This window comes from Lycorma delicatula, chromosome 4 (genome assembly GCF_047948215.1).
Source record: "Lycorma delicatula isolate Av1 chromosome 4, ASM4794821v1, whole genome shotgun sequence".
In the NCBI taxonomy this organism is placed as follows: domain Eukaryota; kingdom Metazoa; phylum Arthropoda; class Insecta; order Hemiptera; family Fulgoridae; genus Lycorma; species Lycorma delicatula.
This window is the reverse complement of record NC_134458.1, coordinates 7,791,043-8,003,366: the sequence shown is the minus strand read 5'-3', so window position 1 is coordinate 8,003,366 and position 212,324 is coordinate 7,791,043. Positions and strand designations below refer to the sequence as shown.

The window sequence follows — 212,324 nt, the reverse complement described above, 5'->3', positions numbered from 1 at the left end:
TTGTGGATTAGTGGATACCTGGAGAAAACACAATATTTAGGTGTACCTGATGGGATGCAGAAAGATTCGGTCAGGGTCTTAACTGGCTAACCCCTGAAAATACCTTTGGATTCATGCTTAGAGGTAAAAAGGAATGGGAGCATGTTTCCAAACTTGTAACTGATATTTTAACTGCTGAAGATCAAGAATTGAGTGAAATGGCAGCTGTCTAACATCAGTTCAGAACAGAAGAGGTCTTCCTCGGATCTGATGAGCATGTCCAAGTCCTGCAATGCAGGTGAAACAAAGGACCTGACAGGGAAGGAGTGTAGGACAACCCCCTGCTGAGTTATTATGCGTCCCCTCTAACGGGGATGGGCGATGATGATGCACGGGAACTCTTGATTCTCCGACCTCAAAGGCACCTCCCGAGGCTTTTTTTTTTCGATTAGTCGGAGGAATAGCATTTACGTACTGAGTGTCGGGCTCACTAACAGGTTCTGCAAGATGTTATTAAGAGTGTGTGTATGATCCTGCGCCCTACTGACTAAACCTCTTATTTCACCAATCCCCCCTCCTGGGGCTAGACCCGCATTAAGCATTACACAGCCCCAGGAGGTGCCTTTGAGCGAGGAGGATCCAGAGTTCCCAAGCATCCTCACCGTTGCCCATCCACGCAACGCAGACGAACGACAGCTCAGCAGGAGACTGTCCTTCACCCACCCACTCTCCGGTCCTTGTCTTCACCTCATCACCAGTGGAGGTCTTCTCCAGCTTTAGGAATTAGTGATTTTCGAGTCTTGTCATTGCCATCCGTCCGTGTAACACGAACAGGTGAGAGTTCCACCAGGGTTAAACTCCTACCTTCTTGTCTCCCTTTCCTTCTCCTGCATCGTGTTCGTAATGAATCCCTTGATGACATTGTATTCACTTTTTCCGTGTAGCATCTGTTGTACAACTTTGTCAGGGTTAAGTGTACGAACCACTTCCTCACATTCATGCTTTGCTATATCCCATCTGTGGCATTCAAAGACAACATGCCCAGGGGTGTCTGTCTCTCTACAGTATGTGCATTCATCATCCTCGACTTTACTTCTCCTGTGGAGGTATTCTCGGAACCCTCCGTGGCCAGTTAGGAACTGGGTAAACCAGTAATTTAGCTCCTCGAATCCCCTCCCAACCCATGGTTCGATCTCCTTGATCAGGCGGTATATCCTTCATCCCTTACTTAACTCGTTTCCCCTATCCTGCCACTCTCTGAACATATCGTCTCGAGCTGTGTTCTTCTCAACGCCTTCCGCAACTCTTGAACGTATCCTTGCCAGCTGCTGGAAAGGTGATATCCCCGCGACTGTCAGTGCGGCTTCAGTTGACACAGATGTATATACTGATGCCAGCCTGAGTGCCATCCGCCTCTGTACGGCCTCCAGCCAGTGCCTGTTCCGCTCGACATCATGTGCTGGATCATCCTTCTAAGATACCCCGCAACTCCTCTCTTTCAGAGCGTTGTAAAAATCGACTACCAGCTCAGGGAGTTGAAGGAATTCTGTACGTCCAATAATATCACTGCTGGAATGTTTCTTGTTCGCCATGTTCCGACTGCGGCTTCCTCCACCATCCAAGTTACAGTTTTCACTGCATCTGTTGTCGACCTCCATGCTCGGAAGCCACATTGGTTAGGACTTAGACCTCCCAGGTTCTCGATGTTTACTTAGACCTCCTGGGGCTTCGTAAACTACAGGACCGGCCCAGTGAGGGAGGGGTGTTGGTGAGGTGGTTAGGTTTAGTCAATAGGGTGCAGGTATAAATATGCACCTTAATAACATCTTGTGGAACGTGTCACGAATCCGACACTGCCCCTTTTGGGGCGTATATAAATGGTATTCCCCCACCTCATCATAAAAAAGGTGGGCTGAGAAAAGGTGGGTGGTAGGTAAGATAATAATGATGAGGTAGGTAATGATAATAATGGTAGGTAGGCAGATAATGAACAGTGGGTAAATGGATGGTGGGTAGTTAGTGGATGGATTGCGGGTAGAGGGTGGAAGCTCTGAAAAAATTTAAGATGATATTTACTGTACACATTTTACATATTTAACATATTGAGCTACATGAGGAAACTATAAACACTTCAATTTACTTGTTTAATTGGTGTATACCAATGTAAACTTACAGATTTCTCAAGCAATTGAGTTTCTCGAGAGACTTTTTATCTTGTTAATCATACAGCAATATTTTGGGATCCAAACAACTATGTCTAAACTCAGTGTCTCACGCAACTCAACTAGAAATGCAACACATGCAATGTCTCATGCAACTCAACTAAATTGTCTCACTCGACTCATTGCTACGTAGGCATAAATTGTGGCAAAGATGCGAGCGCTCAGTTCTACGACAGCTCTATCTATGGTAGTTCCTTGTAGTTTATGACCCGCACAATGTTAGTGGCAGCATATGCCATTCCAATTTACCCTGCCCCTAAAGCATGAAATTCATCAATATTGGGCTCGATCTTCAATCAGATGCCAGTATTACCTCTTATCGGACTGTCATGAAACACTACAAAGACCATTTGTGGGAGCTTGCCGGGTTCAAGCTGGTCTCAGCATAACACAGGCCACTTGATTTTTCTGAGTATATCAGTTATTTTTTGTTCTGGTTAGATTCCATGGCGATTTTGTATTATACTAGCTTATACCCATTTTGAATTTTGAAAATTAGATTGGTTGTGAAGATATAACAACATTTTTGAATAACCATGATCTGTTTGATCAAGAGTGTACCTGATGCATGTAAAACTTGGCCTTCAACTTTCTAACAAATACTTAGTTTGAATTTTGAAAATTGGACAATTGTTTGCAGAGATATTATAAGAGGACCCCATTGCATCTAAAAAAACAGTGTCGCAGGGGCACCTTGTTTGTTACCAGTTGATGGTGAAGATTGGTCTAGTCTCACATGAGGTGCTTGCATCACTTCACCTCTCTAGCCTCACATGCAGTTCCTACAGGAAGCTCAATATTAATAAATGGAAATTTTTTAAATTTGTTTAATATTATTTATTATAGATTTAATTCTATTATTTTTGTAATGTTATTCATTTGATTGATTTGAATCATTAAGTTCAGTTTGATAGAGGCTCACATTTCACAGTTCATTAATTCAATTCATTAAAGTTTGTGCTTCAACCAGCAAATCTCCACTACTACATATATATTATATTATATATATATATATACATATATAAAAATAAAAACAATTTAGTTTAATATAATTGTAGAATTAAATACAACTGAAATGCGGGATTCTGTGAAAATTGATTCTTAGAATAATTATGGTAATTTTAATTTACCTATTTACTGTGTTTTGATGATATATATTTCATTTAATAATACTATATATACACTGCTAATAAAGTATACATGCAATATCATAATACGAGGCTAAGTCAATTATTATCAGCAATGTAGTTATAAATTTTATTGCAATTTAAATAGGAAACTTACATGTACATCATTTTTCAACATAGTCCCCTTGCATTTCAGCACACTTGGTCCATCGTTGCACAAGCTTCCCGATGCCCTCATAAAAGAATGTTTTCGGTTGAGCTGGAAGCCAGGAATGCACCGCTAATGCCTCTTTGAGTGGAGCAAACAAGTGGTAGTCAGAAGGGGCAAGATCAGGACTATATGAGGATGAGCCAGTACTTGAGTTGCTGGAGCTTGAGTTGCAGAAAGTTGAGTTGCTGGAGCATTTCAGCAGTGTGAGAAGCAGTGTGTGGACGGGCATTGTTCTGCAACAACACAACGCCTTTCAACAGCAGTCCTCGGCGTTTGCTTCGAATCGCAGGCTTCAGCTTGGTAGTAAGCATCTCACTGTAATGCGCACTGTTTATTGTCGTGCCCCTTTCCTTCTAATGTTCCAGTATTGGGCCTTGTGAGTCCCAAAAAACTGTAAGCATCAGTTCCCCTGCGGATTGTTGGGTCTTGAACTTTTTTTTGCAGGGTGAATTTGGATGTTTCCATTCCATACTCTGTCATTTACTCTCCGGCTCGTAATGATAGATCCATGTTTCATCACCAGTAATGATTCTGTCTAAGAAGATGTCCCGTTCGTTACCATAGTGATCCAAATGTTTTTGGCAGATGTCCAAGCGCGTTTGTTTATGCAACTGTGTGAGTTGTTTCGGTACGCATCTTGCACAGAGTTTATGAAACCCAAGTCTGTTGTGGGTGATTTCATAGGCAGAACCGTGACTAATTTGCAGATGATGTGCCACTTCATCAATAGTTACTTGTCTGTCTAAGAAAACCATGTCATGTGCATGCTCAATGTTTTCCTCATTTGTGGCGGTAAACAGTTGTTTGGCTCCTTCATCGTGTGTAACACTTGTGCAACCATTTTTGAATGTTTCAATCCATTCGTAGACACTCCGTTTTGGCCACACTCTGTTCCCATACTGTACTGAAAGTCTTCAATGAATTTCGGCCCCTGATACACCTTCAGACCACAAAAAACGGATCACTGAACGTTGCTCTTCTTTGGTGCAAACAGAAAGCAGAGCAGCCATGGTTAACGGCAAGGCAGCGATAATGGAACTAACCTAGCAGCATCAAACCTGCACAGACATAACAACAATTAAGCCACGCATGCGTCATCTACGCAACATGACAATACTACCAACATAAACAAAAATATAAGTAAATTGCAGATAATAATTGACTTACCCTCATATATTATAAACTGCATTGGTTGTGAAGATGAATGAGAATTGTTTTTTTCGGTTTATGAGAAGTTTTTTAATTAATAGATTTCCTTATAAAATTCATTTTTTATAGAAATTATGGAATTAAATGAGAATTGTTAGATAATCAGGGAGGTAATACATTACTATGATTGCTGATTGGTTGGAATTGTTTATATCATACCACTATGAAATGTGTGAACAAATTATTACATTACTTTAAGTAAGACAGCAAACAGAGTAGCCAGTTGATTGGGATAACATTTTGTGAAATCTTACATATAAATTTAAAATTAGATCTAAATGATAGAAAAACTATAATTCTTTATCAATTAATGAAAACCTTGATTGGAGCAGGTTGCTCTAATTAAAGTTTTTCCTTAATTCCTTTAGATCCTTCCGGGGAAATGCTGGAGCAGTTGCTTATTTTATTCATGTAATAGTAAACCTATCATTCCTGATGAGTTCTATAATATATATATATATATTCTAGGATCTGAATAAAATATCTACTTATGAAAATTGGCTTAAAAATAAATTATTACTGTATTTCATGTTGGATTTTTATTTAGGATTAGTGTTTGGAAATGCAGAACCAGAGAAATACTATTGGACTTGAGTGGAATAAATTTTATTTTGTTATTAAATTCCTTAAAATTTTACTTCAGAATTTACTTTTCTGCTGCTTTTATAACACAAAAAGCATTTGAGAAGTTGAGATTTGAAGAACTTAGTTATAGAGCAGTGGTGACTGCATACACAGCTGTTAGGAGAATAAAATATCAGGCAATAAAAATCTGATGAATAATGAATTTTATTGGATGAGGTTCCTACAAAAAGAAAAAATAACAAAATGAAGGTTAACTTTTGAGAAATATTATGTTCTCAATAATAAATTTCAAACATATATGACGTAAGTAATGGGACTATTTATTTAGTACAGTTTAATATAATCTTTTGAACCGCAAATATTTTCTTTCCCAAAACATATATTCATTATTGAGAGCCTAATTAAACAAAACCCATCAAGCCCGTATTGAGTATGAACAGTTTATTATTATTATTATTCATGTCAGTTTCACCAAATTCAATAAATATTTTATATGTGAAGAGCTGCTGGCAGTTTTTCTTGACAGTTTTGAACCATCTGGTTTGTTTTAGGTAAGCTGTCAAATGAAAACTGTGGTTGACAATAATTGTGATCCGCTAGCAAATTTGTGAGTTTTTGTAAAGTAGTTCTCTCAATTCTTGAGTTCCCATTTAGTGTTCATAAAGAAATTCAGAAATCACAAATGAAAAACAATCCTAGACAGATGTTCAAATAAATAATATGAAAAATATATAGATATAAAAAAAATATAATTTTTACTTATACATCAACTAGCATGGATGTTCATAATGGTAATATAATATTGTTTTTATACTCGCATATTCTTTGAATATGTTACGATTAGGGGGGGTTAAATCACAATTAGTTTCATTTGCCAAACATTTTATATAATCTCTTGAAGGAACCTTTCATAAATATTCTTGTAATCTTAACTTCACAACTAAAATCTCTAGTTCAGAATACAATAATTAAAATCAAAATTATTTTTCTAACATTCTAATGTTCTATTATGATTTCATTGGACCCTTGAGAAAAGTTTACCATAATTACAGATCTGACAAAACCGTGACGCTTTATACACGGAAATTTTATCTTAAAATACAAATTCGTGTTTTTTTATGGCTCCTGAAGAATTAATAAAGTTAGTGGATTTAGATAGTTATGAGCTTAGACTACTTATGTGCTTATCTAGTACATACGTAGCTAGTGATATCTAGCGGAAATAATCTATACTTAATTGTTTTCTGAACAGAGTTCGATTTGAGGTCTATTTAGCACTCTTTAAAATTGCTTTCTTCAATGTAGCCGCTTGAAGTTATTTTATGATTGAATGTTTGTGACTTTCAACAAAGATTTAAATTTTAAATATAATGAAAGGAGTTTTGTTAAAGCTTGAAAATTTTCATTAATGAAGGAAGCATTTAAATTATACTTGTAATTATTGGTATGCTTTTCGAATGCTGATATTTTAATTTTATTTCTTTATACCTAGTAATAATATAATTTCGTGTGTTTTATCTGAATAATTTGACAAAGATGAGGCGAAAGTAAACAACTTCTTTGCTTAAGATCTAATTCAAAATGGAAGATCATATTCATAGGAAGTTGTTCTCTGTAATTGACTGTGTTGTTAAAGTGACAAAGTTTTATGGAGTAATTCTTTATGAAATGAATTTTTTTTTATATTTGTGAGCTGATACAGTATTGTAGTGAATTTTTCTTACAATGGGAGGTAAAGGTTCTAAGGCTTTATTCATAACCTATGAAGATGCTGTTAAAAAGCGTGAGTATTAAAAAAACTTATCACTGTACTGTTGATAATATACAGTTTAAAACAAAATTATGTCATATTTTTTCGCGTATGAATAGTTATTCAGAATAATTGTAGCATTTTATTTCTGAAGATTTGAAGTTTGAAGCCAGTTTTCCTCTTTCCAAAAACTAGCTAATCATTTTGTAAATTTGTGATTTTTATCAGTAGTTATGTATTTTGTATATAATGTTTGGTCGTGTTTTACGAACGTATAATATTCCATCTTTTGTGACTTATTACTAATGTCAGGGGTGAAGTAATTATTATGTTTAATATTGCAGAAATAAGATATTTGTTTTCAGTTTTGCAACTTAACGTTAATAGGAACTCTTGTGTATCTTTATAGACTATTACTTTAGTTCAAGTTAGAATTCTAGAACCCATTTTATTTATTCTTTATTTAATTGTCATATGCCAACTGTATGTATTTATAATATATATCTCCTTTCAAAATTCATTTATTAAAATAATAACATATAGAATGGATCGGTGTTACTTAAGAATGTGAACCTTTAAATTTTACTTAGATTTTATGCAGTTTAGATTATTGTGGTAAAACAATTAGATGTTGATTTCTTTTGTATGTTACTCTAGTGAAAGTATAGGTTTTAAAATATTTAGTTCAGTTTTTATGGGTTGAAGTATATAAAATGATATAATCTTGTAAAATGTGAGTGAATGTTTATATCCAGTTTATAATTTATAGGCTTTGTTTAAAATTGATATTTTACAATTAGAGGTATTCATAATTAATGTTAAAAATAAAATTAATATTTAATAATATTTTTTATGGTAGTTGCTTGCTGCAGGTAATAAAATTGAAATTGGCCATCATATGATGTGTAGTTTGTTTTTGGTACAGTAGTCTAAGGTAGCCCAGAACCTGTTACATTTTTTAATTTTTATAGCCACATGAGGTATTTGTTGTACTTACTTGACTGATTGAAACAAATTAGAACTAAATCAAAGTGGGATTTTATTTAATAAACAGGGATTTCTTTACCTCACAGTTATCTTTTTTAATGGAGCAAACGTACTTATTTCTTTCAAGATATTCTTAATGTGAAAATTTTAAGAAATGTGCCACCATAGCAGTAAAAATGTCCACTTGTTAGCTATATGAATGATGTATATTAGTTGCTAAGACCAGATAATTATAGGTGACAAGGCATAAGATGCCATTCACCCCAGCAAATGGTTTAACCATTCTCAGGAATGATAGTCATCCCAGGCTGGGTTTACTATGTAGTTTATATTCAATCCTGCTTGTGAGTTATATTCTGGCTAAGTAATGAACATAATTCTTGTTAGCTATGTGATTGATGTATATTAGTTACCAAGACCAGATAATTATAGATGACAAGGCATAAGATGCCATTTACCCCAGCAAATGGTTTAACCATTCTCAGGAATGACAATCATCACAGCCTGGGCTTACTCTTTAGTTTATATTCAATCTTACTTGTCAGTTGTATTCTGGCTAAATAATAAACATAATTCTTTTCAGAGAAAGCAACTTTGATTAGTGCTTTGTATACCTTAGGGTCTTACATGTATCATGACAATAAGAAAGACTGAGAGTGATTAAGTAACAATTTAATCCATCCCTTTTTATGAGAAACAGAGCATTACGTACATTGCCTCCATTCAATGAGGCAGCAACATAATTGAAATCAACAATAATTTTAGTTTGAAATCAACAAGAATATTTATTACATTCTTCAAACATAATTTTTTTATATGGTACTTTTTATTTCCTTATGCTCTATTTATTGGTAAAAAATTGATTTTAAAGAAAAAAGTAAAAATAATTACAGAATTTAACTAATTAATACCAAAAGTAATCAAAATAATAGTAGTACCAATTAATGGAAAAGTGCCAAATAAAAATTAATATCAAAAGCAATTTTTAATGTAACGGTAACTTTGGAACTTGTATGTGTTACAAGGCCAATAAAAATAAACAAGTTATAAAGACAATTAACCATATTTATATTATTATCCGTAAACAAATAATGTATTAAATTTTGTGTTGGTGCATTTTTTCTGTAGAGGATTACGTTAATATTTAATTTAAATCTATCTAGTTTCACGTTATGTTTGGACTGTACTGGTCATATTCTATCCTTGCACATGAATTTGAAGCATGATCTTCTGTAAACTTGTAAAATTTTATCTCGTTATTCAAATTTGCCCTCAAAAAGCCAAGAAAAGTCTTCTTTTGACTACTTCCTAACTTTGTTGATAAAAATACGCTTTAATACTATTAAAAAAATAAATTTTGAAATAAACTTGACTTTACCCATTTAAATTAGTCTGCAAAGATTTTAACTTCTTAAAAATGTTGAACTAACTGTATTTTTCTTATATAGGAGCATTTTATTGACAAAATTTTAAAAATTCCTGGCACAGTTTCTGATTTATTAAAAAAACTGATGTTATACTTGCAATTTTATAAAAAAATTCAAAATTATATTAAAAAAAATTTCAAAAAATAGTTAATATGAAAGAGGAGAAAATTTTAAACAAAAAAGTTGTTTGTTTTGGTAAATAAAACAGTTTTTGAGTAACTTATGAAACAGTTTCATAGAAGTGGGAAACTAGAAAATTTATTTTTGTACTTTGTTATAGCATAACTTATTCTAAACTGGTTTAAAGAAATGTCATGAGGAAGATTTTAGCTTTCAGATCTGTTTTTTTTATTATTTCAGTCTTATATACTTTATATTTAGTGATATTTTGACCAAAAAACCCCTATTACACCATTTTTTTAAACACGCCACCAGGAATTATGTAAGTGTTTTCATTATTTTCCAATTCATTGGATTTTGATTTTGTAGTAAATCTTTGTTGTCAGTTTGGATGTTTTTAGAACAATTGTTCCCCAGTTACCAATTTTTTAAGTAATAGTTATATTAGTCAGGAATAATTATTTTTATTCTATGTGTGTTTTTTATTGACTGAATAATAAAATTTATATGATGCTTAAAAAATATTCATTATGATATTGATAGAGCAATATTAAAAAAAAAAGATTCTTTTAAAATAACAATATTGTCGCTTCTTGGAGAAAAAGTGTTGTATAATAAATGCATAAAAATATGCATAAATAGCCATGGAAGGATATGTTAAAATTAGTATGCGAAGCAGTTTTAATAATCTTTTTAAATATATCATTTGGTTACGAGTATATATTTATATATTTTAAAAAGTTTTATTGTTTATAAATAATAATATACATTTAACTGAATAAATTATTTATTACTTTTAGTCCATTTTTTACTAACTGTAATATAATATCAATTAATATTCAATTAATTGTTTACATTCAAAGCAGTGCAGTTCATTAGTTTACATAGAGATAACATTTGCTACACTACTACCTATTTCTAGTTAATTAAAGGCAAGTTATTGTCTATTGATTGCTATTTATATCTCATATTTTATTTCATATACTGCCTCATTACTATCATCAAAGTAATCTGTAAACATATTTTATGCAAGGTATAAATCAGCTACAATATTAGGTGTAATTGTTACTGAAAAATATTTAGAGTTAACTATATTTTATTAATTGATAAATATTTATTAAATTGCACTAAGTATGTTAAAATTATAACATTTAAAAATTCTTAAAATAAAAATGTTAATGGAATGTGTAGTAAAACTGCTTTTATGGACTGTTTCTCTGAAGATACGTTTTAGCAAGCCCATTCCTTTTCCTTTTTCATGTCAAAGCAAAGTTTTTATATAATATATATGCTGATGCAAAATATTAAACTAATTTTTTATTTTCAATTGTCATTTCATCTTTATCATAATAATGGTCATTTTTAAATATATTTTACTTGGGTGTACACTCAAGCTAACTTAAAAAAGGTTTTTACATCACTTTTTTGAAGACAGATCCATTTATGAAATAGAATTGAGTCGAAGGAAGTAACATGTCACTTGCTTCTGAGAGAGAAAATTACTGTAATAAATGCATAAAAATATACCCATAATTATTAACAGGAAAGTAACTGGCAAAACGAGATCATTTTCTATGTTTTACAATTATAGTGAAGGAAATTATTACACTTCAAATTTTTTGTAAAAGGTAATAAGTAAAGGTTTATATATATATATATTTTATTTTGTTGTAGTTTCTGACTCTGAGCTGAAACGTCTACGAGATGCTTTTAAAAGACATTCCACTAATGGTGTTATTACGGATAAAGTTTTCATCCGAGAAGTATTAGGTGATGGTGTACCAAATGCTGTCGCTGAGGTAATTATTTATTTTTTTTCAATAATAATATAGATTTAAATAAGTTATATTTCACAGTTTTTGTGCAGATTTTGCTGTTGGAAGTGTACATATAACATACTTTAAAAAAAAAAAGAAGAAAGCATCACATTGTACTCTCCTTTTGTTGAGTAGGTAACATCTGTTGTGTCTACAATATTATAAGCTGCAAAATAAAGCCATTACATATTTGTTAGGATTAACCCCTTACCGGTTTCCTTTTTGTACCAAAATAAATATTATCTTGTTCTTTTGTTTGGTTTAATATATGTATTTTATTAATAATGACCTAATATGTAATTTAAAAACAATTTTTTTTGCATGCAAAATGTATTTTATTACACGACGCATGCATTCACAGAATTTCAGTCACATGTATGTGTAAAATATTTATGCAATTAGTTTTATCATTTTACCAACACACAAAATATTACAACACAATTTTATCTTTTTATACTCACACATTTATAGAATTTCATGATATAATAAGAAATATAGTTCTCACAGTAAGACTACACAGAACACCATAAATAAACAAGTTGCTATTACAGCCGGGTCAGCTGATTACAATCAAATATACATGAAAATCCCACACTGTACTGTGTTAATAACTAGTGTTATCTATCATTGCAGACTATTATGTAAAATGACAGAATATTGTGACAGAGAACGAATTAAAACCGGACAAAAGGTTGACATCAGAATATTCCAACAAAGGCCCTAGTCGTGTACATCAATTATGTTGGAATATTCCATCAAAGCCTGGTAAGGGGTTAAGGAAATAAGAAACTTATAGACAATCTTTTAAAAATGTATAATTAATGTTTCCTTCGCTATTTGTTTATGAAATAGTAATTATAGTAGACAAAATAAAAAAAAAAATTGTTATAACACAAGATATGGAACAATCAGATTTGTGGAAGTCCAATATCAAAGTTTAAACAACCTTATGTAGGGCTAATGGAAACATTATTGTATTACATTGGTGGCTGAGGTGATTTTTAATAAAAAGGGTTAAAACTGTTTTTAATTGAAAAATGTTATCCCGTTAAAGGATTACATTAACTCTTTAATTATAACAAAGTTAAGTAGTTATAAGTTTAGGGTAAAATTTAAGTTAATTTATCTTTTGACTCATCCTGTACTTATTACTGAGCCATTTGTAATTGGTTCTTTAAAAAAAAATAAATTTAAATATCAATCTATGCTACTATTTCCAATCACCATAGTTATGAATATCTAAAATATGAATTATTTTAAAAGACCCTTTTAACCATTTAAAAATAGTTGTTAAGTTAAAATGAGCAGAAAGTAAAATACTACTGTACTGAAAGTTACATTATGATAAGACTCTTGTATTGGTTACAGAGAAAAAATTCTTTTAAATTACAAAGAGGCCGCTGTATTTATCATTAAGTGAATATATATAAAATGTATAAATATAGATACATTATTGAACAATGATTTTACAAAGGGTTATAAAATTGAAGAGCAAGTAGATAAAGATTTGTAGCCTCTCCATAATTTTATATAAAATACAATTTTCTGAAAATTGATATGTTTTTAGGTTAGGTTAATGATAGAGATGATAAAGAGGGTATTTTTTTGTTTTGTTTTTTTAATATTTTGTATTTATTTAAGTAAAAGTATCTAAGTAATATCTTATTTTCAGGCAGTTACATTTAAAATACAAATAAAATAGGATCATCAGATCAGTTCAAAACCAAAAATGTGTTGTTAAAAAATTATTAATTTTTTTATTTATTTATTTTTATGTAGTTATTAAGTGTTCATTGCTTCTATGATGCAAAGAAAGTTGAACTGTTTTTTTAATTGAGTCTTGTCCTCAAAAAAGGTCACATTTTTGCAGTGATAAGCTGATCAACTTTGTATTCCTGTCTTGTTTTACTGGAATCTAGGTTGTTGTACAGTAACAAAACAAACATATTTTCTTTTGTTAAAGAAGATTGATTTAGAATTTTTTTATTCTGATTGTTATACTGGAATGTTATGAATGCTTGTGGAAATTGTTTTATCATAAATTTCTCGCTTTTGTATCGGAGATCAACTAATCATTTTGTTTTATAAAATATAATGTGTAAGAGTTATTTATTTTTTTTTATTACTATTATCCATTAAAAGTGTGAACTTCTGAAAAAAATAACAATCAAATTTATTTAGTACAGCATTTTTATTTCAAAATATTTTTGCTTACTCTTATGGTCATCTTCAGTGACTGGTACTTCTGGTTTCATTATGGCCTTGGCTGATGTAGGTAGTTTTTTGAGTTAGGCACATGTGTTTTTAGAATGCAGTTGAAATGTATGTTAAATTTGAATTGGATCTTTACATTTAGTTTATCATCTGTTTTATATATTTCATAAAGTTTTAAGATATGGACCTTTCTAGTGTCTATGTTATTTTTTAAGTTTGTATCTTTTCTGTATATATCTACGAGCTGGGAGGCAAATGTTGGCTCTGTTACTGTGGAGGGCTTAAGTGTTTGTTCTGCTTATTTGAAGCTGCATCCCATTTGAGAACAGTTTGCAGTTGGCATTTCAGTGGGTACAGGTGTCTGAAAAAGAACTCTAGGGTTTTAACAATGGATATAGTTTTTGTTTTGCAGGACTCATATATGTAATCTTGAAGTGGAAAAAATTAGGTTTTAGTAAACAAATTCTTCTTCAGATAGCAGCTCCATTTGACTGGCGCATAGGCCAAGGTGTTATGAGCCTGGGCTTCAGTACCATGGGATTACCACAAAATAATAAAGTGTGTGCACCAGTTCACAGAAACAAAATCAGTGACTGTTGCACAAAGAAATTATACACTAATCTTATCATAAAAATTCTCCAATTTACAAAAACATATGTAAGAGGTATGAATAGTTTTGGGAAACCAGCAGCATTTTAAAAAGTCACTCGCTAGGTAGGCCTAAAACAGGTGCCTGATACTCAGAAAGAAGTTTACTGTCTTTTCAGCCAAGTCCAAATTGATTAGATTTTATTGTCAGTCATCAACTAAACATTTCTAAAAGAACTGTCCTTGATGTTCACTAGGAATTGAAACTTTGTTCTTATAAACTGTAGCTACTCCATGAAATTAAGTGTAACAACAATAAACTACAAAGAGTTCAATTTGTAACAATCATGTTAAACTTCATGTTTGGTGATGAAAATTACCTGCAGTTTATTTTATTTCCTGATGCAACATTTCATGTTTATTGAATTGCCGTAATTGTTGAGAATGGGGCTCAGAAAATCCATAGAAATTAGTGGAATTCATTCACAACTGTCTAAAAGTGAATGTCTGGTGTAGTACTATGCATAATTAAATTTTTGGGCCCTTTTTTATTCCATAAGCATACTATTACAAGCATAGTGTGCCTAAACATATTAGAGAGTGTTCCTGCAGATTGAAAATATGAAGGGCTTAATATTCTATAAGGATAGACCCCTTCCACATCATGCAAAAGTCATGCAGGTTACGCTCAATAACAGGCTCCCAGAAGGCTGGATAGACAGAGAAGCTCCCATTGCTTGACCACTTTGAAATACTAATTTGATGCCAATGGATTTCTTCCTTTGGCGCTATGTAAAGACATCATTTCCAAGAAAAAATTCAGTCCTTGATCACCTGTGCTAAATGACTGCAGCTGTGGAAGCTATTCCTGCAGACATGCTCACCACAGTCTGGAATTAGGTGGATTATTGGTGTCGAATACTATGCTGTGTTGTTTCAATATTATCAGTTAGGTTTAATTATTCTAAATATTTTATTTGCTGGTTCATTCAAATAAATATAAGTCTTTATTTCGTTTATAATATAAATTATTTTTATTATGGTCTTTGAACTTGTAATTCATATATATATATATATATATAACATTATTATATTAATTAATTATAAATTTGTAATAAACACATGTTGAATCTTTGAAGGATGGAAGAAGACTGACTTACAATAGAACATTAGAAAAATTCATAAGAGTAACAAAAAAAGTGAGAATTTATAAAAAGTAAAAGAAAGAGTGACAATTTATAAAGAGGAAGAAAAAAGTGAACATTTTTATTTTTACAAATAAAAAAAGAGGAAATGAAACCTGAGTCTTAACAGAACTGCTCACTAAAAATCATATGATTTTTGCAATTAAAATAAGTTACATACATGATACAATCTATAATGTTGCATTTCAACAGAATAACAAGCAAGTTTAATTGTGAATAAATGAACAATAATATAATTAAATTGTTAATATTTATGTTTAGTTGAAATGGTATTTACATTCATTTGTGATATAATTTTAATAGTACTCATATAAGTTTATAACAAATAAATTCAAAGCTATAATAGTATTTTGAATAATAATAATAGTCAGCATATTGCTTAAATAAATAATAATAGAGTTGAATATTTTAATCTATAATAGTTTGTAATTACATTCATATTAATCTTAAATAATTAATAAATAAAGAGCACCCACCAATGGGTGACTCAGTGAGTGAGGGCTAGCAATTCAAGCTGTTTTGAATGGTTGACATTTTTTAAATGGAAATTTTATATTTTTTATTTTTTTTGGAATAATTGTTACTAATAAATCATCATTCTGGAAGGAACCTCACTGCAATCTTTATGAAATTTAAAAAGTGCCTGTGACTGTGTCAAACACATAAATGAATGAAGTGCCAGATGGTTGAGTAAAAATTGGAATTTGCTTTCCTTTGTCAATAACTGGGTGACTGTAATAGATGACGTTTAGGTCGTATTGACTATGTGTGCTTAAACGTTTTGGATTTCTTGAGGTAGTGTTTATTTTTTATTATGACAATAGAAGTTGGTAAAAGGAGAATAGCTGTAGATCGTTGATTAAAGCTTGTAGGTAAACTCTTTTTGTAATGCTGTTTGTACATATTTAGTTTCTTAATTTTAATTAAAAATTTTTATCACTTATAGGCTATTGTTCATTGTTATTTTCAGTTTTTGTTTGTGGCTTGTGGGGGAGTACCAGATAAAGGAATTGCCTGGAAAGAACTTCTTTGTGGGCTTGTTCTCTTGACACGAGGAAAAGAGGAAGAAAAACTAAAATGTAAGTCATTTAATTTTCTTTGTATGATTTTATTCACAAATTTATTCATGGTAAATTTTTTGAATCTAGTGATTTTAAAATTATATGATGACTGCAAAAACAAAACATTTTGTACATATTATGTATGTATTTTACATACATTAGCGATGTTAATAATAATTTATTGTTTTTATCAAGGTTTGTAATTTTCTTGCTTTTATGTGTCACAATTTTGATGATGTTTTATACTGAAAGACAATTATAATATATGTGGTCTATAATTTAAATAGTTTTAGTTTGTTTTTAAAAGTCTTTCTTTAGTTACAATCTACAAGTGAGATAAGGGTTACAAATTAAAAAAAAAATCCTAGATGTAAAGAAACATAGGAAGAGTAAAAAAAGAAAACTAACACTCATTTATTCATGAATGGAAAGGTATGCATGGTTATGAATGATAATGGTATACATGGATATGAAAATATACTTTATTAGCCAGTTATGTATTGTTAATGTCATATTTTATGATGGAAGGAATTTATCAGTTAAGTGAAGTGCATTGTTAAATAAAAATTTCTTCAATGTCCTTTAAATGAGTATCACTTTTAGTCATTCATTATGTGAGGTTTTTATAATAATTTATCCTCCTCTATTTGCAGTTAAGTATATAAATGTGTAGCTATTTGTGAATCTAATGAGAAAACTCCTATTACAATTGTTTATTTTATATTTAGCTTATTTTTTATGAAGTATAGCATCAAACCTGCTGACTGATTGGTCCCTCAAAAAAACTCTACTCATATATCTTGTAGTTGTATCTTTAATTTAGGGATAATTTTAACTGTGTAGTTGTTTTTGTGATAATCTTGTTAATTTATTTAATCAATTTTTTTGTAGTTGTCTTCAGTCTGTATTCTAATGATGGAACGAACATTTACCAAAATGAATTTCGAAAGACAGTTGAAGCATTAGAAAACGGCTATGTACCAGAACAAGTTTCTACCTTATTTTATGAGGTAAGTTTTAAGTTGTTAATGATATAGATTTTAACTTTATTATTATGTTAAGAAACAAAAATTTCAATCAAAACTTCATAAAGCGGTCTTTTTTTATTTCTATTCTGGGGATGTGAAATTTTTGTGTTAATTGGTGACCGGAAATCCTTTGACCTATTTTTAAAAATTTGTGAATAATTTCTTTTTGTTCGTGGAATTATATATATTTATTTAACAATTAATTCTGTCTTTGAATAGCTTTTCTTATAAATTAATTTTTCCCAGTAAAGTTTTCCAAGGTGACATAACATGATTATTTGTTACTGAATTGTAATGCATATTTTAATTATTTCAAGTATATTTTTTCTTTTAAATAGTCAACTGGTTGGAAAAAATTATTCTAGTTATAACAAAAATTACTTGAAGTTTATTTAGAAAAAAATTGAAATTATAATTAATTGTTTGTTTTCTCTTGACAGAACTACTTTCAATTTGTTATATTTGTACATTTGCAAAATTTTATATTATTTTTTATTCGCTTGTTAATTGTCTTTCTAATAAAAATGTTTTGACTCTTTTAACGTATTGATAACACTTGTCTCTAATGTTTTGTCAATTTGTAAATAATATAAACAAAAATATTTCAAGTAATAAGTTACACCTACAATGACGTCTGTCTCACTATTCTTCTTTATTGTTTCTTTTAGGCGATAAACATTTTTTATGTATATTTTAAATATGTTGGTTTTGAAACCTTACTCCTTTTTTTGTGATGGAAAAAGGAAATTGATGTTTTTGTTTTCGTGTGATAATTTAATATTTGTTACTGCCTGAAGTTGTGTGCGATCCATGGGACAGTACCCGTAGTTTGTGTATGTACAGATATAATGTAAATAAATAAATAACATAACTTCAAGAAGTGATTCAGGACATTAAAATGAGCCAAAATTTCCAATTATTGAAGTACAAATAATTTTTAAAATTATTTAATTGTACTTTATTGTCAGTTTGCCTTTTAATGGTTTTTTATCAGAAATTCATACTTAAGAACAGATTGAAGCATTCTGATAAAATTTGGTGTACGTGTTCATCTGGTATTCTCTATGAAATCAGTAAATCTTAATGTTTTCAAAATTGAAAAATGGCAGTGGCCATTTCAATTTTAATATTATTAATCTTCTACGACTATTTTTTCCATATGATTATGTATCTGGCAAAATCTGAAGCACTTCATTTGTACAAAATGACGTCTAACTTATTCATATACAAATTCAAACCATTGACTTACAGCAAAAATCATTGCTGCATGTCTGTTCTGGTTCTGAAATTCGAAAAAACCAGACTAAGTTATGGGCCAGATTTCATTTCCTCCATTATGAAAAGCAAATATGACTTCTAAAATATTCTGACTTTTTCTGTTGTCGTACACAGACTTCTTGCTATGCAACCAGTTATGATGTGTTGGATCAGTGATTTAAAGTAGCGCATAACTGTATGAAGTACCCACTCCCACCTCTCCAATAACATTCCTACATTACTCGTCAATTAAATTTTATCTTTTCCTTAATTTTTACTTCTTCATTGGTCATTGACGTGCTTGGTCATCCGATACTTTCCATCATCTTCAGTAGCCATGGTAATTTACAATCTACGTATTCGTTTTTCATATTTGACATGCCAAAAGGATTTTATAAAATTTTGATCTCATTACAATGCTTAATTCCATCTTTTTTTTTTTAATGTGTACAAAATTCAATTTTTACAAAAAAAAAGAAGTATATAATATTGTCAGAATATCACTATATACAAAAATACAACTTACTCAGTTGTCAAATCTAAATGGTACTAAATTGTTGCGCTTGTAGATATTAACATTTTTATTAAATTGTATGATATATAAGAACAAATTCAGTATTCATGTGAACTCATACTTGCCGATATAAGGTTTCCTACTTTTTGATCTTTAGATTTTCTTCAGTGTTAATCTTTTGTTTTGTTGTAATTACATATATTCTTATTGCAATAAAATCTTTTAACTATTAATAAAAAAGTTCCTTTTGAATCTGATCATGCAAAAGTTTACATTTTCAGATCATGAGGATGAATAAAAAACCTTCTTCTTAAATAAGTTTTTTTTTTGTTTTGGCAGCATGATACGGTCACATTTGAGGAATTTAAAGATTGGCTAAAGGCCAGTGGAGACTGCATAGCATTAAACAAATGGATATTGAAAGAGCCATGCACAGTTTCATTGGGATGTGATTATGATTCTCCAACGTTTTACCAAACCTTAGCTGGGGTTACTCACTGTTAGTATATTTTATTAATAAATTGTATTATTATTTATGTGCTAATCTGTTGTGATATTTTAGTGGTTTTCTGTAAAATTACTTTTGCTATTTACTATTAAAAATAATTTATATGCTTTAGTAAATTGTTTTCTTTAGTAATCTTATCTCATTGTAATATCTCTAATCCATATAGATAATTGAAGGTCTGTTTTGAGGAAAGTTTAATTTGACAAATGACATACATTGTAGTTGAGTAGTGAGAGTTTTGACTTACCAAAAGGTTATCTTAAAGTAAACTTTTGTTATCAAATTTTTTATGTTTAATCTCATATACTATGTGAAATGGGTGGATAGAAATTTTAATTCCTGTTTATTTTTCCAAAGCTAAATATATAGTTTTGGGGAGTCAAACTGTATAAGTTATATTTATCCGTAATATTTTGTGTATAAAATATATTTTGATCTAAATATGTGGCAACCCTGTTTCTATATCCTCCTCTAAGATGTATCTCTGGATACTATGGTAGCATATTGTAAAATACCAAAGAGGCTGAGCAATTTTATTAATGATTGACACCCAGGAAAACTGACAAAATGCATTCTGCTTTTGCGTGACAGTGCTTCATCACATATTTGTAAGCTTCATGAAGGCCCTATCAGAGTAATTCAGAAGTATAAGAAAAAGAGTAATATATATCTGCTTTGCCAATTTTGTGATCTGTTTTGAAACTAAGAAAATATTTAATGAATTTGGTGATGTTAAACAAATAACTCTTGTCCTCTCTGCATCTTACATATCACAGTCGGCTAAATCTTCTTCCTGTCAAGAGAATGGTGTAATTTATAGGTGACATCAATAAACTTGATCTTATTGTAAAGGTGTAGTGCTGCTGGATCTGGACTGAACTGGAGTTGTGTTCAAAACCTGTAACATTATTCTGAATGAATTATTTGTCACCGCTTCTTGATCGGTCATGAAAGTTCCAGTCTGTGTTAGGTTGAAATTTGAAGTCAAATTCTCCTGCTAACACTACAGCTACATAAATAAATTTTATTGGTACCATACCTGCGATCTTTTTTGTGATCAAATTACTTATTTTCTGAAACTGAAGTCGTTAGTTCTGTACAGTTGCAAAATATAACTGAATTATAATTAGTGAAAAGAAGAAGAAAAATGTTAATAGTATGAGGGCGAGTAAAAAATTATCTTCACTGTCACCATAACACACCTTCAAGGTTGTTAATACTGACTAATACATACACATACTTAGAGTCGGTACCACTTGTGCAAAATTTGATCCTTAACATGTCATTTGCTTTCCAGCTATTACAGTGTAACATGTCCGCCAGTAGCAGTTTGCACCAAGGATGAACAACAAGAAGCGATCTGATTTCTCTGCTTAGAGGCTGTGAAAGGGGCTGAAATTCACTGTTGACTTTTATCACAATATGAGGATAGTGCTTTATCCTGAAAAGTGTTTTTTGTGGCTTGAGAAGTTTAAAAGTGTCCGAATGAGTGTGATGCACAAACAGGAAGCAGGACTTCCATCAACTTCCACCATGGATGGATGACAAAATTCAGCAAGGTCGAGAGGCGAGAGGGGCTTCTAGCGAAGAGGTGAGTTACCATTGATGAGGTAGCATCTTTTTTGAACATCAGTCACGTTCTGCTCGTCAAATCATCCATGATGAGTTCAGCTTCCATAAAGTCTGCATGACAGGCACCACAACAGGTTACTGCAGAACACAAGCTCAGATGTTTTGACATTTGCCAATGCTTACTCAATTGCTTCAACAAGGAGGGCGACACATTTTTAAGCAGGATAATCTTTGGTGATGAAACATAGATTCATCACTATGAGCTAGAATTGAAATGGCAGAGTATGGAATGGAAACACCTGGGATCTCTGACAAAGAAAAAATTCGAGATAGCCATTGGCAGAGAAGGTTATGCTAAACATTTTTGGGATGCAAAAGGGCCTGTACTAGAAGACTGTGGAAAATTGGATGATGATCAACAGTGCGAATTACAATGACATGTTGGAAAACAAGCTGAAGCCAGCAATTTGCAACAAATGCTGAGGTCTATTGTTGAAGAAATTGTTGTTGCATGAAAATGGCCACTTGCACACAGTCGTCTATACCGTTCAAACCATCTACAAGTTGAATTTTTGGGTACCGGAACATCCTCCCTGTAGCCCAGATCTTGCTCCATCTGTTTGGACCACTTAAGAATGCTTTGCAAGGTCGTTGATTTTTCATAGACTTAGACATGCAGGAAGTGGTGTAAAAGTGGCTTTAAACCAACTGAAAACCTTGAAAGGAATACGCAAGCTTGTGGACTGCTAGACCAAGTGCATTGACAAGGGAAATGACTATGTAAAAAAATGATGTACATGTTGAACTCCTACCATTGTGTAAATAAATTTTAGAATGAAAAGTGTAGATAATTTTTTTGATTTCTTGACTGAAACGGAGTTCTTTTCTTTTTCATATCTGTTTTTAATAATTTTTTATTTTTGTGATAATTAACCATAAAAGCTCTTAGAATCTATTACTGGCTTTCAGTAGTTACTGTTCTTGTTTATATTTACTGAAATTAAATTGTGAAAATTTTCCAGTTGTTTTTCATTCCTTAAAAATATTTATAAAACTGTTCTTTTTGTGTTTCATGGAACGCTTTGTATCTTTCTCATTCTTTAAGCATGCGATTAAATAATCCTGTATCATATTACCTCTGCATTTGTGTAAAAGAAATGAAAGTTCTAAATTTAAAGATTTTTCTCATAATATTTGTTCTAATTTTACTTAGAATTTAAAAAAAAAACTTTAAACAATATTTGGCTTATGTTGGTAATTTAAATGTAGCATTATGATCTCTTAATGTAGCAGGTATGTTTCTTTTTAATTACAGTAGAGGAAGTTGATATAGTACAACTAGAAAAAAGATATTTTACTTTGAAGGCTCATTCTGTTACTGGTAAATTAGATGAAGAAACTTTAAGGCCTTTGATCAGTCCTCCAGTACCATTGTCTGTTTGTGGTGGTGTATTTAATGCATTCGATGAGAATAGAGACAATCATATAGATTTTAAAGAGATGGCATGTGGTATTTCAGCTGCTACTAGAGGACCCTTAACTGAACGACAAAAATGTAAGTCTTTATAGATCTTTCTCTTTACATCTCTTTTTTCTTTTTTTTTTTTGAGAAGGAAAATGCATGTACTTTTTTGCAGGTAATCCATGATGATAAAATGTTATTGAACTGTATTTATTTTTTTTCAGTTGCTTTGACCAATAATATCAGCTACTAATTTTCATGTTTCTCCTTATTTTAAATTCTGTTATTTTCAAGACGGTACTCCCGTGGTATTCTAGATGTTGATAATGTAGAGATGCCTATTTTCTGATTTCAATCCAGTTGTCAGGGGGTTATTTTTTAATAATAAGGTGTCTGTATGTGTGATTTTAAAAAGGGCTTTACATTTCAGTTTGTGTACATTATTTCTTTCAGTGCTCTCATTTTTTAATTCAGTTATAATAGTCACATCCTTCTACAGCCCTGATTTGACGGTTTGTATAACAGAGTATATCACTCGGCTTACAACATGTTAAAAAAAAATAATTCTATAAATTTAGATGAAATTTATATAAAATGACAAAGATTTAAAAAACCCTTTTGTAGTTTTCATCTAAAAATATTGAAAAAGTATGTTATGTTTTTAAAAAGATATTGTAGTGAAAAAAAATCTTAACTGAAATTAAAAAACAAATTTAATAAAAAATGGTGTACTAGATGCATGAATAAATAAATCTTTTACTTTGATCATTACATAATAATACATTATATAGATTACTTCAGGAATGGGTATTCCACAAATAAAAAAAGGAACTGCCCTAAAATTTGGATGCATCAAGGGAAACCTTGGTAAAACCTTCGATCAGAACAGCATCATAGAAAATACCATTGCATATAAAAATATATATATTTAGTCCACAATAATTATTTAAAATATAAACACAAGTAAATAATGCCGGGTAAATGCTTGAAGATACTAACACAAAAAAATATTACAAAACAATTTAGAAGACTGATTAGAAGAATGATTAAAAACTATTTTAATACATATTTGTATATATGTTGAATGGGATGCAGAGAATTCAGGTTTTTTATATTTCTTAACTAATATTGTTTAGAAAATCATTGATAGTAATATTGTTTGTTTAAAAGAAAATCATTTAATTATATTTTAAATAAATTGTTTAGAAGATCTTTTAAATGTTGATAGTTTTATTAAAAATGGCAATGGAAGCATAAGGTCCTTTCTTGTGACCATGTTGTGTTGCCTTAAACAAAAATATCTCTGCTCTCTGGTTTGGTGGGTATTGTAATTTTTTAAAAATAAGTGTTCTTTTTATCAGAGATGTAGTATAAACTCAACTCTACCATTTCTTGTAATCTCCATTAATGATTTTTTTTTTAATGCTAGATGCAAGTTTAAAGAGAACATTTCATTGAATTATTTGATGTAATTAAAATATAACTTTGATTAATAACACTGACATATTAAGAATTCTTAAATCCTTATTTCTCTTCACGTAATTTTTGCTTAGGTAGCATAATAGTATTTGGTTAATTTATTTAATAGTACAATTATTTTTAGAAGATAAAAGACAAAAGGTATGTGCACAGGAATGTAAACTAATGTATTGTGTTTTGGTCGTAATTATAGTATTGGATACAATTTTTGTTTTCAGTAAGATTTTTATTACTTTTGTTGGGTTTTTTCAACATTAAATCATGACAATAAAAAACTTAATTATACTTTTAGAGCTTGAAATACTGATTTTTATTTTTATTTCAAATCATAATGATAAACATTTATTTATAGCTTTACTTTTTGTCTATATGAGGAAAAAATGTGTTTATCATGAGTAATAATCAAACCTAGTGCACTGCTACGTGAAGAAAATCATGTTTGAGAAAAGTATTTTATTACCTTAAAAGAAATATAAATTTTAAATTTGCCAGTAAATTAGATTGTACATTTAAAAAATAGAAATTTTTAGTATTTAAAAGGCAACACTTACCTACTTTTCCTGTCAATGAGTATGACTAGTGACTGATACAATCATGCAGCAACTGGTTTGAATGAATTATTACATTTTGTGTTATTGACATTTTTTGCTATATATTTAGAAATTATTTTATTATCTGAAACATTTTTTTATTTTTCCATTTTTTATAATTAACAAAAATTGTTTTTTTCTCAAATCATAATGCTACTATTGATTTTACTATAGTTAACATACACTGTTGAAATTAATTCACATTACAGCAATTCTGCCTTAGGTTTTTGAGCACAGAAACACTTTTGACTGAAAGGATTTAGAAATCTGAAGGGCATTTAACTCCTTTTTTTGTTAAAAAAAATAGTTATTTGAAAATCAATAAAAGTAAAGTACAGGGTGTTCAACTAAAAAGAGGCCCCATCACTTAGTTTAGTCTGCAAATAATAGTTTATTTGCAAACACTTACATAATAATTTATAGGTGTTGAAAATGATGTCCATCTATTTCTATGCACTTGTCAACACATTTGACCACGTTCATGGCTACTCTTTCTACCTACCCTGTCTATTTCCTGGATGGCATCGGTAATAATTGCTTTAGTCCTGCAGGTTATGTGGATTCCTCTTATAAACAATTTTGTTTAAGTAACCCCACAGAAGAAAGTGTGGACTATTCAGATCAGGGGATCCCGGCGGCCACAGTCCTTTAGAAATTATTCTTCCACTGATAAAATCCTGTACCATCTCCATAGTTTAGCGAGCTATATAGCAAGTGGCGCTGTCCTGTTGCAAGCAGCAGTCACGCTTATCCTCTTCCTGTAAGGCTATGAACTGCTGGATAATTTCTTGGTAGATGGCAGCATGCAGAGTTTTTTCAAAAAACTGTGTCCTATTGTTTGTCACCTTGAAACGCACACCATATGCCTATTTTTCAAAGGTGTATGTGAAATTCAAAGAAATTGTGTGAGTTTTCAGTACTGACTATTAACATACCTTTTTTCTTTTTCCTGTTTAACCTCCGGTAATTACCTTTTAGAGAATGAATGAGGATGGTATGAGTGTAAATGAGGTGTAGTCATGTACAGTCTCGGTTCGACCATTCCTGAGATGTGTGGTTAATTGAACCCAGCCACCAAAGAACACCAGTATCAACGATCTAGTATTCAAATCCGTCTAAAAATAACCGACTTTACTAGGACTTGAACGCTGAAACTCTTGACTTCCAAATCAGCTGATTTGGGAGACGTGTTCACCACTAGACCAATCCGGTGGGTTGACTATTAACATATCTACCAAGGTGAAACTACACTTCATCGGTGAAAAACATTTTATCTAAAATGCCATTGTTGTTGCCTTGAATAATTGAACTGTTGACAGTAGTGAAGCATAATCAGCAATAGTTAGTATCTGGAAAATCTGCATTCAATACTGATGACATTTCAGCATTCTTCTCATTGAAGTGTTCTTTTCCCGGTTTAGTCTCTGCAAAGATTTATGAGGAGATCTTGTAACTGTCATTTTAATGACCTGTATCATTAAAACTGACCTGTGTTGGGCACGTTTCTAGTCTGAAACCAAACCCGTTACAAAAACTTTTTAACTAATTTCTGAATAACACCTTCTACTGGTGCTTCGTTCTCAAATTTCTCCCTGAACTTTTGCCAACACACAACATGAGATTTCATCTCTAAAAAAGTATCCATGACAAATACTGGTTTTTCAACAGTTAACTGCATTTTAAGAAACAATAACACAATTGTGCAACCTTGTTCAAAAGCCAGTGCTCGACACACACTAGCAGTACTTAAATGTGCAGACAATAAACAATCTTCTCCACTTCAGCTCTAGTCATACTAACATCTTCCACGTTATTTACCTATCTCATACCAATATATACATTTTAACAAAAATATGCATTTAATATAAAGTACTGTGTGATGATGCCTTTTTTAAGTTGAACACTCTTATGAATTTAAGGTGTGGTTAATAATTCAAGTGTAGAGAAGTAAGTAGTTTGCTGTAATTAGTGGATTTAACTAATTATTTGAACAGTGAATGTCAGTATGTGGGAATATTGGATATAATGTTCTTACATAGGTTGCTGATTATTTTTTGGGCATTTGTAAAGCTGTTACCTATTAGCTGTTATTTAAGAGAAATTCAGACAATTAATTTTTGATTTGTTACTATTTTCAGCTTCAGCCACTTTAATACATATTGATGTTGTGGATAAATATTATTTTTAAGATAGTTATAATGATTTTGAGATTATTGCTGCAATTTGTGATCTTGCATGTTTAAGATGTAATCTTTTTTACCCACCCCTTGCGCCTGCTAAGTGTCAGGTTTTCCATCAATTTTTTGTTCATATGATTCCTAGCCAACTTCTTAACCTCCTGTTACATTTTCGTACTTTTGCCTGTTAGTAAGTTTCTCCCCATATTTTTCTCTATTTCAGTTGTGGTTTCCCCAAACCTCCACCATTTACAGTTTCTGCCTCATAATCTGGGTAGAGGGGTTCTTCATTCATACCCACCTTATCCACGTTTGGAATATATAAAACAAATTGTTAGGGATGTAGGATGTAGGGGGTATACTGAAATGAAACGACTAGCACTAGATAGGGAATCTTGGAGAGCTGCATCAAACCAGTCAAATGACTGAAGACAAAAAAAAAACCCACCTTATATCCATACTACTTTATCTCCTTTCTTCCAATTCAATTAATGGAGGCTGTCCAAGTTCCCTTCTCAAGGCTACAGTAGCGTATAAATTAATCTGAACACAGTTCTTATTTAATAAAAAGTAACTTTATTTAGGGAAAAAAATCATGCCTGTAAAATTTGTGAAAATCTAGTAATTAATATGTTGTCATTTATTCTAATTACTTCACATTCACAATTTGGCATCGATTCAACAGGTATACTACACACTTTTTGATTTCATCATCGTGAAACCATACTGATATTAATGGTTGAATGAGTAAATTTTTATGGTACAATTCATTTTTTAGAGTCGTTTTTTGACTATTGCCCAAAGACTGAGTTTAAGTCTGGTGAGTTACCTGGCTACAGGAGCACTTTATTACTGTTTCATTTTTCAAAAACTTTTTCACTTTTTTTGGCATTATGACATGGCACCAAATCTTGTTGAAACACTATGTTGCCTTGTCAGACTTTGTATTGAAGTTGTCACAATCCTTTCTTTCAGAATCTTGATATATCCATTACTTTTCAACATACCATCTACTAGAAGTAATGAACAAAGGCTTTCAGATGTGAAACAACCCCAAAAACTTTTCCTTGGGGATGTTTAACTGATTGTTGGATATGAGCCAGTGATGTATGTTCATCTGATACTTTTCTAATGTACGAAACCCTTTATCCCTGAACATAAAATGTGTTCTCTAACTACACTATGTTATTGATTCAGTGTTCAATATTATCAATGTAGATAACAAATTCCAGTTCTTAGAAATAAAATCCTAATTGTCCACTGTGCAACATACGCACAACTAAACACAGACATGCTAACACCAAACAAGTTCAACCTTATTGCCTACTGGCGATAATGCTGTACAACAAAAAAAACTGCTATAAAAAAAAAGGTTGTTTGTAATCCAAAAACTTCAAAACTATAAAACACGACCAATAATAAACTATTGTACTTGCCAAATGTCCAGTCCAATAGAAAAAAAGCTACAAAACCAATAGAAAAATACAATCAAAACCCCGGAGCGATAAAGACGCGTCCTCTCACAACAAGAACTCTACAGCTCTCAATATGCACTGTTGTATCATTCGCTTCGCAAATGAAGCGAGTCAATCATGGCCAGCGGCTGGTATGAGGAGAGAAGTGCCAGATCCCTCCCCAACTTAGGCACCAGCACCAGCCGCTGTTTCTTCCACCTGTCTGGAAAAAATCCTACAGTGAGGCAGGTATTGTATGTTTCCTGGTAGATATTCTGCTCAGCCTGAGCCACCACCTTTACCACAAGATTTGAAAGCCAATTCGATCCTGGCGCCTTATCCATTGGAATTCTCAATGTTGCCGCCATGAACTCCACATTGGTGAAGGGAGGTGGAGGTTCCATCTCTTCCCTGTCATCCACTGCTAACTCTTCTCCATGGGGGAGTAGCCCCTCTATGATACACTGCACTTCATCGGGGTCTAGGGTTACAGGTACCCTAGGTCTTAAGGTCCTCCAAATTAAGATCCTATATGGCCTCCTCTACGAATCATCTTCCATATCTGAAATGAGTTGCTTGCAGGCCTTTAATTTTGACTCACAAATGAGTCCAACAAGCTCCTTCCTGCACTCCCTATAGTGTGTCATGTATATAGCTCTCAGAGAGTGCAGGTAGTCATCCGAGTCATCCTCCTCCTAGCTTTATGGTATTCCGTATGTTTTCTGGCAATGTCCAGAGTCCACCAATAAGTTGGGGGTGGCTTGATCTGCTATATTTTTGTGGTAACCTCTTGTCGGCCTCTTCTAAACAACCTGCAAGGCGATGAGCCTTTTCCTCCACCGTGTTTACATCATGTATACCATGAAAGTCAAGGACCTCAGCGAAAGTACTCGGGTCAAAATCCTTAACACTCCAGCCCATGAATGCGGGTGAAACACCTCTGTCCTGGCCGTTATTTGAGATTGTCATCAGAACCGGTTGGTGATCACTGCCCATGTACTAGGAGACCCACCAGTCTGTAATCTTTACAGCCACCTCTGGCGTGGCAAACATTAAGTTCACAATGGACCCTGACGTGCCTGTTCTGTAGGTATCTCCTTCATTAAGGCAGACCATATCAAGTGCTGCGACTACATCCATAACTAGTCTACCATGTGCGTTCATTGTTGGCGAGCCCGGAGTCCGTAGGGTGAAGCAGAAGTCGGCGTCAGGGCAGGTGAGACACCATTCCCTGGCGTGCAGGCTGTGGATCTAGTATATATAGACCGAATGGTTTCTCGAAAGGCACTGAGAAAGCCACTGGGGATTGACCAACCTGACATGGATATTTTCTATCATCTACTGCCTCTCATGAGAGAGCCACTTGGCAGGCTGTTCTCAGGGTGCCTAAGCTGGGGGTTGTTTTCCGGCTTACTGGAAGGTGACTTTGGTGAAGGTGCTCTTAAAATCAGGGAAGGATCTTAGAGAGGTCAGTAGTTATCGACCCATCAGTCTCTTGCCAGTTATCGGTAAGTTACTGGAAAGGCTGATTGTGGAACAGCTCTGGGAAAACAATGATATGAACTGTTTTCTAAATGGAGGCCAGTATGGCTTCATGAAAGGGGTTGGCACCAAGGATTGTATCTTAAATGCTCTTGCTGAGGTGGAAAGCACCGACTGTAAATATGTTTTGGCAATCTTTATTGACATAGAGGCAGCATTTCCACCTTCCTTGTGTTGGAGTTCTGTCCTCTGAGTTGGAACATTGCAATGTTCCCATAGCCCTACAGGCTCTAGTTTGTGAATACTTGTCTAACCGCACGGCTCTGATTAAAGGTGTGCATCTAGTTGTGGAAAAATCCATCACCAGGGTAGCCCTCAGGGTTCCGTTCTCGGTCTTGCTGTGGAACCTGGTATTTGACGGATTTCTGGGATTGGCATTCCCAGAAGGGGTCACGGCCCAGGCTTTCGCCTATGATTGTCTCCTGTTAGTTCGTGGTAACTCACGAATGCAGCTGGAAGACCGAGCGCAAGCGGCTTTGTCAACCGCAGAGGGCTGGATGGACATTCAAAATTTAAGGTTTTCTGTGCCCAAGACTAAGTTTATGTTTCTCAAGGGTGCAGACAAATTATCATACAGTCCTAACCCCTGTATTAAGTATAAAGGCTGTGTAATCCGCTGAGTTTGAGTTCATAAGTGCCTAGGTGTTTTGTTTGATGAGAAGTTGCCGTTTAACAACCAATTTAAGCAAGTAGTGATGGACGCCGTCTCAGTGATTCACAAACTTAGGAGGATTGCTCGGAAAGACTATGGTTTGTCGGACTGTCAAATGTACATGGTGTACCGAGGTGTCTTTGAAAGCATGACTTCTTCCGTGGTGCCCATTTGGGTACATAGGTTGGATATGAATTGAGCACTTCTTCAAAATTTAAGGAGTGCCCAGTGCGGAGCCTTAATTGTATGCAGTGGTGTTTTTAAAAAAACCTCCTACAAGGCTACCACCGTATTGGGAAAGGCTCTTCCAATCAATTTAGTAGTAAAAGTTCGGGCAACCATGTGGAAATTGCAAAGAGATCATGAGGCCGAGGTATTTGGAATGCGGTTTCAAGACGGGCCAGTACCAGAGTGGAATGGTGATCACAATGCACTGGATCTAAATTTTGTTCAGTTGCCCATCTCCCGCCTGTGGAAAAGGCTGCAGAGCCTCTAGGCTCTAGGCTAGGCAGAGCCTAGCTGCCATGAATTCGTGGCAGCTAGAATGGCACACCACAACTAAGGGAAGATCCTTGTATAAATTTATACAGGATCTGGGGGAATGGTATGCCTCAAGCTTGTTTTTAAGGGCAACGGGTGCCCAAGTGCTCACTAACCATGTTAATTTCAACCAATATCTGTTTCGGTTCTGCCTGGCAGCTGATGAACTGTGCGTCTGTGAGGAGGTGCAGTCAAATGAATACCTGATGTTTGACTCCCCTGCTCTTGGGAAAGAGACTGGACCACCCTGGAACTTAGAGGTAAAGGGGAAAGAGGTAAAAGGGAGTCAATATGGTGAGAGCCGCATTGTCGGACTGTGTGGGAGTTCCTTGATGTGGTTGCTTTGTTCAACCGACATCAGTAGTTTACCTATGGGAAAAGACTCCTACTGCACTGCTGTGGGAAGCTAACCTAGAGATATATATGGCTGACCACCAGCCAATTAAGGCTCTAAGCGCTTTAATATCTGGCATTCAGCAACCTAGGGGTGGCAGCGAATTGCTGTCTAGACAAAAGGAATTTTGAATTTTAATTTATGGATGTCATATATATTTTTGATTCAAGTTAACTTGAATTATCCTCATTTCCGTGCTTTAATCTGAACGGTCCTCTCCCAGTCCTCAGCAGAAGTCTCCTTTCCAGCTCCTGTAGGGCATGCAGTAGATCCTGTACGGTGTCCTTCAATGCCACAGGATAGATACCTAGACCCTGCCCTGTATCCGCTTCACTGTGGCCCTCAACTCCGCAGTTAAAACATGCTCCAGTCCTGTCGTTTCCGCGCCAACTTCTTGCCATATGGTCTGCCTCAAAACACCTGAAGCATCTCAGGGGCTTCTCTGAAATATTGAAGCGATACAAGACCATGCTGATTCGCAAGCTGCCTTTCTGTGTGATCAACGCAGCCAATGTTGCAGGTAGCCTGCATGTGGCGATCTTAGTGTTACCGTAACCAGTTCTAATGGTATAGCGCACATTTTCAGACATATCCAGACCAGCAATCTCCTTGAGTTTTTTATCTGTGTCTTGTGTTCTTATGTCACATTCGAGATCTGAATGCGTGGTGCAGCAATTTTGGTTCTTGTGCGCACCCATACCACTTTATGGTTAGTTTTTATTCCTAACTGTCTGTTTGAATGTTCTGGCGTTATTTTTATCCTCTTTAACTTTTAATTTCCATTTTGTCACTTGATTTGCAAATGGAGAGTATTTTAGCCTTTTCAGGGACTGTAACACCCATCCTGATGGTTCTCAGAAGTTCAGCATACAAAGTTGTCTTCAATATGAGTGTCTCTGTTTGATGATTAGGCTGATCTTGCTGCTTGCTCCGTCAAGGAGAGGTGGATTTGCTGCCCAGTACAGTCACATAATAGTTCTGTCCAGTCATCCTTCCATCTGATTCTAATATTTTATGTACAAAGGTTGCGCACTTCTTGCCGTAAATCTCTGCCTGTATGGGCGCTGTGTTTCCGCCATTAATCCTTTCTACTTTACTGAATACACCAACTGATGCCTGCACTAGGTTGCAACCGTCGTCAGAATTCACATAGGTTATATGGAAAATATTCTTTATTGGAACCTACTCTCCCATCTCCTCGCCAACAAGTTTAGCCTCTATAGCAGCAGACAAAGCATTACTTGCCTGGATCCCCGAAGCATTCAATAACCACGCCACCTGCAGGTCCCTCACTGCTAGAGCTTCTAGTATTTTGCTCTTGGCAATCTCGCTGATATCTATTATTCCGATGGTATTCATGGCGCAGTCTTTCTCCGGGAGCCTTATGTATGTATTACAATATGCCTTCACCAGATATTTTTTCTTAATGTAGCTGATTTAGCCATGAGCTTGGTCGGAACTCCATTTTCCAGACCATCCAAGACAGGACACCCAGTGGTGACCACAGTCTGGGTGGCCATCTCAGTAGTCTGGTTTCTCTGCAGTGGGGTAGAAAAGATGTTGACCACTTGTGTAAATCCCTGACAGCATCCCAACCCCCGTACGGTAAGACACCCGCCTTGTGACAATTCTGGTCGCCACACCACTTTCCCCCATTCCTAGTTCTGATGAGCTTTAACGGATGTCTATATGATTACATCTCACAGTAATTAGCTAGACCTCGTAGGGATGCCACCGATGTAAATGCTTCAGTAGACATTTACATCAGTGAATTTTCACTCAGCCTTCACCTTCACTGTAGGCTTCTTTCGGATATCTTGACTGCCCTACTTCGTTGCCCTCTGAACTAGGTAATCGAGTTTTCAGAAGCACGAACCCTGTGCCTAGTTGTACATTTTAAGTAAGTTATTAGTGAGTAAATGTCTCATATATTCGAGGCAAATTCAGTAATGTAAACATACCACAAGAAAATGTTATTCATAACAACAGAATTTATACCTAGTTTTCTTAGTGAACTCAACTTGATAATTAAACCCTTAGTTTGATTACAACTATGGACTCCGGTCTGGTCTACCAGGGAGAGGAGGACAGACCTCCTACTACCGCTCTGGTCCATCTCAGGGTGCCGCGTGACATTTGTTTTATCACATAAACTACAATCGTCAAGATGGTACACCTCACAGCTGCATGGGAACCATGCCGTCAGCAGTGCAGTCACCATCCTGCCGATAGTGATACTTATTCATTAACTGTTGTCATCAAAACGGCGCTACACCTCTTGGCTGCGTGGATAACCAACCCTCGGTAGTGCAGTCTTCATCCCACAGACAGCAAGTATGCTATTAATCACCATAACAATTCCTAACTAACCGTGGCTTGATGCCAACACCCTTACCTCTGGCCAATCAACTGTCCAGGCAGTCCCTAGCCACCTGGGCTGCTATTCTACTTATACCCCTTCAGCTGTTGGTTGTTGATGGTTCTGTCGTCGAAGTAGCTAGAAAGAGTTATCTCATTTAGCATGCACCCACGCTTCTGAAGTTGAAACAAGGCAGAGGGCCACCACAAGTTATTGAAGGCTCTGGATATGTCCAAAAAGACACTGACTACATACTTGCACTCGCTGGACGAAGCCAGATACGTTACCTTGTTTTTTTTTGGGGCAAAAAACGCTTTCGTGTTATCATCGCCCGTAATAACAGTTTTCATAAAGTACTAAAATAAGGGTAATGTAAAACAAAAATAAACATGTATAAAATTCAACAAAAAGTAAAACTTTACCAACTCTGAGAAGGGGTGTAAAGGGCCACTTCTCGGATAACAGAAAGACTAACAAATAAAATAAAAACTGTAACTCAGCTAAAAAGTATAACTAACATAAAAAAAACTTTACCTAATATAAAAACAAACATGTTAAAAAATGAAATAAAAACTTAAAACTAATGTCATTAAGGACTTATAACTAATATCACAGCCACAATTTTAAAATAAGATAAAATTTATCTTGAAAACATAAAAACAAAAAACAATATAAAATTTACAAAAATCTAGAGTTTCAGAATACCCGAGAGGGGTGTTAAGGGCTTCTTCTCTGATAACAGAATAAAAAAAAAAAAAAAAAAATAAATAAAACAGAAACATAAAAATTAAAATTAAATCAGTCCATATTAAACACTTTATCAAAAACAAAAATTATACACCACAATATCAAATTTTAGATATAAGACCAGCATGATACAAAAACAGAAACATCCAGTGTAAAAATTTTGTTATCATTGCCGAAAAATTGACGGTTATTTCTGGGCAATTTATATTTACTACACAAAGCCACATAACGAATGCAATCCACAAGAATGTGGTGCACAGTCATGCGGCAGTTGCATCGTGTGCATAGTGGTGTGTGTCCGCTGACATTAGGTACTTGTGTGTGACTGGTATGGCCTAATCGCAATCGAAAGAGGACCACTTCCTCACGATGAATATTTCCATGAGGAGTCCCACAGCAACACAGAATCTTTAATGTGCCGGAGTTATTTTTATCAATGGTGGCCTTCCAATCATCTTGTCGCTTTGCTCGAAGAGACTGTTTTACATAATTAATAAAGTCCGAACTAGCAATACGAGTGGTGAAGGGAGGTTGGTTACAAGCCTCTTTAGCAGTGGAATCTGCACTTTCGTTACCTGGAATTCCTACATGGCTAGGAATCCAACAGAAAGTCACTTCTGTGTTGCGATGATTCAACTCAACGATTGCATTATAGATTTCAGTGACCAATGGATGTCTAGAGTAAAAATCTTGGAGTGCACTACACAAGTCGCTACAAATAAGGATATGACGGTATTTTGGGTTAACGATATTCAATGCCTTATTAATAGCGTACAATTCAGCAGTAAATATACCTGTAATATTAGGCAGACCGAACATGTAGATTCTGCTATTAAGAATAAATGCGCTTCCAATGGTATCATTCTGTTTTGAGCCATATGTATACTATTGCGTCTGGGTTTATTTTGGAGATATGGTGAAAAACGATAGGTGGTGTTGCTTGTTTCTTGTATGTGGTAAGATCAAAAATAAAATTTGTAAGATTGATTCTCCATGTAGGATATGAACAGTGATACATTGGAAAAATAGAAGGTATGTCAATGTTTAAAAGCTGTAGTAACCGCCCTATATGTACACCCATAGGCGCAGTATCACGTGGATGGTCTTCATATCTCTGTAAACTAGGATTTGCAAGAACTGCAGTAAAAGTCGGGTGATTCGGTTGCCCTTTAAGACGGCCAAAATAAAATGATAGAAGTTGGTCACCTCTATCCCAAAGAGATTGTTCGCCGCATTCCACAAGTATGCTAGTGACAGGACTTGATCTAAAAGCACCTTAGCAAGACTGAGAATAGCATGGTATACAGCATCTAACATCTTCAGCATTTTATTAGGTGTATTACATGCTGAAGAGTAGGAGATACAACCATAATCTAAGCGGGAACGAACTAAGGAATAGTAAAATTGCAACATACAAGACCTGTCTGCTCCCCAGTTGGTGTTGCTAAGAACTCGCAGCATATCTAGCAGTTTGGAACATTTCATTTTTAATTGTTTGATGTGATTGCCCCACGTAAGACGATTGTCAAAAAACTAATCTAAAAACTTAATACCATGAGAGATAGCAATTTCCTTTTCATTCAGAAATATTTGTGGTATAAAAGGGTTCCGCAATCTAGAAAAGACTAAACATTTTGTTTTTTCAGATGAAAAGGTGAAGCCGGTAACTTAGACCAAGCTTCAAGACGAGATATTGTGTTCTGCAGTAGTCTTTCTGTTGTGGCTGTTGAACGGGATGTGATATAGATGGCAAAATCATCAACAAACAACGAACATGAAACAGGTGGTTGCACACATGCAGTAATACTGTTGATGGCTACAGTGAACAAGGTGGTACTTAATGCACTTCCTTGAGGGACTCTATTCTCCAAAGTGACACCACCTGATAAGGAATCTCCAGTACGAACACGGAAAGATCATTCATTTAGGAAACCCTTGATAAGTGCAAGCATACAGCCCTTCACTCCCCATTCTTTAAGGGTGTTAAGAATACCACGTTGCCAGGCCGTGTTGTAAGCCTTCTTGATATCAAAGAAAACAGCGACGTGGTGCTGGCAAAATATAAAAGCGTTTTGGATGACTATTTCCTGTGACACTAAATGGTCCATGGAAGAACGTCCTTGGCGGAAACCGCAATGTTCTGGATATAGAAGACCATGGCTTTCTAGGTACCACGTGAGCTTGCGGTTTACCATTTTTTCCATCATTTTACATAAAACGCTTGTTAAAGAGATAGAGTGGCCAATCATTATTCCACCAAGGAACAGAAGGTCGTCTATGTTTACCCGATGTTTGTGGATTATATCTATTACTATTCTCAAGTAACGTGGATGTAAAAGAGAAAAGTTGATCAAAGATGTCTGCGCCGTCGTCATACTGCGATGGGAAGGATTTATGATAACCGTTCCGATCCGCCTTTTCAACAATCCATCTCCATGGCCTTTTTTCCACCTCGCGGTTAACACCAGTGGTTATAATAATTAGCTTGTGATCACTGCCATAAAAGTCATCAAACAGACCAATTAAAACAAGGGAGTGAACTCAATGAGCATACAGAGAGGTCAATGTTTGACAGTGTACTGGAAAATGAGGACATAAATGTGTATGACCAACCATTCAGTAGACAAAGGTTCAAATCTTGTCTCACTCAGTTTATCGTATTTCCTCGTGAGGAGCAGAAAGATGATCCCTAGGAAATATGGTGGGCATTGAAGTTTCTTACTATTAATGAAGGTGACAGGATTTGTGTGAGGAGATTTGATATTTCTTGAGCATTGAACTCAGAGTTTGGTGAGGGATACAAATTGCAGATATACAATTTAAATGGAACTGAGACTTTTACAGCAACAGCGGGAAGGAGGGTAGTCAGTTGTAGCCTTGTAGCCGACACCCCATTCCGCATGAAAATAGTGCTATCTACAAGACAGTCGTATCTCTCACAGACATAGCCTCTGAGTGTTATCGCATCTTGCTGTAGTAGATGCGTTTCTTGGAAGCACATTGTTAATGGTTCCATGTACTGGAACATTAAAATAACCCTCTGAACTAGCTAACCGAGTTCACGGAAGCAAGACCTCGCGCCTAGTTCTACTTTTATAGAGTCAATTTCTGTGACTGTCTCGAATTCGAGGCAAATTTAAACACAACATACCATCAAAAATGTTGCTCGCAACAACGAATCCCCTACAGCTTCAACTGCAAAATCCCCGTCGATCGCTTTGATGTTGCGTTTGATGTTCTTGTCGATAGTCTTTTTAAATTCCTTTGCCAGCTGCTCCAGCCGTCTGACCTCTTCCCTTAAATCGAGAGGGATATCCTCCTCCTCGGTGGAGGATTGTCTTGTCTTGATCCTCTTCGCACCTTTCCTAGTTTCCACTGGTGGTCCCTACTAATATGTCAAAAGGTTGTGCGCCAGTAACAGGCTGGCAGGCACGACCTTCATGTCCCATCTGGAAGTCAGGTTCAAGAATTACATCTGCCTTCTTCGGTTCTCCCTCCATAACAATGTAAAAAATCTGCTTTATCTACTATATAGAGTTTGTACTTCAATAACGATAATTATTGAACACCCATATATAAATACAGAGTAAGAATCAAACACTCTGTATCTTGCTAGTAAATAAAACTAATTATTTATTCCATAATGTTATCGCTTACCGATACAGATAACGACCACCCTGGTTCGTAAACAACTGAATACAAATGTGCCCACTAACATGTAACAGGCAGTCAGACAATTTTGTGCCCTATTGCCAGTAGCAATACAGTTGCTTAAGTAAAAAAAAAAATTAATAAAAAGTAAATCCATCTTCCAAAAATCAGTCTTCTTTAAAAACACTTTCAGATAAACTCCACCAACCAATGCGTAACATCCAAATCAAAAAATTACACCACAGAACCAATAAACACAAGAAAAAGCACAGATCGTACCAAACACACCTGTACCCACCAGATCCTCTAACTTGATTTCCCGTACAATCTCATCTGACAGTATGTCTTTCTCCAGGTCTCTAATACAAAGGGAAGTAGTCTTGGTTTTCGGATGAATGCTATTCTCCTTTATCACCGAGGATATTGCCTGCCTAAAGGCTCCTGAGGTTCCTTTTCTTCTTTCACTCTGATTTCCATTTGGTCTCCAGCCTTCTTGATGGACAAAATTTCAGTTGCCTCTGGTACCTTCACCTTAGACCTAACCGTCTTGAGCAGCCCCATATACAACAACCCCAACTTGACCATTATTGTCTCCATCTTATGTGCCTGGGATGCCAGCTCGCTGCCAATTCACGCAGGAGGAAGTCGACCTGTAGGTGCAATTTGATGGTACCTGCGTCCAGTCCTCTTCCCCTCACACTACGATAATTTCTGTATATACGTGGCTGTGTCCTGACCATAAACTTCTGTCTATAGTGGCCCTATATTACAACCACTGTTAAGCCTAATCTTTTCAAATTTCATCGACCATGGCCTGCACCAAGTCAGCGCCATCATCTTAATCCATGTAGGCCATGTGGAAGATATTGGTGATTGGCAGATCCTCACCATCACTGCTACCAATCAGCCTTGCCTCGACTGTGGCTGAAATCACAGTCCATGCTCTAATGCCAGGCTTGAAGGCTAAAATGTATCCTCCCAAATCTGAGGTCAGATTTGTTGGGGGGTGGGGGTGATGGATGGTAAATGTTGGGATGGTCGAGATTCAAAAAGAAGCGGAAGGATTTGGCTGGGGGATGAAGGATAGAAGAGTTATATGGGAGGGAAGATTCCCTTTATATTCAGTGAGTAGCGCTTAGAAAAAATTTCACTACTTATAGAAATCACAGAAAAGTTTATAAGTCCTTGTTTTGATCCAAGCCGCTGACGTCACTATTGTATCTAGACAGAACAATCGACTCATAAAAATTTTGCCAATATTTATAGGTTATGATGTACTTTCTTTTTCTGTTTAGCCTCCAGAACCACATAAGTTATTACTTAAGAGGATGAATGAGGATGATATGTATGAGTGTAAATGAAGTGTAGTCTTGTACAGTCTCAGGTCGACTATTTATGAGATGTGTGGTTAATTGAAACCCAACCACCAAAGAACACCGGTATCCACGATCTATTATTCAAATCTGTATAAAAGTAACTGCCTTTACTAGGATTTGAATCTTAGAACTCTCGACTTTGAAATCAGGTAATTTACGAAGACACGTTTACCACTAGACCAGCCCAGTGGGTTATGATGTACTATTATACGTATCTTCTGTATCGTAAAAACCAAACTTCACACAAAATTTCAATAAAATATGAATCCACGAACCAAAAATCTTAAAAATTTGCAAACACATTTACAATCAATCCACCAACAGTTCCAAAAAAATACACCAAAAAACCAACCAAAACCAGCTGTAATGCAGAGCAAAGAAACAATACGTGCACACTGCAAAGAATCTTCCACTCAATTTAATCTCCCTATCTACCAAGTCATCATTAATGATGTAAACTCCCATATACTTATAACCACTTACCTCTTCCAGTTTTCCTCCTTTCCAAATGATAATTCTAATACTCATGGCTCTGAAAATTTTGCTTTCATAATTTTATTCTTTGCTACATTAATCTATTTTCCTCTGTCTTCAAGGAAGCTTGCCCGCTCTGTAACAGACACCTGTAAATCTTCATGGGCACTCAAGATGATGCATCACTATATACCAATATTTATATCACCACTGATCTTACGTTCCAGTACCTAATATTTATCCTATTTGTTTTCTGTTGCACTATTCATTCACATTAATCATAAATATTATAAATAAAGGTAGACTCAGGCTATCTCCTTGTTTTATTCCTTGGTTCATTCTAAACCCATCACTCACTTTTCCATTTATTCTGACATATCCTTCGCAATCTCACAATTTCATGTATACTTGTAATAATTCTCACCAGGTTCTTGCTTACATCATGATTCTGTAGTGATTTCCAAATTTTCTTTATAGTTAGTTAATAGTCTTGTCAGTTGGGGTTCTTAATGCAAATATATGGTCTTTTGGTTTGCCTAACATTATGGTAAACTGCTTTTTCTTCTGACAGCTGCTTCTCCACCACTGTTCAGTGCCATGTTTTGTTTCCTCTTTACTTGATGGTAAACTGTCTGTCTCTTCTTCTTATTTCATAAATGCATATCAATTTTTTATTTCAGTTGACGAGCTCAACGGCTGATTTTTATTATAAATTAGTTTTTTCTTATTGTATTGTTAGTTTAATTTATACATTGAAACCTGTAAGAACTCTTCAATATATGTATTATGTTTCTATATATATATATATATATATATATATTTATATACATGTATAATTATTATTATATATTTATTATAATAATATTGAGATATATATATATATATGTATATTCTAATAATAAACACAAAATGAATTACATGTATACTATTTAAACATAATATAATCTGATATAAAAATTTAAAGGGTATATCCTCTGTAAATATATTATAATCAACATAAATATATGTTAAATTATTCACAAAATAAACATATTTTCAACAAGACTAGCAATCAATTTATTTAAAAGTATAAATGATCCAGTGCTGTAAGTTCAGAATAATGAAAGGTGCATTAAGGCATAGTTATTTGAACTTTTTTTTTGGTTCCCCAACCAGGAATAGTGTGAGGTTTATTTTTATTGTGGCATTCTTCAGTTCAAAGACAATCCAGGTTATATTTTATAAATCTTCAATGTTAATTTATGGTAAATGAAAAAAGGATTTTTTCAAGTTGCCAACTATTCAAATGGAAATCAGCCTATAACTTATTTCTTAATTAGCATTAAGTAATCTCATTTAATTATTTCTTCTTTAATTCATATTTTATATTTAACATTGTTAATTAAGATACTGATTTTATAATGAACAAAGAACAATTAATAAGACAGGGAGAATCAGTTAAATCCTCTGTAACAAGAATCTGTACATTCATTGAAAAATATAATGTCTTTCAAGTTCATAGTCATGTTTTATGAATTAAACTAAGAAACCTTCTTGAGTTACAAGGCAAATATAATGGCATTCAAACACAACTTGATATGGAAGATGATGAGGATATTTGTTTAGATCATAAACAAATAAAATGATTTATGCAGTTTTGAATGTAAGTTGCAACGTTTGATAGATAATAATCTCAAGCAAACTGCAATTGATCAAGAAGTCAATGTAGTTACAGCAAGTAAGCAAACACAACTTCAACTGATTAATTTACCATTTTTCAGAGGTAATGTTCTTGAGTGACAGCATTATTATAATTTATTTAGTAATTTAGTACATAATAGAAATGATTTAAGTAATTTACAAGAATTGCACATCTAAATTTTTCCTTGAAGGACAAAGCCTTAGCTATTATTAAAAATCTACCAATCATGAATGAAAATTGTGTAATTGCACTAGATCTATTAAAAAGGTGTTTTGATAATAAATATTTAATTACATCTTATAATGCAGATTGTAATAAATTCTATAAAATAAAGGGAGAATCTTTGGATAATTTATCCAAATTTATTATCGAGGTATCTTAATATCTGAATGTGCTTCAGGCAATGCGTATTCCAATCGGCACATATAAATTTATTGTTATTCAATTGTTAACATCAAAGTTAGATTACAATACCTCCAGATTATGGAAGGAGAAACTTTCAAATCAAAGGTTTCAAACTTTTAAAGATTTCATAGAATTCCTTGAATCTAGAACACAGATGCTTGAAAATATTAATGCGAGTAGGTCAGACCATCAAAACACCTTAAGAAATAACTCCAAGGGACAACGATGATGGAACTAAATCTTATACTAGACGTTTTAACGTAAATGCTAACAAGCAGTATAAGGAAAGTAATTTTAGCAGTTATTCAAAATTTAATTATAAACAATGTCTAATTTGTAATTCTAATCATTATTTACATTGTTGTAAGGAATTTTTTAATTTTTGTGTTGATGAATGGAAAGAATTTCTGGAACGTAACAATTGTTTTTTAATTGTTTAATTAAGGGTCATTCTGTTGATGAATTTTATTCTAGTAGTGTATGTGAGATTTGTTCTCAGAAACATAATACCCCTATTCATATAAATAATATTAATTCTAAATTAAAAGACAATAAGTCTGAAAAAAGTAATCATTCGTCATTTAAATTGCAGTCAAACAAAACCATAATTTTATCTACCGCAATATACGTTACCAGTGATGTACATGGCAATAATACATACATTTTGAGTATTATTAGACTCCGGCAATCAAGTGAATTACCTATAAATTCATATGAAGGTTAGGACTTTCAGGAATAAATAATACACTTTCTCATTCTGAATACAGTATTTTATTGCATTCTTTATATGTAAACTTTTCATTCCAGTTGGGATGTACTATTTTAACAGAAATAACAGATAGCCTACTGACATACACCTTGATGTTTCACATCTTCATTTACCTCATAATCTGTTTATTGCAGATCCTGAATTTAACATAACAAATGAAATTGACATCCTTATTGGAGCCCAGTTTTATTTGAATTTTATTTTACCTAGGAAATTTATTCAAAACCTTAAATATCCTGTTCTCCAAGAAACCAAACGGGGATATATTCTCAGTGGTTGCTTTCCTATTAACTCTTCTGTTTATTGCAGATCCTGAATTTAACATAACAAATGAAATTGACATCCTTATTGGAGCCCAGTTTTATCTGAATTTTATTTTACCTAGGAAATTTATTCAAAACCTTAAATATCCTGTTCTCCAAGAAACCAAACTCGGATATATTCTCAGTGGTTGCTTTCCTATTAACTCAAAGGGCAGTAATACCACTGCATCTTTTATTTCTCCTGCAACTGGGAGTCTTACGCTTTAAGACTTTGGGTGTTGGCATCCCCACGGTCCTAGCCTCTGCAGCTTTTCTTCCCACTACACCCAGATCTGCAGAACACTTTACACTATACACATACACTACACCAAGAACACTACATAAATTACATCATTTACCCTTACAGAACTACACAACAACATTCTACACTATTTGCTCTTTCACTTACACTTGGTGAACTGACACCTTACAAAACGCAATTGTAACCCAAGGTGGAAACTATCGTGCTGATGAGTGAGTGCTATGTAGTGAGTCTTGAACGATGTCCTCTGGGTACCTGGGCGAACCCAGTTGTATTTAGCTCTAGCTCCAGTATACATGCGCTCTGCTGAAGTGTTCCATTATATCGCTGGTACTCGTGGGATTGAAATTTCAAGTCCACAAATTAATTATCTGATGGTTGGTGGTCCATCTGAAAAAACCACCAATATTTGTCTAGTGAAAGGGCCTCGGTCAGCTTTATCTGACGAGGATAAAAGTCCTGCAGAAGAGAATTGTAAAGTATCAGATATAAAATATAAAAATATTTGTTTTGTTGTTGTTCTGAATAATTAGGAAGGTGGTTCCCTTTATAAGATCTCACCTTTGTGATCAGTAAGGTAGTAACTGGTTTAAGCAGTTCCCCCAAGAACTTAAGTAAACTGAGAGACGGGACAATTTTAATCGAGACAATTATGAGCAAAGTTGATCGCTCTTACGTCTTAATGAGTATGGGTGGTGTAAGTGTGGTATGTCATAAAACCTTGAATACTAGCCGAGGAGTAACCTTTGGCCAGGATCTTCTTGAGATGATGTTAACTAAATTGCCAAAGAGCTTCGTCCCCTACTAAACCTACTCCCTCTCTTATTTTAACCTTCAACCTTCCCACATTACTGGAGAAAATTAAAGTAGGGTAGCTATTGGCTAGAGTACTATGAGCATTCATCCCTAACCTTTGGTGGTGTTTTCAATGTCAAAGGTATGGTCATACCACAACTTCTTGCCCGAACACTGCAATATGCGCTAGATGTATAAAAGGTAACACCGACTGTTAGGAGGAAGAGAAATGGGAACGCATTCAGCTCGATCTCGAGATTGCCCAAGTTTTAAAGAAGAGAAAGCAATCCTAAAAATCTGTAGTGAGCAAAAGCTTTCTTTCCCAGCTGTTCGAAGAGAATATAAAAAACTTATAAAAAGCTTGGGTCTTGAAACCAGGTTGAACTAGACGTCTTTTGCTGTCGTGACATCAAGTAAAGCTCTTGATAATGCAGACAACATTCCTGCAGTGAACTGAAGAAGCTTGTTCAGGTGTTATCTGATCAGGTTGCTTCACTTACTGCAACTATTTCTGAGTTAATGAAAACGAATAAGAAGTCAGCTAGTGAAACTAACACAAGTGGGATCCCCCTGAAAGTTCCTGTCCCTAAAGTTTTATCTTTGCAGACGGGGATAAATACAGTTGATGGTAAGCCACCAAATAAGCTCCCTGTTAAAGGAGCTCGCACAACCACCTCCTGTGGGATGTTGTCTGCAACCTCCCATTTTCAAAATCTTCCCTTTCAACAACAGGTGTATTGGAGGATATGGTAGAGGAACTGCCCAGTCCCAGGGTTTGGATTTCTTAAAACAAAAAATTTTAAAAAGAAAAACCGGATCACCTACAACTAATATTTTCTTATATTTATCTGTATTTCTGTATCCAACTAAGTTTATTTATGAGCATTATTCAGTGGAATGTTAGAGGTCTTCGGTCCCACATTGAAGATATTAGTGTTGATGCGCGCACACAAACCATTAATAATGTGCTTCCAAGAAACACATCTATTATAACAAGATGCAGTAACACTCAGAGGCTTTACCTCTGAGGGATACAACTGTACTGTAGATAGTAGAGAGAGTGGTGGTGTTGCTATTTTCATACAGAATGAGGTGTAGGCTACAACTAGCTACCCTCATTCCTGCTGTTCCTGTAACAATCTCGGTCTGCTTTAAATTGTATATCTGTAATTTGTATCTCACCGAACCCTGAGTTCAATGCACTTGAAATGTCAAATCTCACGCAAATCCCATTTTCATCATTAATAATAGGAGACTTCAATGCCCACCAATTTCCTGGGCCTCATCTTTCTGCTCCTCTTGGAGAAATATGGTAAACAGACTGAGACAAGACTTGGACCTTTGTCTTGTGAGTGATGGGTCATATACATTCATGTCATCATCATCTGGTACACTGTCAAACATTGACCTCTCCTTATGCTCACCGAATTTACTCCTTCGTCTTAATTGGTGTGCTTGTGACGACCTTCATGGCAGTGACCAAAGGCCAATTATTACAGTCATTGTTGTTGACTGCAAGGTGAATAAAAGACCATGGAGATGGATTGTTGAAAAGGCAAATTGGAACAGTTACCATAAAGTCTTCCTATCACAGTATGACGATGGTACAGATGCCATTGACAAATTTACTTCTTTTATGCCTTTTGATACTTGAGAATTTTAATAGGTATATCCCACAGACATTGGGAAACCCAGGACATATTTCTGTTCCTTGGTGGAATGCTGATTGCCAAAACGCTATTAGCAATCAATGACAGGCACTGCGCAAATTTAACCACAGGCCTACAAATTAACATTTAGATTTATACTGTAAGGCTAGAGCAGTATGTCATTGAATATTCGTGGATGCTAGGAAGAAGTCATGGAGGAAATTCGTGGACACCATTTCACGCACTGCTCCCATGTCTGCTGTGTTAGGATACTGGTTGCTAAACTGTTTGAGGCAGAGACATGTGGTCGTATGCTTTAGAGCGACTGAATGGGGTGGTGTTGGGAGAAATGCCAAGCAAACCAATGTCTGGTGTGTGGAAAAAGATTCGTGCAATCTGTGGATCACTAAAACAACCCATTCTTGGATTCATTCATGAAGAAGTCCTTACATCATCTTCTGCAGTGGCAAATACCTTGGAAGATTGTTTTCATTCGGTGTCTGCACCTCATCATACAGTAATGAATTTCAGAGGTACAAATTACAGATGGAAGTACTATCGTTAAACATTGGTGATTCGGTTGGTGAATTAAATGCTCCATTTTCATTCAACAAGTTGTCACACGCACTTAAAAAACTCACGTGACACTTCCCCTGGACCTGACAACATTTGTTTCTGTATGCTTTCACACCTTCCTAATTTGGCGTTAGAACACCTATTTTGTATTTATAATAGTTTATTCTCCTCACAAGTTTTCCCTTCGGTCTGGTCAGAAGTTGTTGTTGTACCAGTACTTAAACCTGGTAAAGACAAAGCAAGCCTCCAAGCTACCGCCCTATCTCCTTGACAAGCAACTTATGCAAAGTAATGCAGAAAATGGTGAACCACAGGCTCACATAATACTTAGAGAAACATATCCTTTTATCTTCAGAACAGTGTGGTTTCTGACAAGGATGATTATCCATTGACCATTTAGTGTCATTGAAAACAGCCATTCAAACACTTTCCCACTACGCCAGCGCATTGTCGCTATCTTCTTTGATATCAGAAAGGCATTTGATACGGTCTGGCGACATGGTATTCTACGTAGGTAAATCAATTATTATCTGCAATTTAGTTATATTTTTGTTTAAGTTGGTAATACTGTTATGTGGCATAGATGATGCATGCGTGGTTTAATTGTTGTTATGTCTGTGCAGGTTTGATGCTGCTAGGTTAGTTCCATTATCGCTGCCCTGCCATTAATCATGGCTGCTCCGCTTTCTGTTTGCACCAAAGAAGAGCAACGTTCAGTGATCTGTTTTTTGTGGTCAGAAGGTGTATCAGGGGCCGAAATTCATTGAAGACTTTCGGTACAGTACGGGAACAGTGTGTTGCCGCAATGGAGTGTCTACGAATGGATTGAAAAATTAAAAAAGGTCGACAAGTGTTACGCACAATGAAGGTGCTGGATGACCGTTTACCGCCACAAATGAGGAAAACATTGAGCGTGCACGTGACATGGTTTTCTTAGACAGACAAGTAACTATTGATGAAGTGGCACATCGTCTGCAAATTAGTCACGGTTCTGCCTATGAAATCATCCACAACAGACTTGAGTTTCATAAAGTCTGTACAAGATTGGTCCCAAAACAACTCACACAGTTGCATAAACAAATGCGCTTGGACATCTGCCAAAAACATTTGGATCGCTATGGTAATGAATGGGACATCTTTTTAAACAGAATCATCACTGGTGACAAAACATGGATCCATCATTACGCGCTGGAGAGTAAATGGCAGAGTATGGAATGGAAAGATCAAAATTTGCCCTGTAAAAAAAAGTTCAAGACTCAACCATCCCCAGGAAAACTGATTCTTACGGTTTTTTGGGACTCACAAGGCCCAGTACTGGAACATTATGAGGAAAGGGGCACGACAATAAACAGTGCGCGTTACAACGAGATGCTTACTGCCAAGCTGAAGTCTGCAATTCGAAGCAAACGCCGAGGACTGCTGTCGAAAGGTGTTGTGTTGTTGCACGACAATGCCTGTCTACATACTGCTGCCCGGACTGTTAAAATGCTCCAGAAACTCAACTTTGAAGTATTGGGTCATCCTCCATATAGTCCTGATCTTGTCCCTTCTGACTACCACTTGTTTGGTCCACTCAAAAAGGCATTAAGGGGCCGTCGATTTACCTTGAATGAAACTGTGAAAGAAGCGGTGCATTCCTGGCTCGCAGCTCGACCGAAAACCTTTTTTTCTGAGGGCATCAAGAATCTTGTGCAATAATGGACCAAGTGCGTTGAAATGCAAGGGGTCTATGTTGAAAAATGATGTACATGTAGGTTTCCTATTTGTATTGCAATAAAATTTATAACTACATTGCAGATAATAATTGAGTTACCCTCATATACACCCTCAATGAATGGGGAATTAAGTGCAACATGCTTGCTTTTATAAGAGGTTTCTTAAATTATCAAACTTTCCGTGTTTGTGTTGGAGATTCTGTATCACGTAGCATCTTAGAGAATGGAATATCTCAAGGAAGTGTTTTAAGTGCCACCTTATTTTCTATAGCCATCAACAGTATTATTAAATGTGTGATGTGTGCAGCCACCTGTTTCATGTTTGTTATTTGTTGATGATTTTGCTATATATATATATATATATATAGTCCCATTATAACATATATAATGTAGTCCCATATTATGTCACATTCAACAGCCATAGCAGAGACTACTACAGAACACTATAACTTGCTTTGAAACTTGGTCCAGGGTTACTGGCTTCATCTTTTCACCTGAGAAAGCAAAATGTGTATTCTTTTCTCAGCAGCTTCCATTCCACAAGTTTTTCTCAACAGAGAGCTTATTGGTATCTCTCCTGACATCAAGTTTTTAGGTTTATTTTTTGATAGCTGCCTTACAATCACATCAAAGAATTAAAATCAAAATGTTCCAAACTTTTAGATATGCTGTGAGTCCTTACCAACACAAATTGGGGAGCCAATCAGTCTTGAATGATATGTTTATATTATTCTTGAGTTCATTCCTGTTTAGATTATTGTTGTATCACCAACTCTTCATTGCGTCACACCTGCTTAAAATGTTGGATGCTGTATATCAGCATGTTTCGATGCTTTCCTTCGGTTTGCCATAGGTACATTTAGATCAAGCCCTGTTGCAAGCTTGTTGACTGCGGTGAGCAATCACTTTGGGGTAGACAGGACCAGGTTTTAGCATCTTATTTTGTTCGTCTCAAAGAACAGCCAAATCACCTGACTTTTGACTCAGTCATTGTGAATCATAATTTAGGACAGTATTAGGACCATCCACGTTGTACTGCATCTGTAGGTGTTTGTAACAGACATTTACTGACCTTATAATGTTGACATACCTATTTTTCCAATGTATTTGTGCTCATATCCTCCGTGGGGAATCAACCTTATAAATTTCATGTTTGACCTTATGATATACAATAAAAACTCACCACCTACTGTCTTCAAGGAAATGTTTCACTATATTCTCTCCAAGATAAACCCAGATGCAGTAGTATATACTGATTGATCGAAACAGAATGATGCCATTGGTTGCACATTTATTGTCAATGATAGAACTTGAATGTTTGGTCTACCTGGCATTATGAGTGTGTTTACTGCTTAATTTCACGCTATAAATAAGGCTGTGAATATCATTAAGCCTAAGTACTGAAATATCCTTATTTGTAGTGACTTGTGTAGTGCTCTCCAAGCCTTAGAAAATTTTTATTCCAGATATCCTATTGTTATCAAAATTTACAACACAATCGCTGAGTTGAACCATCGCAATGCACAAGTGAGTTTCTGTTGGATTCCTTGCCATGTGGGAATTCCAGGTAATGAACAGCCAGATTTTACTGCTAAAGATGCATGTAATCAATCTCCCTTCACCACTTGTATTACTTACTACTTGTGTCTTTATTAATTGTAAAACAGTCTCGTCGAGCAAAGTGGGAAGGTGACTGAATGGCTACTGTTGATAACAAACTCTTGACACATTAAAGATTCTGTGTTGTCATGGGACTCCTCATGCAGAAAAATTCATCATGAGATATGGTCCTCTGTCGATTGTGATTAGGACATACCAGAGTCACACACTAGTACCACTATGCGTATGATGCTATTGCCACTTGACTGTCCGCCACATACTTGTGGATTGCATATGTTATGCGGTCTTGTGTCGTAAATTTAAATTACAGAGAAACATTCAACAGATTCTGGGCAATAATAAGAAATCTTAGACCGGTTGTTGCTAGTTTTGCAAAGTATTAATATTTTACACAAAATTTAAAATTGTGGTATATTTTTTTGTTCTACTGTTGAAGAATTATTTACATGTGTTTGTTTTTTTTCATTTAATTGTTATGATTTTTATTTGTTTATGTATTTTTTTCTATATTTGATAAGGGACCTTTACATCCCTATTGGACTTGATGTTTTACTTAAATTAAAACTTTTTTTTGTATTAAGTTTAATCTTATCTTGTTAAGTTTTCCACTGTGATATTAATTATATACTTTTTAGTGATATTAGTTTTAAGCTTTTAGTAATTTATGTGTTATTAGTTGTAAGTATTAGTTTTTTTAATATCATAATTTTTAACCTAGTTTTAGTTTTTATATTAGTTATAGGTTTTTTTAGTCTTTCTATTGTCCGAGAAGGTGCTCTTTACAGCCCTCTTGGACTTTAGTAATTTCTATCTTATTTCTAGTTAAATTTTATTTTACTTTATTTTATTTTTTCATTCATTTTTAACTCAAAATTTATGGCTGTGAGTTTAGTTTTAAATATATTTTAAGAGAAATTTTAGTTGTAAGTTTGTGTTTAATTTTTTAGTTTTTAAGTTAGACCTATTTTTTATATTATAAAATTTTATTCCGGGCGATGATAAGTCAATGCATTTTTCACCCACAAAAAAAAACTTTTGTTTCTCATAAAGATTTTACATATCTTTCAACTGTACTTGAGAACTTTTGGAAGATTGAGGAAATCAATACTGACATTCCATTTAATGAAAGTTCTACATGTGAAAAACATTTTCAACTTAATTTTACTTAAAACAGTCAATGCAGATTCGTAGTGTCATTACCACGTAAACCAGGTAATATAAGGCTAGGCAATTCTTTTGTAAATGCAATGAATAGATTTTTATAGTTGGAAAAAAGGCTAAACAATAATTCCAATTTTAAACGTGGGTATTTCATTTTCGCACAAGAATATTTAGATTTGGGTCACATTTCATTACTTAACTCCATTGATTTGTTAATAGACAAATCAAATGTGTGTTTCTTACCCCACCATCTGGTGTTTAAATCAACTAGTTTAAGACCTAAACTTCAAGTGGTTTTCAATGGTTCAGCTAAAACTAATGGTTTATCTCTCAACGATATTCTACTAATCAGACCTATAGTCCAACAAGATTTATTTTCTATAATGTTAAGATTTTGAATCCATAATTATGTCATTACCTCTGACATATCAAAAATGTATTGACTGGTTCTATTCAATTTGTAATAGGAAAAACAATCTTCAACTTTGAGGAATTTTATACAGTGTTGACACAAATTGAGGTGTCTTAACTCTCGTCCTATTTTTGCTATTTCCACAGACCACAGAGATCCAATACCACATTCACCAGGACACTTTCTTATTGGATGTCCTCTTACGTTTTTGCCTGAACCCAGTTATCAAAAGGTTTAAATTACGTGCTTAGGCTGTTGGCAACTACTCCAAAAATTTATACAATCCATTTGGAGATAATGGTCAAAGGACTATCTACATTATCTACAACATCGCAATAAATGGCATTTCCCTTCACATAACCTTTCTGTTGGAGATTTAGTTCTGATCACCAACAAAAATGCTTCACCCATGCATTAGAAGCAAGGAGTTGTAACCAAGGTATATTCGGGTTCTGACAATCTACTCAGGGTTGTTGATGTACACACTGCTAATGGTTCACTAAAAAGACCTGTACATAAATTATGTTTTTTACCGATTTATAAAGATTAACATAAATCATATTATTTAAATAAACAATTAGATAACTTAAATTATATCTTTTAAAGATATTTTTGATTAATTTAATATTTATACACTATATTATTATTATTTCATTTAAAATTGTAATCTCATGATATGATTCTTAATCTGTTGAGTAATGTATTGTTAAAAGTTAAAATGCACATTAATGTAATTATTACATCATGTTCATATTGCTCTACATTCTTAAACCATTTACAGACTGCTATTATACTACATACATACAAACACGCACAACATACATACGCATAACACAAACATGTACATACATACAACATATACATTGTTTGTCATGTTGCGTATTAAATATCCCAAGCAGTGTAGATTACCCGATGTTCACTAAATCTTCATTGGAATGAGATGCTCGCCAATGAATACACCTATACATCATAAGGACTCACAAACAAAGAAGTTTAAAGAAATCCTAAATCTGTATGATTCTAGGTACAATAAGTAGCAGTGTAGATTACCTGATTTATTAGTAAAGCCTATTCTTAAGTTATACATGCACTTACATGTTACAAGTAAAATATGGTTGATAAAGCAACTTAATATATATTTGAGCTCTATGATTATTATTTATTATTACTCATTATTATTATTTTAAGTACAAACCAGTGTGAATATAATGTGAAACTATATAGATTCAATAATTCGATTATAAGCGATATGTACACTTGTTTAATATTCATGTTATATATATAATTATATTGTTATAAGTTTATTGAGATTACAAAATAAAGATTGTTTATATTATTTTCATGTTATTAGTTGCAACCTTTGTTTGTTATTTATGTTAACATACAGCATCATAGATTATATTTATTATCTATTCATCTTTCGTTATATAATACACATTTACAATTGTATTGTTATAAAACCTATTGAGATTGCAAAGATTATTTATATTATTTCATGTAATATTTCATTACAATATTATAAAGGAAAAAATCCTTGGATTTTTTGATGGGCAGTTATATTTGGTGCCATGTTTTGTTTCCTCTTTACTTGATGGTAAACTTGATGGTCTGTCTCTTCTTCTTACTTCATAAAAGCATATAAATTTCTTATTTCAGTTGACAAGTTCAACAGCTGATTTTTATTATATATTACTTTTTTATTATTTTATTGTTAGTCTAATTTATACATGGAAACATGTAACTTTATTCTTAATAAATATAAGTATATTATTCTAATAATAAACACATAATGAATTACATGTACACTATTTAAACATAGTATAATCTGATATAAAAATATAAAGGATATCCTGTGTAAATATATTATAATCAGCGTAAATATGTGTTAAATTATTCACAAAATAAACATATTTTCAAGAAGACTAACAATCAATTTATTTAAAAATATAAATAATCCGGCACTGTAAGTTCAGAATAATAAAAGGTCCATTAAGTCATAGTTATTCGAACAACCACTACCTGTAACCTTTTCCCATTGATACCAGTATACACATTCAGGACTACTGCTGATAGACAATTGGCTCCATAATTACAACTTGCTATACTTCCTTTTTTGTGCATTGATTTAATTTTGGTTTTTCCCAGTCCTCTGCCATTATTTCCTGGTACCAAACTTCTTAAAAATATACCAGATCCATCTAAACCCTCTTGCTCACTACTCTATTTAATTAATTCAGGTACAATACTGCTCCACCCAAGCGATTTACCGATTTGTATTCTGTCAATTAGTTCTCTCACCTTCCATGTATTCCTTGTCACTGCTTCTAGTCGCATCTTCATGTTCCAATTCATTTCAGTCTCTGCAAACTACGATCCAAAACACTCTTTCCAAACCTTTTAATGCATCATCTAAATCTGTAATCAATCTGCCATCTTTGTATTTAATACTTTGTGTCAGATTTGATAGTTAAGGCACTTTCTTCTATTTCATTACTCAACTGCTTCCAAGTCTCAGGCTTGTTTGACCTTCTGTTTAGCTGTGTTATGAGTCTTAGTTAAAATTTTTGGTGAATTGGAATTCCATAGGCATAAGGGAATTGGAATTACATAGTAATCTCACCTTTTTTCCACCTTCATTCCTGTGCTCTCTTTCCATTATTTTGTTCTTTAAAACTAGATGTTACTACTTTCATATCACATACTTCCTCAGATACCTGCACTGCTGCTTCCTACCTCACTGTTTAGTATATTCCCATTTAATCAATTCGATTTTTCACTTACTTTATTTTGGTATTCTCTCTATTCTGATTTGGGTTACTCTTCTATCTTCACTATAATAAATCTCTATTTTCTTTCTTAGGTTCACTGAACTGCACTTTCATAATCAACAATCTATGCTCAGTGCTAAGTTCAGCAATCCAGTATGTCTGCACACCATATACTGTATACTGTGTATGCATATATATATATATATATATATATATATATAAGTAATCTATTGGGCTACTGACACCATACTCTGTGGATACAAAAATCACTTAAATGGATTACTTTTTCAGGGAAGAAACTATTATGCTGATAGACAAAAGAATTTGTTTTAATGTTTCTCTAAGAGTGATACAATTTCTTGAATTGCTTTTTTGTGTACATTACAGATTTGTAAATATAATTTTTCTGTCACCCTTAGTTTTAAATAAATTACGCTTCAAAAAAAAATGAAGGGAAAATATAGTTAAAATCTGTAAAATTTATAATTTTGCATGGACATTCCTGTGTTAGAATGATTTCACTGATGCTTTTCTTTTATAAATAGCCTCAAGCACATCCCGAATTAATGTTCAGCAGTAATCGGCTAGCATGTTAGTATTCTGTTTCCCTTTATAGCGGCTTTCCATCACCGAAATGTCTTGGTGGAAATGTTCACAGTGTTCGTCATTTATGTATGCAAGGTTGTCACATAAAAAATCCAGATGTGAGTGGAGGAAATGTATTTTCAAACACATGTTACATCCCATAGCTCTGTATGAAGTAAGGAGTTGATTAACAATATCATAGTAATTGTGAGATTTCTGTTTGCCAAGAAACCTTTGCAAAGGTCTTTAAATGAAGCCCAAGCTGCACTTTCTACATTATTTAACACTGAGTTAAATATGCCATTTTTGACCAACTCTCTTATTTGAGGATCAGCAAATATTCCTTTAATTTTTCCTTCACTTACATTCGGAAATTTCTGCCTGATGTACAGAAATCCAGGACTATCCTTCTTCATTGCTTTTAAAAATTTTTTCATTAGTCCTAGCTTTATATGTAGAGGGTAAAAATATTTTTTTGGGTTCAAATAATGGCTCATGAATAATATTTTTCCTATTTGGAGTTAAGTTGTCGTGTTTCTTCCACTCTTTGGTAACATAATGTTTATCCCTAGCTTGGCTGTCCCATTCGCAAAGAAAACACATATACTTAGTATAGCCTAACAAAATAACTATAACTTTCAAATCACCGTATATGTTCCACCTATGTTTTTTATAATTTATTTTTTCAAGAACATCTTTTATCACGATCATATGTCTTTCAGATTAATATCATAAGTGATTGGTATCGAAGGATATTTGTTACAGTTCTGTATTAGAACTACTTTTAAACTATACTTGGATGAATCTATGAAAAGGCACCAGTCCTCAGGTTTATGAACTTGTCCTAAGTGCAATATATGCTCATCAGTATTTGTGCAATAAACCAAATTATTTTCATCAATAAAGTACTGAGAAAGTTTTTTTTGTTGGCTTTGAAAGCCTGAAATTTTTGTATTTTTTTAAAGTAAATTCCAACCTTGCAGACTTTGATCCTAACAGTTCAGCTTGATTTTTTGATAAATTTAGATCCCTAACCAAGTCATTTAATTTACCTTGTGATATAAGATGTGGCATACTGGAAGATAATTCAAAATCAAAATCATTGTTGTCTTCTTCAGTACTTCCTGATTCTTCATTGCTGCTTTTGAAACATACATTCACAGGTGGCTCAGGATGTGGAATAATTTCACTAAGGTACAGGCCTGATTGCAGATTGTAATGAAGGATATTTTACAGAATGTTTAGATTTTTTAGCAATTCCAGAAACACTTGTTAAACAAAAGTAACAATCGGTTACATGATCCTTTGGTTCACACCAAACCATAGGTACACCAAATGGCAAAGGCTTCCATGTACCTTTCAGCCATCATCTTAAATATACAGAACAATTAGTGCATACTATATGAGGAGCCCATATCTAATCCTGATCACCAATTTTGCATTGAAAGTACAAACGCCTCTCTCTTTTAATTAAAGGTGTAATGTTTTTTCTATTTGATTTTACTGTAAACTCACCACATACATAACAAAAGGCATCAACATCATTTACACAATTTGACACTTCACTGTTAACAAACTTAAGACAGCAATAAGACTGAACAAAATTAATTCATTCCTAAATCCAGTGCTTAATACAAACAACACAGCTACATGTTTTGACCTGCACAGACATGATTAATCTTGTCCATGAAAGCTTACTCTTCAGTATTGATATGATTTAATTCTTTTCTAGTATTGTTTATTTATAGCTTACAAATTATGTTAACAAAGTTAAACAATAAAAAATGAGCTAACAAAATACAATATAGGAGCGTAAAATGCTAACTATATGTTGAAAAATGAAAAAAAATCCTTTAATTAAAATTTAAAAATTTTTCAAAAATGGTGGGTGATAGAAAGATTCTAAGTTCATATTTGTTTTCAAAATAAAAAAACAGATTAAAATCATGTATCACAATGTTTATCAGTGTTACCAATCAGTAGCTCATTATTGATGGAAAATTAATCGTCCTAATTCCATTATCACTCAATCTTGTACCCACAATATTTCCTTCCAGTCATTCACATCCTTTCGACATCTAGAAATTTCCACATTGTACCCTGTTCTAGCATTCCATTCTTCCTTAATACTTTAATAATTACATGGTCTGACATATTTTGGGCTTTTCCTCTGTTGTTACAAAGCTCCTTTTATGTCATTTCTTTATCATTTGTTGGTGCATAAGTCTGGATAATTCCAACTTTCTCATCCAATTAAGTAAACAAAACGATTGTGTTGGAGCTTACTGCATCCCACTCAACTATTCTACTGTTCTCCTCACAACTATGGTTTACACCATCATGTGAAAATCTGGTATATCTCATAATAAATATTTTTTCTTGTTAATTAATTTAATATAACTATTTTTTGGAATTCTATAAATTGTACTTCTTTTTTTAATATTATGCTGTGTTATAATAGTGTTTTACTGTTTTGTGTTGATATTATGTATTTTTTTTTTTTGGGTACAAAAGTGTTAAGAAAAACAAAGTATGTGTATTGTTGGGTATACATCTAATAATTTGATTTTATTTGTTTCAGTTTGTTTTAAAGTGTTTGATTCAGATCATGATGGTTTTTTATCACCATCTGAAATGAAGCACATGGTACAAGTGATGATCTTCATAAAAGATGGTTATTCTTCACAGAATGTTAATTCTACCATTGAAGCTCAAGTTGGTCAGTGAATTTAGTTATTGCAAAAATATGGAGGCTATTTGGAAAGTTACTTCTGATTCGTTATTAAAAAAACACTGATTGATAAAAAGATAATTTATTATATAGATCTTATAGCTACATTTCTACATAATTGTTATCCAAATTAAGGCACTTGTCATATCTGTAAACAAGTTTTTGAATACCCTCATTATAAAACTCAGCTGCCTGTGAATTAAGCCAGCTAGTAACACTGTTTTTCAACTCCTCATCATTTTCAAAATGCTATGTCGCTACCATTTCTGAATTTTCGGGAAAGGGTGATAATCGGTGGAAGCCAAATCAGGGCTGTATGAAGGATGGTTAAACAATTACTGTTTGAAACTGTCGATTTGGCATTGAGTGTATACTGCAGTAAGCAGACAAGCTGTGTCATGAAGAAAAATGATGCCTGAACTCAGCATGCCGCATCGTTTGATTTTTATGGTTTTTAATTTCTTCAATGTCTCGCAGTAAGTTTCAGGTTAATTATTATAGATCTTTCCATAAATTTAATCAAGATCACACCTTTAAGATTCTAAAAAACTGATGCCATCAACTTTTTTGAAGAAAATGTTTGACAGGCCTTTACAGGTTTTCAAGGAAAATTGGTGTTCCTTCACTGCATCGATACAGTTTTTATTTTCAGATTAACAAATTCAACCCAGGTCTCACTGCCTGTTACAGTGTGATCAAGGAATTCATTCTACTCATGATAATGATGATGGAAGGTTACTGCTGATCCCATGCTCTTTTTTGCCCATTCATCAGAAAGAAGCCTGTGCACCCAGTGAGCACAAAATTTGTAGAAGCCTTGATATGTGTGGAAAAAATTCAGATGTTTGTCTGATTTTCACCAAATTTTGTACACACATCCAGTATATGTCCACCAACAATTTCCGAATATCCAAATCACTTAAATCACCAAACATCCTGTCCAAAATACACTTCAGCGCAGAGCTAAAAATTTGTCAATCATACAGCTCGGAATCCTCAACTTGACTATACAGTACCATTTACATACTACATTGTCACTCATGATATTTCCTTCATATACTGCCCAAAGTTCATGATGAAGTCAGCAGCAGACAAGTTTTTTGTGTGAAGGAAGTAGATGATGGCATGCACTTCACAGTTGATGGGATTTTCTATCACAACAGCCATTTCGAATGAGAGTTTTACAGGGAAAAACAAGCAAGTGATATTTCCAATAACACTTCTAGAACCGCATTGAACTGAGCTATTAAAAAAAAACTTTTTTATCTTTGATTGCACAAAGATAATACCCCCACACTTTTGTGCAATACCAAGGACCAGAAGAAGTTAATTTCCGAATAGCCCTCATAAGTCATTCTTAACATATATATTTATTTTTTTGTGTGAAAATGAAGTAAAAGTGCACTAATACAGTAGAAGAAAAATTGAAAGTGAATTTAAATAAAAGAATAATAATAATTATGAATAATATTCGCACCATTTTGAATTTTCTTAGAAATAGTTAATTCTATTTTTCATTTAAATGCAAAATCTTTCACTTTGTATTGTATAATACTGTTGACAGGGGGGTGAGTTTGGGTTTTTTTTGTAAGTTATCAGTCAACTTGTTGAATATTATTTCCATTTCTTTCTGTTCTCTTGTATCTTTTAACCTTACCACTAAAGCACAAATCGATTACAGTATATATATATATATATACTACATCCTGTTGTCTGTTCATTCATTCCAATTTTTTATCTTGTAGTCTTTACCTTCTGCACATTGTTCTGTTACCAAATTTACTAACCCTGAATACATGACTTACCAGCCTAGGTTATCTTTTTACAAGATCTTTCTACAAATTTCTCCTTTCTTACTCATTATAAGATCTCTTCATTTCAAATTTTATTGACTTAATTTTAAAATTCCTCTAGTAATACTGCCCTTTAAAGACATTATTCTTTTTTCATTCTTTCTGTCATCCAAGTTTCATTATCATAAATTGCTACACTCCATATAAATATTTTCAAGAATTTCTTTCTAATTCTTTGGTCCATATTTAACATTAGCAAACCTCTTTTTTATATGAAAGCTAGCTCTCCTTGCTTGTGCTGGTTTGCTTTTGATTTCTGCATTATTTTATAAGGTAAAATGTATTAGATGATAAGATAGTCTCCTATCATAGCATTTAATTTTTCATTCTTATTGATCTCCTTTCTGTTACATTTTATTATTCTATTTTAGTATTCTTTTTTCAAAGTAAATCTCTAATAAATCCATGCCATTCAGATTTTCTCTTAATCCATTTTTGGTTTCTGCCAAAAGAACAATATCATCAGTGAATCTTAATATCTTTAATTTTTTATTCTCTTTAAAAAAAATAATTTTAGGGTAAATTTTGAATCAAATGAAGCATGTTGAATTATTTATACTTGGAAAGTATCAATAAAAATGTATATGTAAGCAGGGCTTAAATAAGATATCACAATACAGATCAGTAAATGCGGCCTAGTAGTTATTAACAGTTCTTGCTGAGTAAGGACTGGTCAAGACTCAGGATATTTTCATTCCTCATGGGCAGTATCTGTGCTGTTTCTGAAACTGAGCTGGTCTTCATGTAATATTCATTTTACTGCATGATTTATATGCCGATAAACAATCCTTATGATTATTATTGATTCATGAGATGTTAAAGTTAGTGTGCAGCAGTTCTCACATTATCTTATTGTACACCGAGATCCATTGCAACAAAATAAATTTGTAATTGAATATAATATGATAGTGTTGACACTATCATAATTTTTTATTTTTTCATATTTATGGCCAAGAAAGAATATAATGTTAAGGCTTCACATTTAACAACTTAAAAAATTATTCTGAAAGAAAATAATACTATCAGTGATTTAATTTAGAAGCAATAAGTGAGCTGTGTAAATCATAATGTTGGGTCCATCACAGTAACCTTTGTGTTAAGAGTTTTTTTGTTTGTTGTATGTGCTGTGAATTTTGTTTGTTGTTTAGTATGTGCTTTGTGTAAAAATGAAATTTTACTATATACTGAATTAAATTTAAATGAAATTAATTAGAAGTAATAAACTAATTTAATTAGATTTAAATTAAATGTTATTAAATTCTTTACTAGTTCAATATTTTTAATAACTTGTATTTGTTAGATAGTTGTGGATAAAATGAGTAATGAACAACTCATGAGAGTTTATTTATGAAATACATTGCTATGAGTTTGAAGTACTTTTAAAAAATATAATTTCCAAAAATAAAAGTACTCATTGAGTGTTCTTGTTTTTTTTATATATAATTTGATGGTTTACAGAGAAAAAAATGTACATATTTGTAAATTATTATGTATCTTGAATAAACTGATTTTAGCCCCCAGTTAATCATGAAATACCATTTTGTCTTGTTTCAGATGAAGCAGCAACTATAAAAGACTTAAATCATCATGCTGCTTCCGATAAAGGTCTTACTGTTGAGGAGTATCTGATGTGGACTGTAAATAATCCTTTACCAATGCATTTTTTAAATTTATTGTTTCAGGTTGGTTATGATATTTCATTACATCTGTAGTTCTTTTTAATAGTATTTTAAAGAGATTACTTTTTTAATAATTTATTGGCTTTTGTTTAGGTATTGAAGCTATACCTCTTGTTAAATATTTGTTACATATGTATTAAATACGGAAATTATTGATATGACAAAAAATAAAGAATCAGTTTATTTATTTTTTATTCTTAATATACAGAATCATTATTTTTGTATAACTTATTATATTTATTATATTAAGAATGTAGGTTGATGATTTCTGAAGATTTGATTAATGCACCAGCACTGAGTCAAAATTTATTTTAAAATTTAATAATTTTAGGTGATGTAAAAACATACAAAAATTAATCACCTCAATAAAAAATATACAAACAATTTAGAAATAGATATAGAAATTAATCAACTGTATAAATGTATCATCAATTTAATAATTTATATAAAAAGAATAGATAAACTGAAGGGTGTTGTAATATATTTATTACAAAATTTATTACAAAGAGTTGAGGTAAATATAAATATCATTTTGAATTATAGCCTCCAGTAATAAAGAAATTGTCCTAACGTAAATCATTCTCCAAATCCATATTGGTTCCAGATCAGCATCCATATGGGAGGAGACCATAGTGTTTAACTCCAAGCTATTTAAAGAAGCTCAGGTTGAAAGTCCATTCTAGTCACGGTATAATCAATAAGAGTATACAATCATAGTTGAGCTACCTCTCTGACTAAACTCTCCTGCATGTTTGTCATGCATGATGACCTGTTTCATTTTAAAGGAGAGTTCCTGAGTTTGAGGGAAACCTGGCATGATGGTGTGGAATCCACGATTAGACACATGCCAATACATTGTTTTGGCCCTTGCTTCAGCCAAACAGGAGGCTTGTAGCTAGCCAGTGTCAATCAATCAGCTAATTCATGGCTGAAAATTCTGATAGGTCGACAAATAGACTTTGAGAAGTTCTTTGTTTTACTTTAAGATGAATTGTTGTATAATAGTCTTTTATGATAGCCTTGACATCTGAATAATGTCCCAAAATGTGTGGCTGCTTGGTGGGTGGGGAGCCAAAGATAAAGTTCTTTTTATAATTTTATTGATAATTGTACCTTCAACTGTCTCATCTGACTGTACCAGAAAATTCTGAGGGCAAACACACTCATTCTGAAAGTTCTCCTTTGACGTCACCTGGAGTGAAGAAGAGTGAAAGTGTTGAGTTAAATGTGCCCTTAAATTTGACCTAAAAGAGCCCAACTCCTAGGTATTTCATTGGAAAGAGATAGAGTGATTTTTCTAAAGTTTATGTTAGCCAATCTATCATGTAATCTGCCGACACTCCTATCAAGAATGTCTAGAAGACTATATTGGACTCAATAGAAACATCCAATGATGAACAAGTGAAAAGATTGCTTGACACCAACAATTTAGTGATATTAATTTTGTTGTTAAGACACACAGCTCAATGAGCTACTATAAGGGTATAGTGGTGTGTTCCGATCTTGTCAATTGTACTGAGTAAAAAATCATTAAAGAACTAGCAAGCAAGGGAGTAATTGTATGTTGACAACTGACCAAGAGAAGGATTGGAAGGACAGATTTGTACCATTAGGGTAATATTATAAAAGGTCTATTATGTTCTTGTAAAAAGTAAAAATACTTTAAAAAAGGGTTGGCTGTTGAAAAATTATAGACCATTACAGATTGCCGATTATATATATATATATATATATATATATATATATATATATAAGTAATTTTTACAACCAGTACTGCCAGACATATGTGATTGGAGTTAAATAAATGGCATATAATTTTAGAAGTTGAAAGTAGCAAATGAAATACAGCGATTGGATTATTTTGTTTCAGTAAAATTAAGGCTATTTTACATGTAAAGGCAGGTAGCCATGTGAGATGGTATTTGGTAAAATGTAGTCTTGATTATGATGTAAGTCCAGATCATGGGGATCAGGGCTTGATTTTCCTGTCGCTGTCTCAACAAAATGTAGTTCTTCAGATGAAATGCACCTATATGTTTAAGCTGGTTATTTTATGATGTGACAGTATTTGTATTGTTATTATTTAGGAAAAATATGACTTAAGTAAATAAGTAAAAATTAGTTATATGTTCTTAAAAATGTTATATATTATTATTATAAATAATTGGTGTACTGCATATTTAAGTAGGCATTGTTCAACAAAATCTTTATTACGAGGATATCTCTAAAGTAAAGACTGCTGGGAAATTTCTCTCCTTAAGGTTGGCAAACGTGTGTTGTTCATGGCCACGCTAGTAATGTATATACTGCATTGTTTTCTGTAAGTTGTCGCGTTGTATCTTTGATTACATGTAAATTATTATGTTATAAAATTAATAGGAAAATCAGTGTTGCCGCTGACTGTGAAATACATGGAGTCATATGTTTTTTAAACCATCAAAATGTTTACCTGGCTTAAATTCATAGGCAGTTGGTTGCCGTATACAGTGATAATGTAATGAATAAAAAAAACGTCTGAAAATAGTTTGAAAGGTTTAGAAGTAACAGAATTAATGTGCATGATGAACGTTCGGGGAGACCCTTGATAATCACCAAGGACTTGTTGAAACATGATGATGAAATCAGAAAAGATCATTGCTCAACAATTTCCGACCTGGTCCTTTTTCCTGATATTTCAAGAGCTCTTACTAGTTGCATTGTTCATCCATATAGGCTTCAGAAAGGTTTGTGCACGTTGAGTGCCGTACGTCTTAACGGAACGTCACAAAAAGATCCGAATAGGATCTGATTTGAAATTTTTGATGCACTACACAGAAAAAGGTGATGAGTTCCTTAATTCAATTGTTACCAGCAATGAAACATGAATTTCGTATTACACACCAGATTGAAAACGGCAGTCAGGTGAATGGCATCATCCTCGATCACCAACCAGACCAACAAAGGTCAAGCCACAGCCATTTGGATGCAAACTGATGGCCACAGTCTTTTGGATTGATTTGAAATACTGCTGATTGATTTCATACCATGTGGAACGACTATAAATGCCGATGCTTACTGCGAAGCCATACATAAGTTACGGCACATCATTCAAAATTGGCAATGTGGGTGGCTGACCAACGGTGTTGTCCTGCTGCATGATAATGCAGGTCTGACCCATTTACTGAGAACATTTGGATAGGAAATTTACGATCACCCACCATATAGTCCAAACATAGCTCCTTCTAATTATCATTTGTTTGGGAAATTGAAAGATTTTTTGAGTGGTAAGCAATTCGCAGTTGGTTGACGATGGACTTAAAATGCTATTAATCAGTGGCTAAATGGACTGGTGACAAAAGAATATGACAAGGGTATAGTGGTTTACCAGAGGCTAAACAGAAAAAAAAAAGGGTATAGTGGAGCTGGTGTATGCTACAATAAATGTCTTAATTCATTTGGCGATTATATAGGGAAGTAGTATAAGGTATATAGTTTAAGAGAAAAATAAAAAAAATACAAGGCTCAAATGATAAATTTTGCACATATTTGTGTAGCATGGAAATGAAAAGAGATGGAAAAAATGAATAAAAGTACAATACCTTAGCTACAAAATGCAGTATTTATTTTTCAATATAATCCTCATTTACACTGATACACTTTTCCCAATGTGTCAAGTTTTTGCATTCCGTCACTGAAAAATTCTGGCAGTCTTTCTCGGATCCAAGTGGGCACAGCTTTCTGCACCTCATTGTTGGTGGTGTAATGATTACCTTTCAGATCCCTCTTGAGGTGAGAGAAGAATTGGAAGTCTCACAGAGCCAAATCCGACGAGTATTATGGATGTGGAATAGATTCAAACTTCAGCTTGCAGAGAGCCATCAGAGAGTTTGCACGGTACCCATCATGCACAGATTTTATGGTAACCCAATTACTTGATAATATGACCTACTTGTTTCTACCTCCTTTCGATGTTTCTTGTCAGTTACAGAATCTGGTCATCCTCTGCTGGGTGCATTCTTAATTGTTGCTTTACCAGCTTCACATTTGCAGAATTTCAACGCCCACCTATTCACAGTATTCTTGTCAACAGTTTCACTACTGCAAACTGTTTTTAAACGATAAAAAAATTATTCGTAAGATTCACATTTTCTGCTGTTAGTATTTTGATCACTGCACCATTTTAACCATGTTGACATATTGGCCATACTCAACTCCATTTTAACTGCTACTGAAGACAAACCGGTAAATGGATTTCAACGCATTATCACAGCTTTGTAGAATGGGATTTTAGCTATCATATGCTGCCACGCCCAATTTGATAGTACCTTTTGTCTCCATGTAGCACACTAGTGTGCAAAATTTATCAGCTGAGCCTCGTATTTATAAAGTTTTCAGAATAAATATTTTACAATGATATGGTCTTTACTTTAGAGATAACTTCTTGTTCATTCATTATTTATCTATAACTTATGTAAAACTACATTCTGCAGCTTCTCATGTAGCATCATTGAGTTCATTCATCTACATTCAGTTCAGTCATCTTAAAGAAGAACCACATCAATAGAGAAAATATTTAGTTACCTTCTATTTAATGTAACTCTCTTTATCCCTGAACAGTACATTGCAAACTCCCAGTTATAGTGTATTGGAAAGCCCACTTATTGCTGGAAATGTTTCATAACTTAGTGATTTTTTCATAAATATTTATAAATAGATTTATTTATTAAATGTTTTGTTTTTAAGAATATTTATTGCAAATCCTTTTCAAACAAGTGTATCATTATTGAATTGAAGCCACTTTTAATTAATATAATTACAAACAATTTGTATTTTTTGAATGATAATTTTTTTATTAAACAGATTATTAGTAGCCCTGAGAGTTATAAATTAAATTTATGTTATTAATTTCTAAATAATATTACTTTTTCTAATGAATGTAATGTTGAAAATATTAGCAGTTTGACTGGATGGTTTTTTTTACAAGTTTTTGTGGTTTGAATGTTTTAGATTTTTTCTTTTTCTTTTAGAGATTGATATAAATATTATAAGTGCCGAATGTGTGGAGTTATTACTGACTGAAAAAAAAATATTTTCTGGAGAAACAGTATTGTTTATATGTGATGAAACATATTTAACTTGCAGTTGAAAATTTCTCTTTTGATTGTCTTGGCTTGGGATCCAATTAGCTGGTTAATTCCAATCAATTTTGCAATTTGCTATCTTAAGACTGATTAAATGTTTCTTAAACTTTCTTTTTTTAATTAGGAATTGAAGTAGGAAAGTTGATTTATTCATAGACATAGAGATAATTAGCGATTCATTTTTTCTTGCACATTTACTGCAACACTTGGAAAGAGAAATGGGGGGATGAAAGGGGGAAATATGGAAAAGAGTTATATTATTTATTGCCTAAATAAATCTTTTCTAGCGTATATTACTTTTGAAGGTAAATTAAAAATTACTATCTACATAGTTAATTGTTTATTTGTATGTAGTAAAAATAATAGTTTGGAAAAATTAAAATTAAATCTGATATGATATCAAATTAATTTTTATAGTTGTATTTTCCTACTTTAAAAAGGAAGATTACCTTGCCTTTTTCATAAGATATCTTACTATATTTTATTAACTTACTAGAATTTTGGGGTTTTTCAGTAGGAATATTTATTGATTTGTGCATTAAGAAACTATTCTATTTTTTAAACATTACTATTATTATTATTTAATAATCATGATTCATTTTAGACATCTTTATTAATGTATAATTTGTACGTTTTTATCATTGGTCACATGCATAAATCATTTGAGTTTTAAATTTTCATTATATATTTTTTTTAGGTGTGTCATATAGTGTTAGGGTTGAGACCTGTATCAAAAGTGGAAGAAGGAGAAATTATACGTGGTTGGCTGGAACGTGAAGACAAAAGAGGTTTTAGTGTTGGTCAGTTTTGGTATCTTATATCTATGGACTGGTGGCAAAATTGGTTAGGCTATACATCTACGGTAAGTGAAGAATGAGTTTAAAAAATTATATTTTTTAAATACTTTTTTGCTTAACTTTAACTGCAGAATAAATATGCTGTACTGCTAGGAAAAACTGGCTAGGAACCATGAAGGTACATAGTATCTTTCATTCATTCTTTTGTCAAAACATCCCTTGTAAAAATTAATCCCTTGTAATTAATTAACTGTTTCTAGCAGTACTGTTACTACAGTACTAGCAGTACATTAATTTTTTTATTTTGCTGCAAACTAACCTTCAGTTTATTTTAGAAGGGATTGATGTAGAAAATATTAAAATATATTACACTATTTATTTATTTCTTAAATTGTACACAGTTTTAAAAATGCATTATTACACATTAATTTATACATTACGTTTTTTTGATTAATCTATTTTATAAATAATTAGATTTTTTTTATTAAAAAAAATAATAAGCATTACAAACTAAATGTTATATATTAAAAAACTGGTAAAATTAATAGAAAATCTTAACTAATATAACTACTATTACTGTTGAATCTTACTCCATATAAAGCCATTAAAATATTGATAGTTTTTACATAGGAAAAAAATTTGACATATTTTATATATAAAAATTTATGAATAAGAAGAAATAAATTTTAAAAACTTTCAAAATTTCTTTTCCTAAATTGCTAATTAAATTTCTAATTCTATGATGAACTTTTTAAAAACATGGCAAGACAATAGTGAGGCTGTTTTGGTAACTTACATTTGCAGTAAGTTACCACTTTTTTAAAAATGATACTTTTATGTTTGCGATGTCAATATGTTGGAACTTTCCTCTTTCTTTTTTAGTTAATGTATGCAATATAGACCTTAATGTACCCTCTTATACATTGTTGTATTCCTTCTTGTGGATCATTTTCTACATCTTTATCACACAATATAAACATAATATTATTACGTAATATTTTATTATGCAATAATTATACTATACAATACATCTAAATGTAGGTAAACAATTTTCTTGAAGAATCACTATTTTGTTTACCCCTAACTTAAAATACCATTTCAATGTAAAAAAAAAAGTAACGATTCAAATTTGCAAAATACTTAGCTTGAAATTGGTAAAACACAAGCATCCACAATAGTAAAGTAAGCTACCCCTAACTTAAAATACCATTTCAATGTAAAAAAAAAGTAACTGTTCAAATTTGCAAAATACTATACATAACTTCTGTATATGTGGTACAAACAGAAGTATTTTGAGTAAATAAGACTGTTACCAGCATGATAGACTAATGACGCTAAATAATTTTTTTTATAAATGAGAAAGGAGATATTCATAGTACCTCTGTACTGTAGTCTCCAAGAATGTACTTCTATATCAAATTTTCCAGTAGGCCATAGCAGTACATTCAAGGGCTAAATTTTTTTTTTTTTTTGTTATTTGAGGTAAAAATTCATATTTTATTACAAAAATAAACCTTATTTTATTAATAATTAAAGAAGTAAACAAAATAATGAATAGTAATGAAAAATGCATATATTCAGTGGGTCATTGTGCAATGGTATACCGTACCATATTGGTAGTTAAATTTTATTAATTTTCTTGATTATTTTGTTGCAATATTATATATCTGAGAAAAATGTGGATGTATTATTTATTTCAATATTAATTTATATAATGAATTAATTCATGCAGTGTAAATAATTACAGTTGTATTCAGTTTTAAGGCTTTTTTAAATTTTATAAATTTTCCTTTACATTGTACGTTACTATGAACCACCAACAAAGTGATTTGTGTAAGTAATAAAATGAACAACCCTACACAGTATAAAAAAGAGTGGAATTTATTTTGCTTGCATTGCCAAGTTTACTTTCACTTTTTCAGCATAAGGTCAGAACCTAATGTTATTAAAAATATATTGCTTATGAAATACATTTTTTACATAAAGTAGAACATTAATCTTATTTAAAATAATGTAAACTGAATTTTCTTAAATTCTCCCAAAATTATGACTATTATGTATTATATCACTAACTACTTTTATCTCTAAATACTTTTTGCTCCACTGTTAGAGTCTGAGCTTAGAAAATATGCGTATGTCATAAGCCCAAGGTACTTACAATTTAATGAAATGTTCTTGAAAACTATCTTGTGAAGTCATTACTGGTCTTGAAAACTGAATTAATATTGGTAATAGATACAGTTATAATTTTGCTGAACAATTATGTCAAGAAATAATATTTTTCATTTTTGTAATGCAACAGTTTTATTTCATTTCTTTACAGTCAGAGAATGCAGTCTCAGGTAATGATTTTAGACTTACTGGAAGTGATTGCAGTCCCAGTGGAAGTTTAAAACGCGCAGCTCAGCGACTAAGTAAACGCAGCCTACAGAATACTTTGGTTGAAAATTCTGTTGCACTTGAGAATTCAAATGTGAGCTATTATTTGGTTTTAATCATTTGAATTCTTGATCTGTTTTACTTTTTATTTTATAAGTTCAGGTTTTATTTATTTTAGAAATCATTTGACTGACACAGTAATTTTCATGTTTTGGCAATTTAAATGTACAATATAGTAAATAAAAATATACAATACTATAGAATTCTTTATTAAATTATTGTAGAAAATATATATGAAAATTTTTTTAGACACTTAATCTATTATTACCAGGTGTGTAAATATGAAACTGGAATTTTTGTATAGAAAATACACATTTATTGTATGAAAATGATAAAAAATATTTTATTAACATATTACCCATCACTAGCTATACATTTTTCCCATCTCTCTGACAATTTATGAATGCCACGCCAAAAAAACTGTTGCTCGTTTGAGACAAACCAGTCATCGAGTCATTTTTGTACATTTTCATAAGAAGTGAAGCGCTGCTCAGCAAGTGCGTGTCCCATCGATGCAAATAAATAGTAGTTGGACAAAGCCAAGTCTGGTGAGTAAGCCATGTCATGTGCAAAAGTATTTCCCAACTGAATGCCTCAATTGTTTCCTTGACTGGTTTTGCTCTGTGTGATGGTCCATTATCATGAAGCAAAATCACTTTATGTTGCCTTTTATGATATTCTGGTCGTTTTTCACGCAATGCTCGATTCAAATCGATCATTTGTTATCAGTAGCGTTCAGTATTAATGGTTTTGCCATGTTTTAGCAGCTCGTAATAGATCACACTCTTGTGATCCTACCAAACACATAGCACTGTCTTCATTCCGTAGCAATTTGGCCTTGAAAGCGATGTTGATGGTTTGCCTGGAATTACCCATGATCTTTTTCGCTTAGGATTCTCGAAATATATCCACTTTTCATCACCTGTCACAATTCGATGGAGAAATGACCTTCTTTTGTACCTGGCGAGCAGCATTTCACAAGTGGTTTTTCAGTTTTCTTGTTGTCTTTCATTCGGTTCATGTGGAACCCATTTTCCCATCTTCTGGATCTTTTCCATCGCTTTTAAATGTGTGGAAACAGCTTCTCGTGTTACATTTAATTGATCCATGAGATGTTGCGTTTGAGCGTCATCCTCATCCAACAATGCTTGCAATTCACTGTCTTCAAACTTTTTCGGTGGTCTCCACATTCTTTGTTTCTCATTTCAAAATAGTCACTTTTGAATTTTTTAAACCACTGAAAGCACTGTGATTTACCAAAAGAATGCTCACCTTAAGCTTCAATAAGTATTTGATGGGATTTTGTAGCAGTTTTCTTTAAATGTTAACAGAAAATCAGTGCTGTCCTCAAATTGTAGTTTGTAGAACAAAACTCGACATGTTCAATGCTAATTAAAACTATGCTGTTGTATGAAACTTGAATTGTGAGTTGAAAATCTTTGTCAGCTGTCAAAGAAAGAAAATGGCACCAGTGATGCGGTTTGATGGTAACTGCATTGACAGCTAGGTCCATCAAATTCCGGTTTCATATTTACACACCTGGTGTTAGTAAACTAATAATAAATATAACGATTATGTTAAATAATTTAAAAATATTTTCTAATTATTTTTTTTTGTTCTAGAAAATCCATTTTGTATGAATTTATAATCAGTTTCTTACTGTAATAGTTAAGCACAATGTGGCAGCTGAATTGTATTCCAAAGAAGTAAAAAAAAAAAAACGTTGCTTGCTTACTTCTTAAACCGATTACATCATTCTTTATTACTGTCTTTTAGTAAATATTGTATGCACAGAAAGGTTTTATCAGCTGTAATTTTTAATAGTTTGAAATTACTGATTCAGGGACATTAAATCTTTTATCAGGTTTTTTTTTCACATTTTTAAGGGAAGTGTATATAATGAAAGTATTTGTATAGCAAGTGAGAAGAATAAAATCATTCAAAAGGAGAAAGAGATTGGAAATCATTGCAGAAAGAATAGTGTTTTTCAAGTCAAATTTTATTTTCACTGAAGGAATGAAAAATAAATTTATTTATATAAATAAATCATTCTTTTACTGTTAAGTATGACTTATATCATAGTATACCAGCCATCAGTAATCACTTTGCAATAATCTTGAATAGATTCCTGCATAATGTTAATACTAAAATACTTAATAATAAATTAATTTCACTGGTCCTAGAGTATTCTGTATGGATATAAATGTTAAAATCACAATTGCCAAATTGACTTTCTTGGGAGGATTTAACTAAACAATAAAGAAAGGCTGTTATGAAAAGCAACATGGTTTTCATCAATAATTTTGCTTGAATGTAAATAATATTTTAACATTTTCTACCAAATTTTCAAAAATAAACTTAACTTTTTCTGAATTGATCTTTAAACAATCGTTTTGTAAAAAAAAGTTCAATCTGTCAAGAGCCATAGTTTCTGAATGTATTGAACGCTGACTTATTTTTTTTGACAAATCCAGTAATTATGTAATTAGCAAAACTTTTGGCGATTAAAGAAATAAATTCTTAAACATAATTTATTTTCAGACAAAAACTTGTAAAACTGGTGACTTGTCTTGTCTTTATTTTGTTACAAATCAGTTAAGAACATAGCTGAAATGAATCAGAATCTGTTATTGTAGTAATCTACACTATATCAAGTCAATCTATGCCCAGATTTTTAGGAAAAGCATTTTATTCTGTGGATGAATATTTATATTCAACAAATTATATTCTGAAGATAATTTTTTTTTTATTTACTAAGTTAGGTTTACATAAATTTTATAACAGTAATCTGTTGTATTGTTTTCTGGTTATACTACTGTAATTTATATAAATTGCTTTTTTGTTTAAATTTTCTAATTGTTTTTAAATATTGTATAAAAAAAAAGAATTTATTCTGTACGTAGCATGACTACTGTAACTTTTAATAGTAATTTTTTCTAACAGGTTTTTAAATTTTTATTTAGGTTGTGGTTACCGGTATTACACCTTTAGAGTCAACCTTCAGTACTAATGGACAGAGGACTCATCTTTCTGCTCCATTATCACCAAGGTAGTAGTTTTACATAAGTACCTGTTTGATTACAGTAGTTGCTTTTTAAATATAGTCCTATGACACTTATGATGTAATATTTTTTAATGAATTTATAGTGGCGTATCTATATACTGACAGTTTATTATATATGAAGGTTTTCCAGAGAGTAAGTCCTGTTTAACCATATGTCTCGTGCATCAGAAGGTACCATTTTTCACGTGCACAGTGCTTTCCTTTCTCCATTAGCAAGCAGCAGACACCAGTACACTAAAATGTGTTTATATTTATGTCTATCTGTCTGTAGTAGATCAGATCTGTAATATTTTTTTGAATTATTCTTGTTGCAAAATTCATTGACAAATTGTGAAATATATAGTGAAGATGTGGTGAGAGATGGCATAGGTACAAGATGGATTTGGATGTTTGTTAAAGAATAGGAGAACATGAATGATAGAACTCTAAGAAGACAATCAACTTGATCAATCTGGACCGGGTATATTGGGTCAGTGGAAAAGTTTATATGCATTGATGATTCAAAATCTTTGCGCTCTCCTTAGATTTCCTGATTTTTCATGATCTGTGCTGCATGAAACTGTCAAGCATCGTCTGAGCTATTGGAAAGGGTGTATTCATCAGTGTCAAGTGCCCACATTGCTCACAGAGGAGAATAAGAAGAAATGTGTCACAAATGCTTTGATGTTCCTGATACATTATTGAGAGAAAGTGATGAAATATCTAATAATGATTTAAATGTATGACAGTGTTATAAAAAAGCTTGTGTTGCACTTTGGCAAGCCCTTCAATAATAATGGAGATATGTTGAAAATTAATTTAAAGTTAGTAGAGTTTGATAAAAGTATAAATTTTTAAATATGATTTGTTGGCCTTTTTTATTTTTACTAGCCTATGAGATCCATGTATGATTAATTTTATAATTTTTTTTACAATAAATGATGTTGATTTGAAGGTGAAAATTACTGTTATTTAAAACTTTAGTTTTGTTCTAGCAATATGTTTATTGATTGTTATTGGTTATGATGTCGCAACTTTTGCTAAATTAACTTTTTAGTTGCGTACGATCATATGTTTATTACTGTAAAGTAGTTGCATTTTTTATTTTGAATATTATTTATTGTTGTTAATATATTACAGTTAATATTTTATTGTACTGATAAAATTATATTTCATGTAAAAGTAAATTTTAATGAGCAATAAAAATTTACTGTCTGTTCTTTTTTCTTCAGTTACAAACATAATTTAAAATAAGAGTAGTGTAGTATTGTTTACAGAGCTTAGCAGATGATGATGATGATGATAATAATGCAAAATTTATGCCAGTAATTGAGTTTTTGATCCATAGTGTAAGAGATTTGTAGGTTGCTGGTGCATATGTGGAGTGGTATTTCTTAGAAGAACTAGGTAAGATTTATGTATTGATAACTACTTGTTTAGGTATTGTGTACACTTCAATTCTCAACTGAAGAGTGGCTATCTGATGAACATTAGAATTCATTAGAAATGCAATTTATTATGTAATGCGTATATTTTCTAGTTAATCCATTGATTAATATTAGTTGTTAATCTAACATGAAAATATATTAGTCACATATACCATGGTTTCTGACTGAAGGTGTGTTGCCTAGACACCGTGGAATAGCATTATTTATCAGCAGTCAGTCATGACATCAAAAGAGTGCAAACCAGCCTTCACTGTGATGGTTATATTTATGTAAATCCATTTTCTCTCCCTCAGAGTATTTTATTATACTTTTGTTTGTTACAGTGCTAGCCCTAATCAATCTCCACGTGCTCCTCGTAGAAATGTACATCCTGGACTGATTGATAACATGTGTTTAATTACGCCTTCTTCTTATAAGGTAAATGTGTATAATGTTACGTACGTATATACACAAGCACGTGATCACACACATACACACACACACACATACACAAACACTATTTACTAGATGAATGAAATCAACCAGTTCTTTATGATGAGTAGATTGAAATTATGATATATCTTCGTAGGTGACAACATTAACTGGAGAAGGTGGTAAACTTAAGAAAAATGTTATGCTTGTTCGTGGTAGGGATTTTGAATTGGTGCCAGATTCATTGTGGAAAGCTCTATGGCAGTGGTATGGAGGATCCCCAGCACTTCCCCGTCAGGTATGTTATTTTTCAGCTTCATTTTTTATTTATTCTTTTATATAATGTTAGATGAATGATACATATTTATAAGAAAGTGTATTTTATTACATTAATAAAATATTATATATATAACATTACTTGTATAATAATTAACATGTAAAATTATTTTTTTTACATGTATCATTGTAACAATATCTTTGTTATTTTTACATTTATTTGATGTTTTTCATTAAAAAGAAATTGTGTTGTCCTTAATGGATAAACCTTTTTGATTAACTTTCATACATTTCTATATACCGATTAAGAAATGTATGCTTCAAAATGCATTTTAGCTATTGAAAGTATTTAGAATATTTGTAGGCTTCATATGTAAGTAAAATATTATATAATTTATAAACTATTATTAAATGATTTATTTAGTAGATGAATTTACACTTGTACAGTCAGAAAAACTAGTCCACTGAGCTTTGAGTGTGGCATACTTGTTTTAACTCTACGAGACTCTAAATATGGAGGTTACAATATGTGTGCTTGACTTTCTCTTGTACATTCATTGCAAAATACTCATCTTGCCTTGAACATTGTAACAAATATGTTACAAAGGTATGATCTGTATTTTGGGTTACGTGACTATCAATGATCTGATAAATGATATGATAATAAATAGAAACCTGTGATTTTTCCTTTTGTATCTACCACTTTCTATTGAAGAGTTCAAAGATAAATTGTAGATTAATGAATTGTGAATATTAATAATTCTTCGTTCACTGTGGCATGTTCAAGGCCAGTGAAGTGCACTTACACGATTTTCATGGTTGAACATGGTTGGAGGATATGGAGCTGTAACTGTATTTTTTATGGTATCTGATATCATCAGAAAACACTCCACTATGTGTATAATGTGACTGCGCTTGACTGTGCACCACATCCTTGTGGATTGCATGTGTTATACAGCCTTGTGTCATAAATTTAAATTGCTGAGAAACATTCACCATATCCTAGGCAATGATAAAAATGTTTTAGACCACGTATTGTTATTCCTACTGTGTATATATTTCATAAAATTAATATTATTTGCCATGCGACACCATAAATCAATTTATGACCCACTTTTTGTTATTCATGTTGTATTTATTTTTATTCTAGTGCTAATATCTTTATTATTTTAGTTTTAATATTATTTATTATTATTGTGATGAGACAGCTCTTTGAGATGCTCCCGGAAATTTATCTATTTAGTGTGGTTTTTTCAGTCCTTAGTGTTTTTTTTTGTGCTTAGTGCTTGTGAATGTGTTGTTTGTTAGCAGTTGTAACTAATATTTGGTGTTTTAAAATGTGTTTTTTTTGTGATTTATGCATTTTAATTGCAATGTCCATGTCTCACGAGGCTTCATCTTTTGTCTTCTTTTTTTCTTTATTTAATGTCTCTTATTACCGCCTCTGGTACCTTCTTCCCATCTTACTATCAATAATAGTTATTTCACTATTTTTTATTCATTCTTTCACAGTTTTTTTTTTTGCTGTCAAATTTTTTTCACCATGTGCTAGTTATAGGTTAAGCGACAACAGCATTCCCTCAGAAGTGCGTCCCTTATTTCCGTTTCCTTCCTTCATGTGGCCTCATGTCTAACCTACAAATGTTCCTCGTGTTTATAGGTTAGACTTCCTTTCATGAAGAATTCCTTTTGCTAGACAGGCTTCTAACTCCTGCTCACCATCTCCTCCTACTCCTACTTTATTCGTTTAGTTCTTTATTTATTTATTTACATGTATTCCAAATTAAACTCCTGTTATTTTACCATCATTGCTGTTGTTGTTTTATAGTTATTATTATTTTAATATTATGATTATAATTAAAATTATTGTTATTACAAATATACGTTCAGCGATGCTTGCATAACCGCTTACTTTTCCTGTTTCTAATTTTTGTTTGATTAATTATATAATTCAGAATTTAATGTATGAACATTATTAGTAATATTTAAATATGTTATTTTATTTCCTCTTATAAAGGTGATTTATCATAAATTAGTTCACTGATTGATTTTCAAATTTTCTTATTAGGAGTACAATCTACTATCCAAATCACAATTATAATTTTTTAATTTTTTTTTTATTAAGTTAATTGGTAATTTTATAAAACTCTTGTTGTAAGGCAGGTATTTTAAGATGTCTGTCGTTTAGTTTCAATTTTGTTCACCTTGGTTACTGTTAAGGTGCATGTCATGCCAAGCAGTTCAGACTCTTGTTCCCTCTGCAAACATCCACTTTATGGCAAGCAGAAGAATCTTTGATGTGTCAATTGCTCTTTCCGATACCATGTGACATGTCTGAAGATTTCTAACGATGAATCTCAAAATTATCAAACACACAATTTTAAATGCAACAATTGCTTGAACAATAGTTCTCCTATTGATGACAAAGTACCAAATCAGGAAAATTCTTTACAATCAGTAACAGATTTATCTGGCATTAATGAAGGGAGACCACAGGAATATTATGACTGTATCACAGGTTGATACTGTCTTCTCTTCAGAATGGACTTGCTCAAATTTTAAAAGTTTTGAAGACAGAAATTTACTCTGTTTATGAACTACTTAGATCCGAAAATCAAGAACTTAAAACTATAATTAGTACATTTTATGTGAATGTTATCCTGTCATCCGTGACGCACATATCAGAGTCTGCTAGCGCATCTACTCAGAGATTCAGAACGTGCAAGGGACATAAAAAATCATTGACATAATAAGATGACATCTAGTGATAGTCCTTCTGTAAGTGTATGCACGAGCTGAATTTTGGACGATGATTCTTCGGGTTCTGGATGGAGTCAAGGTTCCACTACCTGTCACCAATATTAGTAATGATGTATCCTTCAAAAATCAAAAACAAAACAAAACTGACAATTACGAAACAGTTAATCATCCCTGGATCACTGTCAAAAGATGGGAGAATTTTTTCTGCAAGTAGCGCTGGTCATTCCAAGTCTGTTGTTTCTACAGGTGAAATCTCTAAAAAAAGTAAAAAAAAACTAATCAAATCTAGTAGTTTGAAAACCAAAATTAATTTGGATTCCTCACATTCACGGAAGAAAAAAGCCCTATTTGTGACTAGATTCAATACTTCTGTAACCATTGGCGAAGTGGAGGAACTTTGCAGCGATCTGAACCTCGACTACATTAAATGCAGCAAATTGCGAACTCAGTATTCCTACAACTCTTTCCACATTGAGGTGTACAGCCAGGGCTTTAACAAAATAAATAATACTAGTATTTGGCCAGAAGGTATTTTAATTTTCCCCTTTTTTGGGCTCTTGAAAACTAACACAACTACGAATTCACCAGGGAAGGATGGTAATATTAATACTAATGGCTAAGGTGTCAGTACTGTATCAAAATATTCATGGCCTGCATACTAAGTCTGCCGAGATTTACGCAACTTTTACTGATTCTGATTATGACTTCATTGCACTGACTGAAACTTGGCTGTCAGAAGTCCATAGTAATATAAACTTCTTCCTGGAGTCATATAAAGTGTTTTATTCAGACAGAAACTATGAATCTTCCGTTGTTGACTGTGGCGGAGGTACTTTAATCGCTGTTAAAGACAACATTAAATGTGTTCGACACAAGGATCTGTAGATGACTGCCAAGTCAGTCTGGATCGAGGTACCAAGAACTGCTTCCAAAAACCTAATACTCTGTGTTCATTATTTTTCACAATCTGTGCAGCCATCTGTTTTGGAACACTATTTTAATGATTTAGTTTTACAAATAGATTCTGTGAAATACGATATAATAATAACTGGTGACTTCAATACCCCTGGAGTGGTCTGGGATGATTGCATTTTTCTTTTTGGTTAAAATTATTATTCTAAAAGTCGATCTAACCACATCTTCAATCTTGTAGATGTTTTGTACCTAGGATTTTGTAACCATAACTTCACAAGGAACTAACCTAGATCTTGTATTGACAAATGTAACTGTATCAACACTTTCTTCAGATAGTGTTGTGCATCCGGATAAACTGCATCCTCCGTTCTCAATAATCATACATGATTTTTCATTCATTCATGATCATGTTATGAATCATCTGACGTATAATTTTAGAAAGGGAGACTTTAAATCTCTCTTCATAGACGTGACCAGTGCCAATTGGGCCAGTGTTATTTTGTGCCCTAACCTTGATGAAGCTGTGACGAATTTCCATCTGGTTATCAGTAAGTCTATCGACAAGAATGTTCTATTACTTGTCGTCGAACTTCTAAGTTTCCGTTCTGGTTTTCAGTCGAACTTATAGCACTGTTTAAGAAGAAAAAAGTAGCACATCGATGATTTAGATTAACAAGACTTACTTCTGACTACCACACATTCTGTGAGCAGAATGAAGAGAAATCTTGGTCTGTTGAAATGGATTGTGAGACCTTTTGTTGATCCTTGCATTTGCGTCTTACTCTTCGAGTCACTTGTTCGAAGCCAGCTTGAATATTCCATCTCAACCTGGAATTTGTGAAGAAACTATACATCGAATCCATTCAGAACAACTTCTATCTTGGTTTTCTCGCAAATTTAAACTTCAGCATCTTGGCAAACAACAGCTTAAGTCACTTCATAATTTACCTTCTCTTGTATGTTGAAGAGAAAACTTGATTTACTGTTTTTTCATAAAGCATTACATGGGTGTAATCCCCCAGTGGTTCCCCTCCACTGCTGCAAGCAGCGAACCCAACCAAGAAGCACAACCGCAGCCAGCTCGGATAGCTCGGGACCGCCAATCCCATATTCCTAAAGGAATTCCTAAGCAAGACCACTTCCTCATTGGCTGATATAAGTGCAGGTAACGAAGTATGATGTCGTTGCCCGCCTCAGACGTATGCATAGATGTTGTTGCACAGACGTGGGGTTGGATTTATCCGAGGCATTATTATTATTATTATCATCATTATTGTCATCGTCGTCATTTTATTTTTAGTTCTTTAATTCATTTTTGTTGTTTGAAAAGGGTCCTTTTACACTCCTCTTGAACTTTGGTAATTTTTATTTATGTTTATTTAAATTTTGTGGCATAATGAACTCCATTCTTGTGGAAGATGCAAACACCCTACTAATGATGAGTGACAAAGCCCATTTCCATCTGGATGGCTATGTTAATGTACAAAACTGTTGGTACTGGGCATTGAAGAACCCATGTGAACTACACCAAAAACCTCTCCACAACTCAAAAGTAACAGTGAGGTGTGATGCTTCTGAGATAAGGATTGTTGGTCCTTACTTTTTTGAAGAAGGGGAAACTGCTGTTACAATGACATTAACATGTTAAACAACTTCCTGGGCCCAGAACTGGAAAGGCATCAGGTGAACATGAGAGAAATGTGGTGCCGCAGCTCACATGGTGAGAACATCGATTGAAGTGGTTCGACAGATGTTTCCTGGACATGTCATTTCACGATTCGGTGATGTTTCTTGGCCCCCACGCTCTCTCAAATCTTATCGATTTGTGATTTTTTTTTTGTGTGGCTACCCGAATTCAGCCTCCTCTATGAATCATGAGACCTTGCCGTTGGTGAGGGGGCTTGAGTGCTCAGGGACACAGAGTAGCTGGACCGAAGGTGCAACCATATCGGAGAGGTATCTGTTGAGAGCCAGACTAAGGAATGATTCCTGAAAGAGGGCAGCGGCTCTTTCAGTAGTTGTTAGGGGCGTGAGTCACAATGACTTAAACGGCCGTATCAACATCACTCAGTCCTCTGAGTACTGCGCAGCTGAAAGCAATGGAAAACTACAGCTGCTTTTTTTCCAAGAAAATGTGGCTCTCTGCATTTTCACATAGCAACAATGGAGGCGCCTTCCTTGGTAAAATATTCCGGAGGTAAAATAGTCCCCCGTTCGGATCTCCGGGTGGGGACTACTAAGGAAGGGGTCACCAGAAAATTAAAAAATAACATTCTACGAGTCGGAGCGTGGAATGTTAGAAGCTTAAAAAAGGTTGGTAGGCTAGAAAATTTAAAAAGGGAAATGGATAGGGTGAATGTGGATATAGTAGGAATTAGTGAGGTTCGGTGGGAAGAGGAAGGCGACTTTTGGTCAGGTGATTTTAGAGTAATTAACTCAGCGTCAAATAATGGGCAGGCAGGAGTAGGTTTCGTGATGAACAAGAAGATAGGGAGGAGAGTGGAGTATTTCAAAACGCATAGCGATAGAATCATTGTAATAAGGATAAAATCAAAACCTAAACCGACAACGATTGTTAACGTTTATATGCCTACAAGCGCCCATGATGATGATGAGGTAGAGTGTGTATACGAAGAGATTGATGAAGCAATTAAACACGTAAAGGGAGATGAAAATTTAATAATAGTTGGAGATTGGAATGCAAGCATTGGAAAAGGCAAGGAAGGAAATATAGTGGGTGAATACGGGCTGGGCAAAAGGAATGAAAGAGGGGACCGACTTATAGAGTTTTGCACGAAGTATAATTTAGTAATTGCCAACACCCAATTTAAAAATCATAATAGAAGAATATACACTTGGAAAAAGCCAGGCGATACTGGAAGGTATCAGATAGATTATATCATGGTTAAGCAAAGATTTAGAAATCAACTCGTTGACTGCAAAACTTACCCTGGAGCAGACATTGATAGCGACCATAATTTGGTGATAATGAAATGTAGATTGGGGTTTAAAAACCTGAAGAAAAGTTGTCAGATGAATCGGTGGAATTTAGAGAAGCTTGAGGAAGAGGAGGTAAAGAAGATTTTTGAGGAGGACATCGCAAGAGGTCTGAGTAAAAAAGATATGGTAGAAAATGTAGAAGAAGAATGGGAGAATGTTAAAAAGGAAATTCTTAAATCAGCAGAAGCAAACTTAGGCGGAATAAAGAGAACTGGTAGAAAACCTTGGGTTTCAGACGATATATTGCAGCTGATGGATGAACGTAGAAAATATAAGAATGCTAATGATGAAGAAAGTAAAAGGAACTATCGGCAATTAAGAAATGCTATAAATAGGAAATGCAAACTGGCGAAAGAAGAGTGGATTAAAGAAAAGTGTTCAGAAGTGGAAAGAGAAATGAACATTGGTAAAATTGACGGAGCATACAGGAAAGTTAAGGAAAATTTTGGGGTACATAAATTAAAATCTAATAATGTGTTAAACAAAGATGGTACACCAATATATAATACGAAAGGTAAAGTCGATAGATGGGTGGAATATATTGAAGAGTTATACGGAGGAAATGAATTAGAAAATGGTGTTATAGAGGAAGAAGAGGAAGTTGAGGAGGATGAAATGGGAGAAACAATACTGAGATCTGAATTTAAGAGAGCATTAAAAGATTTAAATGGCAGAAAGGCTCCTGGAATAGACGGAATACCTGTAGAATTACTGCGCAGTGCAGGTGAGGAAGCGATTGATAGATTATACAAACTGGTGTGTAATATTTATGAAAAAGGGGAATTTCCGTCAGACTTCAAAAAAAGTGTTATAGTTATGATACCAAAGAAAGCAGGGGCAGATAAATGTGAAGAATACAGAACAATTAGTTTAACTAGTCATGCATCAAAAATCTTAACTAGAATTTTATACAGAAGAATTGAGAGGAGAGTGGAAGAAGTGTTAGGAGAAGACCAATTTGGTTTCAGGAAAAGTATAGGGACAAGGGAAGCAATTTTAGGCCTCAGATTAATAGTAGAAGGAAGATTAAAGAAAAACAAACCAACATACTTGGCGTTTATAGACCTAGAAAAGACTTTCGATAACGTAGATTGGAATAAAATGTTTAGCATTTTAAAAAAATTAGGGTTCAAATACAGAGATAGAAGAACAATTGCTAACATGTACAGGAACCAAACAGCAACAATAACAATTGAAGAACATAAGAAAGAAGCCCTAATAAGAAAGGGAGTCCGACAAGGATGTTCCCTATCTCCGTTACTTTTTAATCTTTACATAGAACTAGCAGTTAATGATGTTAAAGAACAATTTAGATTCGGAGTAACAGTACAAGGTGAAAAGATAAAGATGCTACGATTTGCTGATGATATAGTAATTCTAGCCGAGAGTAAAAAGGATTTAGAAGAAACAATGAACGGCATAGATGAAGTCCTACGCAAGAACTATCGCATGAAAATAAACAAGAACAAAACAAAAGTAATGAAATGTAGTAGAAATAACAAAGATGGACCACTGAATGTGAAAATAGGAGGAGAAAAGATTATGGAGGTAGAAGAATTTTGTTATTTGGGAAGTAAAATTACTAAAGATGGACGAAGCAGGAGCGATATAAAATGCCGAATAGCACAAGCTAAACGAGCCTTCAGTAAGAAATATAATTTGTTTACATCAAAAATTAATTTAAATCTCAGGAAAAGATTTTTGAAAGTGTATGTTTGGAGTGTCGCTTTATATGGAAGTGAAACTTGGACAATCGGAGTATCTGAGAAGAAAAGATTAGAAGCTTTTGAAATGTGGTGCTATAGGAGAATGTTAAAAATCAGATGGGTGGATAAAGTGACAAATGAAGAGGTATTGCGGCAAATAGATGAAGAAAGAAGCATTTGGAAGAATATAGTTAAAAGAAGAGACAGACTTATAGGCCACATACTAAGGCATCCTGGAATAGTCGCTTTAATATTGGAAGGACAGGTAGAAGGGAAAAATTGTGTAGGCAGGCCACGTTTGGAGTATGTAAAACAAATTGTTGGGGATGTAGGATGTAGAGGGTATACTGAAATGAAACGACTAGCACTAGATAGGGAATCTTGGAGAGCTGCATCAAACCAGTCAAATGACTGAAGACAAAAAAAAAAAAACCCGAATTCAAGAGTGTATGTGAACAAGCCACATTCAGTTGAAGACCTGAAAATTTCCATTCGTCAAGAAATTGATGAGTGTTGAATGAAATTTGGAGAAAGCTGTGCAGAGCTTTGAGGAGAGGTTCTGAATTTGCATCCGACAAGAAGGACGTCATCTTATTGACATTATTTCTCAAACCTAATTAAGGTTTGTTGATTTTAAAAATGCAATAAAAATATTATTATTTAATGTAAAACTTTTTTTCTGTAATGAAAACAACCTTTCTTAATAAAACTTTAAACAAGAATTTATTTCAGAAGTTATTCAGTAATGAAAACCATGCATTTCCTCTGCTCCACCCTACTAGTTGTAAGTCTTTTTTTTTTGTTTTTAATATATTAGTTTTAGTCTATTTTTAGTTTTATATTGTTATGATATGTTTGTTCCAGGCAATAAAAATGCGAAAGCATTTATTGCCATCCCCTAAAAAAAAATTGTTTTCTTGATTCAAATTTATTTGAGTTGTTTTTTTAAGTTCTTCACAATTTTATCATCCAAATATTTTTTTTTTTAGGTAATAAAACCAAGAAATAATGATGAATTGGAATTAGAATTGTATCCTGTTACTCTTCGTTTACTACGGCATGTTCAAACCCAGCGAAGTGCACCTACACCATCTTCATGGTCGAGCATGGTTGGAGGATATGGAGCTGCAGCTGCACTTAGCAAGTATCCTCTAAGTAAGCTGCACTGTAAAGTGCAATAAATTGAAAGTTAGGATTCAGTATGATGCCTGAAGTTGTGTGACAGTGTTGTTATTAAAAAAAAAAAAGAGCTGACTCCATTTCTTTTGAGAGTTTCTGACGAAGTATGTGTGTTCGTTGGTTAAAGTAAATTATTCCGATCATTTTTTTTAACCATTTTTTAAATATCTTATTTATTTATTTATATTTTGTTATTAAAATTAATAGGAAACTCTAAACAAATTCTATTGAAACTATATAAATGGTATATGATTATAATAATATAAAAGAAAAAAGTATAAAGTACAGTATATTTTTTGTTGAGTATGAAAAAGAATTTACTCTAATAAAATATTTATAACAATTATAATAAAGAAAATAGTATGTTTTTCGTAAGTGTCAGTATTTTTTAAAAACTTTTCTGTTAAAAAAATAATGAATATAATGAATTTAATTTATTCATGGATGAATTTTTCTCAATAATGGGTCTTGTAACACTGTCTTTTTTACAAGTAACATATCTATGAATTAGTATTTTGATTAAAGATTTCTTATTTAGTAAACTTCATATTGCAGATTTTTATCTGCAATACTATGACATTTAAGTTTGGCATATCCCTGGAATTAAAAATTCAGCTTTTTATTTGAAATAGTTTGATTATATCATGTGTAGTTCAATTTACTTTTAAAATTATATAATTTATTATTACATATTATATAGTTTGACCTTTGTTGTAATTAATTCATCTTAAAATAATTTTGTTATTTTCTTCTAAAATTTGTTGTTATAGATTGCTTTTTAATGTAGTATAAATAACTGATCTCTTGGTGAAAGAAATTGCCTATTGAAAGTTAAAGTTAGTAGTTTGGAAGAGCTATACTATAATTTGTCTTTTGATACAATGTTTTAAAACTATTTGTTTCTTCTAATTTTCATCATCAGTCATTAATTTTACCAGTAGATTAGTAATTTACATATTAAAAAAAAATACAAATTGAAATTATTGGAAGATGATCCATTTGTGGTTACTAGCAAAGATAAGTGATTTAGTTATACCTTAACTTACTTTTACCTGCTCCCTTATCATTGGTGACCGATGTAATAATGGAAATAATAATTTTTTTTCTGACTATTTTGACTAGTCTGGTTATAAGACATTTGAAATTATTCTAGCCATTCTTAATTGATTGTTATTGTTTTTATACATTGCACTCTCTTGAGATGTATTAAACTTGCTTTCTGTACACAGTCATCATAAATCTGATAAAGAAGACATATTTTAATTTATTGTAAGTTCTAAAAATGTTGTAATCATAATTATTTCCTGTAAAAACAGGGTGGTTGTCTCAAAAGCACGATATAAGTAGTTAAGATAATGCAGTGCCTTTATAATTTTCTCATACCCCCAGATTGTTTACTCATATCATATTGTGATAATGAGAAATCACTTTTTCGCACACTGAATTTCATACCAAAATATTCATAAATTATTATAAATTAAAAAATAGCAATTCAATCTAAATATGCATTTTTATTACATTATTTGAAATATTATTTTTTTTAGTCTACTACTAGTAATAAAGCTGTTACACAAAAATATACAATGGACACTAGAAAACTGTTGTTGCTTATTTCTTGCATTGAAATGCAAATTGCAGAATTGTTTAAAGGATGATAATCTTCTCAGGAAAAAGGATGTGGATCCTTTTTGCGTGTTTCTTTTTATAGTTTCTCAGTTTCCACGTGGAAAACTTTCCATCATGGTATCCACGACGTTCAGCAGCGAGACATGCTGCTGCGCTAGCCATTTCTGATCGAAGTGTACGACGAATTCTTCATGCGGACCTGAAATTCCATCTATATAAGATGATGTTAGTGCAGCAACTTAATGCAAATGATTGGGCATCTCACAAAGCAGCATGCGAGGTCATCCTTGAAAATGTCCACCAGGATGCCATTATTCTTTTAAGTGACGAGGCACATTTTCATCTGTCACGATTTGTGAATAAACAAAATTACTGTTATTGGGCTTCGTATAATCTACGGCAAATTCTTGAAAAACCACTTCACAGTCAATATGTTACAGTGTGGTGTGCGGTTTCAAAGTTTGGCATAATTGGCCCATATTTTTTTGAGGACTTAAATTCCAGAGTAACAGCAACATGTCATCGATACATAAACATGTTGAATGAATTTCTGCGACCGAAACTGAATGACTTTCAAGGACGTGAAATTTGGTTTCAACAGGATGGTGCCATCACCCAAACGACAAGAAACCTTTCCTGGACGTTTGATTTCCCGATTTGGCGACATTCCTTGGCCAGCGCATTCACCTGATCTGGCTGTTTGTGATCTTTTTCTGTGGGGGTGTCTCAAACATAAAGTCTTCAGTAGTCGACCACAGTCAATTGCAGAACTCAAGGAGGCCATTCAACAAGAAATTGAAGCAGTTCCACAAGTGATGATTGAGCGAGCAATGTCAAATTTTAGAATGAGGTTAAGTGAGGATAAGGTTAAGTAAGGAGTAATGGAAAACATTTGGACAACATAATATTCAAATAAATAAAAAATTATGTAAGTAATTCACTATAAATTGCAAAAATTGATCTTTAATTTGATATATTAAATGTTTTAATGGTACGAAACACAGTTTAATTATTATTCTTCAAAAATCATCAGGTTTATGTGCCGGACCCTGTACATCATTTGTATTATGCAGTTTACAAATCAGTCATACATCATGAAAAATTTGTTTACAAATCTTTTTTGTAAGTATTTCTGTAGCAGAAATAAATGAACATGACTGTAAAAATTGACTTCTGGGCTAATACTGGTTTGGCTGGAGTGTGAACCTCGGCTGAAATCATGGTGATTGATCATTTAAGGAGTAGATGCTTGCAATTTAGAAAGGATATTTAATCTTATTTACAGGAACATGTAGACATCAGCCATTTCAAAATCAAGACTTTTTAAGAAAATATGTGACAAACTTTACTGCTTTTACATTTTGACACAAAAAGTCTAGTTTTATGGTTTGAGGGATGAATTAAAATAGAGCCTAATTCAGTATTTTCAATGGAATTGGGTAGGTAGGTTTTTCTGGTTTTCTAAGAAAAACAGAACTTTAAGATTTTTGAAAAATATTCTAAAATGTACTTAAGAAAAGGTTTCAAAAACCCAAAAATTAAGATTGGACAGGTTGCATGCTTTATAAAGATTTTAGTCTTTTTTAATGTAAGATTTGTAGTTTTGTCCTACTTGTTAAAACTTTGCACTAAATATGACAAATTATCAAGCACACAAATGCAGTTTATTTGTATGCATTTAAATATGTTCAAATTGTATCATATTTATTTCTACTATTTATGTGGAACAACTTGAGTAGATTTTTAAAAAAATTTTATATTCTTTTTGGTTCTTTTCTTTTTTTATAAACATTTCTGAAGTAATTTGTTAATGGCAAGCAGATAATTATATATTATTGTTATTTCAGTAGGAACAACTGGCTACACTTATGTTTCAAACCTTCCTTCTCCTCCGAAGCGATTTCTTGCTCATACTGCTACATTCAGTAGGATGGCAACTGTTAAACAAGTGTATGAGTTTCTTAGTGAGAGGCTTCATGTTCGACTTGATGATATGCGATTGGGGCGTATTAAGGAAGAGCCAAATGTAAATGTACGTTTTTTGAATACTTTTGTTTCTGTATGATTGAATTCAAAAATTTATTTATCCCACAGTCCCTTTTCTCCTGTAGATTTACACAGGAAAAAATTAAATTCTAATTAATAAAGTTAACAAAGTTTCATTTCTTTTATAAAGTTTAGCTAAAAGCAAAGTAAACCAAATAAATTACTCCACTCTCAAAACCAACGTAAGAAATAAAAAATTAATAGTTCCTTTACTTTTTTTTTTATAAAGAAAAACAATATATTCTTTTTTTATATACAAAATGATTAATATATTGAATAACATAAATGAAAAAAGTAAAATCAAAAATAAATATGGAGTAACTCAACAAATAAACAAATAATAAAATACAGGATGTTTAAAAGGCCCCATCATTTAGTTTAGTCTGTAAATAATAGTTTATTGGCAAACACTTGCATAATAATTTACAGGGGTTGAAAATGATGTCCACTTCTATATACTTGTCACACATTTGACCATGTTCCTGGCTACTCTTGTTAACTGTATTCTATCTATTTCCTGCATGGCTTTGGTAATGTTTGTCTTCAATTCCTACAGGTGTGTAGATTGTTCCTATAAACAATTTCTCTTAAGTAACCCCACAGATAGAAGTGTGGACTAGTCAGATAAGGGGATCTTGGTAAACACAATCCTTTAAAAATTATATTTATAAGTAATCTTAACATTGGTTTTGATATTTTTAATATGATCTGTTGCGACATCGACGGGACGCCGTTGGTCAACAGCATTGCAGTAAACTTTAGAGCAAGGGTGGACTGTATTTGTTCATAGGTGATGAATAAAGATAACACCTTGTTGATTACTGAAGGATTGTTTAATTATACGTCGTCTTTGCGGTTTAAAATAATTTTGTAATATAACACTTGTAACTTATAACTTAACTTTAAAAATAGCAAACATATGCTAAATGAAACTTAAAATAATGTTCATCCGAACAAAGATTGAGAGAGTCCATCCAGACACAACCGCCTTGGGCCAGATATGAGTGCAGACTGGCATAAGACACTACATACTGTGCTCAAGGGAGCAGCTAGTGATGTAGAGTGGCGTGGCCATAGTTTGCTTTGGACACCCTAGCCATCGCTAGGTTTCAGCACCGACAGCAAGAGGGGGTGAAAACGTAACATGATCAATTCATGTAAATTGCTGGCTTAAACTTAGGTATTCATAAACTCAACTTGTTTTTTTGTTTATACGAATATTACAAACTAACTTATTGCACGATACAATTATGACATCTATAATAAAATAGTTTTGCAGGTTTGATTTGTTTTCTTAAATTAAATGTCATAAATTTTATCTTTCTACTTAAAACTGCACAGTTCAAATTAAACCAAAATCTTAATTTAGCTAAGTCTTTTTCCATTAGTTTATCGGTTGAGCAGACTTCACAGCATAGTGAAACATCATCTGCAAGTGGCACTATGAAGCCTTCAAAATTGTCCTGACACAAATTTAAAACATCACTTCCAATACTGATCTCTGTAGAACCTCACAAACCGTAGGCATAAAAATCTTCACTTGTGTGAATTTCGCCTTTGTTTGTTGGTTTTCATTTGCTGCAACAAGAAAACTTTTGCAAATGTTTTTAAGTCAAATTCTTTTCAGCATATAAATTAGTATTGTAGACAATTGTTTCAATTATGTCATCGCCTGTAAAAATTTTAAAAAGTTTATAATATCATTGAAATTATTAATCTGTACCTGAATTCCTGAAGTACCAGTGAATGGAAACTCATTTGGGAAATTAGCACTTTCTTGGTGAGGTCCAATTCAAATTCATTTCATTTCAATTTGACATAGTTTCAATTTTATAATTTTCCAATTCAGCTTCAAGGCCATCAAGCACGTCACTATCAGGATCACTATCACTAGATTCATTTAATAAACTGAAATCATAATAGTATGACATTTGAACAATTTTTAAAAGAACAATAGTATCAGCAATAAACACGGATCTGAGTGTATCCGTGTTTATTGCTCAGTGTAATCTTGCTTGTGTATCTCTCAGTGGCACAATCATTCGACTAACTCATAACCTCACACCCACGTGACATGGGATGCATGTTTCATTGCCAGAAGCTTCAGGTCATAATATTTTGAAATTGAAACATGTGTGGTATTAGTATAAGGATTGGTCAGTAAATTGCACAATTGACTTTACTTGATGTTAAATAATTCAAAATGGGTCGATATAAGACAACAGAAGCACATTTGATGAATTTCTTGGCCGTTGACAAAATCCATTAAGGAGGTTAAGAAAGGATAAGTGACTGGATTTGAAACATTTCTCATTAATTTCTTAAAAAGCTGGGAGGAGTGAGATAGGTTTCATCGTCATCTGGTATTCTGCCTGGCAGCAGGTCCCTTATGCCACTATTGTCTTTATCCATTTCTGTCCCAAGCCTTCTCCTTCATCCTCTTGCAGTTTCCAAATTTCATCTCACATATTAACTTCATTCATCGTTCTTGTTTCCTTTCTCCTTTTGCTGACCCTTCAAATGCATTTGTCAAGATTCACTTCCTAACCGATACTATATGTCCTAACCGACGTTTTTTTATATACGTCCCACTTAAGTTCTTTTTCTTCTTAAGAGATAGGTTTATAGTTATTATCCCTATTCCCAGAAGAGGTATAGCCATACCAGATTTTAAGTGACTCCAGGAATTCCTCAGTTTTTATACTAAAATTTATTATATATACATTAATGGAGATATAATGTTCAAAAGTTTTGACAATTTTTATATTAATCATTAGTGGCTTTATTTATTTATTTTTAAAAATGTACCTGACAGCCAACCTCAGACTCTGTAGGTACAGTAAATATGGAAGCGATCCTAAAGAGGCTAGAAAAAATTAAAAGTGCTACCAAATTCCCATCAGGAGCTGCAGAAAAATGTGTTAATTTCATTAACAGTAATAACAGGATCACGTAATACAGTATCAATGCTCCTACAGAAACGATCCTATCTATGGAATTAATATTTTTAAATTATCCTGTTCATTATTTTCCATTGAGCAGCAGCAACAGCTCACAGAAAAGGTTAAAGTATAAAACTGAATAAGTAACTTAATTTTATGGCGTAAAAAGAAGTTCCTATAAAGTTATCATACTGGACCTACTGGAATGAATAAATAGAATCTAACACTTACCACCAAACCCATATACAAAAGATAAGTCAGTTTATGCATGTTTATTATGAAGACTAATTACTGACTGTATTACTAAAATATAAATAATATTCCATTATTAATTGAACTCATAAATCTAACCGGTGTAAATGTGTGAATGCTGTTGCATGATTAATAAATCTGTGTTAAAATATTCTTTTGAAATCATAATGCGGTTGATATAAATTAATTTAAATAGTTAGTATAACCTTGGTTCACTAATGAAAAATAATTTCCTGGTAGAGTCCCAAAAAAGGTATAGGTCCTAATCAGCTTAAACTGCTCATAGTTTTTCAATCGTATGCATTTATCATTTATTTCATTTTTCTTGTGACTGATTAATTATAAACTTTGATAAAAAAATTTTTAATTTTTAGACAAGTGTGATTCCGATTGAGGATGAAACTGCAACTTTAGAAGAACTAAATGTAGAAGATGAGGATCAAATTTTGGTAGAAGTGCGGAATAAAGATCTTACATGGCCAGAAGAAATCGGGCATTTAGCGTTACCACAAAATGACAAGTGTCGGACTGGTAAGTAATTTCTCTGTTCTGTGTAGGAAAGTGTGAACTTTATTGTTATTTTTCTGCACGTACATGAATTGTGAGATAATTGATAAAAAATAAGAAAATAAAAAAGATAGAACTGAAAAATAATGAAGAACAACTATGGACAAAGAGTAGCACAGTTACTCATAATTCACATATGAAAAGAGGTAGTCAAATGAAGTAAATATGGCATAAAAGTACATTTTTTGCTAAAAAAAAAAACTACATTTATTTTTTGGTAGTCACCATTTACAGCTACACATTCTCCTGATGGTGAACCAGTTTTTTCATTCCATCAATGAAGAATGCTGGCAGTCCTTTCTTGGTCCATGACCTCACTGCGGGCTTTAGTTAATCATCTGTGTTGAAATAAATACCCTTAATATCTCTTTAATTGTGGAAAGAATTGAAAATTGTAGGGTGCCGAATATGATGAGTTATGGAGGGTGTAGAATAGGTTCAAATTGTTTTACTTTAAGAGCCTCAGTGTATTATATGCTTAGTGTATTGGTGTTTTATATGCAATCTGTATAAATAGGCATTATCATGATGCAGAATTATCAGCTCTGTGGATTGTTGAAAATGACGCACACATCTCTTAATGCTTTTGTATGATGTATGATTTTGTATCGGTTCATCCACCTCCTTTTGGTGCTTCTCATCAGTCACATAAACTTGTTAACCGCTGCGAAATTCATCCTCAATATTCACTTTACCAGCTTCTGATGAGGAAAATTGTATTGCCCTCCTACTCACAGTACGTCAGTCAGTAGTTTCATCAACATAAACAACTTTTTAGATGACAGTGAATGTTACTAGCATTCACTTCTTCTGCTGTTAAACATTTTATCACTGCATGTTGTTTTAGATGCATTGACATAGCAGTTGTACTTGATTCCTTAACAGTGGTAACTTACAGAAAGTTAGAGCACTTGGGTCAACGAATTTTGGAATGCTAGTTGTAAGGGAATAAAAGTAAAGATGGCAGTACCTGTCTTTGCAACATATTGTTCTCCCCTTAATTCCAGTGTGCATCACACCTCAGCTGCCACTTGTATTGTGGTGATGTAACAGGAAAATAATTACAGGAAACATAGATGTCGTATATAAAAAATAAGAGAAGATTTTGAAAAATGAATTACCATGTAATTATACTGTCAGTTTTCTAGATGAAAAACTAATGTAAGGAAGAGAGAGCAGATATTTCCTGTAACAATTAGGTAGCTGTAATAATAGTAAGAAGTGAGGAAAAATGAGGTAAGATTGTATCTGATTCCTTTACCTCTTAATTTGTGTATGGAAGAAGTGGTAAAAAACTAAAAAAAATGTGGTAGAAGGATAACAGTCCAGAGACAAAAATAAAGTTGAAATTTGCTGATAACACTGTATATTCTTTGAAACTAGGAACGAGTTAAAAGAAGTAATATATAGCTTGGATTTAATGCCAAGAGAGAAGTTCAGTTTGCAACATAACAGACGAAGTGATGAAAGTAACAGAAATGAGAATATTCCATAGTGGAATATTAAGGTAAGAGAAAACAATATACCAGAAGTTTTGTTTAGATTTTAAAATTTCAAAGGGCAAATGAAGTGAAGAAATCAGAACTAGTCATGCACAATGCAAAAGAGGTTTTACACATTCAAGATATGTGCTGGTAATTGTAGATTTGGGAATTATAAAGAAATTCTAAAATGTATTTGTGGAATGTAGTATTTCACGGTAGTGAAGCATAAATGATATAAAAATTAGTGAAACAAAGAATAGAAACTTTTGAGTTGCAGCATTTTAGCAGAGATGGTTGCTAAATGAAGAAGCTTTTTAAACCAAATTGGAGATAGAGCAGAATGTTATAAAAAGAAGGTTTTTATTATAAAACACCCAGAGGTAGTTGTCAATTACCTCATACAGAATAGAAAGGAGTAGTGAACTGCAATAAACTGGTGAAATAACTTGAATACAAAAAAAGGATTTTTACCACTTTTGGCTCTTCTCTTATTTTTGGTAATTATTATTCTCCAGATGTAGTTAGTATCTATTACATCTGTTGTACACAACGACTTGAAGGAGTTATTGTGAAGAAGCTTTTAAAAAAATATAAAAAGTTGGTTTGTTGACAAATCATGTATTCTTTGAACTTATCAAGAGAGACGCTTATTTGAGTATAATTAAGTGGTTTATTTGAATAATTTTCTCTTCAGTTTAAGATAATGCAATAGTAATTTTTTCAACCATTATGCACATCAGTGATAAGTAATAAATTGAGTTACTTCTTCTTCAGTACTACTTCTGATTGTAGTATGATAGTGTGTTCGTGACATAATTATGGATTTCTTAGATGACTAGATACAAGCCAAATTACAGTTTGATAGTAGCTTTTGTTTAGTGTTATTGCTGAACATTTCTGAAGTGTGATCTATAGAAAAAAGTAAACAAAAAAGTAAATTAAAAAAATTAATAATCAAAACTGTTAATGGGGAACTTTACATTTAACTATACATTCGTAATATTAGTGAAGTATTTGAAGCGGGAAGAATTTTCATTACGTTATTAGGATATTAACACTTATTCACATTAGAACACTAAGGATTTTGCTTTTATTCGAGACATAATTTAATGTAATAAGTTTGTTGCATTGTGAATAATTTTTTTGCACCTAATAATTCTTTGTTTTGTTTATAGCTGGAACAACAGAAAAGGGTGTAACTGGTCTTAACAATCTTGGTAACACTTGCTTTATGAATGCAGCACTGCAGTGTGTTAGCAATACTCAAATCCTTACTCAGTATTTTTTAAATGATAAACATCTGTATGAATTAAACAGGTGAATATTTTTTTAATTTTTTCTATTGAAGCCTTTTTAAAATATAGTTATTTTAATTATAAGCTGGTTATTTTTAGACTTAACATATCTTTTTATAGATTTGCTGTCTAGTGACACCTTGTATAATGTACTCTTTCCTATAGAAGGGAGTACATTCATTTGTTTCTTCGTACTATCTGCCTATCTGGTGCATGTAAAACAGTTGAGACATAAGTAGTTCTAGTTGCTAATCAGTCCCTGTGGTGATCAGAGTCAAAATGTCAGTTGTAGGACTGAATATCATCTGCTTTTCAGTAAGTAAATCTTTTACTCTAATCATTACATAATAATGCGTTATGTAATTTATGTCAGGTATAGTACTCTACAGATAAAAGCGAAACAGCCTGGATGGATTAAGGGAAAAAACCACACTAAAACCCTGAACAGAGCAGCATCATCACAAAATGCATAATTTTTTAATTTTAAAATAAAAAAATAGTTTTGATTAAAATCTGTATTAACGATTTAAAATATAAGCACATCAAGTAATATAAATATATGAATATGTGAAGGTATTAAATATATAGAATGTCTTCAAAATAAATCACAATTTAGAAGGCATCAATAAAACTTATTTAAGTTTTTGTTGAACAGAGATGCAAAGAATTAAGGAGATTTTAAAAGTAAGTAGTATTACTGCAAAATTCATCATCAGAGTATTATTGTTTTTGTAAAAGAAAAGGCCTTTTAATTATATTTAAAATAAACTGTTGGGAAGACTTATAAAAATATTTGGTTTATTAAAAATGGCAATGGAAGCATAATAAGGCCCTTCTCATTAACTGAGGTATCGCGTTTAGTTATATGAAAACAATTTTGTGGTCTGATATGATGAAGGTGGATATGATTTTTTTTAAGAACAAGCGACTATTCTTTTTAGCAAAGGATATACATTCATAAATATAAATGCATGGATAAGTTAATGTTTTTTTTATTTACTAAATATCAGTTTATACAACTCTGTATGATATTATATTTCAAATGGAATATACATAGATATAACAAATATTTAATAATGATGGCAAGCTTAGCGTTTTATGAAGGCGCTTTTATAAATAAAATAGCTTGGTGAAGAGGCAATGAGAAACACCTTCTTTCCTTAATTTTTGCTTATTAAGCCTGGCCTGGGATACTTCTCTCTTGAAAATCACTGTTATTTTTGAGAGTGACTTTGCTTCATGTAGGCTTGCTTATAACCATTATGGCTATGGTACCTGATGTACATACTCAGATTTTTTTGTAAAAAGGCTTTAGTATAAGTTAAGAAAATTATATTTTGTTGTTACGAAAGTTTTTTAACTGCCATCATTATATATTAACTAACACCATTACTTGTGTATTTTACTGCATATACCATACAATTAATTTACTAGGAAAACAAAATATTTAACCAGGAAATCAATAATTTATACTGTCCAGTTTGTTACAAGCCTTTTTTAAGTGTACTGAAAAAAATTACTTTGCCAAAAATACATGTGGATTAACTTGAAACTATGCAAATATTTTCTTTTTCACATACTATGTTGTTTTTTTATAATATTCTTTGTAAGTAGCATATTGAGTTATGCTTTTAGGTAATAGTAGTTTGTAATATAAATGAACTAGTAATTGTTTTACCAAACATTTTTTAAAAAATAATAACATTTCAGAAATTGGTGAAAAAGTAATTTCTATCTGTATTCAAAATGAATGCTGAGTAGGAGATTTTTAATTTATTAATTTTAAATTTAATGATCAGAGATACACTGGATAATAGTACTGTACATTCTGTGAAGTTGAATGCGATGAAATTTTAATCTTTTCTTTTATAGTAACTTCAAACTAGTAACTGCTAGCTTGTATTTATTAAAAATTACCATTATTAGTTTTTTTGTTTAATGTTTTTAGTTATAAATATATTATTTTATTGAAAAAGCATTGTTTTTTTGTGTATTATTTTAATTTAATTTTCATTTCTTTTAATTCCATAGACAAAATTCTATGGGAATGAAAGGTCATATTGCAAAACGTTATGGTGATCTTATTCATGATATTTGGAGCGGTACTGTTAAAACAGTTGCTCCATTAAAGTTGAGGGTGAGTATAAGAAATCTTTATGTTGGTTAGTATGCAATAGATAATGACTTACTAATATAAATTAATATGTCAATATTTTCTTAAATATTCTTTTAGAAAAATTTTATTGTATCAGAAATGGGTTTGGGTCTGTATCTTTTTGTTGATGGAAATCTTTTACTGCACATTGTTGTGTTGAATTTTAGATAATTGATATCCCAAAGATATTTTTTAAATTAATGAATAGTTGCAGGTTCTTTTATTAAATAAATGGATTAAAAATATACAGAAAAATTCCTCTCAATTGTTTTAAGTAGACAGAAATAAAATTGTGGTAGAAACTCATTTATCCAAATTTGATGGGAAGAGTACATTTATAAACAAAAATGACATAATCTGATGTATTATTAGCTTTTTGGAAAAAGTATTATCTGTTCAGTAAGTTATGCAAATGTTAACTTGTTTAAATGTTTGTGGACAAATTTTCACATAAAATTATCAAATATACATTATCAAGTACACATTTGCATACAGGGTATGTAAATATGTATTATAATATCCATCAAATATAAATCTATATAACAAGCAAACTGTGTGGTTTTTTTTACGGTACTGATGCTTGTTTAGTTATCTTGCAGACAGTGAAATACTTTATATTTTATGTTTTAGAAAGTATTAGGTCTGGATTTATGGGATCCAAGCCCATATTTTCAAAGTGAATGGAATTTTTGGCATGGTCCTAACAGGATCAAACCTGTACCAATAGAGCCAAAAGTAGAGAAGAAGAGATCAAGGGTTAAGAAACAGTACAATCTATCTTTTGAGGAACAGCAGTATGAGTTGGACTACACTAATTTGAGATTAGCTTAAGGCATTGGGCATCCATCCAGTCCACAATCCCTTGGGAGATAAGGACTTTTAACCAGATGGAGAGCACATTACCGATCAACAATATTGAATTGTTCTGTATGGATTAACCTGAAAACAGATGCAGTGTTCCTAAAGTAACAGCATATCACATCCCTGGAATTGTATGGAATGTGGAACTATTCAGTCGAAATATTAACTGTCAAACCTCCATAACTTTAATGAAAGTAATTCTAAAGGTGAAGAATGTCTTGTTCCTAGTAAATTTCAGATGTTTATTTATATATTTTACAGCTAAAAAGAAATTTAAAGCTTAAATTTTTATGTTATCAGTGCTTACTGAGCTTACATTTTAAGTCATGTATTAATGAATTCTGTGTTTTCATTTTGGTTAAACTGATGAAAACTAATTTAAATTATAAAATAATCAAGTTTGATATTATACTAGAATTTGCAAATAATTTACATATTATGAATCATATCCAAATATAGGTGTCAAGAAAAAAAAAATTAAATTTATTTATTTTGTTATGAGTTAAGTCAACAACAGATTTTTTTTAAAAATAAGTTTCCACTTCACTGTTATGAAAGATTAGCTTATCAGCACGTAATTATTTTATTTCAGTGGACAATTGGAAAGTACGCACCAGTATTTACAGGAACCCAACAGCATGATTCTCAAGAACTGCTTGCATTTTTACTTGATGGTTTACATGAGGATTTAAATAGGGTTGTTGATAAACCTTATACTAAAGTAGAAGATAGTGATGGAAGACCTGATGTTATTGTTGCTCAAGAGGTGTGTGTTGGTTATTACATAAATGGTGATAATTTTTAATTATGTTAAGCTCTTCTTTTGCTTATCCATATTTTCTTTAAATATTTGTGGTAGAAAAAATGAAGATTTATTTAAATAGTACAACTTTTTATTTACAAAATTATCTTCCTCATCTAAAAAAATTATAGTATTAAAATTATAATGTTTTAAATTTTAAAACAGAATAGTATCTTGCTGCTTACTGTAATATATAATCTGTGGCTGAGCTGAAGTTCTATAACTGTATATGAGTGTATGGGATTTATTAATGACTTCTTACAATTTAATATTTATTCCATGATAATGTTTTTCACTTGAGTTACATCAAAAGCAGTTCTATGCAGGCATGGTTTTATTTGTGTAGTGTGCAGAATTTTCCCAGTGTTCTGTGCTATATGGGACTTAAGATATTTAGTCTTTGGTAATTTTAATTCATTGTTTCAACAGCAGTCATATATATATTTATATTTACTGTTTTTTATGGTTTTTTTTTCAATTTTGTGTCATTTATTACTTTATTTATATCAAGTTTATTACTTTTTGTTTGTCAAGCATTCTGCAGTTAGATTGTAATCTTATTTAACCTAAGAATATATATTTTTACTGGTAGATTTTCAGATTTGTGTATTACATCTTACACTTCACGTATTTAAAAAAAAAATTCACCTTGTCAAGTGTAGTACCCTTACCTCAAATAAAGGCCTACATTTATTCATGTTATTAATTCTATTGTACTTTTTCCATGTAATATTCCCATTTTTCAGAACATTTTCTGGTCTTAAAGAAGGAGTATCAAAAAATTTTATTGCTCAGCTAAAGGATGCTGGTAGTGTATTATACAATTTACTGTTAATTAGTCTGTTAATGTTACGTAAATTTAATGCAATGTATGGCAATAGTATGTTAACGCTACTGAGTACTTTGAAAGTTTTAGTTTCTCAGATTTATTTTATATTTCCAATTTTATTTTGTTGTTTTATATTTTATTTATATAAAACTTTTCTATAGCTTATTCTATAAAATTAAGAGGTTAAATTCTTGTGTTGTTGTAAGAAAATTGTTTTATTTATTGTTCTAATTGTCAGTAAATTAAGAGTAAAAAATATATAATTTATTTTAATATGAAATCTAATTAATTTATTATTTTGAGAGTTAATGGCTATTGTGATATGCTTTTATAATCTGATCACTATAGAAACGCTGAAAAACATTAGCTATGAAGTAGAATTAATTGTTACTGCAGCTACTATATTATTTTTATCTTTTATTATTAATTTGCATCATTAGATAATTATTTTTTTTACTTTTAAGTAAAAATATAAATATTTTTTTATATTTTTAAAATTAGTTATATTTATATTTAGTTAGTTTATATTTTTAAAATTTTAATGCGGCAACTTGTTATTTTTATTCTTATTCATTGTTATAAGTTACCATAGCGATCATGACTATACCAATATTCAATCAAATAATGGGTTCTGAGCAATATGGTTTATAAAAATCTGATTGTATCATTGGAACATCTGGTACCCTCTTGAAAAATTACATAATTGAAATCTTAAAGAGTGCACCTTAAATCATAAGGAATGTATTAGCAGATGTTAAACGGGTATGTTATAATTTGCCCCTTCAGAAAGTCTTTGAACCTTACTCAGTTATTCAGTTGTTAATGTTTTGTTGTCAGTTGTTATTGTTGTTAATGTTAATGTTATTCACTTGCTTATAACTGATGTAGAGTCAGTGCTATTTAGAAATAACAAACAAATTTAAAAAATCATTTTGTATAGAAAAATTCTTAGCTTGTAATAAACATCTCTTCTGTTAGATACCTTAAAGATGTTTTTAAGCGATTTTGATTTTATATTTGTTTCTGTGGCAGTTGTTTAATATATTAAATTCATGTAAGTTTAATGTTTTGTTTCAATCTAAGTAAAATTATCTATATGAATGTTAAATATCTGTGTTTAGTCATGGGAAGCTACAACTCTAAGGAACAGATCAATTATTACTGATTTATTTTATGGCCAGCTGAAATCATCAATAACCTGTAGTGTGTGCGGATATGAATCTGCAAAATTTGAAGCCTTCAATTCATTATCTTTGCCTTTGCCTTTGGAATCATTCGTGCATGTTCAAGTTATAGGTAATACTTTTTTTGTTGTTTGCTAGTTTGTAATTTAAAAGAATAAACAATTCATTTGTTTGCTTTTAATGAAGCTGTTGTCTTTGAATAATTGTGATTGATTTAACTATTGAGTATCGATTTATGTTTTCCTATGTATTGTACAAAGTTTTATCATTTGTATAATCTGGTAGAGAGCAAAAGCTTTATTAAGTTGAAATTTATGTGATTACATAAGATCATTAACATTCCATATTGTAAAGTTAAACTCTTTAATACTGCTCTTGAAATGACATATCTTTAGTCAGTGTCTACTAAATTATTTATGTGTAAAAATACCCTGTATAAACTGGAGGTATTATTTAATGGATATGTTATTTAACTCTGGAAGTTTTTCACTAAAAGAAAAAGACAATAGATGTTTTATGCCTTATAATTACAGAAACACGGTTTGGTTACGAAATAAAACTTCAGTAGTTTTTTCATTATTTACAAAAAAAAATTTATTTAAGGTAATATTGCTCAAAAATGATCATGTGTATCTGATTTGGGAGGACTTGTCACTTGGATGATGTGTGCATAGCGAAAGTGGGAGTGAACGTTATGTACTTATATATGTGTGAAAGTGTACAAAATGGAACAACTTATAATATTTTATAACTAAATACTATACTATAGTTCACAAAAACATTGGCTTACTTTTCATTCTATGCACAAATATTCCACAAAAAACAATGACGTTCTGTTAGTAATGCATAAATATTTTATATAAAGTTTATAGTACATTAAATCTGATTACTTTAATAATAATAATATCATATATATTTTAAGAATCATAAAGTATCTTTGAATGGCAAATCCTTAAATGTATATACGCACTAAAAAATTGGTTTAAACAGTTTTACTAAACTCATTTTTTGTCATAATTAGCTTTTAGCTGTTTAATGTTTCTACCCCACTCTTATCACTATCATTACCTATGTGATTGCAGTTAATCACAATCACTGTCGTTAGCACTTAATTTACTTCTATCTTCTGTATTTATTAATATTCTTTCTTACGCAAATATTCTTTTATATTTATTAATCTTTCTTTCTTTTCTTTGTTGTATTAAACAATTGGTATTTTTTTAATAATAAATCATTTTTTTTATATTTCCTTTACTTTTTAACATTTTACACTCTTAATCATTTTCTGTTGTAGAAGTTACTCTGTCGTGAACTAACTTAATTCATCTACATTAAAGGTTTTATTCTGTTTTGCAACAAAATCTTTTATATTCATCCATATGTACTCCATCAGATATAGGTAGGGATGTTAAGCAGTTGTAAAATATTATCCACATTTTACTAACAAAGTATCAATTTTCTACGTCATGAATCTATTTTCAGGTTGTTTTATTAAACTATATAATTCCGGTTTCAACATATTGGCATTAAACTTCATTGTTATTTATCCAATAATTTAATCTTTTCTGGAAAAACTTTTGTGCAGAATCTATTTTAATGTTATGATAGCCACATTGCCTGCTACAACTGACTTCTCGTTAAATTTAGTATCGCCCTTTTTATAACAAGAGTAAATAATTTAAATAATTAGAATTTGATAATCTCTGATGTTTTGTCCAAATTTAAACAAAAGCAACAAATTCATAAAGCCATTTTTACCACCTTCTTTTATAATGCTATATTTATCTTCTGACATAGGAGTGAGTAAACTGGAAATGTCGTGTGGAATGTCAGCCCATGTATAGTATGAGATTAATTAGGTTTAGCACAAATTTCATTGGTATTAATAATGTGGCCGGTCTTGTCATTTGTACGCCTCTGTTGACCAAAGATATGAACTCTTTTCACAAATTTCAATTGGTAACTTACAGTTGTTAAGAAATTTTTTCTATTGAAACCCTGATTTCTTAATTACACACCGCAAAGCCCATTTACCTACCCCCCTTTAAATCTATCATTCTTTCAAAATAGTGAGAATTGCTGGGATAGTTGTAAGCAGTCATTATGTGTGATGAAACTCACTAATTATTTTTCTTACAGTACAATGGATCAATTTTCTCTTTTCCTCTTGGCCGTTTTTTTTTTTTTTTTTTTTGTGAGGAATAGAAAAGATAGTACCACCATTGTGTTTTGTCTCTACCAGAAATTTCTGAACCCTTCTTCTTGATATTTTAATAGATTCTGCTATTCCTTTTTGAGTAAAATACCCTTTTTTACTGACTCCTTCTTGATAAAATTAAAAATGTTTAAAATAACCTTCCTAGTTTGGCTATGTAAAACTTAACTTCCTCTAATCTTGCTTTCTGTGACAGGTAATTATAAAAATTCAGTGTAACATACAAATACTAAATTTTATTAAAGATGAAAATTACAAAGAAGAACAGCAAATAAAATAAAACGAAAAAATAGACATTGAAACAGATATAATATAAGAAAAACAATATTTTTAGACAATACTATGTAACACAATCTTACCTGACATTACTTACACTAAATTGGTATATTAACCTATCCTCTACCGCCAAAGATTTACATCAGAGCTAAAACGTTTAGTGGGGGGGGGGGCACCATATTCCACCAAATAGCTTATAATGAAACTCATGACAAGCTGGCTTACAATAACAGATAAACAATGGTAAGAATGTAACAATAATGAGGTTAAAATATTACTAAAATAGGGTCATAATGTGTCTTCATTCAATTTTCAATGTACAGATTATCTGTTTTAAAATTGATAAGTATTTTACTCAACTATATTAATGGAAATGCTATCTTTTTGATCTGCATTATAGAAAACAGCAAAGAAACTTGTTTTTCTTTCTGTTTTCTAGAGAAGATTTGGGCTAAGTATGGATCAGTAACCTGAATCCTTTCTATGTTGAGTACAGCTTACCTTTCTTAGACTCATTCTTTTATCACTTCTTGATGTGTATCGGAACCACTCCCATCATCAGAACTTATTGTACTGGTACTTTTAAATTTCTGTTAATCTTTATGTAGTGTTTAGTCAATGCCCCCTCCCTATATTTGATGTTATGTCTTACCTTGTTTTGACAATGAAGTGGTTCCAAAACATGTCAACAAGTGATAAAAGAATGAAGCTAAGAAAGGTAAGCAGTACTCAAGATAGAAATTGTAGTGATCTTAGCAGAAAAGATAAAATAGTAATTATTATCTTAATAACAACAATTTTAATTTGAATCTTCTCCATTCTGTTATTCTGCCTTCATAAATAAGAGAACAATTCTTTAATGTTTTCTATTCCTAATTTTCCTTTCTTTTAACTTATCCAACTATCATTTATTGGTCTACTTCTTGAATTTTTCCTTGTATTTTATTATGGGGTATTGCTTTTGGTATTCTTTTTCTGATATTACCTGCAAATGATCAGTCCACCTTAATCAGATTCAAAAGACTTTTCTTTTGGAAAGTACAAATGCATAATTTTGTTGGAAATAATATTTACAGCTAAAAGGTTTTTACATTTTATTTATAATGGCCTTCAAAGTTTTTTTTACATATAAACTAGTTAGCACAAATCATCCCAGTTACATTATTATGCCTGGCATTTTTTATTTAATCTGATTATATAACTTATGTTTAAAATCTATTAAATCACTGAATGTTTTACAATTTTTGTCTGATAACTTTTCTTTACTAAACCTTTGCATTAATCTGGAAAATTTGTAATTTGGACAATTTCTCTCATCTTCTTTAGTACAAATTAAGAAATTATGTTGTATGTATAGTTAAAAAAAAGTTAATTTCACAAATTACTTCATAATTGTGAGGTTTAAAGGTTTGATAATGTAAGAAATTTAGGTGATTGATTCTTAAGTATTACTTATTATTTTAAAATTTCTTCTGTGAGAATGAAAAATGGTTAAATTAAATTTAAAAATAATGATTACTATCATTACTTTATTACTATCACTATTGTTTATATATGTACAATAATGGTAAACCTATTAAAAGTAGCTTTAACTGTAATCTTTATAAAATTTCATTTAATTATATATAGAATGATTAAAAATAAATAATACAGTTGGTTTTTATTTAATTTACAGTTCTTAATTTGAATGGTTCAGTTCCTGTACAATATGGATTACGTTTAAATGTTGATGTGACCTTTGCTGTATTGAAGACTAATTTATCTAACTTGATAGGAATTCCTGCATCATTACTAAAAGTAGTTGAAGTCTCCGATGGTGAAATTAAGGTAAGATGTGTTGTAATTCAGATTTGTTACTGAATTGTTTTCAATATAGATCATTACTTCTATTTATGTGTTAAAAGTGTGTGCAAAAACATATTATGTACATATAAATAAGTTTTAAATATGAAAAAAAGTGCAGTTGTGCCTCACCAATTGCAGTTTGCATATTGTACAAAACTGTAAACTATAAATCATTAGGCATAGCTCAAGTATATTTGTTTTCTAGACCAGAAAAATTCTCAATTTAAAAAAGTAATTATAAACATAGACTATATTTAAACATGAAAAAAAACTTTTAAGGTTACTGTATTCTATATTGTATAAATATATAAAATAATTTTTATGTAAATAATAAATGTATATGTTCCAATATATAAGTAAATGAATTGAACTGTAATCATTTATGCAAAAATAGATTTGTGATCAGCCAAACTGTAAAAATTGAGATATTGAATGTATATATGTACATATGTATTTCAAAATTACAAATTTATTTTGCAGCAAATATATTGGTGTTTCTTGAAGTATATTCTGGTCAGGAACCAGCAGTTGGTGGTGTGGATTACTTCAGTTTTCCTGTATTAATTTGAATGGAAATGCAAATTTTCTGAAAAGTAGAATTAGTACATTTGTGTTAAGAAATAAACTGAAATAAAGTATTGCAAGTCACGTTGTTAATGATATTTAACATATCTACTCTCAGTATTAGCAGAGTAAAACTCACAGTTATTTATATGTATATACTTCTATTAAATAAACCACCTAGAACAAATTATTGAGGCAAGACATATTTCACCTTAATTTTTCATGAAAGGTTTTATAAAAATGTCTCCCTCAAACATGTGATGGTTTATCAAATTGAAATTTTGAATTTCAAAAATTAAAAAAGAAATTAAGTCTAAATTCAAATAAACCATCAGACATTGTTTGAGGGAGACGTTATAAAAACTGCAACAAATAGCAGCATTCATATAAATTAATACACAGTTATCATTATTTTAGTATTTTTATTTTTTTATTATGCAGTAATGGAATTATTTCAATCATGACTGAGGATGCAGAATACCACAAAAGTACTTTCATGAAAGATTAAGGTAAGACATGTCTTATTTCAATATTCTGTAGTAGGTGGTTTATTTAAATACAACTTAACAGTACAGAAGAATAATATGAATCTTAAAATTGTCTTTATTATTATTTCCATTATAATTTTATTTGATTTTTTTTTAAATTATTGAAAATGCAAAGCCATTTTTTTTTTATAATAGTTAAAATGAAAGCCAAGACTGTAAGAACTGAGACACCTCTCAGTTGGTTATTCCAGTTTTATTACTATAATATATGTGACTGCACTAAGGTGTGAGTCATCTGTCTGTAACTTGGAGATTACTCATTCACACAGTCTTAACCCTGTAGATCACATAGATGTTATTACTAGTAAGGCTGCTCAAGCTCTCAGTCTTCTCATCAGTTCAAAATGGGTCTGAGTGTGGAAGCTGTGAGGATTGTTTATGCTGCTCTTGTCAGATCAGTTCTGGAGTTTGGGAGTGTTGTTTCATCACCTAATCAGTTTGGACACATCCAGAGGATACAGGACAGATTTTTGTGTGTTGTTGGGGTCAGGTATGGGATGGCTTTGATAATACCGGTCTGTGCCACTGAATGCTGTGGAGGAGGTCTTGGAGGTGAAACCATTGCTTAGGAGATGACATCTGCATGATGTTATATTTCTCCGAAAAGTTCTTGTCGGCAAAGTGGGCTGTACTGAATAACATAAGCTGCTTGATTTCAGAATTCCAAGCTGTACTTGTTCTTTACACCTGTTCAGCTGTTGTGTGTGTTCTCTACACCTGAGCTTCATAGTACTATTCCACGATTTTACAAGCTCGGCAAACTGGCCTCTCCACTCCATGACTTCTTTTATGATGATGTCTATCAACTAAAAAAAAAAATATTTAATTCCTTGTAATATGTTACTATGCCCTGTTCTCTTTGTGGATTTTTTCTGATTAATTGGCTACACTCATTCTTGTTTTGTTGTGCATTTGGTTTTCCTATTACTATTACTGTTGCATTGTATTGTTATATTGTTTTTTTTGTGAATTAGCAAATGTCATTGATAAATATATAAATAGCTATGTGTACTTATACCAATAATCTAATCCACATGCCTGGTCTGTCTTGGATATAGGGCGGTTACATCGGAAGAAAAATGTTTATATACCCTATATTAGTTTGGTAGAATTGCAAACATTTATTTTTGATTAACAATAAGGAAAGTTATTTACATCGATAATTTAAGTGACTTTTTATTTATGATTGTGTATTTGTCTGTATGTTAGTGTAGTATTTTTTATAGTTGAATATGATTTATCTGGGTAGTTTATTATTTTTTGTTTTTTTAAGGTAGTGCATTCTGATGACTCCAAAGTTAAAAGTCAAAACCAATCTTGTGAACCATTTTATGTTTATGAATTACCTGGAGATGAAGAGAGATTATCGATTAATTCCCAAAGATCTCAGAGGGAAGCGCAAACCTTTACTGCTATTCAAAGATCAATTCAACCTCATCCATCTATGGGTAAGACAATTTTTAACATATATATAGATAATACGAGGCCTATTCAGAAAGTATCCGACCAAATTTTTTTCTTGAAAAGACTTGGATGCAAGTGAGTAGTGTAGAAATGTTCCTTCTGTTCCAAACTTGATCAAAACTGCATCCTTGGGGCACCCTGATGTTACCATTTGTGGTGAGATCAGATAAGGGGATTAAACATTTTTTCAAAGTACTAGGACCCTTTGTTTTCAAGATAGTTATTATTTTTGATCTGATATTCAGATCCTGTTATCAATTTGGAATATTTTTCACAATCAGAATCACTATTGCAGCTGAAATTGTGAACGCAATTCATTGTAAAGCTTCTGCTTATATATTTCACTTCTTTAGTGTGTTTGGTTGTTGTTGTTTTAGTAGGAACTCTATGACCTAAGATATATTTCACTTGATTATAAAACTAATTGCTTGTGATAATTTTTATGAGATAGTTTGAATCTAATTTTATTTATTAGCAGGTGGTGCACGAGTAGGTATTGTGACTGAAGAATCTTCTGCATTCCCTAACATATCTAGTGATTTAGAGGTGAGTATTTGTTACTTTTAATTTTATTTAATTAATATTTTATGTCTTGTTTTTTCCTAGGAAAAAATGAGATAATACTGGTATTTTTTTGGTGTAATAATATGTTGAACTTGTTATATACGCCAACAAAGATCATCCAAAAACATAAAAATTTTCTACAAGTTCAATGCAAACTTATACAGATTATATTTAAAGCACTTTTCGAATACATTGATTTGTCTAGTTATCCAAATAATGTCTCAGGTAATGGCTTATCTGATTGAAAAGTTTATATAGAACTTACTGTTAAATTAATGTGTTTGTAGATGGTTTTGTCAGTAGTTTTATTGATTGCTACACACTAGACAATATGTTCAATAAAATTATTTGTATGTATATATTTATTTAATAATACTAATAGGAATGATTTTTACATGAACAGTAGGCGCGAAATGCTAGACTGATGTGTGTCACATTCCCGATCAGTTACAGTACCGTAATAAAATCATATAATAAAAAAGGAAGATATATTTGAATGGCTAGACAGGATTTATTTTAATGCTGCAAGAAGAGGACTGGAAGATATTGTTTTGTCTAAAAATAATGTTTGGTGATTGTTTAAACCCAGTGAAATTGTTTGGCAGAAAAAAATTGGACGCAGAAAAAAGCTGATTTACAGTGTTTTTAGGTTATAGATAAGTAGACAGAAGAGTAAAAATGAGTTGGAGAGTTCTGTGAGATACATTATATGTATATAATTGAATTGCTCTCTTTTAATTTTTTATTTTGCCGAAGATTATTTAAATTAACTAAAATAAATAATTTGTAAAATATGCAGTAAGAGTATATTTTATAATTATAACAAAATGCTGTAAGACCTGAGAAATTTCTAATTTTGCATAATTCTCTGTATTTACATATTTATTGGCTCTTGTACATGAATTTATCTGATTTTCCCAATTAAAATCTCACGTACTGTTATTGTGTTATAATCAGTAAATTTTTTAAACTTAATAATTAAAAATTGACATTTGTAAAGCCTTTTAGTGATAAAATGTACTTTTAGTGCAGGTAATTAAACTTCGTTGTAAGATAAGCAGGCAGAATATCACAATCATAAGTACATGTCATGCTGTGATATCATCATAGCACATGAATGCATCTGTGTTGTTACAATGTTCTTATCACTGGTAGGATGCAATAATGATTTATATTTTTGTAGAGTCCACTTATGGAAGGAATAATGAGCAGCGAATCAGAAATGAGTGATGCTTCAGAACGAGCTGGAATTCCTCCATCATTAGTTGTTGCCGGACAGACGGATAGTGGTAATTGTAGCGCCAGCAGTTCTAGTTTATCTGATAGCACTGACGCTATGCCACTTCACCAACCTAATTATATCATTGCCCTTCATCGAAAACTGGTAACATTTCATTTGTATTAATAGTTTTTGATTGATGATATATCAGGTTTTATTTTTTCAGTGACATGTTAATTAATTTTTATGGCTTTCATGTTACATCAACAAATTCAATAAATAAAAACATAATGAATGAAATTGAAAAACAGATTTAACATAAAAGTTTTTATTATCATCATAGGAATCTTAACTTTTCAACAAGCCAGTTAAAACTGACCGTATTGTGATTAACATTATCACAAATTAAAATTATTTTATTTATGGAAGTGCAGATGTAAATAAACAGACTGCTGAAAGTAGTAGCAGATAGTTGACTGCTGTGAAAATAATTGCAGTACTGTAATAATAGTTTTTTTTACATCATATCAAGTTGTGAAAATTACAGGTCAAAAGTTGCTAAATATACAATTAATATAAAATGTTAACGTTTTACATAGATCTGTAGTATATAAAAATAAATAGTTATGTATAGACTACAGTCATTTAATTGTAAGTATAAACACAAAATAAGATATTGAATTTGTTATGCATTCATATTGAGTGCACCTCAATTATTAAATTTACGTTACATCAAGCACCTGAGGTACTTGGTGTAGCTAATGGTTGTTCTTTAAGAGTAGTATGTTGAGTACATAGTCTTTGATAAAGGTGTTGCTTGTAGAGATTGATGGATTGGTAGATTACAGCAGCCTTTTTTTTTCGTGGGTTTGGCATAGTGAATAACATAATGGGTAGTGATTAAGGCATATTTATATTTTATTCTTCTGTAATAACTACTTATTATTAAGAGCATTATTCTCATACTACTGTAATACGACTCATTTACTTTTAATGAGAATTTATTGATAGGATGTTAAAAGTTGTTTCTTTTTAAATTATATTTATTTTTGTTTTTATTATATTAAATCATCTCGCTACGTTAAACAATGTTCATGTTAGTTGCTACGTATAAGTATTACTACCCTACATAACAACTTGCCTACTTGTGCAAGTTTTCATTCTTCATTGATAAATCTTTATCATTCTCTCAGATGCCATTCTATCTTCTGCATTTAATTATATGTTACCTTTACAAACTTGATCTAAGCATATCAGGGTTTAGGCAGAGCTTCTGGTTATAATTACCCAAATAGTTTTTAAAGGAAAATTAAATATTTGTGGGTTTCATGTTAATATATTTTCTGTTGATTAGTTCATGTTGATTCACAAAAGTGTAGATATTTTTCGTAACTAGATCTACTATGTTGTTTTCAAAACTTGAAATAGTGTAAAAAAACAATACCTTCCACCAAGAATATTTATACTCGTATGTAAAAATACATTTTGGGGGTATAAAAATTGAACCACAGTTACTGAAATCAAGAGATCAGGACATTCAACCAGCGATATCAAAAAACACATTCTCAAAGTTTAATTAAGAAATATTACTTGCAGAAAAAAATTAAAATAGAACTTATTCTGTCATCTCATTATAGAATTGGGTGCTACCTGAAGATGTTAACCATGTTGTGAAAATTTTTACAAGTGCCTGTACTAAAGAAAAGCCTTGTAAACATTTCCAGTCTCGCATTAACCGATAAATACAGTGAAATGAATGATTAAACACTAGGATTTCATATGGTTTTAAGCGCACACCGTACAGTTTTCATAACTACATAAAAAATAGTAATTACAAACAAGGAGCCCATCACAAATGCGGATCGTTTGGGCTGATGAAGAAGTCGTTCAGTAGCTTTGGGATCTTATAAACCGTATTATACAGAAATTGAATTAAAAAATTTATTGTTCTTAAATTTATTACACTTCAGCGTGGATGTCACTAGAAAATAAATATCATTTTTATGTGAAGCCTCTTCCTGTGTTATAACGTAACGGTTAAACAAACAGAAAAAATGTAGTAAACAAACAGAAAACAGAAAATGTAGTAATATTTTGATTTCTTTAAAATCAAATTAGTGTTACCAGTATAGCTTACTGGTGTTACTAGTATCAGCGTATTGATATAGATTAAAATTTTCTAGGAGTTAGAACTCACAAGGGCAGCAGGTGGTCAGCATACATTGGATTTTATGCCCTTTTGCAGGGTGGTGTGGTAGGTAGAAGAAGGATCCCTACTCTAAAACCAAAATGGTAGCTTCCAACTCAACCCCTGTTTCCAGATCAATTTGATTTAAAGATTTTCAAGTAGCTTATTTATATATTTACCTACAGTCACAACAGTGGCAGCAGCTGAGTGATAAGTATTTAAGCCTCGTGGTCAAGAGGTCTTGGGTTTCTAGTCTGCATATTCGGTTTTTTAGTTTTATTTTTTCTTACTTTTACACTAATGCATTTGCCTTTTTTAATTATATAGTATTTATAATGATAATAATATTTATCAGAATCTGGAAAAAACTTTATGAATTTTATGTTTGCCGATTATTATTTTGACTGATAATTATTATCCTAATTAACAGTTCCTGTTTTATAATACTTGAAAAAAATTAAAATAAATACATTTATTTTCATGTTCTGCTTGACTGTTACAATGAGAAAATATTTATATTTCATTAGTTTCTTTTTTTTTGTATATTATCATCCTGTGGATTGTAACAGGCATATTAAAAATTAAAATAAATAAAATTTGAAAAAATTAAAATAAATTATTCTAATAAAAAAAACCAGATATGTTTGTTTATTTGTTAATCCTTTATTCTCCATGTGATCTTTATTCCCGTATGTTTATAAAGGTAAAAACCTTTTCATTAACCTAAAAAGGTTAATGATTGTTATAGTAAAAATAGTAATTGGCAAACATGAAATTCATATAGTTCTTTCTAGATTCTTATAAATAATAATATAAAAAATCATTCTGTTAGTGTATGTGTAGAAAAAAGTAAGAGTTAAATAAAGGCATAGAGACCCAAACCTGAGACCTCTTGATTATGAGACTGGAATCCTTGTTGCCTGACTGTTGCTGCTGCTGTAACAGTTCAGACACAAATAAGGTATTTGAACTGCTTGAAAAACTTTAAATGGAGCTGAATTGAAGCTCCATTTGAAACCCCCTCACCTACCACCCTGCAAAGGAGCATCAGTAAATTCTGTTGTAGGCTGACCAACTGCCCTTGTGAGTATATTATCCTTTACATTTTAAAACATTCTGCTTTCTTTCTCGCTTAGCCTATTTAAACTTGTTATTGTCCCTGGCGATTTCATATCTTCTGTAGTAACTCTTTCAATGCTTTTCCTTACCAATGATTGATTATACTTTCTTATATTTCTTCTATTTCCTTTTATCTGTAATACAACCTTGTGAAATTTGGAATCCATTCGGGATTATTACTCAAACTGTTCTTCTTTTTTACTATTCAGTTGTTTTTATAAGCTGTAAATTCTGTTTAAATTTCAATTCTCATCACTTTTTGCCCTATCCTTGATAGATTAACAGATTTTGCCACAGTTGATAGATTAACAGTGATAAGACGCATATTTATAATATTGGTTGTGCATATCAATTACATTAAGGTTGTTGTAGGCATCAACTGCATCTCTATTTTCACTTGTTCTCCACATCTTTCAGATGTATTTATTTGATATAAGTTACAATAGTTAAAATAAATGCTCACATATTCTATAATTTTATTAATTAAATCTCTTTAACAGTGTATTATCAAGATAATTTTAGCCTATTAATAATTTTACAGCTGAGGCAAGATATGTATTTCTTATCTTCAACAAAAATTAAACCGCAGTTATTCGGATTACCGGTTATAGTTCCTTGTAGTGATAGTACTACTCATCAAGATCTCTACCAGTCTGTCTGGACTCAAGTCGCCCGACTCGTTACTCCACTTCCGCCTTCAGAATCTACACCACCTAATCATGCTATGGACTGGTAAATATAACTATTAGTTAAATTAGTAATTAAAAATGATACTGATAATAGTTAAAATTTAGCTGTTACCAAGAAAGTATAATAAAAAACCTTGTGTTTTATGGGTTTTCACATCATAGTCAGTAGTAAAAGATGTTACATAAATAAAAGATGTAGTGTCATAGTAAACATTTGTGCCAGATTTTTTTTTTTTCAGATTATTTAAAACGATGAAATATGTTTTATTTTTCTCATAATTTGTTTTGAATATTCTGATTAAAACAGTCTGAATTGTTCATTAAAACATAACTCAAAAACATTATATTATAATTTTAAATTTTACTACTGATGATGATGTGTTCAAAGCACTCAAGAATTTTCTGTTGTATTTTGGATAAGGTGTATTTGTTTTTATTAAAAATTTTATGGTAAATTTTAAATGATTGATGCCTTCAAAAATACAATTAAAATTTAGTATGTTGTAATATGTTTATTTAACATAAATACAAATTTTATTCTTGTAGTTTAGTTTAATATATGTAGGATGAGAATACAGTTTTGATTTTGTTATTAACTTGTATTACATTTGTTCTTTATCAGTTACAGAATATTTTTTATGTATTTTGGAAATGTTGACAGTTTGCTTTTCTGGAAGGTAATATCCATATAGAAAGTTGTGTTAACCTATCGGGTTGGTCTAGTGGTGAACGCTTCTTCCCAAATTGCTTTGGAAGTCAAGTATTCCAGCGTAGAAAGCCTAGTAAAGGCAGTTATTTTTATTTGGATTTGAATAGTAGATTGTGGATATCAGTGTTCTTTGGTGGTTGGAACGGAGCGCAAGAATAGCAGGAATTTTTTTTCTCCCTACTAATTACAGAACCTGGACAAATGTCCCTTGCTGCTGTGTCTTTCTATTTTATCTGGCGGGTTATCATCTGTTTTGTGGTGGTTATAGATTATATTTGTTTAATTTTATTTATGGATGGATTTCATATTTGCATTCCGGTTTCTTAGATCAATGAGAAACAATTGACTGGGGCTGATATGGGGATACTAAGCGTGTATCTGCTTTGTACTTCCGGCAATATCCTCCTTCAGTCCGTTCTTTGAAGTCCTTTTGGTGCTAGAGCCTTTCAGTCAAACAGGAATTTGCCTTCCATGGGGGCCCTAGTGTTTGGAGGAAGCTTTCAGACACACGTGTGCCTGAGAAGGGTTTGGGGGGATCGCATGGACACTGTCATTGTGCTGGTTCACCTGAAACTGACATAAAAAGAAGACATCTTCTGTATTGCAAGAAAGATATAACAGACCTCGTTCAGAACAATATGACAAACCTCTCATGTTTCAACCTACCTGATTATTAAATTTTTATAAAATTTAATTTTTTATATATATATATATATATATATATATATATATATATATATATATGCAGAAAAATCTCTTAATGTTCCTGATCGCACGTGAAAAAAATTTTAAAAAACCCTAATGTTGAAAAATATTAATTAGGATAATTTGGGCTTAGATTCAGATGTTTTCAATAAAATTTGAACGTTAACAATTTATTTCATTTATCATTTTGAATAATTAAGTGGTCTACTAGTAAACATTGGTCAGTCATATAAGATATATTTCCGTTAGTAATAGTGACTATTAAATTAGGTTGGGAACAACATAATACCAAGTCAGTGGATTTGGTATAAAAGGTTTAAAAGATATTTTATTTTATTTTGTTTACTTGACTGTAGACAAAGGGTCCAGCCAAGTAGCAGCGTCTTATCTATTTCCTGTTGAGGACACCTTCAGAGCATAATACAACAAAACCATGTGTTCAGTTATTAAACACTCGTTAGGACATTAGATGTTATCTATATCTATCTATTGTATATCTATATCTATTGTAGGATACTATAATGGGGTAGATTAAAGTAATATTGATTCATGTATTTATTTTACATTTAATTTGAACAAAATACAACACAACTAAATGTTTAATTATTTTTTAAGCACTAGTAAGGGTGTTATATTACATTTTATAATTCAGTAGTATTGCATGATACTGAAATGGAGTAAATAAAATTGATTTAATTTTGATCAAAAATAAACATTTTATGAACTGTAAAAAATACATTTATGAACTGTAGCAACTTTACACTCAATATGAGACTTTACACACACATCTCTTTTTAATGACCTCGTAATAAAGGCCCGCAATTATTTGTGGGAGTTCCCTGTTGGCTCACCCAATGTAGAGGCTCCTGACCTGGTCTATCAAACACAAACCCTTGTCCCGCCTTTTCATGGTGGTTCATCTAACACAGCATGAGGCCTTTTCCTCACACCTTGCTGTGTAGGGTCCTCTCGGCAGATGTCCCTGAGATGGCTGTGCTCGGTTACAGCTGCTCTCCCAAACAGTCCACGTGCCTGTGCTACACCCACTTCCGTCATGGTTTTTATGTCTGTGTCATAGTGAAATGTGGTGTTTCTGACAAACCACAGCACTCTGAAAATCATCTGCAGCGCCACGTTTTGGATGGCCTCCAGCTTTTTCTGAAACGTACAGCACAACAGAGCTCCCTATGCCGGGCAGGCGTATGTCACAATTGGCAAGACATAGAGTCTGTATATGAGTATCTTAGTTGCCTGCGAAGTGGGGCTGGCTCGATTATGCACTGGGTATAGGGACCCCCTGGCGGCCTTTGCCCTTTGGGTAACATATTTTACATGTTCCCCTAAGGTAAGCCGTTTATCCAGGCCTACTCCCAGATATTTAACTTTTGTATCAAAGGGTGTTTTTTCCTCTGAGATTTCCAGCTGTCTGGCCAGAGTGCATTGCTTATATGTGAATAGCATTGCCACTGACTTTTCCCTGTTGACCCTAATTCTCTACTTATCAAGCCATGGCTCCACTAAATCCAGCTGCTGTTGGAGTCTCGACCATGTAATCCATATTTCAGGATGTGTAGTAATATGCCATATCATCACTGTATAAAGCGGTGTTGATGCCTTCCGACAACAGCATATTGTTTGTATATATCCTTATCAACTACCAGGGTGATAACCACCAGAGTTATTGCCCTCCCAATCTCCCAACGCATACTGTGAACTGTCTTCCCAGTAGGTGAGACCTTATTAGCTTGACATGGCCACCAGGGACCATTGTGTGAGCAAGTTTATACAATAGGCCTTCATGCCAAACTTTATCAAAGGCTTTAGCCACATCCAAAAAACGGCCGCGGTCACTGCTTTCTGTTGAAGCCTTCGACAAGGCTATCCACCAGTCAAACTAGTTGGAAGGTCGTCGAGTGGCCTTCTCTGAACCCAAACTGCTCAGACTGAACCTCTGGCCCAAGAATCGCCAAGTCGTTAGAGGAAAATTTTTTCAAACAACTTTGACAATGGTGGTAGTAAGGAAATCAGCCTGTAATTCTGGGGGGAATATAGACTTCTCCCCAGTTTGGGCAGGCATACCACCTTCACCATTTTCCAGCATTCTGGAAAATATCCTACATACAAAATGGACATGAAAAGGGTGGTCATGGTTGCTATGAGAGTGGGAATGTTCTGGAATGCTCAGGCCTTTATCCCGTCCACCCCTGGCAACTTATCAGGGCTTGTGATTTTGATAGCCGCAATCACTTCTGCTTCAGTGACGCAGTCTATTTCCCGAGGGGGTGGTGGCATCCTCTACCTGAGCGAAGTAGTCTACAAGGAAAGACTTCACCTCGGTTGCATGGTCGTTGTTCGGGTTTGGAGTGAACTGTTCCTCCAGTGTGTCCGTGAAGATCTCCGTTCGGTCTGACTCGGTATAAGCCAAGAAACCTCCTCCCAGCACCGGGTGGTGAGACCTCTTTCGTTTGCGTAGCCGTTAATTCAACCTGAACACTGAAGAGATGTCGTCGAGATAAGACGAGATAATCTTTTTAAGATTCTTCGTGATGTTTTGTTAGCAACACGTTCACCCTGTTTGTTTGTCTGGAAAATGCCTGCTTGTCGTCGGGAGTGAGGGTGAAGCGATATCTCCTCCTCAGCTGGTGCTTTTCAAGAATTCCTTGGAGATATGAAGTGGGAGATCATTGCAGAGGGGCCATGCAGCCTTCTCCGTAGTGCTTTAAGACAGAACCTTGTTTATGGATGACGTGACGCGATCGACTGTGTCATCGATGCCCTCTGGTGTGGTAAGGAGTTCTGGATCTACCAACCTAAAATCCCGTAGGAGAGCCTCATGGAACTTTCTCCAGTTCACTAACCTTCGGGGAGTTGGTGGTGAGTCTCACTCGGCCCCTCCTAGGTCCAACTCCAGTAAGACCAGAGAATGGCCCAAGCTGAGGTCCTCGATCGTTTCTATTGTGAACGATATTTCTACTTCCCTCAGAATCACAATGTTGAGCTCGTCAGGTCTCCACCAACCATTTGCACTCACGAAGGTGGGCACTTCAGGGCTTGTGATTACTAGCCTGCGAGCCCTTACATCTTCACATAACCTGGCATTAGCATTTAGTAAATGGTTATTCCGAGACATGTGCTTAGAAATGAGATCGCCCATGAGTATGAAGTGACAATATCACGAAATACAAAGCGACTATCACGGCGCAGAGCCATGATAGTATGCACTGGTGTATTTAAAACAACCTCCTACGAGGCTACTACTGTATTGGGAAAGGCTCTCCCAATTGATTTAGTGGTGAAAGTTCGAGCAGTCATGTGGAAGTTGCGAAGAGGTCGGGAGGCCGAGGCATTTGGGATGCCACCGGAATAAAATTTTGTGCAGTTGCCCATCCCCCGTCTGTGGAAGAGGCTATGGAGCCTCGCGATGGAGACATGGCAGCTTGAATGGCACACCACGACTAAGGGACGATCCTTGTATAGTTTTATACAGGATCTGGGGGGATGGTATGCCTCGAGTTCGTTTTTAAGGGCGTCTGGGTGCCCAGGTGCTCACCAACCATGTAAACCTGAACCAATATCTGTTTCGGTTTCGCCTGGTGGCTGATAAGTTATGTGTCTGCGGGGAGGTCCAGTCAAACGTGGTTGCTATGTTCAACCGTCATCGTTAATTTTAAGGGTTGTGTAATGTAATAATGACTCCTAAGCTCTGTTGTAGGAATCCTTCCTTGAGATAATGGCTGGCCACCAGCCAAACTAGCTCCAAGCGCTGTTAAATGGTGGACAGGTACTAGCTGGCATACAGCAACCGAGGCATGGCAGCCTAAATTGCTGCCTTTTAGATATAAGAACTTCAATAGTTTTAATTGTAACAAGGGGTGTGCCTCCCCGATTTAGTTTTATTGTTGACAAGTGAGCGACTGGGACACTTAAGCGGGTGTTGTACGGCACTCTCCTTAATTTGCTCACGCAAGTTAGGTAGCTCATTAGGATCGAGGTCGCTATACCGTTTTTTAGAGGCACAGTAGCCGTTTCTCGGCACGGAACATTTGGTCTATGCTCTAGGGCGACCGAATGGGGTGGTGGTGGGAGAAATGCCAGCTAACCAATATGAGTATGAAGAGACCATCCAGCACAGCATCTAGGTCAGTGCCGGGTACAGCTGAGTTTGGCTTGTTATATGTCAAGACAGTCCGTATACCGTGCCTAGATGTATATGTATGCAGGTCTGTTCCGTGACATCAGTGTGGACCTCAACTCTCATATACATGATTCATCTGTGGACTAAAATACCGGTTCCACTGCTGGCGGGGCTTCAGCATGGCACTACCCTGTCAATTCTGAAGGGTCAGTGATTTGTTCGAATTGAGGTGCGTTTTTGCTAACGGTGTCACATCAATTTGTAGGTCATCAGCCAGATGGCATAGCTCCGCTGTCTTGCCTGCTACGGAATGCACATTCCACTGCAGCAGTTGCAAAGTTTGCCTAGCCATAATAGGTGAGTAAGGTCGTGATGCATTCAATCAAGGACTGGAGTAGGTCCCTAATAGATTTCCCCTGTAACAGGCAGGGCAGTATAGCCATTATTTTGGGTAGGACATCCTTTATTGACAACCTTGCCAGAAAGTTGTTCCTGGTGCTCTCCTTTGAGGACGCGGCTTCCAGCTTTTACCTGTCGGGGTGGCTGGGTGTTTTTGATGCCATCTTTGGTGGGTGCCAAGCCTCAGGATCTCTTGCGAGTTTTGCCACACTTTTAGTTTTCGTTATCACCTGCTGTGGTTTTTCCGAATTTTTGGTTTCTTTTGTCGCCTGCGGTGTAGTCTTAATTTTGGTTTTGGTTGGTTTTGCAACATTCTCGGTCACTGAAATCTGTTGGGGCTTTGTGGTATGGGAGGAGGTGGTGCCTCTTTTCCCAGCAGTAGGGGAGCCGTGGGCTGAACCTATTGTGGCTGGGGTTTTGGTACCCCCCGGGTGACCCACGCCCAGCTATGCCCATCAGTGATCACGGACTTTTGTGGGGTGCCCTTCTGTCAGGCCGACTTCTCCTTGTAATAAGGCCATCTCCTATAATTTGCTGGGTGAGGCCCCTTGCAATTCATGCACAATGGGCCCTTCTTGCAACTTAAGGCAAGACATCGTTTCGTGGTCCCCACCACACTTGATGCAGAGCATTGTCCTGCAGCAATAGTTTGATGAGTGGCTAAATTTTTGGCATCTGTGGCATTGAGGATGGCCCCCTCGTGAGATGAATACCGTCACAGTTATTTTACAGTAAAACATATCGTCCAGGTCACAGATGCTTCTGATGGCTGGCGTTCTTTTAAATGCCACAAGGCACATAGGGGTTTCCCTACTGTCCCTTGTGGTCAGCTTTTTCACTGATGCCACATCATAGCCTAGTGAGGAGAGCTCCTCTCCTACTTCTTCGCAGGTGGCCCCAAAGGGGATACCACAAAAAAAAAAAAAAAATTATATCTAAATTTTAACACCAGTATAAGTTTAAATTCACAAAAATAATAAATTAACTTATTTAAAAAAAATAAAAATTAAGTGGATAACGCCTTACATTAGCGTAAGTTGCTAATACAAGCGGGTGGTTAAACTTGGAAAAGTCTCTATCGGTGAATGACTAAGTACAGTTGAAGTAAAAATGATTTACTTAATACTAATCAGTACTTAATCTATGAAATAGTTTGAAAGTAATAGAATTACTTTGTCATAAGCCTAAAAATAAAATCTACGTATTTAACTGATTGTTAGACACTGTTAAAAAAAAAAGAACTTATTTAAAATAAATGTTAAAACTTATCTGGTTTGACCAGAAGGTCAAACAAAAGATATAACGCTATCGCCGGCTGGACTGGGCGTCCTAACAGTATGTTGGTGACGACACTCGAAATGTTATTCAGGTACACACAACACAGAACAATAGAAAACACGTCTTTTTACAACCAATGCTAGACAAAGACTTCTTTGTTGGTTGGGTTTCAATTAACCACACACCATAGGAATGGTCAAACTGAGACTGTACAAGACTACACTTCATTTATACTCATACACATCATCCTCTGAAGTAATAACTGAATGGTAATTGCCAGTGGCAGAACAGGAAAAAAAGAAAAAAAAGAAAGTTGTGTTAGAGTGGGAAATCAAATCAGTATTTTAAATAAAAGTTTTTAAGAGATAAAAGAGAAAATGAGTCTGATGATCACTGTTAATTTTAAGTTACAGCAGCATTGTTTTATTTTTTTACATGGTTAATGGCCATGAGATGTACCTGTGAAATCGTTTATCTTTTTTTTTATCCAGTACATTATCCCAAGAAACTTAGTATTGTACTGGTTACTATGCTAAGTTTTGCTATGGTGGACAAATAGTTTTCACCATGTGTCCATCCAGTGTATTTTATAAATGTTCCAGCAAGAATCTACTTTTTAATTTTTGTTTTTAAGTATTATTTAAGGGTCATCAACCTGTACTTGATAAGTGATCTGAGCCCATTTATCTACTTAGGTAAAATGTCAGGTTATGTACATCATTGGATTGAAGTCCTTAAACCTGAAAGCTATGCATCACTTGTAGATAAACAAGCTTGGTTTCTTTCATTACTGATCTCCACAGTACTAGTAAGAGAAATAGAAAATATAACAGATAGATTTAATTGGGTTTTCATTAGTATTTTTAGTTGAAAAAACTTTATACATAAAGGTTATTCGTATCTTCTTTTGTGAGATCTGCTAGTTGAATGCACTCGGATAACATTGCAACAATACATAGGTTAACCCTACAACTGACCAAGGATTAGATAATGTATTGAATAAAATAAATTGTTGAAATTGTAGAAAGAAAGCAAATTATAAAGAGAAAAAAATTAGGCTTTGTTGAAGAGAAGTAGCTTCTTTTAGGTAGATATATCTCATTATTTTTAGCCGCTCCATAAAAATTATTTGTATTAAAATTATTGAAATGTTATTCTTCATTTATTTCAGTGATGATAGTTTAGGATATGAATTTCCATTCGTATTAAAAGCAGTGAATAAAGAAGGTTCCGTTTGTGCCTGGTGTCCATGGACCAGTTTTTGTCGAGGCTGTCGTATACAGTGTAGTGATGCTGAGTTTTCGTTCGGATGCTCTTGCCTTGCAATAGATTGGGATCCTACAGCATTACATCTTCGTTACCAGACAGCTTTAGAAAAGGTTTGTTGTAATTATGATTATATTTCGAAACAGAAATTGTTTATTTCGATTTATTGATTTTTAAATCGATTATTTATCAAAATTGCTGTGATTCTCTGTATAGTTACAGTGTTTAATGTACCTTTATTTAATCCTTTTATCGCATATTTATTCTCCTTTCCTCTTCTAAGTAATGTAATTTAGAACTAAAAATAATTTTTTCTCTTTCAAGTATGATTATGAAATTCTTGAAGGAGAAATATACACTTATAAAAAATATTATAACTAATAATTCTTCTTTACAATTTTTCAATAAGTTTTTTGTGTTAAAATAGTTAAATTTAGTCTTTATTACTTAGCGTAAAAACTACATTTATTTTCTACTTTCTACATATCTGCCTTCAACTCGTTTGTCATAGGGTTTTCATTAGCTTCTTTATTCCCTTTTCAATAATTTCTACAGCTAGTGAGTGACTTAACCAAGCAGTAACATCATTCTTCAATTTGTTATTGTCAAACCTTTTTGATGCAAGCCGTTGTTTAAGGTGAAGAAAAAGAAAATAATTGCTAGGGGCTGTAGAGTGGATGATTAAAGATTTACCAACAAGATTTTTCAATTGCGTCAGTCTGATTTATCGTTGTGGCTGGGCATTTTCATACAAAAACAATACCTTGAGATAGCATTCCACTTTGTTTGTTTTTTTTTTTTTTTTGGTTCTTCCAAGATTTTTTAATGTTTCAGACTACATATCAGCATTCACAATTAGTTCTGTAATCACAACCAGAAAAACAGTAGCCATAAGCTTCTTTACTGAAACTGAACATTCTTGTATGAACTTCGATCTAAAGATGATTAATGCTGCCATCTCATTGGCTGTTGCTTTGTCTTGATGTTTGAATAAGAAATTCAGGTTTCATTAATTGTAAGCAATTTGTCACCTTCATTTTCATAATGCCACAAAAATTCATGCACTGCAGCAAGATCTTTTTTCTTGCGTCTGTCGGTTGACATCTTAGGCACTCATTTGGAACACAATTTTTTATAGCCCAATTTTTCAATCAAAACTTCATAAATCAGAGATCGTGAAACATCAGGTATCATCAAAGAAAATAATTATGATGTGGTAAAGCGCTGATTCTCATGAATTTTTTTATCAACTTTTTCAGTCAAATCATCTGTCAAACAACAGCTGGCTGCTACATTTTTCATCATGTGCGTTTGTTTGCCCTTCTTGAAATGAACAGCACCAGTCTTATTTTAGTATTAACTCTTAATATTTGGCTCATAAAGGTTACAAATTTGCTTATAAATATCAGCTGTAGAATTATTTTTTGCCATCAAAAATCATTACTCCTCATACTTCACACCCAGCTAGATCACAAATTGTAGCACTCATTATAAATGGATGAATATAAACAACAGTAACTAACCTGATGTTGCTAATGACTTACTGTTGATTGAAATATTTGAGCTACACAAGCGCCATCTATTTACATTGGATATGTAGGTGCCAAATTCAAAACCGAACTTTCTTTACATGTTTTGTATTATATTTTAAAATAATACAGTAATATCATGTACCTGCTGTGGTTGATTCACTCTAAGCCTATCACAGTCAGGAGAAAAATTTATTTATTTATTTATTAGTTTTTCAAATAAAATAGAGTAATATATAACAATATGAAATAAAAATAAAATACCACCTACTCCTGACAATTCATGCAAAACTTTTGTAAAGTTAAAAAATTACTGAATTATTTCTCTAAAAATTCTAAATAAACCTGAGTGCTAGTCATTTTTATGAATCTCCTTCTAGTCATTTATTTTAATGTCTTATAAATTCTAGCCAAATTTATCATATTTCAGCTTTTATTTTATTTATTTATTTTATTTATTAATAAGATAAAAATGGTAACCTAATGGGTGAACATAGAAAGTATAAGAATGCTAGTGATGAAGAAGGTAAAAGGAGCTATCGACAGTTAAGAAATAATATAAACAGGAAGTGCAAATTAGTGAAAGAAGAGTGGATTAAAGAAAAGTGCTCAGTAGTGGAAAGAGAAATGATCATCGCTAAAATAGACAAGGGCATACAGGAAAGTTAGGAAAATTTTGTGGTATACAAGTTAAAATCTAATAATGTATTAAATGAAGATGGTACACTGATGTATAATACGAAAGAAAATGTTGAGAGGTGGGTGGAATATATTGAAGAGTTATATGGAGGAAATGAATTAGAAACTAGTATTACACAGGAAGAAGAGAAAGTTGAAGAGGATGAAAAGGGAGACACAATACTGAGATCTGAATTTAATAGAGCATTAAAGGATTTGAATGGGAGAAAGGCTCCTGGGATAGCAGGATACCTGTAGAATTACTGTGCAGTGCAGGTGAGGATGCAATAGATAGATTACACAAACTGGTGTGCAATATTTACAAAAAAGGGAAAGTTCTATCAGCCTTGAAAATGAGTGTTATTGTCATAATACCAAAAAAGCAGGAGCAGATAAATGTGAAGAATACAGAACAATTAGCTTAACTACTCATGCATCAAAAATTTTAACTAGAATTCTATACAGAAGAATTGAGAGGAGAGTGGAAGATGTGCTAGAAGTAGACCAATTTAGTTTGAGGAAAATGATAGTGACAAGGGAAGCAATTTTAGCACTCAGATTAGTAGTAGAACAAAGATTAAAGAAAATAAACCAATATACGTGGCATTTATAGGCTTAGAAAAGTCATTTGATAATGTGGACTGGAATAAAATGTTCAGCATTTAAAAAAATTTAGGGTTCAACTATAGAAATAGAAGAATTGCTAACATTTACAGGAACCAAACTGCAACAGTAATAATCGAAGAGCATAAGAAAGAATCAGCAATAAGAAAGGGAGTCAGACAATGATGTTTCCTATCCCCGTTACTTTTTAATCTTTACATAGAACTAGCAGTTAATATTGTGAATGAACAGTTTATTTCTGAGGTAATAGTGCAATATGAAAAGATAAATATGCTACGATTTGCTGATGATATAGAAATTCTATCCAAGAGTAAAAAAGATTTAGAAGAAACAATGAATGACATGGATGAAGTCGTATGCATGAACTATCACATGAAAATTTGCAAGAACAAAATGAAAGTAATGAAATGTAGTCGAAATAAAGTAGATTGACTGCTGAATATAAAAATAGGGTGTGAAAAGACTATGGAGGTAGAAGAATTTTGTTATTTGGAAAGTAGAATTACTAAAGACGGACTAAGCAGAAGCGATATAAAATGCCAAATAGCACAGGTGAAACAAGCTTTCAGTCAGAAATATAATTTGCTTATATGAAAAATTAATTTAAACAGAAAAGCATTTTTTAAAGTATATGTTTGGAGTGTTGCTTTATATGGAAGTGAAGCTTGGACAATTGGAGTATCTGAGAAGAAAAGATTAGAAGCTTTTGAAATGTGGTGCTATAGGAGAATGTTAAAAATCAGATGGATGGATAAAGTGACAAATGAAGAGGTATTGCGGCAAATAGATGAAGAAAGAAGCATTTGGAAAAATATAGTTAAAAGAAGAGACAGACTTATAGGCCACATACTAAGGCATCCTGGAATAGTCGCTTTAATACTGGAAGGACAGGTAGAAGGGAAAAATTGTGTAGGCAGGCCACATTTGGAATATGTAAAACAAATTGTTAGGGATGTAGGATGTAGAGGGTATACTGAAATGAAACGACTAGCACTAGATAGGGAATCTTGGAGAGCTGCATCAAACCAGTCAAATGACTGAAGACAAAAAAAAGATATATTTGAACAATAAGAATTAACGGTAAGCTCAATAGTCAATTTTTTAAAGTTACATTTGATTCTATTAATTTACTATTTTATTTGCACAATGTTTATGTTATTACTGTTTAATACACTTAAATACACTTTAAGGAACTCATTTTAAATAACTTTTTTCACTTAATCGGTTGCTTACTCAGTTCTATGTACTATCATAATTACTTTAATTATCTGTCTTCTATTTTTTTAAGTACTTGTATTAATTTTTTAAATAATTTAATTAAATATATGTAATATCTCATGTACTTTACTGGAATTTAAGACCTCTAGTAGCATGTACACAGTCTTATTAAACTAGAAAAAACTACTGACACCATTTTATAATTATAACTGTAAAACTTATACTGTCAATATCATATTTTTAAGTAATACCTTCTTTCTAATTATATTCCATGTCATTTTACATATCTGTACTTATTTGGCAGCTCGTAAAGACAGTAGTTTACAATGTTCAATAAACCTTTAATTAATAGCATATCAGTATACAGATGTAATTACTTGTTTTGAATACAGAACATAACCGGTTCTAATCTGTGCTTATATTATATTCTAAACCACCATATCATATCTGACACTGCATTTTTATTATCCATACTAAAGAAAATTAACCGAGATTAAAAAAAATCATAAAATTTGTGTAAGTTAATTTCTTTTTTTACACTTTTTATGTAAGTATGTAAGTTACCTTTTAAGATATTCAAGCAGATGCTACAAATGATATATCAAATTAAAGAGGACACTTCAAGGTTTAAATCGATATAAATAATTCATTTTTATATTTTTTTGTCTTCAGTCATTTGATTGGTTTGATGCAGCTCTCCAAGATTCCCTATCTAGTGCCAGTCGTTTCATTTCGACAGACCCCCATATCCTACATCCCTAACAATTTGTTTTACATATTCCAAACGTTGCTTGCCAGCACAATTTTTTCCATCTACCTGTCCCTCCAATATTAAAGCGACTATTTCAGGATGCCTTAAGAATGTGGCTTATAAGTCTGTCTCTTCTTTTAGCTACATTTTTCCAAATGCTTCTTTCTTCATCGATTTGCCACAACACCTATTCATTTGTCACTTTACCCACCCATCTGATTTTTATTTTTAACATTCTCCTATAGCACCGCATTTCAAAAGCTTCTAATCTTTTCTTTTCAGTACTACAATTGTCCAAGTTTCACCTCCATATAGAGGTAAGTTCCAAACATATACTTTCAAAAATGTTTTCCTGTTTAAATTAATTTTTCATGTAAGCAAATTATATTTCTGGCTGAAAGCTCATTTCACCTGTGCTATTTGGCATTTTATATCGCTCCTGCTTCGTCCATCTTTAGTAATTCTACTTCCCAAATAACAAAATTCTTCTACCTCCATAGTCTTTTCTCATCCTATTTTTATATTCAGCAGTCAATCTACTTTATTTCGACTACATTTCATTACTTTCATTTTGTTCTTGCAAATTTTCACATTTGTATTCTTCACATTTATCTGCCTCTGCTTTCTTTGGTATCATGACTATAACACTTTTTTTGAAGTCTGACGGAACTTCCCCTTTTTCATAAATATTATGAAAGTCTATTTTACCAATGTTCATTTCTCTTTCCACTTCTGAACACTTTTCTTTAATCCACTCTTCTTTCGCTAGTTTGCACTTCCTGTTTATAGCATTTCTTAATTGTCGATAGTTCCTTTTACTTTCTTCATCACTAGCATTCTTATATTTTTTTACGTTCATCCATCAGCTGCAATATATCGTCTGAAACCCAAGGTTTTCTACCAGTTCTCTTTGTTCCGCCTAAGTTCGCTTCTGCGGATTTAAGAATTTCGTTTTTAACATTCTCCCATTCTTCTTCTACATTTTTTACCTTATCTTTTTTACCCAGACCTCTTGCGATGTCCTCCTCAAAAATCTTCTTTACCTCCTCTTCCTCAAGCTTCTCTAAATTCCACCGATTCATCTGACACCTTTTCTTCAGGTTTTTAAACCCCAATCTACATTTCATTATCACCAAATTATGGTCGCTATCAATGTCTGCTCCAGGGTAAGTTTTGCAGTCAACAAGTTGATTTCTAAATCTTTGCTTAACCATGATATAATCTATCTGATACCTTGCAGTATCGCCTGGCTTTTTCCAAGTGTATATTCTTCTATTATGATTTTTAAATTGGGTGTTGGCAATTACTAAATTATACTTTGTGCAAAACTCTATAAGTCTGTCCCCTCTTTCATTCCTTTTGCCCAGCCCGTATTCACCCACTATATTTCCTTCCTTGCCTTTTCCAATGCTTGCATTCCAATCTCCAACTATTATTAAATTTTCATCTCCTTTTACGTGTTTAATTGCTTCATCAATCTCTTCGTATACACACTCTACCTCATCATCATCATGGGTGCTTGTAGGCATATAGACATTAACAATCGTTGTCAGTTTAGGTCTTGATTTTATCCTTATTACAATGATTCTATCGCTATGCGTTTAGAAATACTCTACTCTCTTCCCTATCTTCTTGTTCATTATGAAACCTACTCCTGCCTGCCCATTATTTGAAGCTGAGTTAATTATTCTAAAATCACCTGACCAAAAGTCGCCTTCCTCTTCCCACCGAACCTCACTAATTCCTACTACATCCACATTTATCCTATCCATTTCCCTTTTTAAATTTTCTAGCCTACCAACCTTTTTTAAACTTCTAACATTCCACGCTCCGACTCGTAGAATGTTATTTTTTAATTTTCTGGTGACCCCTTCCTTAGTAGTCCCCACCCGGAGATCCGAACGAGGGACTAGTTTACCTCCGGAATATTTTACCAAGGAAGGCGCCTCCATCATTGCTATATGAAAATGCAGAGAGCCACATTTTCTTGGAAAAAAAGCAGCTGTAGTTTTCCATTGCTTTAAGCTGCGCAGTACTCAGAGGACCGAGTGATGTTGATATGGCCGTTTAAGTCATCCTGACTCACACCCCTAACAACTACTGAAAGAGCTGCTGCCCTCTTTCAGGAATCATTCCTTAGTCTGGCTCTCAACAGATACCTCTCCGATATGGTTGCACCTTCGGTCCAGCTACTCTGTATCACTGAGCACTCAAGCCCCCTCACCAACGGGCAAGGTCTCATGATTCATAGAGGAGGCAAATATATCATTATATTATAATTAACAGTGTTAAAATTACTTTTGTTGAATTTTTCTGTTAAAGCAACAGATTATAAAAACAAAACAAAAATATTGTATTAAAAATACAACAAAAAAAAATTATTTTTTTTTGTGCACACAATTTTGAACTACCAGTAAAAGGCTAGAAGTTAAAGACTCTTCAGTAGTCTAGACTTCTGTTGTATAAAATATCTTTCGTATTTTAAAAAGTTTATGTTTTGTTCTCTTAAATTTCCTTTCAGTTTCCTTAAAATTTGCATTATTTGTTACTGTAAATATAATTAATTTCAACACATATTTTCCATAGACCCTCTTTAATTTTGTAAATTTTTAATTTTGTAATATCTTTAATGAAACTAAGTTTTAGTACTTAGAAATCAGTTTTACGAGGAAGTTGATTGTATTGTAGCGCTTATCGTAGCCAACTGATATTAGTATTTATGCTGTAATATTAGGATATTGCTTTATTATTTTGTGAAGTATTAAATTGTATTCTTAAATGGATAAACACACTTTTTATTTTATCAGACAATAGAAAATCATCCATCTGTTATGACAACACTTGCGCAGCAAAACGAACCTATAAATCTGGATTATTGTATGGAGGCGTTCACGAAGGATGAAGTCTTAACTGATGATGAAAAATATAATTGTCCAAAGTGTAAAGAATTCCAGTTGGCCACTAAAAAATTGCAGATATTTAGATTACCTCCTATCATGGTAAGCTTTTCAACTTTTCATTTATATTTTAAAATTGTTTCTTTTTTATTGCTAGTTTCATAGCAATACAGATGTTTACCTTGATAAATATGCATTAATCCTCTTGTTATACATTTTTGTAAAAAGATGTGTAAAATGTGATATTGCGTCAGTTAATAAGTAGAGAAAATATTTTTACTTTGATTTATGCAGTTAAAACTGATGTTGTTAGCCATTAATTTACTTTTTTAATGCAGTTAAAGAAAATAAAATCTTGTTTTTACTTCAAAGTTAATTTTCTATCCGGTGAGATACTTACATAAGCATTTTGCCCCAAAAGAAACAAAATGTATAAACTGGAGGTAATGTTGTGCTGTGGTTAATTCTAGTTCATATGTGGCATTATTGGTTTGTATGATGACAAAAAAAAAAAAATTCCTTTACTGGTTTTTTTTTAAGTAGGATTTTCCATTTTATTTCTCCTGGAATATATATGATTGGTTTTACTTTGAAAACCCCTTTTCTTATTTAGTTACATTAGTTTTGTTTTAATGTATCTTTAACTGCTGTTAGTTCCTTTTTTTTCTTTTTTTTTTCTTGAAACAGGTCTGCAGAGGACCACACAAATATCATTTTAATTCCCCCTGTTCTGATTTTCCCTTTTTCTCCTCTAGAATTCTTTCACTGTGCTGTGTTTATTATTATGCTGTATTATTGTTATTTATTAGTTTTTTGTTTTTAGATAATACATTTGAAGAGATTTCAGTTTGTAAATAACAGATGGGTGAAATCTCAAAAAGTAGTAAATGTACCTCTTGAAGATTTTGATCCAACACCATACCTGGCGACTGCACCAAAAGAAACCGTACTTAGACATAGAAGAAATTTGTAAGTTTTTAAATTATAACATAGCGGTACAAATTTAAGATAAGTGTTAATGTTTGATAATACCGTGAAAATGAAACTTTTATTTTCTTTTAACTCAGTTTTTATTCAAATTATCATTTTATGTATGAACTATTGATAGTTGAAAGAAATTCCTTAACACAGGTTGACATCCAAAGTAATGTCATAATTTTTAATAAAAGAAATCTTAAGTGCTTTTTATAGAAGTTCCAGTTTAGAATTTTCATTTGAATATGTTTTAGATCTGAAAATATTTTCAGAACAATTTTTTTAGTTATGAAGCTGATTAGTGACAAGATTAAAGTAGCATTTTTGTATATTTTTACTTCTTGTGAGACTAATTAGTCACTCATTAAAAATTTTGATAACATATATTAGTGTTCCTGATTTGCTTTAAATGATTTTATCAACAAAATGAAACACCAAATTAATTACATATATTATTTATTACATTTATAAATTTCAAAACAAAAATTGTTCATAGTTGCAAATAATGAGACCCATTGGGTTGGTCTAGTGGTGAGCACGTCTTCGCAAATCAGCTGATTTTGAAGTTGAGAGTGCCAATGTTCAAATCCTAGTAAAGGCAGTTACTTCTATACGGATTTGAATACTAGATCATGGATACCGCTGTTCTTTGGTGGTTGGGTTTCAATTAATCACACATCTCAGAAATGGTCGACCTGAGACTGTACAAGACTATACTTCATTCATCCTCTGAAGTAATACCTGATGGTGATTCCCGTAGGCTAAACAGCAAAAAAAGTGACAAATAATGAAATGTGCATGATAATAATAAATTGTAAGGTCAAAGTTCAAGATACATGCTCAAAATAAAACTGTCCTTTCTTTATTTGATTTTAGCACAGTTTATTGTTTTAATAGTTTTGTGAACCACAAAAAAGCAAGTCATACAGTATGTTAAATTGCATTCCCTAAATTTTAAGGCAGGCTTTTTATAGTATTTGTGAATGAAAATTAAAACTTTTGATTCTATTTTTATTATTGTTGTTCAAGAAATATAATTATATTCATAAAAACACCGATGATTCAAGAGGAAAGGGAAACAATTTGAAATAAGAAAAAAAGTTCATGTATGTTTGAAAACGCCTTTCTTATCGAGTTACAGCTAGCAAACATTTTGCCTTGATTTCAGTTCCCCTAATGAATTGAGGTCATACTAAAATTTTTAGGGCATTATATAAGGGGTCCCAGAACTGTATCTCTGATAGTTTTCATGATGTCCAATGTAAAACAAAAAAACTTTGTGATTAAAACATGTTTTTTTAGGTTTGAAGTACAATAACTTTGTTAAATGACTAATAAATGTGTAAATTTCATTATAAAAACTTGTAGAAAATTTAATTCTGAGAAAACTAATGTAATAAAGTCTATAAAATAAATAAAAAATTAACTTTTACTATTAAAAACACAACAGAAGAACTTAACAGAAAATTGTTATGTTGTGTAAAAGCTGATATGGTACAATAAGTGACTGAATGTAGTTAGTTGGTGACTCTTACGAGAAGTAATGTTGATATATAGGTAATTTATGTACATTACAGAATCTGTAATCTGTATTTCTTTTTTTGCTAAAAAGCTGGTAAAAATCTAAAGTTTTGTTTTTTAATTATTACTACTACTATTATTTTTTTTAATTAGATGTAAGAAAAATATAATTTTAGAGTTTTTCAAAATATTACCATTGTAAGAAGTATTATTTTTAACATGATAAAAATCCATTAATATATATGCTTTTCATAAATTATATTTTGTTATACAGATAAACAAAAATTCAAATTTCAAATAAATATTACTATAATATTAAATATAAAAATAAGCAACATAATATACCAAGTTTAAGTTTCATCCTGAAGTAATTATTTTGTAATATTAAAATAGAAATAAATAGAGGTCTTATCAGTTTAGATAGGTATCTTTTGCTTAATTATTCATTCACTGTAATAGTTATTTCTGCAATTTTGAAATTTCATGTAATGTGTATATTAAAATATTTAATAACACACTATATTGTCATCAGTAAAGTTGTTTTTTTTTCATCTGTAGAGAAGTCAAGAAGAGAGATGAAACTGTGGATGAAAAATCAGGAATCTCAAATGGTGAGTTGTAATTTAAGTAAGAAAGAAAATATTACAGGGTGGAGTAGCCAAGATTAGACAATTTAAAACTTAAAAACGAACACTTTAATCGCAAACAAAATACTAACTATGTAACCATTATAATGAACAGACAAACATTTAGTTTTCAACTCATGTTTTAAAGATAGCATCATGCAAGTGACCACCATTAGCGGCAAGACACATCTCTGCATATTGTACATGACTTTCTTCACCTGATTCACTGGAATTGCATGAATTTCTGCTGCGATGAAATCTTTCAGTTCCTATATATAGTGTGAGGTGGTTGGCATAAACCTCTTTCAGATGGTCACAGGAAAAAATCGTATGTTGGTACATCAGGCCAGCAGGAAAGCCATGCAATATCTCCAAAATGAAATAAGTGTGATGCAATACCATCAACCTTGTGTGCCCAACCCACATACATGCACACGCACACAAACTTAACTCGTGCAGCAGCACTGATGCATGCACATGCTCCAACCTGAAAACCTCTTTCTCCTTTTCCCTAAAAAAGATAGATTATATCATCCTGATCACAACAGACTCATTGCGCTACTCCCATCTGTTACCAAGAAATGGCAGTTAAAATTTTGAAAGGACTGACCTTGAATTTGGCATGACCTTGAAAACAATTTTTGGTGACCTTGATTTTTTGTAACCTTTACTATTGACCTCGGGAGTGAAGTCATTTTTCTCGTGATCAGTATGTAGTGTGACATCATGGGGCCAAAGTTCAAGGTATACCAGAACTGACATTTCTGTCATTAATGACATAAATAGTTTGATGCTACTAGAATTGTTTTGTTGATGCAGTGAGTATTTTTTTCAATTGAAGATTAATTTTTATTTGTAATGCTATAATTTTGCCCTTTAAGTTTTCAAAAATATAACAGTTTCACTAATTTTACTTTTCATTCTTCAAAATTGAGACCACTTCAATATAGCTTTCCTGTAGCCAAATCAGTAAGGCAAAGAAGTATCATGATGTATTCTGTGCACCAGTAGCTTTTAACTTCAAAATTGTTTTAAAGGCTGATCATTTCTTACATATTTAAACAGGAAAATGCTAATTTCATATACTTTTATAGTTAGTAGAAAGCTTGTAGCTTTACAAAGTAGTAATTTTATTGCAAATACTAGTCTGTCTTCATCAGCGATATCCTTCAGTTGTTCATTGTCCATTGCTTTACTTTCCTGTTACCCTATTTTTATCTCTACCCAGTTAAATACCATAGAAGTTGATAAGCCACCTATCCCCTGGTGTATTTTTAAGAGAAAATCTACTTTATTGGGACTCTGTGAGGCAGCTCTATCTATGGTTCTAATCAGGAACTCTTTCTTATGGGTTCCCTATATAAATTCTGATCAGAGCCGCTATGGGTACTGTAGAAAATTGCAGACTAATGGTTGAAGTGCTTGTAGGTTAAACCAGCCTTTTATGCTGAAAAATTTAAGTAGCAGTTTATTAATGATCACAGTAAGTTGTCCTTTCATATTGTGTACTTTTTTATCATTATTGTAATTTTTTTTTGTATTTCAGACTATGTACTTAAAGATTTTCATCAACATCAGTTGGTCGAAGGAAAAGATCCATTTGACCTTAGATACAGACTATATGCTGTTCTGGTAAGTGTTGTGTAAATCTTTTAAAAATTCTATTAACTGTAATTAACTGTTCATCTGCCATGTGAATGTGTTGCTTACTGGCCACTATTCTTACATTGAAAATGCATGTGTATTGCCATGTAACTCTGTTTTTTAAATTTTGTGTGTGATTGGCTCACATTATTTATAGCATAAAATTATATTTTTCTTGATATTAAATGTTCTTTTAATAGCATTTTTTTTAACATAACACTATGTCAGATTTAGTGTATGAGTGGAACACTTTAGATTTAATATGTGTTGAGAGGGCTGTAGGCATAAACATAAACTTTTATTATGGATTATTTTTTTGTTTAAATCTAACAGAATTATAAAAATGAAATTTCACTATTAATACAAAAATTGTTTCAGTATAATATTATGTATCAAATTGAAAGGGATTATGTCAGTTCATTTATTTTTGTATCTTAATTTTTATCTACTAAAATAATAACACCAATGCAATAAATTAACCAAAATACTACCTATTTTGATATTCTCTCTGGCAAGCTGTGTTTTTCATTAATTTTCCCCCCCTATTACTCCAGTGATACTCATCAGAATCTTATTTCAACTTGATGTAATGATTTAGTGAAATGTTTTATTTGTATTCTATTACAAATTTGTATTCTATTTTTCCCTAATTCTAGGGGAAAATTTATATTATAAAGTAAATGACAGATATGTAATTTTTTATAAAAAGTTCTATTCCGAAATTTAGCTGAAAAGTCAACTGATCATTCTTGACTTTGTTCACACAACATAATCAGACATTTATAAATTATAATTAATAAATTGGTTTATCTGTACTAGGAACTACTAAATTTTGTTGTTATTAATTATTTTAATTTGTAGTTTTAATTTTTTTGTTTATTTTTAATTCATATTAAAAACTATGATTTTCACTTCAATTTGTATATGTTCCAGTCTCACCATGGATTTCTTGGAACAGGTCATTATATTGCCTATGCTTTGAATCCAAATGGGAAGTGGTATATTTATAATGATTCTTCTATTAAGGTAATTTTAATAATCTGTTAATTTAAGTTATTTACTTATGAAGTGGTTTGAAAAGATGTAAATAATATTTATAATTATATGTGCAGGTTGTATTAAACAAAAATGAATGTTAATTTTTATTTAGATTCTTAAAAGAAGTGTAAGAAGCAGCACCCAGAAAATTCTCTGTTTAAAAATATTGATATATACTGTAGTTAAATTAGTAAATTGTCTAAGGAAGTAAACAGCATTTTTGAAAAAAAAAAGTATATTATTGAATGAACAGTAAAAGTTTTGATTTAAACAGTATTCTAGAACATTTATATTTATATTCTCTTAATTTTTATGTTTCTGTATTAGCTCAGCTGTCATATGAGATGTTCATCTTTTGAAAAAGCTTTAAATTTTGTTGTCAGCATATATAATTTTGACACATTTAAATATTATAAATATTTATATGTTGAATATCTGTATTTCTTACCATTGGAGATTTAATTTTAAATAATCAATATCTAATATTATAAGACACTCAAAATGAATTTATTTTTTAAAAGTAACTTTATCTTATTGAAGTTAAAATCCCTTGGAAAATCAATAATATTAAAAAAACTTCTAATTGAGCAAGAATACGAGAAATGAATGGATAATATGAGTAAGTAAATTGGAAATTGTTTAGGAGATTCTACATTGGGTGTAAAATCAAGTCTCAGAAAGTAGGAAAAGAGGGGGGGGGTTTTAAGTTTTTAATAAGTCACTTGTTACTAAATCTTTGAAGTACAATTAAATATCTTAATAATTGATTGAGGTATAAAATGAGACCTATTTTCACATTATTAAAAAGAAATCTAAAATTAAAAAAATAACATCAACATCCCAAATTGAAAGCAAATATTAGCCTACAGTGTAATAACACTTCTAGACACTCATTCTACTGGTAATTACTATGTTGAGTCATATTTAATTACATCATCTAGTGTTCATTTTATGAATGAGAAATTTTTGATGTACTATGATATTCCTTTGTAGAAGCAAGAAAAGGTCACATGCAAAAAAGTATTTCTATATGTAGTATCAAATGTAGATCTAAGAAACAGAAAGAAATTCATGAAAATACAAGGGTAAATCAATTATAAACAAGATTTTTGTTCCTGAGCATCTACGGTTGGTAGGACTGGGTCTGTGCTTTTAGTATGCTTGGATGGGGTCATTAGAAGTGGGGAAAGCCAGCCATTCCACACTCCCAACCGATTCGTCAGTAACGCTCACGATGTCAGAGCAACAGATGCACTCCTCCACTGCACAATTCATAATTATAAAATTTCTTGCTTGGAAGGAGTTCAGGCGACAGACATTTTCCAGAGATTGACTGCACAGTTCAGGGACCAAACATTTTTAAGGACTCGTGTGTTTGCCTGACATAAGGCGTTCAAGGAAGGATAAGAACAAGTGGAAAATCAGGAACATGATCACCGTCCTCGAACCAGCATTACAGACGAAAACATTCACATGGTTTCAGACATTCTTGAAGACGATAGACAAGTGAGAGTATCCAAAATTGCAGAACAGATCGGAATAAGTTATGGGAGCTGTCAAGCAATCGTCACAAACGACCTACAGTTTCGTAAAGTGTGTGCCAGATGTGTCCCTCACCTTTTAACTGCAGATCAGAATTTGAGACGTTTGGAGGTCTGTCAGAGGCTTACAGCAAGGTTTGTGAAAAAAGGTGATGCATTTTTGAGTCGGATCATCACCTGTAACGAAACGTGGGTCCACTATTACACTCCTCAGTCAAAACAAGCCAGTATGGAGTGGCGGAGGAAAGGGGAGATTTGGCTTTCATGCCTCAGTGAAAGCCATGACTCAATTGTCAGCTGGCAAGGTTCTTTCAACCATTTTTTTCGACCAGCGAGGCATTTTACTCATTGATTTTTTATATAAGCAATGCACAATCATTGCTGCGTACTATTGCAAGCAGTTGAATGAGGTGAGAGCTGCATATCGCCACAAAAGACAAGACCAATCGATTCAAGAGACCATCCTCCTCCATGACAGTGCCAGGCCCCATACTGCAGTTGTAACGGTCTCAAAACTAGAAGAAACGCACTGGACCCAACTTGATCATCCTCCCTACAGCCCGCACCTTTCGCCCTGCGATTTTTATTTCTTTGGGCCACTTAAAGAAGCTCTACGAGGGCAACGATTTGAAGATGACAAGGGCATGGAGGGATTCGTGCGCAATTGGCTCCTGATGCAACCAGCTTTATTCTACGATGCTGTGATAAAAAACCTTCCTTCTTGCTGGGAAAATGTATTTCTAAAGCAGGAAACTATGTAGAAAAATAAATTATATTTGCCTTTTATTTTTCAATAAATAAATATTTTTAAAAATAAATCCCATTTATATTTGGTTTACCATCGTATTTATGTGGAATTTAGGACTTAATGATAGTGAAACGCAAACTGTAGAAATATCAGAAAGGAAAATAATAGAGATCTTTAGATCTCTTAGAGATCTCATAGTATTACAAGAGGATCTTTAAGATTAGGTGGTTGATAAAGCACAGAATGTGGTCTTAATACAAGTATATGAAACATATTGGCAGAATCTTGTAAAGTGATGAACTAGGTCAATAGTCTATATGTTAAGACATCTAAGTTCAGTTAATGTGGTTATAGAAGGTTGTTTAGAAGGTAAAAACTGCCCAGGAAAACAAAGATTACAGTTCACAATACAATAACTGAAGATATAGGATTTATTAATTATGTTAAAGTTAAAAGATTGGTCCAGAACATAAGAGACTGAAAAAAAAATCAAATAAATCAAATGAGTGATAACAAAAAAACAAAAACTGCTGAAAGTGTTTGATAGTCGCGTGAATGTTTGGTTCTGATATTACTGTCTTTTGATTTAACTTTCCTCTGTGATGACAGGCCCTGAAATGGAAAAGGTTTTATTTAGTTATTGTAAAACAAAATAAAATAGGTGAGAATTAACATAGAGTATAAAATTAGAAGTTATCCTGAAGAGGGCAAACAGTTAGACATTTGACTGCATTGACTGTCTTTGTAATATTTTTTTAATAAAGAGAACATTTTTTTAAATTTCTGAATTGATTATTAGTGGTGTAAAATTAAATTTTTTTTCACAGGCCAGAAAGTCAATGTTTGAAAACTGAAAAAAATCACTCACTGGAGATCATCAGATCAAGATAAAATAAAAAATTAAAAACAAATACATACATATGCACACAAAGTCATACACAATCAACAGCACATAAAACGTGCACAAATTTGACATATGAACACTATCATCCTCGTGGAGCGACTGAAGAATCATGCAGTGCAGCCACTGTTACTGCTTGCTGCTATCCTTTGATTTTATTGCCATATTGTGAATCGAATTGAACTGGAAGTTTGAAAAATCATTCATTTCATGAATTGGACTATTTTTATGTGCTTTTTAAATCTCATATCCCTTGAGTGTATCCATGTATCTTTCGTACTATGTACCTTTCCACATATATCTATGTACCACAGATTTTCATGTATCTTTCTTACATATATGCAGTGGTAGGAAATTGGTTTTAAAATCACAGTACATATGACTGCAATTTGTAACGTTGCACGTGTAATTAGATTTATTAGAAACATCATTGTGGTTAGGCAGATGTTCTTTGAAACGTTTTATAAAATGTCTTCTTGTCTGGCTTGTATAAAAATATTCGATACATCAATGAAGTCAGAGGATGGCAGCAGGCAGTAGCAGTGGCTGCACTGCATGAGTTCTTCAGTTGCTTTATTTGGGTGACTGTGTGCTTACAATTCATTTGTGCATGGTTTTATATGTTGTTAATTGTTATGACTTTGTGTGTATACGTATGTGTTGGTTTTTTGTTTTCCATTTTATCTTGATGTGATGACAGACCTCCAGTGAGTGATTTTCTGAGGATGGAACAGAGTTCCAAAACACATTAGAAGTAAGTAAATACCATGTAGAAAGTTCACATAGGCGGATATAATTTATTAAATTAATTACCAATTGTGACTTGGATATGTTAAGATGAAATTTATACTTGAAAAAATGTTGATGCAGTGGATGGTAGTCATAATCAAAATAAACATTCTGTTGAGTTATTTAAATATTCAGCAAAAGACTGCTTTCTTATTTAAACATTAAGAAAGATAAAGTCACAGTGAAGATAATAAACTTTAACAGTTCAGAAAGATTCAGAAGCAGTTATAGGTGGTTTGAAAGATTAAAAAATTAGTAATTTTATATTTTAAAGTTTACTGGTGAGTTTGTCTGGTATTGAGAGTGCTAAAATATTTCCAGACTAACTGAGAAAAGTAATTATTGACAAGCTATTCAAGCCTACAAATAGTAAATATTAATGAGACAAGTTTATTTTGAAAAAGACCACCTTCACATATTTATATCCTTTTAAAAAAAGAAGAAGACAAAGTATTCAAAGGCTGTCCAGTTTTGTTACTGATTAGTAACCCCAAAAGAGATTTGAAATTAGTAATCCACTTCTATTATATCATTCTGGAAAATCTTGGGCCCTAAAAGGCTACCATATAACTTCTCTTCCCATAATTCTGCGCTCAAATTGAAAACATAGATAAAAACCAGATTTTGCTGTCTACATTTTCTCCTTGTAAAAAAGACACTGAATATAATATTTCTGCTAAAATGTTTCTGATTATTGAAGACTCCCCCTGTCTTTCAACTGTTGTCACTGAATACACTATATTAGAATTATTTTTCTGCCACCTAACACAATTACGATGACTACAGACAATAATTCATGTCTTGTCTATAGCATGTTTTCTTCAGTTATCTATAAGACATGTTATCTTCAGCTATCCATGAAGTAATTTGTCGATTACTTGATAAAATTAGTGAATTTACAGGGGTTGAACTTGTGGAAAAATACTACAAAAAGTAGCTATTGAACTCATAAAAAACTTGAGAAAAGATGACTCAAAAATTGCATTCTATGCAAAGTAAAATCTTGCATGTGCATCTCTGAATCCACTGTGATTGTTCAGTATGCTTGTATTTCCTACAGAAGTAAACTTATAGGTTCAATCCAATTGCAGTATGAAATTGTATGCAGTGTTCTCTATAGTCAAGTAAATTGTTAATGTTCAGATTTTTGTTTTGAGGCTCTTGATTTGTTTTGTGTAGACTTTTTTTTATTTTGTGTAATATGTATTTAACAAATCTTTTTTTACATGCATGTGCTAAAATTATTGTTGAATGCATATATAATTATTGAAATATTGTCTAAAACATGTATAAAATTGTTGACAAAATATATGATAAATCCAGTTAAAAGTGACTCCAACAAAATAAGTATATCGCAGAAGAATTTGCCATTTCATAAAGTGATTCTCAATAATGTTCAGGCAATCACAGTAAGAAAATAGATATCAAATCTTATGTTGTCCATGAAATGTTTAATAATATGTTTCAACAAAGTTGAACAGATTATATGAATTTAGTAAATAAAAAGTTATATTTAAATTCTAAAATCAAAATTAGTTGTTTGAATTCAGAAGTCAAACTGTAATTTGCTCAGTCATATTGCAGCTCATTGTATTAATGATGTTTTTTTCTTTATTTTTTTTTTCTTTGCAGATAATTACAGATAATATTTACTATAATTTTTTATCAAAAAATATATTAATACTATATTCTTTTTGTGAAAACTGTATGTTTTTCTCTTACTGCTCTTTTTGTTAGCTTCATTAAGTACTTTCTCATGGATATTGTTTCTTCAAATTGATTTTTTTGTCTCTTAGAAAAATAATAATTGAAAATATAAATCATTTTTTATTAGAACACATTCTGAAAAAGAGACATTTCTGTAGAAGTTTTTAACAGAGATGATGAAAAAAGTGCAATTAGTAAGTAAATAATGGATGATTTTAATGAAATAATTATATTATGCTGCTGGGATGAATTTTTTAAACTTTTTATTAATATTAATACTGTATTTTCATATATTAATAGGAAACTGCTACTCCAGATACAAAGGCTGCATATTTGTTGTTCTATGAAAGAGAAGGTCTCTCTAAAAATAATTATATGCCCACTACTGTTGGCCCAATTCAAGCAGATATACGTGACATGGATGATGAGTTAGATGATACTGAACTGAAAAAGCTGTGTGTCTTGATGTAATTGTAGTCTTGTATTAAGCATGTGTATATATATTATACACTATGGATTATTTATAAATATATAGATGAAATTATTGTATTAATTTTGTATCATATAATACTATTTTGTATATAAAAGTCATTGTAATTGTTTACTTTCAGGAAAGATTAGGTATTTGAAAGTGTTAGTATTCGTGAATAGTTTGTACAAAGGTGCAATTTTTTTTCTTTGTTAAAAAACACTTGGTATTAGCCTGTTAAAATCGGTCACCATACTAGTCTGACAGTAATGTGTCAAGAATGTTAATATTTAAGAACCTGTTGTTTATATTTTTTTTAAATGTTACAGTTGTTATTGATGAATTAATAGGAGTAATAGTAAATTAAAAGTATAAAACTAAATTAGTCTTTTTAGTATTTACAAGAAGATATAACCTTTTTTATAAGAATTTGCAACTTGTTGGAAGATCATTTTTGAAAATAATCAGATAAGTATCTAATTATTTATTTTATGAGCTTCACTTATTAAAAGTTTAATGAATAAAGCCACCCTTCTCTAGATGATGCTGTTGGAGAAGGATATGAGCTAAAAGAAATGATCATATGATTGTAACTTTGTTTTAGAAATTTACCCGTTTAACAGTAAAATCATATTCTACTCCAGGTTGTATAATATTTATGCTTTTTGGGGATTTTTGTTTATTAAGGGTTTCTCTTGATTTTCTAAAATTTTGAAGATACTCATTGTTTTCTTAAATTGTATTCTGTATTGAAATCTTTTTTTGCTTCCATAATTATCTCGCTTCATCTTTATAGCTAGCTAATTTTTTGTTCTGTTTATGGTTACAACTTTATAATTCCTTTTTTTGAAAAACTTGCTTATATACTATAAAAGTGATCACAGGCAATCATATAATTTGCTTCTGTTGTAAAAATGCTTTCATCAATTTTTGAAGAATTCTCTTTATTTAATTATAAATAGTTAAAGTTGTTGCCATAGAAAATCTTTTATTATTTTGTTTAATACCTTATGTGATTTTCAAGGAAAATGCCTGATATAATGTTTAAAATCCTTTTTCCATTCTAATTTTGTTATAGTTTCTTTCCACAGTACATATCCCTTACTGAAATTGAGCTCTTCACTGTGCTTTTTTTTTTACACATAACCAAAGAAATATTGTAGACTTTTCTCAGAGTAAATACTACTGTGGGAAAATGTGATGAAACTGAAAAATGATAAGGTAAAAGCAGCTGCTATCCTTTAAAACTTTATATATTGTATGCTTTTTTCTTTACTTTTATGATAATATAGAAGTGTACTGTATGAATTATTAAGGATGAAAAATCTATTCTTACATTTTTTCATATAACTAGGTGATACATTGATTTAATAATATGTATCAAATGTCAGTTTATTAAGGAATTATATGCATTCATATCCATAAGAAAATCTACAACATATTTTCAGCCTAATCTGAAGTGACTCCACAAGTGGCACCTTCTTATTAAAAAGTAAATGAAATTGTAAAATTGTTACTTTGTTATCATTATAAATAAATGTACTTCACATACCAAATGAAATTGTTTTAAATCATTGAGATGATCTCGGCCAATTTTAAATAACGAAAATACCAAACTTATCTGCTTGAGGTTTTCATCATTGTCAATACTGGTTGGCACCTTCTTGCTGCAATGGAGTTTTTGAAATGACTGTGACAAGAAGTAGTGTAATGCGCTTGTGTAATAACTATTGTATTGTTAATTAATTATTTATTCAGATTTGAGTCGCATTTATTTATTTAGTGTATATCATGATCAGTGCATCGACTGGCTTACAGTTATTGAGTGTTAAATATGATCAAGCCTGTATTAAATACTTAATAATTACCTTGGTGACGAGTATGTAAAATAAGAGTTAAATAATACTTTTTTCTTGGGAAACAATATTTTGAACATCATTAAATATTTGACAGGTAAATTTAGATTATTTTTAAGTTAAAGAAATGTTATATTAAAGAAATCCATTTATTTGTATTTAAAAATAAATTATATAATTATGAAATATTAATGTTACATTTATATATTGTGTAGTCGTAACCTTGTATTTAGTATATACCCTATGACATTTATCACTGTTATGATCTACTGAGTGCTGTATTTATTTATCGATTTGATAATCTAACATGTTGGTGTTAGAACTTATTAAAAATAAATCATCAGATATAGCTTTTTATCCAATTTTTATCTTTCTTTATTATTGTATGTCATTTGGTTATTACAAAAGTATGCTGCTCATCTTAATTCTTGTTTTAGTTGTGTATCCTCGGTTGTAGTTATGTTGATTTCAGTTCATTTTAGTTTTCTCATGCATATTGTTTTATTTTCTTACTTTTTTACAGAACTTTTTTTGACTTAAAACAGTTATGTAAAGCTTATAAGTGAAAATTATCTATATCAAATAAAGTGTTGCAGGAAATTTTTATTCAAGTGATAGTAATCCTCTTTTAAAGAGACCTGTTCAACAGTTTATTTGCAATATGCTTGTTATTTATAGTCATCAGGAGTGTTTAAGTTATATACAAATTCATGTAACTGAATAACGTGTTTGTTTTTATTTTAAGTTTGAAATTTTTAAATACCTCTGATGATAGCGTTTGAATGCTGAATAAAAAAATTAAGTGTGGTAGACTGAAAAGATAACATATTTTTAATCGACTAAAAATATTACATCCTTTATACAGTTTAAAATAAAATTATTGACAACATGAAATCATGTTTCATCATGGTTTAAATACATTTCAATTATTTGATTGAGTCTGCTGATATTTTTAACTTAATACATGCATCTAAAAGAACCAACACCTTGAAAACAAAAAAATACAGTTTTTTTAACGGTTCATTTTTATAATTATTTGTAACATCACAAAAATAATTTTGTTTCGTGAATCATCTAAATAAAATGATTGTAGTACATATTATATGCTTATGGTGTTTAATATTATTTATATATTTTGTTATCCATTTAAACATTTTGAGCTAGATTTCAGTGCGAGTAAAACACTAAATTATTATAAAAACCTAAACTCTGATTTTTTTTTAGTAAGATTAATAAATCTTTAATGGCAAAGGTTATTAAAATATTAAAAAATTTAATTTGATTGCTAACATAACTGATAGTTTTTTCGTAGAGCTGTTTCATTCCGTACATACATAACATATATTCAAATTTGTTAATGTACAAAAACTTTTAAGATTCTGGATATGATCAAAGGAATAAAGAAAATTTATTATATAATTTTATTTATATATAATTTAGAGTCAAAAAAAGATTTTGTATTAAAACACTTTATATGTTCACTTGTCGGCAAGTCATGCTTGTAGAATGAAAAAAGTGTTTGTGCATATAGATGACAATACTGTGAAAATCTAGATATACGAGTAAATGTTTCATTTTATAATTTTGGCTTCAGTCAGAGATTTAATTCCTTATTATCAGATATTTAAGAATTGATCAAATGTAATGTTGAATATATTACTGTGATCAAATTTTTTTTTCGGTGATATTTAACAATTTTCTATTTTAATATAAAAAATTTTCATTTTATTTTCTATTTGTGGTACATTTTATATTGAACATATATAATTTTTTTTATATGGTGAATTACTTTTATAGTTTCAAACTCAGTTTTTATTTAATTTTGGTACTTAGTGTAGTATATTTAATTAAATTACTTTGTGTCCCTGTAGTACATTTAATTATATGTTATTGAAGCTTCATGTAGTATTTAATTAGTATTTACTTTTCTCCATATGATATTCATGTTATAAGTCAAACATGTATGTTTTTATATTTAGTCAAACATTATTTTATTTTTATAAAAAGATTGATTTTACATTTTATATCAGCATTATTTAATATAAACAAAAATAATATACTACTTCTAAAAAAAATTATTAAATAGTGATTATTAATAATAATAAATTGTTCATTTAAAATGTAATAGTTTCTTTTATTTTGTCTGTAATTTAGACAACATATATATATATATATATATATATATATATATATATATATATATATATATATATATTATTTTTAAAGAAAATTAATTTAACAGTTTAGTAGTACAGCTAATTTGCTGTAGTTAAATTGCTTAATTTAACAGATAGAATCTGATATTTTGTTATTTGTTACTGTGTATGTATTACTTTTAAACTTATCACTGTGCCATATATTTTGCTTTAAAGTTACATATATATAAAATTGTTTGTTTATAATACTTTATTATGTAATTTGTATAAATGTGTCATAATTACTTGACTGTTTTTCTTTTAATAATTTTTTCATTGTTTTATGTAAAAATAAACTGAAAATTTTAATATAAAGGTCATTGTAATTGTGTATATATTACTTGAGAGTTGCAGAATAACTTTAAAAAAAATGGTTGGATTTGCATTGAATAATTGCTAATAAAATACATGTCAAATTTGTCATTTATCTTATTAAATTATGATATAAAAATTCAAGGAATATATTAAAAAAATATTGTGATTGGAAAGTTATTCATGTGTTGTTTTAATAGAATGTCTCATTAAAGTTGTGTAGTTGTCCAGAAATTTAGTAAGATTGTGTATTATATCTTTAGATGAGATGTTATTTTGATGTGTAAAAATATATATTAGTTTTATTATAGTAAGTAACTGCTGAGAAATTATGTCTGTAAGTAATTCAACTGTTTTGTATGTCATCTTAGCGCATAAGTGTCCATTACATCTGCACATAAGAATACAGATTATTATTTTTAATAATGTGTAAAAATTATTATTATTAATTACAATGAATCATCATTAAAATACTCATTCATATATGTATTTATGAAAATAGATGGCAGAGTGATAATATATAAACTGTTTTTTATACTGACATGTATTGCAATCCTCAGTGGTTACCAAGTTCTGTGCCATCCAGACAACTAAATGAATAAAAATGTTCACAAATAAGAACAGTGGTTAAATTAGTGAGTAATATTACCTTAAAGTAGATTTATTAAAAATAGTTTGAAAATCTAAGATGATTACCTAAATCTATGATGCTGTTTTAGAAAGTATGTTTACTTTTCATTGATGTTTGAAGAATTTTTTAACTGATGTCATATTGGTAATGTAATTAGTGTTTGTGTATACTTTGATCTTTGCTATGGTATCCTTTCTCCCAAGAGGAAAAAATTTTATAATTTTACGTAATTGATTTTGCGACTATCTCAAAAGCCTGTGGTATAAACTACCATCAGTTATAAAATTTTACATCTCTGAATTTTAAACAATACAGAAAACATATAAACTCATTCTAGTATTCCATGACAACATTTTTGGAATGAACATTGTAAATATGACCATGTTTTACTGGAAAGCTATAGATTTAAATAAGTATTCACATAATTTAATAAAATACAACATAGGAAAATGCTCTGACTTTGAGAGTATTATTAAATCAACATATTTGAAAATTGTATTTTTCATCCATTAGCAGATGTAAGCATTTTTTTTTTTTACAGAGGAGTACTCAATGTAGTTCAGTTATTTTTAAACATTTTTGATAAAAATATGTTTGTTAAAAGTAAAATATATATTGATACAGCCTAATGGTTTTGAAATATACAGAACATCTCATTTAATGAATTTGCGATTGAGCATCATAGCACTATAATAATAAATTATTATTATTTTCATTATTATAATATGTTCTGTTATTGATGGTAATAGAACATCTCAGTTAGTAGCATCCTGGAAATGAAGTCTGAGTTAGGTAAAATGCCAGCTACCAAAGTCATGTTCAATAAATTAGTTTCTGTAGTTTACTGCATTGTGAACTTACTTAAATTTTTTGTGATTAATGCGAACAGAAGACCAAACTACTTAAAAGTGTATTTTTTACTGGTGATAATAATTCTTTATTTTGTTGGTAACATCATATTAGAAAAAATAAATACATTTGTAGTAAATAAAATCTTCAAACACAGTATTAGCTGTGTCAAACTTAAGTACCTCAAATTTATTCATATATTTATAAGTAGGAGCCACAATTGTATGTTCCACCGCTTCCCTTGAAATAGGGAAAGTTGAAAATTATAAATTTGATATGTTGTACAAAAATATTGGTAGCTTTTCCTATACATATCAACTAGTCATCTACCCACTAGAAGAGATGAAGAACATCACTTAATGGTGATTAAGCATTTTGCAGGTGAAGTAGAAAAAACTATAGTCTACTATAAATTGTAGCTTGATATAATAATTTTTTATCAGTGCAATATTTTGAAATTTTTGCATCAAATACTTTGAGAGCTTAACTGTTTTATTTCCTCATCTTCACCCAGTCTATGCGGGGTTTTTCTTATTTCTATTCTATAGAATTTATGAAATACTTTTAATTACTTGTTTTTTCTTTTAATTATAATTCTGTTTTCAGTATTAGCCTGTAATACTTTCAGTGTAGTATATTGAAAAAAATATTTAATAAAATTGCAATATTTTTCTGTAAAAATGTAACTTATAATAAACCGTTAAACAAAAGTCTAGGCATAAGCCGACCTCACAATTCAGGCATCTATATACTGTTTCTTGTTTTTCTGTACTTATAGCTAACGACTCATTATTTTTGTTAAGCTTTCTTCTAGTAAGAATTTTCTGCAAAAAATAACGCTCAGTTAATTTTGTTAGATAATGTTCAATTTATGGTCAATCGAGAGATGGTTTGTTCACTACTTTGTTCTCTTGAATGAATTTTCTGATAGAATTAATCTAAAATCCAGATGGCATGTTTGAGCTGAATCATTTTACAAATAATAGATGAATTTTTTCATGATGTTTAATTTCAGGTTTTGTTTCCTGCTAGGTTTAAAAAATTATTTTAACATAATGATAAGTTGAAATAATAGAAATAGTATATTTATCATGGCACCTGATTATAAACATATCCTCAGAAACTGTTGCTGTTATCTCACCTTTTTGCAATTTTATGTTTTACAATTTCTTAGAAAATTAATTCTAGTAATTTTGAGTGTTCCAACATATTCAGCATGATTGTTTTTTTAACAGTTAGCTAATTTTAGACTATTGTATCACATGCCTGTCTTGTATAGCCATTTTTAGCAAATTTTCTATGAATCATGAACGATTCATTTATTTGATTTGATTCAAAGGTGATAAGTTGGCTATCATCAAGCTTTATGTCTTCCCAGTAGACACTATAAAAGATCTTGTGTTGCATTAGATAGAGTCAGACAGTTCAATCTAACATCATTTTATGTTTAACTTAGCTGCATTCTATAGTATGCATTATCATTGTCAATAATTTGTCTTTCTGTAGAAGCTAAGTCATCAAAGGAAGATTTTTAAAAAAATAAATTGATTTAGAATTGGGTAAATTTTGAATAATTTTTTTAGTCCTTGAAATTCATCTCTCATTGATTGTCAAAAAAGTGGAAATTTTGAAAGCAGTTTATAAATTTTAATGACTAGACTTAGAACAAAATATTCTGCTCTTGAGTAAAAGGATCCTTGAAAAGTAAGACCTGACTGCTGTTCGTTTCACAGACACCCACTATTATCAATATATATGTTTAACACTGCTACAGCAGTCAGTCCATTGACAGGGTTTGAAAATAAACACACTACACACTGGAAATCATGGAAAATAAAATTACTAACTTTTGTTTTTATTGGTTTTAGCATATTTTTGTTTTTTTTTCTTAAAAAATTAGATTTACCGCATTGTAATAAAATATGTTTAAATGTTTTCCAAAAGCAAAATGGTCTTGCGTTACAAAATAATTTCTTCTATATTACCACAATAATAATTTTCCATATATTTTCAAACAATTCCATTATTATTACTTATCACTACTTGTATTGCATCTGTGATATTCAAATTCATCATCACTATCTGATCTAAAGTGAGTTTAAGCCAACTGTTACAAATCAAAACTTTCATAGAGTTATGATACTAAAACATCCAGTAATTCTATTTTACAGCGTCACTTATTTTTCACCATTTTTAGAATATATCTTAAATTTAAAATAGTAAATATATAAAACGACTTTGAATTTAAAACTAACAAAAAAAATTTATTGCCATCAGGACTTCTAGTTTAACAAATTTATGAAACAAAAATATCTATAAAACATTGAACCACAAATAAACACCATTACAAAAAGAGCAAATTTCCATAACTTGAACAGTAAAACCATAAACGTCTCTAACCTAAACATCTGTTTTTAATTATTCATTTATTTTTTGTGAAGTAGTATACAGTAGTGAAATGGAATGTGTTGAAGGAAGGGTTAATGGAAAAAATCAGTAATAATTAAGTATGAATGTTTTAACATAATCGACTTAATTGTTTTTTTAATAATCAGCTAGTGTATCACATGCCTGCCCCTAATTTATAGCCCATTTTTCAGTAAGTTTTGTATGAATCAGAACTGATCCATTTATTTGATTCAAAATTGATAATCTGTCTATCAAGATGTATGTCTTTCTGTACATTTGTATAAGATTGTAAATTGTTTTCTTACACTTAATGATTAATGATTCTGAAGAAGATTGGGGTCTTCTAATGGATACTTACAACCTCTTAGATAGTTCCATTTTAGATATTTTAAAATGCAAAGTTAAAATAATTGGCCTGAGTTGATACCACGTTAATTAACTTATTTTCATCAATCTCTGAAACTGTATAATGTCAGATGCAGTATCTCGGCGTGATTTTACATTTATTTTTTGATAATAGCCAAAGCAATGTACGGTGGTTAAAAGAAAAGAAAGATAATTGTATAAATGCCATTTTTCTTAATTGCCAGTATCTTCTGAAATTTATGATTTTCAGCATTTTCCTGAAAATCAGATCATCTTCCACAACACTATTTGTCCAAGACCCTTACAAAATAATTCTTGAAGATTTGCTACTCCTAAAAAGAAAAATTTTGGTTCTTCAAGACAACTTTGGTGAGAGCTTAGTTTTATATTTTCTACATTGGCTCTGCAGTACTGCTCTTTATCTAGAATACTTTCTTTTGATCAACATTTTTTTTAAAGATTACAGTCAGAAAAGTTACAATCGCTAACTTTTTTGAAGCGTTTCTGTGTGAAATTTTCATGTTTGTAAAAAAAACATTTTTCCATTATTTTTTATGTATGAAAAAACCATTTTTTTATCTTTAAATAATAAAGCTTAATTTTCCTGTAGTAACAGTTTGCTACTAAAATTTTTGCTCAGTTTAGTTGCATAATATCAATTATTGTTGCTTACACATTAATTAATTCTACTTTAGTCTTAAAAATGCTGATAATGATTTTTTTTGTCAAAAAAACTTATAATTATTTTCCTGTGTCAGTATGGCATTTGTAAGTTATTAATTGACTTTGTAAATGAGTTTATGTATCTTACTGCATGCAACATCCGAGGTAGCTTCAAAATGTTCATGGAATATGTTTATTTTATAAAAAAGCGTATTAAAACATTTTACATTATACTTTTTTCAGAATAGTTTGATAGCTACACACTTTTGCCAAAAGTTGTACATTTTTGGAATATTCTTCGAACCTGCTCTTAGAAACCTCTTTTTGCCAGTTTGTTGCATCAGTAGATATTGCTTCATCCGCATATTGATTTCAAGCGAGGAAACAAATAGAAATCAGCTGGTGCCACACAAGACCATATGGTAGACACTTCTAAAAGTAGATACATTGCGCTGTTCAAAGTACTTCTTTACCAACATGTATGTATATGCTAGTGCGTTGCCATGCAAAAGAACCAAATTGTTTGTTTTTTACTTGAGCTTTTTATATTTTGATTGCATCTATAGATGATGAAAAGTGTCAAACTACACTCATTCACTGTTGGGGCTTCCAGAATGAATTCACTGTGAACAAACTTAATCACAGTTTATGCTGAACTTTTTCATCATTTTTTGTGATGGATGGTATTTTATACAGACATCATCATCATCATCAATATTAACATGATCCTTATAGAAAAGGTTATGTGATTCTTTTTTTTAAAATGCTATTTCACCTAATTGTTTTTTAAGTAAGAGCAATTTTTGAAGTAAAGTTTGATCTTCGTTTGCCATTCAGTTGTGCACATTGTGAACAATGACTTATCACGTACTCATTACACAAACACATAACAGTTGAAAAGGAAACAAGAATATAATATATATGATCATGAATGTTGCTAATTTATAAAACTGTTATTTCCCTGACATGTTGTCATTTCCAAAATATAGAAGACACCTTTTTCAAAAATGTTTTAAAGCTACCATGTTTAAATATGATGGTAACTTTAGTCCATTTGAAAATACATGTCTGTGTGGTCTATCTTTGTGTTATGTTGTTGGTTTATCTAAACGTGTGCTATTGTAATCTTTTTTTTTTGTTATTGGAGTCTGTTTATAAAAGGTAAGAAAATGCATTACTAAATTTTCATTTAGATTATTTAAGTATAAGTAGTTCAAGCAAACTAATTAATATGGAAATATTAAAAAAATAAAGAAAAAGAATTGCTTTAGTTAAATTGATAAAAATAAAATTAATATTTAAAAGATTGGTATTTTCATTGCTGGATATATCTACAATATTTTACTTGGATGTTACAAATTTTGCTATATTTTAGCACCAGTTGCAAATAGATATTGTTTTGAATAATTATCATTTAAATCAGTATTTTGTTTTGTATGGTTCATGTTAATATTTCTTTTTTTTAGGCAATGAAGAAGGTTACTTTTAGGCAAAGTATCTAACAGTTATTTTTACAGTTACAAAGATGTTATTTCCATATCTTCAGCTTCAATTTTTGGCTCTATAATTAAAAAACAAAAAGCCAAATAAAATTGGAAAGGATTATATATCTAAAAAATTTAATTGGTTATACAGTAAGAATTAATTATACACAGAAGATTGTATTATGCCTTGTGTTAACTACCTTTTTACAGTGTTGTGGACAAATCAGACTTGAATGTATAGTGTTATGTATTCTGTCTACATTAATAATGTAAGATACTCATAAAAGAATTACTTCATTAATGTTGAAAAGTGAGAAGCTTACACTGTATGCTACCTTCAATAATTTCAGTGACAGCCACAAATATTACCAAACCATTATGACAATTATTATTTGGTAATTTAATATTACCAGTATATTTTAAAGTTATTAAAATTGAATAATGGTGTTATTTTATTGTAAAACCTACTAGTTTTAAGTAATTATTTTGTCTGTTGTTTTATTATTATCATTGTGTTTTTATATTATATTCATTGGTGCTCAATAGTGTGCATAATATATTTATATTATTTTAGTTAGTGTAGTTTTAGCATACTAGGATGCATTATGAATATTCCTAGCTGTGATAATATAAATTCCATATTAGTTGTTATTGTCATTTATTATATTTTAATATTTTCTTGATTTATAAAATAAAAGAAATTTATTTATATTTTTAAGGGTGTGAAAGTTTAAGTACAATTACTGATTAGTATGGTAAATTTTTTATATTATTTACATTTTTAAATATGTGATAGTGGTTATTTTACCACATATAACTGCAGATTTGATCACATTTTATTAAAATTTTTTCTAGTTAAATTAGATGTTTTATTTTGTGATAACATACATGCAGTAGCACTCCAATTTCTCAAATTTATTGGTAATGGCTGTGATTCAGAAATTAGGATTATCAAATCGATAATGAAAAATAGTTTGAGCTATTTTATATTTAACATTTTTATAATGAACGTTATTGTAAATTGTTCTTTAAAAATTAACATTTGTAATGTAAAAAATAAAATATATTTACATTAACATTTAAAGTAACATTTGTAATTGTTAAATAAAAATGATGGATGAATAGTGCAAAAAAGACTGCTTCATTTTAAAGAAAAAGATATTGTAGTATTTATAATAATTATACAATCGTGTGGTTTGCTGTGAGAATACAGATTCAGAGCTAGTTCATAAAAAAGATGAACTCTAAAAAGAGGACTTAAATGATTGGTCTCTGGACAATCATTATTTCACTGCTAGTGTATGTATATATACTTACACTGTAGTTTATGTTGATAAAATAATTAGGGGGCTGTTCACAAATAATATAACACATTGTCAGGCTATTTTCTACCTCATTTTTCCTTGTTAATGCTTTTAAAGTTTCATCATTCTCTTTAGGGTTACATAACACAATACACCACCTTACTATAAAGCCATATAAAAGAATTAATATAGATTGTCATATATAATTTTATCTAATTTATGCAACTTTAAAATTTCATCAAAACTTCCTCTCTTTATGGATCATGTTTGTGAAAGATCTCTAGGATAACTTTTTGATCAAACTTTATTTTTATTTCTTGGATAATTTTTCCTTTTGTTCTATTGTTGAAATTAGATATATAATAAAAGCTTATTTATGGTTTATTTTTTAATTTGTTTTGATAAAAATGAATAAATTCTACTTATTACTTGTTTTTTTTTAAACTGTGCACACTCCTTTTCATCTCTCAAGTGATAAGCCCTTTTTTACTTTATGTAAAACATATTGTAAGAATTTGATATAAAATAGTTGAGAACAATTGATTGTCTCTCACTTTATTCTGGTTAATAAACTGCCAACTTTGTTTCTCTGGTTTCTCAAACATCAATCACTTTCTTAGCATTTATAGAGGTCATTAAAGTTTGAAATAAATGCAAAATTAATTAATTTTGATTGAATGGAATCGGTAGGTTTTCATGGACTAATTCATTCTAGCATCATTAAAAATTTATATTATTATTTTCAAAACCAAGAATAAAATTTGAAGAAACAACCAGGACCTGGCCAACAGCAAACGCCTTTATCAGAGGCAGTCCACCTGTGAGTTGATCATCTCCTTCCTTCGCCTTTCCATTTCCTTATTTTTTTATGTTGCATAAGTGCTGTGGGTCAGCCACCACCCTGGATCCACTACACTGGAAGCACCTAGTTATCACATTGGCACCTTTTAATCAATATCAGAGCAGCTATTTTTTTTTTATTATGGCTTAATGGGATAGCAACCTCTATGCTTTTGGAACTCTAAACACACTGTTTCCTAATTGTGAGTTCTACAAAAAACCAAACTTGCAGCTGAAATGCCTACTAAATAAAGCCTGATCTCCATTCATAAAATTTTGTATAAGGAAGCAGTTTGATTAAATAAAATTAAAATGTCTCATTATTTAAGAGATGAAAAATTAGGAATGTATATTTATTTATATATGTGTATTTGACTTGAATAATATTAATACTCTTGTGTAATCAAAAACAAAAGTAGATTTTTTAAGGTCTATAACTATTTTAGTTATTTCATAAACATATTGAATTAACGGTGAAGCAGAATGAGGGTTTGTAGTGTTATTTCACTGTTTATATTTTACATTAAGAACAAAACCTTACTAGTCATATCACTTATTTCAAGAAGGGAGGTTGAAAAACGTTTCCATCTGTTTTCAGCTTAATAAATATAAGTTTTAATGAAATATCACTTTTTGTTGGATTGGTTGATATACACCACACTTACCTATTTTATTATAGTTTTTAATATGTGGGTATATATAAAAATGCATTTTTATGACCTGTTTTTTTTAACTATGTATGTCTTGCAGTTTGTGTGATAATATTCTGACTAGAATTCTTGTCTCTCAATTATTTCTAGTTTTAATAACAAAAAGCTGAACTTATTTTGACACAACTTGCATGAATTTATCGTTTAACCATAGCTATTAACAAGAAATATTTTATGTTTTCTTCCTACAGACAGAATTTTGATATAGCTTGGTAGTCGACAGTTTTTCTTTAAAATAAGTTCTAAATAATTAGTCAGTAGATTAAGTCTTATCAGTCCAATGAGCATATTTTGCTTTTCTAAGAAATCATTATTATTTTATATAATCACTCTTCTTGTTTCTGCATGTCCCACGTAAAAGGTATGCCTACATGCATTGGTTAGAAGGCCTTCCCTCCAAAAAAAAAACATGAAGTAGACTGAATTTTTTGTACATTTTAAACAAAACAGTTATTTATCATGCTTGTTATATATGTAAATGAATTTGTTATTTTAGGCATGATATTCTAGCAAAATACTTGTTAGAGGAAGTCCACAGAGTTCAGTTATGAGTCCTTTTTACTGGTACCTGATATTTCATGACAATGGAATTTGCTCCATTGTCATCAAACAATAGACAAATTTAATCCATTAAAGTTGTCATTCCCAGTGAAGGAAAAACTAGATGCAATCAAGATTAGATTTTTATAACTATAAAATATACAAATACTTACCAGCAAAGTGATCAAATGAATCTAGTTATAATCTGGATTGGTGTTAATGTAATAAACTGCTTTTGCTTAGTTCTTAGTTTAGGTTTTATTTAGTTTTAATTTTATAAATAATAATAATAATAATGACCTGGACAAAATTCAGGCCCATGTCCATACACATTTACACTCGCATATGGGGTGGGCAATGACACACTGTACTTTCACTTATGTCAGCCAACGGGGCAATGGTATTGTCCAGGAGTTCTCTGTGGAATACAGGATTGGCAGTCCTGAGCTGGTTATGGTTGTGCTGTTTGCTGCAGGGTTGGGGAGCATAACCATGATCTTTTTTGCTGATGGGTGGAGTAATTATCCCTCTTCCTGGTTGTGAAAACCAGGTTCAGGGTGGGCTGATGTGAGCTTGCCCTGCCGAAGTCTTGTACCTTTAGTGTGAGTCAGTCGTCACTTTGGCCCTTGGCAGGGGTTGCCCCATGGGTAAGGGTGTTGAAGACCTTAATGCTACGTGCAAGCCCTGGGATGCTGGTATAGCAAGTTAGGCAGTACCTGGCTCCCCAGCCCTGATTAAATTTGTGGGAGGCAGCTGACTGGGGGAACCAAGGCAGGATCAATGATCTGGGACATATGCCCAACCACCTTTCCACCTGTACCTTGCAACATATTGACTGGCGACAATTCATGGAAATTTCAACTTCCATGATTTCTATGGCAGAGGATCCACATTAGAACCCTCATCTAGGAGACCCTTTGTCTTCTCAAGTGAAGCGAAGAAAGAGTGTTGAGTTTAGTGATATTGAAAAGAAAGATTAAATTAAGTTTCAGCCAAAGGGTAGTGAAGTGATGCCAAAATATTTAGTGATAAAGAAGAAATAGGGGATTTTACTAAGATCAGCCCTTTTGTGATTGCTCGAGGGACCATGGAAGCTGCAGGAGTACCTGTTGAGGAAACAGGAAAGACTGTTTGTTGAAACTGTCAACTACCTACAATCGTCACAGATATTAAAAGCCAAGAAGATGGGACTAGTAAACACTGATGTTGTACCGCACCGTACACTAAATACCTCCAAGGGAGTAATTTTGTGCAGGAATTTTGCTGAAATGCACAGAAAAAAAAATTGTTGAGAAACTCAATGGACAAGGAATTGTTTCACATTGACGATTGAATACACATTGTAAAGGAGACACACATCCTGACTTTAAACAAACCCATTTGTCCACAGAAGATTAAAGCTGGCTTTCATAGACTAGTTCATCCAAATTCCATTATGGTGTTTCGGATGTCAGAAATTTGGAAACAGCAGCATGATAAAGCAAATCTGTGTTCGTGGTGGGCCATTGTATCCTGATGACCCATGCAGGGTCATCAGGGAACCACTCTGTGAGACTGCGAAATTGTCCATCATTAATGAGAAACTGAAACGTCAACAAATTCGAGAAACCAGTCAAAAACTGGTACAGAAGGTAACAGATGTTATTAAAAAAGATTTATTTTCCACCAAGGAATGAATCTTCAATTAGTTCTAAGACGAAGGAAAATGAAGTAAAGCTCTCAAAGGAAGCCTGAACCAGATACTTTGCAAGTCAAGCTACAGATCCAGTGAATCTAGAAGGAAGAGATAATCTTTGTTTATATATAAAATGTCTTGGAACATTTTTTGATATACAGATAAAGAGAATGTTGGACAACTAACAATGGCGTCCTCTTTGTGATCACTTATCTGCCCAAAACATTTTAGAGAGGGGGGGTTGTGCATCAAGTTTTGACTGATGCAATGCACACTGCACCATCTGGTATGATGATTTACTGCAGAGGATCAGTAGATTCCATCTCCTGAGTCCTCAGACACCCGGAGTCAGAGGTGGAGGCCATCAGGAAGATGGAAAAAAGAAACAGAATAGGATGGCCCAAAGGTAAACCTAGGCTTTAGATAATATGAATGTAGTTGGTCTTATAAGTTTTTGGATGAATTTTCATTAAGGATAAGTTTTTAAGAAGTGTATGTTGACAGATATGACATTTCTTTGAAATGGAAGTGTGTTCTTAGGTAAGAAAGACTATACATCCTTATGATCTTGTGTTTTTTTTGAGGTTTTTAATGTCCTGTGACTAGTCTATTTCTGGATGATCTTTTCTTACTAGTTTGCTAGTGATTTTATGATTGTGGGAAAGAAATATTTTTATTTGAGAAAAGGACTAATGATTGTAGCAGTTGATGCTTATAACACCCAAAAATAGATTAATAATAATAATTGGTTGCAAAAATTTCAAATAAGTACAGTTTCTCTGAACAGATCCTGGAGTACTTCAAATGGTATTGTTAAAGTCTGTTTGGTACTAGTAAGGTTAATTAGATTGAGTTGTGGGATCGTGATCGGTACCTTTCATTAGAATTTTAATGTTAGACAGTGATGATTGATAGAGGTGAATGTACAATAAAAATAATATCTGTGTTTAGTAACAATTACTTATTTGGCTGTAAGGTCCAAAGAACATTTTATGATATATGGTATTTATAGGGAAAAGGAGCCAATGAAAATCTCACTTTATGCTTCCTCCAGCTCAAAATTAAATTAAATTATGATTATTAAAAATACTGTATGTAACTTTGCCTAAAATAACGATAAAATATATGCTATTAGCATTGAAAAAATAAATTAAACATTTCTAGTTGTTAATGTTCATTTTTTTAAATATCCTGTCCGCAGATAGTTCAAATAATTCAATAGAAAAACTAATTTGATAAAAACTATTTTTATATTAATTAAATTACAATTAATTATTCTGAGAATAAGTAACTCTTTCTATACTTTACCCAAGAAAACCATATATGAGTGTCGAATAATTTGCCACCTTGGAAATATTCTATCGTTTGCTGGTTTATTAAAATAAATGAAAGTTCTTGGTTGGATTATATTCCAAATTATTTTTATTATAATATTCAAACGTATGCTTATTGTATGCAACATTGTTATAAATTAATTAATTATACATGACTGTTAAATAAATTTTGAGTCTGATGACTGGTACTAGACTGACTATTCTAGTCGGAGCCAGCGTAAAGTAGCTTTGCTTTTAGCGTGGATGAAGCCTAGTGAGTAGTATGGAGTTGTGTGTAGCTGTCCGAAGAACTTTTAAAAATTAGTCTTAAAATAAAATTTAAAGTTCCTCATTTAAATACACCTGCATCTTAACATAACTGCCCGCCAAAAATCATACGATTTTTTTTTTTTTTTAATATAACAATGTAAATGAAATTATTACAGACAATAACATGATTAAAAATTACAAATAAGTTACTTACATGAATATAATAAAATTGTTAATTTTTATGAGTAGTAGAAACGGTATTTACATTCATTAGTGATATAACATAAATAGTTCTGAAGTGTATAATAAAGTTATTAAACAGCTAATAACATAATCTTTAATTAGTATTTCAAATAGTAATAATTATGCATATTGCTTAAATAAATAATAATACAATTGAATATTGCAATATATAACAGTCTGAAATTAAATTCACATAAATCTTAAAAGATAGATCCAAAAAAAATACAATGATATTGTAAACCGTACTGTAAGAGTCTCGCAGATATCATTTCTTCCGCTCAAAAAAACAAAGATTTTTGTAATATAAATAAAACTATTTTTCACAAAATGATACTGATTTCAAAAAGGTAAGATACTACATTTCTATTATCAAAATCTGTTATTAATTTAGAATTTTGTTTAAAAAAAATACATGTTAAATATATGTAATAGACAATAGATGTACAGATATAAACTATGTTTAAGCATTCCATATAATAAGCAAAAAAGAGAAAAATTTGTTACAAAACTCTTACTGGCCCTTATGAATAATCATAAGAATTGTATTATTTCTGTAAATGTTATATGTATTATAACTGATATCAGTATCATTAGTTTTATTTAGATTACAGAAATCTTTTTTTTCATCAGAAGAAATATATATGTGAGCCTCTTACCATACGGTTTACAATTTCATTGTTTTTTTTTTTTGGAATCACTATGTTTTGTTAGATTATTCTTTTATTTTTTTTATGATGATTGTTATCTTATGGATTTATTATTAAAATTTATTGCCTTGAAGAAATATATATATTTTTTAAATCTCTCGGCCGATTTTTTGTGTTGATATATGTTATGTTGTCCTATCATTCACTTCATACCATATTTTTCCTGTTTTAATAAAACTAATATAATAACTTTCGATAATAATCGAAGATCCATGATGTAATATTGCACTTATTACTCTGTAAGTATAACCCCCAATTTTTATCGTAAACGTAGACACACTTTTTATATTGTTACTAGCCGACTGGCAATACTTTGCTATTGCTAGATTTGAGTATACGTATAGATTAAATGAAAGTTTGACAAAACATTAAAAAACTGAACATTACGAATATCACAAAATTTAACCGTTCCCTTTTTCCCTCTCCCTTTCACCTCTTTCCCTCTTACTCATTTGCCTTTCACCTATTGCGCAAAAATATTTCTTTTCACGTAACTAATTTATATTCTATTCAGAATATAAAATAAGTTATATGTATTTATGGTCTGAATTGGCTCATATTCATGAGCCAATTCAGACCATAAATACAATTTTTTGAAATATCTGGACCCTAGCGGGTATAAACTAATTCAGAAACCTTCGCGGACGTGCGCAAAACTCACGAATGTTCATCGCAGTTGAATGAATGGTACAGGAACGCATACGGGACAAACAAACATTCATTTTTATAAATATATAAAATTAATGAACTTTTTTTTATTTCTCCATCAAATAGTTGTAATTGTAGAATAAAAACTTTACCAATCGAATTTATTTCTGTTTTATTTATTCCGTTTTTTAATAAAACTGGTATCTCTAGTAAACTAATACTTTTATTTTTTTTTAAAGAAGTGATAGAATTAAAAAAATAGTTTCATCTTTAGTGCTTTCATTTACATAAGAGCATTTACTACTAAAACACGCTACCTAGTGGCGCGATTCGTAGTCACCTTAAAATATGACATATTCGAATCCCGCGGTTCATCAAATGGAAAAAATATGTTGTCTAACAAAATTCGAGGTATTTTTTGAAAGAATCCTTTATTAAAAATATAATTGAACTGAAATATAATGTTTTCGTACTTATTTTTTAATTTTTTTTCTCATTTTCATTTCACCTTAGGTTAGATCATGTTTAGAATTGTAAATAGTTCGTTGACTTCGCCGTCGTCCAGTTCTGCAGACTCTTACCGTCGACGTTCTAACGAACTTCGTGATTAAAAAATAAATAGATCTAGGGAATTTTATTCCTCAAGATCAATAAATTATTACTGGTGTCTTATTGTATCTTTATATATAAGTCTATACATAATCATATAATGTATAACATAGATGTGAAATCGTAAATAAATTAATACCAATATGTAAATTAGATTATAAATGTTAATACAATGTTTATGAGCGTGTTAACAATTATATTATAAGAATATAAATCAAATGAAGTTACAAGAACATAGTATGAAAATAATTAAATCGATAAAAGTATTATTTGGATCGATAATAGGCATAATTTATGCACAGGTATTCTATTGCGTTAAAACTATGTATAATTCCTTAAAATTAAGGATCGTGTGTCCAATTACACGACACCTATGAAATTTAACGCCTTTGATTGCGCTTTCCCATAAACCACCAAAACGGGGTGAAGAGGGAGGGATAAATGACCAGGTTATACCTTGTGTATATGAAAACGCTTAATGCCTGATTTAAAATTGTCTGAATTTAAAAGTTGATACAAATCGTATAGAATATTTTTGGCGCCATGGAAATTGAAACCGTTGTCAGAAAAAACTTGAATCTCTACGAGAAATAAATCTTTTAAATGCTGCAATGAGCGACTGTGAAGTCAGATCAGAAACTAATTCTAAATTAATAACTTTAGTAGAAAGTCATATAAAAATCGCGATGTAAGATTTGATTAAGGTCTTAGACCTCTGCCGCCATGACGAATCATAATTGGACCGCCGTTGTCTACTGCGCAAGTAAAGAATGGTCGGTTGGTTTTCTGATACAGAAACACTACGATTTTGTCATTATTAATGTTACAAATATACTTTTTGGAATACATATACGTATATATTTGGAATATATATATACTTTTTGGAAGATGTTTCAGATTGAGCATTCATATTTTTAGCACTTGCAACTTTTGTGTATACTTACTAGCAATACTAATCGGTTGTTTTTCGGAAGGTTCATGCAATTCATAATTTCTAACAGATCTTCTAATGGTCCGAGTTAGATTAGTTCTGTCATGATTTTCTTGATTACTATTTTGTATTTAATTTTCTATATTTGTTTTCATTTGTTACATCTGACTTCAAAGTTGTCATCGATTCATCAGTTTTAATACAAGCGAATTGTTCCATCATTTCTGATTCTTTCTGTACGTGGACCTGAGATTGACCTCTCGTATCTTTTACAATACATTTCTTTGATCTACTATTACGTTCTTTTATATCGGTTACCGAATCGTTGTTTGATTTTAACACTTTCGATTATTTTTATTTTCTTTGGTATCAATTCATCATCTCCTTCTCCATCTGTACCCTTCCATAAACAATCCGATTCGTTTCGAGTGATTCATCGATATTACCGTTATAAATAAAGTCCTTACAGGTTCAACTGAATTAGATGATTCTTTTTCGGTTAATTTTTTTCTTTTTCTTATTTTTCTGTTGTTTATATATTAGGTATTCGGCTATACCACTTTTATTAATATTATTAACAAACAGTGGTTGTGTATAATAATTGCACATATACCTGGCTAATCCCCATTCAATAACTTGGATTCCAACTTTCATTCGATTAACAACCTTTGTACTTACAACAACATTCTGTCTTTTTCTTATTATTCAATAACAAGTTGTGATTTATATCTTTAATATTTTGATTATTATGTACTTAATTGTTCATTTTTAATGAATCTTTTTGTATCGTCTTCCGTCAATTCTTCAACAATAACTTCATAATTTAACTTTTTAAACGGCTTTTGTTGTACAGGTAATTCAATCGATTCTTCAACATTTATACCGTCGATAATAAATTTTAATAGCAGTGTACTAGTACTTCGTTTTCTTTTAACTGTTGGCCTTTCAACAGATTTTTGTAAACCATCTTGTTTAACAACGCGATTTTAATTTTTCATCTTTGTATTTACACTGTTATTGTTAGATGTAATATCTGTTCCGTTTGGAGCTGTTACATTTATTTCATCGATGACATCATCGATTGGTAATGTTTTTGATAATTTTTTACCGGATATTTCTTTTTTGTTTTCCTTTTAGTATGATTATGTTTAACAGTACCGCTATGACTAATATCTTCAACACTTGTACTCGACGTTAAATCAGTACTATTTTTACTTTTTTTTCCACCCTACTCCCCTGGGCCGGACATACGAGTACAATTAAGTAAAGCTCAGTCCAGGGAAATGGCCTTTCACTCCAAAGGAGCCTCCCCGTCCACCGGCAGTAAATCCGGCACGGCAGTTCGGTCCCCCTCGGTCGGATCTTTTGATCTTTATTTTGCCTGCCTCTAATCCCCGGGAGGGGGTAACCAGGCTCAAAGTTCCCGGGTCCCCCCCCAGAGACCGACTATGTCGTTCCCGGGTCCCGCACGACGTCCGGGTCTCGGTCTTAATTTTACCCCCGACCTACGCTAGCCCCGGAGTCCTCATCCGCTCACTGGAACCGGCACACCTAACACATACCGGCCCTCACGGATGGGGCTGTCCGCTCTTCCCTACGCTAAAGTCCACGGTGTCTTCCTTCAGCGTCCTTAGCGCGTAACACCTTCATAGCATACGTGTCAAAGGCTCTCCAGTTCTCTTCTGAGCACAACGTGAAGGAAACCAGGTTATGGGGTCTTAATCTGTCGATACCTGCTTGAATCCGGCAAAGATGCCATTGAGCACACATAAATGTGGTGTGCTCCGCTGTGTCCTCTCTGTCGCAAAACATGCAGCACGGAGAGTTCCGTCTGCCAAATCGATAAAGGTAATGTTCAAACGTTCCATGGCCGGAGAACGTTTGTGACATATAAAGGTTTATATCACCATGTTTCCTTTTCGTCCACATGTCTAAGTCTCAGATTAATCTCCTTGTCTAGGCTGCATCATTTCCAGTCATCCTTCTTTCACGTCATGTCTCCATTACATTAGCCTCGGCCTCACTATTCCCCATACCATCGTAGCAAAGCTCTCGCACTCCCAATTTGCAGGTCAGTTGGCAAAGCTGATGCCAACACGCACACTGCACTGTACGACGCAGTTCTTTAACCCCCTGTGACACCCAACAACGTTCGCCTGTGGACCCTCTGTAGACGTGCCCAGTTCCTCATAATCCTCATTGCTCCACCCCAAACCAGGGGGGGCATATAACAACGCTGAAGTTATCGTTCACATGATTAATCGGCATTTGGAAGCCCTTGGAGCCGACTGAATAGTGATCAACGTATTTAGTTATTTTAAGGTTTTTAGGCCCTTGTACTACTACGTTTAGGCCCTTGTCTACTATGTTTTGACTAAATTTATATGATTTGTCGATCTGTATTCCCAGGTACTTTATCATGTCTCTCTTCTGTAGCAAATGTCCGCCCAGCAGGAGGTTTATTCCACCCACCGTTCTTCTACCCGTTAGTGTGATGTATGCACGTTTCTGTGGGGACAGCTCCAGTCCGTGTCCCTGCATCCAATCCCCGATCGCATTTAAGACCGCGTTTCCCCTTTCTTTCAGCTCAGCCTCAGACCTGCCGGTGACCAGAAAGACGAGGTCATCAGCGTACGCCACTGTTTCAGTTGTAGCCGGCAAAGGAAGTCGCAGAATGCCATTATAGACCAGGTGCCAAAGCAACGGCCCCAGGACAGACCTCTGCGTCACTCCCCGAAGATCTGAAATCTCAGCCTTCTGTTTTGGGTGTCAGCATTAACCCATCTGTTGGACAAAAATAAGACACTGATCCCTTTCGCAGCTAGCGCTGCCATAATCGATTCCCATGTTATTGAACCAAATGCATTATGTACGTCCAACAGGATTAGCATGGACATTCTTCTTGTGCGCCAGGTGCCCTGTCTCTCTACAGCAGCCCAGTTCACTACCTTTCGTATCGCCTGTATTGATGCCCGCGCCCGAATTAAGCTCGTCTATGATCACGCGAAGCGCAAGCATCCTTTCAACAGCCTTACCGAAATTATTTAATATGCACAGGAAGCGATAATCCGGGTTCGCTTCACCTTCACCTTGAGGGAGAAAAACCACTCTTGAGTTCTTCGAGCACTCTGGAAAAGTCCTGTTTTCGAGTCCGTGATCGGCGATGTCCGTAATCTCCCACGTGACTTCCTTGACTAGTCCCTTTAGCACTGCGGCTGATATGCCGTCTGGGCCCGGACATTCTTTGTCCTTCAGTTTGAGGATGGCCGCCGTCACCTCATCTTGCGTGAAGCCCTTTCTATCACACTCGATGTATTCAGTAGCATCATTATCTTCGCAAGGAAATTATCTAATCACTTGGCGTCTCGCTGTCTCCTGCGCGAGGACGGGAAGCCGCCTACCCAATCGCTTCATATCGATCTGATAGGCCCGCCCCCACGGATCTGGATCGAGCTCTCCGCAGAGTTCTCCATTTATTTTTCTTAGACTGCTAGATTTTATAATTTAATAAGCCGTGCAGTTACGTGTCTTTGCGCAGCCTCTTCGTATGCATCCCCTCCTGCAACCCTTAACCGCTGTTTTCGGCGTCGTAGACTCTGAAGTTCACTTCGCAAAGGCACTATTTGCTCAGTCCACCAATATACTATATATTGGGTGAACCCTATTACTACTCTTAGGAATCTTTGAAATCTCATGGAGTATCAAAGCCTGGAGAAACGACGGCGACAAATTTCTACCATCTCTGATCTGTCTGGCAACATTTTCGATGACAGTTGCAACTTGCCTTCGTGTCAGTCTTGGAGGTTTCTGACTGGCTATCAAACTAAACGACGGGTCTTCGATTTCTGACAGTGTGGCCAAGTGATCACTTGCCGTTTCGTTCTGCAAGACTCTCCAGTTACACCTGGAGCGGTCCCATCATCCGTCCATTATGGTTAAATCCAGAATCGACGTATGTCCCCTCGCCGCATAGGTAGGTGTGTGGTCATTATAGCAGTAAAGACCATTCACCGTCATGATGCCTGAAAGAACCTCGCCGCGACGGTTTGTGTAAGGACTACCGGCGATAACAGCCTTACAATTCAAGTCGCCCATCAGGATGATCTTCCTGGGCGTTCTGGCAATAACATCATTGAGTCTACCCATAAATGCCTCAATGAAATTCGCAGTTGGAGCTGATATAAGCTCCAATCAGCAGTGCATCAGGTAATTCTACTGCTATCAGTCCTTCTCTGGAGTGGCTGCCAGCCCCACCGTCCACTAATATTCAAGTTAGCGACGTCACACGCAGCATCTGTGCAACATTCTCTTCTGGCAACTGTATATCGGTTAGGGTCGGTTGTTATAAGGACGCCGAAACCTCTCGCCAGTTCTCCCACTAAGTCGTGGGAGAGAATACTTCTATTGACATTAGATAGGGCTAACTTAAATCATTTCTGGTTGAGCCGCAAATCACGCCTCCGGTACGTTGATCAACGCTATAGCAGTCCAAACATCCTTTTCCATCTCGGCATTCCCTAATCTGGTGGTCTTTGCCACTACAGTTGTGGCACAGCTTCGTTCTGTTGAGACCCCAATACTCAGTGCTCCTGTGCCCCGAAGCCCCAACATCTGTAACAGCGATTGGATTCTTCTCTAATATAAGCTCAGCAGTGAACCCACCCGACTGCTATCCTCTTCTCTATGAGTTTGTTTGCTGCCCTGTGTATCGTGATGTCTCTCGTTCTGTGTATCACCATACCCTCTCCTTATAGACGATATTCTGAAGTTCTCATGACTCCCGACAACGCCAGAAATTGCCTCGTTAATCTCCTGCTCTGATGTGTCCAGTTCCATGTCTCTGACATGGACAACCGCTCTCCTGTCGCCTCTGGTGCGCATGTCCACCTGCAGCTCCGCCGCCTTATTTCGGAGAGCTGCAATAAACTTTTCCGCATTCTGCGAACCCTTGATCCTGACTTGGAGCTCTTCATTGCGTCCCTTCCTTAAGGAAGGGACCTCCCCAGCCTCTTCCTTGGTTACGGATGTTTTCATCGTCTTTAAGACGATGAAAAGATAAAATGATGAAAATGTAAGTCCGCGTAGGACTTACCCTGGGCTCTTACTACGACTACTCTGCTGTCTTCAGTGGAGGGGGCGACCTTCGAGCCGAGGCCGACCTTGATCTCGAACGGCCGGATGTCTCAGCCAATCTTGCATCACCGTCGTTGGTTTATAATTGTACTTAGATAAATACACTAACATCTTTCTAATAGTCGTACCAACCGGTCCTCCAGACAGAACAAACAAAACTGGTCCCAGAATGGTGGCCGACGTCTCACGGTCACCGCCTTCGGTAGTGTAGTAGATCCTGAACTTGCTGCGGTGAGCTGACTCCGCATCTTCCCCCTTAGAGAGGAAACATCTCTGGCAATGTCACCTGCTTTAAATCTTCGAGTTAACGTCCATCTTCTGCTTGTTTGCGCCAAGTCAATAAAATGACACGAATCCCTGTCTTCGTCATCAGGAGATTTATTCTGTCTAACTCTGTTTAGTATCTCCGACGGCCACCTGCGTGGGAGTAGGTCAAGATGTTCTTTATCAGTCAGGTCTCGTCTCAAAATTTCCTCAACTTCTGATTCCTTTTGCGAGTCCGTCTGGGTGGCTTGTGTGATCACAGTTAGTGATGGGGACACCTCTGACAGCTGTTTTAGTCCGTTGTATATTGCAGTAAACTCCTTCTCATGACTGTAAATATATTTTGCCCGTCCTGAACCATGATGCTGCTTCAACGTCAAAGCAGCTAATCCTAATCGAGTCGTTAGCTACTTCAAGCCCTCCACTGACTCCTCTTCGGAAGAAACCTGCAGGATGCGTTTCTTTCCTTTAATGTCTGTAACCTTCCGTTGCAAGGCTTCGCGAACTCCGAAATTACTTTGGTCAGTCTCTTCCTCCATGGAAATTGCCCTGCGCCGCATCTTAAATTTTTATCTCCTTCTGTGTCAAATTCCTCGTGTTTTGACACCCCATAAGTCAAGGTTTGGAGGAGTCAAAAAGGGGGTCGGGGGTTTGAAGAGGGGGGTAGGTAAAATGTATCTGCTTGAAAATAGATCAAAAATGTTGGGGAATCCAAAAGGTTTTTGGGGTCGAAAATGTATCCTCCCAAAAAGAGGTTCAAAAAATTTGGGGGAAAGGGTGGTCAGGGGGTCCGGCAGAACCTGAGACGCAAAGATCTCGGGGAGTTTTGGGATCGGAAGAATAGGGAAGAATACTTCCAGAAATTCTGGAGTATAGTTGAAAGATTTTCATGAGAAGAATGTTCATTCTTCTTCCTTTAACATATTTTTGAATTAATTTTTTTGATTCTTCCATTTTCATTAGGGTATATCCTTATTTTATTAAATGCGTTGTATTAGAATCATTTTTTTTTTTGTATTTGAAAGATCTGATGTGTTTGTTATATCTTACTTTTAATTTTCTTCTCGTTTGTCCAGTATATTGCATTTAAATTTTATTTTGTTTATACCATTACTATTGTATACATACAATGATTGTATACTTCAATGTAGTTATTAAAAATCTTTTTTAGTGTATTATTAATATTTAATAAAGAATAAGGTATGTTTAAAAACGAGTTAAATACTATTTTTCAAAAATCAGAAAATAACAGATATAAAAAAGAAATGATCAGAAAAAAATTAATAAAAATAGAAATAAATTAAATGAAACTAAAACTACAATTGATAAAGAAACCTTTAAATAGAGTAAATTAATATTTACTGGGAAAGAAATTTGTCCCAATTAAACAACTATTTAATAAATATATTATAAAAATGGCTATAAATATTACTAAATATTAAAAAAGATTTTTAATAACTAAGTAGAAGAAAAAAAAAATATATATATATATAACAGTAATGGTATATACAAAATAAAATGTAAATGCAATGCAACATACATTGGACAAACAGTAAGAAAATTAAAAGTAAGATATAACGAACACATAAGATCTTTCAAAAATCAAAAAAATGATTCTAATATTGCAACACATTCAATAAAAGAAGAATATACTTCAATGAAAATGGAAGAATCAACGAAATTAATTCACAAATGTGTTAAAGGAAGGCAGATGGACATTTTAGAAAATCTAGAAATTTTAAATTAAAACAGAACAACAAAACTATCATAAATGAACAGATCAATAATCAAGCGGATATCCTTTTCAAGAACCTCAATTTATTGAAAGCAGGAAATAGATAAATAAAATTAAAAGATAAGTATATACATTAATAACAAATAAACAACAAACCAGACAAGGCATGACGTCAAATATAGGGAGGGGTGTTCACTAAATGCTATATAAAGATTAACAGAAATATAAAGCATTAGTACAATAAGTTTTGACAATGGATGGTTCTGAAACACATAAAAGAATGAAACTAAGAAAGGTAAGCAGTACTAAACATAGAAACTATAGTGATCAACAAACTATCTTAACAACAACAAATTTTATTATAATAGTAATTATTTTACTAATATTGCATTCTATCTGTAGCAGAGTTGGCAATCCCTATAGCATACTACCTCACCAGCTGTTTGTTGCAAAATGAACTAAATATTATTATTTTTTCAAATCTCATTTCTGTTATCCAAATAAAAATTCCTTTCACATTTAAGAAAACCAAGCACTTGCAAAAAGGATTGCATTACTCCTACCTAAATATTTATACTGCTGCTGTTCTATGAATAAAATGATTTTAATTTAATGCAACAGATGTTTTTCCTAAACTTACTTTTTTGAAGGCTGATTTTTCCGCAACACTTCTCTGTTGAGCTAGATATAAAAATGAAATTAATTTTGCTGTAAAAACATTCAACAGTCACTTAGACTAGATAAGGAACAATCTTTTGATTCTTCTGTTCATTTCCCAGCTCTTGTTTAGCCTGATTTGTGAAACAACATGATTTATACCTAGCACTGAGAATTTCTATTGATTCTATGCAAAGGTGATGTCTTGTCTCTAAAGTGACTGGTTTATTATTATTGCCATCATCATCACCATTGTTGTTAGGTAATTGATTTAATTCTGTAGGGTTCATAGAAATATGGACATTTCTGTCTGTGTTATTTCCTTCAGTTGTGGAAGTTGCTAAACATAGATCAGATTGTATTACACTAGCATTCTGTGTGCTATTCTTTTCATTATTGTTTGGGATAGATATCTGATTGATTAAAGTAGTATTCTTGGAAACATTATGATTCTTTTTCATATCATTTACTTTATTGACAGGAGCTATGATATGCTTTACAGTTGGTTTATAAATAATCTTGTCGGGTTTTTTCCTATTAATTTCAATTCTTTTCAATAGCTTCATTATATTTGGAATGTAGGTCAGTTGTGATGAATATACTGGAGAATAGGTAGAAGGTTGCTTCTGTATTTTTACACTTTTTCTCATGGTGATATTTTTGTTATTATCAGCATGTAGTGTTATTAATTCAGACAAATATGGAACATCAAGTGTATGATTTCTTTCAGTATTAGTTGATTGTGGTTTTAGCTTGTTACTGTCTTCATCAGCATGTGTTATGAATTCAGACATAAACGATTTACTAAGAGCTTCGTTTCTTTCAAGATTAGTTGATTGTGATTTGGATCTGTTATTGTTTTCATCAGCATGTAGTATTATGAATTCATGCATGCATGGAAGTGTATGGTTTCTTTCAATATTAGCCGATTGTAATTTAGGTTTGTTATTGTCATCAGTATGTATTGTTATGAATTCAGACATAAATGGATCACTTAGAGTTTGGTTTCTTTCAATATTAATTGGTTGTGATTTAGGTTTGTTGTTTTCATCACCATGTATTGTTATGAATTCAGACATAAATGAAACACTAAGAGATTGGTTTCTTTCAAGATTAGTTGGTTTTGATTCAGGTTTGTCTTCATCAGGATGTGTTGTTATTAATACAGGCATATGTGGAACATTAAGTATATGGTTTTTTCCAAGAAGATATGATGTTTTTAAGTCTGGTTTATTATATTGCTTTTTCTCCAATTCTAATTTATCTGGATAGCTGATTGCTTCTGATTCAGTGACTCTTTCCTGAAAATGATTTGCAATATTATGAGGAGTTGACATTATTATTTCATTTACTGGTTGCTTTTTGTTTTCTTGAGATGTATGCTTCATTTTCTTGTTACTGGTTTTATTTTCTTGTTTTCTTGATTTTTTTCCTGCAGTTTTATTACAAATAACTTTCTCTTGGTTTGTGACTTTATTTTCATCATTATTTGTTTTTATTTGTGTTACCTTTTTATCTTTGTTAACTTTAATAACCAATTCATTGATTTCTCTCTTCTGTTTGTACCTAAAGGAAAAAAGATAAAATGTAAGTAATGTGGTCTTTCAAAAACATTTTAATCATGTAACTTCTTATTTTCTGCTGTATTACAAGCTGATAGGTAATTTGTTATTTACCATGAATCTATTATGTTATTAGTAAATTTTAATAAATCTTGAATGACATTCAATTGGGAATAAATTGTAAAGTGTAGGATTATAAATTTATTACCTGAGATTCTACAATAATCGGACATAGTAGGGAGTAGTATCTTGTAAATTGAATGGAATGGATAAGAATTAAATGTCAATAACTGGAGCTACATTCAATAAACCAGACCCTGTAGATTACAGAAGTTAAAGAACATTGCTATTGGCATTATTAGTAACTAATGACCATTAAAAGTTGGTCATTTTATGTTAAAATTCAAAAGAAAGAAACCATTACAAAGTTATTTATGAAGATAGATTTGTGAAGGAAACCAGACCAAAACTTTTTTTGGTTACTTAATCTGTAATATCTATAGTTCAGCCTCCCCTCCTTACACCTGTAAAAGAAAGTTTTCCGTTCTATTAAAATATTAGATTTGGAACTTAATTTTTAATTAGTATAATACTGTATTACTAAATTAGTTGAAAAGAACTAGCCTTTTTAAATAATATTTTATTCAGATTGTTACGTAATTATATATTATATAGATCATGTCAGGATTGAGAAATGTATCTTACCTAGTGGGTATTTGTATGGAAGGCATTAGGAGGCCTGCACTACCTGATTACTAGTTAAGGCATTAGCCTTATTTTGCAGCCATCAGGAATGGAATAGAGTCCCTGGTTCATTACTAATGTTGTTCACATTAGAATGCACTGTTCTACATGCTCCAATATCCTTAGCAGATCTGGCCTGACTGTTGAGTTGGACTGTGCCGATTAAGGTAGAATTTTCATTGCACTCTGCTTTTTCCTTGTGTTTTAATTGGTATAGTTGGCTTTCTTATTAGACTGTACAATGGATATTGGGATTAGGGTATCAGATGTGTTTTCTACAATATATGAGTTATTGGGATGATGGATTGATCTTTTTTACAGTGTTTTTTAATAATATTACAAGTAATAAGGACTATATTCGCTCATCGCTAGCTGTGCGTGCGTGAGTGGGTGGATTAGTGTTACGAGTTTTAGAGGACAGGTGGTCATTATCTATTAATAACAATGTTTGTTTTTTCGAATTTATAAATAACTAGCTGTACCCGCCACGCTTCGCTTTGGCACATTGTGGTTGCATGGATGAGAAATGAGAAACAAAACAAAGCATACGTTTCATAGAAGTTTAATTTTGCAATACTTGTGGATATAAAATATTTTTTGTTTTTCCACTGTCTGCGTAGATATAAAGGCTATCTGGTTTGCCGACTCTCGGGAACACGCACATACAGTTGTACATGTGAGAAGCAATCCGCATCTAAATCTAAACCACACAATTCTAAAGAATGACCTTGAGCTTTATTGATTGTGATCGCAAATGCCAATCGAATTGGGAATTGCAATCTTTTAAATTGAAATGGTGTATCGGTCAGGATCATGGGTATTCGAGGAATGAGAACACCTTCACCTTTGAAAGGCCCCGTTAAAATCGTTGCTTTCACTACGTTATTCATCAATTTCTTAACTGCAAGTCGCGTGCCGTTGCAGAGTGTTGGCTGATTAATATTCCGCAACAGGATAATTGGCACACCTATTTTCAGTTTTAATATGTGTGGTGGCATCCCTGGCAGATCGTGAGTTTAAAAATTCCGTTGGATAATTAACTACTTCATCTGTTTCCACAACGGTGTCTATCGACTTATATGTAATTTCCTCACTTTGAATGCTGGATTGAATAACATTATTAAGTTGATAGACATCTTTATTCTTTGCGGCAAGGATAGCTCGTTCACTAAGCCAATCGTGATTTCTATGATTAATTTGAATATCAGGAAATACTTTTTCGATCAGTTCTTCTTTCGATGTTACTAAATTACAAAAATTATCAAGAAATGATATTCGTCTAGACGTCTCATCGACTGGCAGCTGTCCGTTTCCAATGTCCAGTAACTGTCGTGAGAATACCTCAGCTGATGGATCATTCTGCAACTGAACACGCATATTCGTAGTCAACTGCAATGTACGTACGTGTCGCCACAGTGTTGAATATTTCAGGCAAGCATTTATTTCGTCTGCTGGTGTCGATCGAGAGATTATAGGCAATGTTTGCCTAAAATCCCCTGCGAGCAATATCAAAAGCATTCCCGAATGGTTGAACGTTTCCACGCAAATCTCGTAACGATCGATCAAGAGCTTTAAGCGATTTTTTATGTGCCATCGTGCATTCATCCCAAACAATGAGTTTACATTTTTGTAATACTTTTCCCACACAGGATGCTTTGGAAATATTGCATGTGGGAGTCTCGATGATTTGCATGTTTAATGGCAACTTCAGAGCTGAATGCGCAGTCCTTCCACCTGGTAACAATGTCGCAGCTATTCCAGACGAAGCAAGAGCTAAGGCTATGTCATTTTTTGATCGAACCGTTGCTAGAATCAATCTAACGAGGAATGTTTTCCCAGTTCCTCCTGGCACATCCAAGAAGAAGGTCCCCCCCAACTCCGCCATTTATCATTTGCATTATGCGATCATAAATGCCTTTCTGTTCACGCGTTAATTTGGGAATGTTTGATTGGACATATGACTGAAGATCACCAATGTTGTAACTCTGTTCACGGCGTAAATCCACATCAAATGAAGCAATTGCAGCTCGGGTGGGTGCTGGCATTCCCAATTGACTAAGAACTTTATTTGCATTAGCTAAGCACTTGTCTTCAATATTTATCAATGCTTCATTGTAAATGCCTTCTGTAAATTCAGACAAAAGTGAATATTTAACCTAACAAAGGATTTTTTGGTCATTATGTAGGGATATTATTTTCTGTGTATTTGGTTATTTTGACTTTTTTTGTTTGCATAGTCTTAAGTCTATCTAGGCTATAAGAAAGTTGGGTGTTTTAATTTATTTACTGTAAGTCATCCTTCTTGGTGGCTTTTCTTTTTGTTTTGGTATTTTTTTTGTTTTTTTTTTTAGTAAAATACAGATGTTTTAGCTGTTAAATATAATTCAAAGAAATTTGTTACTTAATCAGTTGTGATTTTGTTTACATTGGCAACGGCCATACGGGCTCTTTGTGATTGGTCGTTGTGTTTGACAGCGGCCATCTTCCATTGATCTCATTGGTTTTCCTTTGTTTACATTTCCAAATTAAAAATGTGCAGATTAAAAATAGATGAAAACAATCTTTGATGCGGGTTATATATCGTGCTAAAATTTGAGCTCAATCAGTGCAGAACATTTTGAGTTTTTGAAGCGTACACAAACGAACTTAACATTCTTATATATATAGATATTTATAAACAAAATTTTTAAGAGGACTTTGTTATTTTATCTTATCAGGTGAGTTGAATGAATCTAATTATTTTTAGTTTTATTTATGCACCTTGCTTACCAAAGTGAGTCTAATGCTGTCCAACATTATACTGCGCCCAGCCAATGAACGATGAGAAGCAACCCCAGGGTTTATTGGATTCGAAGTGTCCGTACCCACTTATCTGGGTTTGTATGGCCTGTATGGTCTGAAAAGCCGCATCCTGAGTGACACAGTCTAGTGTCTTTGCAGACAGAGCCACCTTGTATCCAGCAGTCTGTGGGACCAGCTCAGACAAGTCTATGTTCACCTGCTTGATCTCAAGCTTGGTGTTCTTGTTGACAGACTTGTGAAGGACATTGTAGATTTCTTCTAAGACTTAGCTAAGTCAGTTGCTGCATCATCTCTAATGCTGTTCAACATTATACTGAGCCCAGTCAATGAACGTCTGTGCCAATGAACGCCAATGAATGTCTGTGCCACAAACGGCTACTGAGCCTCGAAACAGTTTAGCGACCAATGTCCTAAATAGCTCTTAGAGCTTACCTAACAGCCTGAGCGGACTAAGCGCGGTGTCATACACCACCGGCTTACGTGTCCCAACCGCTCACTTGTCATATATTTGTTAAAATGGGTAGGCCCACCCCGTCAACTACTAAAAATATATATGCCATCCATAAATTGAGATTTACTTCGTATAGACAACAATTTGCTGCCATACCTAGGTTGCTGAATGCCAGCAAGTACCTGTTCATCATATTAAAGCGCTTGGAACCTTAATTGGCTGGTGGTCAGCCATATATATCTCTAGGTTGGCTTCCCACAGCAGTGCGGCGGCTGAAGTCTTTTCCCTTAGGTAAACTACTGATGTCGGTTGAACAAAGCAGCCGCATCAAGGAACTTCCACCCGGTCCGACAATGCGGCTCTCGCCACATTGACTCGCCGCTTGTGAAAGGCCAATTTTCCCCTTGACGTGTAAGTTCCAGGGTGGAAAAGGACGCGGTTGGAACCTTCAAACAGGCGGTGACTTCTGCTTTCAAATAGAGTAATGTCACATCTAAAACAAAGATGGCAGCATTACGTATACGCGATCTTGAGAAAGATATTGACTCCGACGATGTACTCCGGGGGCTTGGAAGAATTATGGAGTTGCCCAGTATGGAAGCTGCTGGCATCTCCATCAGGGAGGGTTTCGGGGAGACTAAGATTATCATATGTCGGTTCTCTGCGACTTTGGCCGCTAATATGAGTAAAGGTAGGACTTGTATCTTGCCGGGTAGATACTATTGAGGCACCGTTGAAATACTATAGGTATTTCCAATTGGGGGACCTCTTCTGAAATTATAGTGGTGTAAACAGAGAAAACACCTGTTTTAACTGTGGTGAAGAGGGCCATCGGGCTGCTGAGACCTAGGTGCCTGACTTGTAAGACTGAGGGGCACCGTACTGGTGCCGCTGCGTGCCCTAAGAGTCTTGCGACTACAAGGAGTACTGAGGACCGGGGGAGGACCGGCCGTTCTTCTACCCAGAAATGAAGTTTGTTCAAATAAATCTGAATTACTCAGCGGTTGCCCAAGATATTTTGACACGTAGTGTATCGGAGATGAGTGCCGATATAGCTATCATCTCCGAACCATGTTGCAGGCGATAAACTGGGTGTTTATCTAAGAAAACTCCTAGAGGATGCTGAAAGGAGTAAATATCGGATGATGTGGATCTATCTGGAGCAGTCATCAGCGGGCTAAGTCGGTTGAGAGGGTTCCGGGACCTCCTTCGAAGACCGTGACCGTAAGCGCACCTAATAAAAGTTATGCTGACTTGCTCAAGCAAGTAAAGGATCGTGTTCAGGGCGAGCTCCTGGAGATCCTGTTCCTAAGAAGAGGTCAGACGGGCGAAGTGTTTATTCGAGTTAAGGATGAAGGCCAGAGGGCGGAAGGCTCTTCAGAGGAAAATTGCAGAAGCAAATGAATGTGCGAAGGTCACTTGCACGACTAAAGGTCGATCTAAAAAGCTGTGCGTCAAGGTCATTGACGAACTAGCTACCGAGGAAGAGGTACTTCCTCGGTAGCGACGGAAGAGGTTCGTGGTCTGATCTTAGACCAGCCTATGGGAGCACCAAAACTGCCACTCTTTTGATGCCATCTAAGGCGGCTGACACTCAATGCAGGAGCGGTAGAATCAAGATTGAGTGGATCTCTGAGTCGAGATCAGCCCTGATAATGAGAAGTGCTTTAGGTATTGGGCTGTCGGTCGTATTAGCTGCCCATTGTGACGGACCTGATAGGAGGAAGAATTGTTTTAACTACGGCGGGGTGGGTCATTTTCGAGCCAGTTGTCCGGAGAAGACTCAAAACTTATATCGCACTGGAGGCTTGGAGTACTCAGTATCCGCTAATGATTAGGTTATTATTTTTCAATACCAACAGAAGCACCCTTTTCCCAAGATTTAGTGGAAGAAGTTGCTAAACGGCATAAGATGGATTTAGTTGTGGCCACCGAACAAAATAAGTCAATCGCTACCAAGCAGATAAGATGCACCGATTGGAGGTGCGATGTGGCCATGATGAGTGTTGGGAGAAGACTAGGATGGAGCAGGCTTGTGCAAGGTGACGGTCTTATTTTCATCGAGTTCGCCGGGGCGGTGATTATTGGCGCATACATCTCACCGAATTGTAACCTAGCTCAATTCGAGGACTTCATGAATCGTTTACAGGACATTGTAGCCCGGGAAAAACGCCAGGTTATAGTCATGGGCGATTTTAATTGCAAGACTGTCAACGCAGGTAGTCATTTCACCAATAGACGGGGCGAGATCTTCTCAGATCTCATGCGCAAGCTAGGTCTTTATTGCCTTAACGACGCCTCTCCTACCTATGTGGCTAGAGGACACGAGATGGTGCTGGATTTAACTGTCCTTGATGGAAGTTGGGATCACCAATGTTGTACCTGGAGAGTACTGGATGACGATGTGGCCAGCGATCATCTCTTGGTTTTTTGAGATAAGAACCCATTGTTCGGAGCTAGTGATAACGGCCCAGTCAAAAGATTGAATAATCACCAAGCAGAAATGGTTGTCACTAAGGTAGCAAACAGACTGAGCGAGGTGCATCAGTTATCGCAAGAGGCTTTTCAAGAGGTCGTCATGCACGAGATCTCCTTAATTGCTAGAAATTGCATGAATCATAAGGCTGGCGAACACCGAAAATTGCCAGTTTTAGGGCAACTCGCAAAGCGGCTTAAGTGACAACAATTATACGAAGATCTTGATAAAGACCCGTAGGGATAAGCCTACCAAATCGTTACAAAAATATTGGTAGGCATCTACCGGTGCTGAAAGAAGACTGCGCCAGGATGGAAGTGGCCAAGCTTTTTCCCTGCACCGAGCAACAGATTGAGGGCCGAGATGAGTTTCAGAAGAGGCGCTTCACCTTGGCTGAGGTAGTCTCAGCGATTAGCAGTCTAAAGAATGATAAGAGTTCGGTTCCTGACAGAATTCCGGCCAAGGTGCTGAAGGGCCTGATTCTTCAAAGGCCGAGGGACATTGCCGACATGATAAATCAGCAACTAGAGGGCGGGACGTTTCCCCGTTGTTGGAAGGAGGCGCGTCTCGTCTTCTTCCCCAAGCTGAGAAAGAAGGACTTCCCCCAAGAATTTCGTCCGTTATGCCTTCTGAACACCACGACTAAGGCATTAGAGAAGATGCTGGCCGCCAGAATACTTGACGAGCTTAGATCGGATACTGATACACATCCGAATCAATATGGCTTTACGAAGGGCAGATCAGCCATACAGGACTTATTAAGAGTGGTGGACTGGGCGGCGGAGTCCAGGAGCGGGACGCGGAGGATCAGGGAGATCCCGACCCTGGTCCTACTGAACGTCAAAAATGCCTTTGGTTCAGTACCGTGGAAGGTGATCATGGAGATCATCAGGAGGAAAGGAATCAGCCACTACCTGCTGAAGCAGATCAGCGATCATCTCAAGAAGTGTCCACATTGAGACTCTTGAAGGCGGTTTCCGTTTTTCGATATAGGAGGGGTCGGTGTTGAGGCCCCTCTTATGGAATATCGTCTTCGACGGTGTGCTGGGGGTTCGTCTGCCTGCGTAAACACAATCCATCGCCTTTGCGGATGATTTAGCGTTGCTACTTCGTGCGAGCAATGAGATGGAGACTCAGGAGTGAGGCAACGCAGCGCTTGCCTCGATAGATTCCTGGCTCAAAGGCCACGGTCTGGCGTTGTCGCCTTCAAAATACCACTACATAATTTTGGCGGGCAGAAGGAAGATAGGGCTTATTGACTTAAAAATAGGGGACCATAATATTCAGCCCAAAAAACAGAGTTAAGTATCTGGGAATCACACTCGATAAGTCGTGTAAATTTACTGATCATGTGTTAGAAGTTTGTGCAAAGGCTGAATATACCTCCTCTGCTCTGAGCTGTTTGATGTCCTTTTATGTTGCCCCCAGAGCGGCCAAAAGTAGTGTCATAATGGGCATAGTGGCCTCAATCTTATTGTATACAGTCCCGGTGTGAGACTCCGCTGTTTCCATCAAAAGGAAATTAGAGAGGTTGAGGAAGATGCATCGCAGATCTCTGCTAGGCGTGATGTCGGCGAACAGAACGATTTCGTATGACGCCATTTGTGTGTTATCTGTGGTCCCCCCCCAATAGACCTCCTGGTACAGGAACGATTAAAGAGATACCGCGGAGAGAGCAAGGACGAGGCCAGATCTAGTACGTTATGCGCCCGACAAGATCGTTGGGAATCTGGTGAGAAAATAGCCTGGACTAGGAGGTCAATCCCCGACCTGCAGATCTGGCTAAAGAGGAAGCATGGAGAAACAAATTATCATATTACGCAGATCATGTCTGGACATGGACTATTCGAGGCGTACCTTTATAGTGTATGCAGAAGGGAGTCTCCTACTTGTATGTTCTGTGAGGATTGGGACTCAGTGAACCACACATTATTTCACTGCCCTGAGTGGGAAGACAAACGCAGACACGCTGCTATCAGTGATCTATCACCGGAACAACTGATGGGATATATACTATCCAGGACAAGTAACTGGAATGCTGTTAACGTATTTTCCAGAACCGTTCTCTGAGCCAAGGAGGTAGAAGAGAGGAGCAGAGGATTTTAGGAGCAGTCGTCCATGGAGAAGCTGAGGGTGGTGGATAGCCAACTTGGGAGACCTCCACTCGTCCGCGCTTGAGTGGCTGGGTGGGGGTGATGAGCCATGAGGACTCCGGATCCCCCCCTGCCACCGAGATCATCTGATGAAAAGTCCTGTGTACAGGCGAAGGTTCATACTTGCTAATACGTACTATAAATTACCCAAGAGAAGATTATGGACGTAGAGATCTGCTCAAGACACTGAAGATAAGATATTGAAGAACCAGAATGATTATCTACTTATCAAGAAATGATTCAGAAATAGCATAAAATCAGTAAAAACTTACCCAGGAGCTGACAACAGATTAGACCATAACCCGGTAGTTGTTAAAGTGCATATCAAGCTTAAAAAAATAAATCATAATAGTAAGGATAATAGGATAGCAACAGAGAAACTAAGGGATGAAGACATAAAAGAACAAGTGCAGAGAGAGATAAATATTAAAATTGATTCAGTATGGCATGGGACAATGAATTTGGACATGGAGCATAAATGGAGTAACATAAAGGCGGCATTGGTTGATGGAAGCAGGACAGATTGACATCAGATAAGAGGAGGACAAAACAGAAATGGATGACACAAGAGATAATGCTTCTTATGGAAGAAAGAAGAAAAAGTAAGAACAATGCAAATAAATATAAAGGATTACAAGGGAAGATAACAAGAATGATTAGGGAAGCAAAGGGGAGATGGATTTCGGAAAAGTGTTAACACATAGAGGAGCTACAAATGAAATATGACAACCACAGTTTGCATTAGGAAATTAAAGAGCTAACAGGAACAACCAGAGAAAGGCAACCCACTTTTATTAAAGATAAAAGAAGCAAAATCTTGATTGAACCAGCACAGAAACTTCTATGGTGGAAGGAATATATAGAAGAGCTATTTCAAGATATAAGAAATATGAGAATACATCAAAATGCCATAGAGGGGCCAAACATCATGAAAGAAGAAGTTCTTTATGCTATAAAAACATTGAAAAGCGGAAAAGCAGTTGGGCCAGACGAAATTCCATGTGAACTCCTAAAACTAATTGATGAAGAGCAGCTCAACATTGTTGTAGACTTTTTTAATGAGGTGTACAGAACTGGAATAATACCAAAGCAATGGATAAAATCGACTTTTATAATTTTACCAAAGAAACCAAATGCGACAGAATGCAGTGATTACCGAACTGTTAGCTTGATGAGTCATATACTAAAAGCATTCTTGAAAGTCATCCACAAAAGAATATACAATAAACTGGAAGAAGATACTAGTAACACCCAGTTTGAATTTAGGAAATGTTTCAGTACAAGAGAAGCATTATTTAGTTTTAATGTATTAGCTCAGAGGTGCCTAGATATGAACCAGGATATGCACGTCTGTTTCATAGATTATGAGAAGGCCTTTGATAAAGTTCGCCACAATACTCCTAATAATCTTACTTAGACAGCAGAATATCGACTCACAGGATACACAGATTATTGAGTCATTATACTAGTATCAAACAGCTGCCATTCAAGTATATAATGACATTACAGAGGAAATACAAATACAAAGGGGAGTAAGGCAAGGATGCATTTTGTCCCCCATGCTATTTAATCTGTATTCCAAAGTGACATTCAAAGAGGCTCTACATGAAGATGAAGCTGGAGTTGTAGTCAATGGTCGGCCAATTAGTAATTTGAGGTACGCAGACGACACTGTCATCATAACGGTGACTTTGAGTGATCTACAGAGAGTGATTTAAAAGATTAAAGATGTTAGTATACAGTACGGCCTTAGAATGAACCTCAAGAAAACAAAGTACATGGTGATAACTAAATTACAAACACTGGGCCCAGAGTTGTACATCGACAATGCGATAATTGAAAGAACAACTAAGTATAAATACCTTGGTACTTGGATAACCAACAATGTGGACCAAACACTGGAAATTAAAACCCAGATAGAAATGGCTAGAAGTGCATTTCTCAAAATGCGTACTTTCTTGTATGATCGGCAGGTCAGATTATATCTGCGAGCTAGAATGGTAAAATTTTATGTGTTTTGTGTGCTGCTATATGGAATGGAGGCATGGATATTGAAAAAACTACACATGAATAAGCTGGCAGCCTTTGAAATGTGGTGCTATTGATGCATGCTAAGAATATCGTGGAAGGATAAGGTGTCAAACATCAAGGTACTAGAGAGTATGAATAAACAACTTGAGATTACATCTATAGTACAAACAAGGAAATTACAGTATCTAGATCACATAACGAGGGGAGAGAATTTTGAGTTGCTCCAGTTGATCATAGTGGGCAGGCATAATGCTGGGAAGCGCAGAATTCCATGGTTGCGCAATCTGAGGGAATGGTTCAGCGCAACGTCCACTGAACTGTTCTGAGCTGTCTACTCAGAGGTCAAAGTAGCAATGATGATTGCAAACCTCTTGAAAGGAGATGCCACTTGAAGAAAAAGAATTGAATACTAAGAATGCAGAAAAAATTCAAGCTAATTTAATTAGTATGATTTAAAAATTAATCAAAAGAACAATATTTATTTTTTAATAGGAGAATTTTTTAATTAAATTTAAAATTGTCAAAAGATCTTTTAGACAATTACAAAATTTGTTTAAAACAGCTTTTCTCAAAGGTTAAAGTGTTTTGAACGCAAAAATAGTGCACAAATATAGTGCCTATATTGATAGAAATGGATATTGTTATCTTTTTATGAATAATGATTATTATTTATAACAATTATAACACATTTTAAATTATTTTGAAATGTTTGAATTTTTAATTTCCAACTACCTATTTACCAGTCAGTGCCAAACAATGATTTGACAACTAATTTGTATATCCAAATAACTAATTTGACTGTTTGAAAGGCCCTCATGGTGTAATTTTTTTTTTTTTTAATTTGAATATATAAATATGACATAATAAATATTTAATTATGACAAACCTAGCATTTTATCATAAATAAAATGTATAATTTACAAATACCAGTAGTTCTACTGATGACAAACCTTGCACATTTTGTACTGAATTTAACTGAGCTTTACAGGGAAAAAAGTTAACACTCATTGCATAAAAAATAAAATAAAGTTCAAAATGGAATTGTCTGTAAACCTTTACTAAGGTAAAGTAACCTTTAGCTAATGGAAAAAACACTTTTACTGGATTAGCAATAATATAAAAATGGATTCCAGGGACATTAGATCATACTGACTGTGATGGATATTAAGAATCTACTTCCTATATCCATATGGTTTTTTGTATTTAATTTTTTTATTTCAATACAGTGTCCAAGGGAAATGATAGAAAATAAGTTCATCAAATACCAACATAAGATTAACTGTTGAATTGTATACTGAGAAAGGCATAACAGTGTGCATCAGTAAGAGAATGGTCTCAGAGATAAACATTAGACTTAACGATGGAGTAAAATATGAAAAACTGTAATATCAATGAAGTTGTGGAGAAACCAATTGGACATTGTTGATGTCAGGGGAAGGAGAAACAATGGGTTCAGTCTGTCAGCAGTATTGACTGTCACAAAAACTTCCTTCTCTCCTATTGCACCTATTCTCAACTTCAATCTAAGAAAGATATCAGACAACATTTTGAAATATATAATTTTTTCCATATTTTACAGACTACAGTTGCATGGAAAAATATTAGAATTGAGAATGTACTATGCACAATTACTGTATTTAGTGTTAAAAGTGTCTCTTTTAATGTCATAGTTCATTATGGGATGAATAATCATAACAAAAACTGACTGTGATCAGTATCAGTTTGATTTTTTCCCTGTTTTATTAACTTCTTATTGTTCATCTGAGTGGTAATCACAAAAGTTAGTGAATGCTTTTGAATTTTGAAATGAATCTCATATCTTCTCCTACATTATAATTACCATTATTTCTGTAATATAATGTACTACACTACTGTACTGACTTGTACATATTCTGTTATGTATTGGAATTAGAACTATTGAACAAACACTACACAAGTAAAAGTAATTATAAAAATTGTTTTGTCAGATTTTAATTGGATTTTTTTAAATTTGCCAGTTAAAATTATTTAATTTTCTAATGAACATAATCATTATTTGATAGAGTTAATACTTATTTTGTAAGTAAGAAATGCTACATACAAACATAATATGAAACAGAATGATGTGTACGGAAGTAAGATCATAATAAGACACATTATGATGACAAACATTTAACTATTATGTAAATACTACTACTATTATGTAAATATTATTACTATTATGTAAATAATCATAAAATGTAAAGAATCATGCTGATTAAAATTTATATCATAAACCCTATCAAAGAAAGGTAAAGAAAACAGAATTATGGGTAAGTAAATTTTTTCACTTCTCACTCTCAGTCTATTTCACAGTGAAATACATAAATTTTTTTTTTTTATCATTACATATGAAAACTTTCTTACCACTGAAACCATGCGATTACTTCATCAGAAGGTGGATTTTCATGAAATACAGGATTTAAAATGGTGGTTTTGACCCGCTTCAGCCTTTCATTCGGGTGTTTTTGGCATTTATGCGTACCAAACTTAGCATATTGTGTTTCACACCTGTTCAAAGTCATAAATATTCATTATAAAAGAACATAATCAAAAGAAAGTAAAGGCAGCCATGACTCATTTCAGAAATCTTTACTACCAGAAATTCATGTTTTTATTTATTTTTTATTTAAAAATGTATTATTAGAATAGAATATTTTTTGTAAGTGCAATATGAACTTGTGAATTTTTTTATTTGTGTTGTATGACTTCTTTAGCCATTTAAAAGGCCATATTTACATTTTCTCTGGACATTTAGGTTGTTTTATTTTTATTAGTTCTTTTTTTATTTTTGAAACTCAGATCATATCTTTTAGAAATTATTGGGTGTACATTTTCGATTTTGTAACTTGAAATGAAATTGCTAGAATAAAGCAACTGTGAACATATAATTTCAGTTTTCTGTTATTTTATTTTCTCTTTTCATAATATATTTAAAGTAAAATAAAATTTTTACACTTTTATTCATATTTATTAAAAAAGGAAATCCTCTTCATTGCAAAGGATTTCCTTTTTCAATGGATAATAATTAATGCCCCTGCTGAAAAACTGGAAACTGATTCTTAATTAACATTATCTATATTATTTCTTTGTCACTTTAGGAAGTGCTATAACAATGGGTGATAAGTATATGTTAACTTAGTTGACATCAAACTGAGTATTCTGAGATGCCATATAGCCCATTCATCCTGAAAAATCCAAGTTTGAATATCTGTGTACGTATATATTCATTCATAAGCTGTTTATGATAGACTCAGTTAAAGTAAACACCTAATTATGTTAGCAAAAATGTGTACTGCATATAGTATTTCTACAAAATAAAAATGTAATAATTAAATATCTATATTAAATATCTAATGTATAATTAAATATCTTTTAATAACAATTTATTTTTGATGAAAAGACCCAAAAGGTTTTTGTAAAAAGACCAAAGCTTTATTTAATAAAACAAAAAAAAGATAAAAAGCCTAATACTAAATAATACTTTTTTAGTCAGTCATCTGCATTCTTTGTGGGCTGGAATGCTGATACAGCAATGTATTCAGCATATTAGAGAAAGAAACAGGAAACTTCACTCCTTAGTAAGTCAGGGATTGAATGCTGGTTATTTTTTATAATGTCTGTGCCATTTTATGGATGAAATGTTTTATATTTGCTTATAACCTTTAAGTTATGGCATTCAGAATTTGAATGATATATTCCTTAAAATTTAATACATTTTTAAAGCAGTTTTTATAAAATATAAAATTTTTACTGTAATTAGATTTGCACAAGATAACTCACCATCAAATATGAGCAGCATTATGGCTATTTTACCCAAGAACTGTATTTTAAATAACAGCCGAGAGAAATGAATAAATACTGTCTGTAATTCAATAACAGAACAATACTTAAAGCTTACACCACTTATGTTACTTTCTGAGTTCACAATATATCTCATTACTTACCAAACATACTTTTGAGTTTTTATGTCATTTTGTATGTTATTGCTCTGGTAAATGAGGCTAATGAATTTCAAACTGGTATCCGGTTTGAAATTTTAATCATTATTGATTAAGGGTACTGATCTATGAACTATGTTGGAGTATTTTAATTTCAGAATGGACTCCAGGTGAAAGATTAACTTTATTTGTTGAGGTGAGCAAAAGTATCTTAATTGTTCCAGCATACTCATTATATAACAAAAAAGTAAATCCAATCATTGTCTCAAGTGATACGCATTTTTTTTTCTTTTTTTTTTATATTTTGGAATATTTCAGGTGTTATCTGAGTACTATTTCTAATTCTATTTGCCGCATTATTAGCCACTCTATATATCTGTTGATCAGACAGTCTGATATTGTTATTTATCTGTCTTATTTCTGGCCGTTGCTCTCTGAAGTTAACAAAGATGGCTCTGTGATCGCTGGCTGTTTCGTCATTAAGAACCATGAAATCAGCTGCATCAGTGCGCATCCTTCCATCAATTATAACTAAATCCAGGACCGATTGATGCCCTCTTGCTTGGTAGGTGGCTGTCCCGTCATTAATACATGTCATTCCTGTCGCTGCCAGCAATTCCTCCAGGAGTTTTCCTCTAGCGTTCGAGGAGACCGCTCCAGCTAGAACAGTCCTGCAGTTAAAGTCTCCAAGGACTACAATTCTCTTCCGAGCTCGTATAATGACTTGTTGGAGGTCAAGGAGTCTGTTCTTAAGATATTCCCTGCTGCAGTTAGGGCTGATATATACACCTATTATAATCTTATCGCTTACCTCAACAGCAATGAGTCCATCACCTCTACCATACAGATCATAATCCACATTTCCAACGATCTTTCTAATTGCCACATCACCATTCCCATCGGTCAGCCACTGTTCTCTGGCCGCCTAATACACATTAGGTTCGGTGGCCACCAGGAAGTCCGCTTCGTATCTAGCTGCTATTTCTATGCTCAAATCACTAGAGAGTAGGCTCCTGTTATTATTAACTAGTATTACTTTAGTCATGACCTTTGTTACAGTACGGGTTCCCGGTCCTATGTGAAGTGGCTCCACAGTCCAGGCATATGGTCGCCTCCTTGCAATCTTTAATTACATGGCCGGGTTTACCAGAGTTGAAGCAGAGGTTTGAATGGTCCTGGCCTCTGCACTCTCTTCTGCTGTGACTGACATTCCAACATCGATAACATTTCTCTATATCCGTCCGGATGTAGGCCCTGCAACTCACCCACCCTACTCTCAGCCTTGCTGCAATTAATTTCGTTGCATTCCTTTGACTTGTGACCACCGTGGCATTTTTTGTGTTTCCAAATGCCTCCCTTAGTGATGTGACCTGAAAGTTTTCTCCTTGTCCTAGTACCTTCTCTACCGCTTCCCTGACCTCTCGCTCAGTAGTGTCGCCTAGCATGTCTTTTACATGAACGACTGTTCTGCGGTCTCCTCTTGTTCTTATATCCACCTGGAGATCCTCTGCTCTGTTCTTCAGCAGGGAGGAAAACTCCCCCGCCTTCTGCGCCCCACTAATTCGGACCTCTAGTTGTTGATCCCTTCCCTGTTTAATTGACAGTATTTCGCCGGCCTCCTCAACCTTATTCATGGTTTTCAACAGATCGGCATAAGATTTACCGGGGGCCCTTACTATGACCGTTTTACTTTCAACGACCGGGGGGGGTTCCCCTTCTTGTTGATACCGACCTCGACCTTGCCCTCCCTTGTTCGCTCAGGCTGGGGAGTAACATCCTCGGCAAGGTCTTACCCTTCCTCATCATGTATATTACTATTTTTCTCACTATGATGCCCGCTGGACCACTGGGAACCACAAAGACAGCTGACTCCAGCTTACCTACAGCTCTTCGTAAGGCCTTTATAATATGAGAGGCCATTATCTTATCTCCTTCTCTAGAGTCATAAATTACCGTGTACCTAGTTCCGGTATTTGTGATCTTTCCATCTTCGAGGATGGTGGAGTCTTGTAAGATCATTGCCCCAGGTGCCGTCCCAGCATACCGGCTGGATGGCTTTAATCCATTCAAATCGATGAAAAAACAGCTGTCATCTCCTGGTCTTAGATCTTTCTCCTGGGTCAGCCTGTTCATTACCCAGGTTGACCATCGTGTGGGTAATCTGTCTATCAGTTGTTCATCTGTCAGCTCTACATCTAGAATATCTGACATCTCGTTCCTGCCATGACTTTCGGTTTGCGTACTTTGGTCAACTGTGTCTGGAGTCTCATCATTTATTCGTTGTAAATCTTTATAAATTTCTGTCAGCTCCCTCTCATGAGCCTTGATTTACACTGGCCTTGCCAGTTAGTTGCCTAAGCTGTAATAATGCATTACCCAGCCTGTACGTAACCTCCTTCAAATTAAGGGGGGCCTCCTCTTCTTCTGATGAGCCTGCTCTCGGCCGCTTGGCGGTTCTCCTCTCTACTGTCTTCCACTTTGCTTTTCCTTGATTTAATCCTGTAATGTCCATGTCTTCTGAGACTTCAGAAACACTATCCCTCCTTCCGGCAGTTCCCCTCGAGGGCCCAGCCTCTGGAGAGGCCTTATCTTCTATTGGAAGCGAGATTCGTCTTCTCATGACTCGGATTCGAAATCAGGGGTTGATTCCGAGTCCTATGATACCCCACACGGGCGGGTGCCCCCCAAAAAATTGGGGTGGGGGGTTTGGGGGGGAAGTAAAATGTATGTGTCCAAATCCGGGGTCAAAAATTTTGGGGGGGTCAAAATATGAGGGGGTCAGAAGGTCAGAAATCTTTGGTTTCGGATAGATATTTGGGAATTTTGGTTCTATGGTAAAAACTACAGGAAATATGGAGGATAGGAGTTTGCCCGTGTAAAGTATCGCAAACACTTAGAAAAATTTCTACTAGTACACAGTAAAACTTCTGAAAATTTTACAAGTCCTTGTTTACTTGTATTTCAATGACGTCACGAACAAGCCAGAGCTTGTCGCTTGACTTGCAAAATTTGTCTCTATATAAGTTAAATGTATATACTTAAACACTTAAAAAAAAAACCTTATTCAAAGTACTTTTTAACTCACTCTGTCCGTGTAGTTGTATTTACTTACAATCCCACACCCCTTCGGTTCTTAACCGTTGTCCAAAAGGGCTGTAGCACTAAAAGTTCTCTACACTTTCCTCAAAATTTTGTATTTTCAAAAAAAAACACCAAACCGAAACTCAAAAAACTTTGCACTTGTGTCCATTAACCATACCACTATAATTTCCGATGTCCGTATCCAGTAAAAAATCCAAAAAACCCAATCAAAAAGTAAAATATCGCGGAGCTAGGAAACACGTCTGCACTCGGTGCCGTCCACAACTCGACTAAGTGATATGCATCTGCACAAATAAAGACTTACCCTTCAACAGGACATTTGAATGGTTTCTCCTGTGAATGAAGAATCATGTGTGAATTCAGTTGACCTTGTTGTACAAATGATTTATTGCATCCAGGGTACTTGCAAACAAATTGTCTTTCTCCTAATAACAGTTAAAAAGTAAATATAGAACTATATAAAGATAAAAATTACAAGGTCAAACAGATAGAAAAAGTGGAAGATAAGAAAGTGGATAAGTGTAGTGTTGGTAACTGTAGGTATTGAAAAAGTGATGATAGTAATTATATTCTGCTGGGTGCTGTTACAAAATACTTGAATGTTTCTTTAATTAGAAATATGTTTCTTTAATAATTCAGAAATAAAGCAGATCAAACACAAAAGCAGGTTGACACTAAAGCATCTTTAGTTTATATCGTTATATCACACAGTAATAAGTTTTAAAAACCTTTCCCAGTTATGCTGTTCAAGTCATGAATACCAAAACAAGATTTAAGCATCAAAATTCCCAAATTTTGAATAAAAAATATTTGATTTTATGGTCTTCCTTACACATATGTTTTTTTTTGGTCTAGATCATTTATTCTCAAAGTGGGCAATAACAACCCCTTGCGGGTGCTGGAGGCCTTCGGGGGGGGGGGGGGTAGAAGGCCCACAGAAAATTGGGGGTGTTCAGATGGTCTAGGAAGGTGTGGCTGATTAAAAAAAAAGGCAAAAATTATTTTTTCCTGATATTTCAAACTAAAATTAAGTACCTATTACACTAGTAAAAAAAAATAAAGGGACACCTATATTTTACAATAAAAAACGATTGTGTTCGAACTACTTTAACTTTGCAACCAAGAGGTTTAGAGAAGTGAATAAAAAAACAATTAAAGCTTGAATACTCTACTTTTTGACAGTATACTTCAGATTTCAAAAATTATCAAATTAAAAAAAAATCAGTGAGAAATTGCTTTCATTTAAAATGTAAGTTTCAACTCAGAAATAGGATATGCCACGTTTAAAAATAATAATTGCAATTGCTGTTTTTAAGAGTGCATCTTAAAAACAGCAACTGCAATTATTATTTTTAACAGATGGTAAGTTTAAAAATGTTGGAGGCACTAGAAAACTTTTGATTCTCAATATGGGCTGTGGGAAAAAAGTTTGAGAATCAATGGTCTAGATGAACTTGTTGGATCCTAAAACATAAAGATTTGCAAAAAACCCGATAATCCATTTTTGACATGATCAAAACCTTCCCCATTAATATAGTTATTCTAGCTATATTCCCTGGGAAAGTAACAATTGACATGATCATCTAGTTTAGCAGATGCTAAATAATGAAATGTTATCAGTATTTTCATCATATGTTTAGATTGCTCATTGTTTGCATTTCAATAAAGTAAGAATTATTGCTTACAGAATCTTTTGTTCTAGTAATTAGAAAAACATTCGCTTTAGTTATAGTCATTCCTTATATAGAGTGCCTTGTATGAGACATAATATATTACACCTCGTAAATAGTATTAAGGCATAAAGTATTAATCTCATGGTGAAGAGTTTTTCATTACTGCCACCCTTCAAGTTTAAAGCTGAGGAAAGCTATGGAATTATTTCTATTTTTAAGTAATTCACTGCATAATTATAGGTTTATGTGTGAAAATATGGTATGAAATATATATATATATATATATATAAATATGAAATGTATTATCAATGTTAATCCTGATGGATTAGAATCTACAATTCACATCATAAAACTGTGAAACTATCTGATATTTTAGAAAAGTGGTTGTTTATAATCTAATTTTTGACATAGTATGGCATTTAAGAAATTCACTCAATATCAGTTTTATTCTTACTGATCTGGAAATTTTGTCAAAGGGTGTTATAACTGGTAAAACTTGGTAAGTTTTAACTGCTGCTTTAGTTTTCTTTATCAGAGTTTTACAATTTTTATTTCTCTTATCTTTCAATAAGAAAACTTCCCTCTACACTTGTGATCTAATATTGCAATACCCTTGTTTATTTCCAGTTAATGGCTAGTATAGTTTGAATATCTACAATCAATAAGCTAATTCAATTATTTAATCTTTACATTTCAATTATCAGGATTAGATAATCTTATTCTGGACAAAAACCAGTGGCAGCTCACGTATAGGCACTGTGGAACTGCGGCACTCCCTATTTTCACTTTATATTATCAATAACATTTAATATAGTGAGTCCTTTTTTCTTTATACTTGCACAATATATAATCCTAAGCTTAATGTCACTAGCCATCCCCCAGTTTATGAAAAAGATGCAAAAATCTTTGTATGGAACTCTGTGCTTCACAGTTCTAGCAGTGTGGTTTTTGGCTGTTGTGCGCATACACACATAGGAAGCTGCACATGAGGCTGCGAGGGAGAGAGAGCACTGTCACTCCCACAGTGCTGACCCTGGCATGCTGGTGGAAGGTATTTTTTTTTTTTACTTCATGTGTGTATGGAACATTCCTCGTTCATTCCCTCTTCTAGTTTAGTTGGTGTAACGAATATGAAAGTGGTTTAGTTGCTTATTCAGTAGTGATCAGAAGATGGCGAAAAGCAAGGGCTTTTCAATTGCCAAATCTGTCCAAAAACATGCTGGAAGGGCGAAAGAGAAGGTAATTAGTTAAAACCAATTATGTATTTGTTTCTGTGAACATAGAAATTTAAATTAAGTACCATTGGACTATAGTGTTTTTAATCGGACATTTTATTAAGTTATCTAATAATAATAAAAAATATTATCTGTATTGTCATTTTATTATTTATTCGGTTAAACCGAATGCGGTTTTTAAGCATATTATTTTTTTTGTCTTCAGTCATTTGACTGGTTTGATGCAGCTCTCCAAGATTCCCTATCTAGTGATAGTCGTTTCATTTCAGTATACCCTCTACATCCTACATCCCTAACAATTTGTTTTACATATTCCAAACGTGGCCTGCCTACACAGTTTTTCCCTTCTACCTGTCCTTCCAATATTAAAGCGACTATTCCAGGATGCCTTAGTATGTGGCCTATAAGTCTGTCTCTTCTTTTAACTATATTTTTCCAAATGCTTCTTTCTTCATCTATTTGCCACAATACCTCTTCATTTGTCACTTTATCCACCCATCTGATTTTTAACATTCACCTATAGCACCGCATTTCAAAAGCTTCTAATCTTTTCTTCTCAGATACTCCGATTGTCCAAGTTTCACTTCCATATAAAGCGACACTCCAAACATACACTTTCAAAAATCTTTTCCTGACATTTAAATTAATTTTTGATGTAAACAAATTATATTTCTTACTGAAGGCTCGTTTAGCTTGTGCTATTCGGCATTTTATATCGCTCCTGCTTCATCCATCTTTAGTAATTCTACTTCCCAAATAACAAAATTCTTCTACCTCCATAATTTTTCTCCTCCTATTTTCACATTCAGTGGTCCATCTTTGTTATTTCTACTACATTTCATTACTTTTGTTTTCTTCTTGTTTATTTTCATACGATAGTTCTTGCGTAGGACTTCATCTATGCCGTTCATTGTTTCTTCTAAATCCTTTTTACTCTCGGCTAGAATTACTATATCATCAGCAAATCGTAGCATCTTTATCTTTTCACCTTGTACTGTTACTCCGAATCTAAAGGAGATAGGGAACATCCTTGTCGGACTCCCTTTCTTATTACGGCTTCTTTCTTATGTTCTTCAATTATTACTGTTGCTGTTTGGTTCCTGTACATGTTAGCAATTGTTCTTCTATCTCTGTATTTGAACCCTAATTTTTTTTAAAATGCTGAACATTTTATTCCAGTTTACGTTATCGAATGCCTTTTCTAGGTCTATAAACGCCAAGTATGATGGTTTGTTTTTCTTTAATCTTCCTTCTACTATTAATCTGAGGCCTAAAATTGCTTCCCTTGCCCCTATACTTTTCCTGAAACCAAATTGGTCTTCTCCTAACACTTCCTCCACTCTCCTCTCAATTTTTAAGCATATTGTGCTTAAAAACGATATTCCAAATATTTACATATTTTGATCTGAAGGCAGCACTTCTTCGTTCATAGCATAAATTTAAATAAACTTATTCATAATTGTTCTTTTTCTGTCTTGAATGGTACCAGTTTCTCTCAGCAAGTTCAAATGCTTTTAAAACTCCTCAGCCAGTTGGATCCAAATGCTAGGATGTCAAATTCATTAAACATACAATGTGAAAGAAAAACTAACAATGGTACATTCAGTGACATTAACTTCAGTAACACCGGAAGTAAATTTGCTGTTTATCACATTTTGATTTGATTTTTATTGTATCCCAAAGAACATTAAAATCTAATTATTAGCTCTTCTGTAGATGGTATGTTTTCACTATACTTCTCTGTATTCAAAGAAACAGCTGTAAACATCCATATTAAAAGATGTTTGGTACTGTAAATTAAAAATTCTGTGAAATCAGGAAAAAACATTATTGACTATTTGGCATTAATCAGTAAAGCTGATCAGTGCAGTTCAGTTATTGTAAGCGTTATCAGTTTTGTGAAATGATTTGAAAGTAGCTATATATAAATTTTAAATAATTATATTATGCTAATCAAGAGTATAAATGAATCATTACTGAACTGTATTGGTATTAACATTCTGAAAAAATTAAATTCTCAAAGGTTTTGATAGCCAATATAATTTTCAGATTTGAAAAAAAAAATAGTTTATAATAAAAGAATCAGAAGCTGTATCTCATGTATTCTTGACTATTTAAAAAGCAGTGCAATAAATCTTCTTTTGATTCAGTTAAACTTTAACCAAGCAGAACAAAATGTTTTGCAGTTTTGCAAATCATTATCAAAATTAGATGTTCAAAGATATATCCACTTTGATCAGTAATGATTTGTCTTTTTAAACGTAACAAAAAATGTATTTTTTATATTTTAATAACTTAAATCATCTTAAGCCTATCTCATTTTTTCTCTTTTATGAGTCACATAACCTAATTTAGATTTTAGGCAATTTGTCTACTTATAAAAGTTATTTTGTTAATTTAAACCGTGTATAGGAAAATATAGTTTGCTTATAATAACTGTAGTAGTTTATTGCATTAATTCCTATTCTAAGTGTCTGATGTTAAGACACATGATGTGTGATGTTAAGGTGTCTGACCTTAACATAAATGTTTTGTTCAATTTAATTACATAAAGAACCAAATTTACCTACACCTTAGAAGATGTATTTTTTGTTTGTAAAACATTGATGATATAATATTTTGAGAATGAAAATCCCAAAAGATTGTTTGGGCTTTTGATTTTTTTTTTTCAAGAAAGAAAATGTAACACAAATACTTTATTTATGCGTACCCTTTGAGCTGATCATCCCTAGTTTCCCAACAACTTTTAATGAAACAATGTAGTCTGTACTTTATATATAAAACATATTTCATATACTGATAAATATCCTATAATTATTATTATTAAGTGATATTTAAAATTAATGAATTTGTCTGAACTCTAAATAACTTATGTACCTTCTTACCTGTATGAATCCTGATGTGAAATTTAAGAATAGCTGCTGTTTTGAAGGATTTCTGACAAATTCCACAAATGTGGACTCTTGGAATTGAGGCTTTTGTGGATTTCAGTACTGTAGGTTTTAAAAATACAGGTAATTCGCTGCTCAGTGTTTCTGAAAGAAAATTATTTTCATCTTTCTCACTCATACGGTCACCAGAATAATCTACCCGTAGAACGTCTTCGTCGTTTGAAGAATAAATAATTGATGACTCATCCATTGTATTCCAGAAACGTAGCCTAATGTATGTTTTCTCATAAATTAATAATTATTTACCGGATAGAATGTGTAATAAATTGACTGCTTAGTATCAAATAAAAATTTTAGGCTTATTTACAAATAGGCCTACACTCATTCCACTAAATCGAACGATATTTTTAAATAGCCATCAGCACAGGTTTGCCAACGACAGGAACAATAGGTTTCTAATACAGTGATTAATAGGTATCACTGAAACTTTTCGGTATGTCATTAAATAAAATAAAAATAATTTTTATTTTATATACGTATTTATTTTATCATTAGGAAATCAGGATCGTTATGGGCTACGTAGTGTGTCCCCAGATCATCCGATTGTAGTTTTTAAAATCATTTTGGGTTAAATCATTCGTTTAAGTTTTCTAATAATTGTGTCCTTTAAAATTAAAATTTTCCAAAATATTAAAGATTTAAAAATGTAAAATTTATTTAAAATACCAGATCAATTGGCGATCTTTGTAAAACTGTAAAATAAGTTAAATAGAAAAAAGCCTGGTTAAGCGATCCCGTAAGAATAGACGAGTGAGAAAAATGTTTGTAATTGCTTGCATTCACGTAAAAGAATTATTTTGAACAGATGACGGATGCTGCAAATAAATCCTGATAACCCAATTTTGTACGGTAAAATACGAATTAAAGAACTACAGTAAGTAATTTTGTGTTCAGTAAATTTAAAATACGCCAGGATCTGATGATTTAAATTATGAATTTTTCAAAACTTTGGGAACCACCTTTATGATTTATTTTTTGGAGCTATTTCTTTGATTAATTAAGTATAAAGGATAGTTAACTGAATAAGAGCATGGAAATATTAATAAAATAAAATAAAAAATAGTTTAATTGTTAAAATCTCTAATAATTTTGTTTCAAATGGAAAAATCTAGAACTCCAATTACAGTCCTATATCTAACGAAGAAATGCAGATATATTTACAGAAAAAATACAGAAATAAAGAAGAAATACAGTCACAGTATTTCTTCTTTGAAATTTGGTGAAACTTATTTTAAGCTTTATTTGGAGAATTCATTTCCTATGTCTGCTGAGATCAGAACATACAGAATTATTCAGGAGGGAAGGAAGATAAGACTGATTATAGAGCTTGAAATAAGGAAATGGTTTCATACAACATATTTCTGAAAACGCTTTGTAATCGAGTTACGGCTAGCGAAAAATTTTGCCAGGAATTCAGTTTCCCCAGTGAAATGAGGTCATACTGAAATTTTTAAGGCGTTATATACGGAGTAAACTTGATTAGTGACTTAAGAGTAAAAATAACATTTTCGCATATTTTTACTGCTTGTGAAACTGTGTCTCCTATTAAAAGTTTTGATAACATGTATTAGCGTTTTTGATTTTCTTTAAGTAATTTTATCGACAAAATAAAACATCAGATTAATTACATATACTTGTATTATTTATTACATTTACAAATTAAAAAATAAAATAGTACGATATGACAAAAAATTGTTAATAGTTACAGATAATGAAATGTGCATGATAATAATAAAAAATTGTAAGATTTAAGTTCAAAGATATATGCTCAAAATAAAACTGTCCTTTCTTTATTCGATCTTAGCACAGTTTGTTTTGTGGACCTCAAAAAAACGTCATACAGTATGTTAAATTGCATACCCCACTTTTAAGGTTTAACACAGTACCTTAATTTTTATGATTATAAAAATACCCCACTTTGTGTTTTTTATTTTCATAAGAACACAGAGTAATTCAGGAGGAAAGAGAAATAATTTTGAAACTGATCTAGAGCTTGAAATAAAGGCAAAAGTTCATACAAACATATGCCCGAAAACGCTTTATTATCGAGTTACGGCTAGCGAAAAATTTCGTCTGGATTTCAGTTCCCCCGGAGAAATGAGATAATACTGAGATTTTTAAGGCGTTATATAAGGGGTAAATTTAATGACGTCTATGTTTTTTGACCTGAAAAATCGAACAAAACAGGTCACAGAACTGTATCTCTGGTAGGCACTTTTCATGATATATAAAACAGAAAAATTCGGCATCTAAAAACACATTTTTTAGGTCTGAAGTAAAATAACCGTGTTAAATGACTAATAAATGCGTAAATATTATTATCCAAACTTGTAGAGAATTATTTTTGAGAAAATTTATGTAATAAAGTATATAAAAAAACAAAAAAGAAATCAACATTTTGTTATTAAAAACAAAACAACAGAAAAATGTGAGGTAAAAATTGTTATTTATAAATATTAAAAACAGCTGTTTTTAGTAAATAAACTTAGACCTTTGAAAGATTAAAACACTTTCAAAAGTTTTAATTTACTTTAAAAAAAGAATATTTACTATGGTATATGCTGTATTAATTTACAATAAAAGTTAGAAAATTCCACCCTTGCAATCGATACACTTTTCAACTCCTTTCCTTGCATTTTCTGTCGCCAACCTACTGATATATTCGCGTTCCTTGATGAGGGCAGCAATATTGAAAATGCGAGGGATGAGTTAATCATGTGTGTCTACTTTTTGCTTACTTACCTCGCATTTCATCCATCCCCATAAACAGTAATCTAAGAGAGTAAGCTCCGGTGATCTAGGTAGCCAATTTACCGATCCTCTACGTTCAATCCATTTTCCAGTAAATTTTTCATTTAAGAATTGTCTTACTTCATTCGTGAAACGAGTTGGTGCTACATTAAGTTGATAGTATACTTCAATTAGTTTTGCCGATTAGAAATTTTCAAGCACTGTAAGAAATTCATTGTTTAAAAATTTCGGATGTGATTTCTCACCGTGACACGTTGTTCTAGTACGAAAGGGCCTATTAATTGATTATCGATCTTGTCACACCAAATTTTCACCTAAAATCGTTGCTGGAAGTTTGATTCGACTACAGAAAGTAGGTTTTCTTGAGTCCTCCGATATGAATTCCGTGTGTTGTTTATGCCACGGGTAAAAGTAGCTTGTCCGAAAGGAAGGTTGGCACCCTTCTCCGCCCCGTCATGAGCACCGCCCCTGTTTTATTGGCTGAGATCTTTAGCCCTTTTTAGTCAGCCATCCCGCCTCTCTTTCTAAAGTTTTCTTGGCTAATTGCCTCACCTGCTCTACTGTACGTGCTTTAACAATTATCACCAGGTCATCCGCTTAAATGCTGTTAGTTCCACTTTAGGTGGAAGTTTTAGGCTCAACAGTACATCAAAAGTAGTTCCGTTTTGTCACGATTCTGTAGTCTTGGTTCCAAGGATCACTATTCAGCTCCTCGCAGAGCTGTCTCCAATGTTCACGTTTGGATTTTTTAATTTCTCTATTTAATGATCTTCTACACTCCACATACCTTAATTCCATATTACTTAACTCCACATACCTCTTCATATGCCTCTCCTCCCGTTCTCCGAAGTCTTTGTTTCTTCCGTCTGTTGGTCTTAAACTGTTGCCTTAAGGTGGCAATTTCTTGCGACCACCAGTACACCTTCTGTCTCCTCCCGCTTCTGGGTAATTCCTTATCTACCTCCTGCTGAATTATATTTTTCAGCGCATCTGGCTTGAGGTATTCCACATTGGTGATTCTGCCTGCCACTCGTTCTACTATCTCATCGATTTAATTTGTCGTAGGCCTTATTGGTTGCGCTCTTTCGGTAGAGCAAAAAGACTGGTCTTTTATTCCTAGGAAAGTGGCCATGTGGTCACTGACTATGTCTTCTGATAATACCCCCCACTGCTCTTGTCTCCACCTGTTGTAAAAAATCGTTAAGTCTAGCGCAGAGGCGTGTCCTCTGACCTCATAAGTGGGCGTGGTGTCATTTACGCAATGACACCCCACGGTCTCTAACAAGGTTGTTAAGATTTCGCCTCTCTTATTCGTGTGGTTAGTGCCTGTGGCTACCGCCTTACTATTAAAAGTCGCCGAGCATTATGATTCGTTTGTTCGTACTAGTGATCACTCTGTGTAGGGCATCTATAAATCTCTCAAATTCCCATCCATCAGCGTTGGGCGACATGTACGCCCATATAACTACAGCACTTTCCGTTTCTATGGCTATATGTCCTTTTCCTTTTCTTATTAGTTGCCAGGCTATCCTTCCACTTACGTCTAAGATCGCCACATCCCCTTTAGTGTCAGCGCACTAACCAGTCTTTATTTTGTGGCCTCTGCCACCGCAATTACAACATAATTCTAGCCGATCTGGTCCTGTGCACTCATATCTTCTATGCCCCGTGCCCCAGCAACAGAAACATCATTCTTCTTTTTCTCTGATATAAGCCCTACAGTTGACCCATCCGATTCTAATCCTCTGTTTAACTAGCTTACATGCTGCCCTGTAAGACGTTATCACTGTGATATTCTGTGTCTCCCCGTATTCTCCTCTCATGGGTGATATCTTGACCCCCTCTTTGTCTCCAACCCTATCTAAGATCGCCGCCATTACTTCTGCCTCTGATGTATCGGATTCCACATCACGGATATGCACTATTGTACGTCTACCTACCCTTGTCTTTAGATCCTCTTGGAGATCAGCAGCTTTGTCTCTCAGTACCATTGTGAAATCTGCAGCTTTCTGGACCCCTTGGATTCTCACATGGAGCTCTTAATTCCTCCCTCTGCGTAATCCCATATATATTTTTTCAACTCCTTCTTATGTACAGGAATGTATTTTAACAGACCTGAACCCAAATGTTGTTTGAACGACATCATTACAATTCCCAGTTGGTATTTTAAACTCCCTAGGCTACCCGGTGAGTCCTCCTCCTCGGAGAACACCGGACGGAAGCGTTTCTTCTATTTCATATCTTGTTTCTTTGTCATTGGTCCCGCCGCCGCTCCAGAGCTTTGGGCCGCTATATCCTCTAATGAGAGAGACCCACTTCTCCGCATTATTTTTTTCTGGGTTCAGTACACTATCCCAAGTCTGCTAAGTACCCACTCGATGGAGTTCGGGGATTCCGAAACGGGCACGGGGGATTTTTTTGGGGGTAGGTAAAATGTATCTATTCAAAGATGGATTAAAAAAAATTAGGGGGGTCCGGGGTTCAGGAAAATTGCCAATACCTTCCTGCAGCTCTCTACTATTACCTCACGTAGTACCTCGTCTCTATACCCTCAGTGCCATATTCTGCCACCTTCTTCACAAATATACTTCACAGTTCTGGTATCTGAGACTGCCTCAATCACCATGGCTCCAAAATACCAATTTCACGGTTTCGTCCACGTCCAACGACCATCCCTATTGTCGCTGAGCGTCTCCTCTTCCATGACACATCATTGAACCTCTCTTGCCCAGGACTCTTTCACAAAGGTTAAGTCGAGGGTAAACTCCCCTACCACCCCTGTGGAATGTATGCGCTCCAAAGTCACATACTACACAAACCATGCTTAACGATGTCATCACTTTTTCCAGTATTCGTCCTCTTGCGTCAAATGATTCACAACCCAATTCTTGGCAGTCACTTGGCAGACTGTTCACGGGATGCCTAAGCTGGGGCTGCTTTCCGGTTTGCTGGAAGGTGGCCTTGGTGAGGGTACTCCTGAAACCTGGAAAGGGTCCTGGTGAGGTCAGCAGTTATCGACCCATCAGCCTCTTGCCGGTTCTCGGCAAGTTGCTTGAAAGGCTGGTTGTGGAACGGCTCGAGGAAAGCATCGATATGAGCTGTTTTCTAAATCGAGGCCAATATGGTTTCATTAAATGGGTTGGCACCGAGGATTGCATGTTAAATGCTCTTGCCGAGGTGGAAAGCGCCGACTGCAAATATGTTTTGGCTATTTTTATTGATATAGAGGCAGAATTTCCTTCCTTGTGTTGGAGTTCTGTCCTCTATGCTTTGGAACGCCGCAATGTTCCCGAAGCCCTGCAAGCCGTGGTAAGAGACTATTTGTCTAACCGTACGGCTCTGTTTAAAGATGCGCACCTAGTTGTGGAAAAGTCCGTCACCAGGGGAAGCCCGCAGGGTTCCGTTCTCGGCCCCCTGCTGTGGAACCTGGTTTTTGACGGATTTCTGTGGTTGACATTCCCAGAAGGGGTTACGGCCCAGGCTTTCGCCGATGACTGTCTCCTTTTAGTTCGTGGCAATTCACGACCGCAGCTAGAAAGTAGAGCGCAGGCGGCTTTGTCAACCGCCGAGGGCTGGATGGACATTAAAAATTTTAAGATTTCTGTGCCCAAGACGAAGTTTATGCTTCTGAAGAGTGCAGACAAATTATCATGCAGTCGAAACCCCCATATTAAATATAAAGGCTGTGTAATCAGCCGAGTAAGGGTTCATAAGTACCTAGGTGTTTTGTTTGATAAGTTGCTTTTTAGTAACCATATTAAGCAAGTTGCGGCGGATGCTGTCTCTGTGATGCACAAGCTTAGGAGGATTGCTCGGAATGATTACGGGCTGTCGGGCCGCCAAATGTACTTGGTGTACCGAGGCGTTTTCGGAAGTATGATCGCATACGCGGCGCCAGTTTGGGCACATAGGTTGGAAAGGAATAGAGCACTGCTTAAAAATTTAAGGAGTGCCCAGCGCAGAGCCATGATAGTATGCACTGGTGTATTTAAAACAACCTCCTACGAGACTACTACTGTATTGGGAAAGGCTCTCCCAATTGATTTAGTGGTGAAAGTTCGAGCAGTCATGTGGAAGTTGCGAAGAGGTCGGGAGGCCGAGGCATTTGGAATGCGGTTTCGAGCCGGGCCAGAACCGGAGCGGAACGGTGATCACAATGCACCGGATCTAAATTTCGTACAGTTGCCCATCTCCCGTCTTCGGAAGAAGCTATGGAGCCTCGCGATGGAGACATGGCAGCTTGAATGGCACACCACGACTAAGGGAAGATCCTTGTATAGTTTTATACAGGATCTGGGGAGATGGTATGCCTCGAGTTCGTTTTTAAGGGCGTCGAGTGCACGGGTGCTCACCAACCATGTAAACCTGAACCAATATCTGATTCGGTTTCGCCTGGTGGCTGATAAGTTGTGTGTCTGCAGGGAGGTGCAGTCGAACGTGCATATGATGTTCGACTGCCCTGCTCTTGGGGGGGGGGGGGGGCAGAGATCAAGCCACCCTGGAACTTAGAGGTCGGGGGGAAACTTGGCCGCTCACAAACAGCGAGTCAATGTGGCGAGAGCCGCATTGTCGGACCGTGTGGAAGTTCCTCGATGAGGTTGCTATGTTCAACCGTCATCGTTAATTTTAAGGGTTGTGTAATGTAATAATGACTCCTAAGCTCTGCTGTAGGAATCTTTCCTTGAGATAATGGCTGGCCACCAGCCAAACTAGCTCCAAGCGCTGTTAAATGGTGGACAGGTACTAGCTGGCATACAGCGACCGAGGCGTGGCAGCCTAAATTGCTGCCTTTTAGATATAAGAACTTCAATAGTTTTAATTGTAACAAGGGGTGCGCCTCCCCGATTTAGTTTTATTGTTGACAAGTGAGCGACTGGGACACTTAAGCGGGTGTTGTACGGCACTCTCCTTAATTCGCTCACGCAAGTTAGGTAGCTCATTAGGATCGAGGTCGCTATACCGTTTTTTAGAGGCACAGTAGCCGTTTTTTGGCACGGAACATTTGGTCTATGCTCTAGGGCGACCGAATGGGGTGGTGGTGGGAGAAATGCCAGCTAACCAACCCAATTCTTGGGATTTTGCATTAAAATCCCTGCATACGACTATTGGACCTCTACATTTTCTCATGTTCGCTGATAAATCATCCATCATATCGGCGAATTCCTCCAGCAGAATATTAGGAGATGCGTAGCAACTATAGAGATACACTCTAACTACCTCGACCCAGCCAAGTCCTTTACCTCTACCTTTACCACCAGATACGTTCCTTCTAGGCACCATTGCAACAGCGCATGTAACTCCCTCGTCCGCATCCCAGCCACCTCCATTGACGACGCCGAGGTTCGGTTCAGAGACCATTAGGAGTTCCGCCTCGTAATCTCTGGCCATAGCCCACAGAAGATCAATGAATGCCTTGACCGATTCGCGTTTAGTTATAGTATCTTAAGTGATACTTGCATGACGAACTGCCAGATCTGTGGCCTTCCTTCCCACAATTGAAACAATTTCTGTCTGGACCCTGACACTTGGACGCCTTGTGCCCAAGGTCCCAGCAACGATAGCATCTTTCTGAATCCATATCCTCCGTGACTCTACAGGAGATAACTCCAACTCTTAAACGCCCCCTCTGCAGAAGCTGCTCCGCAGCTTCGCTTGCAATAACTATAATAAGTGGCTGAGGCCACTTGTGTACCTGAATGGGGCCGTCTGAGATTTATCACCTGCTCCAAATCCTCCTCTACTCCAGTAGCTTCTTTCACCGCCTGGATAACCTCATTTTTTAAAAGTAGGTCATCAATATCCCGTATATTGATTCTCCGCATCCTCTCCCTTTCTTTAAGAGCAACTTTTACTCCTCTAACTTCCTCTCCAAGCTTTCTTAATAATATAGCAGGTCCTTCCGCTTTATCTTCAACGTGGATCAAAAGATCCTCCCCCTACCCTTTAAGAACCAAGAGGATCTCCGAATGCCCTCTTGGATCCCACCTTTGACCTCCTTCAGTAGTTTTTCCCTGGTCTTCCGTTGCCTTAACCACCATTGTTCTGGCCAAATCTATCGCTGGCCTGCTCACTGATCGTTCTCTCCTAGCTTTGTTCCTAGCCTCTCTCTCAACGTATAGCCCTGAAGTGCGGCTTGTTCGACAGCCCGAATACTCCAGAACCTTCCTAGTAACCCGCGCTGCATCTCCTTCCTCCGTACCAAAACTACTTCGTCCCTAGCTTTGAGGAATATCTCTCCGATTCCTTTCCTTATATGGGATTTGTTACTCTCCCCCACCGACAAATCGATAATTAGCTCAAATACTGTCTTCTCAAAATCCGCTACGTCCTCACCCCGAAGGACTATTGCCGTCTCTGCACAGACAATCAGTTGACCTAGTTTCAAGAGTCCCGCAGACTCCAAGTCCCTTAGTCTCGGCGCCACTCTACGAATAGACTCAGAGATCCTACTCTTTGGTTTGGCTAAGTCAAAGACCAACGCCAGGTCTTTCTCCCTCTCAGTAAATACTGACTCTTTCAACTCTCTCGTCCTCTGAAATCAGTCATTGCCCCACCTGGCGGCCACCAGGACGTCAATTTCATTGTGAACTTCTTCTTCAAGCTACCGTAGGAGTTCCTGATTGCCCACATCTTTTCTGGCCTGACACGCCACCTCTTTGACCTCCATCTTCCTCTCAAATGGCCTTGACTCTACAAACGCCCTGAAGACCGATACCACTTTTTTATATCACCAGCAAGTTTTTTTTAATTCCCTTGCCGTATGACTTTTTCGGCATGTTTCATTAGAGTACCACTAATGCTGATAAGCTCTTTCATGTATTTTATCAATTCATCAAGCGGGATACATACTGTTCTCTCTTCCTGCGACTTCTCAGACTCCATATGACCCCCTTTAGAGGAGCGACTCCTTTTCCTGCGTTCTCTTGTCGTTTCGCCAGTTGCCGCACCATCTGCAGAATCGTTAGTGGCTGACTCTCGGGAGCATGCATACTGCAATGCAATAGACTGCCATCATCGTAGTAGTCCATTTTCGTTGATGATACCTCCTTTCCATTTCTTTCATGTCCTGATGAAATTTTTCATCCATCTCTTCGCTAACGGTACCCAGAAAATAGTCCGCATGTGAATTTAGTAAGTGAACTTTCAAGCTCATGGAACAACCTAAATTTTTGTACTTCTACAGCATGTTCTCAACAATTGATTTGTAGTTCGGATCCTTCTTATTGCCCAGAAAGTTGGTTACTAAATCTTTAAAAACTCGCCAGGCTTCTTTTTCTGTGACTTCCATTTTTTTCTCAAAATTACCGTCTTTGAGAAGTTTTCTAATGTCAGAACCAGCAAAGTAAAGTATTGTTTGTTTGGCGATTGATAAGACTGGAAATTTGTCATAGATGTATTTAAACATTTATCTTCTTTTGGTAAGGCTTTGATAAATTCCTTCATCAAGCCTAACTTGATATGCAGAGATGGAAGAAGAATTTTATGAGAGCTTTTCGGAGCACATTTTTGGTTCCAGATTATAATGAAGCTCTTTTTGGACAGCCTTACCTTATCCAATGATTTTCTCTGTCTCTGCAATTCCATTCTCACGAAAAACAAGGAACCTTTGTGTATCCTCCTTACTATCCTAAGATAATCTATATTACTTTGAGATCGTCACACGTAATCCACTTATGATTGCCGTATTTAATTTTATCGATAACGAATTCAAAATTATCGTAATCCTCTTTTAATTTTATTGTAACCCTCTTTCATCTTTTTATCGTAACCCTCTATTTTTGGGCAGAATGTCCGACTAGTATTGACGGATCGTATTCCCATTCTGAAGAAAAACAACTTCAAGGTTTCTTTTGGACGAATCTGTGAACAGCCTCCAACTGGTACTTTCTTACCGAACGTTAAATCGAGTCAAACGTCCACGTACATCAGTGCAGAAGACTAATTCTCCTTCTTTCGAAAAATGTGGAAGAAAATCCTTTTCTCTTTACCTGAACCAGGAAAATAAGGTGCCAGCTGCTAGCAGGTTCTTCTCTTTAAGCCTCGAACCAAAAAATTCTGAATTCTTTTTGGTCAGATGCAAGTCTCGAACCAAATCGTTTAGTTCAGACTGTGAATAAAGCTCTGGTGCATAGCTATCTCCGGGTTCGTTCTCCTCGCTGTTATCTTCATTTAAATCACTTGTGGGACCGTGTATCTCAGGTAAATTTTCTGGTGGAATTGGCACTGGTACGTCTGGACCATGAGGAACCGGGCGTAAAGCGGATGGCATATTTGGATAGACGATTCTTTTTTTATTCTACAAATTGTAACCTTGAACATTAGTCGAACAAAAGTAACAATCATCGGTGTGATTTTGTGGCTCTCGCCACACCATCGGAACTCCAAATCTGAACGCTTTTTGTTCACCTTTTGACCACCGTTTAAGTCTTTCAACACATGTGTAGCAAACGTAGTGGGGTGTCCAAGTTTTGTCTTGATCTCCTATTTTCACCCCGAAATACGTGAGGTACAGTTGTCGAACGAAACTTGTTATATTTCTTTTTTGCCTTTCTACTATTAACTCACCATAAATGTAACAAAGAGAATCTGCAGAGTTTTTGCAGCCTCTTTAAGCCATTTTGAAAACGGAAAGTTTTCTTTACAATCTGGAAATATACAGGGTCATTCACGGGAACCGGATGTTATTGAAGTGGGTTGTACTCGGGCGTTCGTGGTGGGAGGGGCATGTGGCTGGTGTCTGACGTTTCCTTTGTTCATAGCATTTACATTTTAGTCGTTGAGATGGAGCCGTGGACGCTAGACCAACGCCTGTACGCGTATGACAGTTTTGTGCGAAATGACGAATCCGTAACTGCTGTTCAGCGAGATTTTTGCCGTCAGTTTAATATCCATCGTAATGCAAGCATCCCTTCTCGTAACACAATATTGCGATGGGTAAACAACCTTCGAACAAGTGGTTCAATATTGAAGAAAAAACCACCGGGTCCCCGACGAACTGCTAGCACTCCGGAGAACATCGAACGAGTAAGGGAAGCCGTTGTCAGAAGCCCACGCCGCTCTATTCAGAGGCATTCAGCAGCGCTTCAAATGAGCACAAGTACGGTAAGACGAATTCTGCATACAGACCTGTATTTCCATCCTTACAAGATAGCCGTCGTGCAGCAGTTAAACGAGCAAGATTTCACGCAGCGATTACAATTTTGTCGACAAATGCTTACCGTTTCTGAAGAAAATGAAATTTGTTATTGTTAATGAGTGACGAAGACCATTTTCATCTGAATGGCTTCGTCAACAAACAGAATTGCCGGTATTGGGCAGAAAGAAACCCACATCAGCTTCACGAGAGACCACTTCATAGCCCAAAGGTGACTGTCTGGTGCGCAATAGGAAAGGTCGGTGTTATTGGACCATATTTTTTTGAAGAAAATGATGCTGTCGTAACTGTAACAGCTGATCGTTAATTGCGATGTTGAATACGTTTTTCATCCCTTAGTTACGAAACCGGGGAATCGATTTTCAAAATGTGTTATTCCAGCAGGATGGAGTTACAGCGCACACAGCGAGGGCAACGATGGCTGTTCTTTGTAACTTGTTTCCGGGACGGATCGTTTCCAGATTCGGCGACATTCCTTGGCCCCCTCAGTCCGGCCGACCAGAGAGAGATGTGCATTATCGGCATTAAAATTTCCAGGCTGAAAACCCTTTAACCAGCTTTGCGCCACACTTACACTGATATTGCATCTTGTCCATAAATGTCACAAATTTGTTCAGCAGCCTGAGTCGGATTTTTTCCTTTTTTGTAATAAAATTTCAAAATGTATCGATTTTCTTCTTTATTTTCACTAATTTTCAAGACGCAATAACTTTTAAATAAATAAACTAATCATAATCATAACTTTTTTTAAATATTCAGTTATATGTCATCTTTCAAACGGTCGCAAGTTTTGCCAGGTTTGATGAATATTACCAGAGTTATGCAATCTTCGGAGAGAATACAAAGAACATTTTTTCCCGATCCCACTATACAAATAGTGGTTGTTAAACATAATGATCTGTTTTAAACATTTTTTGTTATTACAATTTTTTTTTTCAATTTGTTGTTTCCCCTTTATAATAAAACCATATAACTGATTTCTGATTTTAATTATTTTAAACCTGCTAGTAAAAGAAAGACTGTACTAGAAATTGGTTACAAAAATTAAATGGCTGTTTTGGAAAATTTCCAAACTTATTTATTTAAAAAAAAAAGATGCTGGATTACTTGGACAAAAATCATTAAAATAATTCAATTCTTTCTTAACCAATGTATATTTTTATTGAAAAAGCACAAAATCGGTAACAGAGGAAAATGAAGCGAGATAAGGCATTTGTTCAAATGAACTTTTTTTTATGTCCTAAATACGTCTCTTAAATTTGGCCACCTGCATGTATATATAACTTGTGTGTGTATTTATATAAACTTTGTTGATCGGGTGTTTTTTTGTGTGTGTGACTAAGATCCATGATTATTGCTGTTATTATTAAACAGATTAAATCCTGACATTTTGTTTATTCTATGCGTCTTCTAGGAATCAGCGAAGTTACGTTTTATATATATATATATATATATATATATATATATATAAGAGAGATTAAGCCCATATTAATAAACAAATAATAAATATATGAAAATAAATAACAGTTTAGCGAAACTGTGAATACACTAAATAAAATATCTACAAAAAAATAAAATTTTAGAAGACATTAATAGAAATTATTTAAGCGCACGACATTTTTTCACCTTATATGAAGATGCATCTAGTTCTATTTTTTTTTTCCAATTAGAATTATTTAAATATTAATATTGGTTTTACAAAAGAATTTTTTTTTTACTTTTTGATTTATGCTATATTATTAAATATTTTCTACAATTTCTTCTTACTTTTTTTTTGTAAAACGAATCCTAGAGACAGAAGATTGAGCACAACTTATTCAGACAAATTAAGATGAACGCTTTGAAACCAGATAAAATTGCAGTGATGCAAAACATCATCTCTACCTCCACTGAATCCTATCTTAGCAAGTATTTCGGAAAATATGTTCCTCTGCTTGTACGGTAACATACAGAGATTCGTAAAGGATCAGAGGTAAAAAAAAAAGGTATTATGTTAATATTAACTCGTATAGTAGATTTAAAAGTTGTCTTTGATTTATTTGTATTTTACAAGAAATATCTTTGTTTTGCCTATCAGCAGACAAGGACTGGCTGAAAAGTGCTCAGCGGCATCCGGGCGAAGTCGAACAAAACAACTAGTTATAAATAACGACAAAAACTTCGCCGTAAGCGTAGCCAGTATTTTGATCGGTGAAAGTTTATCGGTTTACTTATTAATAAACTCATTACACATCAAAACAAGAGGAAAATGTCTCTCTTTAAGTGTTTTTTTATCTTCATTTACATTATGAAACTAAATAACTGATCGTAATAACAGCCGGTATACTTAACTAGTTGTCACCAAGTTTTACAACCTTTTTTGATAGGATGTTTGTTTGTGTGTGTGAATAAAATCCACGATTATTGCTGTTATTATTAAACAGATTAAAGCCTGACATTTTGTTTTTTCTATGCGTGTTCTAGGAACCAGCGAAGTTACGACATAATCCCTACGTTTCTAATTTAATTCTTGGTTGGATACTTTACCTCGTAAAGATTATATTAGTGAAAGTTTCTGCGTCATGTTTGTGTAACGTAACTGACATAATGTTGACCTCATATGCCCGCATGATTTGAGCATATAAAAGATGCTAAGCGTTGAATAAAAGTGCATTCATTATACAAGTATATCAACATTAGCACTTCGCCACGACTGACTTGTATCAAAGGTAAATTCATTTATTTGTTTCTGTAGGTTCGAGTTAGTCTTGGGTTTTTTTCAGTGAAACTGAAGGAAAATTGATTTACTTTAATTCAGATCAAATGTGGATACAGTTTGTACTGTGCATTTCCCTCGTATTTACGGTATAAGTTATTATTTTGTTTTCATTTTCTTCTCGTTTGCACCAAGCAAAGTTTTTAAGCAAATAGAACTGACATTTTAATAGTTTATCGAGTTTTTACGTTGAAGAATGTCCTCGATTCCAAAAACGTAGGCTTAAAAAAATGATAGTTTACGTGTTCTGTTTAACATACAAATGGAATTTGACGGTCCCTATAGCCGAGACCAAATTCGTTTCGTTAAAATCTTTTTTTTTTTTGGTAATCTAATGAAACATCTCTGTACAAATTTGATGGTAAGGTTCTGCCTCATTCTTTCTTAAATCGGTTTCCTGAAAACAGCTCGAGTAACTTCGATTAAATTTTTCAATAGTTTCCTAAAATTTGTAACAAGAAAAAATTATATTGTATTTAATCAAACAATAAATTTAATAATCTATGTCCCGCTTATATCCGAACTTAGATTAACCGAATTCAGGTTATCTAAAATGACAGAATACGGTCAACACTATTTGTCGTCATCTGGCTTTCACATTTTCACTTCATAAATTATATACACTAATTAATTCGTATACAAAGTTATAAAACACACATATCCACTTAGTAGCTACTTTATAAAAACAACATCCGGTAAAAACGGATCAACATTTTATTTTACTTATTTCTTTGATAGTGGCATATGTATTGTAATTGTTTAAATACAAACATACGCACTCCCGTTCTGAAGATAGTTATTTATCTACTGTTGATATGATTGCTTTCGATTTAACATTTTTGTTTTCTTGTATCTATACAAATACTAATTACGTGTAACAAGAAAGTAAACTACTCTTTCCCTTAATAAACTGTAGTATTAATTTTTAAAACCAGATAATCTAAAATCTATCGGTCTTCCACAACTAAATGAAGTTTTACTAAACACTTAAAAAGATTTTCTTCATTCATACCTAAGTAAAAAAAAAACTCCTTTCATAACTATTAAACTAGTATACAGTTTATAGCGTAGATTAACAAACTGTTTCATAAAAAATAAACTGATGTGGCCACAACATTCAAAATTTGGTGTTCTGAAGTTTTAGTGTATAAAAATTAAACGGAAGCTTTGAATACTTTTTTTATTGCTTGTTTGAAATATTTACTACCTTGAAAAAAGTAATAACAATACGAATAAAACGGTTAAAAAATTACACACTATACTCATAACTGTTTTTAATATAGTTTTCTGTCCTTTTTTTTTTGGTTGTACATTTGCACTTAGTTTTACTACATTTATTACATGGTTTTCTAAGGACAGACACATTTCTGTCAAAATATCAATCTCATAGGCATAAAAAATTATATTTACAATTTATTTTATAATCATTCCTCCACAGAAAATAATTGAATTGAACATTATTTATTATTATTATTACTTTTCATATACAAGAACAGTTTTCAAGGTTCCACACTCGGTTCGAATTTTTTATTAACGCGTATTTAAAATTTTGAAAATTAAAATATATAAAATTATTTTAAAATATAAACTTCTGTAAAAATAAACCAAATATTTTACTGTAAAACGTTTTTAAGAACTTCAAATGTTTTTGCGACAAGTCTTTAATACTGAAATATGTGTTTGTGTTGTCAGCGATGATACTAATTTTAAAATATAAACTTTTGTTATAACAAACCAAACCAAATTTTATAAGACATTTGCAGTCGTCTTTGTGATCATTTTCAAAAATGAGATTGGTCACGTTTTACTAACGCTAAAAATTGTTGATTTTTATCATAAGATTCGGTGCGTTTTGTCGTTACACACAAGTTTGTATGGAATTTTACAACGTAAAAGTGTGCATTTTTTCATTATCGCCAAACACCACGGACAAAACAACAATAATGGACATAGCAAAAATAAAAAATATAACTATCTTCAATTCTGAAGTTGGTTGCAAAGACTATTGAAAGCCATTTAGTATAAAATCATTGACAAACTCGCAGAAAATTTATGTAAAATATTACAGATTACCCACTTTTGCCGAACTTATTTTAAAAATAGGTACTGTACTTTTTTTATACTGCAGGTTTCTTTTCACTGTCAAATTTGTTTTAAAACAATATAATTTAGAGGGGCAGTAAATGTACAATACATGACAGGTTCCTTATTAGTAGATTGAAAATTCACATTTTAATTGTAAAATATTTAAATAAAAACTAACAGTATGATTTTTTGTTGTTGAGCATTATGAAATGTTTCTTCTTTTATTAAAAACATTTAACAGCATTGTAACACAACTGAGAGAGAAACTCCCAGTTTTGAAAAGATCTTCTAGAAACATATTTAGAAAGCGTTTCATTTTAAAATTTACATCAGATTTTGCCACACTAATACGAGTTAAAAAAAGTATCACAAAAAACATTTTACACCTTTTTTTAAAAATGTTAAGTTACCGATGACTCAAGTTTAAAAATTGTGTATACTGTACTTCCAAAAAATCTGTTTGCAGTTCCACCACTTGTGGGAATTTTGTTAACGGCACCCATTTTCAAGAAGTTAGGAGATCTCTTTGATAAGCGGTCAAATATGTTGTTTCTACATTTCATACTTTTTCAATTATTATGAGAATCTTTGTTTTTATGTGCTGTGTTCGTTGTATTTGTGGGAGGATGTGTGTTCAATCCGTCCAATTTAGTATTTAATCCAATCCTTGCAGTTGAATCTGAATCATCCTGGATTATAATGTTTATAAATAGTACGATCTTAAGAAATCTGTTTTTAGTTCTGAAAATAACATAGTAGTCTTACTTAATATAGTAACATCACTGATAAAGGAACTACATAATAGTTCCAAAAGATCTTCTAGAAGCATTTCTACACATTCTGAACAGGAATAATCTTTCAAATTTGGTTTTTAATAAC

The 212,324-nt window shown here is 33.1% G+C and overlaps 1 protein-coding gene across 4 annotated transcripts; it reads left to right on the top strand.

Annotated features, from left to right (window-relative positions):
- The first annotated feature begins 6,909 nt into the window (after positions 1-6,909).
- Positions 6,910-145,114, top strand: Usp32 (Ubiquitin specific protease 32). 4 transcript variants are annotated; one of them, XR_012756017.1, is made up of 33 exons: positions 6,910-7,116; positions 11,292-11,416; positions 16,412-16,520; positions 17,394-17,512; positions 19,641-19,800; positions 22,697-22,936; positions 57,560-57,697; positions 61,117-61,244; positions 67,059-67,223; positions 69,482-69,631; positions 72,561-72,646; positions 74,412-74,505; positions 74,657-74,797; positions 84,146-84,311; positions 87,809-87,993; positions 91,576-91,732; positions 94,428-94,569; positions 96,579-96,684; positions 98,156-98,329; positions 100,316-100,490; positions 104,545-104,696; positions 107,100-107,274; positions 107,766-107,836; positions 109,038-109,238; positions 112,922-113,112; positions 121,467-121,674; positions 129,169-129,360; positions 130,082-130,227; positions 132,313-132,365; positions 133,927-134,012; positions 134,958-135,050; positions 138,179-139,006; positions 141,049-141,185. XR_012756017.1 is itself a non-coding variant. In XM_075362251.1 (32 exons), exons 1-32 carry the CDS (start codon positions 7,059-7,061, stop codon positions 141,217-141,219), a joined length of 4,554 nt encoding a protein of 1,517 aa, XP_075218366.1. In that variant the 5' UTR covers positions 6,910-7,058; the 3' UTR covers positions 141,220-145,114. The 4 variants fall into 4 exon arrangements, 3 of the variants coding, with proteins under 3 accessions (XP_075218366.1, XP_075218365.1, XP_075218367.1); XM_075362251.1 differs by lacking the exon at positions 138,179-139,006 and having other exon boundaries at positions 107,769-107,836; positions 141,049-145,114; XM_075362250.1 differs by lacking the exon at positions 138,179-139,006 and having other exon boundaries at positions 141,049-145,114.
- Positions 145,115-212,324: the final 67,210 nt, after the last annotated feature.

Bases quoted from the DNA above. Each gene is read 5' to 3' on its own strand.
- Usp32 (XM_075362250.1), top strand. From the start codon at position 7,059: ATGGGAGGTAAAGGTTCTAAGGCTTTATTCATAACCTATGAAGATGCT. The intron at 16,521-17,393 runs GTAAGTCATTTA...ATTTTTTTGTAG, and splicing joins AGAGGAAGAAAAACTAAAAT to TTGTCTTCAGTCTGTATTCT. The intron at 57,698-61,116 runs GTCAGTGAATTT...GTCTTGTTTCAG, and splicing joins TACCATTGAAGCTCAAGTTG to ATGAAGCAGCAACTATAAAA.